Source organism: Dromiciops gliroides, chromosome 2 (genome assembly GCF_019393635.1).
Source record: "Dromiciops gliroides isolate mDroGli1 chromosome 2, mDroGli1.pri, whole genome shotgun sequence".
Taxonomy (NCBI): domain Eukaryota; kingdom Metazoa; phylum Chordata; class Mammalia; order Microbiotheria; family Microbiotheriidae; genus Dromiciops; species Dromiciops gliroides.
Window position 1 is genome coordinate 419,727,818 of NC_057862.1, and position 225,183 is coordinate 419,953,000.

General features: G+C 38.8%; 4 protein-coding genes and 1 pseudogene across 12 annotated transcripts; 4 read left to right on the forward strand and 1 right to left on the reverse strand.

Moving 5' to 3' along the window:
• Positions 1 to 15,783: 15,783 nt before the first annotated feature.
• Positions 15,784 to 16,731, reverse strand: LOC122739017 (olfactory receptor 10A5-like). Its single transcript, XM_043980880.1, has one exon. The coding sequence runs from the start codon at positions 16,729 to 16,731 to the stop codon at positions 15,784 to 15,786; it is 948 nt and encodes a 315-aa protein (XP_043836815.1).
• A 33,233-nt stretch (positions 16,732 to 49,964) lies between these two features.
• Positions 49,965 to 114,837, forward strand: LOC122739018 (procathepsin L-like). Its single transcript, XM_043980881.1, has 7 exons — positions 49,965 to 50,090; positions 51,107 to 51,229; positions 54,722 to 54,868; positions 55,250 to 55,465; positions 90,506 to 90,601; positions 110,752 to 110,821; positions 114,563 to 114,837. Exons 1-7 carry the CDS (start codon positions 49,965 to 49,967, stop codon positions 114,835 to 114,837), a joined length of 1,053 nt encoding a protein of 350 aa, XP_043836816.1.
• A 65-nt stretch (positions 114,838 to 114,902) lies between these two features.
• Positions 114,903 to 146,298, forward strand: LOC122742178 (zinc finger protein 501-like). Of its 4 annotated transcripts, XM_043986244.1 has the most exons (7): positions 114,903 to 115,216; positions 116,364 to 116,696; positions 117,448 to 117,536; positions 130,117 to 130,217; positions 139,802 to 139,928; positions 140,431 to 140,526; positions 144,334 to 146,298. In XM_043986244.1, the coding sequence occupies exons 4-7, from the start codon at positions 130,203 to 130,205 to the stop codon at positions 145,554 to 145,556; spliced, it is 1,461 nt and encodes a 486-aa protein (XP_043842179.1). In that variant the 5' UTR covers positions 114,903 to 115,216; positions 116,364 to 116,696; positions 117,448 to 117,536; positions 130,117 to 130,202; the 3' UTR covers positions 145,557 to 146,298. The 4 variants fall into 4 exon arrangements, with proteins under 4 accessions (XP_043842179.1, XP_043842176.1, XP_043842180.1 ...); XM_043986241.1 differs by lacking the exon at positions 130,117 to 130,217; XM_043986243.1 differs by lacking the exons at positions 114,903 to 115,216; positions 130,117 to 130,217 and adding an exon at positions 115,418 to 116,157.
• Positions 146,299 to 153,786: 7,488 nt separating this feature from the next.
• Positions 153,787 to 208,888, forward strand: LOC122742767 (zinc finger protein 184-like). Of its 6 annotated transcripts, XM_043987254.1 has the most exons (8): positions 153,787 to 154,880; positions 155,222 to 155,559; positions 156,407 to 156,493; positions 168,668 to 168,794; positions 169,146 to 169,241; positions 173,891 to 175,669; positions 186,088 to 186,095; positions 204,421 to 208,888. In XM_043987254.1, exons 3-8 carry the CDS (start codon positions 156,425 to 156,427, stop codon positions 205,933 to 205,935), a joined length of 3,594 nt encoding a protein of 1,197 aa, XP_043843189.1. In that variant the 5' UTR covers positions 153,787 to 154,880; positions 155,222 to 155,559; positions 156,407 to 156,424; the 3' UTR covers positions 205,936 to 208,888. The 6 variants fall into 6 exon arrangements, with proteins under 6 accessions (XP_043843189.1, XP_043843185.1, XP_043843186.1 ...); XM_043987250.1 differs by lacking the exons at positions 153,787 to 154,880; positions 155,222 to 155,559; positions 156,407 to 156,493; ... (2 more) ...; positions 173,891 to 175,669; positions 186,088 to 186,095 and adding exons at positions 190,038 to 190,098; positions 192,116 to 192,398; positions 192,814 to 192,901; positions 197,513 to 197,639; positions 197,990 to 198,085 and having other exon boundaries at positions 204,086 to 208,888; XM_043987249.1 differs by lacking the exons at positions 153,787 to 154,880; positions 155,222 to 155,559; positions 156,407 to 156,493; ... (2 more) ...; positions 173,891 to 175,669; positions 186,088 to 186,095 and adding exons at positions 190,269 to 190,419; positions 192,116 to 192,398; positions 192,814 to 192,901; positions 197,513 to 197,639; positions 197,990 to 198,085 and having other exon boundaries at positions 204,086 to 208,888.
• On the forward strand, positions 175,702 to 180,644 carry LOC122742255 (annotated as a pseudogene).
• Positions 208,889 to 225,183: the final 16,295 nt, after the last annotated feature.

Sequence of the window (225,183 nt, forward strand, 5' to 3'; positions counted from 1 at the left end):
TTATAATAGAATTTTATTTTCCAAAATATATGTAAAAACAAAATTTTAACGTCAATTTTTTTAAAACTTTGTGTTCCAACTTCTCTTCTCCCCCCCTCCATTCACACCCCCCACCCACAAGAACTCAAGCAATTCAAAATAAGTTATACATGAGTAGTCATGGAAAAATTCCCATATTAGCTAGTTTTGAGAGAAAACAGTCAAAAAAAACCCCAAAACTTCAGATTAAGAAATTGTCAAAGAGGAAAAGAAAAAAAAATTTAATGTGTTTCCATCTGTTTTCAGATACTATCAGTTCTTTCTTAGCAGATGGGCTGGAAACTTCATAAGTCCTTCAGGGTTATGTTGGATCATTGCCTTGCTGAAAATAACTACATGCTTCCCAGCAGATCATCCCCCACTATTGCTGTTATTTTGTATACAGTACATTTCACTCTGGTTCAGTTCATGTAGGTCTTTCCAGGTTTTTCTGATAGTATTCTGTTCATCATAACCTGTATATAGTACCTTAAGCATGACAGAGAATTTTCTTCATAAAAGCCCAGCAAAGTAGGTACCATACGTTCTACCATTATAATCAATCATCATAACTATTTCCCTCCATCCCACTCCATTCCCATGACATTTACTCTATCTTCTTTTTACCTATTCCTCCTCAGAGGTGTTTTACTTCTAACTATCCTCTCCCTCACTCTGCACTCCCTTTTTTCACCCTTCCTTCCTTATCTTCTTCCCCTCTTATTTTCCTGCAGGGTTAAATAGATTGCTCCTCCCAATTGGGTACGAAAGCTATCCCCTCCATGAGCCCACTCCAATGAGATCAGGGTCCCTGAGCTAATTCTTTGTTCTAAATTGTTCCTCCTCCCTCCCTCCTCAACCCTCCCTACGAGATCAAGCAATTCAATGTCATACTGGTACAGTAATGCAGAACATCTTCATCTTCCTTGAAAGTGTTTTGCTCTTTACTGCTCTCTCTCCCAATCTGCCCTTCCTCCTTCCCCTCTTTCCCCCTCCCCTTTTTTCCCTCCCCCCTCCCCTCAGGGCAAAAATACATAACTATACCTATTTGAGTATGTATGTAAGTCCTTCTTTGAGACAATTCTGATGATATTAAGGTTCACTCACTCCCCAATTCCTTCCCCCTCTTCTACTCTCCTCCATAAGCTTTTTTCTTGTTTCCTTCATGTGAACTACCTCTCCCCAGACCATCTCTCCCCTTCTCCCTCCCCCAGTTTATTCCTCCTACACCTCAACCCTATTTTAATGATGTCATCATGGATTAGTTAGGTGACACAGTGGACAAAGCACCAGCCCTGGACCCAGGAGTCCCCAAGCCCAAATCCAGCCCCAGACATAAGATACCCCACCCTGTCTGCCCTACAAAGAACAAAACATAAATGCTTTACAAATATAATCCCTTCATATTCAGTTCAGCCCTGTCTTCTGTGAATTTCTTACTGAGATTGTTCTTATGATTTGAAAGTATTATCTTCCCATATAGGAATGTTAACAGTTTGATCTTTTTTTTTTTTTGTGAGGCAATTGGGGTTAAGTGACTTGCCCAGGGTCACACAGCTAGTAAGTATCAAGTGTCTGGGGTTGGATTTGAACTCAGGTCCTCCTGAATCCAGGGCCGGTGCTCTATCCACTGCACCACCTAGCTTCCCCAATAGTTTGATCTTTTAATATCCCTCATGAAGTCTTTTTCCTGTTTACCTTTTTATGCTTCTCCAGGGTCTTGTATTTGAAAGTCAAATTTTCTATTCAGTTCAGGTCTTTTCATCACAAATGCTTGAAAGACCTCTTTCTCATTGAAATCCCATTTTTGCCTCTGAAAGATTATACACAGTTTTTCTGGGTATGTGATTTTTGACTGAAGTCCCAGTTCCTTTGCCCTCTGAAATATCATATTCCATGCCCTTCGGTCCTTTAATGTAGAGGCTGCTAGATCTTGCTTTATCCTTATTGGAGCTCCACAGTATTTGAATTCCTTTTTTCTAGCTAATTGCAGTATTTTCTCCTTTACCTGGGGGTTCTGGAATTTGGCTATAATATTCCTGGAGGTTTTCCTTTTGGGATCTCTTTCAGGAGGTGATCGGTGGATTCGTTCAATTTCTATTTTACCTCCTGCTTCTAGAATATCAGGGCAATTTTCCCTCACAATCTCTTGGAGGATGGTGTCTAAGCTTTTGTTTTGGTCATGGTTTTCAGGTAGTCCAATGATTTTCAAATTATCTCTCCTAGATTTATTTTCTACCTCAGCTGTTTTTCTAAGGAGATATTTCACATTACCCTCTATTTTTTCATTCAATTGGGTTTGCTTTACTGTGTCTTGGTTTCTTCTCATAAGGTCACTAGCTTCCATATGTTCAGTCTTAATTCTTAGGCAATTATTTTCATCAGACAGTTTTTTAATCTCCTTTTCCATTTGGCTTTTCAAACTGTTGACTTTTTTCTCATGACTCTCCTGCATCACTCTCATTTCCCTTTTCATTCTTTCCTCCTTTTCTCTACATCTTTTTTCTATTTCTCCTACTTTCTCTTCAGAGTCCCTTTTGAGAGCTTCCATGGCCTGAGACCAGTTCATATTTTTCTTGGAAGCTTTGGATGTTGGAGCTTTGACCCTGTTATTATCTTCTTCTGAGGTTGTATTGTGGTCTACCTTACCCCCAAAGAAGTTTTCGATGGTCTTCTGCTTTCTCTGTCTACTCATTCTGGCTTACTATTCCTTGGCTTTTAACTCCTTCTTAAAGTGTGGCGCTGCTTCCAGGACACACTGTTCAAGCTACAGCGTGGCCTGAGTGATGGTTGGGCTTCTTCTCAGCCTGCCTGGCCTCGCTTTCATTTGATTTTAAACTCTCCACTGGGGGATGGGGCGGGGGGGGCGTGGGGCTGCTTCTCAGCTCCTCTCCTGTTCTCAGCTTCAGAGGGTCCCAGGTTTTTGGGGTTGAGGAGGGTCAGGTTTTAATCTCACCTGGCCTATTCTCAGCTCCATAGATAACCTCAGGCCTATTTACTAAGAAACCAACCAGCAAAGCTTTCTGTGGTGTGGTTCTCAGCTTCCAATGAGACTGCTTCCCTGCTCCCCTCCCCAACCTGGGTCTTCAGCCGCTCAGGATTTCTTCCTGGTTGCCCGCTGGGGTGGGACAGTCGAATTCTTCCCCCCAGTCCACTGGTACCCCTGCACTTACCCCCAGGCCAGCTGTTCAGCCTGACCACGTGCTCAGTTCCAAAAGACGCCTGTGCTGCAGCCAATTCAGAGGCACTGGGGCAAATTCTCTGACTGCTGGGTTAGGCTTTATTCCTGGCCCAGAACGGCCCCCTGAAATCTATCTATAGCTGGAGAAAACTTTCAGCCAGTATTTTTGTGTGTTTTTCTGCCCCGAGGGTTATTTTATTGCTATTTTGGGGGTGATTGTATCAGGAGCCCTATGCATTTAATGTCTTTCCTCTGCCATCCTGGCTCCACCCCCTTTTATGTCACTTTTAATCAGGAACTCCAGTTTATCTTTTACATCTAGACTTCTCCAATCATGGTCCTTCAAGTAAAGCTTAACCTTTACAGAGTATCTAGACTGCTCTCTGGGCATAGTTCATGATCTAAACCCTATAATAGATTTTCCAATTCTATTCTTCCTACCATAAGAATTTTTTTTTTCTAATGGGTAATAGTGATATTTGGGAGAAAGAATATGACTGAGTAAAAACAGACATGGATTCACATCCTAGCCTTGGCATATGCTGTGTGTGACCACTGGAACTTCATTTATCTTTGAACCTTAGTTTCCTTATTGGAAAAATTGGAATACCCTTAGTACCTGTCTCATAAGGTTATTGTGGATATCAAGAGATAATGTATGCAAAGCATTTATAAACATTAAAGATGTATATAAATGTCAGTAATCATCATCATGATAATAAGGCCCTGGGGGGAAGCTAGGTGACGCAGTGGATAAAGCACCGGCCCTGAATTCAGAAGGACCTGAGTTCAAATCTGGCCTCAGACACTTGACACTTACTAGCTGTGTGACCCTGGGCAAGTCACTTAACCCTCATTGCCCTGCAAAAAAAAAAATGATAATAAGGCCCTTCTATCTATCTTATAGGTGAACCCTTCTATATGTGCATAGCCCAAGAGGGTGGCTGAGTTGGGAGAAGGTTTGATGGATGCCACCCATAACTATGTCAGTAGCAGTAGTAGGAAAGAGTGCTAACAGGGGACAGCTAGGTGGTACAGTGAATAAAGTACCAGCCCTGGATTCAGGAGGACCTGAGTTCAAATTCAACCTCAGACACTTGACACTTATTAGCTGTGTGACCTTGGGCAAGTCACTTAACCCTCATTGCCCCACAAAAAAAAAAAAAAGAGTGCTAACAGATGGAGTTGAAAACATGAAGCGTTGGGGAATTAGTTTGTCAACTGATCAACTCCCCAGCATTCTTTACATTTTGGTCAACACATGTTATAGAGAAATGTCACACAGATTCCTTTGGATTTGAATCTCTGTCTAATACTTGGCCTTCTTGTCCACTTGAGCTTCTGTATCTAAGTGTTCTCTCACCCCTGAGACAAATCTGGCTTGTATTTTCAATTCATGCTTGATCTCACAACTCCAGCCCTGCCATTTTATCTGGCATCCAGAGAATAGTCCCTTTTCCAAGGAAAAGCAGATGTCAAGGGCTTGTGGCAGTTGGGAAATCCTTATCCCATTCTCAGACTGATATCCCACCATCTTCCTGATTTCTCGTTCTAAAAAGGGACTGAGATTTTAGTCTTTGTGAAGAATAGGTCACCATTAGGGTCTGCTCTAGTATTCTTCCTTAACTACTTAATCAATAACTTGTGTATATGAACTCATCAAACTAGAAATTGGCTTCTCAACCCACTATCATCACCAAACTTCTTATCCTAAAGAGCCCTCACTATCCATCCTTTCTGCCTTCTCTTTTATGCTCTCTTATTCTCAGATGCCAAGGCTCTGGAATAATAATATATGTCTACAATATATGTCTATCATGTACTATGCCTAGAGAGCAAATAGTCTTGAAAAGAATAATCTAGAAGTAACTTTTAGGAATATAACTTTTTGGGTGGGTGTGTAAATGTTGGCAATATGGAGACAGCTAGGTGGCACAGTGGATAGAGCACCAGCCCTGGAGTCAGAAGGACCTGAGTTCAAATCCGGCCTCAGACACTTAACACTTACTAGCTATGTGACTCTGGGCAAGTCACTTAACCCCAATTGCCTCACTAAAAAAAAAAATAAATAAATGTTGGCAATACATCAAAGTTATGCCTGGTATTCCTCTTGATTTCCCTGAAGACTTCTTGCCTTTCTTTAATAGTTAATGTGATTTTTGGAGAGGCTGTATCTATCAAGCTGTTTCATCCATGTTTCCCACCATTTAGTAGTAAATGCTCTCTATATTGGAGATGAGGACTTGGGGAAGGGCAGAGGAAGCCACTGGCCACACCAGAGGAGTAAAAGAAAGCCCATACAAAGCCTATGCACCCAAGCGAAATTTATTGAGGATTATTATTTTAGACGAGCTTGGAGCTAGAAATGGAGGCACTTCTAGGAATTCTGTATCACTGGGTCTGTAGAGCATGTTAGATCATGGGGTGCAGCAATACAAAAATAGGTACCGCTTTTCTCCTCATATGGAAAAAAGTCCTATCTCTGACATGACAGTCATTGACATATTTTCCTCATTTTCCAGTGGTTATGAAGAAATTATTGGTGGGAGGATAAAGCATTATTTGTTGATTTCATTCCAATATTTACATTTTAGGATGTTTGAGCATTATAATGTGTTGAGTGGATGAAAGAAGTAGAAAGCAGGGAGGGGATTGATTCACACCATGGCAAAATTTTTCATCATTAGTCTTGGCTGGAGTCTACAACTCCAGAGTCCAGAGTCCCAGAGACTGCTCCTTCACACAAATGCCCATTAGCTTTATAACAATTTTATCTAAACATTGAGAGTTGGGATAAGGGGCCTAATAATCATAGGATTTAAGGTTAGCAAATGACAAGACAAATGTATCATTAATTTTGCTACTTGAATTTTTACTTATTACCTCTCCTGGACCAGTCTCTAGATTCTAAAGCTTGCTATAGCTGCAATACTGTCTACGTAGGATCCAAAGTAACATGGGTGTCAAGTTATGTACTGACAGTATTTTAAGTGTAAACAAAGCCCATTGGTATGGGACTCTCTTCTCATTGGTGCAGATTAGTGCCCTTCTTCACGAGAGACTGGGAAGAGTCAGAGTGGGAAAGAAGCAAGTTCTTCAGTCTACTCTGGTATCTGAATTCTCTTCAATCTCTGCACAGGTGATTTGAATGCTTCTGGCTTCCAGCTTCAGGAGAGAAGATTGACAATACCAAACTTATTTCATATTGCTGAAGGAAGAATAAGAATAATACTGAAAAGAAGCTGACATGAGAGGCAATAGCAGTCTCCATCATGTTTCTATCGCTAGCTTACTACTATGGAAAGGGTATTGCTGGCTCCTGCTTCTTGTTGCCACTGTGATAAAAGAATGGAATGGGAAAGAAATACTGTCTCAGAGTTCCTGCCTTCATTATTATAAGATGACAACCCTGCCTCCATTATACCAACTTTGGAAGCTTGGCAGGCTCACGTTCTGACCTTCCTGAGGCACAAAGAATTCTATCTTCCCCCTTCTGATGTGCATACCCTTATGTTCCCCTCCTGTTTTGTTGTAAAATTCCATTGTACCCATCCTGCTTATGTATTCATATTCTACATAAGATTACAGAAGCTGATGCTCTAAGGTCTCTGATTTTTTTTTTCATAACAGATGAGCCTGTGCTCTAAGCATAAATAAAATCTACATATAACTATCTCAGTGTCATTGATTTTGAGTTTGATTGGCAGCAGTACCTAATCAATGGACCCTCTGGAAAATTTTTATCACAATCACTGCAGATGGGACAGACTAGGGTTGGCAAGATTGAATTCTCTAGCTTGGTATCCCTTCAGCACATACAAGGAATTGTACCTAAGGATACCATAGATATATGGGCGGGAAAAATTGACTGACTGGTAAAATTGCAGTCCTATGTAGAAAAATCCCAGAGAGATGTTATTGTTTTAGGTATTTGTCTGATTGTCATTTGTAATTATTGTATTGGTTGGTTGTACTGTGTTATCTTGGTTACTCTCCCAGTCTAAATTCTTGGGTATCACTGGTCTGATAGGCTTTATTCTAGTCTGACATAATTTTTGAGTGGCCAGAAAGGGCCTTTGTCACTAAAGATATAAATTTGACATAAATCTTAATTCTTTTTGCATAGTCAGTGATTGTTATGGGATCACTCGGGTTTTTAAACTGTTTAAATACTGGAAATTCTAGTTTATGGCAGTTACCTGTAGATTCAGAAGTTAAACTATTCCTGGTCAAATCCACTCCAGATTTGGGAATTCTGGTTAGGTTAATCTCTGATATGTATAGATTGTAGTAATGGCTAAAACATAACATCTTTGACCCTGAAAGGATCACTTGAAATTGAAACATTTCATATACTTAAGTTAATTGTTGAAGCTTCATATTTAAATCTGCTCTCCTTGTCAGTAATTACTGCAAACTTAATGCTAAACTCTTTCCAAATAAATAGGGACTTCCACTAAACCTTTGATTAAGTTTTCAGTGGGAGATAAGTTTAAGAATGGGAAGGAAAGATACCACTGGCAAGGTGGTGGAAGAGAGGTTCTGACTCCCCACAAACTCCTGATAAACCCATCCACTCATGCCAAAATAATGCCATAAAACAACACCGAGAGCAGCCTAACTCACATAAGAAGTGTGAGACTATTTTCCAGCCAAAGACAGCAACTGGGATCACCTGCTGATTAGGTTCTCTCTCTCTCTCTCTCTCTCTCTCTCTCTCTCTCTCTCTCTCTCTCTCTCTCTCTCTCTCTCTCTCTTTCTCTCCACTGACCAGAGAATAAACATAACTGAAACTAGTTTGAAAGTTTTATCAGTGAAGTTCAAAAGCATCAGGAAAAAAGTTTGACAGCTTTTAAGCCTTATCTGGTACTTAAGAACAACATATTATTAACTCTTCTCTCCACCTTGGAAAGACAGAGACTTGTTCAAGTCAGGAAGCAAACTAATATTAAAGCAAAATTTAATTTGGGAAGAAAATTTTACCTTATCACTATATTTTCTTCTATGAATGAATGATTTAACAGAATTTAATTTCTTAAGTAACCTCTAAGAACCCCCAAAATAAAAGTTTTGCAATTAATTGGTATATAAGAAAACATGTTAATTTGTAAAGGAGAGATTGAGTGGAAAGAAGAAAATTAGTTCTGTAGTTATATTGGGAAATACAGAAAAGAGAAACTGAGAAAATACTAAGTATATCAATCAAAATATAACAAGAGGGGGCAGCTAGGTGGCACAGTGGCTAAAGCACCAGCCCTGAGTTCAGAAGGACAAATCCAGCCTCATACACTTTACACTTACTAGTTGTGTGACCCTGGGTAAGTCACTTAACCCTCATTGCCCCACAAATATATATATATATATATATATATATATATATATATACGAATGACAAGAAGTACAATTTCATGTTCTGACCTTCAAAGTATGACAATAGAAGTAAAATTAAATTTCAAAGTTTGAATGGCTTTAATCAAAGTCCACAGGGGGAAAACAGAAAGAAAGTTTAAGATAAAAGGAGACTGGGAGGAAAGTTTTTTTTAAAAAGTTGGAGACCATTTGCATTCACAGAATATGGATATAAAGCTCAGAAGGCTATGTGAAATTAGAGCTTGGATTTTCAAAAAAAGTAAAAAAAACTTGCGACTTTTTAAAATGCAAAATGTTTTAATTTAATGTTTAATTTAGAATGTCATTTGGCAATAAGTTGTTGATGCTGTGAAATTATAAAATAATGAAATATTTTTCTGAGAAACTGAGATCCTCTCCATCATAAACACAAATGAAATAGGGCATTTATATATTTGATTATAGTATAGAAGTGATTTTCATGATTTGTCTGACAAGTGATTATAAAAATTATGAAATTGCACCTGGAATAATATGTATTGAAATCACATATTTGAACCAATTTACTACTGACAGACCCTGGTTTTAAGGTTTTTATTTTTACCTTAGATATGAATGTCTATATAGCCAGTGTTTTTCTGGGTTTTGAGTAAATGGTAATGTATTCAATGTATTGTGAAATTCCAGAATGTTAATTAAAACTAGTTAATTAGAATATAACTTTTTAAATTTCTAATTATTAATGTTATTTATTAATATATGATGATTATTATTAATTATTAAGGATGTCTTTAAACTAGAAAAGAAAAATGTTGAATGAATGCTTTTGGAAATACTATATATGTCATATTTATTTAGCTATTCATTTAGTTTACAAGAATGGGAATTGCATTTATACTTTTTTTTTTCTTTTGCAGGGCAATGAGAGTTAAGTGACTTGCCCAAGGGCACACAGCTAATAAGTGTCAAGTGTCTGGAGCTGTATTTGAACTCAGGTCCTCCTGAATCCAGGGCCGGTGCTTTATCCATTGTGCCACCTAGCTGCCCCGAAAATACTTTTTATGTACTTAAAAAATATTAAAGGTAAATATCGTTATTTTATTTTATTTATTATTATCAATTGGTAACTGTTATTACAACATAAAAACACAAACTATGCCCTGATCTAAACTGTTAGCAGTGGAACTTGCTATATAAATTAGAATTGTATTTGGTTTGCTCCAAGTTTTTAATTCAGGTATCACTGTATTAATTATTGTTAATCCAGTACTCCACTGTTCAAGGGAAATGCCATGAGTTGCTCTAAGAGATTGTGATCTGAAAAAATATTGTTGATGTTTGTAAATTGACTGAGAAAATTGAGGAGATGGTCTTATTCTGGAGGTAATAGGGAACTACTGAATTTATTTCAAGGCTATTGAATATTCAGATGTCTATCCATACAGATGCCTAAGTATACAGGCTTAATGTATATTTTAGTAACTATCTTTGAATATATATTTTATGATCTTACAAATAAAAACTAAAAATCCAGTAGTTTACCTGTACAAAGAGATACATTGACTGTAAATAAAGAATCCAGAAGTCTTTGTTACTCAGTAGAAATTGTTGCTTGCTCTAAGCAAATGGCCAAAGTCACTTCCCCCTCTTCCCTTAGGTACATATGGCTATATTTCATACAAAATAGTTGGCTATAGGTTCATTAAAAAACAATAGGTCGGGGGCAGCTAGGTGGTGCAGTGGATAGAGCACTGGCCCTGGATTCAGGAGGACCTGAGTTCAAATCCAGCCTCAGACACTTAACACTTACTAGCTGTGTGACCCTGGGCAAGTCACTTAACCCCAATTGCCTCACTAAAAACAAAAACAAACAAACAAAAAAACCCAATAGGTCTCTGTATCCCAAAGAGATCATAATAAAGGGGAAAGGACCCAAATGTACAAAAATATTTATAGCTATTCTTTTTGTAGTGGCAAAGAATTGGAAATCGAGGGAATGCCCATCAATTGGGGAATGGCTAAACAAGTTGTGGTATATGAATGTAATGGAATACTATTGTGCTGTAAAAAATGATGAGCAGATGGATTTCAGAAAAACCTGGAAAGGCTTACATGAATTGATGCTGAGTGAAATGAACAGAACCAAGAGAACATTGTACACAATATCAACAACATTGTGTGATGATCAACTGTGATAGGCTTAGCACTTCTCAGCAATACAGTGATCTAAGACAATTCCAAAGGACTCATGATGGAAAATGCTCTCCACATCCAGAAAAAAGGATTGTGGAATCTGAATGCAGCTTGAACCATACTATTTCTACTTTTTGTTTTGTTTTGTTTTGTTTTTGAGGTTTTTCCCTTTTGTTCTGATTCTTTTTTCACAACATGACTAATGAAGAAATATATTTAATGTAACTGTACAAATATAATCCATATCAGATTGCTTTCTGTCTTGGGGAGGGGGGAGGGAGGTGAGGGAGGGAGAAAAATTTGGAACTCAAAATCTTATAAAAACAAATGTTGAAAACTTTCTTTACATGTAACTGGAAAAAATACATTACTATTAAGATTGAAAAAAATTAAAATAAGACAATGAAAAAAAGAAAAATTTATTTCAATTAGTTGAAACTCATATCTTAAATGTACTGGTTTCTAATGCATTTCAGTATATGCAAGATGGTTAAGTAGATGTAAATTTTTTTAAAATAATGATAATACATTTGCATCTTATTTTCAGAGTTCTCAGATTGATTTTTTTTTTTGCAGGGCAATGGGGGTTAAGTGACTTGCCCAGGGTCACACAGCTAGTAAGTGTCAAGTGTCTGAGGCTGGATTTGAACTCAGGTACTCCTGAATCCAGGGCCAGTGCTCTATCCACTGCGCCACCTAGCTGCCCCCTTAGATTGATTTTTTATTATTTCTATTTGAAGTCTCCAATCTCTACAGTCTTCTTATATCTTCTTATGCCTTTCTCCCTGACACATATTTTGATCCAGTGACAATGTCCACATTGCTGATCCATGAGCAAGATACTTCATCTGTCAACTCCAGGCTTTTGCTCTGGCTGTCCCACATGACTGAAATGCTCTCCCTTTTCATCTCTACTTCCTGATTTTCTTCGCTTCTTTTAAGTCCCGATTAAATTCTCATCTTCTCCAGGAAGCCTTTCCCAACTCTTAATTCTTATGCATTCCCTCCCTCTTTTCATTATTTCCTATTGATCCCTGTATAGAGCTTATTTGTCCTTATTTGTTTGCTTGTCATGTCCCATTTAGTTAGTGTGCTCTTTTAGGATAAGGACTGACTTTTCACTCTTTTTGTATCCCCAGCACTTAGCACAGTTCTTGATACATAGTAAGTGCTTAATAAATGTTTATTGACTGACTATCTGAAAATATCAAGAGAACAAAGGATTATTTTATAAAGTTAGGTCCTCACGGATCTTATTTTTAGACTCTACCTTAAGACAATGAAAGGCCAATGTGAAAGAATGTATGGGTGAGAAAGAGGCATGTAAGAAAGAGAAGGGGGCAGCTAGGTGGTACAGTGGACAAAGCACTGGCCTTGGATTCAGGAGGACCTGAGTTCAAATCTGGCCTCAGACACTTGACTCTTACTAGCTGTGTGATCCTGAGCAAGTCACTTAACCCTCATTGCGCCCCCAAAAAAAAAGAAAAAAAGAGAAAGGGGAAGAGGTAGAATGGGGCACATTTTCTTACATAAAGGAGATGTGTAAAGAAGAGCTTTTATTAGTAGATGGGAAAATGGGGAAGGGGGCTATGCTCAAACCTCATTCTCCTCAGACTTGGTTCAAAGAGGGAGGGATAGCTACACACACACACACACACACACACACATATGTGTATATGTGTATGTATATGCAAGTATATATGTACTCAGTTGAGTATAGAAATTTATCTTATCCAATAGAAAGAAAGGAGAAGAGGATACAAAATATGGGGCAGTGGTCAGAAGGATAATAAACTTTTGAGGAGGGATAGGATAAAAAGAGAGAGATAAACAAAGGAAAATGTGATGGAGAGAAATGTGTAGTTAATGATCATAATTATGAATGTGAATGTGATAAGCTAACCCATAGAATAAAAATGGTAGCAGAATGGATTGGAAACCAGAATCGAACAATATGTTGTATACAAGAGACACATTCAAGACTGAAAGATACACATAGAGTTGAAATGAAGGACTGGAGCAGAGTCTATTATGCTTCAGCTGAAATGAATATGGCAGGGGTAGCAGTCATGGTCTCAGACAAAGCAAAAGCAAACTTAGACCTACTTGAAAGAAACAATCAGGGAAAGTACTTGAAAGGTATCATAGACAATGATGTAATGTCAAATTTTACAGCAAGTTTCTCTGATAAAGGCCTCATTTCTCAGATATCTAGGGAACTATCAAATTTATAAAAATAAGAGCCATTTCTCAATCGATAGTCAAAGGGTATGAACAGGCAGTTTTCCAAAGAAGAAATCAAAGCTATCTATAGCCATGAAAAAAATGCTCTAAAACACTAAAGATTAGAGAAAGACAAAGTAAAACAACTCTGAAGGAACCACCTCACACTTATCAGAAATGAAATATGCTGGAAGGGGGAATAAGGGAAAATACATACATTATAAACAATTGCTGGAGTAGTGAACTGGTCCAACCAATCTAGAGAACAATCAGTAACTATGCCCAAAGGGCTATAAAACTGCCTACCCTTTGATTCAACAATACCACTATTAGTTCTATAACCCAAAGAGATCAAAGAAAAAAGAAAAGAACATTATATACATATTTACAAAAATATAGCAGCTCTTTTGGTGGTGGCAAAGAATTGAACATTGAGAAGTTGATCATCAATTGAAGAATGATTGAAAGGTAGCTTGATGGTGCAGTAGATAAAGCACTGGCCCTGGATTCAGGAGGACCTCAGTTCAAATCCAGCCTCAGACACTTGACACTTGCTAGCTATGTGACCCTGGGCAAGTCACTTAGCCCTCATTGCCCCACCAAAATAATAATAATAATAATAATTTAATATTTAAATTAAAAATGGTCTTTATGGAAAATCATCAACCATACTCTTGTATGCATATATAATTCTTATAAAGATTTTATAGAAATGAGAAATGAGGTATATGTATTAGTGGTAGCTATCATCTTCTTACTTTTTCTCTTTAAAATAGCCTCCAATCTATTCTATGGAATTTTTATTCTTTGATATATCTTGAGAATAAGTCCTTGAGTACATGTAAAATGTTGCCTTTAGCAACAGTTTTTACTTGTTCAAATATAGCAACTCTTCCCCACTGCATCTTCTTATTTTGAAGTGTCATTGATATTTATTTGTATTGCATGATTTTGGAGGAGAAATTCCATAAAATGTGAGAATTAGAAAACAGGATCTAAAGACAGCTGGGATCTTTCATCATAAGAAATAGAAATCCTAGGATATTATTTAGTGAAAGACATTGGATTTCGATTTGATATATTGATGTTAAAGACACTTTTCTCTAACCACACTGTAAAAAGATAATCAGCAAAAAAGCTAACATTGATTCGAGGACATTAAATTAGATGTCAAATAAGAAGAGGTATTTCCCTTCATTCATTCCATGTTCCCACCAAACTAGCCTATCATCTGTTCCCCAAAATTGGTATTCTCCCTTTCATATCTATGCCTTTGCACAAGCTGCCTTTTATGCTTAGAATTCACTCTACTCACCTCCATCTCTTAGAATCCTTAGATTCTTTCTAAATTGACCATACCTTTCCTCATCCACACAATGGATCTCACCCAGAGTTCTCTCCTCGTTATATTGTATTTACTTCTCTGTAAACATACCAATTGGTATCCTGCTAGGGTGCTAGCAGGTGGTACTCTTCTGTTGCAAGACAGACAATTCTTTTCCACTTCAGTTCAACAAATATGTAAGCCCTTGCTGGGCAATAGAAATAGAAAGACAAAAAGAAAATAATCCCTGCCCTCATGAATTTTTACATTCCACTGAGGAGATAGAATGGAATGGAAAATAATTTATTAAGAACTATGTGCTAAGTGTGCTAAGTGTGCTAAGTGCTTGGGATGCAAGGGGATGGCAAGGAGCATCACCAAAAAGGACCCTCATGGGTAACAATAGACCTTCCCTTTCCTCAACCCAGCCCCTATTGCCCCATTATCCAGTTCCCACAGAGGATAAAAAGAGAGATAAACTGAGGAAAATGTGATAGAGAGAAATGTATAGTTAGTGATCATAATTATGAATGTGAATGTGATAGCACAAAGTGCTAGACACCCATTCTCTGCTAAAATGTTGAAACCTCCTCCCCATTTTTGTATCCATTCTGACACTCAGACTCACTATCCTCCTGATCAAGGACTATCAGTCCTATAATTACTTACCAAGGTCCTTGGTGTATTACCATCTTCCATGATGCTTTTTCCTCCAGAACCTAACCTTTCCATTTGCTTTGAACCAAACCCTCCTTTATATCTTCCTTTTTCTTTTCCCAAGAGAATGAGCTTCTTGGGAGCAAGGATTCACTTTTCTACTTCTTTCTCCAGCACTTAACATAGTGCTTGACACATAGTAAACACTTAATAAATATTTTAAATGGCATTCAATTCCCCCGTGGAATGTAAACTCCTTGTGGAAAGGGAGTATTTTTTTTGTCTTTGTATTCCCATTGCCTAACAAGGGTTTAAATATTTGTTCAATAAGAAAGGAATTGCCTGTCTCTGCTAAAGAAGGACAGTCATCTTTGGAGGCAGAGGGAGTAATAAGTTGAACTTCAGAGAGTCTGGTTGTCCTTCCACTTCCAGAAGTTCATATTACAAAGAGAGTATAACATGGCCATAATGCATGTCATTCTAGACAATGTAGAAATGTGTATACAGAGAGTTGTGCCAGTGGTCAGAACGATGGATCCAAGTCCTCAGGAAAAATGTAGTCTCACCATCAACTCCTCGGCTACTAGGTAGGATCACCTCATGACTATTCATTCATCCCTTTGCTTTCTTCCCTCTACTGTATATATTGTAGGGAGATCTCAGAAGTATTTTGCCTTCCTTGGTTCTCCCACTGAATGGTGCAGAAAGTAAAGGAATCCCCCAAGATAGTTATTCTCCTTACATCAAACTTTCCTACCCTCTCAACTAGGCATCTAAGGTCCTTTCTATTCCTAAATCTATGATCCTGTAATTGTAATGTCAAAGGTGGAGCTTCAGATCAAAATTTCCAGGATCCCAGGCCTCTATAGAAAATGTGATGGAGTGCAGTCTTCACCTCTCTATTCCTCAGACTATAGATAATTGGGTTCAACATTGGAGTTACCACTGTGTAGGATAGTGACAGCAACTTCTTGCTCTCTGGGGAGTTATTGGACTTGGGTCGGAAATAGGTAAGACTAGCAGACCCATAGAAAAGGGAAACAACAAGGAGGTGAGAGGAACAGGTAGAAAAGGCCTTACGTTTTCCCTCAGCTGAAGGCATTCTGATGATGGTACAACCAATGCGAACATAAGAGCCCAAGATCAATAAGCAGGGGGCCATGACAACCAAAATAGTTCCTACGATGGCATAGATCTCAAAGAGTGCTGTGTCTGCACAGACCAGCTTCAACACAGGCGGACTGTCACAGAAAAAGTGGTTCACTTGATTTGAGCCACAGAATGGGAAACTGAAGAGCCATGTCGTCTGTACTGTGGCCACAGGAAGTCCTGATAACCATGAGGCAGCAGCCAGCTGTACACAAGCCTTGTGACTCATGATGATTGGATAGCGCAGGGGGTCACAGATGGCCACATAACGGTCATATGCCATGGTTGCCAGAAGAAAGCATTCTGAAGCCCCCAAGAAGAAGAAGAAATACATCTGAAGGGCACAGTTGAGGAAAGAGATGTTTGTATCATGGACAAGCAGTGTTCCCAGCATTTTAGGAACAATGACCAGGTTGAAGCCAATTTCCAGGAGAGACAGGTTCCTGAGGAAGAAGTACATTGGACTGTGCAAGCCAGAGCCAACTGTTGTGACAAGTATGATAAGGGCATTGCCCATCAAGGTGATAAGTTCAATGGCAAGAAATAGAAAAAAGAGCAATGCCTGAAACTTGGGTTGCAGGGCAGAGAAGCTAAGGAGGACAAACTCACTCACTGTTGTCCAGTTCTCCCCAGCCATGAGCACAGAAATTGGTCCCCAGCTGCAGAGACAGAGAAATGTTTTTAACCAGGAAGGACAGGTTCTAATTTCTCAGTTTAGATTTCTCATTATATCAGAGAAGAGACGTGGACACAAGAAAATATTGGTGGGAAAAGGAGGGTTCCTAATATGGCATAAGACTAAGGATACAATGCAGAAACTCAGGGCTTGTACTCAAGGAAAGAGGATGTGGGTCAGTCTTAAAAATGGTATAGACATCTTCCTACAAATATAAATAGGTAAGAATTAACATTCTGGGTCAGGCCTATGTCTATCCAGTATGGGAATTCGTCTCTGATTATATAACTTAAGAATGTGTTATAAAAGAGGTCAGGGGCAGCTAGGTGGCGCAGTGGATAGAGCACTGGCCCTGGAGTCAGGAGTACCTGAGTTCAAATCCGACCTCAGACACTTAACACTTACTAGCTGTGTGACCCTGGGCTAGTCACTTAACCCCAATTGCCTCACAAACCAAAAAAAAAAAAAAAATTAAAAAAAAAAAAGAGGTCAGGGTTTTTTGTTGACAAAAGATTAGAACTAAATCATCACAGGTCAGGCAGATGGTGTAGTGGATAAAGCACTGGCCCTGGATTCAGGAGGACCTGAATTCAAATTCGGCCTCAGACACTTGACACTTACTAGCTGTGTGACCCTGGGCAAGTCACTTAATCCTCATTGCCCCACAAAAAAAAAAAAAAAAACAACCCTAAATCATCACAATCCTTAACCTAATCCTTAACCCTAAACTAATTCTTCATTTCCCTAATAAGTTATACCTGTAAATTTGCCTAAATTTCTAAAATTTAACAACCTATGTATGAAATAACTGAGGGACAGAGAGAAACCAAAGTTTTCAGAGCTAATAAGCATATCCAAATCTAGATACCAGCTCTTCTATACTATACCAGATTGCCTCCTCAGTATAACTACTTCATTAAGAAATTTCCCTGTAGTTTGTTTTTTAATTGGTTGGGGAATGGGGTTATCTTATTGACTTGAGGGCTACATCTGTGAACTTGCTCTGTGGAAACTGTGGAACTTGCTTGTAGAAAATTCAACCCCTTAACCTCTAGAGTTTCTTCTTAGATGAGGACAAGAGTATTATTATTGTATTCCCCCCACTGTTAACAATCACCTTGTACTTGTTTTGTATATACTTATATTTGCATATTATCTCCCATGTAAGATTAATATTTATATTATAATCATAATATTATCAGTATGTTATAATTATAATATTGAGTAATATAATATTTATCTATTATATAAATAGAAGTATGTACTTACCAATGGAAAAAAGAAATCAAATATACTCTTGATTTAGAAGAAATGAAAAAATCCAATTCATGGATAATCAATAATAACACAAATGATTTGAAGGTTACATATATCTTTACTAGACCATCTAAAACAAGGAAATTCAATTGGCCTTGCCTCACCCCACCCCACCTTTAACCCAGTAGTAATACCACTGTTAGGTTTATATCCCAAAGACATTCCCAGAAAGAGAAAAGACCTATTTATACAAAAATATTTATAGCAGCTCTTTTTGTGGTGGCTGAGAATTGGAAATCAAAGGAATGCCCTTCAATTGGGGAATGCCTAAACAAGTTGTGGTATATGATGGTGATAAAATATTATTGTGCTATAAGACGTGACAAGCAGGATGATTTCAGAAAGGCCTGGAAAGACTTGTATGAGCTGATGTACAGTGAAGTGAGCAGGACCAAGAGAATGTTGTGCACAGAGACAGCAATATTGTTTGATGAAGAACTGTGAATGACAACTATTCTCAACAATACAATGATCCAAGACAATCCCAAAGGACTATTGATGAAACATACTATCCACCTCCAAAGAAAGAACTGATATTGATGGAACACAGACTGAAGCATGTTATTTTTCACTTTCTTTCATTTTTTCTTTTATTCGTTTTCTTGTACAAAATGACTAATATGGTAATGTTTTACATAATCATACATGTATAACCCATATCTGATTGCTTAACACCTCAGGGAGGGGAGAGGGAAGGGAGGGAAAGAGGGATAAAAATTAGAACTCAAAACTATAAATAAAAATGTTCATTACTTTTTTAAAAAAATAGTAATAGCTCTTACAGAGCAAGAAATGAGTGAGTATAAATTCATGCAACACATAGAAATAAACCTGGAAAAGGGAGTTTTAACTCCAATTTTGCGATTTAAAAAAACCAACAAACAAAACTAGTGAGCCATTCTAAGAAGTGCAAGGAAAGTACAATGTTCCATCCCATACTTCTTACCCCCACAAATTTCCTCTTTGGTACAAAAATATACAAGTTGAGTGTTGTACTTCACAATTGAAGTAATGGTTGAAGCATGTAGAATGTGCCATTGTTCACATTAATCATGGTAACCTACAGCACTTTCAAATTCTCAGAGAGCTAAATTGATGCAAGGTCCACATGACATTATATTTAGTAGGCTCAACTTCATTATTACCTACATTCCTGGACAACACAATCTATGAGCGAACAGTCTGTTGCAAAATTCAGATTTGAGTGACCGATGGACCAATCACTTGAAGTGGTCCTTCTGAAACTACATTGTAGCCACTAAATCTTTTTTTTTTAGTTTTTATTTATAATTGATGGAATAAAACAAGCATTTCCATAACATTATAATAAAAAGATGATTGCACATGAAACTGCAAGTCAATTATATACCAGGAATATAGGGATGATTTAACATAAAGAAAACTATTAAAATGATTAATTATATCATTAATAAAAGTTTTTTAAACCATAGGATTATATCAATAGATGCAGAAAAAGTGATAAAGTACAACACTCATTGTTATTAACAAAAACACTGGAAAGTATAGACATAAATGTTTTTTCCTTAAATTGATTAAAAAATATATCTAAAACCATCAGCAAGCATTATTTGTAATGGGGATAAGCTAGAAGCCTTCTGATTAGGATCAGGTATGAAACAAGAATACCCATTGTCACCCATAATATTCAGTATCATATCAGAAATCCTAGCAATGGCAATAAGAGAAGAAAAAAGAAATATAATCAAAATAGGGAATGAGGTACTAAAACTATCTTTTTTGCATACAATATGATGGTATACTTAGAAAATACCAAAAACTCAACTAAAAAAGTTAGTTGAATCAATAATTTTAGCAAAGTAGTAGGATATAAAATAAATCATCAGCATTCCTATAAATCATGAACAAAACCCTCCAAGAAGAGATATTAAGAGATACCCCATTTAAAATAACTAAGCAGTATAAAATGCCTGGGAGTACACCAGCCAAAATAAACCCAGTAATTATATAAACAAAACTATTTTTAAAAACTTTTATACAAATAAAATCATATATAAATAATTAGATAAATATTAACTATTCATGAATAGGCAAGGCCAATGTAATAAAAATGACATTTATATCTAATCTATTTATTCAGCCATCCCAATTAAGTTTCCAAAAATTATTTTACTGAATTAGAAAAAATAAGGACAAAATTCATTTGGAAGAACAAAAAGTCAGGAATATCAAAGGAACTAATGAAAAAATATAGAGGAAGAAGATTCAGCAATTCCAGATTTAAACTATTTTATAAGGCAATAATTATCAAAACTATCTGGTGCTGTCTAAGAAACAGAAAGATCAATTGAAAGTAAACTTTGAGTAAACACAATTTACAGCAGCAAATAAATATAGTAACCTTGTATTTGACAAGTGTAAAGACTAAGATTTGGGGATAAGAATTCATTATTTGGCTAAAAAAATTGTTGGGAAAACTGGAAAGCAGTAGAAATTGGTAGAAATTGGACATAAACCGATATCTTAGACCATTTACTAAAATAAGGTCAAAATGGATATATGACCTAAATATAAAAAATCTATCTATTACAAAAAAATTTTAAGAACATGGAACATATTACTTATCAGACTTATAAAAAGGTGAAAAATTTATGAATAAACAAGAAATAGAGAATAGAGTGAGATATAAAATGGATAATTTAGATTACATTAAATTAAAAAGGGTTTGGGGGAGCAGCTAGGTGGTATAGTGGATAAAACACTGGCCCTGGATTCAGGAGGACCTGAGTTCAAATCCGGCCTCAGACACTTGACACTTAACTAGCTGTTTGACCCTGGGCAAGACACTTAACCCTCATTGCCCTGCCAAAAAAAAAAAGGGGGGGGGTTGTACAAATAAAGCAGCCATTAAATTTTAATCACATTTACTCATTAATCTATAATCAAGTTCAGCTATCTATTTTCCAAGTGGGCTTAATGCCAGCACCTGAGAGAAGATTGATCTCAAATATGTTCCTTGCTTGAACTTGAGGGTCCCATGTTTCATCTTAGTCACAAAACCATGACAATAGGACAAAGCTATTTAAGATCTTACAATTGCCCAAGACTTTTGGTTGTCAAGACTGTCACACAGATTCTTCTGTTATGTCCAGCTGTATAAACTGTGCTTGGACCAAGGATTAAAAAGGGCTTCTAAGTCATTGCAACCCCTGCCAATTTCTCTTCATTTTTGCATAATAATAATAAATATCATTATGGAAAAGGAAGTTGGAGAAGGGCATAATATAGTGTCTAGGAATCTATTTTTATTTATTTATTTATTTTCTTTTTAGTAAGGCAATTGGGGTTAAGTGACTTGCCCAGGGTCACACAGCTAGTAAGTGTTAAGTGTCTGAGGACGGATTTGAACTCAGGTACTCCTGAATCCAGGGCCAGTGCTCTATCCACTGAGCCATCTAGCTGCCCCTGTGTCTAGGAATCTAATGTAATCTAAGTGATGGTAGACAGTCTGACTAAAATTGTTCACTTCTGTCCTTCCTCAATTTCCACCATCACTACTGCATTATTCAAGGCTTTCTAAGATAAAGATTTATCTTTCTATGAAATATTACCTTCATTCCAATGGATATACACATGATGCATATAAAGAATTAATTATTATTTGAGGTTTTTATGACCCCATAGAATTAAAAAAAAAAAAAAACCTCAGCACACGCGCACTGGCCTCTGGAGCTCCGCAAACCGCACAGTGCTTTGCCGTGGTGCTGGCACCTCACGTCATCACCACTCACCAATGCCTACATGGGCCTGGCAAAATTAAAATGATTGGAAGCCTAGTGAGGGCAGTCATGTGACTGTCAGAGCAGCCAGCCAATTGTCTGGGGGCTGTGTGTGGTCAGCCTGGGATCTGCTGGGTAGAAGGGAGGGGTTTTTGCCATTCTATCTTGAAGCTGGAAGGCGACAGGACACTGCTGTGTGTTCTCATCTGATTCCTGGGTGGATGTGTTGTTCAGGTTGTATAATTTCCCTTTTCCCATTTTATTTCCTTTCCCTTGATCCTACTGATCCTGATTGTGTTTTTTTAAGTTCATTCTTGTTAAATAAATCCTGCTCTGTTTTGAGAAAGGTTGTCTCCTTCCTTGCCCCGATATTGCGGCAAGCCACTTAGCTAACACTCCCCAATTAAAAATTGGTCCCCCCATGCATCACATGAACCAAACCCTGGAATCTGTTCTGGTTCTGGTGCTATACCTGGAGGGATTCATGTTCAGCTCATTATACACTTAGAAATTTTGTTTTAATAACAATCTACTCTTTTACCTAGGACATTCCCTTTTCTAAGAAGCATGGTTTCTACTCTTGGCTTTTTCTTTCACTTATTCCATGCATCATAATACCCAGAGTCTTTTATCCATGGAATCTGGAGGCTATCCAGGTTGACTTGAACTGCACCCAATGTGCAGCCAAAATGACATATAACCAAGGTGCTACCACTATGCTTCCTGAGGTCCTTTGAGTATTAGAGACCAAGTCTAATCATTTTCCTATAAACAAAACTTGTACAAAACAGAACTCATATTTTTTCTTTAAAAAAACCTACCAGGGGCAGCTAGGTGGTGCAGTGGAGAGAGCACTGGTCCTGGATTCAGGAGAACCTGAGTTCAAATCCAGCCTCAGACACTTGACACTTAACTAGCTGTGTGAACTTGGGCAAGTCACTTAACCCCAACTGCCTCACCCAAAAATAAATTAAAAAAATTTTTTAAAACCCTACTATTTCTTCTAACTACCCCATTTCTGTAGTAAACAGTACCACTTGTCCAGTCACCCAGGTTCACAACCTAGGAGTAATCCTTGACTTTTCACTGATGTTCCTCATTTCCTCCACTATCCCATCAAATGATAATTTTTGCCTATTATACCTTCTTAACATATGTCAATGCCCTTCTCCTTTCCACTTACATGGTCGCCTTAAGGTGACTTAGTCAATCAATAATATTTATTAAGCACCTACCAGATTCCAGGCCCTGTGCTAAGCACTTTTCCAATATTATGACATTTTTATCCTCACAACAACACTGAGAGGTAGATGCTACTATCCCTAATTTACAATTGAGAAAAATGGGGCAAACAGAGGTTAAGTGACTTGCCTAGGGTCACAAAGGTAATAAGTATCTGAAGCCAGATTTGAAATTGGGTCTTCTTAACTCCAGGCTTAGCTCTCTCTATATTGCATCACCTAGCTGCCTCTTATCCTGGCTACTGCAATAGCCTCCTAATTAGTGTACCTGCCTCCTATCTCTTTCCCTCTCCAATTCATCCTCCACCCAGCTGGCATATTGATGTACCCAAAGCACAAGTCAGACCACATCACTCCATTGTTCAGAAAATTTATATAGTTCCTCATTGCCTTTGGATTAAAATAAAAACTCTACAGTCTACATTGCTAGCTTCACCACACCTAAATCTCCTTTTTGCACACTATGTTCCAACCTGAGTGATGTTCCTTGTACCTGACCATCTGTCTCCCGCTTCTAACCTCTACACAGACTTTCCCTAATGACACAATGCTCTCCATTCTAACCTGTCTCTCAGAATCCTTAGCTCCTTCCGAGGCTCAGCCCCAGTGACAATTTCAAGATACCTGTCTTGATTCTCCCAGTTGGTAGTGCTGCCTCCCACAGCTGTGAATATCCTGTATTTATTTGCTTGTGAAGATTTTGTATCTCCTCCACCCTCCCCACTCCACTCTAGTAGGCTCTCAGTCTTGAGGGAAAGGAATGTCTCAGTTTTGTATTGGTGTCTCAGTGTCAGGCCCAATTCTAGCATATAATATACATTTAATTTAATGTTTGCTAATTGATTTTCCCATGTTCTCACCTTTCTTTACTACATCCTCCCCCATTTCCAGCCCTGATAATTATACTAATCAACAGGCTTTGTCAGAGCTAGGATATGACAAATAAATTTTCCACAATGTAGTTTTAAATACAATCTTTGGCATCAAATGTCATCAGAATGCTGTGAAATTATAATGGTCAAGTTAAGTCCTAAAGAAGAGATATGAGAAGACAATTTCTCCTACTTCTATGCAGAGGTGGAGGACCATTGGTATAGAACACTGGAGACAATGAGGTGGTGTAGTGGATAGAGTATTGGGCCTGGAGTTAGAAGACCTGAGTTCAGATCTGACCTCAGAGTCTTACTAGCTGTGTGACCCTGGGCAAGTCATTTAACCTTTGTCTGTCAGTTTTCTTAATTGGTAAAATGGGGATAGTAATAGCACCTATATCCCAACGTTGTTATGATTAAATGAAATAGTATTTGTAAAATTCTTTCTCACCAAAATGTCAACTCATAAGTGGTGCTTAATAAAAGATTATTTCCTTTCTTCCTTTCTACCTTTTCTCCTTCCTTCCCCTCTTCCTTTCTTCCTTCTTTTCTATGATGTCAGATGTTTTCAATATTGTCAATGTTGCTTAGTTTTGATTAACTTTTTTCTGCTTATTTTTAATTTTTTTCTATAAGGGATGACTTTCTGGAATAGCTCAAAGGAAAGAAATACAATGAGAAATATAGGTAATATAAAAATAAAATAATATTTAAAAAATAAAAAACATGATTTTTGAAAGTCTATGTAAATAATAATTATAATAACCCTTTTCCCACAGGTTCATACTCAACCAAAGAAGTCTTAGAGATTAGTGGGGTGTAATTTTTCCTTATAGAAATTGTGTTGCCTTTGCCTCAATAAATTATGCTTCAATTCAATAAACAGGAGCTATTCTGCAGATCATTGCAAAGTGCTTGGGGCTAGGGAATAATGTAAAGTTTAGGTAAAACAGTCTGCCCTGATGAAATAGAGAGATGGAATAATTATAAGACATACTGTGGAGTCAGAATAAGCAAGTCTTGACACCTGATTGAACATAAGATCTAAGGGAGAAGAGAATGGTGTGAATCAAAGATAATAACAAAGCTTTGAGCATGGGTGAGGAAATGATGGTGCCACTGGAAAAAATTGCTAATTTTTGTGAACAATCATCTTGCTATTTACTAGACTGTTTTTTTTTTTAATTTATTAGCAATCCCAGTAGCTTAATATGGAAATAACATTAACTGACTTTTAGTTCCTAGAATCTCCTTATGGATGTGAATGACAGTGGCAATGCAACTGCTCTCACACAGTGTCACCCTTGAGTTCCTTCTGAATACCCAAACATCAGTACTTTGTACATGTTTTATATTTAATTACCTGTGCATGTACCTTTGGGTATCTCCAGTCCCTAGAACAGTGTCCTGGATGTAGTAGGTACTTACTTCCTGAATTGAATTGACTTGCATGTGGGTCACTGCTTTGGTTATATCTAATTAGAGTAAGAGCCTCCAGAGTCTTTATCATGGGTTTTTTACCTTCTTAATGTAGCCCCTTACATTAATTATTAGATGACATTAAATCTATATCAATTTGGTGATGTGTGTCTATGTGTTTGATTAAATTTAAAACAAAATGGAAAGTGTGCTGGATTTGGAGTCAGAGGTCCTGGATTTAAATCCAGCTTTGTCACTTACTACTACTAACTGTGTAATTTGGGTCAAGTAATTCAGCATCTTTAGACATCAGTTTCATCATGTTTAAAATGAGGGGGTTTGGGGCAGCTAGATGGCGCAGTGGTTAAAGCGCTGGCCCTGGATTCAGGAGTACCTGAGTTCAAATCCAGCCTCAGACACTTAACACTTACTAGCTGTGTGGCCCTGGGCAAGTCACTTAACCCCCATTGCCCCGCAAAAAAAAAAAAAAAAAAAATGAGGGGGTTGTAAAATTATAAGGGAGGCAGAAAACTGGGAAAAAATGTTGCAAAAAATATCTCTGATAAAGGCCTCATTTCTCAAATATATAGATAACTGAGTCAAATTTATAAAAATACAAGTTATTCCCCATTTGGTAAATGGTCAAAGGATATAAACAGGCAGTTTTCAGGGGGAAAAAATCAAAGCTATCTATAGTCATATTAAAATGCTCTAAATCACTATTGATCAGAGAAATGCAAATTAAAACAACTCTCAGGCACCACATCACACCTACCAGAGTGGCTACTATGACAACAAGGAAAATGTTGGAGGGCATTCAGGAAAACTGAGTCATTAATGCACTGTCAGTTGAATTGTGAAGTGAACCAATCATTCTGGAGAGCAATTTGGAACTGTGCTCAAAGGGTTATGAAATTTTGCATACCATTTGATCCAACAATACCACTGCTGGGTCTATATCCTAAAGACATCCAGAAAAAAAGAGAAAAGGACCTATTTATACAAAAAATATTTATAGCAGCTCTTTTTGTGGTGGCTAAGAATTGAACATCAAAGGAATGACCATCAATTGGGGTATGACTAAACAAGCTGTGGTATATTATTGTAATGGAATATTATTGTGCAATAAGAAATGACAAGCTGGATAATTTCAGAAAAGCCTAGAAAGATTTACATGAATGGATGCATAGTGAAGTAAACAGAACCAGAAGAACTTGTACACAGTAATGATGTTTTTTGATGAAGAATTGTAAATGACTTAGCTATTCTCAGCAATATAATGATCCAAGACAATACCATAAGGACTAATGATGACGCATACTATCTGACCCCAGAGAAAGAACTTATATTGATTGAATACAGACTGAAGGGAATTTTCGCTTTCTTTTTTTAAGTTTTCCTATATAAAATTACTAATATGAAATTTTTTTCATATTTGTACATGTATAACCTATATCTGATTGTTTACTGTCTCAGGGAGAGAGGGAAGGAGGGAGGGAAGAGAAGAGATAGAATTTGGAATGCAAGACTTTAAATAAAAATGTTAAAAATTGGAAAAAATTAAAATAAAATAGAGTTGGACTAAATTACTTCTAAGGTCTTTTTCAGCACTAAATATCCTATCTAGAGTCAAGTAAGAAACCTCCTAAGAATTGAGGGGAAAGGTCATAGAGTGCCCTCAGAAATGGAAGCTAACAAGGATCTACATAAAACAAATGACATTAGGGGCAGCTAGGTGACACAGTGGATAGAGCACTGACCCTGGATTCAGGAGGACCTGAGTTCAAATCCAGCCTCAGACACTTGACACTTACTGGCTGTGTGACCCTGGGCAAGTCACTTAACCCCAATTGCCTCACCAAAAAAAAAAAAATGACATTAGCAACCTGTGGAAATCTTCCAAAAAAACAATTCCTCCCAAGATATGATTTGTAAATATTGTAGATGAGACTAGAATGTCACCTAATCTAAATGCAGCTCATATAAATAAATTATTGTAACAGACTATTGACCCTTTCTGTCATGAGGAAATGTTTTAGTGACAGAAACTTTGAGTGACTCATAAGGAATATGTAAAGAAGATTAGATATTAAAGATGCTATCAGGGCTTAGTTGACACTTTGCTTGGATTTAAGACTATGTTTGTTAGACATGAATGTTTCAGTAACTAGAAAAGTGTGCTCCATAGGGGAGCATTTTGGGCTATTTCAGTTGTTTGAGTCATGTTCAACTCTTCATGACCCCATTTGGGGTTTTCTTGGCAAAGATACTTGGAGTGGTTTGCCATTTCGGTGACCATCTCATTTTTACCTCTTATTTTTTTTCTTTTTTGGGTGGGGCAATGAGGGTTAAGTGACTTGCCCAGGGTCACACAGCTAGTAAGTGTTAAGTGTCTGAGGCCACATTTGAACCCAGGTCCTCCTGAATCCAGGGCCTGTACTATATCCACTGAGCCACCTAGCTGCCCCTAACCATCTCATTTTTACTGAAACTGAAGCAAACAGGATTAAGTGACTTGCTCAGGGCCATGTAACTAATAAGTATGTGAGACCAGATTTGAAATCAGGTTCTCTACTCTAGTCCTAGTACTGGTGCTCTATCTACCATGCTACCAGACTGCCCCAGTGGTAAGGATACTGGCCTACAACTAGAAGACCTGATTAGCTTATGATTTCTGACATCTTGGCTGCATTAATAGATTGCAAGCTCCCTTAGGGCAGAGATTGTGCATGTTATTTTTTCAGCATCTTTAACAAAATGTAGCACAATGCTGACATATGGTAAGTGCTTAATAAATACTTATTGATTAATAGCATAATTCAGTTTTAGAAAATTTTGATAGAATGGTTTGGACAAGAATAAATATAACGTGATCCTTGTTGGTGTGCTTGCTAGTTCTTGCTCCATTCAATGCCCAAATATTATTATATTTCCTTTCCTATAGGATCTCAACCTCTTTGCTCTAGATATAACAGGGTTACCCCTTTCCCTCTAGGAAGACCAAGCCCTCTCTTACATCCTCCATACTGTTCTGCTAGCTAAAGTCTTCCAAGTCAGATTCCAAGTCAGATCTCCTTTCTGATAGGAGAACCATACCCCTCCTTCAAATCAGGCTGGGACTAGTGCTAAGCTTCCAGGCTATTGTTCTCTCTTCTACTTCTCTGTAGAAGTGTATCCTATAGTATCCTATAGGAATTCCTCAACTCCCTGACCACTCATTCTACCGCTGCCCTGAAATCCCCTTGTGAGATGAGGGAATACAGCAACATTCCTATTCTGTCAAGGTTTCCATTGTCTATTTCTTCACAGTAATCAAATAATCTTTCTATCAGTTACTATCTTTCTCTCTGTGTCTTTGTCCTTCTCTTACCTTTCTTCTCAAATCTTATGGGTTGGAAGTTCCCACTGCAAGCCATACCAAACCTTTCCTGATTTTATTCTTCGTCTTTGTCCTTCTCTTACCTTTCTTCTCAAATCTTATGGGTTGGAAGTTCCCACTGCAAGCCATACCAAACCTTTCCTGATTTTATTCTTCTTTCCTCTTTCCCAGGTTTATTCTTCAAGGATTTCCCTGATCTCCTCAGATAAAAGTGATCTTTACCAACCATCCAGGCACAATACCCCTCTTTAAATTTTTCATCACACTTTCATGACTCTCCTTTCCCCCTATTACATTTTACCTTTTATCATACTTACTGGTATATGACATATTCTTCACAGTTAATATACTGCAAAAACCCTTGAAGGCAATGATTGTCTTCAACTTTCGGGTTCTTGTGCTTAAAAGAGTTCCATGTTTATAATAGATTAATAAGTGTATGTTGGATTGTGATAGGTTATTTTTGCATAGCTCTATATTTTTATAGCACTTTCACACATATTATTTCATTTTATATTTACAACTGCCTGATAAGATTTGCAGAACTGTTATTATTTCTACTTTAAAAATGAGAGGGACGGCTAGGTGGTGCAGTGGATAGAGCACCGGCCCTGGAGTCAGGAGGACCTGAGTTCAAATCCGGCCTCAGACACTTAACACTTACTAGCTGTGTGACCCTGGGCAAGTCACTTAACCCCGATTGCCAATAAATAAATAAATAAATGAAAATGAGAAAGTACTCTCTGAAACCCTATGGCATAGAGGATAGAGAAATAATCTTAGAATCAGGGAGATCTGGGTTCAAGATATACCTATGATACATACTAGCGGTGTGACCCTAGAGAGAGAAAAGAGAAAAGAAAAAGAGTAAAGGCAACTAATTCTGAAGGAGGATAAATAATTTTATCAAGATTATCCTGGGGGGTGGGGTGGGGAGGTGGCAGCTAGGTAGCATAGTGGATAAAGCACCAGCCCTGGATTCAGAGGACCTGAGTTCAAATCTGGCCTCAGACACTTGACAGTTATTAGCTTCATGACCCTGGGCAAGTCACTTAACCTTCATTGCCACACCCAAAAAATGGGGAAAAAATTATCCTGTTAGTGATAGAACAAGGATTATAAAGCATATCTAACAATTCATAGTACAATGGTTTTCTACCTATGACATATAACATTGTCTCAATATTCACCAATTCAACAAATAAGTGCTTCATGCCTATCATGTACAAATTAGTGTGCTATGTGCCTCCTATAGCTCCTATGTCTCAAGATCACCCCATTGATCCTCCCAGAATCACTGTCAGTCAGATAAAACAAATGTCTTCCCATCAAGTCTTAGCTCTGTTCTAGAATTCTATAAATCATTCAAAGGAGGTGGAAACTACCCTGTACTATGTTGTGTTGTTATCTGGATATGTATGTGCACATGTATTTCTTCTCCCCAACTAGATTGTAGATTACTTGAGGACAGGGACTATGTTTTATTTTATTTTATGTCTTCTTATCAATGCCATGGGCATAGACCTATATGTGGTATTTAAAGGAAGTAAGGGAAAATGAGGTACTGGAAACTTAGTCCTGCTTTGGAATTCTAGTGGGGCTCTCCTGATCTGGGGACTTCCTGAAGGATTATATTTAGAGGAAAATCTGAGTCATTTTAGTGACCTCTATGTGTCAGATGTCAATAATCCCCCTGACACAGGCAGAATAAACAGCGGCCTGGGGAAAAACTATTGAGGTCTACCCAACTGAATGAAAAAAAGAGATTGGAAAACTGGATCTATGTGTCCTCCATTTTACTGAGTACCCACTTACATCTTACTGAGTTTGGGGAGGAATATGGCTCAGGCTTTGCTCAGACCATTGCCTCTCTGCTGGAGGAAGACCTACCTTGTTTGAACTGTAGAGTGACTTTATTGAATTTTCTTGATGTCCTCAGTCACAAGAGTTTTGTGGAAGATGGCTCATTCACAGTTATAGAATTGGCCTGAGATAACTGGGAGTTAGAGATCCAAGCCTACCTTACCCCAGATTCATACAAACAAAATGAGGTAGCAGGATTGGGAGCTGGCCAACTTGGGGACCAACCCCAAAGATGTTTATCTCTAGCAGTGAATCCCTTCCCTGTGTCCTCAGGGTCAGGTGAGTGACAACTCCCTCCCTAGAGGATACACACTCTCCCAGGCCCCCTTCCTCCCTTAGTGAGAATTGACCTTCCTTTAGCTTCCCTTCAGGGTCATAGAGAAGTCTCAGGAGTAAACCAGATGAGTGTTTACAAGAAAATTTGTACAGAAGAAAGAGAAAAGAAAAGGAGAAATAGAAACTTACAAATGTAGGAATCAATGTGAGCATCTATTGAACATCTACTGTAGATTTAGGATAAGATAATATACTATAAGGGAAGCAAAACTAGAATTTGATTGAATTTAACAAACATATTAACCACATTCTATGGGCAGGGCATTCTGCTAGAGATCAGAGATACAAAGATGATTCTGAGGTCTGGAAAAACTTGGGGTTTTCCTGGCTTAGTATTTCTCTGGCCAACAGGCTATTTACTCCTTGAGTCAAGTCTTTGTTTCTTGTCTGGTATTCCCACACTGATGTGTTGTCTCTTTTCTGGAAACCCTTATATCCTTGAAACATCCTAGACAAAGAAACATGATTCCCAAGCTATTGGTGGCTCCTTTCCTCTTCTGAGCAAAACCTCAAAAACACCTATGGGGTTCTGAACCCTATTTGTCCATAACAATTGAGGTGATCGGGGGATACCATGAATCATAGACTCAAGTGTCCTAGGCCATGGTGAACTCTTTCTCCCTACCTTGGCTTAGAGACCATTATTTCTTAGTCTGCCTGGTGACATTCTCAGATCCCAGTCTTGCTTTGGAAGTATTTATCCTAGTCCCATTGTGATAGGGGTTTTGAGAGCCTGCCCTAGTTTGGAGGTGTTAGACCAGGATCCAGTGTAAAAGAGAGGGAGGTGTTCAGTGGGTTCCCTTAGTAACCTTCTCTTGTTGTCCTATCTCCTATTTCCTTGGTTGTCATCAGTTGAAACACATGACCTTCCTTTTGACGATTTTCTTTTAACACATGAAATGTGTTAATGCTTTCATCGCTGAATGGTTAACTTAATTCTTCTTTAATTCCAGTAAAGGCTCTGAAAGATGAAAAATGCAAGCAAAGGGTTTACAATCCACTAAGAGGAACAGATCTATTTCTGTATATATGTTACATAATATAATTAGTATATAAGAGAGATGGGAACAAGGTAAAAGTGTCAGAACTTATTCCCCCAAAGTTGTTCTTAAAACAATATTGCTTTTACTATATACAACATTCTTCTGGTTCTGCTCATTTTGCTCTTCATTATTTCTTACAAGTCTTCCCATGTTTTTGTAAGATCATTGAGCTCATCATTTCTTATATCACATTAGTATTTCATCACAATCATATACTACAATTTGTTCAATCATTACCCAATTTATAGGTATCCTTGAAATTTCCAGTTCTTTGCCACCATAAAGAGAGCTGATATAAACATTTTAGCAAATATAAGTTCTTTTCCTTTTCCCCTAATCAACTTCAGAAATAAACCTAGTAGTAGTAGTATTACCGGGTCAAAGGGTATAGGTAGTTTAATAACTCATTGGTCATAATTCCAGACTGTTTTCCAAAATGGTCGCAATTCCAACAATGAGTATGTCCCAATTTTTCCACATCCCCTCCAATATTGTTATTTGCCCATTCAATTGTTTTAGCCAATTTGGTAGGTATAAAATGATATCTCAAGGTTGTTTAATTTTCTTAATGGTTAAGAGCATATTTTCATAAGACCATGAATTGTTTTGATTTCTTCATTGGAAAATTGCCCATTTATATATATATATATATATATATATATATATATATATGTGTGTGTGTGTGTACATATATATGTACATATATACATATATATGTACATATATACACATATATACACACATATATATATATACATATATGTGTGTTTGTATATGTATGTTTTTCATATAAGTTTATCTGATAAACTGTCTATACATTCCCCCACCATTTTCTGCTTTCCTTCTGATCTTGACTACATTTGTTTTATTTGTACTAAAATAGATGATTTAAAAAGATAAAAAGGGTAAGTACAGTTTGATAAAAGGTACCTTGGACAATGAAGCAATATCAATACCAAACCAAATGCACCAAATACTACAGCATCTAAATTTTTAAAAGAAAAGTTAAATGAATTACAGGTAGAAATTTTTATTAGTACTATAATATTAAGGAATTTTCAAATTCCCTTCTCAGAAGTATATAAATCAAACCAAAAAAATAAATAAGAAAGAAGTTAGGGAAATGAATAAAATTTTAGACAAACTAGATATAACTAACTGGAGAGAAGTAGAAAGGGATACACTTTTTTCTCAGGAGTTCATGGTACTTTTACAAAGATTGACACTATATTCATTAGTACATTAAAAAATCTTAGTTCAAAGCAGAAAAACAGAAATATTAAAAGTATCTTTTCCAGATCATAATACAATAAAAATTATTTTTAATAAGGAACCAAGGAAACATAGGTTAAAAATTAATTAGAGACCAAATAACCTAATCTTTTTTCCTTCTTTCTTTTTTTTTGTGTGGGGCAATAAGGGTTAAGTGACTTATCCAGAGTCACACAGCTAGTAAGTGTCAAGTGTCTGAGGTCAGATTTGAACTCAGGTCCTCCTGAATCCAGGGCTAATGCTTTATCCACTGTGCCACCTAGCTGCCCCTTTTTTCTTTTTTTTTTCTTTCTTTCTTTTTTAAACAACCTAATCTTAAAGAACGAGTAGATTAAAAAACAAATCATACAAACAATCAACAATTTCATTAAAGGTAGTGACAATAATGAGACATCATATCAAAACCTATGGGATACAGCAAAAGCTGTGATTAGAGGAAAACATATCTCTAAATGCTTGCATCAATAAAATAGAGAAAGAGCAAATTAATGAATTTGGTATGCAGCTAAAAAACTAGAAAAAAGAATAAATTAAAAATCCCCAATTAAACACTAAATTGGAAATCCTAAAAATTAAAGATGAGATTAATAAAATTGAGAGTAAAAAACATCTAATTAACAAATAAAACTAGGAATTTGTTTTATGACATAAAACAAATAAAATAGGTAAACAATTGGTTGATTTGATTTAAAAAATGAGAGAAGAAAAACAACTCACTAGTATCAAAAATGAAAAGGGTGAATATATCACTAACAAAGATCAAATTAAAGCAATTATAGGGAGTTATTTTACCCAATTATATGAAAATAAATTTAACAATTTAAATGGAATGGAAGGGGGCAGCTAGGTGGACACTTACTAGCTGTGTGACCCTGGGCAAGTCACTTAACCCCCATAGCCCCACCAAAAAAAAAATAATAATAATAAAATAAATGGAATGGAAGAATATTTACAAAAATATAAATTTCCTCGAATAGCATAAGAGAAAATAGAATATCTAAATAGACCTATTTTGGTTTTTTGGTTTGGGGTTTTTTTTTTGGGGGGGGGGTTGCAGGGCAATGGGGGTTAAGTTACTTGCCCAGGGTCACACAGCTAGTAAGTGTCAAGTGTCTGAGGCCAGATTTGAACTCAGGTATTCCTGAATCCAGGGCCAGTGCTTTATCCACTGTGCCACCTAGCCACCCCCTAAATAGACCTATTTTGGAAAAAGAAATTGAATAAACCATAAATGATCTTCCTGAAAGAAAAGCACCGGGGCAGCTAGGTGGCACAGTGGATAAAGCACCAGCCCTGGATTCAGGAGTACCTGAGTTCAAATCTGGCCTCAGACACATGACGCTTACTAGCTCTGTGACCCTGGGCAAGTCACTTAACCCTCACTGCCCCACCAAAAAAAAAAAAAAAAGAAAAGCACCAGGACCAGATGAATGTATAAGTGAATTCTGTCAAACATTTAAAGATCGACTAATTCTAAAATTAAATAAATTATTTGGAATAATAAGGAAGAGATCCTACCAAAATCTTTTTATGAAACAAATATGATACTGATACCTAAACCAGGAACAGTAAAAACAGAGAAAGAAAATTATAAACCAATTTCATGAATATGTATGCAAAAATTTTAAGTAAAATATTAGCCCCTGATTTTACCTCTGTGTAGAACTTTGTACTTAAAATATGTTTCTTGTAAATATATTGTCCAATTCTGTTTTCTAATTTACTCTACAATCCTCTTTCATTTTTTTGGTGTTTATCTTGTTCACATTCATGGCTATAATTTTAATCATGTGTTTTCCTCTATACTGTCTGTCCTCTTGCATATTTTCCTCTCTTTACTTCTACCTCCCTCTTTAAAAATAAGAAGGTGGTAGAAGAAAGGAAATTTGCCTGATAGATGATCTTACAAGTGCAACAACCTGTTTCCTCTCCTGTTAAAGCTCTTCTTAATCTCCAGTCTCAAGTGTTTACTCTTTGTACCTTACTTTTTCATTTTTCTTTCATGTTCCTCCCTCCAATGTTGCTTATGACCATTCCCTTATCTAGAGCTCCTGCCATCCTTCTTAGACCCCTGTCTATCATTCTCTTGTTCTTGTCCCCTCCTATTTCCCTTTTGAATTTGATATAGTTCTATACCAAGATATGTGTGTCTACTTGTATCCAATCTTGTTTTTTTATCCAATCCAGATTAAAGTGAGGTTCAAGGGATGGTTATTTAACCTACTCCTTTCTTCCACAACAATATATTCTTCATCTTATGTGCCTCTGGGGCAGCTAGGTGGCACAGTGGATAAAGCACTGGCCCTGAATTCAGGAGAACGGGAGTTCAAATCTGACCTCAGACACTTGACACTTACTACCTGTGTGAACCTGGGCAAGTCACTTAACCCTCATTACCCCGACAAAACAAAAAAACAAACAAACATCTTATGTGCCTTCATTGTGCTATAGATATAGATTTGTGATTATATATATGTGTGTGTGTATGTATATATGTGTACATATATATATGTGTGTGTGTACATATATATATATATGTGTGTGTGTGTATATATATATATTTCCCCCTTCTCTTCTTCCTCCTTTTTCTGTTTGTTTTGTTGTTGTTGTTTTTGGTGGGGCAATGAGGGTTAAGTGACTTGCCCAGGGTCACACAGCTAGTATGTGTCAAGTGTCTAAGGCCAGATTTGAACTCAGGTCCTCCTGAATCCAGGGCCGGTGCTTTATCCACTGCGCCACCTAGCTACCCCTTCTTCCTCCTTTTCCTCCCAGTATAGTCCCTGTCCATCCCATTTTTGTCCTCTTCTATAGGCCATAAAAACAGAACAAAACTGCCTACAGACCCTTAATCATTTAAACCTTTTTCTATGACCCTTATAGATATTAGGATTCTGAGAAGCCATTTGTTTTTCATCGCTCTACTAATATGGAACAATTCATCCATACATATCTCTTTTTAACTATAACATGTTTACCATTTTATGTTTCTCTTGATTCCATAATTTTCATTTCCAAATATATACTCAGTTCTAATCTTTTCAACAGATATACTTGAGATTTGTTTTATTTCATTAAAGATCCACTTTTTCCCCTCATGTAGGGTTATAGTTAGTTGTTGCATTTAGGTTATCCTTAGTTACTATCCTCAGGAGGACCTGAGTTCAAATTCGGCCTCAGACACTTGACACTTACTAGCTGTGTGACCCTGGGCAAGTCACTTAACCCCAATTGCCTCACCAAAAAACAAAAAACAAAAGATTGGGGGTGGGGGAAAGCGTCTTAAGGGTCTTTATAGCTCCAGCACCCAGCAGACAGCCAGGAGCATAGTAAGCCGGATGAATGCTTGTTGCATAGTCACTTAGTTTCATAACCTGAGTCATCCTTAATTTGTCCTTCTTCTTTACACCTTACCACACCCTGTTCAATTGTCAAGCCTTATCAATTCCACCCCCACATCTTTTGCATCCACATAACCACTACTCTAGTTTAGACCTCATTGCTACTCATCATTACTATTGCAGTAGCCTCCTAATTGATCTTTCTCATTCCAGTCTTAAGCCTTTCCAGTCCTTTCTCCATATATCTGCTAAATGAATATTCATAAGACATATCTGACCATGTCATTCTCCTACTCAAAAATCCTAAGTCTTGTTGCCTGTAGGATAAAATACAAAATTCTCTTCCTAACATTGAAAGCCTTTTAATATCTTGCTCCCACTTACTTTTCTAATCTTATTTCATATCAATCCCATCTATACGCTCTCCATTCTAGTCAAACTGACATCCTAGCTATTCCCTATAAATAATTTTCCATATCTCATCTCATTGTTTTTGTTCAGGTAGTCTACAACAGTTATTTCCTGCTGAAGGATACAGAGGCTGCTCAGCATAAGGGACAATTATAGTATATTCAGTCTTCCTAGGGCATATAATCAGGAGGTGATGGAGGACCCTCTCAAGATTTATCAAAGCTGACAATCAATGATCATATCTGGTGTCATAATCTATCAGAAGGAATCTAGAAATGTCCTAGACAGGAAACTGAAGCTATTATGGAGGTGGTGTTTCCATTATTCCTACTGATTAAAGTAGGAACTTTAGATGAGAATGAAATGGGGAGGGGGGGGGCGGCTAGGTGGCACAGTGGATAAAGCACTGGCCTTGAAATCAGAAGGACTTGAGTTCAAATTCAGCCTCAGGGGGCAGCTAGATGGCGCAGTGGTTAAGCACCGGCCCTGGCTTCAGGAGTACCTGAGTTCAAATCCGGCCTCAGACACTTGACACTTACTAGCTGTGTGACCCTGGGCAAGTCACTTAACCCCCATTGCCTACAAAAAAAAAAATTCAGCCTCAGACACTTGACACTCACTAGCTGTGTGACCCTGGGCAAGTCATTTAACCCTCATTGCCCCACAAAAAATACAAAAACAAACACAAACAAAAAAAGAATGAAATGGAACAACTGACTAAGAACATGATATTGGAGGATTTCTAGGATTTCTGAAATTAAAGAGTGTGGCCTCGGATGGAATATAGCTACTACAGGTACCTGGAGATTTATGAATCTTTCTGAGATACCCTACCCTTTCTGATACCCTACCCTTCACAGACCAACAACATCTTATGGATGGATGGATGGATGGATGGATGGATGGATGGATGGATGGATGGATGGATGGATGGATGGATGGATGGACGGACAATTTGGAAGCTGTTGGTTGGTGTGCAACCTGGAAAACCTATTCAAAGAAAAGAGAGAGAGAATTTTGGTACTTTTTGTTGAAGATTCATACTCATCACACAATTTCGAAGCACCTTGGTCTGTAGGGAACGGAAATGCAATGAGAAATGTTAACAGATGGCAAAAACAAAGCAAATCCTCTTAACTCCTACTTTGTTTCCATCTTTCCTCTAAAGAATCATTTATTCAGAGAGCAGCTAGGTGGCGCAGTGGATAAAGCACTGGCCCTGGATTCAGGAGGACCTGCCTTCAATTCGACCTCAGACACTTGACACTAGCTGTGTGACCCTGGGCAAATCACTTAACCCCCATTGCCCTCCCCCCCCCCCCCCCCCCCGCAAAAAAAATATAATCATTTATTCAAGAAACATTAATCTACTGTGTTCAGTGGTGAAGATACAAAGCTAATTAAGATTCTGGTCCTGCTTTTGGAGAGTTTATAATATAATAAGGAAAATAAAATATATACATATAACTATAACACAAATCATATAATTACAACAATTTTGACTATAAGTCCTTAAGAAAAGTATGGAATGCTATAAATAAGATTAAGGAGTTTGATAGATAACAAGGACTTCATATTGGGATATTAAAAACAAGGACAGTTTAGAAGAAATAGATGCTCAGGTTAGGAGAGAAGATAGTAAGAATGCTGTTAGCTATTTTAAAAACACTAAAATCTCTAGGCCCAGTCAGATTATAGAGCCAGGGCCCTTAAACACCTTGAAGGCAAGAACATCCACTGTCAGTAAGTGCTGAGTAATCATTGAGAATAGAGAGGTATTAGAAGACATAAGAAAGTCAAACTTTTACCCTCTTTTGAAAAAGGGAAGAGACAAATTCTGGAAAATAAATTCATTTTCAATTTGACAAGCATGCCAGACAAAATTCTTCCATGGATGATTCAACAAATGATTTACAGATATAGAAAAGGAAGAAGTAATCTACCTGGAGCCAACATAAGGTCACTAATAACAAATGCAATGACACTAGTTTGGTTTTTTTGTTAGAATTACAAAATCAATGTTACCCAAATGTCTAAGACTTATTTTTTCTGGATTTCCATCTTGATAAATTTCTGGATGGTATTAAGTAGAATAATAAGAAAACAGATTGAGGGAAAATCTTTTTACCAAACTTCTCTATTAAAAGCCTGATATCAAAAGAATTGATGGAATCTAAATGCAGATCAAGGCATTTTTAAAACTTTATTTCTGTTTTTCTGGTCTGTTTTCTTTTGCAACAAAGCTAATATGAAAACATGTTTTGCATAACTGTACATTTATAATATAAATCAAATTGCTTGCTTTCTAAAAGAGGGAAAAGGAGAGGGAAAGAAAGAATTTAGAACTCAAAATTTTAAGAAACAGATGTTGAAATGTAATTAAGAAAAAAGAAAGAAAAAGGTTGGGAAGGGGAGCCTACTATCCAAATCTGTAGGGAATTGACACAACTGTAAAATTATGAACTGTTCAAAAACATGTGATTTAAGTGACTCAGATCCCACTGTATATATTGCTATATAGAAGCAGTAGGTGGCGCAGTGGATTGAGCTCTGGGCCTGGAGTCAGGATGTTGTTGTTCAGTCATTTCAGTCACTTTTTATGACCCCATGTGGGGTTTTCTTGGCAAAGATATCGGAGTGATTTGCCATTTCCATTTCCAGCTCATTTACATATGAGGAAACTGAGGCAAACAAGATTAAGTAACTTGCCCAGGGTCACACAGAATAAGTGTCTGAGGCTGGATTTGAACTCACAAAGATGGGTCTTCAGTTCAAATGTGATCTCATACACTTTCTAGCTGTGTGACCTTGGACAATTCAATTTAACCTCTGTCTCACTTTCCTCAACTGTAAGGTGAGGGTAATAACAGCACCTATCTCACAGGATTGTTGTGAGAATCAAATGAGATTTGTAAAGCACTTAGTACACTGCCTGGCACACAGTAGGTGCTTAATAAATACTTGTTCCCCACTAGTTGTTGTTGGTTCTTCATTCTCAAAGAGGACTGTGACCAACAGAGTGATGTCATAACTTGCAGGGAATTGGATTTAAATGAAGGAGGATTGTTCAGTCTCTCCTCCAGAACCATTTGGGTCTAGTGGCAGGATATATATCAGGAAGAGTGGAAATGGCCCTGGATGTTTAAGTTAATTAAGTGATCACACAGCTAGTAAGTATCTGAGGTGAAATTTGAACTCAGGTCCTCCCAACTTCAGGGCCAGTGCTCTGTGCCACCTAGCAGCTCCCCCTCCCCCCAGCTCTGTTACCTTTTTACAAGTCACTGAACCTCTGCCTCAGTTAACTCAACTCTAAAATAGAGATAATAATAGGAATTAAGTTCACAAGGTTATTGAGAGAATCAAATTAGATATTTGTAAAGCACTTAGCACAATTATTGGCATAAATGCTTGTGCCCTTCCTTCCAAGGAAGGAAAGTAATGAAAATAAAGGTTCACCACACCAAAAACAGTGGGAATCATTTTTTTTGGGGGGGGGGGGTAGTAGTAGTAGTAGTAGCAAAGAACTGGAAACTAGGTTTCCATCTGTTGTGGAAAGACTAAATAAACTGTAGTATATGAATGTGACTCTGCTATAAGAGAAAATGAATAAAAAGTAGAGGAAGCTTTATAGGAACCTCATATAAAATTAAGTCAACAGAACCAGGAAAACAATGACTACAATTAAGGCAAATGGAAAGAATGCAGCGAAATTATAAATACCAAGTTTAGTCCCAAAAAGTATGAACTTGTACTTCCCTTCCTTCTCTTCAGAGATGGAGGACCATGAGTGTGTCATAATGTCATATAATGTCTATAATGTCATAATTACTGTGTTTTATAGAACTGGGTTTTCCCCTCTTTTTTGTCTCATTATAAGGGATGAGTCTGGAATGGGGAATGGGGAGGGATGTGAGATATAATGGCATATGTAGGTAATATAGAAATAAAAAATATTAATAAAAATATTTTTACAGTAAGCAAGTAATAGTAGATTTTAAGTAAGCCATAGTTTGAGGAATTAAAGGAATTAAAATATGTCGTGTTGTTTTTTTTTTTTAAAAGAACTGCAGGCAGCTAGGTGGTGCAGTGGATAAAGCACTGGCCCTGGATTCAGGAGGACCTGAGTTCAAACCCAGCCTCGGACACTTAACACTTACTAGCTGTGTAACCCTGCGCAAGTCACTTAACTCCAACTGCCTCATACACAAAAAAACCCCTGCAAATTATCAATAACAATAAGCAGTTTTTTGAAAATCACTAATAATCAAATAAATTAAAACAGGTTTCACTTTGCATCTAATTTGCAAAGATTGGTAAATATTGGAGTAACATGCTTTGGGGACTATTAGAAGACAGAAATGTTAATTCACCACTAGTGAAACTATGAATTATTGCTATCATTTTGGAAAATAATTTGGGATTATGCAAGAAGAGTTAGCTAGATGCATGAGTCTTTTACAGATATGGGTTTCACTAGATGGCCTCTGAGATTCTTTCCAGCTCAAAGATTCTTTAGGAGGGCAGCTAGGTGGCGCAGTGGATAAAGCACTGGCCCTGGATTCAGGAGGACCTCAGTTCAAATACAGCCTCAGACACTTGACACTTACTAGCTGTGTGACCCTGGGCAAGTCACTTAACCCTCATTGCTCCACCCCCTGCCCCCCCAAAAAATAAAAGAATCTTTAGATTTGTATCTGGTTAAATAACTCTATGCATTGTCACCGTGAATGAAGGACCACAGTGGAATTCCTTAGGGCTCTTGTTTGGCAGAAGATATTAAAGACATCATTCTTTTCAAATTTGCAGATAATACAAAGGTAAGAGTGATGATTAATAGTTAATTAGTAATTATTAATAATAATAACTAGCATTTGTACAAGATTTTAAAGTTTATAGATCTCTTTTTCAATATTGTCTCTTTTTATCCTCACAACAAGGGAGATAGGGGAGATGTCCCCATCTTACAAATAAGGAAACTGAGTTTAGGGACTTGCTTAATCTCACACCACTTCTAAGTGTCTGAAGCAACACTTGACACTTACTAGCTGGCTGTGTGACCCTGGGCAAGTCACTTAACCCTTATTACCCTAAAAAAAAAAAGTTTTAGGGGACAGCTAGGTGGCGCAGTGGACAAAGAACTGACCCTGGATTCAGGAGGACCTGAGTTCAAATTTGGCCTCAGACACTTGACACTTACTAGCTGTGTGACCCTCGGCAAGTCACTTAACCCTCATTGCCCCACCAAAAAGAACAAAAACCAAAACCTGTGATCTAAATGTCTGAGGCTACATTTGAATTCAGGTCTTCTTTGCATGACAAAAAAGAGGGCAAAAACAGTTTTGGAATGTAAATTTCTTTCAGAATTCTTTATTAACTTGAATTTGCATAATGCAAATTTACATAAAGCAATAAGTGTCTGTAGACAGGATGGAGGAGATCTGACTAGACTATGTTTTACTTTTCTGAGTATTTAAATATAAAATAGTGTGATCTAACTACCAGAAATCATATTGCAGAATATAAGCACAATACATAGGACAAGGGAGATGGTAAATATACTTTGCTTTTCCCTGCTTATGTCACATCTAGCATAATCTATTCAGTTCTGGGCACTACATTTTAGTGAAAGGTTACAATATTCACAATATTGTGACTAGGGTAGTGAATGGTTCATAAATTAAATTTTATGGAAAAAGGTTGAAAGAATTGGAGAATATTAGCCTGGGGAGGATATATTTGGTATCTTCAACTATTCGAAGAGTTCCTATGGAGAAAACTTGGGTAGGGATAGTTGTGAAAGATGTCTTCAAATATCTAAAGGACTATTATTTAAATAGGGTTAGAAATGCTAACTATGCCAATAAGATGAGAAAAAGAAATGGAAGGAATAAACATAACCAAAAAGGAGACAAAGTAATTAGTATTTGTACAGAGTATTTTTTTTTTAATTAAGACAATAGTTTCAGCAATGTCACAGCATTTAAAACAAATCTACACAAATGAGCAGTTTGTCTATATATTGCTAAGATCCCAAAGAACAGCTAGGAACTGAAATGCTATTAAAAGTAATAATTCATTAAACATCTAAGAGCTTACCTTCCAAGACATGCTCAGGATTTTTATAAATATGCTACAAAACAGTGTATATAGCAATAAAAGAAGATCTAAATGGTTAGAGAAATATTCATTATTTTTATCTATTTGAGCCTGTAGAATCATAATCCGCAAATTACTTGACAGATTTCATATTCTCCCAATTAAATTAACAAAGGAATTTTCTTATAATCAAATAAAATGAAAATAAAGTTCATTTGGAGGATAGTTAAATTATTTAACCTCAGTTTCCTCATCTATAAAATAATAATTGCACCTACCTTACAAGGCTGTTGTTGGTATTAAATGAGATAACGTACTTAAAATGCTTTGAAAACCTCCAAGAGATATACAAATGTGAGCTTTTTTTTTTTTTTTTTTGCGGGACAATGAGTGTTAAGTGACTTTCCCAGAGTCACACAGCTAGTAAGTGTCAAGTGTCTGAGGCCGAATTTGAACTCAGGTTCTCCTGAATCCAGAGCCAGTGCTTTATCCATTACACCACCTAGCTGCCCCCGTGAACTATTACTTTAGAGAACATGGAGTAAGGAAAACCTGAGTCTGAATCCTACCTTATGTACTTAAATGTAGCACTGGGGCAAGTCACTTAACCTCTCTCAGCCTCAGCTTTCACACCTGTAAAATGAGCATAATCATAAAACCTATAACATAAGGTAGCTTTGAGGATCAAAGCACTTTGGAAACCTTAAAGTGCTACATAAATGTTATCTACCAACACCACCATAATTATCACTGTAAAAATCATAAAAACAAAAGAGTCCATAGTGACTATTTTTTAAAAAAGAATAAAGCTTTTAAGCAAATAAAATCTGCATAGTTAGAATCACAAGAAAAATACAAGAATAACAAATGAAACATCTGACAAAAGTATGACATCCACAATCCCTAGGGAGTTGACAGAAATCTATGATGAAGATGAATTTTTTTTTCATCCAAATGAACTTTGTTATAATTTTATTTGATTCTTCAAAATAAAATCCTTTGGTAATTTGGGTATTATGATTCTATAGATCCATTACCCTATTGACAAATGGTCAAAGCCTTTGCCTGGACCCTTGGGTTCACTGTCACACTTTCAGGACCAATGCTAGTAAATGAAAATTCTCCTCTTAGTTCCCATTCCTGCCTCAGGTACTGTACAGCTCCTGATAGTAACTTAGCTAGCTATGTGTTGCTTTTCAGCTAGGGAGAAGAATGGGTTGTTCAGGCTACATACTTATATGACAAAGAAGCAGGACAACCATTGTGGCATTGCTACCAATGACAGCTACCCTGTGGCATAACTCTGAAGAGGAAAGGTCATTTCTGGCAGTTGGAGTCTATGGCCCATGGGAGAGAGTATTCCCTGCTTCAAGTATGCAGCTGCAATCAGAGACCCTGATACGTGGGACCAAGCCTCCAGATATTTGTGACACTTCCTACTGTGCTGCCCTGCACTGTTGCTGTTAATGCTGGAACCTTTGAAACTTCTGCTGCTGGGGCTTTTGCTGCCTTCAGTGCTACTCATTCTGCCCAAACCTCTGCTACTACTGGTACCCACTACCAATGTCTGCTGTGTTAGCAAATGTCAGTATCGCGTTCTGGACTGCATCCAGGCTCATCTGGCCTCTTCCCACACACTGTATTCCCCAAATTTGACTGAGCAGGTTGGACCTTGGATTCTCTCACAACTCATCCCTCGTTTGAGCTACCATCCAGTCTAGGACCTCTGTCACCATGGCCTTGTCTGGTCTGGCCAACAGTATGTCACTGAAGTAGTGGTGGATGTCATTGCCCTCAGGAAGTGGGGCCTCTTTCAGGTCTCTGTCCACCAGAATGGCACTAAGAAAAAGAGTTCAGGTAGTAGCTGTGAAAGCTACTGTGAAAGTATACTGGAGTTCTAGGTAAACAGAAACTACTCCTGATGAGTCAGCCACAGAAATGGAAAAAACGCAGTAAATTGGACTACCTCATTCCATTCCTGTGGGATTTGGGTGGCCACCACATTGAAATAGTCAGGAATGGCCTCAGTGATTGTTGTGACAATTTTGTTCAGCTCTTTGTAGTGCATTGTAAGTCATCAGGTGTCATCCAGCCACCTCATTGGCCACATGGGTTTATTGTAAATGCAGCTGCCCTACGGAAGTACTCTGGCCTTCTTCATCTCCATAACTTGAGGAAAGAAACCTGTCTGTCCTACAATTTGGGATTTTGGGGGATTAACCACATAGGATGGTTCTGACAGCTCCAGGTGCTTTCCATCTGACCCTACCCAAAATACCAGCCATAGAATTAACCATAAGCATTTATACAGTTACTGACTTCCAAGAATTCACGGAACCTCTTTCTTCAGTGGTCTTTCCCCAAAAATCTCTTAAGCTCTGAATCCAATGGCTTTTTCTCAGTCCACATCTTATTTGAACTTTCTGGGACACCATTCTCTCCTGGTTCTCCTGCCTGTCTGCTTCTTCTTAGTCTCTTTTACTGGACCATTATTCTTCTCCTGCCTCCTCAGTGTGATGCTTTTTAGGACTCTTCCCTGGCTTTTTTTCTTTCTATAGGCACTCTCTTGGAGATCTTATTTGCTCCCCTGGGTATAAGTACCATCTCTAAAAATCTAAATAGCCAACCTTCATCTCTTTCTCAAACCCTTTCCTGAACCCCCTTCCACCAACAACTTCTTGTCTTTTCCTGGAAAGTTCTGTAAGCATCTCAAATTCAATATGTCCAAAATAAACTCTTTATCTTATCTCTTGAATCCACCATTCCTCCAAACCTCTATTTCTTTTGAGGGAACTCTTATTTCTAAGTGCCCATGCCATTAATTTTTAGCTTTCCATAATTTTTACTCCTGCATCCACCATATCCCATCAGCTCCAAAGTCTTTCTGATTCTTCCTTACATTCTTCTCTCCACTCACATAGGGAACATTCAAATCCAGGCCTGCATAACTTCTCTCATGGGCTCTTGCAATAACCTCCTATTTAGCTTCCTTCTTTCAGTCTTTCCCCTTCCTGAACCAATCTTCTATACAGTTGCCAATTAACTCTCCCAATTCACAGTTCTGACCATGTCTTTCCCCTGCTTAAAGTCCTTGGGTGACTCCCTTTCCCTTCTAAGATTTTGATATGAGCTCCTCAGCCTGGACTTCCACAGTCTGCGTCCAATTTGCCTTGTCAACATTCTTTCTTTTCTTTTTTTTTTTTTTTTTTTGGTGAGGCAGTGGGGGTTAAGTGACTTACTTACCCAAGGTCACACAGCTAGTTAAATATCAAGTGTCTGAGTCCGGATTTGAACTCAGGTCCTCCTGAATCCAGGGCCAGTGCTTTACCCACTGTGCCACCTAGCTGCCCCTGTCAACATTATTTCATATTCAAGGCACTCTGTTTTAACCAAACCGCTCCACCATATTTTCTAAGCTCAACATTATATAGCCCAATTCAGTAGAAGCCACCACTACCCATGCCTGAAACTAATTTCTTCCTTCTTCTTCTCTATCTCTTATCATTCTTCAGGACTGCGCTTAGCTGACAGCTCCTCTGTGAAGCCTTCCCTAATTCCACTTGTTAGTGCTTGCTGTCTCTTCAGATTCTCTTTTATTTTACTACTCAAGGGCAGCTAGATGGCGCAGTGGATAGAGCACCGGCCCTTGAGTCAGGACTACCTGGGTTCAAATCCGGCCTCAGACACTTAACACTTACTAGCTGTGTGACCCTGGGCAAGTCACTTAACCCCAATTGCCTCACTAAAAAAAAAAAAAAGTTATTTTACTACTCAGCATAAATGCCATATACCCCCACAAGAGAATCTAGGCTCTTTGAGGGCAGTTATTATTTTTTGTCTTCATATCCCCACTGCCTGGTATTTAGTACATAATTGAATTTAATTACTCATGGTGGCAGATCTACTGGGCCAGGAAGTAGCAGTCTGCCATAATTTGGCAAGAGGAGGTAAGCGAGACCCAGGATCCAAGGGCCCACTAAAAAAAAAATTCTGTCTGCTTTATAGGTCACCACAGTGCTCCTACAGACCCAAGTGTGCAGCTGTTAAAGTTAGTGTATTTTTGGACATCCTTTCTCCAGGTAAAGAGGTTCTCATGTAGGCTGTAGCAATTGTGAATCCAGTGTCTCTAACAATTGATGCCAGAAGCCCATCCTTCTGCTTCTATCAATCAGGTATATAGCGTGCACCTTCCCCAAATTCTGCCCCTGGGGGTGTCAGGCTGAGTTTATTCTATTTCTTATCACTGACTTGGATTTTATCAGGAATTTATTATGAACCAAATGGCAGTAGCTGGCATTTGAATTGTGCCATTCTGGTCATGGGCTAAGGCTATGGAGAAAACCTAGATGGATAGAAGTATTGGATCATTTAAAACAGGTGTGGAGGATTGTAAAGTAAGTATGCACCTTGTTTGAGCCAAAAGAATGGCACTTTTGTGTGGTGAGAAGAATCTTATAAAGAAATGGTGGGAGAAAGGAGTACCCCCTTCAAACTATGTTGTAGGGTTTGCCTGTACTATGTAAATGTGCTAGGAGGAATATGGGAATTGGTGACCTCACTTAATTTTCTTTTTTAGTTATTTTGGGTTTTCTCAATGACATACAAATACATATTTTAACATTTGTCTTTTAATGTTTTAAGTTCCAAATTGTTCCCTTTCTCATTCATGACCCTACCATCATTGAGAATGCAACCAGTTTGATTTGGGATGTATGTATGTACATATATACTTATATGCAGTTAAATAAAACATATTTACATATTACTCATGTTGTAAAAAAACAACATACAGGCCAAAAAAGGCCCCAAGAAAACTAAAGAAAGTTTTAAAAAGTATGTTTTGATCTGAATTCAGTCTCCATCAGTTCTTTTTCTGGAAATGGATAATATTTTTCATAGTAAATCCTTCAGAATTGTCTGGGATGATTGTATTGCTGAGAATAGCTATATCATTAATACTTGATTATCATGCAGTATTGCTGTTACTTTGTATAATGATCTCCTGCTTGTCCTTACTGTACTTTGCAACAGTTCATGTAAGTCTTCCCAGATTTTTATGAGAGCATCCTGCTTGTCATACAATGATATTCTATCAGCAGCATATATTAACTTTTTCATCCATTCCTTAATTTCTAGGCATCTCCCAATTTTCAATTCTTTGCCATCATAAAAAGAGCTGCAATAAGTATTTCTCTGCTTATTAGTCCTTTTCCTTTTTCTTTTTAGTCTCTGGGACACAGATCCAATATTGGCATTATTGTTACAAAGGATTTCCTAGCTCTACCAACAATACATTAGTGTCTCAATTTTCCTACATCCCTACCAACATTTATAGTGAGAAAAAGTAAGTAAAGGGAGTATTTTCTTCTCCCAGTTTGAGACACCTGTCTCCATGGTGCTATCCCTGTGGTCATCAGTCTTTTTATAAAACTTGGGAAACTGAGTCTTATAATCCTTTGGGATACCTCATAATCAATCTGATCAATTAAACCCACCCCCCCCACCCCACATCACATTCAAGTACTTCTATACTCAGTATTTCCATCAGCTTCTCATTCTCACAACCCAGGAACTATTATAAGTAGGAAATTCAATAATATGTTAGAAATGAACTTTCATCCTGCCATATTTCTTGGCTTGCTGTCATTGCATCTTTTCTTATAGAAGGGATATACTCAAAGTGGCCAAGAACCTCCCCTCAACTGGCTGATAGCTGTTCTGGATGGGGGCCCTCCTGCCTTCAAAGGATCTTTCCATTCCATCTCTGACCTGCTAATCTCCCTAAGACAAAGGCTGCTCATGCTTCTCTATCACAAAGCCTGCAAACTTCTGGAACAGAAACACCTAACATTCCCTCAAGTAGCTTGATTTAAAGAAGAGATAATATCTCATTCTCTCTTTGAACCTCCTATTCCACTCATCTATGAGTTTACATAATTTCAGTCAACAATTCATCAATCTGTAATTTCATCCAAAATGCCTTAAGGCTTGCCAGAGACATACTGATTTGATTTTCAGGCCCTCCCTAATGCCCCAGGTACTGTCCTAGGTAGAGCAAATTGGGATGCTTCTACAGGTTACTCAGCCTTGAGGCTGTTTAGGCTAAAAAAAAAAAAGGTATAAATACTGGATTTGGAAAAGGCATGAAGCTAAACCCAGAGCTGGAGCACAGAGTTTGAAGGATGTGAGAAAGCCGGATTTCTCAGCATTGTTGGAGAGCCTTCTTCTTTATTCCCTTGTGACTACAGCTTCCTCTCAGACCAAGTAAGCTTTAGGCCTTCCCTTTGCAGTAGGGTTGATGTCTGGGGGCATAGGCCAAAATGGGGAGCAGAATAAATCTGCCATGTATTTTGGGAAGAGTTTCATAGGGGAGAGGTGGGTGTGGACTCCAAGCTGTTGTTCCCCATGCTTTGTGTCATTCAATAACAATTTTTGTGTATAAGAGACTAGAGTTTAAAAAAATGGTATGTAAACATTTGTATTTTGAAAGAAGTAAAAATCTATGAATACTAGAGTCATACTAAGCCTAGAATAGGGAGACAAAGTGAAGAATGGGCGGGAGAGTGACCAGACACTTAGGAAGCACTGACCAGGATCATGTCCTCCACTCATCACTCTAGCTTCACTCTCTCAACTACTTTGACTTCCAAGAGAACCAAAAATTGGGATGAGACCTTATCACTCATTCAGTTATTCAGATATCAGATGGGTGGGAAGGTAGAAAGAGGTTTTCATATATTGTGAGGGTGAGGTAAGACATTTGTGTAAAAATTTATAAATGTTTTTGAAATAGGTTCCAGCAATAAAAAGAGTTTCTGAAAAACCCATAAGCAGCAAAAGAAAAACGCCATGAGACTATATCTTTGTCTGGTTTCCCTTTGCTGGGGACTTTCATATACTTTTCCCACGAGAAACACAGATCTGGACACTGAATGGGAACTGTTTAAGTCCACATATGGAAAGAACTATACTAAGGTAGGTAATATATTGGTAGATATACATATATACATACATACATACAAAGGTAGGTGAGACAAACACACAGACACAGATAGATAGATGGATGGATAGATAGAATCTTTTGTAACATTTTGTAATCTAGGTAATAGATGGAAATATTCATACATCAAAAATCTGGGTGCGGAGATAGTTCCCCTGAACTCTGTCCTAGTAAGACCTCCCACTGCACTATTCAGTTCAATTTCTGATAACCAATAGGAAAAATCACAATGACAGAATGAAATTTCGCCATAACATGGCTACACAAAGGTGAGGGACCTTGAAACCCCAACACATCCTACTTAGTTAGAGTCACAGAAAAGTAACATCTATGACTATATTGTCCATAGGGAAAGTCATCAAACTTAATTTGCTTTTCTGCACAAGGTGGCCTTCAGAGAAAAGCTTGGCTCCATAACAAGGAGAAACTGCCTAGCAATCTGCACTGTCCTTAAATGGCTTAGGCTGCCATGGCATGTATTAAGTTGACAAAGGACCTCAAAGGGGAAAATGTGTCTTCAAAAAAGATTTTAGAGAAGCTTCCTGCTTAAATATGGACTTGATTAGATGATACCCAAGGTCCCTCCTGGGTTGAAGTTGCCAGTTCTACATATAAGAATTATATATGGCAGGGCAGCTAGATGGCGCAGTGGATAGAGCACCGGCCCTGGAGTCAGGAGTACCTGAGTTCAAATCCGACCTCAGACACTTGACACTTGCTGGCTGTGTGACCCTGGGCAAGTCACTTAACCCCAATTGCCTCACTAAAAACAAACAAAAAAAAATTATATATGGCAAGGAAATAGAGACTATTTTAAGGTGACTAAACTTTGACTTGGTGTTGAAGAGGCAATTTAGGTTCCCAATGGGACATGCCCATACTTTTTAACAGTCTAAGCAATCTCATTGGGCACTCAGAACTCTAGGGCAAAGAGAACTCATGGCCACCCTTCTATTAACAGTACTTCCTGTGGTTCTTAATTTTCTCATAGAAGGAGGATTCTTTTAGGAGAAATGTATGGGAAGAAAGCCTGAAGTTCGTTAATAAGCATAATCTCCTGTATAAGGAGGGGAAGAAGAGCTACTTCCTAGGGATGAATGCATATGGGGACATGGTAAGTGCATAGTAAATACATTAATTCAATAAACATTTATCAAGCATCTACTTACTATGTGTCATGCACTGCACTTAGTGCTGGGGATACAAAGAGACAAAAGACAGTCCCTGTCCTCCAAGAGCTTTCAATCTAATAAGGGAGACAACATGTAAACAAATATATACAAAGTGAGCTATATACAGGATAAATAGGAAATAACTAAAAGAGGGAAAGCACTGAAATTAACACAGGTAAAGAAAGGCTTCCTGGGGGCAGCTAGGTGTCGCAGTGGATAAAGCACCAGCCATGGATTCAGGGGGACCTGAGTTCAAATGCGGCCTCAGACACTTGACACTTACTAACTGTGTGACCCTGGGCAAGTCACTTAACCCTCATTGCCCTGCAAAAGAAAGAAAGAAAGAAAGAAAGAAAGAAAGAAAGAAAGAAAGAAAGAAAGAAAGAAAGAAAGAAAGAAAGAAAGAAAGGCTTCCTGTAGAAAGTGGGATTTTAGTTGGGACTTAAAGGAAGACAAAGAGGTCACTAGTCAAATTGGAGCAGAGGAGGGGGCCTTACAAGCAAGAGAGACAACCTGAGAAGAAGTCTGGAGCTGAGAGATTGAGTGGCTAGTTCATGTAACAATCAGAAGACCAGTGTTACTGGATCAAAGAGCACATAGTAGGAAGTAACATGTCAGAAGCTGGAAAGGAAGGAAGGGACTAAGTTATGAAGGGCTCTGAATGCCAAAGAGAACATTTTGTATTTGCTCTAAAACTCAATAGACATGTGCTGGAGTTTATTGAATTGGGGCTGATATGATCAGACCTGTACTTTAGGAAAATAACTTTAGTGTCTGAATGGAGGATGGATTGCGGTGGACAGAGACCTGAGGCTAGCCGACTCACCAGCAGGCTATTGCAATACTCCAGGCCTGAGGTGATGACGGCCCACACCGGAAGGGTGGAGTATCAGAGGAAAAAAAGGAGGTATATTTGAGAGATGTTGCAAGGGTATAATCTTACCCCTTGGCAAATGTTTGGATCTGGGGAGTGATAGATATTGAGGAGTGAAGGATGACTCCTAGTATAAGCCTGAAGGACTGGGAGGATGGTGCTGTCCTCTACAGTAATCAGGAATTTTGGAGGAGAGGAGGGTTTAGAGGGAAAGAAAATGAGTTCTGTTTTTGTACAGTTTGAGTTTCAGATCTCTACTTTGAGATGTCTGAGAGGCAGTTGGAGATGGGAGATTGGAGGTCAGCCCAGAGACTGGAACAGTAAAGATAGATTTGAGAATCATTAGCATAGAAATTGCAATTAAATCCATGGGACCTGATGATATCACCAATGAAGTAGTTCACAGGGAGAAGAGAAGAGGGCCCAGTACAAGGGCTGAGAAATCCATAGGGATAGAAGACTTGATCTGGAGGAGGAGGATACAGCAAAAAAAATAGAGAAGTAGTCATAGAGGTAGGAGGAAAAGCAGGAGAGAGTGATGTCCTAACAACTTAGAGAGAGGAGAGAGTGATCAACAGTGTCAACACCTGCAGAGAGGTAGAGGAGAATGAAGATAAAAAGATATTGGATTTGGCAACTAAGAAATCATTAGTAATTTTGGAGAGAGCAGTTTTGGTTGAATGATCAAGTTGGAAGCTAAACTGAAAGGGATTAAGAAGAGAGGAGGAAAGTGGAGGCACCTATTATAGATAACTTTTTAGAGAAATGTTGATGAGGACAGAAGAAAAATAGGATAATAGTTATCGAGGAGGCATGGATCAAGTGAGGATTTTTTAAGGATAGGGAAGACATAGGCATGTTTGTAGGCAGTAGAAAATGAGCCAGTAGGCAGGGAGAGATTAAAAATAAGTCAAAGAGTGGGGAATGAGAGAGGGACAATGTACTGGAAGAGATGGGGTGGAATGGGATCATTTGAACAAGTAGAGGGGTTAGCCTTGGTAAGTAATAAGGCTACTTCATCATGTGAAACAAGGGTCAAGCAGGAAAGTGACAGAAGGCATCTCAGTGATAGGAGATGTAACGATTGGAATGACGCCACCTGCTGGATACTTACTGTAGAAGAGTTCTTGGCGGGAGGAAGTGACGCAGACTAGTGGGAGGAGGAAGGAAGAGACTGACGCTGACTCTGGAGCTCTTTCCTCTGGACTCCGGTGGAGAGCGGAGCTAGAAATGTGCTCTCCTTTTAATAGATAGGAATCTAGGCCTTTCTCTCTCTCTTTACCAAATTCTTATTCTCCTTAATAAATGCTTAAAAACCTAACTCTTGCTAAAGCTTATAATTTATTGGCGACCACTCATTAGATATTTTAGACAGACTAGCTAGAATTTTAGCCCTTAACAGATGGCGACCACTCATTAGATATTTTATACAGACTAGCTAGAATTTTAGCCCTTAACAGAGATGAGTATTTTTTTCTGTAAAATAAGGTGCAAGGTTCTGCAGTGAGATAGTGGAGAGAAGGGGAACAATGAGAGGTTTGAGGGATGAAAAAGTTTAGAGGAGCCACTATGCAGAGTGGGATAGTGAGCTAATAGTGGAAGTAATAGAAAGAATGCCTAGCAGCAGTGAGTGCCCAGGTGAGGTTATATTACATAATTTATTGTGGACCCAGTCAGAATGGTTTTGTGATGTTTCTCTACACCTTCATTCAGCAGCATGTAGGAAGGAGGGAAGGGGATGAGTAGTGGAAGTGATTCGAGGCTGAGGCTTGACTGGGTGTAATCAGTGAAATGATATCTCCAAGAGGACTATGTGAAGTTGAATTGTTTCACCAAGGAGTCCAGATGGGGAGAAGAGGAGGGTGTGGTCAGCACAAAGTAAATGACCTGGAAGAGAATTGAATGGTCAAGGAATTGAAGGTCATGGTGACAATGAAAACTAGAGTTTTGCAAGGGAAAGCAGAGGGAGAGGTGAAAAGTCAATAGATTATGGTTGGATAAGAGAATTTCAGAATTCTTGAACACAGAGGTGGTACATTTATGGGAGATGGTAAAATTGAAGTATGAGCATCTTTGTGGCTAATGCAGGGTGGAGGATTAGCTCATGGAAGATGAGTAGATTGAGGAAGTAGGTGGTTAAAGAATTTGAGAGAGCATCATTATGTATGTTGAAGTTCTCTAGTATGAGGGTAGGAGTTGAGGGGGAGAGGAAACTATAAGCCAGGTTATCAAACTCATTGAGAAAGGAAGGGGAGTGACCTGAGGGACCTATTTGCAACAGTTAGCAGGATTTTGATTGGGTGGAAGATATTAATAGCAGGAACTTCAAAGGAAGAGAGGTTGCCAAGTGAAGGAGGAAGAGGAAAAGGGAAGTAGCAATGGGGAGCAAGGAGTATTCTAACTCTCCCACCTCCACCAATGAACTGAGGGGAAAGAGTGTAAGTGTAGCCAGTATTGGAAAGGGTGGCCAGGGAAGCTGTGTCATCAAAAACAATTACATTTCTCTGAAAAAGGAATGCTGATTCTGTGCCCCACATAAGATAGCTTGCCATTCTTTCAGACTGATGAGGAATTCAAAAGAATGCTGGACCCTGACACATCAAAGAGGATAAAGAGAGATACCACACCCCAGTTTTTTTCAACTTCTGACATTCCCAAATCAGTGGACTGGAGACAGCATGGCTACGTGACCCCTGTTAGATACCAGGTATTGTCCCTTATCCAAGGTTATTTTGGGGGCTTCGCATTACTGAGGATATTTCCCTCCAGTGTTAACACCTATAGATATATGTGACTCTTGCTCCTGCAAGAATTTGGGAAAGAAAATAGTGAGACTTCATGTGACTGACCATTAGGTGCAGGATGTTGATCCAGCCACCTTCACAGTAAATTATCAGGCATGGAACACAAACCAAAGGAATCCTCAGAGGACAGAAAAACGAGCACTCTTACCAGAATTCTTCTTGCTTCCCATGAATTCTTTTGTTCTTCCAACAGATATTTATCTGTCCTGTTATGGTCAAAGTCTTGCATAATTAGGTACTGTAGGAGTTTGAGTACAATGATCAGTTACTGTCCTATCTTTCAGGGGGAATGTGGCTCCTGCTGGGCATTCAGTGCACTTGGAGCCCTGGAAGGGCAGGTCTTCAAGAAAACAGGCCAACTTGTGGAACTGAGTAAACAGAACTTAATTGACTGTATTGAATTCCCTGGCTGTCTACTCGGATCTGTCACTGAGGCCTTCAGCTATATCATAGAAAATGGAGGTGTTACCACTGAGTCCTGCTACCCATATACATACCAGGTAAATGAAGAAACACTCTGCATTGCCATGCTTGGGAGTGGGTTTGACTGCAACAACAACAACAACAAAACCTGAAAGGAATTGGACAGATATTATGATTATGGCATTATTTTTTTTTTTACAAAATCCATACAAGTCTGAAGTGAATGGAGTAATAATTTAGGAAGTCCCTCTAATAACTAGATTTCTTACAGTTCTGCTTCCCCAAAGAGATGACAGCTAGGAACCTTTAGACATAGATTCCTGAAACTTGATAAACAGGTTATGACAGCAAGATCTTAATCATCTATCTATAAAAGTTACACTAGATACTGAGGTTTCCCCAGAGTCCTAGGTAGTGTCTCCATTCCACTTACTTCTTCCCCTTGATTATTTCTTTCAGAAAAATATGGAGTGCTATAGTGCGGATAGCTGTTCACATTTTACGATGAAAGATTTTGAGGTGCTACCCTATGGAGATGAACAAAGTCTGATGTATGCTGTGGCAACTGTGGGGCCAGTGTCTGTGCTACTGCATAACCAGATGTCCTTCCGTCTCTATCAAGGAGGTATGGGGTCATCCAAATACAGTGTCAGTCAGATATGGTGTCAAAAAAATGAATGCCCAAATGTGTCAAGCTGAACTTAATGATAATCACCCTTATATAGTGACTATGTTGAGCCAGGCTCTGTGCTAAGTGATGCTATTTACAAATATGATCTTTCATTTGATTCTTGCAAAAACCCTGGGAGATAAGTACTACTCTCATTCCCATATTAGATGAGGGAACTGAGGCAAACAGAAGTTAAGTGACTTGCCCGGGGTCTCAGAGCTGGGAAGTATCTGTACTTAGTTCCTCCTAACACAAGGCCTGGTGCTCTTTCCACTGAGCCACTTAACTGATGCAAAAAGTTTTTTTCTTGAATTCTCTAGGACTTTACACAGAACCAGCATGTGACCCAAAAGAGGTGAACCATGCTGTACTGTTGGTTGGATATGGGGAAGAAGAAGAAAACAAAAATACAATGATTGACTCAGAAGAAGCAAACATTAATAACGGTTATGAACCAGAAGAAGAAAACCAATATGAAGGGAATAAATACTGGATTATTAAAAATAGGTATGAAAGATAGAAGATGACAAAGGTGTAGAAGTTTCTTGTGGAGGAGGGAAGGGCTGTGGCACTCTTTTACTCAGTGGGCTTTGCCAACATTTAAGAACCTAGACACTCATTTGGATTTTTCATCTCAATTCAGTCCATGTGAGGGAGAATCTCATATCTCCTTGACAGAGCAGGCTTTTCTCCACTTCCTGTATTGATCAAGAAGGAATTAATTCTCTCTGAATCTCCATGCTAAATTTCTGTTCCCCCCACCTAAGTTACAGTTCAGATATTGAACCAATCTTCCATATTCGATGTGCCTCAGGATTTCCCCCAATCCCAGCTTTTTTAAAGGCCCCTAAGACTCCCAGGAATGAAGATAGAATATGAAAATAATCCACTTCCATTTCTAAGATGACTCCCTGGACTGTATCTGTATACTGATCCAGCTCTGTTCCTTTTCAGCTGGGGTGAGGAATGGGGTGAAAAAGGCTACATGCGTCTTGCAAAGGACTGGAACAACCACTGTGGTATTGCTACCCAAGCTGTCTATCCTATTCTGTAACCCAACGAAGAGATCATTCCTTGTTTGGGGCCCATAGAAGAAGAATTCCTCTTCTATAAGCATCAAAAGTGACATGAGTCTCCAATATCGAAGACCACATCTTGCCATCATAACAATGCATTTTCATAACTGTAGGATATTGGTTTGCCACAAATATTGGACCCAGGTATTAGCTGGTTATGCTAAAATTCTATGAATAAAGTGTATATTTTGAGGGACACTGGGGTTTTTATTTTCTCTATGCATTGATTGATAGATGTGTTGGTGTCTGGCAGATGATAATTATGAGAATTCATCTTAAAGAGAAGATATTACTTCTCTTCTAGAGATACCTTTATGTTCATTATTTATTAGAACATCTGATCCAACCTTCAGAAAAAATGGACAGTTTATTAAAGATGTTTCTTCCCAAAAGCCTCCCTATGACACAGAGTAATTTTAACTCTAGCACTGCTGGAAGCCAAGAAGAGACCACAATATTCTCAGTATTTCTAAATGGAAGCCACTCAGATCTAGACTACTTCTCAATACTCCAGTACAACCTTGTGTCACCAAGGCAAGAGTCCTATTATAAAGGTGGGAATAACCCACATCCCACTACCAACAACCCTCTATTTTTCAACCAGTCCCTTTCTATCAGCTAAAACTAGCCTAGTTTCCTTCATATCTGCAATATTCCTTTTGCCACTGAATGTATCTCTCTCTCTCTCTCTGTCTCTCACACACACACATACACAGAGGCATTTGCCACATTTTCTGTCCATTATTCTCTGTAATTGAACATCCAGTATAATTGAACAATAGGACTTCTCTAAAAATATCAAATTAAATAATGCAAAGCCCTATCAATAGTTTTTTTGTGGCTAGATGGCGAAGTGGTTAAAGCACCGGCCCTAGATTCAGGATTACCTGAGTCACTTAACCCCCATTGCCTGCAAAAAAAAACAAACAAAAAAAAATTAGTTTTTTGTGTTTGTTTGTTGTTGTTGTTGTTTTGCAGGGCAATTGGGGTTAAGTGACTTGCCCAGGGTCACACAGCTAGTAAGTGTCAAATGTCTGAGGCTAGATTTGAACTCAGGTCCTCCTGACTCTAAGGCTGGTGCACTATCCACTGTGCCACCTAGGTGCCCCCATCAATAGTTTTGTTAAAGCCTTACTTATAAAAATCATGATTGAATACATTTAATTTAACCTTTATTCAGCACCAATTATGTGTTTGGTGATTGCCAAGCATTGGATTCTGATGTCCTTTACATCTTTCAGATAAATGTGTGATAGCGGAGTAATTAGAAATGGAAACCTATAGATCTGAAGTTATTATTGTTTTCCTTTTAGGTATTAAAAAGGGCCCAAACCTTTTCTTTTCCTTTGGTAACAACAAATAACTCATGATTCAATCATTCAATGCCCTCAAATTTTCACACCTCCATCAGATTTCCTCTGCATATGCTTTAGATAATCTCTTTTTCCTGTCTTTTTTCTGTTCATTGCTACATCTATTTCTTATGAGAGGAAATGGAGTCAGAATGCATAATACCCTTTCTGAAACAGCAAATACAGAAATTGCTTTTCTTGACCATGAATTTTTTCATCAAACTTGTCGTTATTTCAAATTTGGCAGGGGTGGGAGGAAGATAAAGTTATTGGGGAGGGGCAGCTAGGTGGTGCAGTGGATAGAGCACCGGCCCTGGAGTCAGGAGTACCTGAGTTCAAATCTGGCCTCAGACACTTAACACTTACTAGCTGTGTGACCTTGGGCAAGTCACTTAACCCTAATTGTCTCACTTAAAAAAAAAAAGAAAAAAAGAAAAAGTTATTGGGAGGGGAAGAAAAGTTAGAGAAAAAAGAATAATTAAAGATTTTTTTTAATTTAGAGAATAGAATGAAAACCTTAAAGAACAACAGAAAAACAATTGATTGTTTATTTAGAAATAAACTATATGTCAGACAGGTGCTAAACCCTAAGAATTCAAAGAGAAGCAAAAGACAATCCCTGCCCACAAGGAGATTACAATCAAATACAGAACCATACAAAAAATAAATAAGTGTGTGTGTGTGTGTGTGTGTGTGTGTGTATACACAGAAAGAAACTATGTACAGAATAATTAGAAAATTAGGAGAATTAGAGGGAAGGCATTAAAACTGAGGGATTGGAAAAGGCTTGAAGTAAAAGATGAGATTTTAGGTGGGACTTAAAGGAAACTGGGAGGTCAGCAAGCAGGACTGAAAAGGAAGAAGTTCTAGGGATGGGGGACAGCTAGAGGAAAATGTCTGGAGCTGAGAATTGGATTATCATGTTCTTGAAACAATAGAGAGTCCAGTGTCACTGAATCAAAGAGTACGTGGTGGGGAGTAAGTTATCAGGAGGAAGGAAGGAAAGAAGAAGGGGCCTACATTATGAAGGAATTTGAACATCAAATAAGAGTTTGTATTTGTTCCTGGAGGCAATGGGGAACCACTGGAATTTATTGAGTAGGAGGTATGGGGAGACATGGTCTAACCCCTACTTTAGGAAAATCACATGGCTGAATGAAAGATAGATTGGAGCAGGCAGAGACTTAAGCCAGGCCGACTCACCAGCAAACTCTGTAACAGTGTAAGCATGAAGTTATGAGGGCTACACCAGAGTGGTCACAATGTAAGAGCAGAGGCAAGGGCATATTCCAGAGATGTTGCAAAGGTGAAATTAATATATCTTGGCAAAATATTGGAGATGGTGGGTAAGAAATAGTGAGGAGTCTGAGATAACTCCTAGGTTGTCAGTTTTGAAGGAAATGGTGTTGCCCTCTATAATAATAAGTGAAGATTGGGGATGGGGGAACTGGTTTAGGGGTAAAGATAATGAGTTCTATTTTGAATATGTTTAAGATATCTACTGGGCATCCTGTTTGATATGTCAGAAAGGCAATTGGAAATAGGAGATTGAGGATCAGTAGGGAGGTTGTGGCAGAATAAATAGATTTGAGGATTATCAGCATTGAAATGATACTTAAACCCGTGAAAGCTACTGAGATCACTAAAGGAAGTAGCATGAAAAGAGAAGAGAAGGGGGCCCAGGACACAAGCCAGTGGACCATTTACAGTTATAAGAAATGATCTAGATAAGCCTCTAGCAAAGAAGACTGAGAAGTGGTCAGAAAGGTAGAAGAGAATGTTATTCCAAGTCAGTACAACCACTTTAAAAGTAATTTAGGGGCCTCTAGGTGGCGCAGTGGGTAGAGCACCAGCCCTGGAGTCAGGAGTACCTGAGTTCAAATCCAACCTCAGACACTTAACACTTACTAGCTGTGTGACCCTGGGCAAGTCACTTAACCCCAATTGCCTCACTTAAAAAAAAAGTAATTTAAATGATACAAATAAAACACTGAAACTTCCAGCACCCTTAGACTTACTACTAGACATATATACCAAGGCTACTTACAAAAAGGCACCATTTGCTTGAAAATTGGCTTTTTGGTAGTAAAGAACTGGAAACAAAGTAGATGTCATCAAGTGGAGAATGTCTAAATAAATTGTGATATATGTATGTCAATGGAATATTATTTTGCTAGGTGAAATAATGACTAAAAAGAATCTAAGAAAAGACTTACATGAACAAGGTAAAGTAAACAGAGAAAATGATACACAATGACTATAATGTAAACAGAAAGAAAAACCAACATAAAACACTGAAAAATTAATGTTTAAAACGTATATAGCTTCTTAAGAAAAAATCTCTAGGACCAGATGGATTCACAAGTAAATTCTACCAAACATTTAAAGAACAATTAATCCCAATGATATATAAATTATTTGAAAAAATAAGCAGAGTCCTATCAAATTCTTTTTATGAGACAAATATGGTGCTGATATCCAAACCAGGAAGAGCCAAAACATAGAAAAAAAAAAATAATAGACCAATCTCGCCAATTAATGTTAATGTAAAAATTTTAAATAAAATACTAGCAAAAAGATTACAGCAATATATCGCAAGCATCATACACTATGACCAGGTGAGATTTATACCAGGAATGCAGGGCTGGTTCAATATTAGGAAAACTATCAGAATAACTAACCATATCAATAACAAAAGCTACAGAAATCATATGATTATCTCAATAGATGCAGAAAAGGCCTTTGACAAAATACAGCACCCATTCCTATTAAAAACACAAGCGAGCATAAGAATAAAAGGAGCTTACCTTAAAATGATAAGTACTATTTATCTAAAACCATCAGCAAGCATTATTTTTAATGGGGATAACCTAAAAGCCTTCCCAGTACAATCAGGAGGGAAATAAAGATGCCCATTATCATCTCTATTATTTAATACAGTCCTAGAAATGTTAGCTATAGCAATAAGAGAAGAAAAAGAAATTGAAGGAATTAGAATAGAAAATGAGGAAATAAAACTGTCATTCTTTGCAGATGATATAATGTTATATTTAGAAAATCCTAGAGAATCAACTAAAAAGCTACTTGAAATTATTAACAACTTTAACAAAGTTGCAGGATACAAAATAAACCCAAATAAATCATCAGCATTTCTATATATTACCAATAAAGTCCAGCAACACCAGATAGAAAGAGAAAATCCATTTAAAATAACTGTGGTCAATATAAAACACTTGGGAGTCTACCTGCCAAGACAAACACAGCAACCATAAGACCAGAACTACAAAACACTTTTCACAGAAATGAAGTCAGATCTAAACAATTGGAAAAATATTAATTGCTCATGGGTAGGCAGAACCAATATGATAAAAATGACAATCCTACCTAAGTTAATTTATTTATTTAGTGCTATACCAAACCATCAAAAAATATTTTATAGAGCTAGAAAAATAATAATAAAATTCATCTGGAAAAACAAAAGTTCAAGGACATCATGGGAATCAATGAAAAAAATAAGAAAGAAAGTGGTCTAGCAGTACCAGATCTCAAACTGTATTATAAAGAAGTAATGATCAAAACAATCTGATACTGGCTAAGAAATAGAGAAGTAGATCAGTGGAATAGAATAGATAGAAATTCCACTATAGAAAATTACCATAATAATCTAGTATATGATAAATGCAAAGATCCAAGCTTTTGGAACAAAAACTCATTATTTGACAAAAACTGCTGGGAAAACTAGAAAACAGTATAGCATAAATTAGATATAGACCAACATCTCACACCATATACTAAAATAAGATCAAAATGGGTACATGATTTACACATAAAGGATGATTCCATAAGCGAGTATGGAATTATTTATCTGTCAGATTTAGGAGCAAAAGAAGAATTTAGGACCAAAGAAGATACAGAGAGTAAAACAAAATTTAAAATAGATCATTTTGATTATATAAAATTAAGAAGCTTTTGCATAAACAAAACTAATGTAACCAAGATTACAAGGGAAGCAGAAAACTGGGAAAGAATTTTTGAAACAAATATCTCTGGTAAAGGCCTCATTTCTCAAATATATGGAGAACTGAATCAAATTTATAAAAATACAAGTCATTTCCCAATTGATAAATGGTCAAAGGATATGAACAGGCATTTTTCAGACAAGGAAATCAAAACTATCTATAATCATATGAAAAAATGCTCTAGATCACTATTTATCAGAGAAATGCAAATTAAAACAACTCTGAGGTATCACCTCACACCTATCAAAGTGGTAAATATAACAAAAACAGAAAATATTGGATGTTGGAGGAGATATGGGAAAGCAGGGGTGCTAATCCACTGTTGGTGGAGTTATGAAAAGATCCCACCATTCTGGAGAACAATTTGGAACTATGTCAAAAGGGCTATGGGACTGTTCATACCCTTTGACCCAGTGGTACCACTGCTAGGTCTGTATCCCACAGAGACCATAGAAAAGGGAAAAGGACCCATATGTACATAAATATAGCAGTTCTTTTTGTGGTGGCTAAGAATTGGAAATCAAAGGAATGCCCATCAATTGGGGAATGGTTAAACAAAATGTGGTATATGATGGTGATGGAATATTATTGTGCTATAAGAAATGAGAAGCAGTATGACTTCAGAAAATCCTGGAAAGACATGTATGAAATGATGTATAGTGAAGTAAGCAGAACCACGAGAGCATTGTGCACAGAGACAGCAATATTGTTTGATGAAGAACTGTGAATGACCTGACTATTCTCAATAATACAATGATCCAAGACAATCCCAAAAGACTGTTGATGAAACATGCTATCCACCTCCAAAGACAGAACTGATATTGATGAAACAAACTGAAGCATGCTATTTTTTACTTTCTTTCATTTTTTTTCTTTTAATCAAGTTTTCTTGTACAAAATGACAAATATGGTAATGTTTTACATAATCATACATGTATAACCCATATCTGACTCAGGGAGGGGGGAGGGGGAAAAGGGATAAAAATTGGAACCCAAAAGTATAAATAAAAATGTTTATTACAAAAAAAAGTATATAAAACAAACTTAACCACAAAGGAAAGATACCCCTCCCCACTCCTTAGCAGAGGTGGGATATCCATAGACATGAAGGAACAGCTATATTTTAAAGATTTTTTTCAATGCATATATTAGGGTTTTTTGGTTGTTTTTTTTTTTTTTAGTGAGGCAATTGGGGTTAAGTGACTTGCCCAGGGTCACACAGCTAGTAAGTGTTAAGTGTCTGAGGCCGGATCTGAACTCAGGTACTCCTGAATCCAGGGCCGGTGCTCTATCCACTGCGCCACCTAGCTGCCCTGCATATATTAGTTTTGCTGCCTCTTTTTCTTCCTTTTTTTTCTTTTAAAAATCTTTTATTATATAGGATAGTTAGTTCTCTGGGAGGGAAAAGGGGAAGGATACAGTTAGAGACTTGGATGAATTAAAAGCAAGCTATAGTAATAATGATTTATCTTTAAAAAAAAAACTCCTGTTCAGGGGCAGCTAGGTGGCACAGTGGGTAGAGCACCAGCCCTGGATTCAGGAGTACCTGAGTTCAAATCCGGCCTCAGACACTTAACACTTACTAGCTGTGTGACCCTGGGCAAGTCACTTAACCCCAATTGCCTTACTAAAAAAAATAAAAATAAAAATAAAAAAAACCTGAGTGAAATATCCCTGTTAATTTGCCTCCAAACATTTTGTGAACAATCTCTCATGTCTACACTGATTAAAAAAAAAAAAAACTCTTTGAGGACAAGGACTGTTTCATTATAGTTACTTTGTAAATGCTTGTAAATTAATTGAGTGATTGATCTCAGATAAAACTCTTATGAGAAAATAATATAGTCACTAAATGCCAAAGTGAAATCAGAATTCAAAAAGAGGTTTCAGTTAGTGGTTGAGAATAGTCCAGGAGATAAAAGATGAAGGCCTGAACTAAGGCAGTTGAAGTGGGATGAGGGAAGAGGGACTAACCACAACTGACAAATCAAAAAGAGTCAGAAAAGTCTAAGACAAAGGTGAAATTCTGTAAAGAAAAAGAATATGAATGTGAAGCCTCACTTTGCCAGGAATGACATCAACTAAATATAAGTGTACCCTTCAGAGGAACTCAAGTACCTCAGATGTATGAACAAGGCTTTAAGACTTCATCCAGAGGGCAGCTAGGTGGCGCAGTGGATAACACACCAGCCCTGGATTCAGGAGGACCTGAGTTCAAATGAGACTTCAGACACTTGACACTGGCTGTGTGACCCTGGACAAGTCACTTAACCCTCATTGCCCCCCCCCCCCACACACACACAACAACAACAACAACAACAACAGCAAAAGCTCATCCAGAGATGACTTGATGATGACTGCAGTCAGACTTGAAGGTATTTTACAGAACTGGACTCTTACTTGAGTTTTTCACATTCTCCTGAATTAATGCATAAATTCCTAATAGGCCCTCTAACAAGAAGAAATTAAGCAGAGTGGAATATAAAATCCAAAGTACAGTCTCTTTAAAAGAAATAACCTCCCTATGACATTAATGATTCTATACAGTACATAAGTGCCCATTTAGCCTGTCTTTCAGGTGAATGAGTCTTCATCACTTTGATCTGGTACAAATTATTCTCTCTGTTCAAAACTATGGCTGACTTACTCAAATCACAGCTGACTAGTATAAAATGACTGGAAATTAAGCTACCAAGATTTACTTATATTCAGGCCAACCCCCACAAAAAAAAAATTTCTCTGGAAATAAAGGAAGACAAATACTAAGACTTTCATTGTTCATGGATAAACTACTAGAATAACAATCTTGATACTGCCCAAAATAATCTACACATTTAGAACTGGTTGGTATCTAGTCTACAATTGTGTGGCTTTTTTCATCCACTCTCTATCAACTGTTCTGAGGAAAGTAAAGTAAATTTTGCCTTTTCTACAAGTAAATAGATACTTAGACTTGAGTGAAAACAAGGTGCAAACTCAGGATAAGGAAAAAGAATGGAGTTGGGCCCAAAGCAGGAGTCTAAACAGAATTTGAGGGGCCTGACAAGGCCAAAATTCATACATATATTGAAGGCCCTTCCTCCGCCCTCTTCCTATTGCTTCCTTCTCCAGGTGAGTTATGAGTCTTTTCAAAGCCTTCTCTTCATAATCATAGTGCTGAAACTTAGAAAGATAGGCAGAGTTAGTGAGCAAAAGTAATTTTGTAGGTATTTTGGTAAGGGGCTAATGAGGTATGGAACCTGAAATATCCACAACACAGAACTAAGGTGAGACCTCCACTATGGTATTAAGTTTAATTTTTGGTGAAGCAATGGAGAAAGGATATTGATTGAAAAATTGAATTTTGACCGGAGGATGGCTATCACCATGGTGAATGACCTCCAAACTCAGACACATCTTGCTTAGTTGAAATCATTTGGAAGGCTGAAATCATAAGAATAAGATGTGTACCTCCCCCAAAAAAGGTTATTGTAAGAATAAGATGTGTGGGTACCATAAGTGCCTTCTGGTAAATATCCATGTCAGAAAGCATCAGTCTTGGGTTCCTTTTCTGAAGGTCAGCCTTCAGAGCAAAGCTTGTAAGGTATAGATCTTACCTGCATAAAAAGGAGAAAAAATTTTGAGCTGTCCCAAAAGTGATATAGGCTGCTATAGCATGTACTGAATTGACCAAGGTCTTCAAAAGGGGAGACAGCTCCTTAAGAATATTTTAGAGGAAGCTACTGCATGGGTATTGATGGATTAGATGACCCCTGAAATCTCTCCTGGGTTAAAGTTGACAATTCCACATCTTAGAACCAGAGACATAGGGACCACTTGAAAGTGGCTCAGCTTTGACTTGGTATCAAAGAGTCAATTTATGTCCCCCATGGGACATAACCATGCTAGACAATGAACTTGGGGAATCAGAATATTAGGGCAAAGAGAGCTCATGGAAAGCCATGTCTTATCATTGCTTGTGGTTCTAAATTTTCCCACAGTAGTAAGAGCCTTGGACGTGACTGTTGTGGGAGAAGAACTTGAAAATCATTAGTGATCACAATATTATGCAAAGAAGAAGCAGAGCTACAATCTGGGGGGTAAATCTTTTGGAGACATGGTAAGCGTGTGGTAAACACACGGACCTTTCATTGAACAAGGAACATGGATTGATTCTGCACTCAACATTTAATAACTAAAAACTCTTTCAGAAAACAATATAACATATTAAAGAATGCTGGAGAATTAAAAAATAATTGACTGTCAAAATATTTTATATAATATAGGGAAGCTAGCTCAAAGCTAGGGATAGATCACATCATGGACTTGAGAAGTATATGTGATTATTTTTCCATGAAAAACAGTGGTTCTGTGACCAACATGAGATAATTTGCTATCCTTTCAGATTGAGGAAAAATCTATGCAAGAGTAAAGACCAGCACCTGAGAGACATGTTTCTCCCATTTAGTGTTTGAGAGACCAAAATGGTTGAAGGTACCAAGTTCCAAAGACTGGAGGAAACATAGATACCCAACACCTGTTAAAACCCAGGTATTGTCCCTGACTTCCCATATCTTTATAGTCTTGAATTAGCTGAGGATATTTCTTTCAAGTGTCACCACAGGTGGACAAATTGGATCAATTCTTTCCTAAAAGAATGTGAGCAGACTGAAATAGACTGACTCTTGGGAGCTGGATGTTGAATGCATGATTCATCTTCATGGTAAATGACCAGACAAGACTTGAGAACAGTAATAGGAATGAAAGGCATTATAATCCAGGGCCAGTAATAACAAAGTCTCCCTAGGAATTTCCATGAATTCTTTTCCTTATGCAACAGAGTTCCTGATCTGTCCAATTTGCTCTAGCCACTGTGGGAGAAACAAAGATCAATTAGTCATTGTCTTATTTTCAAGATAAATGAGAATCCTACTGGACATTAACCACAATTAGGTCTCTTGAAGGTCAGCTATCCAGGAAAACAGGTAAACTGGTGGATTATCAGTAAATAGAACCTGATTTATTGTTCAAAGAATCAAAGGAATTCTGGCAATCCTGAGAGATTTGACAACTTTGCTTTCAATCAGAACATGAAAAATGGAGGCATTTTTTCTAAGGAATGCAACCCTTACAAAGTAAATGAAGAAATTGTTGTTATTCTTGACCAGCTGGATAGTGGTACAAAGATTCACAAAAAGTCACCCCAGATCTCGCCAGGGGATGATATGGGGGTTGAGGGAGATGAATCATAAAAATGTCAAGGAAGTTCATCTGGGATTATAGTCATTTGATTCTTCTAAAGGAGAGATTATTTAGAGAGGATTGTCTATACTCCAACATAGTGACTTACCCTTTAAAAAGTGAAGAAGAGAGAATTAGACTGATTGTACATTCCCCCATCCCTCAAACAGTTATCAAGCCTTGGATAAGGCACCTTTTTTTTGTTTTGTTTTGTTTTGGTTTTGGTGAGGCAATTGGGGTTAAGTGACTTGCCCAGGGTCACACAGCTAGTGTCAAGTATCTGAGAGTGGATTTGAACTGAGGTCCTCCTGACTCCAGGGCCAGTGCTTTATCCACTGTGCCACCTAGCCGCCCCAAGGCACCTTTTTTAAAAAAATTGTTCCTCTAGTTGATTGGACTGAAGGGACCAATGTGCTTAGGAAGCCCTGTGTAGATGGCAGGTTCTGTTTTATATTGAAGTATCTCTCTCTCTTTTTGTTTGTTTGTTTGTTTGTAGGGGGTTGTTGTTGTTGTTTTGCAGGGCAATGAGGGTTGTTGTTGTTGTTGTTGTTGTTGTTGTTTTGCAGGGCAATGAGGGTTAAGTGACTTGCCCAGGGTCACATAGCTAGTAAGTGTCAAGTGTCTAAGGCTGGATTTGAACTCAGATACTCCGGAATCCCGGGCTGGTATTTTATCCACTGCGCCACCTAGCTACCCCCTAAAGATATTGGGTCATTGAAGAGAGGGATGAATTTCAAATAAATTGTCTTTTTTTCCCCTAACAAATTATGAGAACAAGAATACAATACTGCAGGATTAAAAAGTGAAGTATTGTTCACCTTTTAAAAAGTGTCTGTTGAGGTATCCTCAGAATACTAATGTCATTTCACAGATTCACTGAGATTTCCATCTCCAATTAGTTTTATTCCAGAAACAGTCCCAGTACTCCCACAGACCTAAGTGTGAACCTATTAAGGTTACTGGGAGTATAGACATTCCCCTTGAAGATAAATTATCTCTCATACAAGGTGTGGCTGAAGCCGGTATCTGTACCAATTGATCAGTTGATCAGTTGATAGCAGTTGACAATCCTTCTGCTTTTATCTGTAAGCAGCTGTACAAAATTCTGCCTTGGGGTTTCTTCTGGGGTTTTTGTTTGTTTCTTTCTTTCTTTGCCACCGCCTTGCATTTTCCAGGAGTTTATTATGAAAAATACTGCACCACAAATATTTGGAACATACCATCCTGGTCATGGGCTGATAGGAACGATGTGTCCTCCTCAATTGTCAGGATACATTATTCAAGTCCTGGGGGCTTCTCCCCCATTTCCACCATTCCTTCCTTTTTCCTGCTGAGTTAACAGTTAACCAATAGAACTTGTTTCTCTCAGATAAGAACAAACTACATAATCCAAGCCCTAAAGGCTTATTCCCACTCCCCAAAATTTCCTTTCTTTTTGCCTGCAGAGTCAACAGAGGTTTTCTAAAGTTAGAGAACAAAGGATTGTAAAATCTCAGGGTCCAGTTGTCCCACGGGGTGGGGGAAGCAGTGGTTCCACATCTGGGGTGGGGGGGGTCTACATGATGAGAAGTGTGGAGAAGAATGTGAACCCAGAGGGGGGAGGGACCTTGAGTTAGATCTTGGATCTTCACTAGGACAAATCACAGCACTCCTTTCAGGGTATTTGCCCCGTTCTTGCAAGACTGAGAATAAATGGCCTTCCTTCTTTGCACCAGACCCAGAGTCGTGCCTCAGTTTACCCATTTCTAACATGGGCTATGGACATGAAGGAGAAAATTTAGGAGGACAGAAGTATCAGATCATTTTTTTAAAGGGGGGAGCACAGCACTATAATGTTAATGCATATATTGTCTGATCTGAAAGCAAGGCTTTGATAAAGATTTTGAAAACCTTTCAGAGGTGGATCCAGGGTTCATGGTGGGGATTCCTTCCCTCTTCTTACTAGAATTTGTCTGGACTATATAGTTTTGCTAGGAGGACTATGGGAACTAGGGAAATCACTTAGATTTTTTCACCTCACTTCATTTCATATGGGGAAGCTAGACATAGCTTTGATATAGTTAACTATAGTTAGGAACTCCATCCACTCACAAAGGTCAAAATAAGGTCACAATCTGAGTCCCCACAGGTGGGAGAACTCTGCCCATAATTCGGAAGTTTGGACATGGAGACACTATCTTTTCACCTCACTAAGACTTCTGAAGGACTGTTTTGGAATTTCCAGGAATTTACTTATTTCACCAAATCCTATGCTTTTATTTGGTCCCTCAGGAGCTCATTGTCACAATCCCTAGACTGAGACCAAAAAAGGAAAATTTTCCCCTTAATTCTCATTTCCTCACTTATGTACTGGACTAGGATCCCATTGCTAACTGAGCTCAATGTTGCTTTTCAGATGGGGTAAGAACTGGCATGACCAAGGCTACATATACCTTCCTGGCAAAGGACCAGAACAATCATTGTGGTATTGCTACCAGTGCCAGCTATCCTTTGGTGTAACCCAATGAAGACATCAATCACTACCAGAAGTAGGATTCTGTGCCCCACAGAAGAAGAAATCTTCTTCTTCAAGTATTCATCTTTGATGAGACCCTGATCCCTGGGATTGTCTCCTTACCGCAATAGCGAATCTTCATAGTCTGGTGATTTTTTTTGCTACAACATGTTGGATGTACATATTAGCTGGTTATGTTAATGATGTCTGGCAGATGAAAGGTATGAAGCCATCACTTCCCTGCCAGAGATATCTTAATGGTCCCTGGGAATAAAAATGGCTCATCTTGCCACTAGGAAAAGGCAATCATTCCCTACAGAAGTTTTGTGTTGTCCACACCGCCCCCTCCCAAGCCTCCAGAGCGCAGAGACGATTTTTAACTCTATCAGTGCTGGAAGCCAAGAGACCAAAATAAAATCAATAATTCTAAATGGAAGCCTGAAAATTACAGTGATATGGATATGTTAATGAACTAAACCTCAAGGTGACATAAGTAAGAATCGGTTCCCACCAAAACACTATTTGTGGGGGCAGCTAGGTGGCTGAGGTGGGGGGGCAGCTAGATGGCACAGTGGATAAAGCACCTGCCCTAGATTCAGGACGACCTGAGTTCAAATATGGCCTCAGACACTTGACACTTACTAGCTGTGTGACCCTGGGCAAGTCACTTAACCCTCATTGCCCTTGTACGTTTTATCTCTGTACCGTCTGTGTCATTTCTCTCTGTACCCTCTGTGCCTTATTAAAGTATGATGGAGGGGCAGCTAGATGGCACAGTGGGTAGAGCACCGGCCCTGGATTCAGGAGTAACTGAGTTCAAATCCGGCCTCAGACACTTAACACTTACTAGCTGTGTGACCCTGGGCAAGTCACTTAACCCCAATTGCCCCACAAAAAAAAAAAAAGTGTGATGGAAGTGTGGGCTTTCTCCCACTCTACCCAGAAGGATCCCGGCCCCCCCCCCCCGTTCCATTCCCTTAATCAGTGAATAAGTTCATAAATTAATTGGCAATTCAAGAGTCTTAAGAGAGGAAACTGATGCGCGGTTTCACTTGACAGAAAAGTGTGACAGCAAACTTCTTATTACAGTTATAACCAAGCCTTCCCCAAGTTCCAAACCTAATATATTTTCCAAGGAAATACCCATTCATTAAATGACAAATTATCTCAAAAATATTTGCCTTTTCTGCTTCACATTCAGGTATTTTGGTTTTTTTCATTCAGGATGTTCAGAGTTTATTTGGAGCACCTCAGCTTGTCAGTCACCTGAGGCAGGTGAAATTCTACAGCAGAGTTGGTTTGATGATTAAAAACTAATGCGGGGGGGGGGGGGGGGGTGTGGCTAGGTGGCACAGTGGATAAAGCACCGGCCCTGGATTCAGGAGTACCTGAGTTCAAATCCGGCCTCAGACACTTGACACTTACTGACTGTGTGACCCTGGGCAAGTCACTTAACCCCCATTGCCCCGCAAAAAAAACAAAAAACAAAAAACAAAAAACCTAATGCCGGGGCAGCTAGATGGCGAAGTGGATAGAGCACTGGCCTTGGAGTCAGGAGTACCTGAGTTCAGATCCAGCCTCAGACACTTAACACTTACTAGCTATGTGACCCTGGGCAAGTCTCTTGGCCCCAGTTGCCTCGCTAAAAACAAAAACAAAAAAACAACAACTAATGCCTAGGGGGCAGCTAGGTTGTGTAGTGGATAAAGCACCGGACCTGGATTCAGGAGTACCTGAGTTCAAATCCAGCCTCAGACACTTGAGACTTACTAGCTGTGTGATCCTGGGCAAGTCACTTAACCCCCATTGCCACGCAAAAAACCAAAAAAACAAACAAACAAACAAAAAAACTAATGCCTAGCTTTATCAACCTAGGTGTTTCCCCTAATAATGAGGGTCCCTTTCTTGATACTGGCTTTACCTTCAGGCTAAGAAAATGGATCACTTTAGTGCAGTAATGCCTACAAATTATTTTTAAATTATTCTTGTGTTTGTTTATCTTTCCTTCCATTTGCTCCTCCCAAGACATACAAATTAACTGCTAGTAAGACTATGATCTGGGATTGTAACATTTTGGAATTATGTAAGAAGTCATGATGGTTTTTAATGTCATTTGATAAAGATATCATGAAAATGAAGCTTAACTACAAAAAAAAAGTACCAAAATATTCCATTTTTCTCACTGATCTCTAATCTCATCAGGCCTCCACATCACTTACTAGACATTTCCAAAATATAACTTCTAGGGGCAGCTAGGTGGCACAGTGGATAGAGCACTGGCCCTGGAGTCAGGAGTACCTGAGTTCAAATCCAGCCTCAGACACTTAACACTTACTAGCTGTGTGACCCTGGGCAAGTCACTTAACCCCAATTGCCTCACTAAAAAAAAACAAAAACAAAAAGAAAAAAACCAAAATATAACTTCTTCACTCCAGTGATCCTCCTCATCCTCCTCATCCCACCCTTAAAAGAATCTAAGTCTCTATCCCCTGGGTTACTTGCCTCCAATAGGCAAGCTTTCACTTTATCTTGCCTGGAACCAGGTTTCTAATCTTTTCCTGGCCTTTTGGAAACCACGCCACCATGTGCATACCCCCAATCTTTTCCAAACTCCCCCCCCCAATTCTACCTCCCTTTCATATGCCTTGAAGGCAAAGATTGTCTTGCTTGATTATATATTATCCCCAGAACTTAATACCTGACACATAGTAAGCTCTTAGTAAATACTTTAGCACTCATTCATTCATCAAATGGGAATTCCCTCCAGGAATGCAGATCCTAAGCAATTCATGTCTGTCCATCCATCCTGTGTGACTTTTGTCTATGCCCTCCAGTAAATTTTTCAGTGGGTCCACCTCTTCTGCACTGTTTGTACTAACAAAAAGCTGGAGTATCAGGGCACTAGCTAGGCATGAATTCCAGTTTCATGAGGGATGGCACATATTCTTTGGTCCTTTGATCCCTATAACTAGAATACAATAAAGAAGTGTGACAAAATAAACCCAACAACACCATTCCCTAACTTACCAGGGGATAAGATCATGTTAACTCTCGGGGGAGCCATTGCATATGGCTGAGAAACCCCAGGATGATCTTTTGGATACACCTTTAGAGAAGCCTGATCTTGTCCTCTATACAGATGGTTCTTCATTTATGAGAGAGGGGACCCATTTCACTGGAGCTGCTGACACTGTCTGGGCAGCTTCTTTGCCTTCCCATTTTAGTGTGCAGGCTGCTGACTGGTGCTAAAGCTTCTAATTAAAGGCAATCACACAATATAGATTTTAAACATCACAGAAGACTGGTGACTGAGTCAAGAGGTGCCACTAGCTTGTCTGGCTTTAAGAAAATTGAGGAGCAAAGCTTTGTCCTTTTCCTCTTTTACAGAGTTTGTTGCTTGGGACTGACAGCATTCCTTGGACTGCCCAAGGGAGGGGGTGGATTTTCTGCCTCTCCTCTGCAACACAATGGCACATAGTACTTACAGCAGTAAAACTACACACACACTAGAGAGAAACAATATGAATGTGCAATGAACATTGGAGAGCTCTCAACAAGAAGTCATCCTTCTTTCAACATCACTAAATGCTAAAAAGTCTTAAGTATAGATCATACTTCTCAGATAAAATTAGCAAACTCACACTAGAGGAAAAGCCTTTTAATATAATTCATATGACAAGAATCTCACTGCCCCTCCCTCCTTAGTCAGGCATTACAAAAATCATACTAGAAAACTAATATATACCACAAAGTCTTCAGTTTCATGTCAGCCCTTATTGAGAATCAAAGAATTCCTACTGGAGAGAAAGCTTTTTAATTTAATTCACATGGCAAAGTTTTCAACTGGAGCTGAAGTCTTACCAAAAACTATAAAATTCATATTGGTGAGAAACTCTATAAACATAATGAATATGGAAAAAACCAAGTACAACTCATTCATTATGTAACACTTCATTCATGCAGCAGTGAAATATAATGAATGCCATATACAAAGTAAGCATTTACAAGATAAATTATTCCCATCAATCCTATAATTCTTGTTGACTAGAGAATATACAAATATAATAAATATGGGACAACATTCATTGCCCATTCATTCCTTTTTGTCCACCAGATAATTCAAGCCAGAGAAGAACCCTATGGAAATAGTTCATGTGACAAAGCCTTCAAGAAATGCAACCTCTACTCCCAGGGAACATCTCAGAATTCATTCCACAAGGAAAACTTATTAATTGAATACATGTGAAAAATCTTCAACTACAAGTCATCCCTTACTAAATATCAGAGTAGTAATATAGGAGAGACGTACGATATAGTGTACATGCCAAAGCCTTCAACCAGAGATCAAACCTTACTGAGTATTCAACAATTCATATTGGCAAAAATCCAATAGATATTATGAAAGTAGGACTTAATTTATAAACATTATGATTCATCACTTAAAACCTATTTTTATATCTAAATAATATAGGATCACTGGTTTTCAAGTGATGCATTTTTAGTACTCTATATAAAATAGAAGTGTTCTGTAAAAAAAAGAAGAAATTGCAGAAATAAGCATAAACAAAAAGAAAACAAAATTGCCACTTTTTGCAGGTGATAGTCTGGTGTACTTAGGTAATCATAGTGAAGTGAAAATTAATTAAAACAATAATTTCAGTAAAGTTGTAGGATATAAAAAAAAATCTCCACAAATCCACACCATTCCAATATATTACCAACATTAACTCAATAGAAACAGACAGAAAGAGAAGCTCCATTCAAAATTACTGTGAAATATATAAAACATATAAATTATCTGGGAGTCTTTTTGACAAAACATATCCAGGCACTATGTGAATCCAATTACAGAATCATTGCAGAATAAATAGTGACCTAAATAATCAGAGAAGTATAACTGATCATAGATATGTCAAGCCAATAAATATAATGAAAATGACAATACTCTCTAAAATTAATTTACTTATTCAATACTATACCAATCAAACTAACAAAGGAATGGTTTCTAGAACTAGCAAAAATAATTTTAAAAAAGTAATTTGTAAAATGTGAAAGTTGGTCTTGATGATCACTAAGGCCCCTTTCAACTTTAAATCTGTGATCCAATGTACAAAAGAGGCAATTTTTAAAACTTAATCAGTCAATGACACCATGAACACCAGAACTATGACACTGTGAAACTGGATCTGAAAAATATCCCTCTATAATTACTCACACACACAATCCAATCAAAATTTAAGTAAAAGTTTTTATTTGGCACACAGAGGTATGGCCAGAAGTCTGAACTTCAGCTCCTGGGGAGGAACAGATTCATGGAATGTTCCTCCATCAGCCAGAGTAAAGACAATACTTTTATAGGGGATAGAAGGGGTGGGGAGATAGACTTAGAACTGAAAAATTACATCTGTTTGGGGAGTGAGGATGCTAGCTATTGAGGAGTGGGATACATGAAAGAGTAAATATGTCATATTCCTAATTTAAGATTATTGTCACTACCTGGTCCTAATTATGTAGCAAGCACATCTGGCCCAATTAGGCTCCTGCTATAAATTTCAAGGCACCTGACTTTCTGGGTGCCCATGACAGGTCTGTTTTGTTATCTGTTTGACTAACCACTATCTGGTTATTAACTGCTTTGCTTTTGCAAGGAAAGAGTACCCTCTAACTGACCCCAGCAAGCTGATCAACTGTATTATTTCTCATGGTCAGAATGTCCTCCTCATGGTCAGTGTATCCCTAACTGGACCCAGACCACTACATTTAACAAGAATTTATTAAATGCTAGGCATGGGGATACAACAACAATAATTAAATACACCCACAACCCTCAATGCTTACTTTCCTTCAGGGGACACATATAAAGAAAAGAGACAAGGTAACTTTGTAAGGGAAGAGATTATCAGTTGTCCAGACAAAGAGGTTGGGAGAGTGAGGGTGAGGCCAGGGAAGAAGTCCTAATAATGGACCACTGATTCATCTGTCATAGTTCAATTTAATTCAGTACAAATTTATTAAATACCTACAATATAGCCCTATGCTAGGTCCTGGAGATGAAGGCAAAATTGAAAATTCTACATTCAAGATCTTGTAGTCTTTGGGGAGAGAGATGGAAAGAATCATTTAGGGGGCAGCTAGATGGCGCAGTGGATAAAGCACTGGCCCTGGATTCAGGAGGACCTCAGTTCAAATCCAGCCTCAGACACTTGACACTTACTAGCTGTGTGTGATCCTGGGCAAGTCACTTAACCTTCATTGCCCCACCAAAAACAAAACAAAAAAAGAGAATCATTTATACAAAGCACTTAATGGAAATTATGTGCAAAATAAAGAAAAGTTATTTTGTGGTGAAGAGAACTAACTAGGGAGAGGGAAGGCCTCACATAGGAGATGGCATATGAGTTTAGCCTTTAAAGGAGTTTGGGATTCCAAGAGTGGAGGAGAGGAGGGGAAGAGCATTCTAGGAATGGAGGAGCTTGCAAAGGCATAGAGGTGGGAGATGATATAACATTTGTTTTGGTTTGGTTTGTTTTTTTGCAGGGCAATGAGGGTTAAGTGATTTGCCCAAGGTCATGCAGCTAGTAAGTGTCAAGTGTCTGAGGCGGGATTTGACCTCAAGTCCTCCTGAATCCAGGACCTATGCTTTATCTGCTGGGCCACCTAACTGTCCTGAGATGATATAATATTTAGGGAATTGTGAGTAGACCAGTCTGGCTGGAACATAGACTGCATGAAGAAGAATAATGTGAAATAAATCCAGAAAGATAAACTTGAGTCAGATTTTGGAGGGTTTTAAAGGTCGGTGGATTTTCTATTTGATCCTAGTAGTAATAGAAAGCCACTGAAGATTTTTGAATGAAGATTCTTAAATGATACCTCCAGAACTTTAGGAATCTAAAGTTTTTTTTTTCCATATTTATATTTGACATTTGTAAGAAGTGTGGTTGAGGGGGAAGAGGAAATGAAGAAAAGAGATAGTGGAGTTATATAACTTTTTGGATATGGGGAGGTAAGGGAGAGTGAAAAGTTGAAGATTATGCTAAGTTTATTAATCTAGGTGTCTCATAGTGGTGCCCTTGACAGAAATTGAGAAGTTAGGAGGAAGGAAGGGTAGATTTAAGGGAAAGGGAATGAGTTTTCCTTTGTACATATTAAATTTGAGATACTTAAGGGACATCCAGTTGGAGATGTCTAGGCAATTGGTTGGTGGTACAGACCTGGACTCTTAAGAAAACTACAGGCAAGATATGTAAACTTTTGAATGGGGATGCTTTCCTTCAGCTCAGAGTGAAAACTGGAATTTGGATTAGAAGGAAAAGCCAGATCTCTGACTACAGTTCTCTAGGAGAAGCCATACCTTCAGGTGAAAAAAAAATCTCACCAAGGAGTGCTCTAGAAGAAGAGGGTTCCCTAGAAGGTTTAAGGGGGACCAGCCTCTCTCTACCCTCATCCCATTGCTGCCAGCAAATTCACAGATTAACAAAAAGATAGACCAAGGCACATTCTCTCTGAGCAAGATAGCATTTACTGGCAGTAATGTCTATAGCTGTCAATAAATGGGTAGAAGGCTTGTCTCAGTTTATGCCAAAGATCCCAAGCAAAAAGGCAGCTCCCCTTTTACTAGTTTTGAGGGGACTACGGAACAAAGAACAAAAGAAGGTAGGTGATATCATGAAATTGAAGGAAACAGGATTGTTTATATAGCTCAGGTGAGAGGAAATAATACGATTGGTTGGAAGTTGGGAACAAGGGGCTAAGAACAACCCCCTTCTTTCCCTCCAGTGAGTAACTAAGAAGTGTTCATTGTTTGAGTTCTCCTGTAAGGCCAAAAATAAAGGCCCAGACTTCTTTGGACAGCAAACCAGACCTCCTTGAAGGATAGCTTGGTTCAGTAAAGATATTGGGCCCAAACTGTGCATACCCTTTGACCTGGTAATACTACTACCAGGTCTGTATCCCAAAGAGATCATAGAAAAGGGAAAAGGAACCACATGTACAAAAATATTTATAGCAGCTCTATTTGTGGTAGCAAAGAATTGGAAATCAAGGGAATGCCCATCAATTGGGGAATGGCTGAACAAGTTGTGGTATATGAATATAATAGAATACTAAAGTGCTGTAAGAAATGATGAGCAGACAGATTTCAGAAAATCCTGGAAAGACTTGAGTGGACTGATGCTGAGTGAAGTAAACAAAACCAGAACATTGTACACAGTAACAGCAACATTGTATGATGATCAACTGTGATAGACTTGACTCTTCTCAGCAATACAATGGTCCAAGATAGTTCCAAAGAACTCATGATGGAAAGTGTTCTCCACATCCAGAAAAAAGAACTGTGAATTCTGAATGTAGACTGAACCATACTGTTTCTACTTTTTGGTTGTTGTTTTTTTTTTCTTTATTGAGGTTTTTCCCTTGTGTTCTGATTCTTCTTTCACAACATGACTAACACAAAAATATGTTTAATGTGATTGTACATATATATAAAACCTATATCAGATTTCTTTCTGTCTGGGGGAGGGGGAAGGAAGGGAGAGAGGGGAAAAAATTTGGAACTAAAAATCTTATGGAAGCAAGTGTTGAAAACTATCTTTACATGTAAATGGAAAATAATAAAATACTTTTACGATAAAAAAAAGATATTGGGCCCAACTCCCTAATGACAACCTAACCCCCAAGTTTAGTAGAATTCCTTGAAGCAAAAATAAAACTTGGATTAGCAAGAAAACTGGATTTCCAAACTTGACCGAATACAGGCTAGCTGAATTCTGAATTGAGTTCACAGACAGAAAGCCATAACTTAGCAATTACAGAACAAAATCAATTCATTGTAAATAGTACCCCCCAAAAAAAGATACAGAATCAATTTTATTTTATTTATTTTTTTTTGGGCGGGGCAATGGGGGTTAAGTGACTTACCCAGGGTCACACAGCTAGTAAGTGTTAAGTGTCTGAGGCTGGATTTGAACTCAGGTACTCCTGAATCCAGGGCCAGCGCTTTAACCACTGCGCCATCTAGCTGCCCCCAGAATCAATTTTAAATCTTCTCACCCCCTAAGGCAGGCAGTTCATTCCTCTTTGGGGCATTTTAAATTCTCAGTAAGGGTTTTCTTACATCTTTACAACTTCTACCCATTGTTCCTGGTTGTGACCTCTAGACCCAAGAAAAACAAGTCACTTTAATGCATGGTAGCTCTATAAATATATGAAGGCTGCTATCATGCCTGCATTGAATCCTCTTATTTGCAAGCAAAAGAACTCAGTTGCTTCCACTGATCCTTACACATATAGCAGAATTTTAAGGCCTCCTCCACCTTGTTTACTCTTCTCAGAACAATTTCCAGCTGAATGGTGGCCCTTCCTTACATGTGCTGTCCAGAATTAAAGAGAGTATTCCAGATGTGTTCTGACCAGAATAGAGGACAGCAAAATTTTCATCTGCCTAGTTCTGGGGAAGACAACTTTTAATGTGGCTTAAGATCATGTTGCCATTTGATACTATGTCACACTGGTGAATTATATTGAGCTTATAAGAGTCCATAAAACTCCCCAGGTATTTATTAGACAAAGCTATTATACTGCCATGCCTCTCACATCTTGTGATTCTGAACTTGACTTTTTTTTTTAACACAAATGTCATGCTTTATAATTATCCCTATTAAATTGTATCACATTAGATTTGGCCTAATGTTTAAGTCTGTGTAGATCTTTTTGGAGCTTGATTTTATCATGTAGCCTGTTGTCTCTTCATTCAGGCCTTGTGTCATCTGCAAATTTAATAAGCACATTATCTATGACTTTATCTAAGTCACTGATAATATTTACAACTATCCCTTTAATAATGTACTAGGATTTTGTCATGAATTAAATTCAAGCTCCCTAGGCTAAGATTGCAGACTCCACTTTCTTCCCTTTTGTAAAAATTCAAACAAGATGTTTGCTTATCTCTTCCTGCAGCACTTTACCACTCTTTCAAAGATCACTAACTGTCCCTTAGTTATCATATCTGTCATTTCCTTGGGAATGTTGTTTCTCTGGGTCTTTGTGAGCCAACCTCACAGAGCTGTTATCAGCTATGTGGTCTCTTATTATCTTTCTTTTTGTGTTGGGTTTCAACTGTCTTTATGTATTTTTGTATTATCCTTTCCAGTCAAAAGACTTTTCTTGTCAGAAAAAAAAAAAGAAGCAAAAGAGAGCTGCCAATCTACTTTTTATCCATTATTATCATGCCAACCACCTGATGCAGTGGGCCATGCCTTCTTTGGATATACTATTTTCACCAGTATAGCTGAAGAACCCTTTTTATTGTCTTTAGCATCCCTGAATAGCCTCACTTTATTTTGAATTAGAGCATTCCTAACATAGTTCTCACAGAACAATGCACACTTGTGCATTTGTCTTCAATTTTGTAGCTTTTCTTTCCTCCTTTGTACATGTTAAATTGGCTGGTGAGTTCCTTTGAGTTCACATTGGGCTTTTTAAAAATAAGCTCTCCCTCCTTATCAGCTATTTCTGTTTGTGTCTTCAGAATTTTGTTCTTGAAATTATTCACAGGGCAGCTAGGTGGCTCAGTGGATAAAGCACAGGCCCTGGATTCAGGAGGACCTGAGTTCAAATTCTGTCTCAGACACTTGACCCTTACTAGCTGTGTGACCCTGAGCAAGTCACATAACCTTCATTGCCCCACAATAAAATTTTTTTAAAAAGAAATTATTCACATAATTCATTGGTTGAATTACCTTACAAGCACAATATGCCATCATCATCTGAGCTAGAAAAGTAGAGACCCTAATCAATGGCAAGTTTATACTTTCAACCCTCCTAATTCCGATGATTCAGAATCATTTCCCAAGATAAGCATCTTCATGCTACCTTTCCCAATTTTCCTCATCCAGCTTAATCCTGTCACTCCCTGGTTTTATTTCCTTTCTTCTTCTGTCCTCCCTTTGTGCTTTGGAACCCTTACTGTTATTAACAAATTTCCCTCCTCAAGTTAGGTCTCATGTGAATAGTCCAGTGGTTCAGGCCAAGGATTGGAATGAAATGAGATACTTGTAGACCATCTAACATTTAACAGAAAGGAAGTTTAAGTAACAATAGCATGAAAAGGATATTCAGCAAAAATACAGCATTGCTTTAGGTAGACACACACCCTTTTGCCTTCATGTGGAAATGCATCTGATGAGAAGAGTATGTTGATTTACACAGTAGTGAGATATCTGTTAAGTTTATTTTTTTAATCATAAAAGTATTTTCATTTTTCCAGTTACATGTAAAGATAGTTTTCAACATTTTTTTTTAAATTTTATTGAGGCAATTGGGGTTAAGTGACTTGCCCAGGGTCACACAGCTAGTAAGTGTTAAGTGTCTGAGCCTGGATTTGAACTCAGGTCCTCCTGAATCCAGGGCCGGTGCTCTATCCACTGCGCCACCTAGCTGCCCCTCAACATTTGTTTTTATAAGATTTTGAGTTCCAAATTTTTCTACCTTCCTGACCTCCCCCCTCCCCAAGACAAAAAGCAATCTGATATAAGTTATATATGTACAATCACATTAAACATGTTTCTGCATTAGTCATGTTGTAAAAGAAAAATCAGAACAAAAGGGGAAAACCCAAAAAATAAATTAAAAAAAGTAGAAACAGTATGGTTCAATCTGCATTCAGATTCCACAGTTGTTTTTTCTGGATGTGGAAAGCATTTTCTATCATGAGTCCTTTGGAATTGTCTTGGATCATTGTATTGCTAAGAAGAGCTAAGTCTATCACAGTTGGATATCTGTTAAGTTTGAGAGACACTGACTTCCTCTCACCTGGCTGAGGCGACTAGAAGTTGAGTCAACATCTGTAGCCCTGGTCCCCTGGGCCAGTAAATCCTGGAAGATGGCTTTCCTGATTTTTAAGTGAAGACTAGCCTAACCTATGTGGCAGAGATAATTATTGATAAAATGCCAGCCATACCCTACTCTTTTGTGGCAAGAGTCTAATGGTCAACTAGACCTTCCACAGCTTAATTGGCTTTAGGGCTATTGTAAGAGGCTTGGTGTAGGCAGCATTGGAGATTAGTTTAGGCAAAAAAAAAATTTAAGATTTTATAAAACCCCATTATAACAGCAATATTACAGTGCCTTCCTCCCACCCCCAGAGAAATGACCAAATATGGAGGAAAACAAAGATCAGAGATCTGAGGCTACATCTACCCAATTCAGAAGAATCTTGATGATCTGGTCCATATGATGAGTGATGACAGAACTTTGCAGTTCATAGTGGGTATAGTGAGTGTGAGCAAGAGTAGCACTAGGAACATCAGGGTTACCACACAGGTGGTGACTCTCCCAACACAGTCATTGATCCTCATCATTGGTCAAGGTCCATGTAGTGAAATAGCTAAGAAGTCATCACCTTCTTGCAAGTACCCTGTCCTGGTGCAAGGTCAGCACCAAGATTTGCCCTGTACCACCACCTGTGCATTGTTCTCAAGCCAGCCAGCCAGGACCTCCCCATCCCTAAGAAGAGAGTTAACACCAAATATTTACCCCTTTAGAGACCTCTGCTAAGGTCTCTACCCAGGGAGCTGGTCAAGGACTCTCTGTCACCTTCATCCAGGGATTCAGAATCATTATCTAATCAACTAAGAAAGCCCTTTTCTTCCTGATAAATAAACATTTCCTATAATTATGCAAAGATATCCATTAAAAACAAGGTATCTCCCAACAATTCTAACTTTTTAAGGGAGTAAGAGGAAAGGAGAAAAGGCATTTATTAAGCACCTACTATGGGTGAGACACTGTCCTAAACATTTTACAATTAGCTTATTTTAACTTCACAACAACCCTGTGAGGAAGGTGCTATATTTTACAGGTAAGGAAACTGATGCAGACTGCCTTTAAGTGCCTTGTCCAAGGTCAGAGATCCAGTAAGTTTTTGAGGCCAGATTTTAACTCAGATCTTCCTGACTCCAGGCCCAGTGCTTCTATCCACTGTGGTACCAATACATCTTAGAAGAACAAACCTTTCTGAAGAATTCTCAAACATCACAGGGGAAAAGAAAGTGGCTAATTGCAGATGACCTGAGCCATTTCTCCAGAGTTTATCAAGTGCCTTAGGCAGTGGGGGAGAAGGGACTTTGAGAAACTCGCTGCTCTATTCCAGGGATGGAGTAAGGAAGGGGAATTTGTCACCCAGATCTATGTCCAAAAGCAGTCCTTCATTGCTTATGTCTTCTTAGAAGCCAGATCCAAGAAATCTGTGGAAGCAGCCTTCTGCTTACCTAAGATGGTGTCAATTTATCATAGATCTAACTTCTAGGAGGTAGGATATCTAATACCAATATTATGGGTGATGATGATGATGGAGCCATTTGGGCAGACATTGCTGCCTTACCCTTAGAAATAACATATAATCCCACACTCACTCATGGCATCATTGCAACCATGACCAGACTGGTAATGGATTCACATTTTCAACCTCTACTCTTCTTTTAAGGATTTCAACCAGATTGTTCAGTTCAACAGAGGGCATTTGATGACTCTGATGGGTACTGAACATGACAAACAAACTACTGATATGTGGAAGAGAAATTTCAAAAATTCAACCAAATGCTTTTAATTGACCAGGCCTGTTCCCTCCAGGCTTCAGAACTATGGTCACTGTCAGAAAATCAGTATAGCTGAATGACTTATCTGATCCATCTCTCAAGGCTCTCTCACGTACTAGTCATGTGTTGCCCTATCTCAGCCCACTGGGAGGACTTGACAAGACCACTGTCCTCCAGGGTATCATTGATTATTGATAGCTACTGAGAGCCATTTGTGCATGCCCCTGTTGCAGTGGGTGGAATTGTTGGCAAACCAGGAAAAACAGACATCTGCAGGAGTCAGGCCCTCATAGGCAGGATGGGCTAACAGAAAAGGGAGGGTGTCAGAGCTAGGACTAGGGAGGCCTCAACCTCTACTAAAGTTGCTGCCTATTCATGAACACTGACAATAAGACTATCAACTCCTGCTACGTGTTTTGCTACCCTACACTGCTGCTGTTCCTGCTAGAATCTTTGAAACTGCTCCTGCTGTTGGAGTCTTTGCTGCCTTCAGTGACTGTGATGCTGTCCACTCTACTAAAACCTCTGCTACCACTGGTACCCACTGCCAATGTCTGCTGTGTTAGCAAATGTCAGTAGCATGTTCTGGACCAGGCTCATCTGGTGAATAAATAAGGTGTTGCGAATGGTTCCTCCATAATTTCTGCCTAAAATCTCCTAAAAGGCTCATGAATATTAAGAAAGTCTGTAGAAGTTCACTCATGTTGCAAAAATTTCTGTCTGACAAAGAACAAGAAACAGTGGTCTCCAAGCCAATAGGGAAATAGGTTTTTTGAGAAAGGGACTATCTCATAATAAAGCCAGTCTCAAGTCTAGGACCCAAAGACCCGGAGCAGAACCAGAAGCTGGTATTTATACCCCATACAAAGCTTAAGAGTATTTATACAGGGGCAGCTAGGTGGTTCAGTGGATAAAGCACCAGCCCTGGATTCCAAAGGACCTGAGTTCAAATCCAGCCTCAGACACTTGACACTTACTAGCTGTGTAAACCTGGACAAGTCTCTTGACCCTCATTGCCCCACAAAAAAAAAAAAAATGGATTAAGCTAATGTTTCAATTATGTGGTTTCTGTATCAATTTAGCATGTACATAAGCTCTACTAATATCTGTCTTTTTCTATTATCATTTGCTTAAGCTACTAAAGAAAGCTAGTAAAGAATACCTAAACATATTAAATCACAATTTGTAGTCTAAATGCTGATTATTACCATAGTTAAGTGACTTATCTCTAAGGGTTGGAGAAAATCTCACTCACAGTCAGTGAGTGAGAATTGACAGGTAAAGGAGAAGGTACAACCACAATGAGATATGGGTGCTTGCCAGACCCAGATCTCATCAAGTGCTGACAAGATTAGAAACCCATGCCTCTCCTTGGAAGTTATGCCCAAATAAGGACAAGGAGATAAGGCCCTGATCAAGCTCTCTGGTTTGTTCCCATGTCTGCTGAGCTTATGTAGGATTTGGTGATTTGCCTTCTTCTGAGACCTGTAACTTCCCCTTCCAGAAGACAGATTTTTGGAATCTCACCCATGGAGAGGACGCTCTGCCCAGGACCTGTCCCAGTTAGAACTCTGGAAGCTGTGAACCAGGATTCTCCAGCTAGAAATCCAGATGTTGGTGCTCTCCTGACTTGGTGATGACTTTATTTTCTGTTTCTTGGGAATCTCACCCAAAGGCAGGACGCTGTGCCTGGGACTGGCCCGAATGGGACCCTGATAAGCTGTGCCTGGGATTCCCCAGCTTTGCCATCAGGGGCTGTTGCTTTCCCAGTTCAGTGATGTTGTCTTTTATTTTCTTTTTTCTTTAATTGTTGTTGGTTTATTAGTTAGTGCTATCTGTCTATCTGTCTATGTCTATAAATTTAATTTCTTCTTTCCTTTTCTTAAAATATATCTTAAGTTGCTAAAGTAAATGTGTTATTATTGTGCTTCTTGAATGCAAATCAAGATCCTGTCTGCTGCAGCACCTAATGGCCTTTTCCATTACATCTGATAATAACCCTTAACTTTTCTGAGTGTTGACCCCCCACAAGTCATCCCTCTTTTGGGCTACCATCCAATCTAGGGCTTCTGTCACCATGGCCTTGTCTGGTCTGGCCAACATTATGTCATTGAAGTAGTGGTGGATGTCATTGTCCTCAGGAAGTGGGGCCTCGTTCAGGTCTGTGTTCACCAGACTGACATTAAGAGGAAGAGTTCAGGTAGTAGCTGTGGGGAGCAATTGTGAAGGAACACTGGAGTGCTTCCTAGGTAAATATAAATTATTCCTGACTAGTAAGCCACAAAAGTAGAAAAAGGAAAGTAAAATTGATTACCCCATTCCATTCCTGTGGGGCTTGGGTGGCCACCATATTAAAAAAGTCAGGAATGGCCTCAGTGATTATTGTGACAATTTTGTTCAGCTCCCTGTAGTCCATTGTAAGTCATCAGGTGCCATCCAGCCTCATTGGCCACATGGGTTTAGTGTAAATGCAGCTGCCCTAGGGAATTACTCTGGCCTCTTTCAGAAAATAGGCTTTACCTGTCCTAGAATCTAGGATTGTTTGGGTTTAACTACACAGAATGGCTCTGGTAGCTTTTTTCTCTCTATAGGCACTCTCTTGGAGATCTTATTTGCTCCCATGGGTATAAATACCATCAGAGATGGTGCCCAAATCTAAATAGCCAACTTTAATCTCTTTCTCAAACCCTTTCCTGAACCCCCTTCCACCAACAACTTGTCTTTTCCTGGATAGTTCTATAGGCATCTCAAATTAAATGTGTCCAAAATAAAACTCTTTATCTTACCTCTTGAATCCACTACTCCTCCAAACCTCTATTTCTTTTGAGGGAACTCTTGTTTCCAGGTGCCCTTTCTGTCAACTTTTAGCTTTCCATAACTTTTTACTCCTGCATACACAATATCCAATCAGTTTCCAAGTCTTTCTGATTCTCCCTTGCATTCTTTTCTCCACTCACATAGAGAACATTCTAGTTCAGGCCCACATTAACTCTCATGGGCTCTTGCCTCATAATTATCTTCCCTCCTTTCAGTCTTTTCCCTCTCTGAATCATCCTCTTATATAGCTGCCAATTAACCTTCCTAAAGCACGTTTCAGTCCCCTGCTTAAAATCCTTGGGTGACTCCTTTTCCCCTCTAAGATTTGATATGAGCTCCTCAGTGTGGACTTTATGGCCTTCCACAGTCTGCACCCAATTTGCCTTGTGAACATTATTTCATATTCAAGTACTCTGTGTTTTAACCAAACTGCTCCACTTTATTCCCTAAGCTCAACATTACATAGCCCAATTCAGTAGAAGCTGTTGCCACCACCATCACCACCACTACCCATGGTTGGAATGAACTTCTTCCTTCTTCTCTTTTATCTTTCTTCAGGACTGAGCTCAGCTGCCAACTCTTCCATGAAGCCTCCCCTAAACCTCACTTGTTAGTGGTTGCTGTCCCTTCAAATTATCTGTTATTTTACTGCTCTGCATAGAAGACATATGCCCCCACAAGAGAATCTAGGCTCTTTGAGGGCCTTAATTATTTTTGTCTTCATATCCCCAGTGCCTGACATTTAGTACATAATTGAATAGAATTATTCATTGTGGCAGCTTGGCAGGTCCATGGCATAGTTCTCTGTAGGAGTTACATGGGGAGCAGGTAAGCCAGACCCAGGACCCAAGTACTCCCCACCAAAAATTTGTTTCTTTTTTAGGAAGAATTACAGTGATCTTACAGACTTAAGTGTACAGCTGCTGAAGTTAATAGATCTGTGGACATCCCTTCTTAAGTTGAACAGGCTCTAATGAAGACTGTAGGAGCTATAGTGCCAATGTCTGCAGCAATTGATTCCAGGAGTCACTTTCCTACTTCTATCAATCAGGTATACAGAAGGAACCTGCCCTGAATTCTGCCATGGGGTGTCAGACTGATTTTCTTCAATAATTTTTATCAACACCTTGCATTTTTTTCAGTAATTTATTATAAACCACACTGCCCAGCTGGCATTAGACCATGCTGGTCTGGTCATGGGCTATGATTATGAAGGAGAAAGTCCAAGTGGACTAAAAATCATCATTAAGAACAGGTATGGAGGATTATGAAGTAAGTATATGTTATTAAAGCCAAAATGTTATGGGAATATGGTGAGTGGAACCCCAAGAAACCTAAAGATCCCAACCCCTCCCCCCCACCCTCCAAGGAATCCTTGAACTCTCCCAGGTGAAGGGCAGCTCTGCCTCCCACCTCAGGAATGGGTGTTGCAGAGCAAGACCCAGGAACACTGATATGAAAGATATGAATGGGTGCTACATATCTTACTGATGCCCCATTATTCCAAAATCCCTTCCCTGTTGTTACATTTCCCTCCCAAGTTCTTTGTAAGGCAATTCCCTCCTTTTGTCTGGTAAAAATAGAAAAGACTGGCCTTCTCTTACTCCAGCTGGATAGTCACCAAGGTGATCTGTTTCCCAGCCGTATTTCTCTCTCCTAATAAATCTCTTTTTATTTTACAAGATTTGTAATGAGTCTCCAATTCTTTAGGCGAGCTAGCCCCCCAATCCAGGTTGCAAGTCTTCCTCAAAACAAAAAGAATGGTACCTTTGTGTAGTGAGAATCATCTTATACAGAGATGGTGGGAGAAAGGCAGGCTCCTTAACTCTACTTTGAAGGGTTTGTCTGTACTGTGCAAATGTGCTAGGAAGAGTATGGGAATTGGTGAGTTCACTTTTATTCTCACTTCACCCTTTTCCATTTGGGGGGAGCTAGACATAAGCTTGGCAGAGATGATTTTTCCAAAATTCTAACACCCCAACAAAGAGCTGTTTCCCTTCAGTTAGGAAGTTTAGACGTGGAGCCAATTACTGTCCACCTGATTTTAAAGATCAACAGAGATGACACTGATGGGTAGCAAACATACCTGAGAAACAACTCATATGCCTTGGAAGGGAATGGGGGTTTTGGTTTTTGGAAAATTCTTCTAATGCCTTTAATTATTCGACCCTGTTTCCTCCAGGCTTCAGAGGCATGACCATTCCCTGGAAATCAGTACAGCTGAATGCCTTATCTTTGCTATCCCTAAAGGCTCTCTCACACATTAGTTATGTGTTGCCTTATCTTATCCCAGTAGGAACTATGTCCCCCAGGGTATCATCTGTAACAGGACTGATTGATGGCTACTGGGGCCATGTGTGCATGCACCTCTTGCCATGGGTAGAACTGATGGTAAATGGGAAAAACAGAGATCTGCAGAAGTCTGGCCCTCATAGGCACAATGGGCTAGCAGAAAAAGGCGGGCATCAGAGCTAGGACTAAGGAGGCCTCAGCCTCCACTGAAGTTGCTGCCTGTTCATGAACACTGATAATAACACTATTGACTCCAGATATTTGTGACATTCCCTACTGTGCTGCCCTGCACTGCTGCTGTTAATGCTGGAACCTTTGAAACTGCTCTTGCTGCTGGGACTTTTGCTGCCCTCAGGGCCTGTGATGCTGCTCATTCTGCTAAAACTTCTGCCAGCACTGGTACCCACTGCCAATGTCTGCTGTGTTAGCAAATGTCAGTAATGTGTGCTGGACTGTATCCAGGCTCATCTAGCCTCTCCCCAGGCACTATATTTCACATACCTTGACTGAGCAGACTGAATCTTAAATTTTGTAGGTGTTGATCCCCAACAACTCATCCCTCTTTTGGGCCACCATCCAATCTAGGGCTTCTGTCACTGCGGCCTTGTCTGACCTGGCCAACATTATATCACTGAAGTAGTGGTGGATGTCATTATTCTCAGAAAGTGGGGCCTCTTTCAGGTCTGTGTCCACCAGACTAACACTAAGAGGAAGAGTTCAGTTAGTAATTGTGGGGGGCAGTTGTGGAGGTACATTGGAGTTTTTCCTAGATAAATATAAACTGACACCATTCTCTCCTGGTTTTCTTGCCTGCATGGCTGCTTCTTCTTAGTCCCCTTTGCTGGACCATTATTCATCTCCTGCCTCCTAAGTTTGACATTGTTTTTAGGGATATGCTCTCAAGTTTTTTCTCTCTATAAGAATTCTCTTGAAGATCTTATTTGCTTCCATGTGAATAAGTACCATCTCTACAAAGAAAATACCCAAATCTATGTGCCCAACCTTAATTGCTTTCTCAAACTCTTTCCTAGATCCCCTTCCACTGTCTCTTTTCCTTGAGTGTTATGACCTTCCACAATCTGCATCCAAACTGCCTTGTCAACATATTCAAGTACTCTGTGTTCTGACCAAACTGCTCCACTGTATTCCTAAACTCAGCATTAGAAAGACTAACTCAATAGAAGCCACCACCACTACCCATGCCTAAAATCAACTTCTTCCTTCCTCTTCTCTTTCTCTATCTCTTATTTTTTTCATCTCTGAGCTCAGCTTCTAGCTAGCTCCTCCCTGAAGTTTTTCCTAACCCCACTTGTTTGTGCTTGCTATCTCATCAGATTATCTTTTACTTTACTTCTCTGCATAGGTATCTCCTCAAGAGGTTCTTGAGGGGCTCTTTGCGGGCAAGTGCTATCTTGTCTTTATATTCCCAGTACTTAGGTTTTATTATATGATGGAATTGAATTCCTATGGTGGAAGATAGATTGGTCAATGGAGTAGCCAACTGCCAGAATTAAGGGAAAGCTGATAAGCCAGACCCAAGGACCCCCTCCCAAACAAACAAACAAAAATCTTTCCACTTTAGGAAGAACTACAATGCTCCTACAGACCCAAGTGTGCAGCTGCAACAGTAAGTGGATTTGTGGATATCCCTTCTCAAGATGAACAGATTGTCATGCAGGCTGTAGTACCTGTGGGCAAGTATCAATTGATGCCAGGAGTTCATCCTTCTGCTTCTATCAATCATATATAGAAAATGAGTGTACCTGACCCATATTCTGCCCGGGGATGTCAGTTTAAATTTCTTTTCCATTTTTTTTTATCACCACCTTGCATTTTATCAGGAATTTATCATGAACCAAAGAGCAGCAGCTGGCTTTGAACTGTGCCATTCTGGTCATGGACTATGGATATGAAGGAGAAAACCCAGATGAACAGAAGTATTGAATAATTTTTAAAGGGATATAGAGGATTATAAAGTAAGTATGTACGTATGTTGTTTGAGCCAAATGGATGGCACTTTTGTATAGTGGGAATCATCGTATACAGAGATGGTGGGAGAAAGGGGGCCCTTCACTCTACTTAGAAGGGTTTGCCTGCATTGTGCATATGTACTAGGTTGGAGTACATGAACTGGTGACCTCACTTAATTTTCGTTCTTTTTAAATTATTTTATTTTTTCCCAATTACATGTTTAAAAAATGTTTAACGTTCATTTTGTTTTGTTTTTTGGTGAGGCAATTGGGGTTAAGCAACTTGCCCAGGGTCACGCAGCTAGTGTGTTGAGTGTCTGAGGCTGGATTTGAACTCAGGTCTTCCTGAATCCAGGGCTGGTGCTCTATCCACTGTACCACATAGCTACACTTAACATTATTTCTTTTTTTTTTTTTAGTGAGGCAATTGGGGTTAAGTGACTTGCCCAGGGTCACACAGCTAGTGAGTGTAAAGTGTCTGAGGCCGGATTTGAACTCAAGTACTCCTGAACCCAGAGCTGGTGCTTTATCCACTGCGCCACCTAGCTGCCCCCTAACATTCATTTTTAAGATTTTGAGTTCCAAATTCTCTTCCTCCTTCCTTCCCCTCCCCCATCATTGAGAAGGCAAGCAATTGGATATAGGTAACACATGCAGTCCTGCAAAATATATTTCTATAATATTCATGTTGTGAAAGAAGACAAAACCCAAGAAAAATAAAGAAGTAAAAATACAAATATAATATATGTGAATATATTATAAATTTGTGGAAATTTATTTTGATTTGGGGACCCTACCTTTAGGCTGAGATTAGAAAGCCTTAGGCCCTCAGGGTCTCTTCTGTGTGGGAGGTGCTGGTGCACCTCCTCTCAGATTGGAGAGGTTCGGACTGAGGAGAGCGGACAAGGACAGAGCGGTTTGGTCCGACAAGAGGAGGCAGAGAAGAGGTCAAGCAGCGGCTGACGAGATTAGAAAGGTTGGAACAGACTAGAGACCAGGCTACAAGGACGCAGGATAAGATGAGAAGGACTAGGAGCAGGGAAAAGAGAGGCCAAAGGGCAGACTGACAAAAGAGCAGACAGACAAAAGGTCGGTGAGAGAGAAACACAAGGGTTCAGTGGTGGCAGTAAGGAGAGGAAAGTTAGAAGCTGGGAGATTTACAAAGTGAACAGGACTTGGAGTTAGAATAAAAGTGAAAGTACCCTGAGGCAAGAGGCAGCTAAGGCCCTTATTGTATTGAAGAAGTTCCAAAGAGACACAGTGGAAAGAGAAGTACCGCAATGCAGTCAGGTTGTACGTTTTATTTCCCTGTATTCATAATTTTATTTCCCTGTATTCATAATTTTAAATAGTATCCCATAAATAAACTCTGCTTTGATTATTTAGTTAAGAAGCTTCTTAATATTTTGCTTATCATTTTGGGAGTGGAGCAGTGTGGTGGAACTTTATAAACAGCCCACATTAAATTAAACACAGTCAGATAGCCAGTTAGTCAGCAGTCCCCAGATTAGTCCTCCAGTTGGATTAGCCCCCCAAATTAGGCTAGTCATCAAAATATTTCTATATTTTAATGGCGACCATGAAGGGACTTACGGCCCAATTATAATTTCTCTAAACTTATCAATTTTCATATAGTTATAATTTTTCATAAGTACAGTTATTATAATTTTCCAGGTTAGTTATAGTTATAATTAATAATTAATTTTTAAATAAATTCTATAAATATAAAAATAAAGTATGGGGGACAGCTAGATGGTGCAATGGATAAAGTACCAGCCCTGGATTCAGGAGGACCTGAGTTCAAATCTGACCTCAAACACTTGACACTTGCTAGCTGTGTGTGACCCTGAGCAAGTCACTTAACCCCCATTGCCCTGCAAAAATAAATAAATGGATAAAGTATGCTTTGACCTCTCTTCAGACTCCATCAGTCTTTCTCTGGAAAAGGACAGTATTTTTCATCATAAGTCCTTCAGAATAGCCTTGGCCCTTTGTATGCTGAGAATTGCTAAGTCATTCATGATTAATCATTGTACATTATTGCTATTACCGTATACAATGTTCTTCTGGTTGTCCTCACTTTACCTTGCATCAGTTCATGTTAGTCTTCACACATTTTTGTGAGAGCATCCTGTTTGTCATTTCTTATGGTACAATAGTATTCCACTGAAGGCACCTTGTTCAGCCATTCCCCAATTGATGGGCATCCCTCAATTTCTAAATCTTTGACACCACAAAGAGCTGCTATATTTTTGTACACATTAGTCCTTCTCCTTTTTTGTTGTTTTTAAATCTCTTTGGGATACAGACCTAGTCACAATATTGCCAAATACAAGTATAAGCAAGTCCTTTGGGTATAATTCCAAATCACCTTCCAGAATGTGTAAATCAGTTCACAACTCCATCAACTATTTCTTAGTATCTCAATTTTCCCACATCTCCTCTGAGATTTGTGATTTTCTCACTTAATTTTTATTTTTTTTAAATTTTTTTTTTTAGTGAGGCAATTGGGGTTAAGTGACTTGCCCAGGGTCACACAGCTAGTAAGTGTTAAGTGTCTGAGGCTGGATTTGAACTCAGGTACTCCTGACTCCAGGGCCAGTGCTTTATCCACTGCGCCACCTAGCTGCCCCATCACACTTAATTTTTAATTGACCCTATTCCATTTCAGGGGACCTAGATATAACCTTGACAGAGATGACTCTTCCAAATCTCTGGCACCCCACAAGAGTTTTGTTTCCCTTCAGTTCGGAAGTTTAGACATGGAACCAATTTCTGTTGATCTCATAAACACTGCATCATTCAATGCTTTGGCATTTTCAATGCTTTTGTTCCCTATTTCCCCAAATCCTAAACTTTGGCTTGTGCTCATTGCCACACCCCAGGACCAAGGTTACCAAAGGACAATGTTCCCGTTTTCAGAGTTTCTGAGCTAGAGGACTGCTGATAACTAATTTAATTCTGTTTCTTCCAAGTACAGGATGCCCAGATCAATATGCCTTGAAGTCCATTTGATTATTTGTATACTCAGTACTTCCATCAGCTTCTCACTCTCACAACACAGGGAGTATTGCAAGCTGGGAAATTCTAATATAAGCTAGCAGTCAACATTCATCCTGCCATATTTCTTGACTAGCTATCATTGCATCTTTTTCTATAGAATGGATGTACCAAAGTGACCAAAAACATTTCCTTAATTGGCTGATAGCTGCTCTGGATGGGGGCCCTCCTGCCATCAAAGGATCTTTCCATTCCATTGCAGGCTTGATTACTTTCCTACCACAAAAGCCACCTGTCACAAAAGACAGGGATATAATCCCCAATTGTACCCAAGAATGACTAAGTGGAGAGGAGCAAAACACTAAGAGCTCCTCCTCAGAGGACACCTAGCTAGGTATGCAAACTTCTAGAACAGAAGCACCTAAACTGACATCAGGCAATTTGATTCAAAGAAAAGATTATAACTCATACTCACATTGCTCCCCCTATTACATACTCCTATGAATTTTTATCATTTCAGTCAATAATTTGTTAATCAGTAATTTTATCCAAAATGCCAGAGATATACTGATTTGGTTTTCAGCCCTTCCCTAATGCCCTAGGTACTGAAGGTAGAGCAAAGTGTGACCTTGTACACCATGCTCAGACTTGAGGCTGGTTAGATTAAAAACAAGGTGTAATTACTGACTGAGGAAAAGGCATGGAGCTAAATCCAAAGCTGGAGCAGAGTTTGAAGAATATGAGAAGGCCAGAATTCTCAGCATTGTTGAAGAGTCTTCCTCTTCATTCCCTTGTGACTGCATTTTCTTCTGAAAGGTTAGTTATGGGACAGCTTTGGACCTTCTCTTTGCAGTGCAGCTGACATTTGGGGGAATAGGCAATGACAGGAAGCAGAGAAAATCTGCCAGGTGTTTTGGAAAGGGTTTCAATGGGGTAAGGTAGATGTGGAATCCAAGCTGTTCCCACCCAAGCTTTGAGTCATTCAATAATAATCTGCATGTAAGAGGTTAGGGTTTTAAGAAATGGTATGTGAACATTTGGATTCTGAAAGAAGTAAAATCTAGGAATACTGGAGTCACACTAGACCTATGATAGAAAGCTGTAGTAAGGAATGAGGCAAAGGGTGAACAGATACTTAGGAGGCACTGACCACCTTCCTATCCTTCACTCATCACTCTAGCTTCACTCTCTCAACTACTTTTACATCCAAGTGAATAAAAATATGTTAACCTGGAAATTAAGGAAACAATCAATATAGGAGAAATAAGGTCTTTAATCGGGGCAGAGGAACTATAGCTCATGGTATCACAAAGCTCAGAAGCTAGGAATACCCAAAGATGGGAACAGAGGACAGGGTTTTAATGGGGTAGCAGAACCAAAAGATTGCTCCAGAGTGACATATAGCTAATTAATGTAAATGAACCTTTGACAAAAAAAAAAATAATAGAACTGCTCCTAATTTAAGTATAGGCGTTACTGACTGAATAGAAACTACTTAATGTAGGTGGACCCTTTTTACATAATAACATAAAGTCCTGGGAGTGAGGTGGGGAGCATTGGGAGGGGACTAGTTGCTTGGGGGAAGAGTCTGGAAATGACAAAGACAATCAGTCCCAGGCAATTCCCTGCCTGGGAAAGAGGGGACTGGGTGGGGAATCAGTTCTCAGTAAATTTTGTAGTTCTCATTCCCTCCTCTTGGTCAAGATGAATTCCAGAATTCATTGATGACCAAAAATAGTGTGGGGGCATGAAACAAGATTCTCAGGCCACATCTGGATATCTTGAGACAGCAGTCTACAACACTGATGTCGTCTGCTTCTCTTTCCTGGTCAGGCGAATCTTGGTGTTGTTGGTAGTGTGTCTGGCCATCCATTCAGGATTCGGAGTCTTCTTCAGATGTGATAAGTGGATCCAGCTGTCAATTCCTTTCAGCCAAGAGGTTGGTCAGCAGCACTTGGTAGGGAATCCTTTTCCAATAGGTCCAGTATCCAGGTTCCAACTGTTGGTTAGACTGAATTAAGGTTGAGAAAATGACTGAGACACAAGATAATTAAGGCGATGAAGAGTCTGGGTGAGTCCTTTACAATAGGACAGAAGGGAGGCCTTAATGGAGAGGGAGTCACTTGAGGGAAAAAAGAGAGGCATAGGACACCCAGAGATGATTTCAAAATATGAAAGAGAATGTCTACCAAAAGGGGTTGCCCTAAGGTTCAGAAGAACTAGGAGAAAGGGCCTTTGGCAAACCATCCATAAACTTTCCAAGCTGAAACTTAATGATTCCAGTGATAAGTTCTACCAAACCTGAGGATTGGGAGGTGGTAAGCATAGTGTAAATATTGAAGTACTGGCCAGGAAGCTAACAATTGAGAGACAATTGAACCAGTAAAAGAAGTACCTCAATCAGTGTGAACTCCATTAGGAATTCCCCAGGTGGGAAAAATCTTCTGATAAGTAAGTATTTGGCTACAGCTGTTGCAATAACTTTCTTATAAGGGAAAGCTTCTACCTAATGGGAGAAGATGCAAACTATAATACAAACTTATAACTAGAAAAAGGCATAAGTTGAATAAAATCAATCTGCCAGATTTGAAGGAAATTTCCTAGGGGGAGATTTTAAGGACATGCTAGGACATTGTAGATAAATGTCATACGCAGGTCATGTCAATTTTACCACCAAAATTTGCAGACTAAATTAAGCAGTTTGTCAGGACTACAGTGACTTAAAGAGTGAAGGTATTCCATCAAGGTCAATGTAAAGAGTTGGGGAGGATTGGGCATCCATTTGACCCATACCAGAGCCAGAGTTTTTATCATTTTTATACCCTTCTAGTCTTAGTTGGTCTAGGATGGGATTGGACATGGTGCTTTAGACTACATCAAGCTTTGCTGGGGTCAATATTAACTTGGGGCCAGGTCCAGCTAATGTTAAAGGAAGACAGACTAATAGGGAATGGGGTTTTCCAAGCAGCTTGCTTTACATGCAGGCCAGCAAGGGCATTAACCCAGTCAAGGGGAGAATCTTCATGGGAGTGTCCAGGCATTTTAACAATCACTGCTGCTCACAACAAAAGGGAGTCAAGTAATCTCTTAGATATGTAGGACTGCCAGAGGACATCAGGAACCCTTTATATTTCCATAACATCCCGAAATCCCCAACACATACCAGCTATATTCAGTAGTTTTCCTTTTACTAATTCAAAAGCTCGAATCAGGGCTTCAAATTCAGCCTGTTGTGCTGAAGAGCCAAAGGAAGGGGTCAATAACCTCTTCTGTGGCCGTGATAGCATACCCAGCATCATTTGAGACAGAAACCATCGATGTACCAGGAATAATCTGGGTTTTCTATCTCAGTTTTGGATAGTAGAGAGATCTCTAATCCTTCAAGACAGAGACTATTGGCTAATATCAGATGTCCTAAAAACTTCAAACCTGAGAACAAGATACTTTATGGCATGAGGTGAGCAAAATGCAATCAGTTTTTGAAAATTGGAGATCCAGGGAGAAAAGGAATAACACATCCATATACTGGAGAAGGTGGAGCCTATAGGAAAATTAATGTCAGCAAGGTCTGCATTTAAATTTGTGAAAAGTAGGAGGGGTTCTCAGAAGCAGAACAGTCCAAGTGTACTGCAGGTCTTCCCAGGTAAAAGGAAAGGAAAAGGAAAAACTGGCAATTCACTCCAAAGGACCCACTGAAAAAGGCACTAGAGAAATCAAAGGTGAAAATAGTGGAATCATGGGGAATTATATTCAGGAGAGTATAGGCATTAGGGACCACAGATGCTCTAGGAATCACAGGAACATTCACTGCTCAGGTCTTGGACAAGCAGTCACATGAGCTCAAGAAAGAGGAATTGCAGGGAGCTAAAAGACCAAAGGATAGGTAGTCCTTAAGAAGTCTAATGCTCCTAATTGCCTCTGAAAAGGGGATAGAGTGAGATTCAACAAAAAGGTTTAGAGGGATCCAACTAAATCTGGTTTGGAGAGGCACTAAGAACCTTTCCAATTTCAGAAGAGTTAGGATAGGAGGATGGGACTTCTTCCAGGGGTGGGGAAAAGCAGATTAAGACAGGAGCTGTCAGGGTATGGGGGAAAGGTAGAGAGCTTTTCAGAAAGAGGGAGAGCTGGATATCATTGTGGGGAGAGGATTAAATAGAGTTCTATATATATGGTGAAAGTCACAGCCTAGAAGGTGGGGAGCCACATCTTTTTACATTTTCATTAGAAATTAATTGTAGCAGTAATCATATCTTTCAGCAAAAAAAATAGACGATACCTTATTAAGGTTGGCTCTGATAATTCATACTTTTTGCCTAAAAATACCATTAATATAGTTAGAACAACATTTAAAGGTAGATGAATGCTATGGAAATTTGTAATCCTGGCAATGAAATAGAATATTAAGGGAAAGAAAAAGGTTAAAACAGCATAAATGTTTTTAACAAAAACACCAGATAGTAAAACAAATTACAGTTGAACATCCTATTTTGAAATAAAACTTATTCCAACATTAAAAGTTATTAAACACAGAAAACCACCATAATATTTGAATTGCTAGGGGTATGAAAACTTGAAATATCTGTGAAGCTTGAAGAAAGCAAACAGTAAAAGTTTAACAAAGTTAAAACAAAGTTGTTTTTAACTGCCATAACATTATTAATGCATATAATTATTACTGCTTAACAGTTATTGAGGAAAGCTATGAAACAGCACCCCTGCTAAGTGGAAGAAGTTTTTCTGGCATATTAGGGAAACCTCCAATTTTCAAAATTTTTAAATGTGTTCTTATTTTTCCCAGAGTCAAACATTCATTATACCTAGACAGGGAGTATCCCAGAGGGAGAACTTGAACCCAGACTTTGAGATCACTTCTTTGTGAATTCACAGTAAAACTCCATTTCTAAACAGTTTCAAGTATTTGACATTCTTTTAACAGTTGCACTTATAACAATTTATAGCCCAAAAGAATACTCTATAATTATCAAATATCCACATTACAGATTGATAAACTTAAGCAACTTGCTTTAAGATCATGCAATTAACAAATTTCCAGATCCAAATTTTTAAAAACTTTGTCAATGCAAATCTCAAAATAAACCGCGACTTTAAAACCCCACACATCTTAAAATAGGATGAATAAATTCAGTTACAACTAGAACTATTCCCAACTAGTAAATTCTCAATTTATCTGAAGCCCATCTATTAGCATCAGACCATTATTATCAATAAACTCATTTTTACCTGGTGATAAACACTGGTGACTTGAGAACCCAGATAGTTCCCCAAATTTAAAAAGAACCCAATTAACCTTTGTGAGGGAAAAATTCATCCTCTTCTCAATAATTCTCAGGAACTCAGCAGTGAGGTGACAAAGGCTTTATTTTCTTCTCATGAGAAGGAGGCACCCTAGTGTGCAGCTAGTGGGTGCCCAGAAAGGGGGCTTGCAGGCCCTGTTTTATACCCTAGTCCCTAACGCGAATGGACCTTCCCCTTTTTCATCACTGGTCGGGGTTACAATCTACACGGAAAAACTAGCTAATCGGAACGCAGTATTCCCATCCCTCTTCCTTGTATGGGCATAACTCAGGAGTGGACCTTATACTTCCTTATATGGACAGAACTCTGGAGAGGACCTAATTGAGACCAGGGCTCCTTGAACCATGTGACCTTGCTAACCTGAGGGGGAGGAGGGGATCTGAGACTTTTGTCCTACAAACAGGTCAGGGGAGTATGACTGACTTGTTATATCCACATTGAGAGGAGACAATTACCCATTTCTCACAACCTTGATTTTGGGATTCATAAAAACCTGGATTTAAACTAATATTGAAGATCAATTCTCAAAGTTTGAACAAATTTCTTAAAAATAGGTAAAAATTAAATCGAGCTATAGTCTAACTGCCTCTGTGTAAATTACCTTTCTGACAATTCTACTTTGAGTGGCAAAGAGGATTGCTAACATAGTGCAAGATAAAGGACTCAGCTTGAAAAGCAAGGGACACACACATACACATATAGAACATTTTAACACAAATAGCATTCTACAAGGACAGACACAAAAACAATAATGGTAAATATTCTTAAGATAATTTAGCATGGGGCAGCTAGGTGGCGCAGTGGATAGAGCACTGGCCCTGGATTCAGGAGGACCTGAGTTCAAATCTGGCCTCAGACACTTACTAGCTGTGTGACCCTGGGCAAGTCACTTAACCCCAATTGCCTCACAAAACAAAAAAAAAATTTTAAAAAAAGATAATTTAGCATGCATAAATAATAGAGCCAGATCAAAAAAAATTTTTTTTAAAATAAAATTAGACCTTTTTCTGAAGGACAAAATGTCCTATCAAAAATTCTATTTTCCTCCCTCTCTTTTTTTTTAAAGGGAGGAGGGTTCAGATTCAGATTCTTGCTTAATTGATTCAAAATGCCATTGAAAAAGGAAAAAGAAAAAACAGCAAAGTCCCACTCAGGGCCTTTAGCTGGCAGAATCAAGACCAAACTCAAAAAGGAGTGACCCCACTGTGGCCATCAGTGTTGTGGGTCAGACTTGAATTCTGCTGGCACTTGCAATCATGTGGTACATGATTTGAAAACAAAACCTGGCAGCCGTCCTTTCCAGGACCTGTCAGAGTGGCCACATGTGGTCCATAGAAACCTGCAGCCATCCTCTTTTGGGGGACCTGTCAGAACAGACCCATTACAAAAATCCATGGGCATAACCAGACCCCCGACCAAAGAGCTTTTTAGGAACTCAAGCGAAAAGGACACAAGTTCTGAATTTGAGAGACCTTTACCCAGGCCAGGCCTCCGAATTGGAGTCCAGACTGGAACACAAAAGATTCCTGCTGGTGCTGAGCATCGGGAGGTCAAAAATGGTGGCTGGCTGGACACAGAGCCTTCAAATTCCGGAAAGAGCCCCCATATGTTTTTGTTTGTTTGTTTTAGGGCAATGGGGGTTAAGTGCCTTGCCCAGGGTCACACAGCTAGTAAGTGTCAAGTGTCTGAGGTCAGATAGGTCCTCCTGATTCGAGGGCCAGTGCTCTATCCACTGTGCTACCTAGCTGCTCCCAGGCAGTTCATTTGTCTAGGAAAGAGGGGACTGGGTGGGGAATCAGTTCTCATTAAATTTTGTAGTTCTCACCTGTTATCAAAGATCCCCTCTTAGTTATCTGGCCCCAGTCTTTGCATTTCCCCTTACCTTGTAATTCCCTTCCCTTTCTTTGTTTTGTAAAGATACAAAAGACCACTCTTCTCTTACTCCAGTGGGACAGTCACCAAGGTGATCTGTTCCCAGGCCATATTTCTCTCACCTAATAAATCTCTTTTTATTTTACAAGATTCATGATAAGCCTCCAATTCTTTGGCTGAGCTAGCCCCGCCCCCCCTCCAGGTCACCAGTCTCCCCCAAGCATGATGTCATTGGTTTTCTTCAAGGAAAAAAGGACAAACAAAAATCTGTAAGGGGCTGCCCTCTGGGGACTCAACTAGCTAGTTCAAGTTAGGCAATGCTAATTTTCCCTCTCTTCTTCTTCCTCCTCCTCCTCTTTGTCCTTCTTCTCTTCATTCTCCCTTACTTCTTTTTCTTCTCCCTCCCCTTCTTCATATATATACTCTCTGTCCACATGAGGATTCGTACCCTTACATGTAGGTTCTCTGTCTAAAGGAATAGAACAGGGGGCAGCTAGGTGGTGCAGTGGATAAAGCACCGGCTCTGGATTCTGGAGGACCTGAGTTCAAATCTAGCTTCAGACTCTTGACACTTACTAGCTATGTGACTCTGGGCAAGTCATTTAACCCTCATTGCCCCACCCCCAAAATAGAATTTTTGGTCATTTATGCTTCAAGTGATATCTTGGGGGGGGGGTAGATGTTTTAATTTTTATTTCCTATTTTTTTTTGTTGTTTTTGCAGGGCAATGAGGGTTAAGTGACTTGCCCAGGGTCATACAGCTAGTAAGTGTCAAGTGTCTGAGGTCAAATTTGAACTCAGGTCCTCCTGAATCCAGGGCTGGTGCTTTATCCACTGTGCCACCTAGCTGCCCCCTATTTCCTATTTATTTTATCACTTCTTTCAAAAAGCTGGGACAATTGATAGTAAGTGTCAAGTGTCTGAGGTCAAATTTGAACTCAGGTCCTCCTGAATCCAGGGCTGGTGCTTTATCCACTGTGCCACCTAGCTGCCCCCTATTTCCTATTTATTTTATCACTTCTTTCAAAAAGCTGGGACAATTGACTCTGTCTAATGTAGTTTTCATTTATGATTTTTGAACTACTGCTTTGAAAAAAAAAAGACTTTGAAAAAGACCTTTGTAATTTAAATGGAGTTCCTTGACTATTCCCTTTAAATTTAAACCACTCTGGCTTTCATAGAATGGCCAATAATAGGTCCCAGCCCAAGCCTCTCTCATTCATTGTTTGGCTTTTGATGGCTCAGAGTACCTCTAAAAAGCAATTTGAGCTGAAACTCTCAGGGTCTTCCCCTCCCAGATGGATTCTTTTGTTATAGGAAACTAGACCACCTTTTCTCCCAATTCTTACCTGTCCCTTGGCCAACTAGGTGGCTCAGTGGATAGAGGACTGGCCCTGAAGTTGGGAGCACCCGAGTTCAAATGTGACCTCATACCCTGTGTGACCCTGGGCAAGTCACCTAAACACAATTGCCTTAAAAAAAAAAAAATCCAGGGTCATCTCCAGTCAGTTTGATACTGGACACAGATGGCTTTGGAGGATTGAGTGAGGTTGGTGATTATGTACAGCCTTGCCTCACTTAAATCCAATTCACTGCCAGTCATAAGATTGCCCCTAGATCATGGTCCTCTTCAAGAATAAAAGACAAACAACAACAACAATCTGTCCCTTATTGACTGAATGGGCAATACCTCAGACAAACTGAGACTAGGGAAAGATCTCAGTTTAAAAAGGTCAAGGTCACCCACTACATACTGGGCCATGGCCTGTCATCTTAATTCTTGTTTTGCTGCTGGAATCCAGTGACCTGAGGAGAAGAGAGGTTGATGAGTTTTGTATAGCTCTGCCTCACTGAAATTCAATCCACTCACAAGTAGATACATCACCCTTGTGATGTCACTGGTCTTCTAGGAAAGGACAAAGAACAATCTGGGAATGGGATTAGTAGATGCCCTCTGGGGAACCAATGGGATAGTTTGAATTGAGCAATGCTACTAATTTTTTTCTCTTCCTCTTCTTCTCCTCCTTTACATGTGTTCCCTTTGAACTGATGGGTATTCATACCCTTACATGTATGTGTCTAAAGTATATAAATTTTGGTTGCTTATATGTTGGAAGATATCTTGGAGTTTGGGGGCTAGATTTAAAATTTTTTTACTTCCTATTTATCTATCATTTCTTTCAAAAAACTGGGACAATTAACTCTTTGTCTTGTGCAGTTTTCATTTATGATTTCTTAAAATACAGCTCTGAAAAACAGCCTTTATAAAAGACCTTTTTAATTCAAATGGAGCTACTTGACTACTCCCCCTTTAAATTTAAACCACTTTAGCTTTCACTGATTGGTCAATAATAGGTCCCAGTCCAAGCTCCTCTTAGCTCCAGTTTGGCTTTGGATGGCTCTGAGTGCTTCTAAATAGCAATTGTCTTCTATTTTGAGCAAAAACAATGAGGGTCTTCCCTTCCCAGATTGATTTATTTTGTGAGAGGAAACTAGGCAATCTTTTCTTCCCATTCTTACCCATCCTTTAATGACTGAATGGGCAGTGCCTCAGACAAACTGAGACCTGGAATGGACCTCAGCTTAAAAAGGCCAAGCTCACTCATTGCTTCCTGGGCCTTGCCAATTTATCTTGGATCTCGTCTTGCCACTTGACCCTAGTGACTCTGGAGGTGAGTGAAGTGAAGCTGATAGTTATCACCCTTGTTGATGTCTTCGGTCATCTTCAAGGAAAGAAGGATAAACAACAAATCTGTAAGTAGTAGTAGCTGTCCTCTGGGGAACCAATAGGACAGTTTTGAGCTGGATAATGCTGCTTGCTTCTACTTCTCTTCTTCCTCCTCTTTCTCCTCTTTCCCTTTCCCTTTCTCCACCTTCTCTTCCTTCCCCCTTCCTCCTCTTCCTCCTTCCTCTCCTTTTTCTTTTCCTTCCTCCTTCATGTCATGGGAATAATGGGGTACAGGGTTTGGGGTAGGGGTTGGGGTCCTTAGGAATTCCTCTTTAAAGAATTACACCTTCTTACACACAAAAGCAATTAGAATAAGATGGTAGTAAGAGAAATTCTTGGACTTCTCATGGGGAGAGAGGCATGGCACAAAGCCTATCTCCCCAGGGTTGAGGGAGACTAGAATGAAGGGTGGGGGTCCTGAAACTAGCTCAATCTGAACTGGTTCCACTTATCTCTCTAGGTGTATCTGTCCTCTGGTTTAGTTTTTCAAGGAGAAGGTTCTTTGATGTGCCCCAGAGAACTTCTGGGGTACTCTGGGCCCATAACATTCACATGTGCTCTCTATACAAATGGAGATTTATACCTTTCCTTGCATGTGGGTTCTCTGTCTAAAGGAATATGGTTTTTGGTCATTTTTGCTTCAGATGATTTCTTGGTTTGGGGGCTAGATTTTTATTTCCTTTTTTTTTTCTTTGCAAAAAGCTGGGACAACTTTTATGATTTCTCCAAATATAACTCTGAAAAGTAGGATTTGAAGCCAAACTCTGATTTCATTAAATGTTCTGTAGGTCCCAGCGTAAGCTTCTCTTGCTCAATTTTTGGGGGTTTGATAACTGAGATGGCTCCTCTACTCAACACTATCATCAATCTTTCAACTACTTTGACCTCCAAGTAAATAAAAAATTGGAGACCTTGGTCTGTGAAATATATTTTTTACAGGATCCGGCAGTCTCTGACAACTCCATAAGCAGCAAAAGGTAGCCACCATGAGACAATTTCTTTGTCTTGTTTCCCTTTGCTGGGCACTTTCATATTCTCTCACAAAAAACCCAGAGCTGGACACTGAATGGGAACTGTTTATGTCCACATATGGAAAGAATTATACTGAGGTAAGTGATAATCTCTTTTGTGGTAACCTAGGTAATGGATAGGAATGAGCATACCTCAAAAAATTGAGTGAAGGTGTAGTCCCTCTGAATACTGCCTAGTGAGCCCTCCTTGCCCCCAACTGCACTATCGAGCTCAATTTCTGTTGACCAATTGGAGAAATCCCATTGACAGAAAGAAATTTGGCCATAATCTGGCTATCACAAAGGTGAAGGACCTCAAAACCCTGACACTTCCTGCTTAGTTGAAGTCATTAGGGAGGTTCAAGTCAAGAGTAACACATAACTATCAAAGGTGACATATCCTGCCCATGTGCAAAAACCATCAAGCTTAGTTTACTTTTTCTGCGCAAGGCAGTCTTCAGAGAAAAGCTTGGAATGGGGTAGATCTTGGTTCCATAATAAGGAGAAACTTCCTAGCAAGCTGCCATGGTATGTATTAAGTTGACCCAGGATCTCAAAGGGATAAACGACCCCTCAAAAATATATTAAAGAAGATTCCTAACTTAGGTATGAATTGGGTTACGTGATCCTTGCGGTCCCTCCTGGGTTAAAATTGCCAATAACACATTTTAGCATCATATGTTGCAAGGGAAAGAGACCACTTTAAGGTGACTAAACTTTGACTTGATGTTATGAGGCAATTTATGTTCCCAGTGGGACATGCCCATGTTTTAAGGATCTACACAATGTGATTTGGGCACTCATAACTTTAGGGCAAAGAGAGCTCGTGACTGGTGCTGAATCAAGTTAGCAGAACCAGGAGAACATTGTACACAGTAACAACATTGTGCAATGATCAACTATGATAGACTAAGCTCTTTTCAGCAATACAATGATCCAAGACAATTCCTAACATTACTGATTGTGTATATACATTTTCACATAGGAGGAGGAGTCTTTTAGGAGACAGGTGTGGGAGAAGAACCTGAAGTTCATTAATGATCACAATCTCCTGTATAAGGAGGGGAACATAAGCTACGACCTGGGGATGAATGGTTTTGGGGACCTGGTGAGTAGTAAATTTATTCATTCATTCATTGAAACATTTCAAAAGAACATTTATCAAGCATATGCTGTGTGTCAGGCACTATACCAAGTGCTGGGAATATAAAGAGGCAAAGGACTGTTATCGAGACCTGTTCTTATGGAGGGACTCTTGTGATTTGATATTTCCTTCTCCAGCTCATTTTAGAGATGAGAAAACTGAGACAAACAGGGTTAATTGACTTGCCATGGGTCACACAGCTAGTAAATGTCTGAGGCCAAATTCGAACTCGGGTCTCCTTGACTGGAGGCTTAGTGCTTTATTCACTGAGCCACCCAGTTGCCCAAATGGATGAGATAAAGAAGGTAGGAGAGAGCTTACATTCTAATGGGGAAAAAGCATGCAAACAAATATATTCAAAGTAAGTTTTATACAGGTTAGAGAGGAAATGATTAAGAGGGAAAAAACTGGAATTAAGGGAAGGTAGGGAAGGCTTCTTCAAAAGAAGACAGTGATCAGTAGTCGAATTAGAGCAGAGGAGGGAACAATAAAGGCATTATTGTCAACCAGAGAAGTGTCTAAAGCTGAGAGTAGATGGAGTATCTTTTTCATAGAACAACCAAAAGGCCAATGTTACTGGATCAAAGAGCACCCAGTGGGAAGTAAGGTGTCAGAAGATAAGAAAGGAAGGGTTAGGGCTCTGACTGCCAAGAGCAATTTGTATTTACTCCAAAAGATATTTGCTGGAGTTGATTGAATTGAGGCTGATATGATCAGACCTGCCCTTTAGGAAAATCACTTTAGTGTCTGAATGGAGGGTGGATTGGAGTGAGCAGAGACTTTGAGGCAGACAGACCTACCAGCAGGCTATTACTATAGTTCAGGCATGAGGTGATAAGGGCCTGCACCAGGGGAAAGAAGGGGGCATATTTGAGAGATGTTGCAAGGATAAAATCTTAGCCCTTGGCAAATATCTGGATTTGGGGAGTAACAGATATTGAGAAATGAAGAATGATTCCTAGGTGTAATCCTGAAGGACTGGGAAGACCATCCTCTATAATAATAGGGAATTTGAAGAAAAGCTACTGAGTTCTGTTTTGGACAGTTTGTGTTTTAGTAGTCTAGTTAGATGTCTTATGGTGAGCTGGAGACTGGAGATGGAAAGTCAGCAGAGAAACTAGGGCACAAGTTGATATGATAATCATAAGCATATAATTAAATCCAGGGGAACTGATGAGATTACCAAGTGAAATAGTATGAAAGAAGGCAGAAGGTGAGGACAGAAACCTGAGGGATAACTACAGTTAGAGAACATGATCTGGAAGGAGGACCCAGCAAAAAAAAGAGAGGAGGAGTGGTCAGGTAAGAGGAGAATCAGGATTCAGTGGTGTCCTTGAAAACCTAGAGAGAAGAGAGAATATCAAGGAGGAGAGGAAGCAACAGTATCCAAGGCTGCAGAGAGATAAAGGAGAATGAGGAGGGGCAGCTAGGTGGTGCAGTGAATAAAGCATCGGCCTTGGATTCAGGAGGACCTGAGTTCAAATCTGACCTCAGACACTTGACACTTGCTAGCTGTATAACCCTGGGCAACTCACTTAACCCCCATTGCCCCACAAAAAAAAAAAGAAAGAAAGAAAGAAAAAAGAAAGTGAATGGGCTATTTGGGGGCAGCTAGGTAGCACAGTAGATAAAGCACTGACCTTGGATTCAGGAAAACCTGAGTTCAAATCTGGCCTCAGACATTTGAAACTTACTTAGCTGTGTGACCCTGGGCAAGTCACTTAACCCTCATTGCCCCACAAAAAAAAATTAATGGGCTATTTGGGGGCAGCTAGGTAGTGTAGTGGATAGAGCACCGGCCCTGGAGTCAGGAGGACCTGAGTTCAAATCTGGCCCCCCCAAAAATAAATTTTCTTTTTGATGAGGCAATGAGGGTTAAGTGACTTGCCCAGGGTCACACAGCTAGTAGAGTGTTAAGTGTCTGAGGCCAGATTTGAACTCAGGTCTCCTGACTCCAGGGCCGGTGCTCTCTATCCACTGTGCTACCTAGCTGCCCCAAGAAATATTTTTTAAATAAATAATGATAAAAGGAGAATGAGCATTGAAAAAAAAGACATTGGATAGGGGCAGCTGGGTGGTGCAGTGGATGGAGCACCAGCCCTGGGGTCAGGAGTACCTGGGTTCAGGTCTGGCCTCAGACACTTGACAATTACTAGCTGTGTGACCCTGGGCAAGTCACTTAACCCCAATTGCCTCACTAAAAAAAACAAAAACAAAACAAAAAAAAAAGACATTGGAAAAAGTGCCAGTGTGGGAGTCAAGATAACCTGAGTTCAAACCCAGTCTCAGACACTTACTGGCTCTGTGACCCTGGACAAGTCATTTATCTCCATTTGCCTCAGCTTCCTCATCTATAAAATGAGCAAGAGAAGCAAATGGCAAATCATTCCAGTATCTGCCAAGAAAACTCCAAAAGGAATGATGGAGAGAAAGTTAGACACAACTGAAATTGACTCAACAACAATTGTAGATAGCCTTTTTGAGAAATTTTGATAAGGGCAAAAAAGAAATAGGATGATGATTATTGGGAATGGAAGGATCAAAAGGATTTTTTAAGGATAGGGGAAATAGGGAGATGTTTTAAGACAATAGGAAATGACCCAGTAAGCAGGGAGAGATTGAAAATAAGTGAAAGAGTAGGGATGGGGGATGACAGGGGAGGAGATGGGATAGAATGAGTTAAGTAACATTATTTGTAATGGACCCAGTCATAATTATTGTGTCATTTTCTCTGCCTTCATTTAGTAGTATAAATGAATAAGGAAAGATGAATGGTGGGAATGAGGCCTACAGTGTGGAATTGAATTGGTTCTAAAAGTAATCAAGAGAGTAGTCAGTGCAGAGGAGATGATGGCCTGGGAGAAAACAGATCAAGCAATTGGAGGTCATGATGAGAACGAAAAACAGGGTTATGTAAGGGAAAGCAGAGATAGAGCTAAAAAGCCAGTAGACTGTGGTCCGATGAGGGGATTTCAGAATTCTTGAACATGGAGATATGGTATTTTGGAAGTATTAAAATTGAGGGTATGACCATCTATGTGTGTGGCTGAGGTGGGGAAGATTAGCACATAGTAGGTAAGTTAAAGAAATGGGTGGTTAAGGAATTTGAAGGAGTATGTTGAAGTCCCATACTACGAGAAGAGAGAGAACCTATAAGCCAGATATCAAACTCATTGAGACAGGAGGGGGAGTGACCTGGGAAGGATGTAGACTACAGTTACCAGCATTTTAATTGGGTGGTAGATATGAATAGCAGGAACCTATAAGGGAAGAGATGTTCCCTAGTGAGAAAGGAAGGCAAATGATTCTAACTCCCCCATCTTGAGCAATGAGCTGAGGGGAATGAGTGAAGGTGCCTCCAGTACTAGGAAGGGTGGCTAGGGAAGCTGTGTCATCAAAAATAATGACTTTTCTCTGAAAAAGGAACACTGATTCTGTGCCCCACATAATACAATGGCTTGCCATTCTTTCAGACTTATGAAGAAGTCAAGAAAATGCTGGACTCCAGCATGTTCCAGAGAAGGAAAAGAGATACCATAGTGAAGAATCTTTCTACTTTTTCTGACCTTCCCAAATCTGTGGACTGGAGGAAGCATGGCTATGTGACCCCTGTTAGATACCAGGTATTATCCCTCAACCAATGTTACTTATCCCTCAACCAATGTTATTTTGGGGGATTTTGCATTTACTGGGGATACTTCCCTCAAGTGTTGCCACCAATGCATGTATTGTCACTAAAAGTATCTGAACAAGGAAATGGTGAGACTTCAACTGACTGACCATTGGGCACAGGACATTGACCATGCTCCCTTCACAGCAAATAATCCGGCATGGAATACAAACCAAGGGAATCCTACTCAGTCTCTCCTTGCTTCCCATGAATTCATGTCTTTTTCCAAGAGATACTGATCTGTCCTGTTAGACTCAGAGTCTTGCACTAACTAGGCACTGTTGGGTGTTGAATACAAAAATAATTTATTGGCTTTTCTTTCAGGGGCGGTGTAGCTCCTGCTGGGCATTCAGTGCAATTGGATCTCTGGAAGGCCAGCTCTTTAAGAAAACAGGCAAACTTGTGGAACTGAGTAAACAGAACCTAATTGACTGTGCCAGATTCCAAGGCTGTCGTGGGGGAACTATCAGTGGTGCTTTCCAGTATATCAAGAAAAATAAGGGCATTTCCTCTGAGAAGTCCTATCCTTATGAGGCCAAGGTAAATGAACACACTCTGCATTGCCATTTTTGATACTGGGCTGGCCAATTTTGCTAGGACTGGGGAAAGGTAAACTCAGATCCTTTGCTTTGTTAAGACCTAGGGGACCCAGTTGCTCATGAAACTAATAAAAGGTTTATGGAGGGTATGTTTTTCTATACTCAAGCGCATTCATATAGCACATGATTACAAAAGCAATGACAAGAACTCAAGGGAATTTGACAGATTGTGGGAATGCCATTTTTTAAAAATCTGTACAAGTCTGAAGTGAATGGACCAAGTAATTTAGGAGCCCACCCCCCCAGCCCCCAGTAAATAGGTAGTCTTTACTTCTGTGTGCTCCAAGGAGATGAAAGCTAAGAGCCCCCCTAGGCAGAGCTTCTTGAGACGTGATATACTGGTTATGACAGCAAGACAACAATCATCTGTATCTTTCCATTCCAAATTTCTGACTTCTTCCAATTGACTGTCTCTTTCAGAAAAATAAGTGGTGTAAATACAGAAATGATTCTGCAATTGCTGTTCAAATAAAAAAATGTGTGGTACTCCCCTATGGAAATGAAAAAAGTCTGATGAAGGCTGTGGCAACTAAAGGGCCAGTGTCTATGGTAGTGCATGTCCGGAAGCCCTTCTACTACTATAAAGAAGGTAAGAAGCCGACCAAGTATGGGGCCAGTCAGATATAGCATCAAAATGCCCAAATGAGTCATGTTGAGCTTAACAACAATCATGTGTATATAAAGCCTACTAAGTGGCAAGCACTGTGCTAGCTGCTATTTTATTAAATATCTTTCATTCGATTCTCACAAAAACCTCTAGGAGGTGCTATTATCACTCCCATAAACTGAGGCAAACAAATTAAGTGACTTGCCCCCAGGGTCACACAAAGTGGCTGTTTTTCATCTTAGGTCTTAATACCAGGGCTGGTGCACTGAGCTACCTAGCTGTCCCAAAGAGCTGCTTTCTTTACCACAACCTTGCATTTTCTAGGAATTTATGTTGATCCAAAATGCAAACCACATTTCACAAACCATGCTATGCTGGTGGTTGGATATGGATATAAAAAAGGAAAAAAAGATAAAGCAAATAAATTGGAAGAAAACCAATATGAAGAGAAGAAATTTTGGATTCTTAAAAATAGGTATGGAAGATGGAGGGGAGAAGAGCCTGGTGGGCTTTTTTACTCAGTTGGGTTTGCCTACATTTAAGAGATGGGGCCCTCATTTGAATTTTTTCATCTCAACCCAGTCCACGTGTGGAGGGGTTTCATCTTTCCTTGACAAAAAACTGGCTTTTTTCCCGGTTGTTTTATATATTGATCAACAAGGAAAGAGTCCCTCTGAGTCTGCATACTAAATTTGTTTCCCCTGCATTAGTGACATGTTGGACACTGAGCTAATCTCTCATCTTCTGTGAGCCTTGAATTTTCTCCAAATCCTAGTGATCTGTTATGAGCCCCTTAGGCTCCCTGTCATACTCCCAGGAATAAAGATAGAGAATGAAAATGATCCACTTCCATTTCTAAAGCTCACTTCCTAGACAGCTATATCTGTACTAATTAGTACTATACTAATCTGTACTAATCTCTTCCCTTTCAGCTGGGGTGCGTGGTGGGGTGAAAAGGGCTACATGCGAATTGCAAAGGACAAGAACAACCACTGTGGTATTGCTAACCAAGCCATCTATCCTATTCTGTAACCCAATGGACAGATCATTCCACAGTAATTGGAGTGTGGGGCCCATAGAAGAGAAAATCCTCTTCTATATGTACTTTGGCAGTGATAAGACCCCAATACCTGGAGCAAGTCTTGCCATAACAATGCACTTTCATAACTTGGGGATATTGATTTGTCCCAAATGTGGGGCTCAGATATTAGCTAACTATGCTAAAATTGTAAAAATTGTAAATAATAAAATGAATATTTTGAGGGGAACTGGGGTTTTTTGTTTTTCTTTATGCACTGATGTATTAATGTCGGTCTTGAATGTGCTTAGAAGAGAAGTAATGCGTGGTATGTTCATTGTGAATTGGAGCATCTCATCCATCCTACAGGGAAAAGGGACAGTTCAGTAAAGATGTTTATTCCCTAAAGCCTCTCTAGAACACAGAGGAATTTTAACTATCACTTCTGGAAGTCAAGAGGGGACCACAATATTCTCAGTATTTTTTTTTAAGTGAGGCAATTGGGGTTAAGTGACTTGCCCAGGGTCACACAGCTAGTGAGTGTTAAGTGTCTGAGGTTGGATTTGAACTCAGGTCCTCCTGAATCCAAGGCTGGTGCTCTATCCACTGTACCACCTAGCTGCCCCGATCAACAGTGTTTTAAGTCAGTTAGCAGTAGGAAGAGATGTCCAAGGTTATCTAGTCAAACCTCTACCTGAATAGGAACCCCCAACTTGAGCAAGAAATCATCTATCTAAGTGGTCCAAAGATATGAACAAATAATTCTAAGAAAGAATGGAAGGAAGGAAAAATAGAGGGAGGGAAGGAGGGAGGAAGGAAGGAAACTAAGGTCAAGAGAAGGGAAATGAAATAACTGGTTCAGAACTAAAACAATAACAAAGACAAATAAGAAGATCCTTTTAGCACTCATAGTATCTTTTATTGTTGTTTTCATATTAGTTCCTTTTTGTGATAATACTATAACCTTCCCCATTCTTTTAAGACAGCCTGAAAATATATTTCTAAGTATCTTTAAAATTCTGTCACTGTCTGCAAATATTCCCTCTCCTTTTTGTAAGGTCTAGACACTCTCCCCAACTTTAGAAACATCATGGTGAAGTGGAAAGGGAGCCGAACTTACAGTTATAGAACCTAAGTTTGAAGATTGATTCTACCACTAAGTACTTATGTGACCTTGGGCAAGTCACTGGATCTTTCTGGGCCTCACTTCTAAAATCAGGCACTGAACTTCTTGACCTCTAGGATCCTAGGCCTAATTCCTACTTCTTTACTAAACACATTGAGTACTGAGGTGGCAGCATCCAAAAATATTAGACCCACTATCAGTAAAGATAAACATAAAGCAGGTGGATTTATTCTATAAGGACTGCATGTGTTTCTATTTATAAGCCTATTTCATATATACACACATATATATTTATGTGGATATATATACATACACACATATGTATGCACATATATAAATATCTAAATAACTCTATTTTTGTTCCAGATTTATATATAAGCACAGTTGGGATGATTTCAATTATCTCCATCTCATGCCAAACTTTCAAAATCCCATAATCTTACATCCTTCTCCTACTGATCACTTTGTCACTGAGTGGCTATAAGCATGAAACAATGTAAATGGTATCAGATTTGGCTATTGTGTTGTTTATTTTTGCTAGCTGTTTTTTTTTTCCTTAGTTTTTTCGTTCTTTGTTATAAGGGATGGCTTTCTAGGAAGGGGAGAAAAAGGGAAATGAAGGTGATGTAAAAAAACAAGATCGCAAAATAAATAAATTGTAATTTATGTTTTTTAAAATGCAAATCCCTGAGGAAGGCAGAAGAATAACATAAACAGAGAAAAAAGATCTTAATAAAAGAGGTTATAGCTACTTAGAAGTTAAGATTTCAGATCTAGGAAGCCAAGAGACAGAACTGTGCTGCACACGTAGGCTACAAAACAGGGATGGGTGCCTTAAGGTGCTGCAGGAGGCTAAATAGTCTTTTGAAATTTATCCTCCGTGGACCTGGTTTCCTCAGCTGAGGATTTGGAAATTTTATAAAAATGTTAAATATCAAGTCTCTGCCCTAGACCCTTTTATTTCCACTTTTCCCTTCAAAAAAGCCTCTACCGATCCCAACTTTTTGTTTTCTGTATTTATGCCAATTCTCTAAAAGACAAAAAAGTATCTTCTCCGTAATTAGTAATTCACTGCCCTTAGATAAAATAGCTAGTGGCCTGCTGTTATCTTGTTGAAATTCTTTGAGAAGACTAAATAAATAAGGTCTATTTTATTGGTCCTCCCACGTTCCTAAAAGTCCTTCAGAAGATTAGTCAATTTCTCCTTACACAGACTATTTCAAAACCCTTCCAACCCTCCCCTTTTACTATGATAGCCCCGCCCATCTCTGGTCCCTCTTCAGAGTACTGGTCCGCCAGGTCCCGCCTCTCGATGGCCCCGCCTCTCTCCCAGTTCAAATTCTAGAGGATCCCGGCTCCCACTGGTGGTGTTGTTCTTGTGTCCGACTCCGCGAGATTCCTTTTTGGGGTTTTCTTGGCAGAGATACTGGAGTGGTTTGCCATTTCCTTCTCCAGCTCATTTTTCAGATGAGGAAACTGAGGCAAACGTGGTTAAGTGTCTGAGCCCGTATTTGAACTCATATTTTCCTGATTCTGGTCCTGGAGTCCTATAAGGTCCCGTCCAGCCTTAAATCTCTAGTCTTTAAGTTACTAAGAGACCTTCCAGAGATGTTTCTGCCTGCTAAAAAGTGGGATGAAATCGTTCTGTTCCACCCACCGAATGCTTTTCTACCATTATTTCGAAATCCTGTGATCACTTCCCCTTCATCCCCCGCCCCCTCCTTTTCAACTCTTGTTCATTCCAACTCTAGGCCACACACACAAACCATCCTTTTGGTCTACAGACCCAGAGATAGTGAGAACCGGAAAGGGCGGGCTGTAGCTATTGTCGAGGAAACATGCCGTGAAAAATGATAGGATGGGAAAGAGAGAGGGAATTTCAAAGATCACAACCTATGATTGTCAAAAGATCGCTCACTACTCGCAGGATATAGTTTTTTGACGTCCAAGTGCTCTCTGTAGAGAGATCGGACCAGTCTCCTGGGTGCTGGGGAGGGAAAGAACTTAGCAGTGAGAAGCCGCAAGACCTTTTGCGCAGCAACCCGCCAGAAATCGGAAGTGGTGCATTCTGGTTGTGGTAGTCCTGACTTTCGCAGGGCGCAGGCTCTTCTCCCCCTTCTCCCTCCTGAGGTTGTATGAAGAATGCGCGCGCAGCGTCGACGCCATGATTGGTTCTTTGGCCTCGAACCAGTTCTTTATCTGAGGTCAGGCCAGGCCCCGGACCCAATTCCAGGTATTTAGTGACCCGGGCCCAGTTCCTCGCAGCACCCTGAACCCGAACTGGGCGGGTCCGGGAGGAGACTAGGGGCCTGGCGCCGAGCATGCGATCGGGGCCATTCCCTCCCATGAGAGGGGCGGGACAAGGGGCGGGCTTAACGACTGAGGTGAAGGCTGGGGGTGGGGGGCTGGGGGTGAATTTGTGCGTGTGCGTGTGTGTGCGTGTTTATGTTACACATTGAGATAGGGACTCTCTTTTGTGTGGGTTTCATTTGTGTAAAGGAGTTAAGATTCCCTTGGTTTTTGTTAACAGTAACTATTAATTATCTCCTCTGTATGTCACTGTGAAAGACATTGGAGATACAAAGATCCCCAATAAAATAAAGGCCTCTCTCCTCCGTCATATAATTTCATGGGGAAGGAAAGACGTGTCCACAAAGCTTGTACATGAAGGATTACTGGATAGGTGCAATGGAGACGTCCTGGCTAAATGTCATGTTAAATTTGAGGATGGAGAGATTACTTCCAACTGGATGTGTGTGTGAAAACAGGATGGCACCCCTGCCAGGCCTTGAAGGAAAGAGGGGTTTCAATAGGTGGAGTTGGGGATTTTGATTATAGTATTAGCAAATCCATGGGGAAGGAAAAGGCAATGTAAGAAAAGGATTGGGTTATAGTCTAGTATTGTTGGAATGGAGAGTGTGTCATTCCCATTCCACTGGGATGTCATATGAATTGCAGCTGGAAAGCTTTAATAGAGCAGTTTGTAAGGAACCTCTAATACCAGAGTTAAGATGTTTATTGATTTTTGTGCAGTGGGGAACCAGTATGTGTGTCAGAGAAGAATCATATTCACCTGATATGTAAGTGACTATGAGCGTCAATTCTAAGAGCTCTTGACATTGACCCTTCAGCATCATATGCTGGACAATATTAGTAAACTGCATCTTCCTGAAGGTTAGAGACCTTGTTTTATTCATATTTTTTTTATCCCCTATAGCAACTTGCACAAAGATTTGACCAATGAGTCCTTTACCAGTTTGCTAAATGAGCAGGTTATTGTATACCTATTTGCATAGCTTTTTCTACTTTTTACACTTTAGGTCTCTACCAAGTCTGCTGGGTCCCTTTTACTGACTCCATCTTCTCTTTCTTCACATCAGTTCTCCAGAAATTCTACAGGTGTCCAACCCTGGGCACCAGAAAAAGGGTTTCCTACTGAGATTTTAGCACCAAAGTGAAGTGGCCTTGCTTCTGAGCTCTCAAACCCTGGGAAACTGGAATCCAACCCAAGTGGAGAGACCACTGACCTGAAACTTTTGGCCAAAGTGTCAGAATATAACCTAGAAGAAAGTGCATGTCCTGTTGTGGCTATTGCCAGAATAATTCTGACCATCACACATAGGTAAAACAGGACTGAAGTGGCATTGGAACATTGAGAACCCATTGAAGAGAGGGTGCCTTTGAAGGATTGATCTACATACTTGGGAAGAAAGGTGAGCATTACAGAGAAGAAGGGGATATGAATTATCCAGGGAGAAAAAAATTGCATCTGGAACTGGAGCCTTACTCCTATAAAACATATTAATTTTTTTTCTTGGAATTACTTTTCCCTTTAGAAAATTTCCCTAGTGTACTATATATAGTAAATTCTATATACCTAGTATACTATATATGGTAACGGTATACTACGGAACTTTTCTAAACCAATTGTTGGAGCTGAAGTGGACTTAGCACTGCATCCTTTCTCCAAAGGATGTTTTTGGGAGGAGTTGAAGGTGGGATATTCTACTGAATCATAATTTAATCCCTCCCCTAAGGCAGATGAGAAAAAAAATGGGGATTTTAAGATTGTGAATAGGATAGGGAAGTATGCAACAGAATGCTTTGGCTTTCATTGATGCCATTCATAGGTGGGTCTCACATTAATAAAAGCTTTCAGCACTGCAGCTTGAGTGATCAGGTTGTCTTTGGGAGTGATCTTCATTGGGACCATAAATAATAGATGCAACACATAGAATTGCACCATAGAGTGTAGGACCTGGACAGCAATGTCAGTGGACCTTCATTTGGATCCAGGGTGGTGATGGTATTGGGCCTGGACTCCATTTGACTTTCCTATTCTTTCACAAAGTGTTTGGGAAATGAGGGTGTAGCATTACACCAACTCTTCTATAAGAATTTCTAGCCTGGTAAGAGAACCACAAGATAAGAGGAGGTCTCTCATGGCTTCTTTTTCTTCCCCAGCTTTGTCTTCTTAAGACTTTGCCCTTCCCAAACAAGACAGCATTGAACACAAGAGGATGAAATCTGCGCTTCTGACAACCAGATCTCAGGTTAGTTGGGCTTTCTCCCTTTTGAGAATCTCTAATCTCAAAGAATAGAAACTTTTCTTTCCTTTGTCCTCGAGCTTTTCTGCCTAACCAAGTCCTGTTAAGGTACTTGAGCCCCAGTTGTTTGACCCCAGTAGACAGGAAGTGTTCCAAATCTGTCTGGTACCATTCATCAGTGACTTTCTCCTCCTCTGCCTACAATCAGATGGTTCAGGAGATTATTCAGTCATACTGTGTTCTTAGAACTGAGTTTGAACCTGTGAACAAAACAAAAGAAATAGAAAGCACAGTCTTTGTCCTTAAAGGATCATTAGAAAGACACAAACATAAAATAACATTTTAATTTTTAACATAGGTGAAAAAGTTAAGTAGTACAGATATGACCCAAAGTCAAGGGAAAAGTAAGATGAAAAGATTTTCTGAAAGAAGTGAGATTGGAACTGCCCTTGATGGATAAGATTTGGAGAGTTATTGGCAGAGGGTATTACTGGCAAGGGATTAGAGCTGAAGTATCATCTCTAAGAACCACTGAAGAGACTGCAGTGAAAGCTACTTTATGGAAATAGTGAGAAATAGATTGGCTTTGTAGTTGAGGTCATATTATAGAGGACCTTGAATGCCAGCTTGAAGAGTTTGGAATTTTTCTTGATACAGAAAAAAAACGGATAAGGGAGAAGAAGAAAAGATAATTGATTCAGAAGAGGAGATAAAAGATGGGAGAGAGTCAAAGTTGACTGCAGGCCTTTTTTATTGGGCAACTGGCAGAATGACAATCTTGGTGGTAAAGAAGGACATGACTGCTTAAAGTTGGTTTCACACTACATAAATTGTAATCTAAACATGGCACATGTGAGAAGATTTTCACACAGAAAAATTGATGTACTATGCTTCTTCTTGGGACTGTAGCAATTCGTTGTTCAGTAGGATGTCTGGGCCTGAAGGCACCAGTTCCTTAAGTGTGAGTTTTGATTTGATTGTTATTTTCTTTGAAACTGCCAATTTATGCTTTTCTTGACCAAAAAAACCCCAAACCCCCACACAATACAATACCTGGGTAATTTCTTCCCTGGGGGAGTTAAATATACAAAATAAACTTTTAGGGCTTTTTTCCCCCACCACAGTAAATTAAATACCATGGTGCTCACCCAAGAGGATTATCTGTCAAAGGACAGCTTTCACATTTATGTGTTGTTGTTTTATAATCACATATTGCTCAGAGGAGCTAGTTTCTTAGGACTTTAGGAGAAAGTAAAGTTCACAGTTCATTATATTTTTCAAGAAAACACAGTGAACCTCATTGTAATATATTCTGCTCAGTGATTTGAATGAATATCTCATGAAAATGGAATTCACAGTTAAGAAAGTGAAAATCTTTTCACAATCATTTGCAATGAATTTAAAACAAAACCAAAGAACATAGATTCCTATAGTTATTCATCTTGGACACAGGATAATAGAATTACATGAAAGTATCACATTCTTGTAATCTTTTTGCATAAAAACAATTTTGATTTCTTCCCTCTGCTCCAAAATGTCTCCTATCTCCTTTTGTCCTGGGAGTATTCTATATTCACAAAACTCCAGACCAGTACTTACAGTTGAGTAATATATTTCAAACATAAACATGTTGCACAGCTAAAGTAGCTTTGGGAAACACATTTCATAATGAGAATTTTCCTGTAGATGTGGGGAAGGGAGAAGGATTAAGGCAGGAAGGGGGCTGTGAATGCAAGGAGGAATAGGCGGCACATGGATCAAGGACATGTGGAAATGAGGACAGAGGATGGAAACCAGGAAAAGGAACGTGGCCCAAGCCAGACACAGGAGAGCCTGGGTGGAATTAAGAAAAAACACACAGGCAGCATATAAATTGGGCCTGGACATGGATAGAGGCAGGAGAGGACAGGTGACATGTAGGGTCCAGGCACAGATGTGTGGTACCTGAGGGCAGATGGATGGCAGATAGGCACCCAGACTGTACAGTTGGACAAGTGGATGTTTTGGGGAAAAGGTCTATTCACTCAGGGCACACATCTCAAGCTAAGCTCCTAAGCCACAGCAGCGATCTCTCTGAGAATTTGTTCTTCTGTTTTTACTTGGAGGGTTCCTTTTATTTGGGAGATAGGAGGCAGTGGGTGGTGGAAGTGGGAGGCTATGGAGCCCAAGCTGAGAGAATAGGATCAGAGAAAGAGTGCAATATTCTAAATAAAGTCAACATAGGTATTATTTTAGAATGTGGATTTATTTCAGAATTCTTTGAGTAAAGCTGAATTTATATAATACAAATTTATATAAAGCAAGAACTATCTGTATAAGGATCAGTGGAAGAAACCTGTTTTTTTCATTTGAAAATGACAAGATTTGATGGAACCTTGACAGCTGCTTTCATATACTTATATAATGGCCATGTATAAAAGAGACTTCTTTTTCTTGTGTCTACGGGTCACAACCAGGAACAACAGGTGGAAGTCACAAAAATGTAAGAAGAACCTTACTCAGAATTAAAAAGCCCCAAAGTGGAAGGTTAGGGAGTAACAGGATCCTTTCTACTAAAGATCTTTTAGGAAAGGCTGGATGACCACTTTGGGGGGGCTTGTAGAGGAGATTCTTGTTAGATTAGAGGAACATTTGAATATATGAGGCCCATTCAAAAGTTTACAGAACTAGCTACTATCTCTTCTTATGAGCCCAGGCCTACATCACCAACTACTTACACAGACATCTCCACCTGGATGTCCATTAAGTATTCTTGAACTCATGTACAAAAGTCAGCTCATTCCCTTTCCCTTAAACCTACTCTTCCTTTCTCCTAACTTCCCAAATTCTGTCAGAGACCACTATTCTTAGAATCATCTAGATTCAGAACCTTAGTATAATCTTCAACTCTTCACTATTCCTCACCTTCCTAAATCCCAAAAGTTATGAAACTCCACAACTTTTCTTTCCTCCCAGCCACCCCAGTCATGCTCCTTGCAAATGTCAAATATATATGTGCAAAAATAAATTTAAATGCCTAATGTCCTAGAGATTTCATTCTTCATTCAAGAATCTTCAGTGGCTCTCTCCCTACTAAACTAGAAAATTAAACTAGAAAATTCTCTGACCTTTAAAGCCCTTCAAAATTTGACTCTGGCCTATCTTTTCAGATTGATTTCACATTCTTCCTCTTTATGCCATCCAAATTCCAGCCAGATTGGTCTCCTCACTGTTCCCCAAATACTACATCATCTCCCACCTCTATGTCTTTGCAAACTCCTGCATTCCTAGAATGCTTTCCCCTCCCCACTCTTGGAATCCCAAACTCATTTAAAGGCCAAACTCATATGCCACCTTCCATGTGAGGCCTTTCCTGAACAATCTTCCCTTGTCCTTATTTTTTTTTTTTTGGTAAGGCAGTTGGGGTTAAGTGACTTGCCCAGAGTCACACAGCTAGTAAGTATCAAGTGTCTGAGGTTGCATTTGAATTCAGGTCCTCATGAATCCAAGGCTGGTGCTTTATCCACTGTGCCACCTAGCTGCCCCCTCCCTTGTCCTTATTGTTAGTACTCTTCCTCACCAAGAATGGCTTATAGTCTCTTAGACTATAAGTTCTTGAGGTTAGGAACTGTTCCATTTTGACTTTGCATCTCCAGGATCTAACATACAACCTTTATATTGTAGGTGCTTAATAAATTTGTACTGAATTAAATTGAACTATGACAGATGAGGCAGGGGTCCATTATTAGGACCCCTGAGCTGGCTTCCCCTTTCCTCCTGACCCCACTATCTGGACAATTGATAGTGCCTTTCCTCCAAAGTTACCTTGTCTATCTTTTCTATATACATACCTCCCATGATGGAAAGAAAGCCCCTGAAGGCAGAGCCTATTTAATTTTGGTTTTGTATCCCCATGCCTAGTATTTTTGTCATTTACTTTTTTTGGGGGGGGGTAGGGCAATGGGGGTTAAGTGACTTGCCCAGGGTCACACAGCTAGTACGAGTCAAATGTCTGAGGCCAGATTTGAACTCAGGTCCTCCTGAATCCAGGGCCGGTGCTTTATCCACTGCACCATCTAGCTGCCCCCCATGCCTAGTATTTAATAAATTATTGTTGACTGATAATATATACGCTAAAAATAATTTTTAACAATTACCTCTTTTGAACATAAGATCAAAGAGTTAGAGCCAAAAAGGGCCTTAGTGGTCATCAAAGCCAACTTTCACATTTTACAAAAGAAAAAGCTGATGCCTAGATAGGTTAAATCTTCTGATGCAAATTCAGTGCTTGTTCGGATGCATTATTCTCAAATGTAACAAAATCTTGTTATTCTAATATTTATTGTTGAATGTCCGCAGTGGGTAAAGAGGTGAACCTGGAGTCAGGAAGATCAAATTGGAGCTGATAGTTGGTAGCTGTGTGACATTGGGCAAGTCACTTAACCCTGTATGCTTCAGTTTTCTCATCTGTAAAATAAAATGGAGAAGGAAAAGACAAACTATTTCAGTATATTTGCCAAGAAAATCCCAAAAGGGGTTATAAAGTGTCAGACAGTACTGAAAATAACTAAACAACAACATTCTATGACTTCTTATAAGTCACTGATACAAAAAGGTAAATAGGACAAATCCTTAGGATACTCCATTAGAGACTTTGCAAGTTGACATGAACTCATTAATGAATAATCTTTGGGTCCAACCATTCAAGCTTTTCTGAGTCCACCTAATTGTACTATTTTGTAGCCTGTAGCTCTCTATCTTGTCCACGTGAATTGAATTTGTCAAATGCTTTATTGAAATATGGGATCCTAAATATATATAGCATTCCCTTAATCTACCAGTTTAGAAACACAATCACAAAAGGAAATTTGGTTAGTTTGGAATGACTTATTCCTGATGACTTTATACCACACTGACTTTTTGTAGTCATTGTTTTCTTTTCTAAATATTTACAACCATCCCTTTAATAAAAGGTAGCATTTTGTCAAGAGTTAAATTCAAGCTCCCTGGACTGAGGTGGTATATTCCACTTGCTTCCCTTTTTTGAAAAGCCAAACAACATTTTTGTTTATCTACTCTTTTGACACCTTACCTATCTTTCAAATTTTACTAACTACCCCCCACTTATCACACCTGTCATTTCCTTTAAACCCTAGAAATGTTTGTCTGGGACTAGTGACTTGACTTTATCAAGGACAGCTACTGGTCTCTTAACTATCTCCCTTTTTGTGTTGGTTTCAACTGCCTTTAAGTATTTTTGTACTGTCCTTTCCAGTCCAAAGATTCTTCTTGTCAGAGAAAACAGAAGCAAAAAATGATCTGAGTTATTCTTTCTATCCATTATTATAATGAAATCCACCTGAACTACTGGGGTCACACATTCTTTGAACATACTCCTTTCACCAGTATAGCTAAAGAACCCTTTTCATTGTCCTTAGCATTCCTGAAGAGCCTTACTTTATTTTGAATTCTAGAATTCCTAATACAGTTCTTACAGAACAGTGCACACTTTCATATTTGTCTTCAATTTTGTGCCTTTTCTTCTCTCCTTTTTAAAGTTTAAATTGGCTGATAAGTTCTTTTTCATTCACATTGGATTTTTTTTAAATCTCTCCCTCCTTACCAGAATTGTTTGTATTTGTGTCTTCTTAATATTATTCTTGAAAGAGTCCCATAATTCATTGATTGAATTCCACAGTAGGATTTTAGTCTCTGTGATCCTAATTGTCATTTCTCTGGACACTCTGAAACTTATTTTCCCAAATCTAAAGTGCATGGCAGACTATAGCTAACTCTTCTCTCCTCTCTGTCATAAATTCTAAGATGAAACAAATATATTAGCTGATTTCCTTTGGGACAATGGAGAACTCTAGCAATTATGCAGTTAGTTATCCATTACTACTATATCACGCCTCTCTGCTAGGCTTATGTTTCCTAAACTCATTATTTATGATGATGTGAGAAATATGGTGATGGTTTGATAACACAATGAAATCTTTTCAGAATAACTTGATACATGAGGAGATCTTCTCAAGGAAAGCATGCCTGTATAGAGAACAACAGACAATATTATCTAGTGAGTTACATCAAACCAGGAAAGAGAAAAATAAGTTTTTCAGAACTAGAGATAAAAACCAGTTTGAGCTGGCTCTTGCTGGTATCTTAGAGAAAGTACATAAAAGGTTAACTTTAGTCTCTATTGTGCTGGCTTAATAGACTTTTTTTTTTTTTGGTTTTTTTTTTTTTTTGCAGGGCGATGAGGGTTAAGTGACTTGCCCAGGGTCACACAGCTAGTAAGTGTCAAGTGTCTGAGGCCAGATTTGAACTCAGGTACTCCTGAATCCAAGGCTGTTGTTTTACCACTGCGCCATCTAGCTGCCCTCTTAATAGACTTATTAATATTAATTTCTCCTCCCCTGTCTAAAATCTCCACCTCATTTTTGATCATGTATGGAAGGGGTAACCTATCAAGGAGGATTTAGCTAGAACTCTTCTGGGAAGATTGTGAACCTGTGCCTAGCAACCTATGGTGGCTATGGGGAGGGACTGATTGTGGCAAGGTGTAGGATATATACAAAGTGCTTGCTTTCAGCATTTGCACTAACTGCTTTTCTTTCTGAGTGCCCATACTCATGAGAATGCAATAAAGGCTTTTTGTTATACCAAAGCTGCCTCTGAAAGAACTTATTTTGAGGTGGTCTGCACCTGCTTCTCATAATGATGAACTCATCTTTTTTTCCAAGTAGTCCATAATTTATTCCAACATTAATTGCTTCCATTTCAGTCTAATTGCTTCTGTATGCTATGTTCCACCTCAACCCAATTCCTAGGACTACCTTATGAGCACATTATGCCATCATCATAAGATGTAGAAAAGTAGAGCCCCTAACTGCCTGCTAGCTATGAATGGCAAATTTATACTTTCAACTCCTTGAATTCCAGTGATTCAGAACCATTTCCCAGGTGTGAGCATCTTCCTGCTACCTTTCCCAACATCCCCCATCCAACTCAATCCTACCACTCCTTAGTTTTACTCCCTTTATTCCTTCATCCTCCCTTTGTGCCTTGAAATACTTGCTGTCATTAACAAATTTCCCTTCTCAAGTTAGGTCTAATTTGCATGGTTCAGTGGTTCTGGCTGAGGACTGGAATGAAATGAGATACTTGTAGACTATCTAACATTTAACAAAAAGGAGTTTTACTTAACAGTAGCATGGAAAGGATATTCGGCAAGGATACAGCACTGGTTCAGATAGATGCAATCCCTTTTCTGAATCTGGAAGTGCATCTCTTCAGAGGAATGTGTTGATTCACACAGTAGTGAGATATTTGTTAAGTATGAGAGGCACTGACTTCTCCTCGACAAGGAATGGGTGAGTCAACATCTAGAGCCTTGGTCTCTGGGACCCCTAAATCCTGGAAGATAGTTTCAAAGCCTTTTAGATGAAAACTAGCTCAGCTTATGTGGCAGATACCCTGATTGATATTATTCTGACCATGCCCTACCCCTTTGTGTCAAGATGCTAAAGGTCTCTGAGAGCTTTCACCACTTAATTAGCACTAGGGCATTACTACATAGCACTAACCTCTGAGTTGTAAGAGGCTTGGTATAGGCAGCCTTGGAGGTGAGTGTAGGTAAAATTAAAAAAAAAACCCAAAGACATAAAAATGAACAATATAACAGCATATCCCTTGCCACCCAGGAGTGACCAAATATGGAGGAAAACAAGGATCAGAAACCTGTGGCTATATCTACCCCATTCAGAAGGATCTTGATGATCTGGTATATGTGGTGGGTGATGCGAGACTTTTGCAGTTCACAGTAGGTAAAGTAGTAAGTATGAGCAAGAATAGCACCAGGAATATCAGGGTCATAGCACAGGTGGTAATGCTTCCAGCACAGTAATTGATCCTCATCATTTTTCAGGGTCCATATAGGGAAGTAGCTAAGAAGTCATCATCCTTTTGCATGTAGCTTATCATAATGCCAGAGTTGGCATCAGGTACCACCACTCATTCATTGTTCTCAAGCCAGCCAGATAGGACCTCCCCATCCCTAGGAAAAGAAGTGACACCAACACTTTACCACTTTAGAGACCTCTGCTGAGGGGCTCCCCTTTCTATCCAGGGAGCTGGTCAAGGACTCTCCATCACCTTCATCCAGGAATTCAGAATCATTAGCTAATCAGCTAGGGATCCCTTTTCTTTGAGGTTCATTATAATTATGTAGAGACAGCTTTACCTTCCCCATGCCATTAAAAAACAAGGCACCTCTCAGCAATTCTAACTTTAAGGGAAGAAGAATCAAGTACCTACCATGTGCCAGACACTGTGCTAAGCACTTTATAAATATCATTTCTTTGATGTTCACAATAATCCTGTGAGGAAGGTGCTCATTTTACAATTGAGGAAACTGAAACGAACAGACATTAAGTGACTTGCCCAAGTGCAGATAGCTAGTGAGTGTATGAGGCCAGATTTGATTTCCTATCTTCCTGACTCCAGACCCAGTGCTTCATCCATTGTGCCACCAGCTGTGTGGGAGGAACAAGCCTTTCTGAGGAGTTGTCAGAACATCACAGGGAAAAAGAAAACTGCTAATTGCAGGTGACCTAAGCCATTTTTTCTAGCATGTAGGAAGCTCCTTAGGCAGTGGGGGAGAAGGGACCTTTAGATCCTTGCTACTCTGTTCCAGGGATGGAGTAAGGAAGGTCTGATCATGAACCAAAATTATGTCCAAAAGCAGGCCATCATTATCAGGTTAGTCTTCTTTGAAGCCAGATCCAAGAAGCCATCTGGCGGAAGCCATCTACCTTCCTAAGGTGGTACCAGTTTGTCATGGATCTGACTTCTGGGAGCTGGGACATCTAATCCCAGTATTTTCAGTCATAATGATAAAGCCATTTGGGCAGATATTGCTGCCTTATTCCCAGAAGAATCATGTAATCCCAAACGCACCACAATTTGGCATCATTGCCCCCATGTCCAGATTGATAATGGACTTACCTTCTCAACCTATGCTGTTCTTTTGTTTGACGTTCTTGACCTGATTGTTCAGCTCAGCAGAAGGCATTTGATGACTGATGGGTGCTGAACATGCCCTACAAACAACTCATGTGGAAGACATTAGCAAAAAATTCCTCCAATACCTTTAATTAACCAGGCCTGTTCCCTCCAGGCTTCAGACCCATGGTCACTGTCTGGGAATCAGTACAGCAGAATGCTTTCTCTGTGCTCTTCCTAAAGGCTCTCTCACATGCTAGTCATGTGTTGCCCTATCTCAGCTCACTGAGAGAACTTGACAAGACCTCTATCCCTCAGGGTATCATCTGTTATTGGATTATTGATAGCTACTGAGGGCCACTTGTGCATGCCCTCTTGCAGCGGGTGGAGCTATTGGTAAAACAGGAAAAACAGAAATCTGAAGGAGTCAGGCCTTCATAGGCAGGGTGGGTTAGCAGAAGAGGGAGGGTGTCAGGGCTGGGACTACGGAGGCCTCAGCTTCTAGTAGAGTTGCTACCTATTCGTGAGCACTGATGATAATACTATCAACTCCCAGATATTTGTGACATTCCCTACTGTGCTGCCCTGCACTGCTGCTGTTAATGCTGGAACCTTTGAAACTGTTTCTACTGCTGGGGCTTTTGCTGCCTTCAGTGCTTGTGATGCTGCTCATTCTGCTAAAACTTCTTTGACCACTGGTACCACTGCCAATGTCAGCTGTGTAAGCAAATGTCCCTCCAATTATTTTGTTTTGTTTTGGGGGGGCCAGGGCAGTGAGGGTTAAGTGACTTGCCCAGGGTCACACAGCTAGTAAGTGTCAAGTGTCTGGGGCCAAATTTGAGCTCTGGTCCTCCTGAATCTAGGGCCAGTGCTTTATTCACTGTACCACCTAGCTGCCCCGTGTTAGCAAATGTCAGTAGTGTGTTCTAGACTTCATCCAGGCCCATCTGGCCTCTCCCCATGCACTGTATTCCCCAAATTTGACAGAGCAGGTTGGACCTTGGATTCTCTCACAACTCATCCCTCGTTTGGGCTACCATCCAAACTAGGGCCTCTGTCACCATGGCCTTGTCTGTCTGGCCAACATTATGTCACTGAAGTAGTGGTGGATGTCATTGCCCTCAGGAAGTGGGGCCTCTTTCAGGTCTCTGTCCACCAGAATGGCAGGCACTAAGAGAAAGAGTTCAGGTAATAGCTGTGAGGAGCAACTGTGAAAGTATACTGGAGTTCTTCTAGGTAAACAGAAACTATGCCTGACTAGTCAGCCACAGAAATAGAAAAAAAGCAGAAAAATTGACTACCTCATTCCATTCCTGTTGGATTCAGGTGGCCACCACATTGAAATAGGAATGGCCTCAGTGATTGTTACGACAATTTTGTTCAGCTCTTTGTAGTACATTGTAAGTCATCAGGTGTCATCCAGCCACCTCATTGGCCACATGGGTTTATTGTAAATGCAGCTGCCCTAGGGAAGTACTCTGGCCTTCTTCTTCTCCATAACTTGAGGAAAGAAACCTGTCTGTCCTACAATTTGGGATTTTGGGGGATTAACCACATAGGATGGTTTTGACAGCTCCAGGTGCTTTCCATCTGACCCTACCCAAAATACCAGCCATAGAATTAACCATAAGCACTTATACAGTTACTGACTTCCAAGAACTCATGGAACCTCTTTCTTCAGTGGTCTTCTCCCCCAAATCTCTTAAGCTCTGAATCCAATGGCTTTTTCTCAGTCCACATCTTATTTGAACTTTCTGGGACACCATTCTCTCCTGGTTCTCCTGCCTGTCTGCTTCTTCTTAGTCTCTTTTACTGGACCATTATTCTTCTCCTGCCTCCTCAGTGTAATGCTTTTTAGGATTCTTCCCTGGGCTTTTTTTCTCTCTATAGGCACTCTCTTGGAGATCTTATTTGCTCCCCTGGGTATAAGTACCATCTCTACAGAGATGGTGCCCAAATCTAAATATCCAACCTTCATCTCTTTCTCAAACCCTTTCCTGAACCCCCTTCCACCAACAACTTCTTGTCTTTTCCTGGATAGTTCAAATTAAATGTGTTCAAAATAAAACTCATCTTATTTCTTGAATTCACTACTCCTCCAAACCCCTGTTTCTTTTGAGGGAACTCTTGTTTCCAAGTGCCCATGCTGTTAATTTTTAGCCTTCCATGATTTTTACTCCTGCATCCACCATATATCATCAGTTCCAAAGTGTTTCTCATTCTCCCTTGCATTCTTCTCTTCACTCACATAGAGAACATTCAAATCCAGGCCCACATAACCTTTATCATGGGCTCTTGCAATGGCTTCTCCCACTTCTGACCATGTCACTCCCCTGCTTAAATTCCTTGGGTGACTTCTTTTCCCCTATAAGATTTGATATGAACTCCTCAGCCTGGACTTTATGCCCTTCCACAGTCTGCATCCAAACTACTTTGCCAACATTATTTCATTTTCAAGTACTCTGTTTTAACTGAACAGCTCTACTATATTCCCTAAGCTCAACATTACACACCCCAACTCAATAGAAGCTGCTGCCACCACCAGTACCGCCCCCCCCCCCCCAGGCCTAGAATGAACCTCTTTTTTCCTCTTTTCCATCTCTTATCTTTCTTCAGGATTTATCTCAGTTGCCAGCTCTTCTGTGAAGCCTTGCCTAACCCCACTTGGTGTTCGTGCTTGTTATCTCTTCAGATTCTGTTATTTCACTTCTTTGCATAGATGCTATATGTCCCCACAAGAGCCCCACAAGAGAATCTAGACTCTTTGAGGGCAGGTACTGTTTTTGTCTTCATAACCTCAGTATCTGGCCCTTAGTATATAATTAAATTGAATTACCCATGGTGGTAAATAGAGTGGTAGTGGGAGTAGCTCTGCCAGGGTTTGGGGGGGAGCAGGTAAGAGAGACCCAGGACCCCCAGAGGCACATATTCTTTCTCCTTTCCTTTAGTCATATATCAGGGTTGTCAGGCCAAGAAAAAAACTGGAGGGTCCAACCTTGACCATAATGAAAGGCAGGCTTTATGTTTGGTCTGTCATGAAAATGCCTACTGCTCTGTAGCCGTCCCCAAGTGTTGGAAGTTTGATCCCAGTTATGAAAGATGCTTGGCTCTAAAGACAAGTGTGTAAGACATATCTTCACCACTCACATCCCCTCTGGATTATACTCTTTGTCCTGGCTTCTGAGCAGATCCTTCAGGCTCTACAGTGAAGTCCTCACAAGGGTGTGTTCATTCTGACCAGTGTATACCAACTCTGACAACAATGTAAAACTGGCTGAAAAACTTACTGGATATGGATGGAGTCTGTTATGCTAACTAAGCTCCACTGCTTTGTGCTTAGTACTTTCCCAATGATGCCCATCTCTGGTGCACAGTCCTGGCTAAGCTTCTCTACCTCAGGCTTCTTGCTAACTTACTCCCTACTCTAACAACCTCTTTCTCACTTATAGAGAAAGGAGTTTATGGTCTTTCTGGGTCCTTTTTGTGAAAGTGCTTGACTAGTACCAAAACATGGAAGTCCTTAAGCTACTGCCATTTCTGGTCCTTGAGACTGTAACCTTTTCACACTGTCAGATAATACCAGTAACCTCTCTGTCATTTTTAGTCTGGGATCTCCCTTAACTCAGATTCTTCCTGTGACCCAACATGAATGGAGGCTGGTCGCTCCTGCTATTGTGGCAATTCTAGAGGATGTGCAGGTATAAGGTAAGAGATGTGGAACGCAGAATGACTTTTCCAAGACTACCGTAAACCTTTCTCATACATTACTTGATTGGGCCATCTACAGTCATAAAGGACCCTGACTAATTCTCATCAAGGACCCAGCAAGTCCTCTATACTGATAAGTACATGTAGTCTAACCAGACCTAATTTGGTTTTCTAGCAAAGGAGTACCTACTATATGCTGGTTTCCAGCAACTCATATCTGCTATCATGATTGGATAAAGGCTTGTGGTGTTGCAAACAGTCTTACTTCTAGGTGCTGAGATAAAAATTATCCAAAGGTTCCATTGGTTAGGTACTGTTGATAACTGCACCAGGAAGGATAATGAACTTCTAGAGCTTGAATTTTATGCCCCAAGCTTGATTGTACAGTTGGTGTGGTGAAGGCAGTATCCTCTTTTTATCACAGTGGTGGCAAGAACTTTGAGCCAGAGTTTCTTTCTGATCACAGTCTTTCTTTTATCACAGTGATAGCAAGAGTTCTATTCCTGTACTATCAAAACAAGCAAATGTCATTCCTTTGTCTCAAGTAAATCCTGTATATCATTTCTATATACTTTATGTGTGTATTCCCCCATCCCTTAATTGAATATAAACTTCTTGAGGTTTGGCTGTTTTGTTTTTGTCTTCTTGTCTCCAGTGTGCCCTATTGCACTAGAAGCCCCTAGTACATAGTAGGTGCTTCACAAATGATTGTTATATAAATTAATGCTTAGGCACTGCCTACAATACTGAAGCAGGTTGATTTAATTTTCCATATTATAAATGAGAGTGATTTTTTTGTCTCATATATTTGTTGCCCTGGTGACTAGGTCCTCATTTATGCTCCTAGTTACTTCAGTTCTGGAAACCCTTCCTATTTTCCCAAGACTGCAGGTAAAATTAAGATTTAACACATGAGTGCCTGACTGCTCTCCTAGATATGCAGCAGTCAGGATCACTTGTCAGGGTCATTGTCCTTCCTGGTGCAGTTGTCATCAGTACCTAATCAGTGCACCCCTTGGATAATTTTTATCTCAGCACTTAGAAGTAAGACTGTTTACAAAATTTGACAAAGCAAAGAGGGAAAACCATAGACTACCATAACTGAGTCAGTTAAAGCTTTTTGAACCTTTACATACTATCTTCTTCCTTACTCTTACACACCTCAGCAACACCACATGTATTGGGCTTTATACTAACAGTACAAAGATTTGGATACCTACTAGGTCTAGGTCAAGTCCCTGATGCTCATCTCCAGTGTGCAGGCTCAGCCAAGTTCCCACTCTATGTTTGCTGATGATTATTAGCGCTCTCCAGAAGTGGAATTAACTTCCTTGAGAGGCATTTTGTTCCTTCTCACTTGAATTCCTCAAGTAAAGCTTGTCGATGTTTGTCAGCAATATAGTAGAAGATATTCTTGTTCAGGTAGAGGTTGGACTCAGTGGCCTTTGATCATGCAGTTGCAGAAATAATCTTACTAATTTTAGATCTGACTGTAATTTTTCTCCTCTGACTAGGTATTTTCTGATCTTGTTCTGTACTCTCCCACCTCTTTGCATCTATGTAGATCATTCTGCATACCTTGAATACACTCCCCAACTATTCTTTGCCTGCTGAAATCCTTCTCTTCAAGATGCACCTAAGATCCCATCTCTTCTGTAAAGCTTTCCCTGATCTTCACAGCACAAAGTGATCTTTCTCTCCTAAAATTTTCTTAGAGACCTTTGTCTGATTCTTGGTGATTCTGTATCATGTTCTGTCTTATAGGATGGTAGCTCTGGAGCTAAGAGACCTCAGAATCCATAAAATCCAACTTCCTTATTTCACAGATGAGGAAACAGTCTAGAGAAGCTAAATGACATTCTCACTTTCTATTAGCTTGTAATATCCTCATTGTTAGGCCCATTTTTCATCTTTGTAACCTCCAGCATCTAGTACAGTTCTTGTACATAATAGATGATTAACCCATGTTGTTTGAATTGAATTAGCTGTGATTCTGATGTAGAACCCTGATCATCTGGTCTAGCTATATGGCCAGTTCTGGGTCCCAGAGAAGAAAAGGGAGGACTTGTTAGTAGGGGTAAACCCAAGACCTCAGCTCCCTATGTACAACTGTACTGCATATACTTGAGCCCATGTTTTTGTGTAGTAGTTGCCTTCACTTAATTTAGAGATTAAAAAATCTGGATTGGACTGAATAAGGTGACCACTCTCATGATTCTGCCATAGCAGCATGAGTAAATGAATGAATGAATGAAAAAGCATCTACCATGTGCCAGGAACTGTGTTAAATGTTAAGTATACAAAAACAAGGAAGCTGGAGAGTCCATGTTCTCAAGGAACTTATAATAAGGGAAAATATAAAGGGGAGGTAGATGTGAAAAGGGAGATGAAAGGGCAGGAGGGTAAAATACTAGTGACGTGGCTTAGGGATGACTGGGAAGTGTGTAGTGGGCTAGGACCTGAGCTATATAAAATGAAATCTCATTACTCAGAGCTCAGAGCCCCAGAGGTGGGAGTCTGAGGTCTGATTGGGGGGAAAAGCTAGCGTAAACCCAGTTCACTTACTTGGGAATAGGAGATGTTAAGGTCCCTAAACCTGTAATAGATTCCAAGATGGGATAGAACTGACCCACATTGTGCTGGCCAGAAACAAAGAGATCAAAGAGAAGATGCAGGAACCAAAAGACAGTCCTTTTGACAAAACTCTGAACATAACTTCTTTCCCTCCTTACCAAAATTATGTATTTTGTATTTTTTTTTTGCATTATATGCATGCATGTGTTTCCCTCAGTAGAAAGTAAGTTCCTTTAGGGCAGGGACTGTTTTATTTTTGTCTTTGTATACAAATGCCTGGCACATGGTAGGCACTTAATTATTTGTTAATTTGGTTAATACAAAGAAGATGAGTAATTGGAGTAAACTTTATCCCATTGCAACCCTCCGGGAGAACAGTGGAAAATGTTGAAAGAGTCTTAGCTAGGAAAGCACTGAAACAAGCCTTGAATTACTTTTCCTATGCAGACACACTTGCTTAGGTTTCTCAAGAAATAACAGACAGGGGCAACTAGGTGGTGCAGTGGATAAAGCACCGGCCCTGGATTCAGGAGTTCCTGAGTTCAAATCCAGCCTCAGACATTTGACACTTACTGGCTGTGTGACCATGGGCAAGTCACTTAACCCCCATTGCCCCGCAAAAAAAAAAAAAAAGAAAGAAAGAAAGAAAGAAATAACAGACCAACAACTTCCTAGTGTGTTAATCAAGGGGGATATCTGTAGCTACTAATCATTTCCCACTTCCACCCCCCAGCATGCAAGAAATGTGGTTGCTTCCTTCCTCTCAGAAGGAAGGAGGATAGGTCTTAGAGTAGAAATATTGTCAATATAGCAGGGAAAGGGCATTTTGAAGAGTACAGAGACACAAGATAGCCCAGGAGGCACTCCCAACAGTGCTTAGTCTTTGACAAACAGCTGAATGATGTAGCCACAAAGTGAGCCATCACTACTTTTAAAGTATTTAAGAGAACTAAATAAGGGGAAGGGAGATGGTGTAGCTTGGATCAACCTAGTCAGTATATAGTGGTGAAAGATCACAGTGTAAGAGTCACTGGAGAGAGGAAGACTGGTTGTGGCTGACTGAAGTATAAAAGTGATATAGCTTCAGCATTTTGTTTCAGGTCCCCCTGAAACCCTCCTCATCCCCACCCACCCACCCCTACATTTTAGAAATTGGAGGATGGTCCATGGAGTACTTGTTTTGATCTTCAAGGGTCAACAAACTATGATGTACCAGCCAAATCTAGACCACTTGTTTTTATATAGCATGTGAGCTAAAAATGTAGATATTTAAATAAAAATTTTGTTTAAAGAGTAAAAATACTTTTTAGATAAATGAAAGTTCATTCTTAGCTCATAGGCCATACAAAAACAGTCAACAGTAGAAATTTGGCCCATGAGCCATAATTTTCTAGCCCCTGGTCTAGGTCATGGCTTGTACTACTCCAGAGCCCACACACAGGATGCACTAGAATTGAGGGAGTAAATAATGATGAAAATTATTATATACACCCTAGTTCTGCACAACTATTTGAATTTTATTAGCTGAGTCTACTACCAATTTCTTATGTCTAGTTAAAGGTCTTATAGGTGACATGGTAGTGAGCTGAGAGAATAGGGAGAAGTAGCTAAACCAGAGGTCATTTTGAAGATGGAGTAGATTCAGTGAGAGAAAGTTTATAGATGTAGAAGGAAATTGTAGATTTCAAGATCCTGGAAGTGGGATACCTTTTTTTTTTTTTTGACACAGAAGGCAAGCCTCAAAAAAAACACACAATCTAGCCACAAAGCACATTAATGAAAAGTCAGGCAAAGTTATCAATAGTACATATAACTTTACACTTTATGATTAAAACCAACATTGCCACTTCTATTTGACCTGAAGTTTTTGGTCATTTAATGTTGTCTTTATTTACTTATCTGTAATCATTACAGAATTTTTTGGCTCTGATACACACACATACACAGACACACACATGTTCTTATATCTCTTTGAGTTCTTTACAGTCGTTGTTCCATATAATATAATAATAGTCAATCATATTCCTATACTTCAATTTGTTTAGCCATTCCCCAGTCATTAGGCACATAGTTTGTTTTCAATTTTTTGCTATTTCAAATATTGCTTTTATAAGTATTTTTTATAGTTATGCCTTTTCTTGCTGTCAGTAACATCCTTGGAGTTATAAATCCAGTAGTAGGTTCATTAAGTCAAAAAGAATGAAATTTTGTAAATTGTCTTACACATTTTAGAATTGTTTTCCAAAATGGTGAGACCAGTTCACAACTGAGTGGGTACTTCTGAGGAATAAGGTTTTTGTTGGGTTTTTTGGTGGGACAATGAGGGCTAAGTGATTTGCCCAAGGTCACACAGCTAATAAGTGTCAAGTGTCTGAGACTGGATTTGAACTCAGGTCCTCTTGAATCCAGGGCCGGTGCTTTATCCACTGTGCCACCTACCTGCCTCCTGAGGAATAAGTTTTAAGGTATAACCAAGTTTGGTAGGTGGCTAAAATTAAGTTAAGAGAAAGAATTCTAGGGTGGATAAGACCCAGAAATTGAGTGTTCTGAGTCATAGGAAGGTCATCAGTAAAGCTATTGAGGTCATTGATTATTATGACTACAGGGGATGGAGTGGAAAGGAAGATTGAGTTATATATGTACTGAAGTCATTGAAGAAGGTTGGAGACTAGCCTAGAGTCCAATAAATGAATTTGAAATGGTTGGGAGAGAAGGAGGCAAATAGATGTCATGAACTAAGAGTCAGAGTAGTGGTCTGGAAGCAACAATAGAAACAAAAAATGTACTAACTTCTTGTTCTGTGGTTTGGGAGTAGGGTGGAAGGAATTGGAGAGGGTTGTAAATGATGCTTTGTCCTCAGGAGAAAGCCAAGTTAAAACCTGAATAGGTGAAATTGGTTCAGCTGTGAATAGTAAAGAAGCATCTGCCCTGTATGCTAGGCATGGAAGACCTGTGTAAACATTTGTCATTTATTGCTTCCCTAAGAATAATATAGTTGTCTCCCTCCTCCAGAAGAAGATAGAGAATGAGTCAGAATAAACATGTGTTACAGCCAGACTAAACTTGGTTCTGCACAAGTCACTTGCTTCATTCCTTTAACCGTATCAGGAAGCCTTCTTGTACTACTTGAGCACTAGGTTGTTGATACTCTTCTTAGCTAGCCTGGGCATTTCTTTGATGGTTCTTTGACACATTAACCAAAGAGAGGTGAGGAATAGAGCCTGAGTACAGCACATTTTCTTGTCATATTCTGCCTAGAGTAAAGAATATGCACAGACATGTTGCAATTGTGTAGAATATGACATTGCAGGAATTGCTAGATGTCCTGATGTTCTCTTTCCACCCTATCCATTACCTTATCAACAATATATTATCATAATTACAAACTATACTCTTGCCTTCTTCTGTAAGCATCTCTTAAGTTTAGCTATGAATCATGTTCTTGGTTTTATATTATTTGCACTTGTATCCTGTACCACATCCTTCAGAAAATACAGACCTTCTGTAGAGTGGATGGCAGATTCAGACAGTTTCTTTTCTTTTTTTTTTTTTTTTTGGTGAGGCAATTGGGGTTAAGTGACTTGCCCAGGGTCACACAGCTAGTAAGTGTTAAGTGTCTGAGGCTAGATTTGAACTCAGGTCCTCCTGAATCCAGGGCTGGTGCTCTATCCACTGTGCTACCTAGCTGCCCCTAGACAGTTTCTTGTGGTAAATGGAGAAAGGTAATTAACCATCACACATTTGGCTGAAATAGTAATAAATCCATTTGAAGTCTAGTCCTTTGTGAAACTAATGTCATGGGGGAAATTCCTGAGTCTGCCAAGAGTATCCATCCAGGGTCTTCATGAGGGCCTTTTGGTCTTCTGCCACTGATATCCACCTTTATAACAACCCGATCCTATTCCAGCCAGTAGGAATGCTGATGAATTAATATTTTAGACCATATTAGCTGCTAATAAAGCATCATGCTGTACCCAGAGACCCCCACAGCAGCATCGCAGCATGACAAAATAAATAAAGATGGAGCTTCTTGTGCTTTTCTCCACGTACTATAGGCATAGATAATAACATTTATGAGGGCTCCTCCAATACATATATATATATATATATATATATGTGTGTGTGTGATATATATATATATATATATATATACACTCCCTTGTGGTAAAACAAGAAGTAAATCCTCTACATGGTATTAAGAAGCTATCTGCTAGAACTGTGGAGTATAGATGCTGATTGAACCATACTATTTCTTTTGTTTTGGGTGCTGTTGTTTTTTTTTTTCTATTTTGAGGTTTTGCATCACTGCTCTGATTTTTTCTCTTGTAACAGGATTAATGCAGAAATAGGATTAATGTTATTATGTGTATATATATGTGTGTGTATATATATATCTATATCTATATGTATATGTATAGAGATATATAGATATAACCTATATCAGATTACCTGCTGTCTAGGGGAGGGGGGAGGGAGGGAGAAAAATCTGAAATTGTAAAGCTTGTATAAACAAAAGTTGAGAACTATCTTTACATGTAACAGAAAAAATAAAATACCTTATACATTAAAAAAAAAAAAAGAAGCTATCTGCTAGAAGGATGGGCTTAGTAGAATAAGAATTCTGCCACCCACATAGCATTGCAGGGCTGATGCTTTTAAATAAGGTTGATGGTCTTTCCCTGAATTATTCCTTGCTAATTAACCAGGCAACAAAATTTTGTTTGCTGTGGCTGTTAGTTCTGACAAGCCTGTGCCCCTCTCCCACCTGAGCCACAGCCACTCAAGATTTCTTCCTGGTTCCCCACTGGGGTAGAACAACCAAATTCCACCTCAGCTCCCACAGAAACCCCTGTAGTCTTCCTCCCCCCACCCCTAAACTGTTCAGCCCTCTCACCAGACCTTGAGCTTAGTTCCAAAAGACACAGACACTGCAGATGATTTGGAGGCTCGAGGGTAAATTCCTCTGGCAAAGCCTGCCTGGGGCTGGGGTGTGTGTGTGTGTGTGTGTGTGTGTGTGTGTGTGTGTGTGTGTGTGTGTGTGTGTGTGTGTGTGTGTGTGTGTGTGTGTGTGTGGTGGATTCCACTCCCACCCTGGCACAGCAGCCCCCTCCTGTCAAACTTCTAAGCCATCTTTGGCTGGAAAATGATCTCAGCCCGTCCTTTTGTGGGTTCTGCTGCTTCAGGAATTGTCTTATAGCAGTTGAATTATTCCTGTATAGACAAGCTATACTCCGTCTCATTTGTCTCTAGAAAGGCATTCAGCTTTGAATCACCAGGCATTGACAAGGATAAGTTCTCCTGCAGCCATGGCAGCACTCAATGAATGATCTTTTGAAACATGTTTTACCCATTTATTGAAACAGTTTAACCTGCCATCATAAAATATCCTTATTAGGAGAACACTAGTGTCAACTGAGTGAACTCCAGCGACAGGCCCTAGGCACCACCTAGCTGTCTCCTCTTGTTTGTATTCTTTGGGCTCTACCCCAGAGATTCTTTGAGCAAGACAATTTTTGGTAGATTCTTGGAAGGCCTTGAAAACTTGATCTCAGAAGATATATAGTCTTGTGGTCCAAACCAGGATTTTGTGCTGCTATAACCACTGCTTTCTGAAAACACATACCTGCCCCACTTTATGGGTACATTGATTATTACCAGTATCATAATTGCCTAAGCAGCTATCCTAACTGACTGTATTTTTTTTTTGAGGTAATATGATATTGCCACCCTTCTCCAAATAGCAGTTACAGGGTCAGGCTTCATTAATAGTATATAGAACAAGGGAGATGAAAGACCTACTTTATTATGGATTGACCAAACTATATTTACAATGAGGTATTGGATAAATGATTGGGGCAGGCCGGGGGGGGGGGAGGCAATTGAGGGTTAAGTGACTTGCCTAGGGTCACACAGCTAGTGTCAAGTGTCTGAGGCTGGATTTGAACTCAGATCCTCCTGAATCCAGGGCCTCTATCCACTGTACCACCTAGATGCCCCTACAGTGAGGTGTTTTATATATATATATATATATATTTTTTTTTTTTTTTAGTGAGGCAATTGGGGTTAAGTGACTTGCCCAGGGTCCCACAGCTAGTAAGTGTTAAGTGTCTGAGGCCAGATTTGAACTCAGGTACTCCTGACTCCAGGGCCAGTGCTCTATCCACTGCGCCAACTAGCTGCCCCAAGGTGTTATATTTTATGTGCCACATTTTGATGAGGGCATTGACAGACTAAAGTCATTTAAAGGAAAGCAAAGAAATGTCACATGAGAAATAATTGTCTGAACTAGGGGTGTTTAGGCTGGAAAAAAAGATTTAGAAAAAACATAATGGCTACCTTCAAATAGTTAGAAGAACTACTACATAAACTATGAATGTGATTGATTCTTTTTGTTTCAGATAGAAAAACTAGGAACAGTAAGTAGGAATTATAAGGAGACAGGTTGCAGCTCAGTAGAAGCAAGATGACCTAAACACTTGTGCATGAAAATGGATTAGGCAGATTTATGAGATTTAAGGACTTCAAACTGAGATTAAATCATTTCACAAGGTCAGTAGAGTTTAAGTATTCATCCATTGGATGGGATGTTTGTGAGACAGTCTTCATGATCCCTTCAGACTTTAAGGTTCTTCAGTTCTATGAGGTCTTCATTTGCTTCCCTAACCTAGGTGGATCTTCTTTACTCTGGATTATGTGCACTTTCTGTACTGTCATACTTTAACACTTTATCATATTCCAATTGTGCCATGTCTCCTTCCCTCTCTGGCAAAACCATATCTTCATCAAAGACATAAACCATGTATTTTACCTCTTTTGAACCTTCTGTCTAATCAGGACAGCACTGTCAACATAATATGAAATCAGTAAATACTTTACTTGGAATATGGACATCTCTGAAAATTATCAAACATACAGTCATGTTCACTTTTTTTTGATACTAGCAGTTCTCTCCAAGGCCATGTCAATAAATGGTGCCAGGTTGAACAGGAGTGTGTTTGGCATTTCAGGAATCATTATCCTTCAAGGATGTGGCTGTGGACTTCACCCAGGAAGAATGGGGGCAACTAGACCCTGATCAGAGATATCTATACAAGGATGTAATGCTGGAGAACTATAGAAACCTGGTCTCAGTTGGTAAGTGTGGTTTTCCTGTGTGACTTAGGATTATTTTATTTCCTCAGTCATTAAATGGTATAAAGCTGCTCTCTCTAAAACATTTATCTGTTTAGGGACTTGGGACTGAGCAATTAGAAATTCCCAATTCATCTGGGGCACAAAACAGGGTATTCCTGTTCCTTATTTCCATGTGAAAGTTTACTTTTTTTTTAATTTATTTTTTTGCAGGGCAATGGGGGTTAAGTGACTTGCCCAGGGTCACACAGCTAGTAAGTGTCAAGTGTCTGAGGTCGGATTTGAACTCAGGTCCTCCTGAATCCAGGGCCGGTGCTTTATCCACTGTGCCACCTAGCTGCCCCCGAAAGTTTACTTCTTAAAGTCTAAAATAGCTTTGTTGTGCTGTACATAATACTGCATTATCTCATCCTTCAAAAGCTCCAAGGAACAAGGAGATAGAAAATGCAAGAATGATTTTCCCCCAGCACAAAAATCCAAGTTCTTTGTTTTTGCCTTTGAGCAGGACATCAAGTTTATAAGCCAAATTTGATATCCCAGCTGGAGCAAGGAGAAGAGCCTTGGATTATAGATAGAGAAATCCCAAGAGGTGCCTTCCCAGGTAAGTAAGAAAGACCCAAGTAGATGTAAGTAAATAATGCTGTAAATAATAAAAGGGATTGTAGTCTAGCTTTTGTAATTTTCTTTGAAGCAGTTTTTAGGCATGTGGACAACAAGAATGAGGTAATTTAGCATAAACTCCCTTGAATACGTTAAGGTTATTAGATTTTCTAATATGCTGGAGTAATCTTAGAATTGAAAGAGATCTTAGAAGACACTGAGTTCAAACTCTGGGACAAAGCTGGTGGTATAGGTCCAACACTTCCCTCAAAAATGTGTTTTGATTATCCCTGTATTCATAATCAATAAGCAATCTTAAGTACCTCCAGTGTGCCAGGCACCATGCTAAGTTCTGGGGACACAAAGAAAGGCAAAAATAGTCTCTCTTCTTAAGGATTTCACAATCTAAATGGGGAGGAAACATGTAAAGAACTATGTAGGAATAAGATAGGTACAGGATAAATTTGGAGATAATCCCAGAGGAAGGTACTTGCTTAAGGGGGACTGGAAAAGTTTCTTGTAGAAAGAGATTTTAGCTGAGATTTGCAGGAAAACAAGGAAACCAGGAGGCAGAGACAGGAGAGACAGTGCCAGACATGGGGGACAGTCAATGAAAAGGCACATAGTTGGGATATAGGGTGTCTTGTGCAAAGAACAGTAAGAAGGCTACTGTCACTAGATCACAGAGTGTGTGGATCACAGAGAGGAATAAGGTATAATAAGGTATAAAAAGGTTTTTAAAAAGCTAGAAAGTTAGGAGAGGTCCAGGTTATAAAATACAGGTTTTAAAAACCAAGGCTTTAGTGGATAAAGCACCAGCCCTGGATTCAGGAGAACCTGAGTTCAAATCCGACCTCAGACACTTGACACTTACTAGCTGTGTGATCTTGGGCAAGTCACTTAACCCCCATTGCCCCACAAAAAAATAAAAAATAAAAATTTTAAAAATTTAAAAACCAAGGCTTTAAAAACCAATAAGATAAAGAAGGCTGAGGATTGAGAAAAATCCATTAGTTTTGGCAATTTAGAAATCACTAGGGGGTAAAAGTCACAGGGGCAGAGTCTTAGATGGTGGAGGAAAGGCAGTGATTTGCCTGAGCTCTCCACGAGACCCCTCCAAATACCTACAAATAGTCATGAGACAATTTCTAGAGCAGCACAATCCAAAGGACGGGGTGAAATAAATTTCCAGTCAGAGACAACTTAGATAGAAGATCAGCAGGAAAAGTCTGTTGCACCAGGGTGAGAGTGGAGCACAGTCCAGGACAGGTCATGCCAGCACAGAGCCAGCCCCAGTAAACCAGGCCTTGGGAGCCATTGAATCAGCAGCAGCAACAGCAGCAATTACTTCTGGAATTCAGCCCATGGAGAGTAAGAAGGTCAAATAATTGGCCACAAGGAGATTATAGGGGCTTTTTTGCTATCACTGAGGTAGGGCTCTATTGTTTTGTCCATACAAAGATCATGGTCATAGTCTTGGGTGTTAGTCCCAGGCCAGGGAGGAGCACTAGCACAGCAGAGCTTGTGGCCACTGTTCCACACTGTGGCCTTTCCAGGGCAGAAAAGTAGGCATGTGGTTGCTTGCAGACCAGTACACAGGCCAGAAGGGTAGTAAACATACCTCTTCTTAAATCATACCACCTTTGAAGAACTAAAAACTTATAAATCCCTAGAATTATCTCTGAAAATAACTGCATGAACCCTCTGAAGATTGGAACAGTCTACCCTACACCCTGGAAGCAGTGTTCCACTGTGTGTGTGTGTGTGTGTGTGTGTGTGTGTGTGTGTTTGGGTTTTTTGTTATTTTTTGGTGAGGCAGTTGGGGTTAAGTGACTTGCCCAGGGTCACACAGCTAGTAAGTGTCAAGTGTCTGAGGCTGAATTTGAACTCAGGTCCTCCTGAATCCAGGGCCAGTGCTCTATCCACTGTGCCATCTAGCTGCCCCACTTTTAATAAAGAGTTAAAAGTCAAGAAATATGCTGGGAAAATGAGCAAACAGAAAAAAATTCTGACCATGAAAAGTTACTAAGGTGACAAGGAAGATCAAAATATACCCTCATAAGAAGATAACAAAGTCAAAGCTCCTACATCCAAAGCTTCCAAGAAAAATATGAATTGGTTTTAGGCCACAGAAGGGCTCAAAAAGGACTTTGAAAAACTAAAGAGATCATTGGAAAGAGCAATTTCAATTGTTTGGTGTGATCAGAAGCCAAATTGCAGAGTTAAGAAGAAAGTGAGAAGAAAGAAAGTAAAGACACCTATTATAGACTTTTCAAGGATGTTTGGCCATGAAAGGGTGGAGAAATATTTTTTTTCTAATAATAAATATTTTTATTTATAGTTTTGAGTTCCAAATTTTATCCCTTCTTCCCTTCCCCCCTCCCTGAGGCAGTAAGCTATCAGATGTGGGTTATACACATGCAATTATGTAAAACATTACCATATAAATAATACAAAAAACTTGAGTAAAAGCAAAAAAATGAAAATGAAAAATAGTATGCTTAAGTCTGTGTTCAATTAATATCAGTTCTTTCTTTGGAGGTAGATAGTATGCTTCATCATTAATCCTTTGGGATTTGTCTTAGATCATTGTATTGCTGAGAATAGTTACGTCATTGACAGTTCTTCATCAAATAATATTGCTATTTCTGTACACAATGTTCTCTTGGTTCTGCTCACTTCACGATACATCAGTTCATACAAGTCTTTCCAGGCCTTTCTGAAATCATCCTGCTTGTCATTTCTTATAGCACAATAATATTCCATCACCATCATATGCTTGTTTAGCTATTCATGAGTATTCCTTTGATTTCCAATTCTTAGTCACCACAAAAAGAGCTTCTAGAAATATTTTTGTATAAATAAGTCTTTTTCTCTTTTGGGGGATGTCTTTGGGATATAAACTATTGCTGGACCAAAGGGTATGGACAATTCTTTAGCCCGGAGGGCATAGTTAAGGGTGGAGAAATATAGGACAATAGCTATCAGGGTTGGACAGATGAACTGAGAGTTTTTTAAGAATGGGGATGGATATATTTGTAGACACCAAGAAAATAGCTAGTAGAAAAAGAGAGATTGAAGATTAGTAAGAAAAAGGTGATGATAGAACAATCAACTAGGGAAGGTAGGAAGGAATAAGATGACTAATGGATGTAGAGAGGTTTGCCTTGGCAAAGGAAGGGCCACCTCTTCATGTATAAGGGGGATGAAGGATGAGATAGTGGTGGAAGGTTACTTGGTGACATGATATGAGGAAGAGAGGATAAGAGGAGTTTTTGTTTTTTTTACTGAAACATGGCAAGTTTCTCAGCTGATAGGGTGAGTTCAAGGGGAGATAAAGGAGTTTCAGAGTACATGAAGTAGAACACTTGTGGGTAATGGCAAGATCAAAGGCCATCTCTATGTAGTTGAGTTGAAGTGAAGGAGGAGATCATGAAAATTTAGTAAGTTTAAGAATGGGGAGTATCAATATACAGCAGGGTAGGAGTTGTAGAGGAGAGACTGTGAGCCAGACACTGAATTCATTGAAGAAGGAAGGAGAGTGTCCTAAAGGCTAGTAGATAATAGTTACCAGAATCTTCATTGGGTAATAAATATAGATTAAATGAACCTCAGAGGAGGAAAAATTATCCCCTTATCACTGTCCCTTTCTCCCTTTTTCCATCTTTTCCCCAGATTCCAGGGCCATATTTGAAAGTTGTCAGAGCACTGTACTCATTAATACTATATTTATTCTCCTCTTCTTGCTTTAGTGATTACTTTTTTCACAAACTAAGCAACAGTACAGTTATATTGTTCTTTCTTTCAGACTGGGAGATCAGACCAGAATCCAAGAAGTCAACTACAAAGCAAAACATTTCTGAAGAGAAATCATCCCAGAAGGTAACGGTGGAAAGATTCCCAAGGGATGGTATATGGCACTCTAAGCCAAGTGAAACCTGGAGATTTGAAGACCACCTTGGCATCCCACAAGAAATACATAAGAGATATCTAAAACAAACAAGAGTTGCCCAGAATAAAATCCTACCTGAGGGAAAAAACTCTGAATGTAATCAGTTTAATCTGGACTCAGTCCTTATTATGGAGAAGAGTGTTCCCACTAGAGAGAGATACCATGAATATGATATATATGGAAAAACTTTTGAAAGTGATTCAGACCTAATAAGCCATCAGAAAATCTGTGTACCAAAATCTTATGAATGTACTGAATGTAGGAAAATTTTCAGTAAAGGTGCACTCCTTACACAACATTGGAGAGTCCATACTGGGGAGAAACCCTATAAATGTAATGACTGTGAAAAAGCTTTCAGTAAAGCTACACTCCTTATACAACATCAGAGAATCCATACTGGAGAGAAACCTTATAAATGTAATGAATGTGGAAAAGCTTTCAGCCAAAGTATATGTCTTACTCGACATAAAAGAATTCATACTGGGGAAAAACCATATGAATGCAATGAATGTGGGAGAGCCTTTAGACTACGTGGACACCTCACTCAACATCAGAGGATTCATACAGGAGAGAAACCATATAAATGTAGTGAATGTGAGAAAACTTTTAGTCAGAGTACAGACCGTACTCAACATGAAAGAATTCATACAGGAGAGAAGCCCTATAAATGTATCGAATGTGGGAAAGCCTTTAGATGTAGTACACATCTAACTCAGCATCAGCGAATTCATACTGGAGAAAAACCCTATGAATGCAGTGAATGCAGAAAAGCATTTTGTGATAGGTCATCCCTTAATAAACACCAGAGGATTCATACTGGAGAGAAGCCCTATGAATGTAGTGAATGTGGGAAAGCTTTCATTCGAAGTTCAGACCTTACTCAACATTACAGAACTCATACTGGTGAGAAACCTTATGAATGTAATGAATGTGGAAAAGTCTTCAGCCTGCATGTACATCTTACTCGACATCAGAGAATCCATACAGGAGAGAAACCTTACAAATGTATTCAATGTGGTAATGCTTTCAGGCACAGTTCAGCCCTGGTCAGACATCTGAGACTTCACAGTGGAGAATAATCCTAAGAATTTAGTAAATGAAAAAGTTTCTTTTGGACTTAACCCACATTCAAATACCCTATGGTCATAATAGCACCAGCTATGATTCTGTTTGGTGTTCTTAAATGAGAAATACGCTGCTTCTTCCCCATCTCTTTCCCAACTGCATATCTTTTTCCCATAGTCTATTCCCTAATTTTTACAAGGGATTCTCATCCAATAGCAGTTCCTCTTAAAACCAGTTTACTTAATAATTCATTTAACAGTAATTTGACTAAATTCATGAAGCATTTTACATTGCTAGGTAATTTTGGTTTTTTTCTACCTAATTTTTTGATTTGGGACTTCTAAACATTTTTGCATTGCCTTTTGGTGGTGAAACACTAAAAGTAACATGCAAGTCTTAATAAGGTTAAGGAAATTGATCATTAGATGTACTGACTTTAAGTGAATTGGCTTGCTTTCCTTAGCACTAGAATTGTATTGGTATAAGTAAGGAATGGACATGTTTCCAAGTTTTCTTTAAAGATACAGAATTAATTTATTTTAAAAATAAAATCATCTTTAGACAAGTACACTTTATGGAAGCAATCTTTTGAAGCATGGAAAGTTGGTTATGTATGTTGCTAAAAGGAATACTATCCACAGTGATAAAATCACAGAGCTGTAAGGGATTTCAGAGGTCACCTCTTTGAACCCTCTTGTTTTACAGATGAAAGATCAGGCCCAGGAAGGTTAAGTGACTTCCCAAGGTCACACAGGTAAGAAGAATTAGGTGATAAAAAAAAAAAAGAAGAATTAGGTGAGGTATTTGAACCCAGGCCTCCTGAGTAGTTTTTTTTAAGAAAATAGCCTTTAGGGGCAGGTAGGTGGCACAGTGGATAGAGCACCAGCCCTGGAGTCAAGAGAACCTGAGTTCACATTCAGCCTCAGATACTTACTAGCTGTGTAACCCTGGGCAAGTCACTTAACCCCGATTGCTTCTGTCCCCCCCACCCCCAAATAGTCTTTGAGAGCAAAAGAAATTAATAAATAAAGGCAGCACTTGTGGTTATGTTAATGGAAAAAAATAGTTTAAATTTAACATAAGTCATAGCTTTTTATGTAGGAACAATAGGAGTCACATTCCTCTCAACATCTTGGTGATCAATTTTTTTATAGAAATGAGAACAAGAAGTATATGTCACCAAATTTTATTGGTCTAACTAAATGGTACCAAGCATTATAAAGTATATAAATTAATTCAACAGGCAATTCAGTAACATAGCTAAAATTATATTTAATGATAGATGAAAATGTTATACCAAATTCATATCTTGCTTCTTCATAATTCCTGCCTTGTTTTGAATTGTAGCAAATAAGATGAGGGAACACCTCCATTAACAAAATTTAGAAGAGTTTCTTTGACAAGATTTTTACAGACACTTATGGTGGTAAAAAAAAAAAAGTTTTTGAGTGATGTAGGGCCACTAAATGGCTTTCTGAGAGACTGATTAAGGTATCTGTTACTTTTATCTTCTTACTGTGAATTACCATGTAGAGGAAACCACAGGAATTGAAAGATCAGTGTGTTGAACTTTCTGCTGTTTGATAACACAGTGTCTCTTCTGTTTTGAATCTACTATTTTGTCATCACTAACAGCTTCACCTTGTACCTTGATATTAATATCAGGTGGAGCACATCTGCCCTTCAAATCAATGAACCAGCTTTTGCTGGCACTGAATTTTTCATTCTTTGGTGTCTTAGCATGTTGTAGATTGATTAAAAAAAAAACTCAAAGCTTCTATGTGTTGAAATACAAAGGCCACCATCACCATTCAGAATCCACAAAATGAAAAACAGTAGGGCATTAATCAGAGCAGTAGATTTAGAATTTAAATCCTTGATCTGCTCCTTACTACCCAGGTGAAGTTGACTAAGTCACATTATGTGTCTAAGCCTTGTCTTCCTCATCTTTAAAATAAAGAGTTAGACTAAATGATCTCTGAGGCCTGTTTCAGCTCTAATCTATGATCTTTTTACTTTCCCACAAGAGTATATCTTACTCAGTTTGCATAATCCTGCATGTTGTCTTGGAATAGCAAATTGCAATTAGAAGCTGAGGATTCCATATAAAGTATGGTAGATTGTAAGACACTACCCAGTTACTTGGGGAGAGAAGTATATGTTGGTATAATTGCTATATGTTCCATGTATTTGTGTTTGTATTTATATTCAAGTCTGTAATTTGTGTAAAAGTTTATTTTTTCTGATTATTGGAAAAGTGAGTGAGACTTTTTTGCTATTTCTGTAATGCAGTGTAATAATAAGAGATTTGCAGAGACACAAGCCTGGATGGTTACAGAGTCCAAGAGCTGATTTTATGCTTTGAGATGCATTAGAATCCAGGCTGAGGTGTATGGTGGTCTAAGCCACAGCTTCTCAAACTTTTTCCATTCATGACCTCTTTTCACCCAAGAAATGTTTACGTGACCCCGGGTATATAGGTATATAAAATAGGCATACATAACCTTTTACTGTTGCCAAATTTTTCGTGACCCCCACATTCAGTTACATGACCCCATATGGGGTTGCGACCCACAGTTTAAGAAGCTTTGGTCTAAGCCCTAAAGATTATTGCAACTAGGAAGATTCAGCTAAATAGATTGTTTCATTTAAAATTAACAAGAATACATTCTGGCATGAGATGACAAAGTAAATTTTGAGGGGGATCAAAGTGCTTTGCTCTTCAGCCAAGGGGTGTTTAAGGCACAAAATGTGAAACTGAAGGGAGAAGATGATTTGAGGATTTGGTAAGCAAAATCTTCATCAGAAATCAAAGTAGCAAAACGTCCATAGCTATAGACCATCAACTGTCAACCATAGATTGAAATTTTCTATAACTAATCTAACTGTAGTAACACAAGGAGATAGTGATCTTAACCCTTTTTCCCCCCACTTACCAACTGAAGAAGGTGGTATTGGGCAGGCCCTAAAGTGCTCTCATTTCTGGTGCTAAACATCCTCTTACTTGAGAACAACTACATAGGGACAATATGGAGAAGTGGTAGAGACTATGAAAGCATATCTCTCATACCATGTAGCAAGTCAAGATTGATAAAGGAGTCTGGTATCTCAGGTTCTAGGTTGAAATGAAATGAGATACTTGGGAAACATAAAACAATAAAAAGAAGTAATCTTTTTAGGCATAGCATAGAAAGGATACCCAATAAGGATACAGCATTTGTCTCAAGTAGATGTAATCCCCCTTGTCTCCACACAAAAATGTATCTAGTCAGTGAGGCATGGTGTGATGATTTGGTTGGAACATCCACCAAGTCTACAGGTAACCAGGAAGCCAGACCAGCCTTTGCCCCCAGGTCAAACACCTCTCAGGGTCAGTTTATTCTATGTGGAAGTCACTCTGATAGATATTGCTCCTACCATATCTCTTATGACAAGGAAACAAAGGTCTTCTACAGGACCTCTTGTCTCTTAAAAGGACATAAGACTGTTACTGGAAAACCTTAATCTGTGGAATGAGAAAAGCCTGGTATAGGCAGCACAGGGGCAGGGTGGGGACTAAACCAGAAAGGGAAAGGAAAAATCATCAACAACCCTCTCCAGGAATGATCCAATATGGAAGAAACTGAAGAGTAGAAATCTCTGACTTTGAGAGAACCAAGTCCCAGATTTAATGATCTGGTCTATATGGCATATGTAGACCACATTGGTTTTCTCTGGTGATGAATAGCAGGAACAACATCAGAGACATCGGGACCACAGTACAGATGGCGCCACTTCTAGCTTAGTCATCAATTATCACAATCAGAGTCATCTGTAATACAGTAAGTATGAGGTCATTACATCCAAGACTCTTCCTGTACTAGAGCCTTAGGGAACAGGACTGGATGAACAAAGATCCTCCCCACCTGCCAGGACCTCTCCTTTCTAGGAAGCTCCATTGACATGGTAATACCAAAACTTTGTCCCTTTAGAGGTATCAATATGTTTTATTTGCCAGTCTCCTACAAAAATAATAATAAACATATCAGAGAAATTAATCTCCTACAATTTGTTTCCATACCTGTCCTCCCATGAACAAAACAGATCAGAGAACATAATGTCTCTCCTACAGGAAAAACCAGATCAGAGACAGAAAAAACAATACCAATTTATTTTGTCCCAAGAAGAAATAGAAGCATGATCAACCCTTCCAAAGAAAGGAGCTCAAAGACTCCCTCTTTCTTTTTCTTTTCTTTTCTTTTCTTTCTTTTTTTTTGGGGGGGGGGAGCAGGGCAATGAGGGTTAAATGACTTCCCCAGGGTCACACAGCTAGCGTCAAGTGTCTGAGGTCAGATTTGAACTCAGGTCCTCCTGACTCCAGCTTTATCCACTGAACCACCTAACTGCCCCAAGACTCCCTCTTTCTAAGGGTTTTTAAGGTTTCTTTGCTCACTGGTTACAGAATAACTTCATTAGCATGATACCAATTAACCTAAAGCAAATACTATTAACAGGCAACTTAAAGACACAGGAAGGGTTTACCAAGGACAAGGATACCTAGATATTTGCTAAGGAGAACAATAAGATCTATTTACTCTCTTGGGGAAAGAAGATAGTGAATGGGGGACTTATTAGTTGAAGTTTAGTGAAAAGGAGCATTTTGATTTGTTTACTCTCTTGGGGAAAGAATTTAGTAAATAGGGACTTATCTGCTAGCTATTTACGGGTTCAGCCTTAAGTTTTAGTCAAAGCAAATTTTCTAGGATCTCATAAAATCCATTTGGATAATAAGGCAGCTCCATCAAATCCAGGTGATCCATACATTTATATTAACAGAGGCCTCTGCTAAGAGGCTGCCCAGGGGGCAGCTAGGTGGCACAGTGGATAGAGCACCGACCCTGGATTCAGGAGTACCTGAGTTCAAATCCAGCATCAGACACTTGACACTTGCTAGCTGTGTGAACCTGGGCAAGTCACTTAACCCCCATTGCCCCACAAAAAAAAAAAAAATGCTGCCTACCTCTTTTGGAGGGAGCTGAATAGTCTTCACTTCCATTGAAGAATTAAGAATTGTTTTTGTTTTTTGCGGGGCCATGGGTGTTGAGTGACTTGCCCAGGGTCACATAGCTAGTAAGTGTCAAGTGTCTAAGGTCAGATTTTAATTCAGGTCCTCCTGAATCCAGGGCTGGTGCTTTATCCACTGCGCCACCTAGCTGCCCCAAAGAATTAAGGATTACCATTAAGTTGGTTAAAGCATCTCTTTTTTTTCAAGTAAATAGAAATTCGTCATTATGCAGAGAAAATTTCACCTCCCCCATTCTGTTGGGAACTCGAGCACTTCCTAATAATACCACACCTTGTTCCCCCAAATTCTTTCTGGGAAGGAGTTGTGTGAACCATCCTTGAGGACAGGATGGAGGCCTTACCATCTGAGGGGAACCTGAGCCATTTCCCAAGACTTATAGAGCCACTTGAGAGGGCAAGGGCCTCAAGGCTTGGACAATTACAAGGGACAGAATGAGAAAGGGCCAAAGGGGGTCAAGCAGAACTATGTCCAAAACTATTCTTATCAGGTAAGACCCAGAGGTTGGATCTAAGAAGCTGCTGAACTAAAGAGCATTCTTCCTACAGTGACATTGAGTCATCATGACTATGGCTTTTGGGAAATGGGACATGACTCTTGGTAGTCAGGAGCAAGATAAACCAAACTGTTTATTAATAGTAGCAAACCTCTTGCCCTGAGATGGGAGAAAAGGGCCAATTTGCCAGTTCAGGACAAGTGAAGAACCAAATGAATTTTCAAAAACATTTTTTTTTTCAAAAACATTTTACCCCTGAGTGTTGTTCTCAATTGTGTCCAGAATCATCTAGGTTCTTATCCACCTAAATGAGCATCCTGGACTGTGACTTTTCTTAGGTTTGCTCTTCCACTATTATAAACAGTACTAGAGAAAGGAAATCCTACATATGAGCCATCTGATGGGGTACTCTTGCTACTGTAGATTTGTCTGACCCAGTCAACATCATGTCATCAATATAATTGTGTACCTGAATACCCTTTGCAAGAACATACTTTCTTTCAAGTCTCTGCACATCAGAATCTGGTAGTAAGGAAAACTCAGCACTTTAGGAGTGTGAAGCTATAACTGGACTCTTTTTCATAATAAAAGCAAAGTGTTACTGAATAGTCTCAAATACTGAATAGAGAAAAAGGGCATTAGTGACATCAACAACTCACAGGGACCATGGATAGGACAGGTACAACAAGCAGTGCAACTTATGCAGATCCCTGTAATTCATTGTAAACTTCTGGGTGCAATCCACCTTCCTTACTGGCTACACTGGTTTGTTGTAAAGGAAGTTGATTTAGCAAAATACTCTAGCCTGCATTTTCATAACTTGAGAGGAAATGGTTTCACCTCTATCTGGGATAAGGTAGGTTGCTAAAAGGGCCCATAGGTAACAATTCCCAAGAGCCTGTGATGTCCTTTCCATTGGAGTCCTGCCTGAGAAGTCTCCCATAGACTGGGGGAATCTTAATAGGCCCACTGGGCAGGGGGGGTGGGGAGTCATCTGTCACCTGGTATGGTAATAGCCTCGCTACCAGTGTCCAGGAGTCCCTTACATACAAATAGGGCAGGAAGCTTTAAGTAATGCCTACACTTCTTGGCTTGTATTTTGTAATACTATTTTACCTGAACCTTCACAGGCTGAGGATTGGTTGCCTCTGTGTCAATCCCATGTATAGAAGCCATATTCAAAGCTAAGAGGGTCAGGGGAGGGGTACTGTGGGAAGTTAGTATAAGTGTGATTTAGTTGCATTCATACTCAAGAGACCTGGGTTCTATCACAGCAAAGTTGTGTGGACTCCTCAATCTTTGTTTCTCACTCTATAAAAGGGATAATACTCATATCTATTCATATTTTCACTATTACAGTGATATTGTGGGAGGATCAAATGAGATAATAAAAGCAATGATAAGGACTCTGTAACCATAAATTGTTACATAACTGAATTATTATACTAACCTACCTCTTAAATGTTTGTTTTGTTTTGTTTGTTTGTTTGTTTTTTGCCGAGCTATGAGGGTTAAGTGGCTTGCCCAGAGTCACACAGCTAATAAGAGTCAAGTGTCTGTGGACGGATTTGAACTCAGGTCCTTCTGAATCCAGGGTTGGTGCTTTATCCACTGCACCACCTAGTTGCCCCTTAAATATTTGTTGATAAAAGAATCAAAATGGTTCTTTTTTGTTCCTCCTTGAGGAACAGGAAAGAGAACATTGGAAGGATATAAGATATACATTAATCTCTATGCTTAGGACACTGGGCCTAGGATCAGGAAGCCTTGAGTTCAAATACTGCCTTAAGACCATTACTAGCTGTGTGATCTCAGGAAAGTCATTTAACCTCTGTTTCCCTCACAGTTTCCTCAACTGTAAAATGAACATAAGAGAACATGCATTGCAAGGTTGTTGTGAGAATCAAATGATATTGTAAAGTATTTAGCATGATATCTGGCATGTAGTAGGTGCTATATGAATACTTACTGCCTTCCATTAAGGACCTATTATGTGCCAGGCATTGTGCTAAGCAAAAAAACAATCAAACCAGACCATCCTTTGCTTTCAAGGAGTTCACAGTCTAATGAGGGAGAAAACATGCAATAATTATGTACAGTTGACATATACAAAATAAATTGGAGATAATCAACAGAGGGAAGGCACTAACATTAACAGAGATCTGGAAAGGCTTCGGGTAGAAGGTGGTGCCAGGTTGAGGAACATCTTTTATTTTAGAGGTGTTAAGGCACTAATGGGGGCAGCTAGGAAGAAGAGTAGATAAGAGCACTGGACTTGGAATCAGGAAGGCTCTTCTTCCTGAGTTCAAATATGACCTCAGACATCTACTAGCTGTGTAACCCTGGGCAAGTCACCTAACTCGGTTTGCCTCAATTCTTTTGTAAAAAGAGCTGGAAAAGGAAATGTCAAACCACTCCAGTATATTTGCCAAGAAAAACCCAAATGGGGTCACAAAAAGTCGAACAGAATAAAACGACTAAGTAACAACAAAAGGCACTAATGGTTTTTGGTTGAAGAGTTGTATTTTATTAATATTATTTTACAGCTATGTGGCAGGATGTCTTGGAGGCAGGAAAGACTGGAGGAAAGGAGGCCAATTAGGAAAATGAACCTGGTTGAGAGGTGATGAGGGCCTGAAGGCCTTAAATAGGGAGGAGGGGCCTGTGAGTAAAGAAAATTGGGTGAAAGTGAGAGATGTCATAGAGGCAGAAACATCAAGACTTGGCACTTGATTGTATGGGTGGACGGTTAGGAAGCTAAGCGACTGCCCTCACTGGAGATGCCCTATTGGGAAATTAGGAAGTGGTTTCATATTGTATCTCTTCTGTTCCCTCTTGTCCCTCAAATATCTCTAGCACATTAGACATCATTTCTCCTTGTAAACAACGCTATTATTACCTTTCCCCGAATCAGATTTTCTTTCCTCAGGTCCTAAAGTTCCTTAAAGTACCCTCTTGGCCTCATCCTGGAAAATGGACATCCATCCTTTGCCTGCTCCTCCCATGGGTTTGGTTTCCTCATCGTGTTCTCCCTTAGACGCAATTTCCCTTCGAGGTCATACTTCCGTTTCTGTTCAGGAAAGGGAAAAGCCAATTCGGTTGCCAAGGAGACGGACCGAGGACCTTGAAAGATGGAGCGAGGAGACAGCTGCATTCTGATTGGTGCAGAGAGCATTAGCTTCCCCGCCCTTCCTTTTCATTTAAGGATTAGTGCCAAGCTTAACATTTGGCTTCGCTAATGCCCTCGGTAGGAAGAACAAACTAGTTTTTCACGTGCTAAGAAGAGAAAGGATGTGGCCGTACCAACCACGAGGACCTTCTGGAAAAGAGTCTCCACAGCAATGAAGCAGAAGGCCTCACGTCACTCTGGAAGTTGTAGTCCTTTGGTTCTCAAAGCGCAAGCGCACTTTCGAGATTTGTCTGAGGCTGCGCGCTCGTTCCCGTCGCCATGATTGGTTCTTCGCCCCTACCAGTTCCTTATCGGAGGTCAGTCTGGGTCGCTGTGCCAGGTATTTAACGGCCCGGCCCGATCCTTGACCCCGCCCCGAGCCAGAACTGGGCGGATCCGGGAGGGATCGGGGACCAAGTGAGGGAGTTGGGGATGGTTTGTCTAAGAGGGAGAAAACTGATGTGTGTGACAGACTAACGTTAGAGTCCCTTCCAGAGGCTGTTTGGGTTGTTGGACCACAACATAATGTACCTACCGAAGCACCGGGGCTTCCGCCCGTGGAGAGACCTGACCTTGATTTCTTCCGCCTTGTATTTCCAGCACATCAACTGGTACAGACCTAGCAATGATTAAATAGCTGGTGCCCGTTAGATCCTCTCCTCCATTACCTTCTATTCACTGTCTGCCCATGTTACACCCCTCCCATTCCATCCCCAGACAATGCAATCTCTGAGATTAGGGACTGTCTTGTTTTTGTATCGGTATCCTTAGTGCCTTGCATATATAGTAAGTGCTTATTAGTGTTGAATTAAATTAGATATTTTATGAAAGCATGAAACCCATCATGTGCCCATTCATTAGCCTGGCTCTCTGGCTATCTCTTCAATGCTATGTAGGAATTTGAGGCTGATATTTCTGGTCTGCTAATTTTATCTTCTCTCTGTGTCCACAGCATTACTGCATAGACTCTGTAGTTATCTAGCCTGGAGCTTCAGAGGAAGGGTTCCTGCTGAAGAAACAGAGACCTCAGCCCCTGAGTGAAAATCTCAGCTAACAGGACTTTGCCTCTGAGGACCTTAGGCCTGCTGGGAACAAACAGAAATCAGGCCCAGAAGGAGACCCATTTGGCCTTAGAACTTTTGGGATGAACTTCAAGAAGGAAGCTGGTCCTTGAGTGGTTGATCAATTTATAACCATCCTTTCTGGCTAAAGAGGACTGGAATGACTTAAGAATATCTAGAATAGAAAGTGTGACCTTCAAGGATCTGACCCAAATGCTTGGGGAGAAAGGTGAGACTTAAAAAAGCAGAGAAGAGATGTAGGTGGGTCAGAGAAAAGGTTATAGACCTGTTGTTAGGGCTTTGTCCCTACTGAAAAGTAATCATTCTTTTACCTGGAATTACCTTCCTTTTTAGAAAGTTTGTTTAGAAAGGAGGTACCATACTTCCTGGATTGCATTGTATGAGAATAAAATTCACCCAGCACTGCACTCTTACTTGGCATTCACCAAATGATGGTTCTGGGAAGAGACCAAGAACAGAGTGTTCTAATATATTGTCATGAACCATAGCCTGGGATAGCAAGAATGGGAATTTCTAAGATTGTGAATCCTAAAATAAAAGAGCATAGCCAAACACTTTGGCTTTAGTGGATGCTCTGTAACTTAGTGGATAGCATATTTATAAAAGCTTTCCAAATTGAGCTTCACCTGGTCTGGTTGACCTTGGAAGTAACCTCTGGCTGAGACTATGACTGTGATATCTACAACCTGCTAGGATCACAGGCGTGCAATTTAGCCAAAAGATGACGTTAGTAACACACTTTAGTTTGTACATATTTATTTGCTGCTGTCTCCCCTACTAGATTTTGTACTTTTTGAGGGCAAAGACTTTTACCTCTTTTTCTGTCTGGTACATGGCACGTGGAGGCATTTAGTAAAGGATTATTGACTGGCTGACTGACAATAAATCCATTCTGATCCTGACTAGCAGATGGGACTACTACTGAGTCCATTTGACTTTTCTTTTCCTCCATAAGGTGTGTGGAAGTCACAGCCAATTTCACAACGATTTATAGTCTGTTGATTCGAGGAACCACAAGGCAGGAGAATCTCTCATGATTCCTTTCTCTTCCACAGTTCTGCCTTCTCAGGAATATGCACTTATCCAAGAGGGAAACATTGAGGAAGAAAGACAGACCTGAATTCCTTACAGCCAGGTTCCAGGTGAGTTGAGAATTGTTGATTTCTTGTTTTTTCCCCATATAACTCTGTCTCTCTTGGCCTTCAAATGGCATCTCCTGTTTGAGGAGAGAACATTTCCTTCCTGCACCTAGGAGTATCCTCCATCCAGAAGGGAGCCCCAGTTGTTCTTTTCTAGGATATTGGGAATGTGTCTATCTTATGTAGTGCCATTTCACAGTGGCCCTCTCCTCCTTACCTGGAATCTACCCATATATAAGGTTATTCAGTTCTACTATGTGCCCAATACTGTGGGCCTGTGAACAAAAGAAAAGAAGCAAAAGACATAATCCTTGTCCTTAAGGGCCTTGCACTTTCATTGGGGAAAAGAGATTTGTATAAGAAATGTTATAACTATATGTTATAATGTTATAACATAGCTAATATAACAAGATACATGAATCAGGGCCAAAATAAATAGTAGATAATAAATATAAAGATTCAGAGGAAGAAGGGGAAGTATTGGCAGCAGTGGGAGGGCTTTCTTAAAAAGCTAGAATTAAGTTGACCCTAAGAAAGGATAGAAAATGGCATTTCATATAGAGAGAACCTCTTGCCTAGCTAAAGTTCTTGGAACTCTAGTGAGTCCTTTGTAGGAGCCAGGTAGATGGGCACAAGTAATTTATTAAGCACTTGATATATACAGGCAAATTCTAGGGATACAAATACAAGCAAAAAGGAAGATAGTCCCTTCCCTCAAGGAGTTTACATTCTAGTGAGGGAAGACAATACATGAAAGAGAATTGAAAAGGGAGGAGGGAGGGGAATATTCAGAGGAATTGTGGCAAAGGGGAACCAATAATAAGTTTGGCCTGGCCTCAAAAGAGGACACATTTTAGAAAATAGTAGGCAACAGTTTGGGCAGCTAGGTGGTGAAGTAGAGTTCCATGCCTGGAATCAGGAAAACTCATCTTCCTAAATTCGAATCTGGCCTTAGACACTAGCTGTGTGACCCTGGGCAAGTCACAATCTGATTTACCTTAGTTTCCTCATCTATAAGATGAGCTGAAGAAGAAAATGGAAAACCACTTCAATATCTTTGCCAAGAAAACCCCAAATGGGGCCACAAGGGGTCAGACAAAACTGAAATAACAACAAGGCAACAGGTTGGCTCTGTAGAGTACAGCCATATTGTTCAAGGTCTTGATTGACATCTTGAGTATTTTTTAATTATCTCAAAGAGAGTTGAGGATATTTAATTGTTTGAAGTATAGAGCAGAGCAGGGAAAGGAGGTATGATGACAACTGTGTTTGAGTTTTTACCTTCAGCAATTGGCAAAATGATGATCTAGAGAGTAAAGGTGAATATGGTTATCTGGCTATTTAAGGCCAGATCCTATAGTAGGTAAATAACCATTGATATGCTTCCTATATGAATTGTTTTTATTTTGAACTTAACAAAAAGCATTTTCACATATGTAATAGTACACCAAAAGGGGATTATATATGAAACCACAAACTTCCATTTCATGTCACTTTTTAAAAAGTATATAACAGTTTCACATCGCTTGCAAAGCTGTCTTATTTGTGCTTACTTATGAACATCTTTTTGTTCCTTCTGTACATTCTAAAAAATGTTTTATTAGCCCCCCTTTTTATATCACTGTTGCTAACCTCTCTTTCCCCTTAAATGCCCCCACTCTAATTAAAAACCTAGATAAGGGGGGAAATACCCTTGTAACCAATATTTTCTTTTTTTTGTCAGTTAATAAACATTTATTAAGTGCCTACTATGTGCCAGGCACTATGCTTAGCACTGGGGATACAAAAAGAGACAAAAGATAGTCCCTGTCTTCAAGAACCTCACAATCTAATAAAATTTTTATTTTTAATACTGTAATACATGATGACCAAATACACTATGAAATAATATTTCATGTTGCCTTTGGCTCACTAAACCCACTTCTCCAATCTTCTGTTTGTGTGTATGTGTGTAAAACAAATATTTTTGAGCAAAATCAATCCATACAGTGGCCTTGTACAAAATATGTATGCCTCTTTCTACACCTTGAGTTCATCACTTCTCTCAATAGATGGGTAACATGCTTCATCTTAAGTCTTCTGTAGATATGGTTGGTCATTTTATTGATCAGAGTTCTTAAGTTTTTCAGTCATTCCCCAATTAATGGACATTCCTTTGATTTCCAGTTCTTAGTCACCACAAAGAGTTGCTATAAATATTTTTTCTACAATTTTTTTTTGGGGGGGGGCAGGGCAATGAGGGTTAAATGACTTGCCCAAGGTCACACAGCTAGTAAGTGTCAAGTGTTTGAGGCCATATTTGAATTCAGGTCCTCCTGAATTCAGGGCCAGTGCTTTATCCACTACACCACTTAGCTGCCCCCAATTCTTATTTATTTATTTTTTTTTGCAGGGCAATGGGGGTTAAGTGACTTGTCCAGGGTCACACAGCTAGTAAGTGTCAAGTGTCTGAGGCTGGATTTGAACTCAGGAACTCCTGAATCCTAAATTGCATGCCTGTGATCCTAGCAGTTCAAATCGGGCCTCAGAAACTTGACACTTACTAGCTGTGTGACCCTGGGGAAGTCACTTAACCCCAATTGCCTCACTCCCCCCCCAAAAGAAATACAGAAAGAGATGTATATTTTTGGACATGACCAATGTGGAAATTTTTGCCAAACTATGCTGCTATGTGTTGAGCGTTGGGTTGTTTTTTTGTTTTGTTTTTTTGGTTTTTTTAACTCACACAAAGGGAAGAACATTAATTTTTTTAATTTAAATTATATTTATGCCATGCTGTGCTGCATTTGTTTTAGTATAATTTATTGCTGTGTAGTGGTGTTCCTCTGAATAAATCACACTGCCAAAGAGAAATGGTAAAAATACCCTGCATCACCTTGATATTGGTGGGGGGCAGAGCATTTCATTGCACTGCTTTAATGGAATGTCGCTGCTACTCATGTTTTTGGGAATGAATGGGAAATATTTCTTGAAAAAATGTGTTAAATGTTAAATGTACAGGTTCTGAAATGGACACCATTTGTATTTTTAAGTCACTGTATTGCTAAGATACATATATTGTGTAATGAATAAAAACAAAACAGAAGTTGCTATAGTCTGCCAGTACCATGAGTTAATTTCCTATTGTATTATATTATATCCTCATTATCAGAAAAGGCCTTTTTTAGAAAGTGGCATTTGGGTGGAACATTTAAGTTAATTAGTAATTCCAAAAGGCAAGGGCGAAAAAGAATAGTAGTCCAGACAAGATTGTACCAAAACAAAGAGGCAGAATATAGAATGTTAATAATTGTCACTTAGTAGACTATGGTGTTTATGTATGACAATAATGTGAAGTCAGTCTGAAAAAAACAGTCAGGAACCAGATTGTAAAATTTATTTTTTTCCCAAGGCAAGAGGGGTAAATGACTTGTCCAGGGTCACACAGCTAGTAAGTGTCAAGTGTCTGAGGCCGGATTTGAACTCAGGTCCTCCTGAATCCAGGGCTGGTGCTTTATCCACTGCACCACTTAGATGCCCCCATATAATGATTTTAAATGCCAAAGAGAGTATTATGTGTTTTATCCCAGAGTAAATTAGGAACATTAAAAACTTTGAGCACAGTAGAAGCATATAACAATATCCATTTGGCAGCTATGTGGAAGACTATTTAGAGAGAAAAGAAAAAAGACTGCAAGCTTTGGTCGACTAGGGAGAAAAGCATAAGACAACTGTTTGAATACCTTGTCTAACTGGAAGGAGAAGAAACATACATAAGGTGAAGAAACACTGAAGAAAGACAGTTGGGGATTCCCCATTGGATAACTTGTAAAAGGATAGAAACAAGCAGTGTTCAAAAGATGAAATAAAAGCTATATATAACCATATGAAATAATACCCCAAATCACTAATAATAAGAGAAATGAAATGTAAAAAAACAAAAGTAATGATTACATCAAAATATACAGAGAGAGATTTTGACAATATATAACACAACACCTATTTGTCTAAAAAGGTAATAGCTATCTAAGCCAAGAGCCAGTGTTATATGTAATGGGCATAAAGTAGAGACCTTTTGGCTAAAATCAAGAAGAAAGCAATTGGCCATTATCTCATTTTTTATATAGTGCTAGAGATGCTAGCCATAATAAGAAGAAAAAGAAATTGAAGGAATAATACATGAAAAGAGGAAACAAAATTATTGCATTTTGCAAATGATAAAATGGTTTACCTAGAGAACCCTAAAGAATCAACTAAAAATTAAATGAAATAACAATTTTAGCAAAGTTGAAGGATATAAAATATTTCCACATAAATCATAAGCATTTCTGTATATTACCAACAAAACTTAGTTGAGATAGAGCAATTCCTTTTAAAATAACTACAATTTATATAAAATATTTGAATGTCTCCCTAAGGTACATATATGAACCATATGAATACAACTACAAAAAACTCTACAGAAATACAGACCTAAGTAACTGGGGAAATATTAATTGCTTCAGGGTAGGGTGAGCTATTACAATAAAAGCAACAATACTATGTAAATTGAATTCCTTATTCAATGCCATACTAATCAGACTACCAAAGAATTGCTATATAGAAATAGAAAAATAATAACAAGATTCATCTTGAGAAACAACAATCTCAAGTGAAATGATAAAAAAAATAAGGCTATATATCAGATTACCTGCTGTCTAGGGGAGGGAAGGAGAAAATTTTGAAATTGGAAATCTTATATAAACAAATGTTGAAAACTATCTCTACATGTAACTGGAAAATAATAAAATACTTTTATCAGGAGAAAAAAAATAAGGCTAGCTGTGCCAAATCTCAAACTATACTACAAAGCAGTAATCATCAAGAAGATTAATTTCTGGCTAAAAACCAGAAATCAGGTAGTGAAACAGAGTAGGTATACAATGACACCGTTGCCTAGTGTTTGATAAACCCAAAGACCCCAGCTAATAGGGTAAGGACTCGTTATTTGACAAAAGCTTCTGGGAAAACTGGGAAACGGTCTAGAAGGAATTAGGTTTAGACCAACTCACTATATTCTGAAGTAAACTCTAAATGCGTATATGACTTTTTTCAAGTCTATAGAATAAATCAGAGTAGCAACAAAGGAATTACCTGTTGGATCTATGGATGGGAGAAGAGTTTATGATCAAAGAAAAGATAGAATTGCAGGTGGAAAAACACTTGATTACATAAAGCAAGTTTGGTTTGGGGGTTTTTGCACACACAAAAAATTGCAGTTAAAGTTGCAATGGAAATAACTGTGGAAAATATTTATAAGAAAGTTTCTCTAATAGTCTCGTTTCCAAGACAAATAAGGAACTGATTAAAATTTGTAAGAATATATAACAACATAACAATATAATTGAAAAATAGAGGATATGAAAAGGCAGTTTTCAAAAGAAGAAATTCAAGATATCAGTAGCCTTATAAAAATATAGCAAATCACTTTTAATTAGAAAAATAAAAATTAAAGCCTCACAACCACCAGACTGGCAGAGTTGACAAACAGAAGAAAAAGGACAAATGGTGGAGGGGTTTGTGGACACATTAATGGTACACTAATGCACTCCTGGTAATCCAGAAAGTGATTTGGAAATATGCCCCCAAAGAAACACTACTAGGCATATGTCCAGTATACCACAGGGAGGTTAAAGACAGATGGAATGGTCCCATATATAAAAAAATATTTATGACAGTACTTTTTATAGTAAAAAAAAAAAAGACTGGGAAAAAGCAGAGGTAGGAAGGGGGCACATCTATCTGTTGGGAATGGTTGAACAAATTATATTATGAATGTATTTGAATATTATTGTGCCATACAAAATAATCTATAAAGGAAAGTGATATTGAAAGATTTTTAAATGTTCAGTATAATAAGTAATCGTGACTTTAGAGGATCTCCAGGTCACTCCCCTTACTTCTGAGTACTAATGAGTTCAGGATATTACTATACTTCCCAACTCATGCCCTCATACTAGGGGACTTCAGTATACACATTGACTTTCTCTCAAATACCCTAACCACTCCGTTTTCCAACCTAATTACTTCTTAGCAGATACTCCTACACCCCATCTCAGCGGCATACAAAGATGGCCATACCCTTGATTACAAATGTAGCACCTCCATGTTTAAGAATTCTAAAATCCCCTTATCTGACCATAATCTATTAGATTTTCACTTCTTCCTTTGCCTTGCCTTACAAAACCTTGCTCTTCTTCTGTATGATGACCTCCAATCTCTTGATTCCTCAGTTCTCTCCCAGACTATCTCTTCTACATTAGTCACTCTCTTTTTTCCCATCTTGACCCCTTGGTTACCCAAATAAACTCTACATTGTCCTCCTGTCTTGAATCCTTAATCCCTTTATCATTTTAACAATTATGTTTGCCAGGACTTAGCCTTGGATCACTCCCACTATTCACCACCTTCATTCCTACAGATGTAATGCTGAAGATAGAAAAAAATCATGCAACTGTTCTGACTGGGTTCACTACAAATTTGTTACATAACCTCAACTGAGCCCTCACTGTTGCTAGGAGTCCTACTATACCTGTTTTATCAATTCACTATCCCACTCTCCACAGTGGCTCTTCCAAAACTTTTCATCCCTCCTCAAACTTATTATGGCTCTTACTCCTCCCACCCTCTCAGCTGAGAACCTTGCCTCATATTTTATAGGAAAAAATTAAATTTCTTCTTCTCCATATCATATCATTCATATGCCTTCTGCCACTATCTCCTACTTCACCCTCTCTCACATGATGAGGTAGTTTTGCTTTTTGCTATCAACCCTTCTGCCTACTTAAATGATCTCATTCCATCTCATCTTCTTGAACAGCTTGCTCCCTCTGTCATCCCTATTCTTTAATTTATTTTTGCTCTTTCTCTATCTACTGGGTCATTCCCTATTGCCTACAAACATGCCCATGTCTCCCTCATCTTGAAAAAATCTTTACTTGATCCTTCAGTCTCTGCTAACTGGGGTGTACAAGTGTTCTAGTACCTCTGGTGTGAGGACTGCCAAGCCCTTTTCAGGACTGCTTTCTACCTTTCATGTCCATCTGCTACCCAACTATCACTTGTGGCTCCAAGAAGCTGTAGCATGTGCAGCAGCCACACCCCAGTAAACCATTAAAGCAGACAGGCTAAACCAGATTGAGAGTAATCATGGGGTCTCAAACCCTTCATTGAGTTAGGGGGGTGTCTACCCCAAGTATATGAAGATTTCCCCCAGCAGAATGGGCAGAGGAAAACAATTTGTTCCACTGGTCATGATAGTAGGCATTGTAGAGTGCTTAGAGTGCATCCCAAGCCATCACCAGTCTTCTTGACTTTTGTATTGCCATTGGACTCCAATGACTCTGGAATAGAGAGTAAGGCCAACGACTTGGTGCAATTATGCCTCACTTAAAACCAATTAATGCATGAGTCAAACAATACCATCCATGCCATTCTTTTTTTGCTTGGCAACGAGGGTTAAGTGACTTTCTCAGGGTCACAAAGCTAGTAAGTGTCAAGTGTTTGAGGCCAGATTTGAATTCAGGTCTTCCTAAATCGAGGGCTGGTGCTTTATCCACTTGCCACCTAGCTGAATGGGAAGCTTTCAGAGGTTTGGTGTACAGCAGCTCATTTACTCATCTGAACCAGAACACAATCACAAGATTGGTTCAATGAATGTAAAAGGGAAATTCAGAAGCTGCTAAACAAAAAAATAAGAACTCCACAAGGTTTACCACCAGTATAATTTATCCATCTCTAAGAAGGTAGTGTTTAACTCCAGCAAAAGTAAAGTGCAATCAAAGCTTTGAGACATCCATGATTCTTGGATCAGTAAGAAGCCAGGTGAAATTCCATTTTATGCTAATAGTAACAATCCAAAGCACTTTTTATGATGCCCTTGAAGGCTATTTATGGGCCAAAGACCTATGCTGCATCTCAACTCTTCACTGCTGATGGAGCCACATTGATTAGTGATTAAGACATGATCCTAGAGAGATGAACTGAATACTTCCATAGTGTTCTCAACAGACCATCATGAACCAATGCTGAAGCCATTGACCATATACCTCAGGTGGAAGTCAATCCCTCTCTAGTCAAACTTCCAACTTAAGAAAAAGTTTTGAATGCCATTAGGTTCCTCTCCTGTGGCAAAGTGCCTGGTGCTGATTTTATTCCAGCTGAGATTTATAAGGCCCCCCCCCACTGCTCATACAAAAGCTGACAAAAATCTTCTGGGGTATATGACAAGAGGAGTTTATCACCCAGGAGTTCAAGGATGCCTCCATTGAGACATCTCTATAATGGAAAAGGAAATAAATTGTTCTGTGACAATCACAGAGGGGTCTTTTTCTTAGTCATTGCTGGCAAGATTCTTGCCAGAGTTGTCCTTAATAAGCTGATTCTTCATTTAGAAGATGGTTATCTACTTGAGAGCCAATGTGGCTTCAGAAAGAGCCAAGGAGGAATTGAAATGGTGTTTGTTGACTAACAACTCCAGGAGGAATACCAGGAGCAGAACAGACATCTGAGCATAACATTCATCGATCTGACCAAGGCCTTTGATACCATCATTTGTTTGGGCTTGTGGAAGATCATGGCAAAATTTGGTTGCCCAGAGAAGATCATCAGCATTGTACACCAGTTCCATGACAGCATGTTTGCCTGGATTCTGGATAATGAACAATGTTCTCAAGATTTCCCAGCCACCAATAGGAAGATTCTGAAGATCACTTGCAAGATGGGGTACTGGACACTAAGGACCTTTCTGGAGCTGAACTGCCAATCATTCAGACTCTACTGCAGAGAATGCAACTCTAATGGGCTAGCCACATTGGTTGAATGCTAAACATACATTTGCCTAAAAGACTATTTTACAGAGAACTCACACAATGCATATACACAAAAAGAGGTCAGAAGAAGTGACATAAGGACACTCTCCAGGTCTCTCTGAAGAACTCTGGAATTGATTGGCAGACAATTGAGAGACTGGCATAGGACCACCCAGCATGGTGTGCCTGCATCAAAGAACATGCTGCATTCTCTGAACAAAGAAGAATTGCAGTAGCTCAAAAGAACTTGAGATATACAAATTTAGAGACATCTCCACTCCAAATGTTCATATAGACTATTTGTACCCAACCTGTAGTAGAGCGTTCTGACGAACACAGGGTACCTTGATTCCAATGTAGTGGTTTTGGTCCTCTTTGATCATGAAGAACAACAACTACTCTATCTATCATCCTATATCTCATCTTCTCTTTGTTAGCCAAACTTCCTGAAAGGGCCTTTTACACTAGGTGCCTCCATTTTCTCTCCTCTAACTTTCTTCTTAACTTCTTAATATCCACTTTCTGACCTTATTCTTCCTATGAAACCACTCTCTTCAAAGTTACCAATAATCTCTTAGTTGCCAAAACCCAAGATCTTTTTTTCCAATCTTCATTCTCAACATCTCTACAGCCTTTGACAATGCTGGTCACTCTCTCCTCCTTGATACTATCTTCTCTCTGTGTTTTCAGGACACCATTCTCTCTGGTTCTCCTCTTTCCTATATAACCCAGGATGAACACCCAAAACAGAAATGAGACACAATGAAAAGCATACTTCTGAAGTTTACAATATTGTAGATAAGTTGATATTTCTATCACTTATTCATTGTGATTTCTGAGCTTCATTTTCTTAATATGCAGAATGAAATAATAATACTCTACCTACCAGTGTGATAATGAGAAAAGTGCTTCGGAATTGTTAAGTAGTATATAAAATATTACCTATTATTAACTACATCAAGCAATATACTCTTTTTTTTTTAAGTGAGGCAATTGGGGTTAAGTGACTTGCCCAGGGTCACACAGCTAGTAAGTGTTATGTGTCTGAGGCCGGATTTGAACTCAGGTACTCCTGACTCCAGAGCCGGTGCTCTATCCACTACGCCACCTAGCCGCCCCAAGCAATATACTCTTAAATTAAAAAGAAGAGACTATTATTAACATAAGCTACTGTTAAAGTGTCTAAGAGGTTTGCAGGAATATCATTCTCAATATGTTCAAGCTTTGTAACCCCACATCCAATCCATATGCCAAATATCCAGACCTAGTACTTTAAATATGTGTGACCCTCATATAAAATCATGCCTTCTAGCCTCAAAACCCATATTTGTATAGATCTGGGTCCCATAGATTTTTCCCAATAACCAAAGGTAGATAACAGTCACAAGCAATGATTTCAGGAAATCCTTATCATCAATATAGAGGTACAGCTACCCCTACTTTCCTGGGCAAGAAAAAGAGCAGAATGCTGTATGGTAACCACAACACCCAGATAAAGTCCTTTCATACATGGTCTTGATTATATTCTCCCAATACCTGCCACTCCTATTCATTTGCTGAAGACAGTCAGAAGGATGATCTTGCTTGTGTCCCAGGAGAACAGCTAGGCACTTTCCTAAAGAAAAATCTCTTTCAAGACCTAGTATTCTTCTTGTATTATCCTATAGGTTCCTGGAGCAAGGCAACTACTGCTAAGGTCAATTCTTAGAGGGACTTTAGCGCCTATTCAGGGAAGGTACATTATTGCATGATCCAATCTTAATGTAGAAGGAGTAATGTGATGCTGCAGTCATTGTAGCCTGAACACAATTCATAATGTATGCATCTTGACTTATCCCAAGATTGTCTGACCTGAGTGATCTCCCCACCTGTCATGTTATATAGCCTTATTATGAGATAATGTAGTAAGGCTGCTAAAAATAGATAAGGCTTATACTTTGTTAATACATCTACAATGGGGCAAATAGTACAGTTGATAGTGCACTGGGCTTGGAGTCAAGAAGACCTAAGTTCAAATCCTGTCTCAGACACTTAATATGTAAACCATGGTGAGTCACTTAACCTTTGTTTATTTTAATTTCCTCAACTGTAAAGTGGGAATAATAATGGCACCTCCCCTACAGGGTTGTAAGGATCTAATGAGAGAATATTAGCCAAAAGTGCTTAGTACAGTGCTTCACATATAGTAAGTACTATATAAATGCTTATTCCCTTCCTTTTCTCCTCCCTATGGTTCTGAGAGTAAGGAAGGGAAAAGATAGACCCTCCACTGTTATTTCGTGGTCAGACTTCATCTGGAATACCATGTTATGTTCTTCATGCCACATTATAAAGGAGACATTGATATACTAGAACACATCTAGAAGTAGGTGACAAGCATGAAAAAAAAAGTCATGTGAGAAACTGTTAAAGGAACTAGAATGTTTAGCCTTGAAAAAATTTAGCCAAGCTATAATAATTGCCTTCAATAATTTGAAAAGCTGATACATAAAAGATAAAGATCAATTTGATTTATTCTTTGTGCTTACAAAGACAACTAGGAATAAAGTATAAATATTCTAGGGAGGCATATTGCAGCTCAATAAAAGAAATTTCTAACTTTTAGAGAATCATAAAAATGGCTCTGCCTTATGAGACAGTTACCTCACTGAAAAGTTCAAGAATAGGTAAGATAAAGATACTTGAGTGGAAATAGATGTTATAGCCAGGGTCTCTTGGTCCATTAACTTGATTTTTAAAAATATTTTGAAAATTACATTTCATTATAATGCATTTCTTTGTATTTTGTTGTAATTTATTTTATGCATTTAAAAGCATTATTCTGAGAAGGGTTCATAGGCTTCACTGGAGTGCCAAAGGTGTCCATTACACAAAAACCTTAAAAACCCCTGTTGTAGCTGAGTATTCTTCTATTGACTAGAAGGTCATACTAGATGGCCTCCAAGGTCCTTTCCAACTTCATGCCTCTGTAATTCTTTTGTGAAGTCTTTCTTAGCTACCTAAACCGCTATAGACCTCTTTCCTTTCTTCTGTGCACTTAATATCTATACCATGCAATTTAGCACTTTAATAAGTAATGTCTTGTTCTCCAGTTGTATCACATGTATGTTTTTCTCCCAGTTAAAACAATAAGTCCTTCAAGGACACTGTATCTCAACCATATTTTGTACCACTTATGTGGTCAGAAAAGGTACTGGAAGGAAATTAAATAATTTAGTTAGAAAAATCAGATTCTGTATTACCATCAAAATTTAATAATCCTGTTTATTGCTTTTGATGTTACCAACTCTGTCCAGTGTAATTTCGATGGCTTTTCCTAGGTTAAACAAGGATGTGTTTGTCATTTCAGGAATCACTGACATTCAAGGATGTGGCAGTGGACTTCACTCAGGAGGAATGGCAGCAACTAAACCCTCATCAGAGATACCTATATAGGGATGTAATGCTTGAGAACTATAAGAACCTGGTCTCTTTAGGTAAGGGAGGCTTTCCTGTTTAACTAAGCATGAGCATTTTCATTGAGTCCCATTTTTTTCCTCAGTTACCAAAAGTTATGGTGTTTCTGAGATCTGTGTCAGAACCTGAAGTTCTGTGATCATTTATTCCTAATCCCTTTGGAGTACAGAAACAGAGTACAACTTCTTCCCATTTCCAGGGAAAAGATCTAACTTTGTACAGTAAGAAAAAAGTATTATTGATGTGCTGGCTATGATGTTATACATTTCTTATATTTCATAGGTCTTGAGGAAAATGTTTTGGGGATTTTTCTGGAAAAGTTATTTTTTCTAATGAAAACACTCAGATCCTTTGTCTTTCTATATGGGCAGGGCATCAGGTTTCCAAACCAGATGTGATCTCCCAGTTAGAGCAAGGAGAAGAGCCCTGGACAGTACAAAAAGGAGTCTCTACACATTCTTGCCGAGGTAAGTTTAGTATCAATCAATAGGCATTTATTAAGTCACTGTTTTCAGACACTGTGCTTAAGTACTTGGAAAACCTTCTATAGGAAGCCTTTCCCAGGCTCCCCTAATCTAAGTGTCTTCCCTTTGAGCTTATCTCCAGCATATACCTTTTTGTTTGTTTGTTTGTTTGTTTGTTTGTTTTTTGTTTTTTAGTGAGGCAATTGGGGTTAAGTGACTGCCCAGGGTCATACAGCTAGTAAGTGTGTGTTAAGTGTCTGAGGCTGGATTTGAACTCAGGTACTCCTGACTCCAGGGCCAGTGCTCCATCCACTGAGCCACCTAGCTGCCCCCATATATCTTTTTTTTTAAAATATTTTATTTTTTCAATATTTGTTTTTATAATATTTCTAGTTCCAAATTTTTCTCCCTCCCTCCCCAAGAGAACAAGCCATTTGATATAGGTTACATATGTACAATCACATTAAACATATTTATGCATTAGTCATGTTATGAAAGAAGAATCAGAATGTTATGTTGGAAAATCGGTTGCAGGTACTTTGGGCCCACAAAAAGAACAAAAGGGAAAAACCTCAAAAAACAAAAACAAAAAAAGTAGAAACAGTATGGTTCAATCTACATCTGGATTCCACAGTTCTTTTTTCTGGTTGTGGAGAGCATGTTCCATCATGAATCTTTTGGAATTATCTTAGACCATTGTATTATTGAGAAGAATTAAGCCTATCACAGTTGATCATCACACAATGTTGTTGATACTGTGTACAATGTTCTCCTGGTTCTGCTCATCTCACTCAGCATCTTAAGTCTTTCCAGGTTTCTTTGAAATCCACCTACTCATCATTTCTTACAGCACTATAGTATTCCATTACATTGATATACCACAACTTGTTTAGCCATTCCCCAGTTGATAGGCATCCCCTCACTTTCCAATTCTTTGCCACCACAAAAGATCCAGCATATATCTTGTTTGCATGTTGCCTCCCCATTAGACTGAAAGCTCCTTAAGAAAAGAGGTGGTTCTTTTTTTCCTTAATACTTGTAGACTTGATATAGACAAAATCGATAAAGAAATAAATCTCTCTTCTCAAGGAGCTTATCTTTGATTGGTGGTGCAGTATAATCAGCATTTTATAATACCTACTATATTCGAGGAACTGTGCCAAGCACTTTACAAATATTATCTCATTTGATCTTCACAACAATCCCAGGAGGTAGGTGCTATTATGTTCCGTATTTTAGAATTGCAGGAACTTAAGCAAACAGGTTAAGTGACTTGCCCAAGGTAACATGGTAAATGTCTGATGCTGGATTTTGAACTCAGGTTTTCCTAACTCCATTTCCAGCACTCTAGCTACTATACCACCCATCTACCTAGTATGTAAATGTATAAGAAAATACAGAAAAAAACATACTATGTGTGAAGTAAATATAAAATAAGAGGGAATTAGGAAGGGAGGACATTAGTAATGGGGGCAGAGGGGCAGGGGAATCAGGAAAGGCTTTGTACTTGAATTGCATCTTGAATGAAGTGAAGGATTCTGTGAGGCATAGGTGAAAAGGGAGTATATTTTAGGCATGGAGGATGGCCAGTACAAAGGCACAAAGACAGAAGAGAGTGCTATGTATAAGAATCAAAGAGGAAGACAGTTTGACTGGATTATAGAGTCTGGGAAAGGGAATAATTTTTTTTTTACATATAAGGTATTTTATTTTTTCTGTTACATGTAAAGATAGTTCTCAACTTTTGTTTATACAAGCTTTACAATTTCAGATTTTTCTCCCTCCCTCCCCTCCCTCCCCCCTCCCCTAGACAGCAGGTAATCTGATATAGGTTATATCTATATACATAGATATATAGATATATATCTATACACACATATATATACACATAATAACATTAATCCTATTTCTGCATTAGTCCTGTTATAAGAGAAAAAAATCAGAGCAATGATGAAAAACCTCAAAATAGAAAAAAAAACAACAGCACCAAAAACAAAAGAAATAGTATGGTTCATTCAGCATCTATACTCCACAGTTCTTTTTTTTTTTTCTTGGATTTGGAGATCCTCTTCTATCATGAGTTCCCTGGAACTCTTCTGTACCATTGCATTGGTGAGAAGAATATAGTCCATCACAGTAGATCAACACTCAATGTTCATGATACTGTGTACAATGTTCTTCTGGTTCTGCTCATCTCACTCATCATCAGCTCACGCAAGACCCTCCAGGTTTCTCTGAACTCCTCCTGCTCATCATTTCTTACAGCACAATAGTATTCCATTGTATTCATATATCATAACTTGTCCAGCCATTCCCCAATTGATGGGCACCCCTTCAACTTCCAATTCCTTGCCACCACGTAAAGAGCAACTATAAATATTTTTGTACATGTGGGTCCCTCTCCCCTTTCTATGATCTCTTTGGGAAGAAGACCCAAAAGTGGTATTGCTGGGTCAAAGGATATGCACAGCTTTATCGCCCTTTGGGCATAATTCCAAATTGCTCTCCAGAATGGTTGGATCAGTTCACAGCTCCACCAACAATGAATTAGTGTTCCAATTTTCCCACAGCTTCTCCAACATTTATTATTTTCCTTTTTTGTCATTTTAGCCAATCTGATAGGTGTCAGGTGGTACCTCAGAGTTGTTTTAATTTGCATCTCTCTAATCATTAGAGATTTAGAGCATTTTTTCATTTGGGAATAGATAGCTTTGGTTTCTTCATCAGAAAATTGCCTGTTTATATCCTTTGACCATTTCTCAATTGGGGAATGACTTGGATTCTTATAAATTTGATTTAGTTCCCTATATATTTTAGAGATGAGGCCTTTATCAGAAGTACTGGCCACAAAAATTGTTTCGAAAGGGAATAATTTATAATGAGGCTGGAAAGATAGAATGGGGCCAAGTGGTAAAAGCAAAACAGAGCAATTGATAGTTTATCCTAAAGGTAAGGGCAGCTAGGTGGCGCAGTAGATAAAGCACCAGCCCTGGATTCAGGAGTATCTGAGTTCAAATGTGACTTCAGACACTTGACACTTACTAGCTGTGTGACCCTGGGTCACACCCCATTGCTCCTCAAAAAAAAAAAAAGAAAAGAAAAGAAAGTCCTCTGACAGTGTGACTTCTAAAGCACTCTAGAATCTGCAATCTATCCTAAAGGTAATAGGGACTCAGTAGATTTATTGAGTAGGGAAGTAATATGATCAGATCCATGCTTAAGGAAAAACTTTTTGGCAGTTATATTGAATGAGAAGAGACTTGAGACCAATTGGAGGCCAGAATAATAGTCTAGGTTATAGCACGTAGGAGATAATTAAAAGAGTGCTTGACTAATAGTATTACTACCATAAATTATATTTTCATATAATGCTTCAAGGATTGAAGGTTATGATTCATTATAATGTTAGTTAACCCTTGCAACAACCCTGTCAGGTCCTATAGATATTATTATTTCCATTTTAAAGATGAAAAAATTGAGGCTCAGTGAGGTTAAGTGACTTACGCATTATTATACTGCCTTTTTCTTTCCACTCCTACTGATAATACCTTTGACTAGGGCATGCATCTTGAGAAATAATAGTGAATAAGTAATATGAGGCCAATTTGTAAAGGACTTAGACTTCCAGATAGGCAGTAGGGAGGTATTTTAGGATTTTCATTAAGAGAGCAGCATCAGCATATGAGGGCATTGATGACAACAGTTCATAGTGGTGAGACTGGTTAAAAACAAGAAGGAAATTGAGTAGGGCTAAACTCCAGGAAGCCAAGCTTTTTACTTTTATGCTAGCCCAAAGTCTGAAAATGGCCAGAGGTACAAGATTCAGAAAGTCAAAGAGGAATAGAGAAGGCTATGCTTAGTGGTCAAAGTGAATTTTCATAGTTAATACCTATTCTAAGAGAACAAGAAAAAAATAACAATGTTCAGAGTGTATATAGTGATCCTGATCAAAAGGAGCCATTGGTTTTCCCTCTACATTCTTTATAGTTCCTGCTTAATGTAAGTAGCCCTGATCCCATAGGCATTTGCATGAAGACAGTATAGTTGAGCAGAAATCGGATCACTGAGACTGCAAAAAAGCCCTAAGTATAGTTAAAGAAGCTATAGGAGTATTCTCATAGACTTGAAATTATCTTTTATGAAGGATTTCTTTGGTAGAAGAGTATAAAATGGATTGTAAAGGATAAGACCTAGGAGATTAGTTCGGACTCCATTAAAATAACCAGAACATAGGTTAGTGAAATCCTAAACTCAGGTTTTAGTTGCTCCCCATAATTCTGATATTTGCTCTCAGTCATAGCCCCTCTCTTTAGTCTATTCCAACAGTCACCTTTCTTAATTTCTGTTCTTCATCAATAGATCAGAATTGTTGAATTGTCTGTGTTCACCTTATTTATTGGATCAATTTTTCTGCAACAGTTTATGTTCATATCTCACTACTTCTTGACACATTTACTATTCTATCTCTAAATTACAAATATTGAATTCAGTATTTAAATGTTTCCAAAGCCACCTATATGTTATTCTCATTAGCATCATCATCACCACCACCATTGTCATCATCACCTTTACTCTTCTCATGTTAGTAAATTTCTTTGATCTCAGAACAGGCAACAAGGCACAGTTGCATTTTTTTCTTTCTTTTTTTTCAGACCAGGATATCAAGAATAAAACCAAGGATTCAATTCTAAAGCAAGACATTCCTGAAGCAGACCCACCCCAAAAAGTAACACTGGAAAAATTCACAAGGGATGGTATCTGGTACTTTGAGCTAAGAGAAACTGATTCCCAATTTGGAATAGAACAGAATATAAAGAAGGCAGAGCTGAGACAAAGTACAGTTTCCCAAGCAAAAATAATCCCTATGAAGACAAACCACAAGTGTAACGAATATAGTTTGGTTGCAGAACAAATTTTTCCTTCAAAAAAAATCACTCATAAATTTGACACATATAGGAAAACCTACTGTAATTCACAATTAATTGAATGCCAAAAAATCTGTGTAGAGAAAAAGCTGTTCAAGTGTAATGAATGTGGGAAAGCTTTTAGTAAGAGTACAATCCTTAAGAACCACCAGATGATCCACACCGGTGAGAAACCCTATAAATGTAATGAATGTGGGAAAGCCTTCAGACTTCGTGGAAACCTTACTCGACATAATAGAGTCCATACTGGAGAGAAACCCTATGAATGTAATGAATGTGGGAAAGCTTTCAGGCTTCGTGGAAACCTTAACCAACATAAAAGAATTCATACGGGGGAGAAACCCTATGAATGTAATGAATGTGGGAAAGCTTTCAGATTATATGCACACCTTACTCAACATAAAAGAATTCATACTGGAGAGAAACCTTATGAATGTAATGAATGTGGGAAAACTTTCAGACTGCAGGGACATCTTACTAAACATAAAAGCATTCATCCTGGAAAGAAACCCTATAAATGTAGTGATTGTGATAAGACTTTCAGTAAAGGTTCACTCCTAGTGAGTCATCAGAGAGTCCATACTGGAGAGGAACCCCATAAATGTAATGAATGTGGGAAAGCCTTCAGTTCACGTGCAAGCCTTACTCAACATAAAAGAATCCATACTGGAGAGAAACCCTATGAATGTAATGAATGTGGAAAAGCCTTCAGCCAGAATGTATGCCTTACTCAACATAAGACAGTCCATACAGGAGAAAAACCTTTTGAATGTAATCAGTGTGGGAAAGCATTCAGTCAGAGCAGACACTTAAATCGACATCAGAGAATTCATACAGGAGAGAAACCTTATAAATGTGATGATTGTGGGAAGTCATTTAGTAATGGTGAATTCCTTAGGCAACATCAGAGAGTCCACACTGGAGAGAAACCCTATAATTGTAGTGAATGTGGAAAAGCCTTTAGACTTCGTGTACACCTCACTAGACATAGGAGTATTCATACTGGAGAAAAACCCTACAAATGTAATGAATGTGGGAAAACCTTTCGTCTGAGCACACACCTAACTCAGCATAAGACCATTCATACTGGAGAAAAACCCTACAAATGTAATGAATGTGGGAAAACCTTCCGGTTGAGTACAGACTGTACTCAACATCAGAGAATCCATACTGGAGAAAGACCCTATGCATGTAATGAATGTGGGAAAGCATTTTGGGACAGGTCATCCTTTACTAAACATCAAAAAATTCACACTGGAGAAAAACCCTATGAATGTAATGAATGTGGAAAAGCTTTTATTCAAAGTTCATCTTTTATTCAACATTGTATTACTCATACTGGAGAGAAACCCTATGAATGTAATACATGTGGGAAAGCCTTCAGCCTTCATGCAAACCTTATTCGACATCAGAGAATTCATACTGGAGAGAAACCCTATAAATGTAAGCAATGTGGGAATGTCTTCAGGCACAGTTCAACCCTGATAAGACACCAGAGACTTCACAGTGTAGAATAATACTGGGAAAGCTTTTGTTAGATGCCCCTTATTCAGATAACCTATGGCCATCATGTAACTGTCACCAGCTATGATTTTATTTGGTATATTTTCAAGAAACATATGCTTCCTTTCACATTACCACCTATTGTATTTCATACAGAAGAGGAATTGTTTTCCTTGGCCCCAGAAAGCCTGCTCTCTAGGAGAAGTGAGTGAAAGTTACAGAAGCCAGATTTTGCTAGTAGTAAGGAAATATTTCCTAACAAAGCTATCTCAAAACATAATCAACTGGCTTGGCAGAGCTCAGGTTTCTGTTTACTAGAAATCTTATAGTAAAAGCTTTGATGGCCATATGGTAGTAGGGATCATAATTATTCAGATACAGATTAACTTAGCTGGCCTGCAAGTTTTTCTTTCAGCATCAAGATTTTGTGGTTTCCCTGTCTTTCCCTTCTATAAGATATAGGTGTAAAATAATATTTCTAGTTCATTGGTCTGACCATGGAGACCAAATAATGTGGTCTAACCACATCATTTCCAAGCTATTAGTTGTACTCTCCCACCTCTTTACATTCATGCTTTCCATCCTTCATGCCTAGAATACATTCCCACCTCATCTCTGCCTTTATGAAATCCTACTTTTAAAATTACAACTCTGATGCCACTTTTTCCTCAAAGGCTTCCTTTTTCAATCTCTACAATTGAAAGTCACCCCTCAGTCTTCAGAATTTCTTGGACATTTTTTTCAGGAATCACTTCTATAACCTTATTACATTTTGCTTTGTATTTTATTTCTTTGTATACATGTCTTATTCCTTTTATTATATATTGTAAGCTCCATGAGAGCAAATACTGACATTTTTCATCCTTGTATCTTCAGAATTTGGCACAGTACCTTGAACATAGTAGGTGCTTAATAAATATTTGTTGAATTTAATTGGATTACCAGGGTTGGTGATACCAGGTATCCATGATCTGTGCTTTAGATTAGGATTCCACATTTGACCCAACAATCTAGCTAAATCTGGGATGTGCATAAGAAAAGGGAGTATTTAGAAAGGCAGAAGATAATGGAGACTAAATTAATGGAGGTTAATTGGGAGACTTCAGCTCCCCAGGGTACAAATGTATTGGATCTTTCACAACAGTTTTTTCCATGGTAGTACTACCTACAACATGTACACATCCACACTTCAATGGGAGATCAAAGCCATGTACCTCCCCCAGATTGGATTTTTTGTTTTGTTTTGTTTTTGCAGGGCAATGAGGGTTAAGTGACTTGCCCAGGGTCACACAGCTAATAAGTCAAGTGTCTGAGGCTGGATTTGAACTCGGGTCCTCCTGAATCCAGGGCCAGTGCTTTATCTATTGTGCCACCTAGCTGCCCTCAGATTGGATTTAATAAAGTAGTTCTCAGCCTCCTTCCATTATACTTTTTTAGCATTTGGACTCCAGTTTAAGGTTACATAAAAGTAGGAATAACAAGGTACCATGACCTAAAGGAGGCCTTACAGTGGGGTAGAGTTTACTAAAATCCTCTTAATTCATGACAGGTATGACCAAGAGACCTTACCTATAAGGGAAGAACAAAATTCCAAGGAGAAAAACCATTGAATTTAAGCTTTCATCTGGGGTCAAAGAACCTAAGGGAGAGAAGGCTGGTAGATTACCCTTGTTGGCAAAACTGAACAGAATTCAGAATGGATAGAGTACCCATTAGCACAACCCAGCCCCTAAGAGGACATGAAAGAAGGTGCAGAAGATGTTGGATAGAAAAGCATTGCTGCCTAGTGTGTTAATAACATCTATATAGGTGTATATTCTTTCCACCCTCCCATCCCATCCCTTCACTCTTTGTCATGCCAGAAGCATTGTGAAAACCTAAGAATCACAAAACAACTGTCAACACTCCCCACTGAGTGATATGCTCTCAGATGCCCCACTCTCAGCTGTGTAGAGTTGCAGCAGTGTCAAGCTACCCACTGAGCCGACCAGTGCTGAGCCAAGCTACCCATCTAGCCAAGTTGTGTTGAGCTAAATTGCCAAATGAGCCAAGCAGTGCTGAGCCTCCCTCCCCTTTCACCCAGGTGAGACAGACCTTGCCTGAAGTCTTCTTAAATAGGAGGATTGTGTCTCTCTTTTTGTAGTTTTGGAATCTGTTTAGAGGCTTGATTTAATGTTGTTTTTGAGGGAAACACAAGAAAGCTCAGGAAAGCTCCCGGCTTCTCTCCACCATTTTGGCTCCGCCCCCAATCATGTCTACCTGTATTTTTCTAGAACCAGGTGCTGCCACCACCTCTGAGTCCCAGGCCAAAAGAGGAAACTGAACTGGGCTTCTCTTACAAAGAAACATAAAATTAAAGTACCAAAGAAAAGAGTAACAACTAAAAAAGAAAAATTAGTAAAGTAAAAAGTTTCCACACAATTTAAAAATTTTATAGTATAACTGAATCACTTAGGATATGAGAAACAGTGGAATTGGGAACTGAAACTAAAGAAAACAAATGGAATAATCAAAGCAAGATTATTAAATGCTAAGAAGATCAAATAAAGGAAGAATTGGAAGAAAATTATGGAAATTGAGAGACTATCCCAATGGGTAGCTATCTGTCCTTGAAATCAGAAAAATCAGGGGTTTAGGTCCCACCTCTTGACATACTGGCTGTGTGATCCTGGGTAAATCATTTAACCTCTCAGTAGCCTATGTGAATTTCTCAGATTGTATATTGCAGAATCCTTGCTGATCTGAATTGGTATAGGGCTTTCCTTAACAAGAGCTTCATAGATCATTTAAATCACAGGTTCAACACTGTCCCCCCACTACCTGTCCCCCAGAAAATATGGGAGAAAAAAAAAAGAAATAATATGTTTGCCTTGACTATGAAGAACAGGGACATTTTTTCACTTTAAAAAAAAATCAAAGAAATCATTGGAGATAAAAATCAATGGATTGAATTATATAAAGGATTTGAATTTTACATAACAAATAAGATCTAAAATAGACTGGAGAAATATGTGAAATAAATATATCAGATAAAAGTCTGACATACCAATAAGATTAATACACACTCCCCAGTAAATCAGTGGTCAAAGGATATGACAAGATAATTTACAAAGGAGGAAATATAACTACTTATAACCAAATGGAAAGATGTTCGAGCTCCCTAATTATTGAGAAAATCAAAACAAATTTAAGATGTTACTTTACACCAATTCAAATGGCAAAAAATATATTTTCATGATAAAGTTCATTGTTGAGATTGCAGAATACTGCAAATATTTTGAAACAATATATAATTATATAATGAGTCACAAAACTGGTTATTTCTTTCAATCCAGTAATTCCATCACTAAGACTACCACAAAAACAGCATAAAATGACCTACCTGTAAAAACATACTCATAGCTTTTCTATTTGTAATACCTAAAATAATACCTAAATAAATTATGGTATACTAATGAATGAAGTATCATGGCACCAAAAAAATGTCACACAAAGAAATATGGAAAGATCCTTGTTAGATGATACAGAGTGAAATTAATACACCAGAGCCATATGCCCCCTAACTATAACTTTTACAAGAAAAAAGGAAAAGAAAGGAAAATGGCCAAAAGAAGAAGAATGTGGGATAAGCTCATAAGAGGATTGAGGGCAAATAACACTTTCTTTGCTTATTATTTGTTCATTGAGGGGGGTTTTGGCGGGGGGTTAGATTTTTTGGGGGGTGGGGCAGTGAGAGTTAAGTGAGTTGCCCAAGGTCACACAGCTAGTAAGTGTCAAGTGTCTGAGGTCAAATTTGAACTCAGGTCCTCCTGAATCCAGGGCTGGTGCTTTATCGACTGCGCCACCTAGCTGCCCCCTGTTCATTGGTTTTTAATGTTTATTTCATTGTTTCTTTTCGTTGGTGGTTATTAAGGTTATCATATAAGTAAAATATAAAATCAGTCTGGAAAGTATTTATTGGAATTTATCTACAGAAGGTTCTGCTGTTTCTCCTAGCTCCTGGTTCTCAGCTTCATGCTTATAGGGTGGGTCATTCTCCCTCATCCAAAACCTTTCTGGAAGAAAAGTATTATCATGGAACATAAATGTTCTCAAGCTATTGCAGATGGTATTCAAATATGTTTGGGATTTTAAAAGTTCATAATAAAGAGACTTTTGGACCCAACAGTTGGCATTGTGATGACCAATGACATTCCATAAGAGATTCAAGCTCAGCTTCTAGCAGCCAAGTCCATGACTGAAATGAGTCAAATTTAGGATGAAAAAATTAGGAATGGGACTACATTAGTCATTATTCCTGCTAAAGAGATGCTATCAGAGATACTAGCTAAACATTTCTTAGAGTAACTGATCAACCCAACAATAGTGATTAATTTCCATTTACCAATAAGTATTGGATGAAATGATGAACACACCTAAAAAAATCAGTATGCCTGTTGATATTAACAGTGATGGCATAATAATGAACATTATCCATAATGTCATCCATACCAAGGTATTCAGACTTAGTCCTTCCTGGCTTGCACCAGATCCCCTAAAGATGGTACACTTTGAGGAAAATGGCAAAAAGATATTGACATTAAGATTTATGCTAAGGAAGAAAATTGCTGGGCATTATTGAGGTCTTATGTCTTATTTGGAGTCACATTCAACAAGGATATGACTTGACCATGAATGTAGCATAACATTAAGAACTTGTGTGTTGCTGGATTCCTCCATGGAACACAACAAAGGAGAAAGCTATTCAGACATTAAGATAACTCTAGAGAAAGGCTTTACCCAAATCCTACATATAGAAGATGAATATACACAGCAGCTTTTTGAGAATTTTATACATCTGAAGCTTAGTGTGGTCATTATAGAAAAAAGCAGATCAGATTTATCTCATCAGTACTCACATAGGCCACTATCACAGCTATCTGCTAAGTCTAAAGATAAATATTTTACTAGAGCCTATGAATTCCAGATTGCCAGCTGATAAGAGGAACAAAGAGAAGATGACACTGGAACTAGGACTGACCTATTTGAAATCATATGCACGACTGTCCTCTAGAAAGCCATCAAGGATAACCTCTCAGAGAGGCCATACAAGTGAGCCAAAATGTTTTTTTTTCCTCAAATCTCTCCTGGTGCCAGGGGGTGGATATTCTAAGATGGCTCTGGCTCATGTGCTGACAAAGAAGTCCCAAGCCATGAGTGGCATTAAAGAGTAGCCATACAAGGCTGTGTGGCCTAAGCCCTACAGTTCTTTGGGACCAATATCATATGTCTGGTCACTTCCTTTTAGGCCAAGAGCACTCAAGAGAACTGTGAACCTGGGGTATGGATGGTGAAACAGGTACTTTGGTAGAGACATGAAGAAATTGGGTATTTGGGAACCATTTGTTATGTGAAATTGTAGATATACAAGATGGTTGTAGAGAATGCTTTCCTACTGCTTCAGATGGAAGATATTGTCTCAGCCCACAAGAAAATAAGGTTATGACCAGGACCATTTGGGTGTACCTCTAATGCTGGGCAGGAATGATGTACAAACAACACAACCATCTGCTGAGGTGACAGACCACATGAAGAGCAGATTTTCTAAGATTTCCCTGGCTTCTAGAGCAAACATGGATATCTTTGGTAGAGATTATTAGGTTGAAGAAGGGCAGTTAGGTGGAAAAGTGGATAAAGTGAGTAGACTCATCTTCCTAAGTTCAAATCTGGCCTCAGACATTTACTAGCTGTGTGACCCTGGATGAGTCACTTGACCCTATTTGTTTTAGTTCCTTATCTGTAAAATGAGCTGGAGAAGGAAATGGCAAATCCCTCCTATAGGTTTGCCAAGAAAACCCTGAATGGGATCATGAAGAGATAGACATGACTAAATTAAACAAAAAAAAAAATTAAATTGAAGGGCTTCTTTCAGACTTTTTCTACCTCTGATCAGTTTGTAAAAGGCCCTGACATGTAGCTTCCCTCTGTTGTAAACTTTTAACTTAAGTTTACTTTTGTTTGTTTTTGTTTTTGTGGGGCACTGAGAGTTAAGTGACTTGCCCAGGGTTACACAGCTAGTTAAGCGCTAAGTGTCTAAGGTTGGATTTGAACTAGGAAATCCTGAATCCAGGGCCAGTGCTTTATTCACTTCACCACCTAGCTGCCCCTAAATTTACTGTCAATGATTAAACTTGTTATCTGAAAGAGAAAGCACAATAGGCTAGAAGTAGACTGTGAAGGACAATGCCAGAATAATTTATAATTAATCCTAGAGGTAGTAGAAATTCACTGAGACTTTTTTTTTTGGTGAGGCAATTGGGGTTAAGTGACTTGCCCAAGGTCACCCAGCTAGTAAGTTTTAAGTGTCTGAGGTGGGATTTGAACTCAGGTCCTCCTGACTCCAGGGCCGGTGCTCTATCCATTGCGCCACCTAGCTGCCCCCACTGAGACTTCTTGACCAAGAGAATGACAGACCTTTGTTTTAGGACTATCAATATTGTTGTATATGAAGGCTGGATCAAGAGACCAAGTATGAGTATATTGCAATATTCTAAGAGAGGAGTGATGAGTCTCCAAATTAGGGTGGTTTGGGTGTGAGAAGAGGTGATAGTTGTGAGGATTGTGATAAATTGATAAGATCTGACCATTAATTGCATAGAGATGTTGAAGAAAAATGAAGAGTAAAGGGCAATTCTATAATTTCAAAGCTTGGTGATTAGAAAGACAGTGGAATTCTCAACAGAAATTGGAAAGATTAAAGGATGAATAGGTTTTGGGGAAAAGGTAATGACTTCTGTTTCATACTGTTAAGTTTAGGATGTCTACAGGAGATCCAGCTAGCATCTGGTGGTATGGAATTCAGGAAGAGATGACAACTTCATATGTAAATCTGAAATCTATCTGTATAGAGGTGCTTGACATGAGAGTTAATGAATCACCGAGAGACATCCAATACAATATGAATCAGACTAGTCAGAGTATAATCAGAGTAAGCCTAGCTGTGCCATCTGCAAAACTTATCAACTAGGTGACTGAAAATATTTTTTCTACCATTTCTATCACATTCTGGGAAAGTTTTCTGGTTTAGAGGTTATGGATAGGTAGCACACCTCCTTTGTTCATAGGTCCCCCTTGGAGTGTGATGGTGGTTTTCTCCCTATTTATGTACCAGTCATCTTAAATGGTCTCCAACTATCCCAGGGCATTGATTGTATAGAATTTTATATGTGGGGAAAGACTGGAGAAACTGGTTAGAAACCATAGTTCATATAGAAGAATGTTTAATCCTTTCATGAAAGATTCTTTCACAGTTTGGGGATATTATTTATCACTCTTGTGAGGGAAAAAACCATCCTCTTCTCAGTAATTCTCAGGAACTTAACAGGAATGTGACAAAGGCTCTTTATTTCCTTCTCATGAGAAGGAGGCATCCTAGTGTGCAGCTAGTGGGTGCCCATAAAGGGGGTTCGAAGGCCCTGTTTTATACCCTAGTCCCTAATGCGAATGGACCCTCTCCTTTTTCATCATTGGTCCCATTACTCAAGGGTTACAATCTACGCATAAAAACTAGCTAATCAGAACACAGTATTCCCACCCCTCTTCCTTGTATGGGCATAACTAAGGAGTGGACCTTATACTTCCTTATATGGACACAATTCTGGAGCAGACCTTATTGAGATCAGGGCTCCTTGAACTCTGTGACCTTGCTAGCCTGAGGGGGAGGAGGGGATCTGAGATCCTTGTCCTACAAACAGGTCAGGAGAAGTATGACAGACATGTCCACATTGAGAGGAGACAACTACCCATTTTCTCATAACTCTTTTTTTGTGTGTGAGGCAATTGCGGTTAAGTGACATGTCCAAGGTCACACAGCTAGTAAGTGTTAAGTGTCTGAGGCCGAATTTGAACTCAGGTACTCCTGACTCCAGGGCCAGTGCTCTATCCACTGCGCCACCTAGCTGCCCCATTCTCACAACTCTCAACAGCAACCTTGAATCATTTAATGAAGACAGAAGAAAAAAAGGTATTTCTAGGTGAAGCCAAGATGGCAGCATAGAAGGAAGAGTGTACCTGAGCTCTCATCCATAACTCCTACAGACAGAACTATTTTCACTAGACCCTGATGCAGAAATCCAGAAAAAGTCATGCATAAATGTTCCTTTTATCTGAATTAGAGAAAGATGGAAAACAATAATGGGGGGAGAGAGGGAGAGGGAGAGAGAAAGGTATAGAAATATATTAAACTGTTAAACTCAAAAAGAAAGTAGGAAACAGGGACAAGGAAGGGACATAGAGGGGTCTAAAGGGTGGAAAGAGGTAGAATAGGTGAGGTGACAATCATAACTAAAATAATCTAAAATGCTGAAAGGAGTTATGTGAAAGGAAGATTAAAAGGAAAGGAAGAAAGTAAAAACCAACCTTCTATCCTTTGTAATTTTTCTAAAGTTCTATTTAGATCCTTAACTTCTTTCTTCTTTTTCTTTACGTTAATTGGTCTAGGTCTGAAAGGGGTGCCTTAAGGTCACTATTATAGTTTTCCTATTTTCCCCTCTAATTCAATTAGATTTTCCTTTAAACACTCAGATGTTATGTTATTAGATGCCTAGCATATATACACATATACACATACACACTGATAGTGATTTATCTGTGGTGCCTTTTAGTATAATGTAATTTTCCTTATGTTTTTATCATGTCTCTAAAGTGTAGACTTATCTGAGATCACAATTGCTACCATCAGTTTTCTGAATTAAGCTGAAGCATAATAGATTTTATTATAGTCCCTTATTTTAGCTATATGAACCTTTGTGTTTCAAGTGTGTTTCTTGTAAACAGCATGTTGTTGGTTTCTTTCTTTTTCTTTCTTTCCTTTCTTTTTTTGTGGCGCAATGAGGGTTAAGTGACTTGCCCAGGGTCACACAGCTAGTAAGTATCAAGTGTCTGGGGCAGGATTTGAACTCAGGTTCTCCTGAATCCAGGGACAGTGTCTTATCCACTGTGCCACCTAGCTGCCCCCTATTGTTGGCTTCTGTAATCCATATCCTCTTTTGTTTTATGGATGAGTTCATCCCATTCACATTTGTGACTGTTAATTGTGTATTTCCTTCTATCCTGTTTCTTTGTGCTTATTAGGGGAAATAAATACTTACAAAAATATAAAAAACTAAAATTAACAAAGAGAAAAAATAAAATGTTTAAAGAACCCTAATATCAGAAAAAGAAAATGAACAAGCCATAAATGAACTCACAAAGGAAAAAACTCTAGGACCATATGCATTCACAAGAGAATTCTATCAAACATTCAAAAAACAATTCCAACAATATAGAAAATGCAATAATATGAAAAAGGTACAATTTTGATCTCTTTCTTAGATACAAAGGTGTTCTTGATAACTAAACCAGGGAAAGAGAAAGCAGTGGAAAAAATAAGTAGGCTGGTAAGCCTCATGAATACTGATGCAAAAATTTAAAATAAAATCTTAGCAGTCAGGTTAAATAATTGTAGAAACATTAATGTTCATTGGTCGGTAAAGCCAATATGATAGAATTGACAATAGTAAGTAAATTAATATATTCATTGTTCTACCAAAATCATAAAAGAATATTTTATAGAGCTAGAAAAAAAAACTTATAAAGGAATATAAGGTCAAGAATATCAGTAGAAAAAAATGAAAAAAAAGCTGGGGTAGGGAATCTATCAGTACCAGATGTCAAAGTGACTACCAAGTAGTGATTGTTAAAAAACAATTTAGTACTGGTTAAGAAAAGGAGAGGTCAGGGGCAACTAGGTGGCACAGTAGATAGAGCACCAGCCCTGGATTCAGGAGGACCGGAGTTCAAATCCTGCCTCAGACACTTTACACTTACAAGCTGTGTGACCCTAGGCAAGTCACTTAACCCCAATTGCCTCACCAAAAAAAATTTTTTTTTTAAATTAGAAAAAAAAAAAAAGGAGAGGTCACTTAGTGGAACAGATTAAGTACACAAAATACAGAAGAGTAAAAACCACTGTACCATAGTGTCTAATAAACCCAAATTCTCAAGTTGGGAAGGATTCACTATTTGACAAAAAACACTTGGAAACTTGGGATGAAAGTCTGGCAAAAAATAGGTTTAAACCAACATCTCACATCATATACTATGAAAATCTCCAAATAGATATATGGCTTAGATGTAAAAAGTCATATCATAAACAAATTAAAGGAGCAAGGAAGAAATTACCTTTCAGATATATGAATAGGGTAACCTCATATGGAAAATGCTGTAAATTACTAATAGAGAAGTGCAAATTAAAACACCTCACAGCTTAGTAGAGAAGATCTATGCAACCTCGATGGACATAAAGATGAAATTGGACTGGGTGCTTTAAATGGAGAGGGGGGAGGGTAGAAGGTACTTCCAGTGTGTAAATTTCAGGGCTTCAGTGAAGAAAGGTTTCCAAGATGAAGAGGTTTTTGGAGCATGATAGAAAAAATCTGGAGTGTAGCCTGGAGAGGTCAGGAGAGGAAAAAAGCAAATGGAGGGCTTGTGTGTGGGGGGTGGGGGTAGGGAAACAAGCAAACATAAAAACAGGTACGCTAATCCAATGCTAATGAATCTGTGAATGTCCAGTCATTATCATAGAAAATAATTAGGATTCCAAAGGACTTATTATAAAAAAAATTCTGTCCAACTCCAGAGAGGGAACTGATGGATTCTGCATGCAGCTTGAAGCTAGTTGTTTTTTTTTAAATATCTTTTCTTTTTCAGATCATGGCTAATCCAGAAATGTTTTGCATGACTACATATGTATTTTCTTCAATTGTTTTCAGTTGTGTCTGACTCTGCGACCCAATTGGGGTTTTCTTGGCAAAGATACTAGAAGAATTCACCATTACCTTCTCCAGCTCATTTTACAGATGAGGAAATTGAGGCAAATAGGTTAAGTGACTTGCCCTAGTTCACATAGCTAGTAAGTATCTGAGGCCAGATTTGAACCCAGTAAGATGAATCTTCTTGAGTCCAGCACTCTATCCATGGCACCACCTAGTTGCCCCTGGGTTTAACTGATTCTATGCAAGTGATTTTTAAACCTGCACATTCAACCTTCATCTCTTTTTCAAGCTCCAGTCCAACATTAATAGCTGCTTAGCAGACATTTCCTCTTGTATGTCCCAAAGGCATCTCAGACTCAGCATGTTCAAAACATCTCATTTCCTTCCCCCTGCGCACACCCAAAAAGCTCACCCTTTCTCCTAACTTCCCTATTTCTGGTATCCCATCATCCTTCTAGTCACCTAGGTTTGCAACTTAGTGGTCACATGCAGCTCTTCTTCCTCATCCCCAAATCCAATCAGTTGCCAAGTCTTGTCAGTTCTATCTCCATAATATTTCTAAAATCAATTTACTTCTCTGTACCCAAACTATCCCAGTTCAAGCTCTCAACCAACTTTCTGTCTGGACTATTACAATAGCTGCCTAATTAACCTCCTACTCTTCAGTCTCTCCCATCTCCAGCTCATCCTCCACTTAAGTTGCCAAATTGATACTTTTTGGGGGGAGGGGCAGGGCAATTGAGGTAAAGTGACTTGCCCAGGGTCACACAGCTAGTAAATGTTAAGTGTCTGAGGCCAGATTTGAACTCAGGTCCTCCTGAATCCAGGGCTGGTGCTCTATCCACTGCGCCACCTAGCTGCCCCCCCCAAACTGATACTTTTAAACTATAGATCTGACCATCTTACTCTCCTACCTAAGAAGCTTCAGTGGCTCCCTATTACTTCTAGAACAAAATACAAATTCCTCTGTTTGGCATTCCACAATCTGTTCCCAACTATCTTTCTAGAATAATTTCACAATACTCCCATGTACACATTTTGTATTTCAGCCAAAGTGACCTACTTGTTGCTCCTTATACATGATATTCCATCTCTCTTTGCATAGTCTTAGTCTGTTTCATTCTGCTAACTTTTGCAGCCGTTTGGGACTCAATTTCTTTTTGTGTGTGTGTGGGAGGCAATGAGGGTTAAGTGACTTTTTAACTTTTTTTTTTTTGGTGGGACAATGGGGGTTAAGTGACTTGCCCAGGGTCACACAGCTATTAAGTGTCAAGTGTCTGAGGCTGGATTTGAACTCAGGTACTCCTGAATCCAGGGCCAGCACTTTAACCACTGCACCATCTAGCTGCCCCCCTCTGCTAACTTTTGATAGACCTCTGGGTAATTTTGATAACTCAACGATGGCTATATAATGAAAGCATCTACTTGCCTTTGTCAAGGAGAGGCTTTCTCATCTCTGTACTACACTACAGGTAGGAACAGAGAAGAATAGATAGCTTTTACTTACTGAAATTCAACAGATGGTAGCAGAGAGCTGCTTGATGACCACAAGTCCACTGGAGACACCCAGCAGAGGTTATGACAAAGTAGAGAAGTGATGCCCAGCACAAATGTGCAACATCTCCAGAGCACACTGCTAACTGCAGCACTGAAGATACGAGTTGCCCCCAAGCCATATATACATCCTGGCCATGTGTATCTCTGTGTATAATTTCCATATGTGTGCCCTGACCACATGAGTTCTTGATTTGTTATATCCATATATGTGCCCTGGTCAGACCAGTTCCTGATATGTGCCCCAACACAATGTACCTGGATCATTTGTACTCTGTGGTAAGCAGCATCACTGGTGATGTAGTAACCTGTGGGAGAGTGAACACCATGTATGCAGGGGTTAGGGTGTCTTTTCTTGTAACATTATTGGTTGTACTTTTTGATCAAATTTAATCTTTTTCTGGAACCACATACAGGTCATGCCCTCTAATCATAGGTGTTCCATAGAAACTTATCCTGCGCCCTCTCCTCTTCTTCCTCACTTCTTTATTCCATGATCTCACCAGCTCCCATGGATTTACTTACCATCTCTATGCTGATGATTCTCAAATCTACCTATCCTGTCCCAACCCCTCTGCTGACCTCTAACCTCACATCTCTAACTGCCTTTCAGATATCTCAAACTAGATGTCCAGTAGACATCTTAAACTAAACATGTCCAAAACAACTCATTATCTTTCTCTATAAATCCAGCCCCCTTCCTACCTTCCCTATTACTGTAGAAGGCAACACCATCCTTCAGGTCCCTGAGACTAGTAACTAGTAGACAGTGATGTATCACACCAGTGATACTGCTTATCCTGTTTATAGCTTGCTTTGTATATATTTTTTTGCATGGTGTCTTCCCCCATTAGATTATAAGCTCCTTAAGGGTAGAAACTATCTTTCTTAATTGTATTCCTTAGCACGGTGTCTGACTCATAGTAGGCACTTAACAAATGTTTCTTCATTGATTGATTTTGTTTTGAAGTATCCCCTAGGTAATAAAAATATACACTTTGCTGTGAATTGACTTTATGCCATTGAGTTGGTATTGCCACTAGAGGCAGATAGGACTGGGCTTGGAATCAGGAAAACTCATCTACCTGAATTCAAATTTGGCCTCAGTTTCCACGAATGTAAAACGAGCTGGAGAAGGTAATGGCAAACCACTCCAGTGTCTTTGGCAAAAAAAAAAAAAAAAATGGAGTCACGAAGAGTACAACATGGCACAACAAAACTGAGTACCGGGAAGCTGAGGTGGCTTTTCTGGAGTCTCTTATGCGGCAGGTCCCAGGTTCTATTTACACAGTATCAAAAGATCTAGAAGAAGGGCTTCCAGCCCATTTGGTGGGCTCCCTGTCGAGGACTTAGTGAAGAACATGGCCATAATTCCACAAGATGTGAAGATGGGTTGCAACGTACACATTTGGAGAACGCAAGCACACCCACAAAAAACACAGATACGTTTAAATGTCGAAGTGGATGCTGCCCATGGCTTTTCTTTCCTCAAAGATGTATAGTCGGTTAGTCATATGTAATTTCTTTCAGAAACGCTGTTATTTTTTCCAGTTCCTAACATGACCTGACCTGACCAGAAGCTCATCCCGCCCACAGCACTACTCTCTGGTCCGTTTTCCCAAATTCCTCTTCCACAATGGCTCCTGGGGTAGGCATTGGTTGCCCCAGTTCCCTAAAAAACGAAAATCACCTGCCCAGCCAATAGTCGCTTACACCAGAAAAGGATGTTTCCGGCCCTTAAACTAGTGGGTAACGGGAGGGGCGGGGCTACAGAGACTGCTGCGAGGCCTAGTTCTCCCCGTGCTATGGTGATAGAAGCAAGCGTAGCTCTTGACATCGAGAGGAGGAGCTGGAAAAAACTAGAACTTGATCGGGCAGGCCAAAAAGATCTTTAGGAAAGGAATTGTTGGAACAGGAATAGAAGTCGTACAAACCGCCTCAATTAGGGAGTTGTAGTCCGGAACAGTTTGTCCTCAGCGCAGGCGCACTTCCCCTGACGATGCGCACGCAGCCTCAACGCCATGATTTGTTCTTAAGCTTCCAACCTTTTATCATAGGTCAGTCCAGGCTCCGGACCCATTCCAGGTATTTGGTGGCCCAGCCCCATTGCTTGCCGCCTCCCGTTCTTCCTGGGGAGCGCGGATCCGGGAGGGGCTGGAGGTGGGCGGGTTAGTCTAAGGCCGGGAGAGGCGGGGGGGCGGGGCGGGCGGAGCCGCTTCCCGAGGTCCGAGTGCGTGGATGATGAGTGAGTGACGGGCTGGGCCCTCGGCGGCTCCTTTGGCGTTTGACTGCAGTCACTAGGTGCGGCGCGAAGCGCGGGGGCTGAGCCTCCTCGAGTTCGAGATCTCGATTGCTTCTGCCTTGTATCAATCTGTCAGCAAGCATTAGATGCCTACTAAGTGCCAGGTACTGTGAAGAATGAATGGATAGATGGATGAATATTTATTAAGCATTTAATGCTTTAATGCTTAATAAATGCTTGTTCTGAGCACCGTATTAAAGACTGGACAAATAAATGCGAAAGTGAATACCTGCCCTCAAGGAGCTTACCTTCCAAGTGAGCAAGATAACACATCTCAAAAGCTGTGGCTAGGTGTTTTGGTTTGCTCAGGGGCTTGCCATTCAGTCATTTCAGTAGTGTCTGACTCTTTGTGACCCTGGTTGGCGTTTTCTTGGCAAAGATACTGGTGTGGATTCCTATTTCCTTCTCCAGTTCATTTTACAGATGAGGAAACTGAGGCAAACAGATTCAAGTGACTTCCCCAGGGTCATGCAGCTAGTGTCTGAAGACAGATTTGAAGTTAGGAAGATGAGTCTTCCTGACTCCAGGTGTGCCACCTAGCTGGCTTGTAAGGTGTTTAGAGGGCCTTTTTAAGGAGCTTGGCTGAGAAAGGGAGGCAAGATACAGGAGGATAATTAGGTTTGGGGTTTTTTTGTTGTTGTTTGTTTTTTAAGGTAGGCAACTAGGAAAGAACCAGAAGATGGGAAAATACTGAGGATTTAAGAAAGACTTGTGGGAGCAATCTCCTAGAGAATTTGGGGGAGAATGAAGCAGGGATGTATATGGAGAGGTTGGCTTTGGTGAAGAGACTTTACTTCAAAGAATGGAGTAAAGGAGAAGATAGTGGGAGAATCACACACAAACACACAACAGCTGGCACTGGGCCTTGAATACAGTGGAGGGGCCCATTAGTTGTTTGTTTTGGGTTTTTTTTTGTGAGGCAATTGGGGTTAAGTGACTTGCCCAGGGTCACACAGCTACTAAGTGTCAAGTGTCTGGTGCTGGATTTGAACTCAGATCCTCCTGAATCCACTGCCTATGCTCTATCCACTGCACCACCTAGCTGCCCCGGGGCCCATTAGTTTTGATGTATCCTTTAGTGCTCTCCCTCCTCTTATATACTTGCATTCCAATCCAAACCTAAAAAACCCAACCAAACAAAAACATTTAAGGGCCTACCCTGGAGGAGGCACTAGGAAAAAAACAAAAAAACAGAAACCAGTCCCTTGCCTCAAGGAACTTGAACTCTATTGAAGGAATACAACATGTACACAAGTAAATAAAAATAAGATGATCTGAAGAGGGTGAGAACACTAATAAAAAGAGGGATCAGGAAAGGTGTTCCACAGGAGGTGACACATGAGATGAGCTGTTAAGGAAGCTAGGGATCCTAAGAGTCTGAGGAAAGTCTCTGAAAGCCATGGGGACAAGACATAGAATACCAAGTGCAGGGAAGAGTGTAAAAAGGTTGGTAATATCCAGTAAGCCTGGAAAGATAGAATGGTGCCATGTTGTGAAGACTTTTCAATGCAAGTTGAAGAGTTTGTAATTTATCACAACAGTGGGAGCCACTAAAGACGGTAAACTCCATACGGGCCTGGACTGGTTTTTGGTTTGGTTTTTTGCCTGCCTATCTAGGACCTAGCCTTGTGCTTTGCACATAGTAGGTGATTAATAAACATTGGTGGAATTGAATTCTATTGTTGTTTAATGAATAAAATTCATCATATGCCCATTTGTATTGCTGGCTCTCTCTTCAGTACTTTGTAGGACTTAGGTGCTAGTTCCTCTTCTCTGACCCCATCTTCTCTCTGCTCACAGCAATTCTGTATTGAGGCATCAAGCCTGGAGCACCAGGGAGAGTCCTGGATTGAGGAAACAGAAATCTCAGCCCCAGAGTGAAGGTCCCAGATAAAAGTGATCTTGCCTCTAGACCCCCAGGGGCTGGGGAGCAGGGGCCTCATCCCAGGAGACACACTTGGGCTTAAACCTTTGGTCAGAGTTTCATGACGGAACAAGTCCTGGAAGACTCATGTTGGATCAGTCCCTGTTATCTTGCCCGGATAAACAGGACTAGGATGACATCAGACTATCCAGAAACCAAGTGAGCACTGTAACCTTAGAGTATCTGACCCAAATGCTTCAGGAGAGAGGTGAGAATTACAGAAGGTTTCCCTAATAAGGAGGTTGTGCCTTGAACCATTAAATGAGAACTTCTTCTCTAAAGCTGACAAGATTGAGTCTGAGTATATGTATGTATATGTATGATGACAAAGGCCTGTGTCTATGTGGGTAGCCAAGAAGAGACCTGAGTCCATATGCTTGGGTACTGAGGCAAATGTATGGGTCTGTGTAGGTGTCAGGGCAGAGGCCTGGGCCTATGTTTGTGACTGCTTTCTGTCATAAAATGTGTAAGAGGAGTCACACCAATTTCTTCTGTGAGGATCTCTAGCTTGATCAGTTTGGGAACCACAAGACAAGACAAAAGATCTCCTTTCATTTTTTTTCCTCTTCCACAGTTCAAGCTCCCCAGGAATCTGCATTTACACTGGCCGGATCACTGAACAGAAAGTAATGCACTGTGACCTCCTAATGATGAGATCCCAGGTGAGTTGGGGTTTTTTCTTAGTCTCCAGAAATGCCATCTTCTGGCAGAAATGTTTTCTCTCATTCTGGAATTACTATCTAGAAACCTGAGGCCCAGCTGTTTTGTTCCCAGGATACAGGAAGTATTCTTAACTTAATAACAACATTTCACAGAATTCCTTTTTTCTCATAATATCCAAGAACTCTTTCAGCAGGATGTCAAGTCTGCTGCTTAGTACTTTTTGTGAGCATGTCCTACTAGTCAGTAAGCAAAACAAAAGAAATGGAAGCTAGTGCTTGCCATCAAGCACTTTTGCAGTCTCACTGGGAGAGAAGACATACATGTAAAATCATTTAATTATTGTTTTTTAACACAGGTAAAAACCTTAATGCATGAGAAGAATGGGGAAGAAAATAAATATCAAAAACTCAGAGGAACGAAAGGCTAGATGAGATTTAAATGATTGTAGAGGATGGCAGAGGACATTCTGGGCAGGGAGAACATCAAGTGCAAAGGTTTCGAGCTGGAGTGACACTGTTCTTTGTAGAAACCAGTAAGAAGTGTGGCTTAGTTGGAGGAGAAGGGCGCACTTGATCATTTTTTAAAATGTGTTTTATTGATGTCTTTGTCTTTGTATCACAATCATTTCCTCTCCCACCTTTCCAGATTGAACGCATTGTTGTAGCAAAGAAAAAACATTTGAAATAGAATCTTTGTAACAGTGTGTATGATATTCTTTTCTACTAGTTTCCCACCTCTTTATTATTTATCCAAGGGAAAAGGTATTTTTCTTTATCTCTTCTCCAGGACCTTCATTGATTTTTCCATTATTTAGGGTTTATCTTCCTTTTAGTGATCTGCATAGTTACAGTCATGTACTTTGCTATCTTGATTATGCATATTTTGCTCAGAATCATTTCATATAAATCTTCTCATATTTCTCTAAGTTCCTCATACTTATTTCTTACTGAACAATAATATTCCACTACGTTCTTATAGCCATTCCCCAACACCAGCTTTGTTTCCAGGTCTTGATCACTTTAGCCCTCCACCATGAAATCTTGGTATGCTCCTGCTCTTAGTTCTTCACTTTGCTTCTACTACTCAGTTTTGGAGTCCTTAACTGTTTGCATCTCTCTAATAACTCAGACTGCCTGTTGAAAATGCGTGTATTCTTCTCTATATTCATTTTGTAAGGCCTTTTCTTAGATCTGGGGAGCCTTTGTTCTTTGGTCTATTGGTCACCTGCCCATCTCCTTTTTTTTTTTTTTTTGTGGGGCAATGAGGGCTGAGGGACTTGCCTAGGGTCGCACAGGTAGTAAGTGTCAAGTGTCTGAGGCTAGATTTGAATTCAAGTCCTCCTGAATCCAGGGCTGGTGCTTTATCCACTGCGCCACCTAGTTGCCCCCATCTCCTTTTGTTTTAAAAAGACCTCTTATGTTGCTTGATCTCCAGTGTGCAGATGATTTAATTGTTAATTTTTTGGCACATCCATCACAGATGAGTTGTATAGTAGTGAGTTACATAAGGCTAATTATTGCTTAACCCATTTCTTAGGAAATCATGCTCAGGGTAAATAGTGCATGTAGCCCTACTGCAGTTGTGCAGCATAACATTCTAGGAAATGTTTGATATCTTGCTTGTTCTTTATACATATCCATTAGCTTGTGGATATTTTAAGCAAGAACCAAGCCCCTGCTCCCTCCTGTAATTTCCAAAATGTATTAATAAATTGTGTTCCCCAATGTTATGTGAGCTACACTACAGACTTGTATTCCTAAATTTCTAAATAATTTCCTTATATTATACAGGTTTTCTGTGAAGCTAACATCAGGTTCAAGATCAGGTGACACAGAAAAGAAGTGATTGGCTGTCATAAATATTCTCTGAGAAGGTGGTTTCTCCATTATGAGACCCAATCAATATGATAATAGGGTTCATGGGAAAACAATTCTAGAATCTTTTTTCTGAGGGATTTTGGTTTGTTGGCACTGCCCAATCCAGACAGAGATCTTCCTATAACATAGCAAGCAGTTAAAACAAGGGAAGGTAGCTCTACACAAATCCTCTCACTGATTTGAAAGCACCACACAACCCCTCTCTATCCCAGGAAAAAAGGGAAGAAAAAACCCCCAGAAAAACAAAAAAATCATTTGGAGACTAATAGTAATAGCTAGCAGTTAATATAGCTCTTTAATGTTTTTTTTCCTAAGAGCTTTATAGATATTATGTCATTTGTTCCTCATGACAACCCTGTGAGTAAGGGACTGTTGGTTTTTGTTGTTTTGTTTTGTTTTGTAGGGCTATGAGGGTTAAGTGACTTGCCCAGGGTCACCCAGCTAGTAAGTGTCAAGTGTCTGAGGCTGGATTTGAACTCAGGTCCTCCTGACTCCAGGGCTAGTGCTCTATCCACTGCATCACCTAGCTGCCCCGTAAGGGACTATTGTTAACCTCAAAAATTCAGAGGAACGAAAGGTTAGATGAAGATGAAGAAACTAAAGCTGAGAGATGTTAAACAGCTTGTCCAATGACATAGCTAGTAAATGACTGAGGCAGGATTCAGCCTGAGGTCTTCCTGTCCCCAAGTCCAGCACTTTATCTACCTCCTGAAGTTCCAAAGCTTGACACCAGTTGTGCATATGCATGACCTACCCTTGTCTCCCACACTTGGATGCTAAATGAAGGCCATCCACCATGTCTAATGCCCCTGCCTGCCTGGGTTAAGGGATTCCTGAATTATGCAACCCTGTCTCTATTCTACCCCATATGTAGGCCTAAGTCTCTCAACCTGAAGCTACCATCCATTGGCAGGGCACAGAAAGGCAGGGAGTTCCTTAATCCACTAAATTTGAGGAATCTAATCCCATTCCAACCCAGGAAGGCCTTTACCCCTTATGGTTCAGGGAACTCCATAGGGTTCCTTGTCCATCCAGAGCCCTATTGAAGACAACTAAGATTTCCTACTAAATCCCCCATATCTTCCCTCCCCATCCTTGCCAGATTGGGGCACTCTTAACATCTCAGCCCTTTCCCTACTCTCTACCCCCTTATATCTCAATACTCAAGTCTACCTAGCTAATGGCTTAAAGCTTCCTACTTTTCAGCCCTGTCTCATCATTACCACCCCCCACCCATTTGTACTCTTAGCACTGGGCTGAAAGCTGTGGAATTCTGTACTTTTCCCCATAATGGAGGGAATAGCTCCTCCAATTCAGTCACAGGAATACCCCAGCTCTATTCTAACTACTACCCTGCTTGTTTTTGTTACCTTCTAACTTATTTTTTCTGGGTATTTAAAAATGTTTCATTAACACTCTTTGCTTTCTTTTCATCTTCCTCTTTTTTTTTGGTGGGGGGAAGGGGGAGGCATCACTGAGAGGCATAGTGAATAGAGAGCTGGCCTTACACCTAAAAAGACCTGGATTCAAGTACCCCTTCTGACACTTAATGACTGTTCCATCACTTAACTTGTTTTGGTATAGGAAGTTTGATACCAGGTGTTCCCTACACCACTGAAATCACAAGTCAAGTTCCTGCCCTTTTTGAGCCTCTATCATCAACGGCCACCATCACATTAGTCTCTAAAACTCTGTTCACTCCCCTCAAAACCCCATAACAAAAAGCCTCCCTTGTAACAAATGATTATAGTTAAGCAAAACAAATTCTCACATTGGTTGTATCTGAAAAATTGTCTCATTTAGCAATTACTGTCCTCCACCTCTTTGCCAAGAGATAGACAGCATGCTTCATCATCAGTGTTCTGTAGTGAGCAGTTACTACATTGATAAGCATTCATAAGTATTTCAAAGTTGTTTTCCTTTACAATATTGTCATTGTATTCCTGGGTCTGCTCATGTCACTTTGCATTAGTCAAACAAATCTCAGCTTTCTCAGAATCAGTCCCTTCTCTAATTTTTATAGCACAGTTATATGCCATTATATTCATTGGCAGTAATATATTGAGCTATTTCACAATTTATAGGTACCTACTGTTTCCAGTTTTGTGCTAAAACAACAAAGAGTACTATTATAAATATTGTGTATTTGTGTGTATTATCCTTTGTCTTGGTCTTTGATCACTTTGGCTAGGAAAGATATTGCTTAACAAAAGGGTGTGCACAGTTTAATGACATTTTAGATGTAATTCAAATTGCTTTCCAGAATTGTTGGACCAATTCATAGCCAGTACTGATTCCCCATTTGTGCCAAATGTATATTTTGCTTACAGGGAAAAATGTTTGCTCTTTAAGGATATTGTCTTATATTTCTATTGTATCTCCTCTATGGTCAACATCACTATTAGGTACATAGTAAGAATTATAATAATATACTACATTTGGAATATTCATAGGATCATAGATTATAGATGGAAAGAACCTTAGAAGTCATCAAGGCTTCTCTCATTTTATAAAAATGGAAATGGGCTTAGAGAGGTTTAGTAACATGCCTAGGGTCACTAAGTATCAGAAACAGAACCTGAACTCATTTTAACCACTGTATGAGACTTACCTCTGTAATTCAAAAACTTGAACTTTATTTGGACAGGTAATCTCTGCTCACTGAAGTTCCCAGTTGTCCCCAAAACTATGTCAATGGATCGTGGTTGAATAAAAATATTTTTGACATTTCAGGAATCATTGACATTCAAGGATGTGGCTGTGTACTTTACCGAGGAGGAGTGGGGGCAATTAGACCCTGGTCAGAAATATCTATACAGAGATGTAATGCTAGAGAATTATAGGAATCTGGTCTCATTGGGTAAGTATGGTTTTCTTATATGACTTAGAAGTCATAGATGTCCATTGAAGTATCTTTCTTTCCTCAGTTAATAAAGGGTATTGAGCTGCTGAAGTGTTTATCCATAAAGAAACCTAGGGTTTAATTATCAGATTCCTAATCCCTTTCTGGCAGAGAAATAAGATGTTCTTGATTTTCAGGTGAAAGGTCTATACCTTGTAGCATAAGAAATAGGTACATTCTTTGTGCTGTATTTATTACTGCATCTTTTATCTTTCAGAAGTTCTGAGGAACAGGGGCATGGAACTTTTTGGGATATATCTTTGTCCCCAGAAAAAACACCTAAGTCATTTGTCTTTCCACTTGAGCAGGGCATCACATTTCCAAACCAGATGTGATCTCCCATTTGGAGCAAGGAGAAGAACCTTGGATGGTAGGGAGAGAAATCCTAAGAGGTAATTCTCCAGGTGAGTGAGAGAGAACCAGATGAATATTATTATAAGTAACAGTTGTGAAAGAAAATAAGCTTCATTCTGCATTTAGCTCAATTGTATCAGAAAATCCTTTATTATCTTAAAACCTATTGCAGGCTGGGCAGATAGGTGGCACAGTGGATAAATCACCAGCCCTGGATTCAAGTGGACCTGAGTTCAAATCCAGCTTCAGACACTTGACACTTACTAGCTGTGTGACCCTGGGCAATTTAACCCTCATTGCCCCACAAAAAAAAAAAGAAAGAAGAAAAAACCAAACCTATTGCAGGTAGAGGGATAAACCAACAGTTTTCCCTGCTAATTTGATGGGCAACCATTTTGGTTCTAATTTTTTTTTTGTGATCATAAAGTGTTCCTATGAATATATATGTATATGTTATATCTTGCTTTCTGTCTATGACTTTCTTGGGTATGTGACCAGTAATCTGATCATGGAGAACTTTAAAATGCTGAATAAAAGAATTTTTATTTTATCTTAGAGGCAATAGGGAGCCACCAGAATTTTTTGATCAAAGGAAGAACATAGTCAGAGCTGTGCTTTGGAAATATCAATTTGACAAGGTCAGTGACAGATTGGAGAGGGGAGAGATCAGAGATGGAAAGACAAATTAGGGGACTATTGGAGTACTCCAGATGCTAGTTAAGAATTGTCTCTAAATCTACTTCTACCCCATATTTATAGCAGTTATGAAATAAATGATGAAATTTCACAGCAACAAAAAGAACAAAAGTATTCAGTTTTCATTTATGCTTTTGTAATATTTATTTAGCGAAAAGGGAATATTAATTATGTAGACAAAAAAGACCTAGTTAGCTGGCCTCTTGGGATCAAGTATACTCCTTTCCCTAATTTTATCACTCAACGCTAATCCATTAGAGATTTTTTGATGCTAAGATTCTCCTTTAAGTACCCTATACTTGTAGAGAAGACTGTGGTCACTTAACATGATTTCCCTGAAATATCATTCTAGATTTTATCTCAACATAACACAAACTTGGTTATTACTATAATTGGTTCTAAAGGTTTATAAGCACTATTGCTTTTTATTTTTATACAATAGTTGTTTCCCCATAATTTTCCTTTCTTTCTTCCCAAACCCCATTTTACCCCTACTACCCACACATCCATTGAACCTTTTCATATAACAGGGTTTACTGCATTCCATATTCATGGTCTTCACTTTCTACTTAGTGCAGGAATGTTTCATTGACACTTTTCTAAGAAGTTTGTTGTACTCCAGAGTTCAGTTGCTTTTTAGTGTTATTAATCATCTATATATTTGTAGTCATTGTCTGTTATTCTCTTGATTCTGCTTTCTTTACTGTATCACTTCATATAGTCTTGCCAGGTTTCACTGAATTCCTTATTAGTCATTTCTTATAGGACAATAATATTCTATTGCATTAATATGCCACAGAATCCTCAGCAATTTTCCAATTTTATGGGCAACTATTTTGGTTTTGATTTTGTTGCAGCCACAAAGAATGCATATGAATATATGGCATAGGTTATATTTTTGTTTTTGTCTTTCATTTTCTTGGGGACATTCTCAGTAATGAGATTGCTAAGTCACAGGGTAAGAAGAGTCTAGTGATTTTTCTCACATAATTCCAAATTGTTTTCCAGAATGGTCAGACCAATTCATAGCTCTATGAGCTACTCAACAATGTTTTGTACAAGCTGAGTGCAGGGGCCTATACTTTTCAAGACAAAGGCCAGAATTTGATACCCATCCCATTTATGGTCTAACTTGTAGCATCCATGAGGGCAGCATCAACTAGTCTAGTTCTCATGTTACAGTAATGATTGTTTAGTCTCCAAAGGTTTTCTAATCTGTAGCTATTAAATCCATATTAGGTCTCTGTCTAGTGTACACTATAATCTCTAATCCAGTAGAGGTATGGGCTGCTTAATGTCTTTATGCTGGACTAAGAGGTTTTATTAGTACTGAATAGTAGAATATGTACATGTAAAAGACAATAAAGTATAGAAGCTGACCATATACAGGATATGTAATTGTGTGTGAGAGAAAGATAATGTAATATATTATAATACATTAGAAGCTGATAGCAGAACAGGATCTGGTTTTCAAAAGAGGATATGGAAACCAGCTTTGCTTAAAAGAAAACACAAGATGTAGAAGAACAAAGATTCAGCTGTCATTTTCTGATGAAGCATGGGGACCAATCTATTAATGGTTCTAGGTTTATTGGAACATAGAATGTGTAAGAGGGGAAGAGGAAGGGAAGGAAGGGAGAGAGAAGGAAATAAGTATTTATATGGTATCTACCGTGTGCCAGGCACTGTTTTAAGCATTTTATAAATATTATCTCATTTGATCTCACAACAGCTCTGCAAGGTAGGTGCTATTATTGTCTCCTTGTTGAAGAAACTGAGGCAAACAGAAGTTAAGTGACTTGCCTAGTGTCATATAGCTAGTTTGTATATGAAACCAGATTTTAACTTAGGTCTTCCTGACTTCAGGCCCAATATTCTCTCTATGACATCAAGATGTGAGATTTGTCTAAAATCAGTTTAGGTGGATATATTAGAACCCAACTGTGGAGGACTTTAAACACCCAGAAAAAGGAGTTTATATTTTATTCTAGAGGCAATAGAGAGCCTGAACTTTATGATCAAAGGATTGACATGGTCTGACCTGTGCTTTGGAAATATCAGTTTGGCAGCAACATGTATGGACAACTTTTTCTGTAACATACATGTGTATAAAGTACTAAAGTTCAAAGGTACTAGAACCTGGAAAAATCAGGAATGGCTTCATATAAAGAGTTAAAGGCATTGAGAGATTCCAAGAAATGAGACTGGAGGAAATGAGAAACATAATGAGAAGCCTGGACAAAGGGATGGAAATGGTAGCTAGAAATTTGTGTGTGTGTGTGTGTGTGTGTGTGTGTGTGTGTGTGTGTGTGTGTGTGTGTGTGTGTGTGTAGAATATTTTTAACAAAGACCAGCAGAGGCCAGTTTGACTGAAATAGAGTATAAAAAGGGAAATAACATTTTATTGACCTGAAAATATGAGCTGGAACCAGATTGTAAAGGACCTTTAATGGCAAAGTTTATATTTTATCCTAGAGGCATTAGAATACTACTAAAGATTCTTGAACAAGAGAGTCGAATGGTCACACCTGTGCTTAGGAATATCACTTGGGCAGCTACATAGAGGAAACTGCATTGGAGAAAACTCTGTTGAAGGCTATTGCAGTATTCTGGGTGAGAGGTGTTGAGAGCCTCAACAAGGTTGGTTATGGTATGAATGGAGAGAAGGCAATGGATAGGAGATGCTGGGGAGGTATAATTGACCAGGTTGGGTATCTAATTGCATTTGAGGGGTTGAGGAGGAGTTAAGAATGAGGTTGTAAACCTTACTAAGTGGAAAGATGGTGGAGCCCGTGACAGAAAGAAGTGCACGTGGGTAATGTAAGACTGAAATTTAAGACTAAAGCTCTGAGAGAGTTAAAGACTGTATGGTTGTTTTGGACTTATCTGCAAAGACATGAAAATTGAACGCATGGGAGTTAATGAGAAAAAAAGGGGTAAAGACCCTATATGAACAGGACATGGATGATTAGTCTTCAAAGGAGATCGAGGATTGGCCAGGCTGGTAGGAAGAAAACCAGAAGAGAAAGAGCAGTGTTCCAGAAACCCATGAAAAAGAAAGTATCCTTTAGGAAAGAGGTTAGTCAAAAACACTCCAATTATTTCTTTAAAAATATATTTACTAATAGTAAAAGTAGCTGACATTTAAGATTGTGCTTTAAGATTTACAAAGTTCTTTACAACCTTAAGATTCCGTCTTTGAAACGTCATTCAGAAACAAGGTGTAACCTATTAGTACTTCTGGTACTTTTTTCTTTGTATTTTCCTGCAGTTCTGGCATCAGATCAATATCTTAATGTCTATCCAAGCTCTCATCCTCCACAAATATTTTTTTGACTACTTTCATGTTGAACTTTATTTTCTTTGGCATCTTAGTCATTTAAAGTCTGTATTTAGTACAGCTTTTCCTTCCTTTTAAACATCTGTAGGACTCAGCTCTTATTCTCCACTATTACCACAATTTTGGGGTGGTTAATCATTACTTACTACAACATAAAGTTGCTGTCCTTATTGGCAGATTGTCTCTTCCCCAATTAATTTTGCTTTATTGTCAGACCTTTAAATACTGGCCTGCTAATTGGTATAGTGGATAAAGTGCCCAGGAAGGAGTCAGGAAGGTTTATCTTCTTGAGTTCAAATTTGGCCTCAGACACTTGCTGTGTGACACTGGACAGGTCACTTAACTCTCTTTGCCTCAGTTTCCTCATCTGTAAAATGAGCTGCAGAAGGAAATGTCAAAACACTCCAGTATCTCTACCAAGAAAATCCCAAATGGGGTCACGAAGAGTCAGACACAACTGAAAAATGACTGAACAACAACACTTAAAATACTACATTCATCCTTTTACTACTAATCATTTTAAAAATATAGTAACTTCTGGGGCAGCTAGGTGGTGCAGTGGATAAAGCACCGGCCTTGGATTCAGGAGTACCCCGGTTCAAATCCGGCCTCAGACACTTGACACTTACTAGCTGTGTGACCCTGGGCAGGTCACTTAACCTCCATTTCCACACACACACACACACACACACACACACACACACACACACACACACAAAAATATATATATATATATAGTAACTTCTTATGATGTGTTACATCATGTCTTAACTCCTCTGCTTAGCATTCAAATTACTCTTTAATTATCCCTCTATTTAATTATCTCTCTATTCCCTAACAACACTCTCTACTATAATTCAAAAGTATTCATATTCTCTTTTTATAACATTAAATTTCCTACAACTCTGTTTATGTTGTACTCACTATCAGCTTGGTGCTTCTCCAATGTTAGCTTCTAATATTTGGCCTTCTCTATAGTACTTAAGAATTTACTTAAAAAAAAAAAACAAAAACAAAGTATAACCAACCCATTGACCCCTTCTTAGACCCTAGAGTAATTTACATCCTCAAAACATAAAAAAAAAGTATTGAACAGTTTTTGTGGCCAAGAATATTCTCAGTCACCTCATGGAAGTACTGCCATTTTTCTTGCTTTTCCTTTTCACTAACTGTCTCACCATTCTAAAATGTTCCGTAATCTTTGTGTAGCAAACTTTTTTTTATTAATCTGCAATATCACACAGCAGAATCTAATCTTACAAATTTAGGGTGCATAACCTCAGTTTCCTTGTTGACAGCATATCCTTTAAACATTCACTAATTTCCCTGGTTGGTAGCATCCATCCATCCATCCATCCATCCATCCATCCATCCATCCATCCATCCATCCATCCATCAATCAGTCATTCAACAAATATTAAACACCAGTTCCAAGTTTTGTGCTGGGCACTAGGTATACAAATTTAATGAATGGAATAATCCCTGTCACAGGGAGTTTACATTCTAAACCATCTCCATTAGACAGACTATCTATCTATCTCTCTACCTACCTACCTACCCACCTACCTATCTAAACACTTTAGTTTTACATTTTTAATGTACTTTTCACGTAATATAAAATATTATAGTTTAATGTGTCACCAATGGTTTGGCCTCCAGCCCCTTTACAGTAGGCTGCACATTCTCCTTGTCACTGACCTTGAAGATGTGTGTAGGAAGTGCATTCGCTTAGACGGAGCAAAAATTACTATGGCTGCAAATAAGACCTGATTTTTGTTAGGGAAATTGTAGGAAAGCGAGGATTGAAGTAGTGTTCTTATAAACATGAAATTGTTGCTTATGTATGATTCCTTTGGTGACATTTTACATGATCATTTTAGATAGGATAAGATAGGGAAACCCAGTTGGGCCTCTATTACAATAATTTGGACATGGTTAATGGAGCTCTGGCTCCCACAATTCTGCTGTTTGCTCATTTAATCTGTTATACTATTCACTATTTTATTTCTTTTAGGTGGGATGACCAGGCATGAAACCAAGCAGGGCAATTCTGAAGAGGAATTATCCCAGGTGACAGTGGAAAGATTTCCAGAAGGTGTTATCTGGTACTCTGAGTTAAGAGATACCTGGAAACATGTTGGTCCATTTGGAAGGCAAATGATAGTTCCTCAGGAGAAAATTATCCCAGAGAAGACAGACCCTAAATGTAATGAAATTAGTCTGAATTCAGTCCTTGTTACAGAACAGAAAGTTGCTATACAAGAGAAATCCCAAGGATGTGATCTATATGGAAGAACCTTTCAATTTAGTTCACACCTAATTAGACATCAGAAAATCTGTGTGTGGAAGAAACCTTATGAATGTCATGAATGTGGGAAAGCTTTTAGTAAGGGTGCACTCCTAAGGCAACATCAGAGAGTCCATACTGGAGAGAAACCCTATAAATGTAATGAATGTGGGAAAGCTTTCACACTACGTGGGAGCCTTACTGGACATAAGAGCATTCACACTGGAGAGAAACCCTATGAATGTAATGAATGTGGGAAAGCCTTCAGATTGCATGCACATCTTACTCAACACATGAGAATTCATACTGGAGAGAAACCCTATGAGTGCAATGAATGTGGGAAAGCCTTCAGATTGCATGGACACCTTACTAAGCACCTGAACATTCATCCTGGAGAGAAACCCTATGAATGTAATGAATGTGGAAAAGCTTTCAGTAAAGGTGCACTCCTTAAGCAACATCAGAGAGTTCATACAGCAGAAAGACCCTATAAATGTGATGATTGTGGGAAAACTTTCAGTATGAGTGCACTCCTTAAGCAGCATCAAGGAGTCCATACTGGGGAGAAACCCTATGAATGTAGTGAATGTGGGAAAGCCTTCAGACTTCGTGGAAGCCTTACTCAACATAAGAGCATTCATACTGGAGAGAAACCCTATGAATGTAATGAATGTGGGAAAGCTTTCAGTACAGGTGCAATTCTTAAGCAACATCAGAGAATCCATACTGGAGAGAAGCCCTACAAATGTGATGAATGTGGGAAAGCCTTCAGTAGGAGTTCAAGTCTTACTGAACATAAGAGAATCCATACTGGAGAAAAACCCTATGAATGTAATGAATGTGGGAAAGCCTTTAGACTGCATGGACACCTTACTAAACACCAGAGCATTCATCCTGGGGAAAAACCTTATGAATGTAATGAATGTGGGAAAGCCTTCAGACTTTGTGGAAAACTTACTCAACATAAGAGAATTCATACTGGAGAAAAACCATATAAATGTAGTGATTGTGGGAAAGCATTTGGAGATGGTGCACTTCTTATGCGGCATCAGAGGGTCCATACTGGAGAGAAACCATATAAATGCAATGAGTGTGGAAAAGCCTTTAGTCGTCGAGCAAACCTTACTCAACATAAAAGAGTCCATACTGGAGAAAAACCTTATGAATGTCAAGAATGTGGGGAAACTTTCAGTCAGAGTAAACAACTAAAGCGACATCAGACACTTCATACTGGAGAAAAACCCTACAAATGTAATGAATGTGGGAAAACCTTCCGTCAGAGTAGACAGTGTACTCAACATCAGAGAATTCATACTGGAGAGAGACCCTACACTTGTAGTGAATGTGGAAAGACCTTCAGACTGCATACACAGCTTACTGAACACAAAAGCATTCATACTGGAGAGAAAGCTTATGAATGTAATGAATGCGGTAAAGCCTTCAGACTGCATGCAAATCTCTCTCGGCATCAAAGAATACATACAGGAGAGAAACCCTATAAATGTAATCAGTGTGGGAATGCTTTCAGGCACAGTTCAACTCTAGTCAGGCATCAGAGACTTCATGGTGGCGAGTAATCCTGGGGTTTTAGTGAATGGAGAAATGTTTTCTGTTATATTTATCCTTTATTCAGATATTTGTGGTCATTGTCATAGTTTGTCACTAATTGATTTTGTCATGTCTTAGAGAAAAATATGCTTCCTCTCCTTTATTTCTTTCTGCTCTACTATACACCTCAGTGCCTACAAGGAACTTCACATCAATTTACTTCAAAGTATATCACCTTATAATTATTATGGTCAGTGATTAGTTCAGCTAACATCAGTTTTCTGATGATATGGGTAAATTTTTGTCCTTGCATTCTTTAAAATTACCCAGTTTTACAGTTTTCAATACCTACTGAAATTTTCGCATGATTTCTGGTAATACCACACTAGGAGGCATGGCTACCCAATAGAGTTAGGAAGTTGATCATTAGCTTTAATTGGCTTTAAGTGAGTTGACCAGCTTTTTTTTAGAAGTAAAGTTAAACAACTGTGAGGTGGGATGTGTATTTATAAAATTATTGTCAAGGATCAGAGATTTAAAATGTTAAAGAACCTTAGAAGCCATAAAATCCAACCACATTTTACAAATGAGGAAACAAGCCCATATTGTTTGATTTTTTTCCAAGATCACATAGTTAGTGATAGGATTTAAACCTAGATGTCTAAGTTAAGAGGATTGAATGGAGTCAGGTTCCTTGATCACTTTTCCCTACTCCCTAAAATGAACAATAGAAACACCAAAGGGAAGAGAAATGGCTAAAACTAAATTACATGCACACATGAGAAGGAAAAAAAAGCTAATCAGAATTTAGTATGAGCAAAGTAACAGTGCTGACACAACTAAAAATACTTAAGAATAATAGAATCAGGTAAAATACCAGAAACTATGAGAGATTGAAAAGGATATTATGAAACCAAAAAAAAGTAAGGGTTTGTTCTCCCATTGGATATGCAACATGTGAAGTCTGAAATAACTGAGGGACAAAGATTCAAACTTCTAAGCATATTAGTTTATTAAGCAATGCATGCCAATTGCATATCAAATTGGGACTGTACCTCCTCAGCTTGGCACTGGACCCAAGTATAGGGGAGATAAGATCTTTATGCATTAAAACAATAGGATATAAACCAGAGTACAAAATTGGGTAATCTGATTTCTAATTTAAGGAAATATTAGGGGCTTTCCAAATTGGGAGGGGGAGAGTGAACAGGTGCAATTCCTTAAAATCAGGAAAAAAGAGGTGTCCCACTTGTCCCTACCTCCTAAATGTCTATTCAGTCAAAGGAACAATGAAACAGTAACTGGTTGACCAGGATGGGGCCAGTTTTCAAATAAGACATGGGATGCTGGAGATGTATAATTGTGAAAAAACTCCTTGCATCAGTCTTTGGATCTAACTGGATTTCTGGTAAGCATAACCTAGATCCTTAGTTAAAGGTCTCTAAGCAACAGGTAGGGGTGGTCCAGTTTCCCAACCACACAGGGCTAAGTTCAAACTGCAATAAAGTTTTCTTACAGGATAGAAATTGGATTAGACCTACAACTGAATAGAAAGGGAACTGAGCTAGATCCAGAATTGAGTTATAAGATGGGATCAGTGTGGTCCACTCAATTCCCAGATAGAAGACACAACCAAGTGAAATTGGTGATGCTTAGAAAAATCACATGGTTAAATAATAGCTACAATATTAACTAAAAAGTAGATTACAAAAAAAATATAAGATGCAAAAATGCAAGAAATACACTATAAAAGTATAGTGTATTTCTTGCATTTTTGGATCTTATAATTGCACATAATTGTGAAGCAACAGAAAATATAATTCCCTTCCAAAGGACACCTTGAATTATCCAAACTATTGGAAAAAACAGACTTAAGTTACTGATATATAGTATAAATCACAACACTAGTCAGGATTGTAAACAGACTAGAGAAATTAAAAGAACAAGAGAATTTGGACACTTTCTAGGAACTACTGAAGAAAATTTCCCCCAGAATTGGTTAAAGTAACCAGTGAAACATAATTAGAAATAATACATAACATTCAACAAGAATGCAAGCTTGAGGGCAGGGATTTTTTTTGTTTTTTCAGTCAATATGTGTTGATTAACCAGAAGGAAAAAAAAATCCTCAAATTTAACACTTGCTAGAAGTTCCTCAGTTAAATGCAACAGTACAATAACAAAAATGCTAGTATATGCTAGAAGAAGTGAAAAAATTACTAAGCAATTAGGACCACACCAGATTTCAAGAACAAGGAAGGATAACAGAAATTGGAAAAAAGACATTTGCAAAATGAGAGGCACACACCTTGAACCCTTAACCCACAGAATATATGCTGCATGAAGACGGGAAATATTCAAAATGCAAATAGCTATTAGGATGAAGAAAGATTTATAAATACTGGGCAGGGGTACAGTGATAGTAAGGAAAGATTTTAAAATAGCATGTGAAGGAATGATGCCAAGAAAATGATGTGTATAGAACATTTCCTTAAGTGGAGAAAATTTATACTACTAAGTGCAGAGAAAACATTCTTGATGAAAGACACTTGTTTTTAATGGGGAAAATACAGGGAGAAGAAGTCATATTATGGTTTGTAAAAGTATTTGAAACCCACCAGCCCTGGATTCAAGAAGACCTGAATTCAAATCTGACCTCAGACACTTGATATTTACTAGCTATGTGATGCTGGGCAGGTCACATAACCCTCATTGCCTCACCAAAAAAAAAAAAAAAGTATTTGCAACCATAAGCTAATACATACAAAGGAGAAATTCTAGCAGCATTCCTTGATAGGGTATCGGTGGAGGGATAAATTTATAAATAAATGAAAAACATTTTTTCAACAGATATCAACATTACTACATAAACAATAGTTATAAAAACTAGCTGGTACTAGAAAAAATAATAGTGATAGAAAAAATAATAAAGTGGGAGGCAAGGTGGCACAGTGTATATAGAGTGCCAAGCTGGGAGTCAGCAAGACTCATCTTCCTGAGATCAAATCTGGCCTCAGATACTAACTGTGTGACCCTAAGCAAGTCATTCAACCCTGTTTCCCTCATTTCTTCATCTGCAAAATGAGCTGGAAAATAAAATGGCAAACCATTATAGTATCTAGGTAAAGAAAACCCCAAACAGGGTCATGAAGAATGATATGAGCAGTCACAGATAAGGCAAAAAACTTAAAGAGTCCAAAGACTAGAAACAATTAGTGTTTGGTGATCCCACACAGACAATAGATGAAAATGAAATAACTTTAATAAAATCTTGTGGAAAAAATAGATGACTATATGTTCAAAAGGAGGGTTGGAGCTTAGATCCACACACTATAGGCCACAAGACAGATTTTTTTAAATAGTGGAAAAAGTGAAAGATAAAATGTTTTCCAAATTGTGAAGAAGAACAATTTTATTCATCAAACAAAAAAAAAACCCATTGGAGATCATTTGGATTTTGCACAAGAAAATATAGTATCCAAAAGTTTAAAAAAATAGATTGGGGAACTTTTTTTTTTGGTAAGGCAATTGGGGTTAAGTGACTTGCCTAGGGTCACACAGCTAGTAAATGTTAAGTGTCTGAGGCCGGATTTGAACTCAGGCCCTCCTGACTCCAGGGCTGGTGCTCTTTCTACTGTGCCACCTAGCTGCCCCGTTTGGGGAACATTTTAAAAATAAACAGTCTTTTTATTTGTCTGTTCATCTGTTCATTTGTTTATTTATTTATTTAGAATTTTCCCCCACCTTACATGTAAAAAACAGATTGTAACATTGATTTTTTTAACTTTGTCTTTCCTCCCTCCCTACCCCTCTTTAAGAACTCAAGCAATTCAATATAAGTTATACATGTGCTGTCCTGCAAAACATAGTAGACAAAAAACTTTAGAAAAAGGAACTAACAACAATAAAAAATTATACTTCCATCTATATTCAGATATTATTAGATCTTTCTCTGTAGATGGATTGTAAGTCCTGAGCTGTCTTGGATCATTGCATTGCTGAAAATAACTAAGTCATTCGCAGAAGATCATCTTACAGTATTGCTGTTATTTTGTATATAGTACAATTCACTTTGCATCAGTTCATGTAAGTATTTCTAGGTTTTTCTGATAGCGTCCTGCTCATCTCTTTTTTATAGTAAATTACATTTATATAGTACTTTAAAAAGAGATTTCTTTAAAAAATGAGGTTGATTATTGCAACAATAATAGCTAACATTTATATAGTACCTTATACATGACAAAAAATTTTCTTCACAATGGCCCAGCAAGGTAAGTACCACCATCATCATCATTCTCATCTTACATTGCTCTTGCCTTTGCTTGAAATTTTTTCCCAGTTACAATTGTTAACTGTATTTCCCTCCATCCTATTCACTCCCCATGATATTTACTTTATTTTCTATCTTCTTTTACCCTATCCCTCCTCCAAAGTTTTTTGCTTCTGACTCCCCCTCCATCACTCCCCCCTTATCCCCTCCTCCCACTTTCCCTCAGGGCAAGATATATTACTATACCCACTTGGGTGTGTGTGTTATTCCCTCTTTGAGCCAGTTCTGATGAGAGTAAGGCTCATTCACTCCCCCACTCCTCCCCCATCTTCCCCTCCACTCCATAAGCTTTTTTTTTTTTTTTTTTTAGTGAGGCAATTGGGGTTAAGTGACTTGCCCAGGGTCACACAGCTAGTAAATGTTAAGTGTCTGAGGCTGGATTTGAACTCAGGTACTCCTGAATCCAGGGCTGGTGCTTTATCCACTACGCCACCTAGCTGCCCCCTCCATAAGCTTTTTCTTGCTTCTTTTATGTGAGATATTTTACCCCATTCCACCTGTCCCTTTCCCTTTCTCCCAGTGCAATCCTCTCACCTCTTAATTTTATTTTAAAGATGCCATCATGGGGCAGCTAGGTGACATAGTAGACAAAGCACCCTCCCTGCACCCAGGAGGACCCAAACTGAAATCCACCCTCAGACACAAGACACCAGCTGTGCAACCCTGGGCATGAAACCCAACCCTGACCACCCCACCAAAAAAAATGATTAAAAAAATTATTACAGGTATTATCCCTTCATAATCAATTCCCATCTATGCCCTCTGTCTAAATTTATTCCTTTCAGCTGCCCTAATACGGAGAAAGCTCTTATGAGTTAGAAATATCTTCTCGGGGGCAGCTAGGTGGCACAGTGGATAGAGTACCAGCCCTGGATTCAGGAATACCTGAGTTCAACTCCAGCCTCAGACACTTGACACTTACTAGCTGTGTGACCCTGGGCAAGTCACTTAACCCCCATTGCCCCTCAAAAAAAAACAAACAAAAAGAAGAAAAGAAAGAAATATCTTCCCATGTAGGAATGTAAACAATTTAACCTTTTAACATCCTTCATGATTTCTTTTTCCTGTTTACCTTTTTATGCTTCTCTAGGATCTGTATTTGAAAGTCAAATTTTCTATTCAGTTCAAGTCTTTTCATCACAAATGCCTCAAAGTCCTCTTTTTCATTGAAGTCCCATTCCCCGCCCCCCCCCTGAAAGATTATATTCAGTTTTGCTGGGTAGGTGATTCTTGGTTGTAATTCCAGTTCCTTTGTCCTCCAGAATATCATATTCCTTGCCGTTCGATCCTTTAATGTGATCTTGTGTTATCTTCACTGGCTCCATAATATTTGAATTTTTTCTTTCTGGCTGCTTGCAATATTTTCTCCTTTACCTGGGGGTTCTGGAATTTGGCTATAATATTCCTGGAAGTTTTTATTTTGGGATCTCTTTCAGGAGATGATGGGTGGATTCTTTCAATTTATCTCTCCTGAATCTATTTTCCAGGTCAGCTGTTTCTCCAAGGAGATATTTTATGTTACCCTTTATTTTTTCATTCATCTGGATTTGTTTTATTGTGTCTTGATTTCTCATAAAGTTATTAGCTTACATTTGTTCAATCCTAATTCTTAAGCAATTATTTTCTTTAGAGAGGTTTTGTACCTCCTTTTCCATTTGGCTAATTTGGCTTTTCAAGCTTTTTTTTTTTTTCATGACTTTCCTGCATCACTCTCATTTCTTTCCATTTTTTTATCTTCAAAGTCCTTTTCGAGTACTTCTATGGCCTGAGACAAATTCATATTTTTCTAGGAAACTTTAGATATAGGAGCTTTGACTTTGTTATCTTCTTTTTTTTTTTTTTTAGTGAGGCAATTGGGGTTAAGTGACTTGCCCAGGGTCACACAGCTAGTTAAGTGTTAAGTGTCTGAGGCCGGATTTGAACTCAGGTACTCCTGATTCCAGGGCCGGTGCTCTATCCACTGTGCCATCTAGCTGCCCCTGTTATCTTCTTCTGAGTGAGAGAAAAGACTATGTTTGGACTCTTCTCAGAGCTCTAAAGGCAGAGAATGAGTCTGGTTTCAGGCCCTATAGCTTTGTTGCCCAAACCTCCCAGTAGGGGGCCACTGAGCACATGAGGCTCTGAGGAGTTGAGGTTCCTGGGCCTTAGGTCCAAGCAGGGCCTAAAGAGGGGACTGGGTTTTATAGGAGTGGGGCTGGGCTGGCAATTGACCTTCAGGGGCCCAAGGTGATTCCCACATAACCCTGATGTTCAAACCCCAACTTAAGTTTTATTTCTTGACAAGTTATATATGGTTATGTGTGTTAACACAGGACTGTTCTAGTGAGGAATGGGGACATTTTTGCCCAGAGTAAGGTTAAGGCCTAGTGCCACAATCTGATTGGTTGAACAGTGCAATCTGATTGGTTGTTAATGGGGAAGTCTGATTGGCCAACTGATACAATCTGATTGGTCCTTACAGTTACCATATATGGGAGGTTGATACTGTGATTGGTTGTTTTTGTAATGCTATATGTAAATGGAAACTATAATGTGATTGGTCCAGAGGGACCCTTGAGGGGTATAAATAGAGGTGAGGGACCTCACTTCAGTGCACTCTCCTGCACATTCAGAAGAGTGCCCATCTTTGTGAAGATGAATAAAGAAGCTTTCACTCACCAACTGCTGCCTACTTGGATTCTTTGAGTGGCGACCTGCAAGCAACACTAGAGCTGGCAACACTCAAGCTGCTAACACTAGAGCTGCACAACACTATTCAAGCTATTAGCTGCGTTTCTAACATGAGGGTGTATTTTGATCTTCCTTTTTCACCAAAGAAACTTTCTATGGTCCCCTTTTTTTTCTATCTATTCATTTTGCTAACCTATTTCTTGACTTTTAATTCCTTCTTAAAATGGAGCACTGCTTCTGGGATGCACTGTTCCAAGCTTCAGTGGGTCCAAGGTGGTACGATTTAAGGAGAGGCAGGTTCTTGACTCTCCTGGCCTGTGCTCTGGTCTTTAAATAACCCCAGGCCTACTTGCTTTTTAACCTGGAAACAAAATTTTGTTTCACTGTGGTTGCAAGCTCCGAGTGAGGCTGTGCCCCTCCCCTACCTGGGCCGGCCACCATTCAAGACTGCTTCCCGGTTCCCAGCATGGTCAAAATAACTGAGTTCTGCCTCAGTGCCAGCAGAGACCCCTGTAATCTCCCCCTGGCCAACTGCTCAACCTTCTCACTAGACCATGAGCTAAGTTCCAGAAGAAGACACCACTGCAGCTGATTAAGAAGTTCTTGAGGTCTCTTTCTCTGGCGTGGCCTCAGGCTGGATCTGTGTCAGTGTGGCTGCAAGGCTGTACTTCACTCCTACCCCAGTACAACAGACCTTTCCTGCTGACCTTCTAAACCATCTCTGGCTGGAAAATTATCTCACCCCATCCTTTTGTGGGTTCTGCTGTTGCAGGAATTGTCTTATGGCATTATTTGGATGTTTTTGTTTGTTTTTTCTGGTGAGGCAATTGGGATTAAGTGACTTGCCCAGGGTCACACAGTAAGTGTCAAGGGTCTGAGGCTGGATTTGAACTCAGGTCCTCCTGAATCCAGGGGCGGTGTTCTATCCACTGTGCCACCCAGCTGCCCCTATTTAGATGTTTTTGGAGTGATCATGTGGGGAGTTCCAAGAGGTTACTGCCTTTTTTTCTCTCATCTTGACTCTGCCCTAAATATAGCCCTTTAAAAGGGATATTCAGAATTTATAAAGTATTAATGACTTAGACCTGTGGAGCAATAAAAAAATTTCCCACTAAAGCAAGATATGAACATAGACAATTTGTGAAGGAGGAAATGCAATATGTTAACTGTAAGAAAAAAAGCTCAACCTTGCTAACAATCAGAAATACCAATCAAAGCAACTTTATAATACTAACTTGTTCTACTAGAACAGCAAAAATACCAAAATTGGCAAAATACAATATTTTGCTGTAGGGAAACATTAGTAGAATTATAGAGTAGTGCAAGCATTTTGGAGAACACATGCAATAAATCATAAAGCATGCCTTTCAGTGTATAAATTCTATCACAAGGATTCCTTCTGATGGGTGTGGGAGGTGGGTAGGGAATTTTAGAAGGTAGAGAACAAAAAGCAAAAGAAGGACTTGTAATAATCAAAGAACTGGAAACTTAGCCAAATGTCCAAAAATTACAAAATGGCTTCATAAGTTATGGCATAACTATGTAAAAGAATAGGGTGGTGCCCTAATGCTCAAATTGATTGGTGACATCATGACCTGAGAGTTCTATGACTGTCTTTCCTCTGTGACTCATCTATGTCATCCCTAAGTTTGCCATAAGAGTTTTACCCAACATTCTGTAGACCTTCCTTGCTTTTTCCTGCCATTCTGAAGAGTCCTCCTGTTTAAACTTGTCATAATGCTTCACCTGCAATGTGACCAGCCCATCTTCATTTCCCATCATACATTTTTCTTAATAACATCTTTTACTGATTCAAAGTTCTTAATTTTTTAGATGTTGAAGTCTATTCACACCTACCATGAGCTTCTCTATTGCCTTTCATGTGATATTTAGCTTTAATTCTTTGGAAACTTTTATTTCTTCTCTTGCAGTCATACTGGAACAGAAAGAAGGTTGGTGGGTTTTTTTTAAGGGCTATTGTTTCCATGGTAAACTGAGGGCCATTAAAGGAGCTCTGCAAATTCCTCAAGGCAATCTAGCCCACTCTGCTTGATTCTCCTGCCATAAAAATGATAGATAATACAAGAAAATAACTGAGATGTTACAGAGATCAATAGAACCAGAACTGAGTATACATTAGCTACATTTTTTTTCTTTATAAGAAATGAAAACAAAGATTGCACAATGGCAAATCCCTCAAAACAGGAAATGGAAACAGTGAAAGTGTGTGTTCTTTGTTTGATTCTGCTTTGTTAAAGACTGGAAGTTTGGGGTAAGATTTTGTCCCTTATTTTTATTTTTTGTTTTGTTTTTTATTTTTGAGGCAGTAATTTTGTCCCTAATAAAGAAATTGTTTTCAGCCACAGCAATTTATGAAACTTTTGTGGCATACTGTTCATTGCTGGAGGAAATACCCTGATGAAATCAGGACTTTAAATATATATATGTTATTTTTTCCCTTCAATCAACATTTTAATTTAAAGTTTTGAGTTCCAAATTCTATCCCTCCATCTCTCCCTCCCTTCTCCCCTCCCTGAGGCAGTAAGCAATCAGATATAGGTTATACATGTGCAATTATGTAAAACATTACCATATTGCTCATTTTGTATAAGAAGACTTGAATAAAAGAAAAAAATTATAGTGAAAAATAGCATGCTTTTGTCTGTGTTCAATCAATATTAGTTCTTTCTTTAGAGGTGGATAGTATGCTTCATCATTAGTCCTTTGAGATTGTCTTGGATCACTGTATTTATTGCTGAGAATAGTTGTCATTCACAATTTGAAGATATATTTTAAAATCTAAATGTGCTGTAATAAAAATGTGACAATTTTTGAGAGTAAAGGAACTAAACAAACACAGGTTGCATTCAATTATTTCAGGTTATATGAGGATAAGGGAAATGCTTTAATTTCCAGTTCAATTTTCACACAGAAACAATGATAGTAGCATTCACATTCTAACCCAGGGACCTACTGCCTAACTTCTTATTCACATGACAACAAACATATTTAATCAACTTCCAGTTGTATATCCCTTCAATATCAAACTTTCATATGTGTGTGTATACACACACATTCCTAGGGGTATCAAATCACACAAGAAAAACCCATGTATTTTATATGAGACCTTGTAATAATAATATGCTACCAAGTTCTTATATCTTTAGAATTCCTAATGTTTTTTTCCTTCAAGTTTTATTAAATGTTTTATTAGAGATTTAATGAAGATCAGTACCAACAACTGAACTTGTTTAGTTACTATTTACATTTAAAATAATTTCAACACTATTTCAGTCACTAAGTTCCCAGTAGGAGTCCACGTGCCTTCTTTCCTGTTTACTTTTTCCTCATATAATTTTAGTTAGTGTACCCCATTCTTATAGGTATTTTTAAATTTCACATTATTTTATATAGGACCTTCAAGTTATTCTTCATACTTGTTGGTCTTAGTTGCATTTTAATATTCCGTTGCATTAACATATCACTTTTTCAACAAGTCTCCTGTTGTTGAACATTTAAATTGCTTTTAACTTTTTGTAATTAACATGTAACACTGCCATGAAACTACTTGAATATTTTCTTTTCTGTTGTGTTAGCCTATCTGATAGCTATGAGCTGGTATCTCAGAGTTGTTTTTAATTTGCATTTCTCTAATCAGTAGTGATCTAGAGCATTTTTAATGTGTCCTAATAGTGAGTTGAGCAGTTATTCAAGCGATTATTGACATTTTGTGTTTCCTCTTTTGAAAGTTCCATTAATATGCTGTTACCATTTAGATAGTGTAGACTGGGAATTATTACTTGTAATTTTTTTCTTACAATTCCTTATATATTAATTAAATGACAAGTTTTTCATCTTATTCTTGTGATATTTTCCTACTCCTTTTCTACGTTGATTTTCTTTGTCTTTGTTGATCAGGAAATTTTAAATTTTAATGTAGAAAATCTTATCCCTAATAGTTCCTTACATTTTTGGAATTGAAAAAAAATTATCTCCCATAATTGAGTTAAATATTCTATTCCATTTCCCCCCTAAGGTTTGTTGCCTTCATATCAGTCTCAACCATCTAGAATTCACTAGGTTACATGATATAAAATGTACTGTCTAAATTCCTTCCCTTCCAAATTGCTTACCAATTTTCTGAAGTAGTTTTATTAAATAATGAGTCATAATTAAAATTTGTAGGTCAAAATGCAATAATGACATATTAGTGAATCTAGAAAAATCCAACAAATTCAACCAAAAATTGATTGAAACAAATGAATTTAGCTAAGTTGAAGGATATAAGATTAACCTATAAAATCACCTGCATTTTCATAATAATAAAGATCATGAAGACATAAAACCTTATTTACAATAATAAGAGAATCATGAAATTTTGGGTAATTCACTTAATTAAGAAAACATGAGTCCAGTCTTATTTCACACTGTAACAAAGATGAAGGAAAACTTTAATCAGAATTATGAAATAGGCAGTCTCTTTTGGGAAGGTTTTTATAGACATCTTTGAAAGTTTTGAAGAGACTTAGAGTCATATAGTTCCTTCTAAAGAAATTAAGAGATACTTGTTCTGTTAACCTCATCTCATAAATTTCCCTCTACTAGCAACCATCATAATTAAGATTCCAATTTATCATGTTTGACAAGATTGTAATTCTGCTTTGTTGAACTATTTCATCATTAACAGTTGTACCTCTTGTCTTAATGTTAAGTAGATCAGGTCTGCCTGGAAAAAGAATGATGCATCTCTTCCTGACACTGAATTTTCCATTTTTTGATCCATTGCCAGTGATCAAATATGAAAAAAAAAAACACCTCTCCAGGGCAGCTAGGTGGCTCAGTGGATAAAGCACTGGCCCTGGATTCAGGAGGACCTGAGTTCAAATCTAGCATCAGACACTTGACACTTACTAGCTGTGTGACCCTGGGCAAATCACTTAACCCCCATTGCCCTGCAAACAAACAAACAAACAAAAAACAAAAACTCTCAGAAAAGCACCAAGGTGTAATCAAGATGGCGGAGTAACAAGAATAAATATAGCCTTGCTCCCCCACTAAATCTCCTCCACAAAGATTCAGAAAATGCACCAGACTGAACTCTAAATGGAAAGTCAAAGAAAAAGTCATAGTAAGTTATCTTTCCAGCCCAGGGCAGCAGCTTAGTGAGTCACAGGTATAGGTACAGGAATCTGTCCTGGAGAGTGGAGTGCCTGTGGTGTGCCCAAGGACTGAAAGAAAACCAAGATTGGGTTCCAGGGCAGGAAAGCACTGAGAGAGGAAGAAATCCCAGGGGATCCCTGAACTACTTACAGGGTAAAGCAAATGGGTGCCACCTGACAGCTCTAGTCCTACTATCCTGTTCTGGGTCTGATAGAAAGGGATGGTAGGGAGAATTTATTCATAGGGGTGGTGAAAAAAAAGTTGTGGCTGGCATGCCCTAGTTGTGTACTGAGGAAAGAACAAGTTTGGAAACAAATAGTAGCTTTGTGACTCTGATCACAGAAGCAGAGCTGGAACTTGGTACTAGCCTTCAGCCTTTCAACCCAGGGTCAAAGGCTATAGTGGAATAACTAGGACAAGAATTCCAGACCAAAGGAAAACCTGCAATTTCCTTTTGGGGAGAGTAAGACACTGGGAGAGGAGGGAAAGGAAAGGAAGAATAGGAATATATCTTATAAATAGGGTATACAAGTAGAAGTCTATGCAGTAAAGTGGAGGGGGGTGGAATTGACTTGAACCTTACTCTTATCTGAACTAGTGGAAGAATACACATATACAGTTAGGTACAGAAATACATTTTACCCAGTAGGGAAAAACAACAGAGTATCTATTAAGGAAGGGATTGGTTAGAAGTAAAACACTCTTAAAGAAGGAGTGGGGAAAAAAGAGAAAGAAAAGTATAGGAGAATAGGGTGAAGAGAAATACAAATTTAGCAATAAGAACTATGAAAATTAATGGAATGATCTCATCCATAAAATGACAGAGAATAGCTGAATGGATTAGAAATCAGAATCCAATAATATATTGTTTACAAGAAACATACTTGAAATAGAAAGCTACACAAAGAGCTAAAAAAAAGTCATGGAGCAGAGTTATTATGCTTTAGCTGAAGTATATAAAGGCAGGGGTAGCAATCATGATGTCAGACAAAGCAATAACCAAAATAGAACTAATTTTAAAAAGCTAAATAGAGGTACTACATTTTGCTGGGAGGTACCATAGATAATGAATTAATATCAATACTAAACATATGTACCAAATGATATAGCACCTAATTCTTAAAATTTAAGTGAATTACAGGGAGAAATATTAAAATTTTAACATTCAAGGTTTCCATTTTCTCCTCTCAGACCCAGATAAACATAACAAAAACCAAAACAAATTAATGGCCTGAATAGAATTTTAGAAAAGTTAGATATGATAGACCTCTGTGGAATACTGAATGGGAGAGGAAAGAAGTAGACCTCTTTCTCAGCTGTTTATAACATTTTCCCCAAAACTGATGAAACATTAAGGTATTAAAGCCTCACCAAAATGCAGAAAGTCAGAAACATCTTTTACTAAACAAAATTCAAAAATATTACATTTAATAAAGGACCTTGGAAGCAAAGATTTAAAGGTTTTTGGAAACTAAATAACTTAATTCTAAAGAATGGATAGGTCAGGGGAGAAGCCAAGATGGCAGAGAAAGGTAGGGACTCACCTAAACTCTCCTAAATTCCCCTCCAAACAACTTTAATGTTTGAAAATAAATTCTGGAGTAGTAGAACCCACGAAATTACAGGGTAAAACAATTTTTCAGCCCAGGGCAACTTAGAAACTTAGCAGGAAAAGTCTGTTCCACTGGGGTGAGAATGGAATGCAGTCCAGTTATAGGCTACCCTAGAAAATCAGCATCAGGCCTTGGGGGCAATTGGATAACCCCTCGAAGAGGTGGTTACCAGACCTCTCTGCTCATGGATGATAAGGGAAGGACAGATAACTGGTCAGAAGGAAATTATAGGGGTCCCTTTGCTAGCACTGGGTGTAAACTCTGTTGTATTACCCATACATGAATCTGGGTCACAGTCCTGGATTTTAGTCCCAGAGCAAGGAGAAACACTAGCACACTAGAGCTTGTGCCTATAGGGGAGTGTGTGTGTGGGACCCTAGTCACACTTCTAGGACAGAAAAGAGTGCTTCCAGAGCTCCCAAGTCAAGGAGAAAATATTGCAAGAAGCCAGAAAGAAACAATTCAAGTATTGTGGAACCACAATCAGGATGACACAAAATTTAGCAGTTTCTACATTAAAGGCATGGAGGGCTTGGGATATGATATTCTATTCTGAAGGGCAAAGGAGCTAGGATTACAACCAAAATAACCTATCCAGCAAAATAGTATAATTCTTCAGGGAGAAAATGAATACTCAACAAAATAGATGATTTTCCAAGTATTCCTGATGAAAAGACTAGAACTGAATACAAAATTTGCCCTTCAAAGCTTAAGAGAAGTATAAAAGGGTAAACAGGAAAGAAAAATCATAAGGGATTCAATAAAGTTAAACTATTCACATTCCTACATGGGAAGACGATACTTATAACTCCTAGGAACCTTATCATTATTAGGGCAATTAGACGGTATATATATACAGAGGACCTTTATCTTAAAAAATAAAATTAAGGGATGAGAAAGAGGAATGCACTGGGAGAAGGAGAAAGGAAGAGGTAGAATGGGGTAAATTATTTCATATAAAAAAAGGCATGAAAGAACTTTTACAGTTGAAGGGAAGATGGGGGAAATGGGAGAAGTGCTTGAACCTTACTCTCATCAGAATTGGCTCAAAGGGGAAATAACATACATGCTTAGTTGATTATATAAATCTTTCTTATCCTGCAGGAAATAGGAAGGAAAGGAATAAGAGAAAGGTAAGGGGGCTGATAGTAGAGAGGGCAGATCGGGGGAGAAGGTGTCCAGAAGCAAAACACTTTTTCTTTGTTTTTTGGCAGGGCAATGAGAGTTAAGTGACTTGCTCAGGGTCACACAGCTAGTAAGTGTCAAGTGTCTGAGACTGGATTTGAACTCAGGTCTTCCTGAATTCAGGGCTGGTGCTTTATCCACTGTGCCATCTAGCTGCCCCTTAATGAGTTCTTTGTTTTTATTTTGGTTTTGTTTTTTGGGGTTTTTTTGTGGGGCAAGGAGGGTTAAGTGACTTGCCCAGGGCCAACAGCTAGTAAGTGTTAAGTGTCTGACGCCAGATTTGAACTCAGATCCTCCTGAATCCAGGGCCGGTGATTCATCCACTGCGCCACCTAGCTGACCAAAACAGGGAGAAAGGAGATAAATGGGGAGAGGGGGCTAGAAATAGGATAGAGGGAAATCTACAATTAGTAATTATAACTGAAAAAATATAATAGCAAGTTTCTCTGATAAAGGCCTCATTTCTCAAATATATAGAGAACTAAGTCATATTTATAACAATAAGAGCCATTCCCCAATTGATAAGTGGTTAAGGGATATGAACATGTAGTTTTCAGGCAAAGAAATCAAAGCTATCTATAGTCATATTTTTAAAAATGCTCTAAATCACTATTGATTAGAGAAATGTAAATTAAAATAACTCTGCTATTACCCCATACCTATCAGATTGGCTAATATGACAGCAAAGGAAAATGACAAATGTTGGCAGGGATGTGGGAACATTAGGATACTTACTAATGCACTGTTGGTGGAGTTTTGAACTGATTCAACCATTCTGGAAAACAATTTGGAACTATGCCCAAAGGGCTATAAAACCCTGCATTCCTTTTGATCCAGAAATACCAGTACTAGGTCTATATACCAACAAGTAAAAAACAAAAAGGAAAAGGACATACGTGTACAAAATATTTATAGCAGCTTTTTTGTGGTGGCAAAGAATTGGAAGTTGAGGGAATGTTCATTGATTGGGGAATGACTGAACAAATTAAGGAATATATGAAAAGGGAATTAACTCATATTGATTACTTTATTTTTAGGTTGATTATAAGATTGAACTCCTTTCTTTAGGAAAAATGATTCCTAACAGCTAAATCAGATTAACATAATCTCTTAAATCACTATAGATTTAGTGACTAGCTTGATAAGATTTTATCATTTAGAGGGAGATAATTTAGAAGAATAAAATCATAAGATTATGGGTTTTTTTAAAGCAAGGTTTCCCTTTGTAGCAGAAAAGAGAGTTGATCAGAGACTAAGTTCACTTTTCTGGAAGGTGGAGAAAGGTTATCTACCAGTTAAGTTCCTCTTTACAAGTCTTTTTTTGAGGGGGGAGGGGGCAATGAGGGTTAAGTGACTTGCCCAGGGTCACACAGCTAATAAGTGTCAAGTGTCTGAGGTCGGATTTGAACTTAGGTCCTCCTGGATCCAGGGATAGTGCTTTATCCACTGTGCCACCTAGCTGTCCCCTCTCTTTCTAGTCTTACTGGATAAGTTTTTTTTTTTTTTCTTGAGCTAGAGTCTAAGTTGAATAATGAAATCTTTTAAGGAAGATTGGGGGTGGGGTAGGTGACTGCTAACTACAAGTTCCTCATTCCCAGTATACTTTCTGGTTACAAAAGGTACCACCTGTAAGGCAAGAACTTCTGGGATAGGAATAAGAAAGTCTGGGAGAAGATAACTAGTCAGGTGACTTGCCTTGTGTAACTGAATTATGTTCAAAACAAGCTTGTCATTTTTTTATTCTTCTTTTCTGTTATAAAAATCAGCTCTGTAAATCACTCAGGGTATCTGACCTCTGAGGAGTCAGATGACCTGATTCAATATGCGAATGCTAACTTTGCAAATTAAATCATACAGGCTTACTTGGTAACTTTGTCCTCAGTTTCCTTTTATTTCAGAAAATTTTAACAAATGATTGTGATGGAGTACTATTGTACTATCAGAAATGATGTGCAGAATGCTGTCAGAAAAACCTGCAAAGACTTACATGAACTGATAAAAAACCAGGAGGACACTGTACACAGTAACAGCAATACTGTATGATCAACTGTGAATGATTTAGCTATTCTTAGCAATACAATGATCAAAGACAATTCTGAATAATGTATGATAAAAAATGCTATCCATCTCCAAAGAAAGAACTGATGGAGTCTAAATTCAGATCAAAGCATAGTTTTTAAACTTTATTTTTCTTAAGAGTTTTTTATTTTTGGGGGGGCTGTTTTCTTTCATAACATGACTTACATGGAAATGTTTTGCATGAATACATATACATAAACTATATCAAATTGCTTATCTTTTCAATGAAGGGGAGGGAGAAAAAGGACTTGAAACTCAAAAATGAATGTTACAAAGTTTTTTTTACATGTAACTTGGAAAAATAAAATAAATAGAAAAAAGAATGGATGGGTCAAATAGCAGATCATAGAAACAATAAAAAATTCATTAAAAATAATAGCAACAATGAGACAACATACCAAAAATTCTGGGATGGAGCCAAAGCTGTATTGTAGGGGGAAATGTATATCTCTAAATGTTTTCATCAATAAAAGATAGAGTAGATCAGTGAAATATACATGCAATTAAAAAACTAGAAAATCAACAAAAATAAAAAAAAAACACCATAACAGAAATCCTGAAAGTGAAAGGAAATTAACAAAAGCGAAAGCCAAAAAAAGTTTGAATTAATAAATAAAACTGATAGCCATTAAAAAAAACAATAAAATAGATGTCATTTGCTAATGATTTTTAATATAAGGAAACCAAATAACTAGTATAAAAGAATGAAAAGGGTGAATTCACAACCAAATGAAAAATAAATGAATGAAATTATTAGGGGCTATTTTTTGCCCAATTAAATGCCAATAAAAATGACCATTTAAATAAAATTAATGATTATTTATAAAAACATAAATTGCCCAGATTAGTAGAACAAGAGAAGACGTTAAATAACCCTCAACTAGAAAAAAAAATTTGAACAAGCTATAAACACTCAAAGAACTATTTCTCCAATTAATTAATTATGTCTTTATTTCTATAAAGGGTGCTTTGCAATCATATTTATATAGTTCTTTTATATGGATAGACCTTCAACTATTTATCCATTCTGTAGTTATTTTGTTTGTTTGTTTTGGTGAGGCAATTGGGGTTAAGTGACTTGCCCAGGGTCACACAACTAGTAAATCTTAAGTGTCTGAGGCCGAATTTGAACTCAGGTCCTCCTGACTCCAGGGTCAGTGCTCTATCCACTGTACCACCTAGCTGCCCCTCTGTAGTTATCTTAAATGGAATTTCTCTATTTCTTCCTGCTGATTTTTGTTGGTAATATATAGAAATGCTAATAATCTATACAGGTTTTCTTTTATCTCCTGCATCTTTAATGAAATTATTATTTCAATTAGTTTTTTAGCTGATTTTGGGGTTCTATAGGTAGATTTGATTATCATCTCTAAAAAAAAAGTTTCCTTTTGTTTCCTCTTTTCCTATATATATTCCTTTAATTTCTTTTTCTTCTCATACTACTTGTGAGAAAATTATTAATAATAGGGGTTGCTGAGAGAGCCTGGCCTGATCTTTCTTAAGGTCAAGCCCAGAGTCAGGAAGTTACCTCATTCAAAACCATACTTACCTGAAAGCCTTGTTCCATCAGAGGATCTGTTCTCTGGGTTCTGACATAAGCAGGACTGCACCAAACTACCCTCAAATCCAGCGAACCAATAGATTTGAGAGATGCTAGCCAATTAGCTTTGAACAATGTTTATGGGCAGGCTCTGTTCCTGCCCGCAGCGAACTTGCACAGATACTCACTCTCTTTGGCTCGGAAACTTGGTGAGAAGGTTCCCCATTTTCTCTCTTCTATTTCCTATATCTTTCAGAGCCATGTGCGCTCTCTTTACTAATATTTGATATACTTTAATAAATGCTTCATGCCCCCAAACTGGTGCAATAGCCTCTAATTTCTAAGTAACAAATATGTGATAAACCCCAGCTAATTTTCCCTACACTTGGAATGGAAATAGGGTGACCACATACAATTTTACTTGCCACATGCTATAGTTAGAATTTCTATTGGACACATTTGTTTTACCATTGATCTTATTAAAAAGGTCTCTACACTTTATTCATAATGGCTTCAAGTTTTGACTAAATACTAGCCACATTAAATATCTAATAAAATTTCCATTCATTCTATACTTTGTTTTTTTTAATATAATGCACATGGGATTTTATGAAAGTTTTTCAACATATTTTGATATAATTTTTTTTATTATTAAAATGGTTTATTATGTATATACTTTTTCTTATATTGAACCAACTCT

Coding starts and splice junctions, on each gene's coding strand:
- LOC122739017 (XM_043980880.1), bottom strand. CDS start 16,731: ATGGCTGGGGAGAACTGGACAACAGTGAGTGAGTTTGTCCTCCTTAGC.
- LOC122739018 (XM_043980881.1), top strand. CDS start 49,965: ATGAGACTATATCTTTGTCTGGTTTCCCTTTGCTGGGGACTTTCATAT. Junction 50,091..51,106: donor ATGGAAAGAACTATACTAAG/GTAGGTAATATA, acceptor ATTTTCTCATAG/AAGGAGGATTCTTTTAGGAG. Junction 54,869..55,249: donor TGACCCCTGTTAGATACCAG/GTATTGTCCCTT, acceptor CCTATCTTTCAG/GGGGAATGTGGCTCCTGCTG.
- LOC122742178 (XM_043986241.1), top strand. CDS start 117,504: ATGAAATCTGCGCTTCTGACAACCAGATCTCAG. Junction 117,537..139,801: donor TTCTGACAACCAGATCTCAG/GTTAGTTGGGCT, acceptor TTGGCATTTCAG/GAATCATTATCCTTCAAGGA. Junction 140,527..144,333: donor CCCAAGAGGTGCCTTCCCAG/GTAAGTAAGAAA, acceptor TCTTTCTTTCAG/ACTGGGAGATCAGACCAGAA.
- LOC122742767 (XM_043987254.1), top strand. CDS start 156,425: ATGCACTTATCCAAGAGGGAAACATTGAGGAAGAAAGACAGACCTGAA. Junction 156,494..168,667: donor TCCTTACAGCCAGGTTCCAG/GTGAGTTGAGAA, acceptor TTGTCATTTCAG/GAATCACTGACATTCAAGGA. Junction 168,795..169,145: donor TAAGAACCTGGTCTCTTTAG/GTAAGGGAGGCT, acceptor CTATATGGGCAG/GGCATCAGGTTTCCAAACCA.